Source organism: Mesoplodon bidens, assembly GCF_964165515.1.
Source record: "Mesoplodon bidens genome assembly, chromosome: 19".
Lineage (NCBI taxonomy): Eukaryota > Metazoa > Chordata > Mammalia > Artiodactyla > Ziphiidae > Mesoplodon > Mesoplodon bidens.
In genome coordinates this window covers 16,851,232-17,081,440 of record NC_138179.1, presented here as the reverse complement: position 1 = coordinate 17,081,440, position 230,209 = coordinate 16,851,232, and the positions used below count along the sequence as shown (strand labels likewise).

At 51.0% G+C, this 230,209-nt stretch overlaps 3 protein-coding genes and 1 long non-coding RNA gene across 9 annotated transcripts; 2 read left to right on the top strand and 2 right to left on the bottom strand.

The window, feature by feature from the left end:
• The first annotated feature begins 6,109 nt into the window (after positions 1-6,109).
• LOC308606957 lies at positions 6,110-13,451 on the top strand. 2 transcript variants are annotated; one of them, XR_014013925.1, is made up of 6 exons: positions 6,110-6,630; positions 7,467-7,641; positions 8,293-8,562; positions 9,285-9,358; positions 9,621-9,720; positions 12,113-13,451. It is a non-coding gene; the product is annotated as an uncharacterized lncRNA (long non-coding RNA). The 2 variants fall into 2 exon arrangements; XR_014013926.1 differs by having other exon boundaries at positions 7,467-8,562.
• On the bottom strand, positions 9,716-33,198 carry DOC2B (double C2 domain beta; the record flags this gene model as incomplete). The annotated part of the gene is made up of 9 exons (XM_081218474.1): positions 9,716-10,568; positions 11,155-11,251; positions 12,035-12,116; positions 16,424-16,581; positions 19,211-19,337; positions 19,479-19,588; positions 22,016-22,090; positions 25,121-25,200; positions 32,826-33,198. The coding sequence occupies 9 exons, from the start codon at positions 33,196-33,198 to the stop codon at positions 10,432-10,434; spliced, it is 1,239 nt and encodes a 412-aa protein (XP_081074600.1). The 3' UTR covers positions 9,716-10,431.
• Positions 33,199-59,607: 26,409 nt separating this feature from the next.
• Positions 59,608-217,741, bottom strand: RPH3AL (rabphilin 3A like (without C2 domains)). Of its 5 annotated transcripts, none has more exons than XM_081220050.1 (9): positions 217,606-217,741; positions 148,217-148,328; positions 144,328-144,471; positions 141,498-141,627; positions 111,957-112,043; positions 86,042-86,216; positions 65,017-65,130; positions 63,418-63,562; positions 59,608-60,747 (listed from the first exon to the last, which is right to left on the bottom strand). In XM_081220050.1, exons 2-9 carry the CDS (start codon positions 148,291-148,293, stop codon positions 60,717-60,719), a joined length of 903 nt encoding a protein of 300 aa, XP_081076176.1. In that variant the 5' UTR covers positions 148,294-148,328; positions 217,606-217,741; the 3' UTR covers positions 59,608-60,716. The 5 variants fall into 5 exon arrangements, with proteins under 5 accessions (XP_081076176.1, XP_081076173.1, XP_081076174.1 ...); XM_081220047.1 differs by lacking the exon at positions 217,606-217,741 and adding an exon at positions 203,615-203,642; XM_081220048.1 differs by lacking the exon at positions 217,606-217,741 and adding an exon at positions 175,417-175,502 and having other exon boundaries at positions 59,608-60,751.
• LIAT1 (ligand of ATE1) lies at positions 216,381-219,461 on the top strand (the record flags this gene model as incomplete). Its single annotated transcript, XM_081219837.1, has 2 exons — positions 216,381-216,564; positions 218,754-219,461. 2 exons carry the CDS (start codon positions 216,381-216,383, stop codon positions 219,155-219,157), a joined length of 588 nt encoding a protein of 195 aa, XP_081075963.1. The 3' UTR covers positions 219,158-219,461.
• Positions 219,462-230,209: the final 10,748 nt, after the last annotated feature.

The window sequence follows — 230,209 nt, the reverse complement described above, 5'->3', positions numbered from 1 at the left end:
ATTCCATATATATACGATGTATATATATACGCCACGTTTTCTTAATCCAGTCATCCATTGATGGACACTTGGGTTGCTTCCATGTCTTGGCTATTATAAATGGTGCTGCTGTGAACATTGGGGTGATCTTTTCGAATTAGTGTTTTCATTTTTTATGGACATATACCCAGGAGTGGAATTGCTGGATCTGTTTTTAGTTTTTTAGTTCCGTTTTTATTTCCCATCAGGGAAGTACCTTCTGTCCATTTTTTGATCAGATTTTTTTTTGATATTGAGTTGTATGAGTTGTCTGTATGTTGGATATAACCCCTTGTCAGTTGCATCATTTGAAAATATTTTCTCCCATTCTGTAGATTGTCTTTTCATTTTGTTTATGGTTTCTTTTGCTGTGCAAAAATTTTTAAGTTTAATTAGGTCTCATTTTGTTTATTTTTGCTTTTATGTCTTCTGCTGTAGGAGACTGATCCAAGAAAATATTGCTACGATTTATGTCAGAGAGTTCTGCCCATATTCTCTTCTAGGAGTCTTATAGTTTCAGGTCTTACATTTAGGTCTGTAAACCATTTTGAGTTTATTTTTGTATATGGTATGAGAGAATGTTCTAATATCATTGTTTTACATGCAGCTCTCCAGGTTTCTCTGTGCCACTTGTTGAAGAAACTGTCTTTTCTCCATTATATATTCTTGCCTCCTTTATTGTAGATTAATAGACTGTAGGTATGTGGGTTTATTTCTGGCCTCTCTATTCTGCTCCATTGAACTGTGTATCTGTTTTTGTGTCAATACCATGATGCTTTGATTACTGTAGATTTGTGGGTTTTTTTGCGGTATGCAGGCCTCTCACTGTTGTGGCCTCTCCCGTTGCAGAGCACAGGCTCCGGACGTGCAGGCTCAGCGGCCATGGCTCACGGGCCCAGCCCCTCCGTGGCATGTGGGATCTTCCCAGACTGGGGCACAAACCTGTGTCCCCTGCATTGGCAGGTGGACTCTCAACCACTGCGCCACCAGGGAAGCCCCGATTACTGTAGCTTTGTAAGTATAGTCTGAAGTCTCCAGTTTTGTTCTTTTATCTCAGGATTGCTTTGGCAATTGGGGGTCTTGTGTGGTTCCATATAAATTTTAGGATTGTTTGTTCTAGTTCTGTGAAAAATGTCATGGGTATTTTGATGGGGATTGTATTAAATCTGTAGATTGCTTTGGGTAGTATGGTCATTTTATATTAATACTTCCAATACAAGAACACAGGATAAATTTCCATTTCTTTGAATCATTTTCAATTTCCTTCATCAGTGTTTTATAGTTTTCAGAGTATAGATCTTTCACATCCTTGGTTAAATTTATTCCTAGGTATTTTATTTATTTTTGATGTGATTTTAAGTGAGATTTTTAAAAAACTTTCTCTTTCTGATGTTTCATTATTTGTGTATAGAAACGCAACAGATTTCTGTATATTACTCATATCCTGCAACCTTGCTGAATTCATTTATTAATTCTAATAGTTTATTTTTAGGTGGAGACTTTAGGGTTCCTTATATAAAGTATCATGTCGTCTGCAAATAGTGACAGTTTTGCCTCTTTCCTTACAACTTTGATACCTTTTATTTCTTTTTCTTGTCTGATTGCTGTTGCTAGGACTTCTAATACTATGCTAAAAGAAGCAGTGAGAGTGGGCATCCTTGTCTTGTTCCTGAATTTAGAGGAAATGCTTTCCTCTAAGTTTTTCCTCTAATGCTTTCCTCTAAGTTTCTCAGAGTGGTCTGTTGTATCATTTAAGACCTCTGTTGCCTTATTTTGTTTTTTGTCTGCATGATCTGTCCATTGATGTCAGTAGGGTGTTAAAATCTCCTACTATTATTGTATTATTGCCATTTTATCCCTTTATGTCTGTTAGTATTTGCTTTATATATTTAGGTGTTCCTGTATTGGGTACCTATATGTTAATGAGTATAACATCCTCTTCTTGTATTCATCCCTTTTTCATTATATAATGCTCTTCTTTGTCTTTTGTTATAGGCTTTTTTTTAATTTATTTTTTAAAATTTATTTTACTTATTTTTTTGGCTGCGTTGGGTCTTTGTTGCTGCACAGGGGCTTTCTCTAGTTGCAGTGAGCAGGGGCTACTCTTCGTTGCGGTGTGCGTGCTTCTCATTATGGTGGCTTCTCTTGTTGCAGAGCATGGGCTCTAGGCACATGGGCTTCAGTAGTTGTGGCACGTGGGCTCAGTAGTTGTGTCTCACGGGCTCTAGAGCGCAGGCTCAGTAGTTGTGGCGCATGGGTTTAGTTGCTCCGCAGCATGTGGGATCTTCCCAGACCAGGGCTTGAACCCATGTCTCCTACATTGACAGGCGGATCCTTAACCACTGAGCCACCAGGGAAGTCCCTAGCCTTTTTTTTTTTTTTTTTAAAGAAGATGTTGGGGGTAGGAGTTTATTAATTAATTAATTTATTTTTGCTGTGTTGGGTCTTCATTTCTGTGCAAGGGCTTCCCCTGGTTGTGGCAAGCGGGGACCACTCTTCATCGCAGTGTGCAGGCCTCTCACTGTCGTGGCCTCTTTTGTTGCGGAACACAAGCTCCAGACGCGCAGGCTCAGTAATTGTGGCTCACGGGCCTAGTTGCTCCACGGCATGTGGGATCTTCCCAGACCAGGGCTCGAACCTGTGTCCCCTGCATTGGCAGGCAGATTCTCAACCACTGCGCCACCAGGGAAGCCCCCTAGCCTTTGTTTTAAAGTCTATTTTGTCTGATATGAGTGTCGCTATCCCTGCTTTTTTGTTGTTTCTATTTGCATGAAATATCTTTTTGCATCCCCTCACTTTGTCCTTTTTTTAAAATTTATTTGGCTGCGTTGGTCTTAGTTGTGGCACGTGGGATCTTCACTGCAGCATGCAGGATCTTTTGCTGCACGTGGGCTTCTCTAGTTGTGGCGCATGGGCTCCAGAGCATGTGGGCTCAGTAGCTGTGGTGTGCGGGCTTAGTTGCCCTGTGGCATGTGGGATCTTAGTTCCCTGACCAGGGATAGAACCAGCGTCCCCTGCATTGGAAGGCAGATTCTTTTTTCTTTTTAAAAATTTATTTATTTATTTATTCTTATTTTTGGCTGCGTTGGGTTTTTGTTGCTACGCACAGGCTTTCTCTTAGTTGCGGCAAGTGGGGGCTACTCTTCATTGCAGTGCGTGGGCTTCTCATTGCAGTGGCTTCTCTCGTGCGGAGCACAGGCTCTAGGTGCACGGGCTTCAGTAGTTATGGTGCACGGGCTTAGTTACTCCATGGCATGTGGGATCTTCCCGGACCAGGGCTTGAACCCATGTCCCCTACATTGACAGGCAAGATTCTTAACCACTGCGCCACCAGGGAAGCCCCTTATTGTAGGTTTTTGATTTGTGGTTACCATGGGGTTCATATATATTGACCTGTAATTATATCTAATTGCTTTAAACTGATAATCATTTAAGTTCAAACATTCTAAAAGTTCTACATTTTTTGCTCCCCTCCCCCACATTTTGAGTTTTTGATATCATTTTACATCTTTGTGCTTATCCCTTTACTGTTTATTTTAGTTGCTTTTTAAATTTTTTTAAAAATCTAAGTACTGGCTTATTTAAGTGATCTTTAATCCTTACTATATATTTGCCTTGCCTATTGGGATTTTCCCTCTCCTATAGATTCTTCTTTTCCATTTAGAATAGGCCCTTCAACGTTTCTTTTAGGGTAGGTTTAGTATTGCTGAATTCTTTTAGTTTCTACTTGTCGGAGAAATTCTTTTCTTCCCTTCTAAATGATAATCTTGCTGGATAGAGTATCCTAGGTTGCAGGATTTTCCCTTTTAGGGCTTTGAATGTATTATGCTACTTCCTCTGCCCTGCAAGGTTTCTCCAGAGAAATCCCTTGTGGGGATTCCCTTGTATATGACTGTCTCTTTTTCTCCTGCTGCCTTTAGAATTCTCTCTTTAATTTTGCCATTTTAATTATGATATGTCTTGGTGTGGACCTGTTTGGACTCATCTTGTTTGGGACTGTCTCTGCTTCCTGAAATTGGATATGTTTCCCTCTTTAGGTTTGGGAAGTTTCCAGCCATAATTTCTTCAAGTACATTTTTGATCCCTTTCTCTCTTCTTTTTCTGGAACCCCTATAATGTGAATATTGGCACATTTTATATTATCCCATAGATCTTGTATGTTGTTTTCTCCCCCCCCTCCTTTCTTCTGTTTTTATTGGGTGATTTCTTTTATTCTATCTTCCAGATCACTTACGCATTCTTCTGTGTCATTTAGTCCGTTGTTCATTGCTTCTAGAGTGCTTTTTATCTCAGAGATTGAATTATCAATTTTTGATTGGGTCTTTTAAATTTCTAGTTCCTTGGTAGAATGATCTGTGCTTACCTCTACTGTCTTAATTCAGTTAGCATTTTTATTACCAACTTTTTGAATTCATTGTCTATAGACGGATTATCTCTTTTTCATTATTTCTTCAGGGGTTTTCTCTTGCTCTTTCAGTTGAGACTAGTTCCTCTGTGTTTTCATTTTACTTAACTTTCTCTGTCTCTATGAATTCAGGTGCAACAGTTTATCTGTTATGGTCTTGAAGGGGTGTTTTTATGTGGGAACATCCCTGTGTAGACTGTGTGCACCTAACATCTTTGGTGTGTGGGTTGAATTTGATGTGGATGCCAGCCCACTACTTTCCTCAGAATGTGATGACAACTATCACCTTGATAGGGGGGTGCGGCTGGCGTTGGAGGAGCCAAAGACTGTTCAGGGTGTGAGGCGAGACTTCCTGTCTCCTCACTGGCCGCAGTCGCCCTGTTGGGTGGGGTCTGCTCCCAAGCTGCTGGAGTGGAAGCCCTGAGGGTCGGGCTGGAGCTGGCTCTGTTCCCTTCAAGTGTGTGTTTTTCCTTCTCCCCACACTGGAACCTTTGCCCCGAAGGAGGGGAGTGCTGAAATAAGCAGGTTTTGTGTGCTTACAGATGTCCAATGTGCTGCTTGTGTAGGTATCTGCAGTCACGCTCAGAACCAGACCAGGGTTGTCTTTTCCCCTATTGCGGTGGTCTCAGCTCTAGTGTTAGGTTGTGGCATGGAGTGGGTGGGGCTGGAGCGTTTGCTTGGGGATCATGGCATTGTGGTTTCAGGAATCGAAGTCGCTGCACTGTCATGAGAAGTCTGGGCTACTTCTGTGGTGCCGAGTAAGCGCCAGCAATGGCCGCCACTCAGCCTGTACCATATCCCAGGCCTGTGGGTCACCTCTGTGTCCCTAGATCGAGTCTTTTTCCAGGATGTGGCTGCCCTAGATTCAGTGCCAAACTGTGGTGTGGAGTGAGTGGGGCCAGGGGGTTCACTCAGCTTGGGTCAGAGAGTGTGGCAAGGTGACAGCTGCTAGGGCAGAACTCTCTCCGCCCTGTTTGGTGGCAAGCCAGCACTGCGTACTCCTCACCAGTACAGCCTAGGCTTCTCCAGCCTTTCTTTGTGTCCCAGCTGTTCTCCAGGCAGCCAAAGGGTCTTGCCTCCTCTGTATAAGACCCCAGGACTAGAATGCCCAGTCTGTCTCTCAACCTGTTCACTCCCCAGGGTGAGTGTCCACCTGTATGATCTCCCTTTCCCTCTTAGTTCCCTCCCGGGGGCACAGGTCTCGACCCGGTGCTTTTCTTCCTATCCTACCTGGGATGGGATTGTGGGGGAATCTTTCTTGCAGCCTTGGTTGTATAGGAGTCCTTCTGCCAGTTTCCACGTAGTTTTTGGTGAGAATTGTTCTACATGTGGATGTATTTTTTGATGTGGCGGGAGATGAGCTCTATATCCTCTTACTCTGCCATCTTGATCACCCTCCCACTCTTTCTTTCTCTCTCCTTTCCTCCTCTCATTCTCTCCCTTTTTCTACTCAGGGGACTCTGTGGTACTTGGGGTCATTTCTCATCTGTACCCCAGAAGTCTTTGGAGCTAACAGGAGTCTTGTGCATACTCACCTGGGCTTGGACCCGCCATCTTCATAACCACATGCTCCAGACTCATGGACTTGGCTCCTTTCAAACAGTGTCCATATTGGCAGCTTTCATCCATTCATTCAACAAATACTTACTCGAGGCCTGCCTTATGCTCAGTCCTGGTCTGGGGCTACTGTGGTAAACAAGACAGGTGTGGCCCTTACTCTCATGAAGGTTAGTGAGGGGAGAAAAGAATGAGCAAATACACAGGTGATTTTGGTGGTAAGTGCCGTGAAGAAAAGAAAGCAGGCTGATGCGGGAGAAAGTGACTGAGGTTGTCAAGACAGGCCTTACAAAGAGGTGACGCTCGAGACCTAGATGATCAGACTGCACCAGATCACCAGGCAGGTTTCTCTGCTGAAAATAACAGGATCCGACTCTAGTTAACGTAAGCAGAAAAGGAATGCACTAGAAGGATATTGGGTACTTCAGAGAATGGGCGGGAGGCCTGGAAAATTAGGCCAGCACAGAGGCGGTTGCTAAGGGAGGTTGGCCAGAACACTGACCAAAATCATGCTACAGCTGGTTCTTGTTAGGACCCAGCCACCGCTGCTCTGGATACTGACCTCGAACCCTGGACCCACAGGCACACCACCACCACCAGAGGGACCTCCAAACTGGGCCTGATCACCGCAGACCACAGGTTGTTCACAGGTAAGCCGGGGTTGCTCCCATCTCACACAGAGTGAAAGCCACAGACTTTATAATGTCGTCCTTGATCCGGTCCCCCGTTCCCTATGCTCTCATCTACCCTTCTCTCCTTGCCCCAACCTGCTCCACCCACATCGCTTTCCTTGCAGTTCCTGTCACACCAAGCCTGCCCCCACCTCTAGGGGCACTGGCTGTTCCCTCCACTTGGAGCACTTTTCTTCAAGTCTCCCCAGAACTGCCCCCTTCACCTCCTCCAAGTCTAAGCTCAAAAGTCACCTTCTCTGGAGGCCCACCACATCTCCCTATTTAAGCCCAGCCTCCCCTGCCCACAGGATTCCTTTATGCCTTTTTTTCCCTTGTCATCTTTTAACATGTTATGTTTACTGTTTATTAACTGTCTTGCTGATTAATCTGCCCCAGGTGCCTAGACCAGTGGCTGGCCTTGGAGTTAACATTCCAAGGCTGTTGGTTGGATGTGTAGATGATAACATGGCATAAAATGTCTTGGGAGGCATAAGTTTGAATCCTGGTCTGTCACTAACCAGCTGTGATTGCACAAACATTTTACCCATCTGTAACATGGGCACCTACCTCAAATGGATTCTTGGTGAAGAGTAAATGAGACAATGTGCAGAATAAGCCCTGGTTGCCGGGCTCTCGTTCTTTCCTGTTCACCCATTCAAATCTATTAAGATGAGTCTTCCAAGCCCATATGATCACAATGAACGTTTCCATTTACTTTGGATTATATGTTATTATAAATATTAACAAATAAGACTTAAAAAGGACATCTTCGGGTAGGTCAGACAAAAGTACAAAAATTGTGTGTGGGGCTGCAGTTTCAGGACTGTATCTGCAGCCGTCACATGATAGCAAAACGGTGGTAAGCAGTGCACGAGTCTGCGTCGAAGACAGCCAGAGTCCATGCATCGGGAGGTTCTCTCGGTTGGAGAAGGAACAAAGGGAGGACATGCTCGGGCCAGGAGATGCAGTTCCTCGCTCTCGCCACTAGAGGTCAGGAGGTTACCGCTTCAGGGTTGGAAGACGGGCCCGTGGGGGATTAGCTATTGGTGGCGGTGGGTGCTGAGACTAGGCAGGGGGGTGGGGTGGGGATGGCGGTGGATGCCACACCTGGTGACCCCCTGGTTATTGACATCTGACTTTGGAATGACTTTTTTTTTGTTTTGTTTTTGTTTGGTGTCAAATTCACCATCTTTGTGGGGCTGAGGGACCAGAGGAAAGATGCCAGCTTGGGGTCAAAGGGAGAGCTCACACTGCAGCTTCTCAAAGCGCCTTTTTCTCTAACAAACAGATACAACCTGTAAGGGGTCCAGAACAGTGCCAGGGTCCTAGTGAAGGTTCTCCCTGGGAGGTCTTCTACCCAAGTGCCCCATCCTCCACTCGGGCTAGCTGTCCAGGAGCCCCACCTCCCAGCCTGACTGTCCCTGTGGTCAGCTGGGACCATGTTTAAGGACCAAATCTGCTCTTGCACAGTCTAGGGCAGTAGAAGGCCTTGGACTAGGTGCCTGGTGTCCTGGGTTCTTATCCCAACTGGGTCCTGTGTAGGCCTCTTCTGCTTGCTATGTGTCTAACAAGGAAGTTGTACTAGGTGAGGCTCTAGGTGTACTTCTAACTTGGTCATTCAGCATTTCCGTGTGTTTACAGGGAATTCGTGAAGCTCCTCTCTGAATGAGAAACCTGCCCCCGCCCAAAAGGCAAAGCTAAGACAATAACCGAGTTCACCCAGACACAAGGTTCCTCATAAAGACTCAGCCTCTCTGAATCTCCTTCCTCATCTGTCAAATGGCGATGGCAATTAAACCCATCTCACAGGGCTGTGAAGATTCATCAAGACAACAGTGGTTGTAAAACCCTTACCACACACAAAGCCTCCTTAGGGAAAACCAGGACTCCCTGACCAGCAAAGTTTGCCAGGTACTGTATGGGGGCTGGAGTCCTGTTTCCCCTGCAAAATGGAAAAAGGCTGATGGGCACTTGGTGGGATTCACATGATCACCCCAGGCTTCAGATGGTAATGTGCTTTGTGTCTGCAGCATAAGGTCTAGCCCCAGTGCCCCTGTGAGCCCTGTACAAGCGTTGGTGTGGTGTCCAGAGCTCTGGGCTGGAGGTGGTGGGGCAGGGGCCATGGAACCTGGTCTGCCCCAGCTGTGGTAGGGCTGGAAGGCCTCAGGTAGATCACTTTCCCTCTCTGGGCTTTGTTTCCCATCAGTGCAGTGATGGGTTGAACACAGAAATTCCTGGGTTCTGCATTTTGTTCATCCAGCGTTCCTGAAGGCCCCTTAGTCGGCAGGAAAAGTTCGGGGCTTAAAGCCTGAGCCCAAGATTCTGATGCCCTCAACCCCCTCCTGGAGACCTTCACCCAGGGTGCAGGGGGCTCTCTCTTAGCTTCTGGAAGACAGAACCAGCCCTTCCCAGAAACGAGGTCCTGGACTGCTGCTGAGTACTCCTGAAAGGGATCTCAGTAGGGCTAGGATGCAGGGGCAGCTACCTGGGACTCCCCACTTCCCAACCCTGAACCCAGAAGGGCCCTGGGTGGGGGGGGAGTGGGGGAAGGGGAGAGGAGGGTAAGGACAAGGAGGACTTTTTGCTTCTTTTCATGCAGAGAAAAACAAGACTCTTTCTCTTCTTGACTGCAGCTGACCTGATGCTTAAGCTTGGAGCGAGAGGCAGGATCCATCCTCCAGCTTCCTCAGGAGGAGAAAGATCAAAGGTAGGAGAGCTGGGTCTGAGAACTGAACTTGACCGTGCACCAACATCAGTTTAAGCCACTTCCCCTATGTCTACAAGCCCAGTTGGCCTGGCAGCTAGGGGTGGGAGCAGGACTGAGTGCTGTTGCCCCTAACAAACCCTGCTCCCTCTCCCAGAGAGACCCTGGGTCCCAGACAGTGCCCCTGGCCCAAATCACCTTTCCCCTCCAGGCCTTGTATATGGTTCCCACTGCTTACACTGCTCTTCCCCCTTTGTCTGCCTAGAAACTCCACTCACCCTTCAAGACCTTGCTAAAGCATCACTTCCTCCAGGAAGCCCTCCCTGCTCTCCCAGCCGAGTCAGCAGAATCCACAGAACATGCAGGTGGGTCACGCTGGCCTTGGCATTCCTCACAACCCCATTGTAATGGTTTGTTTCCAGCTCCCTGACTAGATGGGGACCTCCCTGAGGGCAGGCCCTGGGTCTCATTCATCCCCAGGGGCCTGTGGAATCATTGAGTGAAGCGCTTGGCCTGTGCCCACGTGCACTGGGAGCTCCAGGATCTTTACCAGACTCCTGGCTCTCAGGTCAACTTTTTTCCACCCACCCAGTCATGCCAGAGATGGAACAGATGTAGTCAGAACCTCCTTTTGGGAATGAACTTTCTTCAGAGTCCTGTCTTGCCCCTGCCCAAACTCTCCTTCTCTTACTGCCCCTCTCCCTGATGGCACCCCCGCTCTCTCAGCCTGGGGTCCCCTGCGACTCACTGCTGACCTCTAGTAGGGTCCTTGTCTTCTGGACCGCCCCATCTACTTCCTCCAGGTGGGTGCTGAGGCCAGGGTCCTCTTCTTCCACGTCTGGCCCTCTCAGGCCCCAGGGGGCCGAAAGCAGGCCCAGCTCTCTGCCCCCGCTGTCCCTCGGAGGGGCTGCGCCTTCCATGGCCTCTAAACGGGGGCTGCAGTGGCTGTGTGTCCAAGCAGGCGTCCTGGATCTCCCCAAACTTGGGGGCGAGGCCCTTAGTGGCAGCTGAGGAAGCCCAGGGCCAGGCCTGTGCTGGGCCGGGTTGGGGTGGGTGCAGTGGGCAGGTGGGGTGGGTCAGTCGCTGAGCACGGCCCCCGGGAGCTCGTTGGTGAGCGTGTGCCAGCGCTCGATCCGCTTGTCCTTGTTCTTCAGGCAATCAAACCAGTGCTTCAGGCGCTCGCCCTTGGCATTGATGCCCAGAACCACGCCGCCTGCAGAGGGGAGCCAAGAGGCAGCCGGGACACGGTGACCTCTGACTCTCAGGGTCTCTCTGGAACCAGTACCCCCTGGCACCCCTCCCAGACTTTGTGCTCCAAGGCCAGACTCTCTTCCCTGCCCACCCGCTCTGAGGGTGGACCGTGGTCTATCACACTCTTGGAGCCCCCACCCCCCACTCCCCCAATCAGGGCCCAGGGATCCTGCTCTTCCTTTACCCAGGACCAGAGCAGTACCTGCGGAGCAGCACAGTGGCTTGTGTTGGTGCCAGGGCGGCTCCACTGTGCACAGCCACCAAGCCCATCAGAAATTTGGGGCCACAACGGCTCAGAGTCCAGCCTGAGGGGCTGACCATCACCTCTTACCCCTGCTCCACCACAGACTGCTGTGTGACTCGGCCAGGCCTCTTTCCCTCTCTGGGCCTCTTTCTCTGTCAGATGGGGTCAGGCTGGATCATGTCTATGGCCCCAACTTTCCCCACAGGCCAGGAAGGCGGGACTGTGGCCTGATTCAGGGCCCCTGCCCTTTGCTGAACCCAGGCTGGGCATGTTGCTAAAGAACATTCCCATCGTGTCCTCTCACCGATGAAATCGTTGGATTTTCCAATGTCATAATCCCAAACGGTGATCTCCAGGGTCTTCTTGGCCAGGTCCCCGTGCTTAATCTCATAACAGAATTCCTGGTGGCCAGAAGGGGAGTGTCAGGACCAATGACACGGCCTGTAAAGTCGGCCGGTGGCCAGTGCACAGCAGTGGATGATAACGGATTCTCACCCATCTCACCCACTTCCAGATCCTCGGGGTCCCCTTCCTTCTGACCCACCTGCCCCTTTATCACTGAAGCTGCTTTTCTCAGGATCCTCAAGAGTCTCCTTATTGCAAGTCAATGCACACTTGGCGGCCTTGGCGTGCTTGACCTCTCTTGGGTCTGATTCTGCTGACCACTCCCTTGTTTGTGGAACCCTCTCTCCCACCAGCTTCCAGGATCCTTCAACATCTGGTGTCCCCCTCGCTCCCTGGCAGCACCTCCTCGGCCTTCTCTGCCTGCACCCGAGTCACTCAGGCTCTGTCAGAGGCTCCCCTCCCTCATCTCGTTCCTCGGAGCTCCTCTTCAGCTGCACCCACCCCCTGGGCTGAGGACCTGGGTATCTATCTGTGCCCACCTTCCTGGGGCCACTCACATCCTCACACCACCCCCTCCACATCCAACATGGCTACATCCCATCAATTCAATCCTCCGAAGAGTTTTCCAGGCCTCTCCTCACTTCTGTCTGCACCACCTTGGCCTGGTTCAGCCTGGCCTCACTTCTCCCACCAGTCCTCCTACCCCACAGCTGGGGGCTCTCCTGTCAGTCCCTCCCCAACCTCCAGCTCCCACAGTGACCCTTCAAAAACCCGGTCCTTCCGGGGTCCCCTGTCCTGAGGGAGAGTGAGTGGCTCAGGGCTTCACCAGCCTCTCGTACCTCGTTGAACTCTGGGTTTAGGGTTTTCTTCTTTACCGCTGTCTTATGTTTGGATTTCTTGTCCACATCTGGCTTCAGGTATCTGGAATTATAACCAATCAATAGGCAGAGGGTGAGAAGACACTCTGAGTACACATGGAGCCAGCAGGGCTTGGAAGAGAGAGAGATTCCCAGGCCTCCCGTTCATCCTAACCATCGGATGTCCCCAGCACTACTCTGTGACAGAGGTGAGCAGTCAGTGCAGTGGGAGAAGCAAGTGGGTCCTTCATCACCTGGACCTCTGTTCACAGCCCATTCCTGACATCACAGAGCCCCTCCATCCCCTAGGAAAGAGGATCTTCTTTCTGGAAGTCTAATTTTCACAGCTCACATTTCCCACCAGAAAAACATTTTTAGCAAAGTTGGTCCCTTGCCAGAGCTCTTCTTTTTGTAATAGCAGATTATGGAGATAGAATTCACACACTATAAAATTCATCTTTCTCAAGTGTATAACGCAGCAGTTTGTGGCATAGTAGCTGGGCTGTACAGCCACTGCCACTACCTCACTGGAGCTTTGAGGACGGAAAAAAGGCCTTTTGGGCAGTGACAGCAGTGCTTCCTGACGGGAAGGAGGGAGAAGCCCTGCTTGCAGGCCAGCTCCCTCCACGGGCACCGGTCAGCTCCTTAGACTTCGACGCAGAACAGCAGTCTTCATCTGGGGACTCACCCAAGGTCACACAGCTGCTCAGCACAGGGATGGTGCTCAGAAGCCAGGCCCTCCCCTTTGCGAAGCTTCTTGCCCCGTCCCTGCATGGACACTAGTAACAATTGCCCTGCTCCTGCTGACAGGACCACATCTGTCTCACCCACCACCAGCTTCCTGGTACCCAACTTGATGCCTGGCACTGGGTGGGATCAGTGAACATAGAACGTGGCACCTCATTATTGCTTTTCTGTGCACTTTTTTGAAAAGTTGTGATTGTTATTACATAAGAAATACTGGTTCATTATAGAAACACTAGAAAATATGTATTAACAGAAGTTGGGGGTGGAGAGAGAAATGAATACACAGGTCTGCACAAAAACCTGTTCTTTAGCAGCTTTATACAGCCATCAGAAATTGGGACGACCTGACGGACGACTACTTGGCAATGCAGACCTACAGACCGAGCTCCGGGCTCAGGCACCACGCAGCTGGCTCCCCAGAGCGTTAGGTCATATAGGAGTTGCCTTTGTAAGTCAGCCTGGAAAAGGCAAAACTGTCGCAACAGAAAACAAATCAATGGTTGACTGGGGCCAGGGGACCTTTCTCGGGTGATGGTATCTGGGTCTTAACCATGGTAGTGGTGACAAGCTTGTGTCAGTCAGTCACTCTTCAAAAGGGGAGAAACCTACTGGATATAAATTATACCTCAATAAAGATGACTGTTTAAACAGGTTGGGGGGTTCCCTTAAACCCTCACCCAGAGATGGTGAATTTCTGCATTCCTTACAAGCTTCCATGCACTTCTTGACTCATCTTTGCCTGTTTTACTTTGGGGGCGAGGAGGAGGGATGGGGGCGGTCCTGCACAGTGGGAGTGTCTCCCAGCCCTGCCTCCGGAAGGCCCTGAAGGGACGCTGTCCCAGGCTCCCTCAGCGCTGCACAGCCAGTGTCCATCTAGTGATTCTCACGAGGCCCCAGCTAGGGGTCATCCCCTGTCCTGCCCGCAGGCCTTTGTCTATGCTGTCTCCCTGCCTGGAGTCCCTTCTCGCCTCACCTCACCACTGCAGGGGAGCTTCCCGAGGGAGTGTGGCCTGTGTGGGCGAGAAGTGCACCCTGGCCACGCTCCAGGGGCCCGCCCATGGCTGCTCACCCTCCCTAGCAATCAGCACTTCCTCCTGCCTTGGCCACCAGGGCTCATGGAGCCTCCCTACCAGTGCCACCGCTGGTCCCTTCTGCGCAGCGACTGCTGCTCACCTGAGGCCCCTAGAAGACAGCAGAGGGCTGGAGAAGGAAGGGGTTGCCTAGGGCAGCACAGCAAGTTGCTTTGCGCTTTCTCAGTGCCCCTGGGTGTGAGATAGAGATGGTAACAAGTACTGCACAGGGCTGCTGGGGGGCTTCAAAGAGGCCTGGCACAGCCCTGGCACCCAGCAATTACTCGGTATGTGTTAGTGATGATTGTTAACCATCATGAGACCCTGAAGAACTGGACTTGGGGTCAGCTTCCAGCCTGGGGAAACTGGGGTAGCTGTCATCTGGGGTGAAGTTTATAAAGATGATAAGGGTGCCGACAAAAGACCTTGGCCCATCTAGCTTTGCCCCTCAGCATCCCCCACCTGGCACTTCCATGTAGCTCTCTTCTCGGGGCCCCAGATGCTCTGCTCGGAATCTTACCTGTGCCTTTATTTCCCCTACTTTCAGCAAAGAGAAGGCCCATGGTCCATGAAGGGGCCTTTCAGAGATAGGGAGCTCTGAGGAGGCCTGAGCAGCAGCCCGTGCAACTCCCCCAGGGAATTTCAATCAGATGTAGGGGTTTCTAAGCTGCTGGGGCCTCCCTCTGATACAGGGGGACACCCACAGAGCTGTCTGTCTGAAAGGCCCATGGCTGGAGGGTGGGCCCAGCAACTACCACACCTGTGGCAGGGGAAGCCCCAGACACGGTGGACAGGCCCTGCCAGGGCTACCTCTCCCTGGCTGTGGGAGGTGGCTGGACCCTCTGTTGTACCAGGTGAGACCCTATTTTCTGGATAACCCAGCATGAGACCCTGGAACTCCTATCAACTTGGCAGGTGGGAACTGAGCCCAATTTAGAAATTTCACACCAGCCTTCCCTTGTGGCACCGTGGTTAAGAATCTGCCTGCCAATGCAGGGGACACGGCTTCGAGCCCTGGTCTAGGAAGATCCCACATGCCGTGGAGCAACTAAGCCTGTGCGCCACAACTACTGAGCCTGCACACCTAGAGCCCGTGCTCCGCAACAAGAGAAGCCACCGCAATGAGAAGCCTGTGCACTGCAACAAAGAGTAGCCTCCGCTCGCCGCAACTAGAGAAAGCCCAGCGCGCAGCAACGAAGACCCAATGCAGCCAAAAATAAATAAAATAAAAATTAGAAAAAAACCCTCTAGCATCACAGTTACAGGGGGAGGCACCGTCCTCCCTCCCCAGAGACAAACACTACAGTATCACACTGGTGCCCCCCACTACAGTTTGCTTTGGGCTCAGCATAGCTCTGGCCACGTTCATTCACCTGGTCCTCATTTATTCACTTCAACCGCATAGTACTCCACTGTACACAGATGCCACATTTTATTAATCTGCTGATGAACACTAGGCTACTTCCATCTTACCGCTATCACAAGCAATGCTGCAAAAGCAGCTTTACGCCAGGGCCTGGGTCTCTAGGATACAGACCTGGAAGGGAAATGATGCAGCCACAGGGCGTACGCATCTTTCTAGGTTACCGAGTATCACTTCCCTCCACTGTCTTTAAGAGTCTAATTGTCTTCTGAGCTATTACAGCATTTCCGTTCCCAGTGGTCTCTGATCCGCTGGAAATCACTGTCTTGCTAAGGGTTGAAGTTGGGGCCCAACATTGTTTTTTAAGCAGAAAACCAGTAGTCCTTGTGATGGCCTCTGTCACCTGGGCCTCCTTACTGTCCCCTGAGGCCAGAGCCATCCCTGCTTCTTAACTATCTTAAACCCTCTGTCCCGTTCCCTGAGCAGAAACACCTCCTTTCTGCTGAGCCAAATTCCTCCCCAAGTCCCACCCTTCAAGACAACCTCACTACATCCATCTTTTGTTTGTGGAGCGCACCGAAGCACAGATGGTGGTCACCAAAACACAGGCTTTATCCCTCTCCAAACGGGATTTATCCCTCACCAGCTCCTGCCTGAGCTAGGATCACAGCCTGTCCTGACCCAGGTTCACGGCTCTGGGGCCCCGAGTTAAGTCTCTCCCCAGTGCTACCAGAAGCCCCACCTGGCAGGGCTTGGTGGACCCCTATCTGTGTCTGTGGTACCATAGAGCACTGCCCACATGTGCCCAGCCCTAAGTCCTGATGGAGCCCCTTCACTGGGTCTCCTGGCCTCCTTTCCCCTCCTCCAACCTGCACACAGCCTTTCCTGGGCCCCATGACCACAGAGAGACCTGAACCAAACATCAGTAGATAACTGCTCTCTATCTGCGTGACTGGGCTGCTACTCAACTGCTATGGACGTCAGTTTCCTCATCTGAGAAATAGGTTTGGCCAGATTCAACCCACAGAGTTGCCCAAGGAGCATAGAAGAGTATGACCTCGTGGGCACAGCACCCCCGGTGCTTCACACAACTACTTGCCACACGGACTACTGATCTCGATGCATAGACCTCCCAGTCCCTGGAGGTGAGAAAGTGAGGAAGGAGGCGGCTGGCCTGGGCCGCACACTCACGTTTTCACGTAGGGATCCGAGTAGCCGTTGGCGTCCATGGCAGCCAGGTGTGCGCAGCGCACAATGCCGACCAGCAGGCCCTGCTTCTGTGAACTGTACTTGAGGGAGATGAGGATGCGGCCCCGCTCCTCCAGGGACTTGTCTTCTGTCTTGTCCACCTGTGGGGCAGGTGGGCGGTCACTCAGCTGTCCTTGCCTGCTCCCACCTCTCCTGCAGCCACGGGCCCAGGCCAAACGGAGCCCGGTGGGTGGTGAGGGGTCACCCTGGCCCTAGCCCCCTGGAAGGTGCTTCTTGGAGCTTCTTAGGCACATTCCCAACCCCAGGGGGAGCTAGGAGGCAGGTGGGGTGTGGCCTAGGCCTGCCCTGTCTAGCGCCTGCCTCGGATCAGACCTCAACTCTAGGCCTCACTGTGTGGCCTCCCCACCCCAGCCAGTCCACTGAGACCATTCCTCACCCTCCTGAGACCACCTGTTTCTACCTTCCAGCTGCTACTCACCTGGAACCCCTTTCCTTTACCCTCTGTCCACCCAGCCTGAGCCCTATGACTCCCAAAGGCCCCTCCTAGGTTTCTCTGCCAGGCTCCTCTTGCACTCGGTCCCTCTGCTCTTGACTGTTCGCTGCCTGGCACTAAAACGGCAGCTTACGTGGCCCCTCATGGGCAGGGGCCATGCTTGCACCTCTCTGGAGATGGGGCTCCTGTTAGGTGACGGAAGGACTACCTTCCCCAACTCCCACACCCAGAGCAGACATGGCTAGCTGATGACTGCATTCACCCTGAGCTCAAATGCAGCCTCAGTATCTTCTCAACACAGCGCTCAGGCAGCCTGTACCCGTGGCTCAGAGGAGGCGGGTGAGATTTAACTACCTGCCAGTTGGGCCTGGGGCTTTGTGTATATGATAGCCCCACTAAACCATGGCTCTTGTGGCAGTTGTGATGTGTGAAAATTAAACAGTATAAATGAGCCAGGATACTTTCAGCTGTTTTTTTAGGGTAGGATATATTTTGGATTGTTTCACATGAAGACCATTGAACTGGGTATTGTTCAGTATTTACGGAGAACGAATAAGGTTTACAAGGCTATGTAAAATCTAAAAGGTATCATCAAAATGAAACTTTACTGCCGATTGATTATCCTGAACTGCACCCTTGTCATTGTGGGTCCCTGAACTGGACCAATGAGATCCTAGCAAATTCAAGCAAGGCTAAGCAAGTCCCTGATCACACCTGGTGCACAAGCATGCATGCTTTCACGCACCTCCCCGTGCATGAAACAGGTGCTCACACATGCATTCCATGCTCACACACGATTCACACACCACACAGGTGTTTGTTTACGTCAGGGATCAAAACTCAGAAACACAACTCCAGCAGGAGTTGGTGTTGCCTTTTATAAATGACATATATCATTTGGAGAAACTGGGTCACCTATGGTTAGTGACTAATAATAAAATTAAAAAGGTTATCTCCATCACATATCTATGAGTGGGAGAGAATGTGATAATGGAATACAATTTGCTCAACTTATGCAAAAAGACAGAGCTGGGCTTCTGGGAGGGAGGTCTGACCTCAGGTCACTTGTTCCAGGCCAGGCTTCGCTAAGCATGTGTCTCAGGGCCCTGTGGAGGAGGGGTACAGGCACTCGGGGGACAGCCGCTGGACTCTGTCCTCTTGAGCTTTCCCATTGCCCAGACCTCTGGTAGGGTATCGTCCTGGGGAGGGGACTGTACCCTGAATACCATGCAGTCCCTGAAGGCATAGGTTTCTTAGGGTCCCGGGCCTTGGACCTCTTGGCCAACCCCTCCCCGGCCCTTCTGAACTGGGTGAAGGGAGGCCTGGGGAGGGGAAGGAATGGGGAGGGGAAGGGGGAGGGGAAAATTGCTCAGAGACTCTGGGAGGGCTCAGCTGCTGCCGACGACCAGGGGGCAAAATTGGTTTTGACGTTTTCAAACAATTGCAATTTCTAGGAAAGAATGATTTTCTGTCTCCTCTGGGTATCTCACAGGCACCTCACGCCTAACGTGTTCCAGCTGCGCTCCGAGCACCCCCAGCTGCTCCTCCCATGGTCCTCCGCATCCCAGTTAATGACCCTTCATCCTCCCAGGTGCTCGGGCCCCAGGCCTGAGGATGCTGATCTTCAGCCCTCCTCCTGCCTCCACTGCTGCCCCGCCTAGGCCTGAGTCCTGCTCCTCCCTCCACCCTGCTAGTCTACCCACCCTGGCCTTCCACTCCCTCCCACTCTGAGGAGCCTGTTAAAATGTCCTCAGATGCCTTGGCCCCTGCCTAGCACCCTCCTGTGGCCCATCTCACTCAGGGATAAGGCCAGAGTCCTCCCAGCCTCCCCAACCCCCAACCTCTGCTCTCAGCTCCCAGGACCCCCTCCCCTCGCTCGCTCTGCCCCTCTCATTTGACCTCTTGCCTGTGCCTCCCACAGGCTGGGCGCTTTTCCATACAGGGCTTTGCACCTGCTGTTCCCTCTGCCTGGAATATTCCCTGCTCGCCGAGTGAGCCCTCCCAGAGCACCCGTCTAACCCACTGACCCCTCTCATGCTTTCTTTCTCGGCCCTGATCCCTGCTGAACAGACTATCTGTTTGGGTCGTTTATTTCATTTTTGGTCTGTCTCCCACCCAAACTTCATGAGGGCAGGGAGATTTATCTGTCTCCCCAGCACCTGCACTTGTGCCAGGCACATAATAGGTGCTCAATAAATGCTCCTGGCCCTGCGCTCACGGCAGGGTGGGCCCTGGACGGCTGCAGAGCCCACGACTGGAGGCTGTGGCCCACTCACCGGCAGCTGCTTCTCCAGGCAGATGCTGAACGTCTTGGTGTGGTTGGGCTTCAGCTTCTTGAGGGGCACCCGCGTCTCCCCGATGAGCTCGTTGTGGCGGAATTTGTCCTCGTCACACACGGAGATCCTGGAGGGCAAAGGGGCCTCTCAATTTGCTTCCAAAGTCAGTGCGGATTTGCAGGCGGTGGGCTGGGGGGTGTGGGGAGGGCCTGCCCTGTGGACAAGGCTGGGTGGGGTGGGGGAGCCGGCGGGCCGGGGTCTCACCCACCGCAGGGTCTTTCGGATCATGTCTTCGTCTGTGATCCCGTAGTAAGTGAGGGTCTCGTTCCACGTGGGGTTCAGAGTGTTTCGGAGAGTTTTCGTTCTGAGCTTATTTGCCTGGAGAGAGCAAAAATGATCCTCTGAGTGTCAAAGAGGGTGACGGGCAATGTAATGGCCCCAAACACATCCCAATCCCCGAGATCCCGTGCATAAGCGCTCTTCCCTGGCAAAGGGGGATTAACGCTGTTGTTAATCAGCTGACTTTAACATAGGCCGACTGGGGACTTCCCTGGCGATCCAGCGGTTAAGATGCTGCACTTCCAATACAGGGGGTTTATCTGGATGATGTGGGTGGGCCATGTCCCATGTCATCACAGGGCCCTTAAAAGTAGAAGAGGGAGGTGAGAGAAGAGCCCAAAGGAGCATGACAAGGGGAGAAAGTCAGAGAGGCGACACCGGCTTTCAAGATGGAGGAAGGGGCCATGAGCCAAGAAAAGGGGGTGCCTCTAGACGCTGGAAAGGAATGGGAAATAGCTTCTCCCCTTGAGCCTCCAGAATGGAACGCAGCCCTGCTGACACGTGATTGTAGCACAGTGGGACCTATGTCGGACTCGCACCCTGCAGAAGCGGAAGGTATATGAGATTTGTGGTGTCGTAACCCAGCTAGTTGGTGGTCATTTGTTAGCGCAGCCCTAGGAAACTACAACAGGAGAATCCTGCCTCCCAGGTGCGTGCCCAGGTGTGTGGCGGGGGGAGGGTGTCTGCAGGAGGCGTGGTCTGGGCGGCTGGGAAGCCTGGCTTGGACCTAGATTCTCTCCCTCAGCCTCCTCGCCTTCGCTCAGGCTAGCCCCTGCCGGGAAGGCACCTCTCCTGGAGGACGCCTGGAGGACGCCTGGAGGACGCCTGGGGGCTGCCTCCCCTCCTTCCTCAGTGCTTCCAGAGAGCTTGGTTCTCAGACTCCTTACCTGCCTTGCCCCCTTCAGACCCTGACTTCCGTAGCCGATTCCCTTTGATGTCCGCCACAAACCGGCCCAGGCTTTGAGGTCAGACAGCCCTGGGTTCAAATCCCAGCTCCACCACTTACATAAGCTCTGTGGAGCCCAGTGGGTTACTGACCCTTTCTGAGGGTCAGGCTCCGGGGCGTAACACCACATCTCTCTCAGCCTGGTTTTTACGACCTTCTCTATAAGGTGCTCTATAAAACTGCCCTACAAAGGAATCTATCCTATAGGGGGTCCCTAGGATTCAGCAGCCAGGTACTGCCGACTTGAGGTCCCAGGAGTCTAGAGACGCATGGTCACTGAGCCCCCGAGTTGGGCCCCTTCCACTGGTCGCATGGCCTTCACAGCCCTGGGGGTCCCCCCTGCAGCATGAGGACAGAGAGGCCTGGAGTGGGGAGCCTGCTCCTCCAGGTGTAGTGGGAGGTCCACTGCCCTTTCTCCTGCAGCCCTGCCTTCCCTTCTGGGATGGCGCCCCTGGACCAGGGGGAGCCCGGGCCCCAAAGTTAACTCAGGCCCCAGCAGCCTGTGGCTCCTCAGCCCGGGGTGGCCACCTGGGGGTGGGACCCCCCAGTTGGTCTGCAATTGTCCTGAGCAGTGGTGGGGGAGGCCCTCTGCCCAGGGGGTTGCCCCCACTGCTGATTCTTCCTATCAGGTCACTCGAGGGCCAGGAAGGAACTCCCCAACTTTGGCTTCTAAGAAGGAGGCCAGGACAAGAACACCAGCCACTGGGCTCTGCTGCTCACGCTCCTGTGTCCTGTGTCCCCTGTCCCTCTGCCTCCGCCCAGGTCTCTACTTGGAAACAAAGCTGCTGGACTCCAGTTGAGTCCCCCCTAGCATGGGGTCTGCCCTACTCACCCCTTGAGATGTCTGTGGGCTAGGGAAGGACCCAATTCTGAAAGATGTGATCTTCCCTCCCATGACATTACAAATAAAACTACACTGAACTGTAAGACGTATGAAAGGAAGTCTCATCAAGTTCTGATCTTCTAGTGCTGAAGGCCACCTTGATGCTTTTCATAGAGAATTAAAAAAAATTTTTTTTTCCCTCTCCTTTCATAGATGCACCTGTTGGGCTGGTCTGCTTGTCAGGTCATCTGGTACAGGAACAAGGGTTCTGTAGTCAAATAATTTGGGCAGTTGCTGACTACTCCATCCCCCTTGTGGGGCATCACAGAGCAGCCCATCAACACATTAAAGGCTCTGGTAAGTCCTGCAGTAAAGAAACCTGTTTAACAATGTTTCCCAGTGTTATCTGGCCACAGAACCCTTTGTTTACACACAGTATTAACGTCCAGCTGAGAGTGTTTCTTATAAAACGCTAGCCTAGAAAGTCTCCCAGGGAGTTTCCCCAACTCAGTAGGCAGGTGGTGCTGACTCAAGGTCCCTGGGAGGCCTAGAGGGTGTGGGGGTGACTGGGTGCTCTGGGTGGAGGTAGAGTGAACCCCTCAACTTGCTTGGGCTCTGAGTGGGTGTGGGAGCTGTGGGCCTCCCTGGGTGCCCCAAGCCCAGCCTGGGCCCCAGTTACGACAGGCAGGCCCCTTACCTTACTGGCTCCTGGCAGCAGGTGCAGCTTGACATAGGGGTCTGCCAGCCCATTGTGGTCCATTGGCTTCAGGCCCTGAGCAGAGGAGAATGGCAAAGGGTGTAACTGGGGGCTTGGGGACACAGCTGCCAAGGCCTCCAGGCACCTGGGTCAGCAGGCATCCCTGCCCCCTGGGCCTCCTGGCTGGGTCCATTCACGACCCTCTTCACAGAAGCAATCCTGCCCCACACCCCCAGAATGGGGGGTGGCAAGGAAGGCTCCATGCTGGTGCGATCTCCCCCCAACCCCCCACCGCCCCAAACGTCTGGCCCTGGGCAGGCGACACGGGGTGCCTTTGTCAGATCAGCCTCTTTCTGTTTTCCTTATCTTGGAGGCCAGCTGACTCACTTTCTCTGAATGAGGCTCTCGTTCTCCTGCTGTGGTCAGGCCTTTCCTTCCTCCCGATCCCCCTTCTCCCTGCTCCCCATGCACTGCAACTTCCCTCACAGACCCTAGGCCCTTGTGACCCTCTGTCTGCTCATCCACACGCTTCCCTCTGCGGCCACGGGAAGACGTTCTGTGTCCTGGAGACCAGGCTCAAGTTCTCTCTGGCTTTGCCACAGCCCCCTGCCAGTCTGTGTCCCCAGAGGCCACACAGGCTGGCCGGCCATGGAGGGTCCCTCCACAAGGTGGCACCCCTCACTCACTCAACCACCAGTCAAGTGTGCACAGCCAAGGAACTCACGGAACCATAAACAGACAGGGGCCTAGCTGACCTCACGCTCCCGGGACGGCACACGGGGATGGAGGAAGGCTGCTGGGGCACGTGTGGGGTAGAGATGGCAACCTCACAACCTCATTCAAAGATGAGCTACAAGTTGGCTGCTCATGACCAGCCCACCTCCCCCACTTCCCAGGGGAGCTGAGGCTCTTCTCCCCCCTCCCCACCTTGGTTCGGAGGAGCTCCCAGGTAGGGGCTGAGATCTGAGGTGGGGTCTTCCAACTTCCAACCAGCACTGCTCCGCTACTGGGAAGGGGCCCACGGGTTTTAGAGCCAGGCTGGCCGGGGTTCAGGTCTCAGCTCCTGCACTTATCAGCTGGGTAAGTGGATGACTTCATCTGCCTCCTGAGCCTCAGCTTTATCATCTGTAAAATGGGTTAATAGTCCCCACATCTCAGGGTTGTTGGGGGAGCTGAGGAGGCAATGCTGACACGGGGCCTGCTGGTGGGGCATTTGCTTCCCCCTTCCCCTAAATGCCGGGCCCCTTGGAAGATGCCGGAGAAGCGGCTGAGGGTGGAGGCATCTGAGCTGTGCCGGGAGCTACCTGGGCTCCAGCTCTGCCCTGCTCCGTGGGGCCGGCTCCAGGAGGAGGCTTGGCCGGGTGGCCCTGCGTGCACCGTGGCAGAGAGGCAGACCTTCCCAACACAGGCCTCTCATCCCACCTCTCATCCTTTTGCACAAAAGTGGAACTTTCCAGTTCTGCTGTGGATATGAGTGCCCGTATGTGCGTGCGTGCGTGCGGTGCGGGGTGGGGGGTGTCTGCTGCCAGGCCCTGTCCTGCAGGACAGGATTAGGTACTGAGCACTCACTCATTTAATGCTCACAACCACCACATACGCGGGGATGATTAACCCTATTTTACAGGGCAAACTGAGGCAGCTGTGCTCACCTAGAGGGAGGGTGGCTCACCTAGAGGGAGGGTCCAGTGCTGGGGCATCTGGCATCCTCCCAGAGGATGCCTGTCGGCCTCAGCCTTCCTACCCCCTGGGGCTCCTCCCCACACCCCACACCCCAGCCCAGCCCCAGCTCCTCCGATGCCTGCACCGCCCCCTCCCCTGCAGAACTGGATCTAAGCAGAGGATGAACTGGAGAATGTGGGAGCGACCATGGCTCGGGGTCCTCCCATCCCCCATCTCCAATGCATTGAGTAATACAAACCCAAGTGGACACACGCGTGTGCACACACATACACACACACACACACAGTACACCCACATAGCCCATCTAGAGCCTGGGTAGGGAAGGCGGGGCACATAGCACAGGAGGGGCCTGGAGTCTGGGTGAGGAGGAGAAGGGACGGCTCTGGCCCGAGCAGCCTGGCAGCCAGTGCCCATTCCCAGTCCCCAGGCCTGGACAACCTCTACACAGCTGGGTGGAGGGAGAGGGGAAGGGGTCTGCCGGGGCCGTGCACCCTGCCCTCCACCTCAGCACAGCCGGGGGTTATCAGATTCCCAGCTCTGTACCTAGGGCAGGTCTGGAGCCCTTTCGAGGAGGGCAGGGAGGAAGGCAGGGCGTGCCCTGTCACAGCCCGAGCAGCTCCCAGAGGAGAAGGCAGGGGCGGGGGTGGTGCTGGCCCAACAGGGACACTGCTCACCCCTGCCACGGCGGCCCAGCCACGGCGGCCCAGGCCGGGTGGGGCACAGCCGGGGCCGAACCAGGCAGCCTGCCCCTCTGGGTGAGCAGAGCCACGGGCAGGGCGGGAGGAGGGGCGGAGGAGCTCGCGGGTTGCGGTGCTGGTGGTGCGGGGCTGGGCGCGGGCAGCGATGCCGGAAGCTCCTCGCTCTGAGCCGGGCCCAGGCCCTTCCACTGCTCTACCGGGAGGTCTACCAGGCCGCACGGCTGCCCTTACCTTGCGGGAGAGCATCAGCTTGGGCACCTTCCTCCCAGGGGGAGCGTCGCGGTGTGGGGACGAAGGGAACAGCGTGGCTAACAGAGCTGACGGGGGCCAGCCCGGGGCGGGACCAGCGTGGGGTTTACAGACGCCCACGCCTCCACCCAGAGAGCAAGCTCAGGCCGGTGCGACCAGAGACTAATCCCCCGCCTGGCGCGGCGTCAGCGTCCGGAGCCTCCTCGGGGAGTCCGGAGGCACCCAAGTCCAACCCTTCCTCTTGGCCTGCAGGACAGGCCTGTCACCTCCCCGCCCGGCCTTCCCTCCTTCGACAGCTCCCCAGCTCTGGGGCCTCTGTCTCCTGAAAGCTGCCCCCCACCCCCGTTCTCTCCGGCTTCTCTGTTCTACTCTTTCCCCTGAAAGCCTCGCCGTAGGGGAGGCAGCTTCACCTCAGGAGCAGCTGAGATGACTGAAGCCAGAACTCCCTCCCCGCCGTCTGCACACAGGTGGGGCCTACCTTGGCCTTGCTGATGGTGCAGTGGAGAGCGTTGTTCTCCTGGTCGTAGAGCAGGCTGAAGTCCAGCGTGCCCAGGGCGGCTGCAGACAGGGAGGGCTCAGGTCACGCCGGGCCCACACGGCGGAGAAGCGTCAGCCACCCCTGCGCGGCCGGACGGGGTGCCACGGTGACCGCGCTGACTGCCACCAGCAGAGCACCTGCTGCATACCGACCCCCCCAACCCTGGGGAGGAGGCTCGGGGGCGGGGGGGTTAGGCCCGTCACCTCCAGACACCGCGAGCGGTGAACTGAGAGTCAAAGCCGGGCACCGGGCCCCTGACGCCTGCGCCGTGCCTCGCGGCCCGTGGCTGGTCCAGGGTGGGGCCACGTGTGCTGCGCGCTCAGCTAAAGGGGTTCCTGTCCTCCTGCTGCAGCCACCGGCCAGGGCTGTACACCCCAGCTCCCCCTGCCTCTTAACGGTCCCGGGGTGTGCGAGAAGGCAGAGGGGTCAGGCTCTGCAGCACTGCAGGCCCCGGCCCGGCCGACTGGCTGGCCCACTCACCAGCCGCCAGCAGCACTTGGGGTTGCGGCTCCCTCGTCTCCCTGGTCCCTCGGGAGCCCTGGGCAGGGTGTGAGGAGCGAGCCGGGCCCGCATGCTGCTAACCCCAGCCTCTGAAATACAGTGAGTGATTCCCGAGGGCGGGGAAGAGGGCGCAGCAGTGACTGGACGCAGCTGCCACCCTCGGGCGTGATCACACGCGGCAGCTGTGGCTTTTCTCACCGACATGGTTCCCGGCCTGAAGGCTGGGATTCTGGGTCAGAGCAGACCTCAGGGGCAGATCTCTCCCCTGCGAGGTACACATTCACAGCATGTCTTCAGAAGCCCAGATCCTCCTTGCAGGCTGCTGGGCTGGTCAACTGGCATCTCATTCATTCATTCATTCATTCATTCTTTACCAAGTGTTTACAATATGCCAGACTCCGGGAACGAAGGTATCAATAAGACAGGGTTCCTGCCCCGAGGAAAGCACAGCTTAATAGGAGGAACAGATGAACAGGGTTGGTCAGAACAAAGCCTAGTGGGCCAGGACTGATGGAGGGCTCAGGGGGGACGCCTGGTCTGGATGTGAACTTCCTGGAGGAAGTGACGCTTCACCTGAGCCATGCAAGACGAGTAGGGCTTGGCCAGTGCACCTTGGGGCTGGGGGAAGGGGCATTCCAACCACAGGCCAACCCAGAGGGTGGGGGGCGGAGTGGTTGGAGCGATGCTCTGGGGGAGGCCAGGGATGCCCAGTGTGGGTCTAGAGCAAACCACAGCCTGCTGGCCGAGCCCAGCCACTACTCGTCTCGCACCCCAGCTTCTAACACAGGGTCAGGCACACAGCTCAGTGTCTCTGTCATTGTCTCGCGGGGGCACCCGTAGGGTGCGAGACCTGCCCTCTGACATCTGACCCTGGGTTCATATCCTGGCTCTGCACTTCCTTGCTGTGTGACCTTAGACAGTGTATCTAGCCTCAGTGTGCCTCAGTTTCCTCATCTGCAAAATGGAGACACAACAGCATCCACCTCATGGCATTGTGCTTTAACACCATGCCTGGGGTACAGAAAGTACTCAGTAGACAATTATAGAAAGAGCAGATCCATTTAGGTGATTCTTCTAGATAACTGTACTTGCCCCTCTGAGACACTTTCTGGAATGAACTCATTCCGAATTGGATCACTCCCCTCCCAGCCTTCGTGAGCAGAATACACAAATGGTCACACTTTTCGGAATAACCTGAGTCATTGCTATGACTACGGTTACTGTTCTGTGTGTCAGAGTCCCAGCCCAGACACAGAAGGGCATGTGAGATGATTCCTCCACTGAGGGATCCCAGGTGGCCACTCTTCTTTGAGGTTTTCTTCATTTTTTCCGCCTCCTCCTTTGCCATCAGTTTGAAAATCCTGTTAGAGTACTTGCCCCTGGAAGCACAAACAGCTCTCTCTCCTATTCACTAGTTACTTGTTTCTTCTATGAAACCAGGTGAGAATACTTGTTAAAATTGTGTCTAAACTAAAAGTCAATAGGCCATGGGACTTCCCTGGTGGTGCAGTGGTTAAGAATCCGCCTGCCAATGCAGGCGACACGGGTTCAATCCCTGGTCCGGGAAGATACCACATGCCGCAGAGCAGCTAAGCCCGTGCGCCACAACTACGGAGCCTGCACACCACAACCACTGAAGCCCACACGCCTAGAGCCCGTGCTCTGCAACGAGAGGCTACCGAAATGAGAAACCCGTGCACCGCAACGAAGAGTAGCCCCCGCTCACCACAACTAGAGAAAAGCCCGCGTGCAGCAACGAAGACCCAACGCAGCCAAAAAAAAAAAAAAAAAAAGTCAATAGGCCTTGAGTGGAGCCTAAAGTCCTTTTCCCTGAGCAGAGCATGCGTGCTTTAGTCCAGGTGTATCTGGCCTTTTGCTGCCTGTATCTTAGCTCCCCTCTGTGCGGGTAAGCAGGTGAGGTGCTGTAAGAGAGTGATCTATCACCACGTCTGTAACAACTAATAGCCATGGGCCCAAGCTTCTCCAGGCCCAGGCTTTTGTAATAATAGTCTCTAAAGCTCTTGGCTTTGCGCGACAGTAAATCAGTCTGCTGTTCCCTTCAGACCTAACCTGTGGCTTGTGCCCCCCAGACATTAGCCTCCTGCCTCCTGAGGGCAGGGACCATGCCTCGGCCACACCTCTGACACCAGCAAAGAGCAGATGTTCAATCCACACGGCCAGTCCATCCAAACCAACTCATTCTCCAGCTTCGCATGGGAGCAGAGATGTGGTGTGATGCTCATCTATTAAAACAACACAGTCCACGATCTCTGCCCGGTTCCCAATTCCAGAGAAGGACAAGCCAGCAGACAGAGTCCCCACTGGGAAATTCAGCTCCAGGCGGGGAGAGGGGTCCCTCCCACTGGCTCTACAGACATCCGTGTTTAAGGAAGGCCCAATGCTGCTCAGTGAAACCAACACCGGTATTCGCTTCCCAGGAAGGAACAGCAAGCCCAGTGCTGATTGATGAATTTCTTTGAACTCCAATGCAAGTTTTATAAGAAATAATAGTTTATAAATAGAAGCTCAGTCACCATTTTTAGAGACTTGCTGGTGGTGGAGCTCTCTGAGAGGGCTCATCGCCCAAAGTCTTTATTTCCTATTTGGAGAAATGAGGCTCAGAGAGGGGAGGTGATTTGGTCAGGGTGGCACAGCAGAGCTGGAAGCAGAATCCAAGCCTCTTCACTTCCATCCTGATAGCTTCTGCCTTAAAGCTTAGTGGCTTCCAAAAATTTTTTTCTGCTGCTTTGTTTAGCTGAACTCTTGAGAGGGTGCAACGGAGAAACGAAAGAGAGAGAATAACAGAATTGCTCTTGGGGTGTGGGGAGTGGGAAGGGCTCAGCCACCGCCCTGGAGGAGCCTCTGAGTTGAAAACCCCCCGGGCTTGTGCAGGCCAGGCGGGCCCCGAGGGCAGGTGAAGGTGCTTGTCTGTGTGAGCCACAGGGTCCTGTCCTCCAGCCACTCAGATCACACCTCCTGGCTGAAGTTAACAGCCTTGGATAAATAATGAGGCTTGGTCACTAATGGGCCTTTGAGAGTTGTCACCAGCTTGTTGATAATTATAGAGCTTTAATGGGGCTAATTCAGAGAAAATCAAGCTCCAGCCCCTGTCAGTTCCTCTAAGGCAGCACATCCCTCTGCTCTGCTGATGGACAGACAGCATCATTTTGACCTTGGTTTGCACCTGGACTTTCCTCACCTGTACACCCTTGGGAGCAGGAAACCAGCCCTGGTTTTGTTTTGTTTTTTTAAGAAAAATGTCAGCCTCTGAAGTAGTTTAAAAACAACAACAACAACAACAAAACCATGGCAAGAACCACAGAAAATGATCAAGCCTGCGTCGAAAGCATTTCATAGTTGGGGAAACTGAGGCACTGACCAGGCGCTGCAGGGGGTACACAGAGGAATGAGCCACACATCATATAGCCCTGCTTCTCGGGAGCTCAGAGGCAGAGGGCTGGGACTTTTATAAACCTATTAATTCCCCTGCCTTACATTGTTCAAAAATTTTCCACTGCCATCTGGACTCGGTTCAACCTCCTTGGTGTGGCATTCAAGGCCCACTGTGATATGGCCGCTTCGGCCTCATCATCAGAGGCCTTTGCCCCTTGCTCCAGCCACTGGACTCTTCCTCCTTCCACTAAGCCAGGCTGCGTCCTCCCTCCTCCCAGCCTCAGAGCACCCTCTCTGTGGGGGAACTCTGTGCAAGCCGGTGCTTCCCATTTGGGTTCCTGACTCCCTGTCCTCACTGCTGGGCTGCTTGTGTGTCATGGTTTCCATGAACTCCCTGACGGCAGAGATCATGTCTCAGGCATTCTGGAACCTCCACACTCAGCAGACACCTAGTTGGTCTTATAAGGTTAAATGCATAGAAATACGGTCCGGGTAGAATATGACTTGGCTCCAAGGAAAGGGAATCACAGCCAGTGGGCAGAGGGAAATTATTCGAGCTGAGGGACTTCTGGGCAGGCCTAACGGCGATTCTTCCCCTCCATCCTTGCTCCAGGTCTCTGTGGGGATCAGTCCTGACCTAGCCCAGGGTGAATCATGCAGGGGCAGGTGTAAGCATGGGCAAGAGATGTAATTCTGGCCAACGAGACAGAAGGACAGATCTCCTGGGGACTTCTGGGAGAGGCTCCCTCACTTTTAAACTGAGACATGGGAGAGGAAACTGATCCTTATCAAATTTAGGATCTTACTGTTACATGTGATGTCTGGACCTGCAGCAGCCACCTTGAACCATGAGGGAGGTCAGCCTAAGAGGAAAAGGGCATGGCCATGTGGAAAGATAGAACCATCACCACTGACGCTGCTGATGAGCAGCTGCATGAATCTACCCCAGTGCCACATGACCTCGACACTCCTCACTGTTTAAGGCACTCTGAATTTTTTTCTGTTACCTATAACCCCCAAATATCCTAGTCATTACAGCTTTGAAGAATGGACTGTTTCCACGGGTGGAGATTGGGTGGGAGGGGAGCAGCACATGCGGAGGGTGGGACATAGGACCCATCAGGAGGGCAGCAAGCAGCGGAGTCCAGCTTAGCCAGGCTGCACTGTGGACCACTGGGAGGGGAAGGGCACTGGGGGGACACTTCTAACTATAACATTTCTGCATCTTCTCCCCATCAGCGCTCCTCTATTAGATCAATTTGGAACCTGTCAATTTTGTGCTTATGCCTTGAGGTGAATTAATAAAGGATGGGCTTTAAAGAGAAGGAACAAAAGGCCGAATAAATAAACAGCACTTCACTCTTGGCCTTGGACAACAGAGCAACCGTCCTAATTTCTTTTTGTTAGAACAGACATAATCCAATAATTAGGGCAGCAAATAGCATAACCCTGGCTAAAGCTGTAATGAACCATCTGGCTTGAATCATTTAGGCTTATTGTGGGGATCTGGTTGTCAGAGCTGAGACGGGGGTAAAGCCTGGAGTATTGGGCAGAGAGCAGTTCTACCCCGGAACCTGGTCCCCCCATGGGCAGGAGCCAAGATTTCTGTGCTCCCATGGTGGGATGTTTGTTCGGCCACTGAGGGGGTCTAAGCCCAGGGTGGCTGCCCCTTGAAGGGAATGAGGGGGCCAAGCTGGCCCTGGCTCAGCCACACACCGTCCTCCTTGGCTCTTTTCAGCAGAGTGCCCTGGTGACATGGGTGTGGCCAGCCCATGGTTCAGGCTGGCAAGGCTGTGTCAGACCTTGTACCGCTGACCTCAAGTGCGTCTGTCCCCTGGCAGGACAAGGAGCTCTCTGGGTCCGGGGCCCCAGCCCTGTTCCCTCTCTGCTGCTAGGAGAGTGTTCTGTGAAGACTGCTGAGTGGATGGACTGAAGATGGGGCGCTTTCGGGTCCCCTCCTTGCCTGTGGGTTCAGGGACAGCCAAAAGAAACAACCAGATTTCTCACCTCTTAGCCGTATGTCATCAGAGGGCCCTGGGTGGCACCAGGAGGGCCTGAAGCTCAGGCAGAAGCCCTGCCCTTCTCGCTTGCTCCCTTGGCATAGCGGGAAAGATGCTGGAAATGGGAACAAGTTCCTCACCCCTTCTTCTGGAGCTGGCTGAAGATTCAGGACATGCAAAGGGGTGACCTGAGTCTCAGTTAGGGCCTGCCCAAAGGCACAGCAAGTGAGGGGGTGCACCTTGCCCAGGGTGCCAGGAGTTGGGGGGGGTGGTGAAGATTAAGGGCACAGCCCGGAGGGCAATAGACTCTCCCGACCCAGTTTCCCCAGGCCGGCAGGAAAGTGGACGGAGAGGACTGCTCCCCATCCCCATGCCCAGAGGGCAGGGCCTCATTATGCCAGACTTTGGCCAGAGGGCTGTGGTCCAGGCCCGAGAAAGTGCAGAGCAGGCAGCTTCCCAGCACAGGCCCGGCTCAGAGCGACCCACGGTCTGACAGGCCTCCTCCCACTTGCACCTCCTGGGCTTCCCTAGGTAGGGTGATGAGAGGTCGGGCCCCACCTCTTCCCGCAGTGGTCACCCCCACTGTCAGCTTCCAGAGGCACATTTTATTCTGGGGGAAACTCCAGACCCCCAACCTGAGGCCCATGTGGGCATTCAAGCCAGACGCAGCCACCCTCGCTGCGCTGCGCAGGGGATGGGACCCGGGGAGCCTGGGGGAAGTCGGCGAGCGACCCCTGCCCCGGGAAAGGTCCGCCTCCCAGGCAATGCCGGCGTCTGACTAGGGTTTTCCACCTCTGAGAGTGACGCGGCTGGGGCTACAGCTGGGCTGGGGGCCTGACGAGCAGCGCTGCCCCATCCCCACCCCAGTCCCGCGTAAACCCCTCCCGCACCGCCCGGCGACCTCTTCGTTCTCGGTTTCCCCTCCAGTCCCTGCGCGGGCACCCTCAGAGCCCAGAAAGGCGCCAGGAGCGCCAGCCGGCCGGGCCTCGGCCCCGGAGGCCCCGGGAGCCCTGGTGCTTGCCTACTCCCTGGGGCTCGGGGCTCAGCCCCGGAGGAGGAGGCGCGGGCTGGGGTGGGGGACCCTTCCCGGCCGGGGAAGCGGGTGTAACAGGTGGGCGAAGGTCGGCGACCCGGTCGAGCGCAGCGGCGGGACCAACGGACGCGGGAGGAGGAACCACCAAGGTTTCTCCAAAGGACAAGCGGCCCCGCGGTCCCCTGGCCCTCGGCCCCCACGCCAGCCAAGCCGCCGCGCTCTGCGGCCGCCGGCCCCACCAGGGAGGCCGCCCGGCCCGGAACCCGGGCGCCCTCTGCCTCTCGCCCAGCCCGACCCTCGGCCGAGGGGCCGGTCCGCCGCGGGCTCAGGAGAGGGGAGCGACCGCGCGGTCGGCAGCAACTGGTGTCTCCCCGGGGCGCAGTTCCGCCCTGCCTGGGAACAAAAGCCGCCGCCCGCGCCGGGGCTCCCAGCGGGCGGGCCGAGAGGGGGCGCGGCGCGGGCTCCGGGGAGCTGGGCCCCGGAAATGGGACACCCCCGGGGGGCCCCCAAACTTCCCACCTCTCCGATCTTCTCGGGGGCTGTGTCGGGGCTGTGTGTGCCGGGCGCGCGGAGAGCGCACATCGCGGCCGGGGGTAGCGACACAGCGAGGGGTGTGACGGGGGAACCGAGATCGCGGGGGATCCGAGGGCGGGCGAGGTCGGGAGCGCGAGCAGCCGCGCAGAGGCGGGGGCGAGAAGCCGGCGGGTGGGAAACTTACTGCAGTCGTCGGACTCGTAGCCGTCGGCGTCTGGCTCGTCCTCGGGCAGCTTGGCAGGCGGTCGCGCCGTGCTGCGGCCGGGGCCGGGGCCGGGGCTGGCGCCGTAGGCTCCAAACAGCTGGTCGACATCCTCGTCGTCGTCGCGGGCGCCGTCGGAGGGGCTGCGGCGGCCCGCGCTGGCCGCGGCCGGGCGCGCGGGGGCGTCCGGGGGTGCAGCGACGCGGGGCCCGGCGTCCGGCGGCAGGCCCCGCGGGAAGCGGGGGAAGTAGTCGGAGATCTGCTTGATGGGCCGGATGGGGCCGGGGCACACGTCGATGGCCATATGCTCCTGGATGCTGATGGTCGCCTTCTCCCCGCGCCGCCGGAGGGTCATGCAGGCAGAGCGGCCCCGCCCGGGCGCGGCCCGGCCAGACTCGGCGCGGCCCCGGCCCGGGGGCGTTTCAGCAGGCCCGGCTGGGAGCGGCGGGGGCTGCGGGCATCGCCGGCGGCGCCCCCGGACGGCCCTGACGCGGCTGCTGCCTGCTCGGCGGCGGCCGGCGCGAGTGAGTGCCAAGGGCCGGCAGGCAGGGGGCGGGCCCAGCCCGCGTCACCGGCAGCCGCCGAGCAGTGCGAGAGTGCGGGCGGCGAGGGCGGCGCGGCGCGGAGCGAGCTGAGCGGCGCCGCACTCACTCGCACTCACACCGGCGCGCACGCTGGCCCGGGACCCCGCGCGCGCACAATCGGCGGGCAGGGCCACCGGGCGCCTTCCACTCACGCACCGCAGGACGGGCGGGGAGCTGAGCAGGGACCCGCACCTTCCCGCGCGTGCCCGCACTTTCTGGGCTCCGTTCGCACAGGACACATACCGGTGTGCAAGGACACTCCCAGCGCACAGAAACGTGTGCAGACCTGGGCGGAAGCTCCCACTGCTCCCACCTGCAGGACACACGTACCCGTACAGAGTTGCCTGAGGCGGCGGTGGCACCGTATACCCCCCAGTACACACACATCCCTAACAGGACACACAAACAGCACTCGTCGAGGTGGTCAGGGGACCCAGGGCACCCCTGTCCCCAGCACACCTAACAGGACATACGAACACACCCAAAAAGTGATCAGGGGACTCAAGGCACCTCCCAACCCCCAATCTAGCAGGACACACAGCCACACTCCTAGGAGTGCCGGACAGGATGCTCACACACGAGCAAGACATCCACAGCTGTACAAGGTCACTACTGGCACAGTTTGTTCACCCTTCCTCTCAGGTCACATACAAACACACTCTCTGTAACCAGGAGTCAGTCTCTCACTTGGTCCGTGAGTAGGTTGAGGGACCCAGCCCCCGCCCGCCCCGCATGGGGACAGGGTGGGTGAGGACCTTGACCATAAGCCGTGGTCAGGAGAGGATGAGGGCAGGCAGGGCTGGGCATCCCCAGGGAATGATGAGCGAGGCAGAGGTGGAACGGCAGGGCGTGGCCAGCCCACAGGCTCAGGCTTCCCACATGGTCGGATAACCAAACAAACGCCCAGCCCTGGCTGCTGTCCTGCTTTCCCGGGAACAACGCTCTGTTGGGAACGGCTGCTGCTTATACAGGTGTGTCCCCAGAAAGCCCTGGGCACAGACGGAATCCTGCTCACTCTCTGGTTTCCACTGAACATCAGAAACGCTTATCTTCTTGGCTGGGTCCCTTCCAGGAAAACTGAACGCAGGACCCCAAGCCTGTGCCCCTCCACCCACCATAACCCCTGTGGAGGTGTGGAGAGCAGAGAGGAGAGAGAAGAGGCCTCACCTTCATCACTTCCAGTTGCATCATTCTGGCAGATCACTGGCTCTCTCTGAAGCTCAGTTTCCTCAGCTGTGAAATGGGGCTTCTTCCAACCTCACAGCATCGTGGGGAGGCCGCATCTAGCACAGAGCATGGCAGATAAGAGGTGCTCACCAGCGTCGGCTTTCTCTTCACCCTTCCCTTCGGGAGATGAGACTCATTGGTGAGACATGTGATGGAGATCCGCAAGTTGTTTCACGACAAGTTCTGAAATGGATGGTGAAGGTCACCACCCACCCTTGAAACCTACAGTATACTCTGTCAAGAGCCTTCAACAGCTGTTATCTCACTGATTCCTTTTATCACCCCACGATGTAGGCAGGGTACAATGTTCCCATTTTGCAGGTGAGGAGATTAAAGCTCAGACACAGTGACTTGCCCAGGTGACTGCTGGCTGGTGGCAGAGCTGGGGTCCTGACTTTTTGGAGGCTTCCACTGCCCCCATCCCCACCTTTCCCTCCTCACCCCTAGAGAGCAGAGCTGGAAACACAGGTAAACTCTTGCTCCCCAGAGCTCCTCCTGAGGCTTCTTGGCTGGGGACAGCCCGAACTGAGGAGGAAGAGAGAGGGGGCCAAGAGTCTTAGGGGTTACAGTGGGAATGAACCAGCCTGGGGGCTCCCTAAGGACCATCTGGGATCCTGGTAGGAGAGAAATTCAGCCTTCCAAGAGTCAAAGGCCAAGGGAGGGACAGGAGAGCCTGGAAGCCTAACACAGTGAGTGGGTTTCCCATTTCCAGGAATGCTTAAGGGGATTAGTCCTTAAATAGGCACGGAGTGACATCTTCTGTGCTAGAGGTGGCTGCTTCACAAAGCGATTATGTAATGACACAGGGTACTAAAATACAGGCACTGAACCATCATTTCATAATTCATTCACTTGAGGAGCACGAGAGTGTTGTCTTACAGATGGGGAAACTGAAGCTTCAGGAGGTCGAGTGACTGGGAATGAGAGCCTGGATGTCCTGACCCTGTGCCCTTTTGATAGCAAGGCTCTGCCCATGAGTTCACTGGGAGTGGGGACAGAGGGGGCTGATCACTTCCTCCTGGCTTCTTGACTTTCTGTGGGTCTGGCTTTCTGGAGGATCAGCCCCCTGCTCTTGGCTCGGCAGGTGCTGGCTCTAGGGAGGGTCTGGAAGAAGTGGGAGTGGAGGGCCCAGCCTCCAAAGCATCCAGTCAGTGAATGCCAGGATGACCACTGGAGAAACACGTGGCATATCTGAGGCCAACCTCCCAACAGGGAGTCTGAAACACCCCACGTCAGGCATTGTGACTTCTTTCCTGGCTGAGAGCGACCAGTTAAAAGCCTTTCCTTCCAGTAGGTGAGAGGCATTTAGAGGAAATGACCTCGACCCTGCACTTGGCTGGACGTCCTTGGTTGGCGTCTCTGCTGGTGTCCGTGTGCCCTGGGAGGAAGGACCCTCCCTGGCCCTGGTCTAACGTGAACCCCCATTCTCCACCCTTCCCTGATTACTGGAGGAGCTCTAGGCTTGCTGTGCTGATAGAAGTTTCTCTGTATTGATAGGAAATTTTAACCCAAATTTAAACCAAACAAGGGGCTGTTGGAAAAATTCCAAGCACTTGCTGTTTGATGGAGAGGGGACTTCTGGGGGCCCTTGTCCATTCATTTCTCTAAGAATCCACACTGCAACAAATATTTATTGAGCACCTACCCTGTGACAGGCTCCAGGCTGCGTCCTGCAGGGGGCCTGATGGTGAACAAAGCCCCATTTTTCTTTCGATTCCAGAGGACAGAGAGCAAATCAGGAAGGGACGGGGAGCCATCCACTCTGGCCTCCCCTGCCTCTTCCTCAGCCCACGCCGGGGCCTCAGCCCGGGAAGCGTGTAAGTTGATGCACAGTGAGTCGATGGAAGCGGTTGCCATATAGCCTGTGGCTGCTGAGAGGCAAACTGGATATATTAAGCAATATTAAAAATGCAGCTCTTTCTGATAATTTATTATACACATTTCATCAACACATTATACTCATCACAGTACGTTTACTAGCACTGGGCCTACCAGTGAGGAAAAGTTAACACTTACCGAAGGATGTTATTTCACAGATGTCAAATGTTCTTGGAGCTGTCGTGATGGGCTAAATGGCTCAAAGAGATGTCTCCTTTTCCTCCTGGGACACCTGTTCAGTGGTGTGCAGACCACAGGTCTGTCAGCACCCACAACTCCCACTTTCTGAGGCCTGGAGATGGAGGACCTGGCCCAAGGTCACGGGAGGCTGAGGCTGACCCAGGACTTACACCCAGGGGCTGAGGGGAGGGACTACGCTTCTCTCTCCCTCTCCACACAGGCCATGGTCTGGGCTGCTGGATTGGAAAGAGGCCGAGGGGAGAAGCTCACCTGGCAGGAGGGGCTTGGCCCAGGATTAGGCTGCCTCTGGCTGGAGATCAGATGCCAGGGAGGGATAATGCTGAATCCTTAGGGGAAGCTCCAGAAGTAACCTGCTGAAGGACAGGGTGTGTAGCCTGAGGCTTAGATGACAGCAAGGATGAGGCAGCACTCTCTGCCCCCAGCCCAAGAGGCCTGGGGACTGCTGGGGCCCAGGGGCTGGCTCGAGTGTCTTCTAGAGCGGCATTATGCATGGGCTAGAACGGGCAGGAGCTCTAACTGGCCATTATGAAACTGAGAGCCAATAGCCACGTATGCTCCCTCAAAGAGCTCTGAATTATGATGCAGGTCAGAAGATATTAACAGCGCAAATGGTGGCTTCCAAGTTTATTTATTTATTTATTTGTTTATTTATTTAATTTTTGGCTGCGTCGGGTCTTCGTTGCTGCGCGCGGGCTTTTCTCTAGTTGCAGCGAGTGGGGGCTACTCTTTGTTGTAGTGCGCGGGCTTCTCACTGCAGCGGCTTCTCTTGTTGTGGGGCACGGGCTCTAGGCGCACGGGCTTCAGTAGTTGTGGCAGGTGGGCTCAGTAGTTGTGGCTCGCAGGCTCTAGAGCGCAGGCTCAGTAGTTGTGGCGCACGGGCCTAGTTGATCCACGGCATGTGGGATCTTCCCGGACCAAGGCTCAAACCCTTGTCCCCTGCATTGGCAGGTGATTCTTAACCACTGAGCCACCAGGGAAGCCCAACTCATTCTACTTTTGAAATTTATAAAATATTTCAGTCATAGAGAAAAGGCCTAGAGTATAACATAAAGACCCACAAGCCAGCCTAAAAACAAAACATTTCAGGTTTCTCAAAAAGCTAAACATAGAATTACCATATGACCCAGCAATTCCACTCCTAGGTACACACCCAAAAGAACTGAAAGCAGGGACTCAAACAGATACTTGTACACTAATGTGCATTGCAGCATCATCCACAACAGCCAAAAGGGGAACAACTCACCTGTCTACCAAGAGACGAATGGAGAAACAAAATGTGGCATAGCCATACGATGGGATATTATTCAGCCCTGAAAAGTAATGAGTTCTGCTCTAGGCTACAACCTGGACGAAAGCTGAAAACATGTTAAGTGAAAGAAGATAGACACAAAAGCACAAATATTATATGACTTTCCTTATAGAAAATGTCTAGAATAGGCAAATTTATAAAGACAGAAAGTAGATTAGAGGTTACCAGAGTCTGGGGTGAGGGGAATGGGGAGCTTAATGGGCACAGAGTTTCTGCTTGGGGTGACGAAGGAAGTTTTAGAAATAGAGACTGGTGATAGTTGCACAATATTGTGAATGTGATTAATGCCACTGAATGCTACACCTAAAAATGATTAAAAGGCAAATTTTGTGTTTTATATATATTTCACCACAATTTTAAAAATTACAGATGCATTTGAGACCCCCTGATATTCCTCCTCCATCCCATTGCTCTCCCCAGGGGCCATCGCTGTCTTGAATTCCATAATTATCATTTCACGCATTCATTTTTATGTTACTCAATATGGATGCATCCATAAATATATGATATTGTCTTGCACATCTTAAAGCTTCATATAAATGGCATCATACTGTACACATCCTCATTCAGCTGATTTTTTCACTTACCATGGTTTGTGAGATTTATTCCTGCTGATGTGTACACTATAGTTTGTTTTCATTGCTGTGTAACATTCCACTCTGTGACTACACCGCAGTTTATTTCTCCTTAGTGTCATCATTGGACATTTAGCTTGACTCCCACACTTTGCTATTGCAAACCTGTTGCCATGGATAGTCCTATCTCCTGGCCCACACGGGAGGGTTTCTTTGCAACTTCCTGGATAGGGAATTGCTGGGCTGAAGGATATATGTATCTTCAGCTTGACCAGATAATGCCAACCGCTCTCCACAGTGGTTACGACCCTTTCATTCCTATCAGCTGTGTCTGAGGGTTCCGCTTCCTCCACAGCCCCATCAACACTGGATGTCGCCCACCTTTGGAAGTTTTGCTGGTCTAATTGGTGTGAAAGGGCATCTCATCATGTTTAATTTGTTCTTCTTGCTAACTAGGTGCTGTTGCATTTTTTCCCCACTAAGAGTGGGTGTGAGCTGACAATACATAAACGTAGTAAATTGAAAATTGAAGCATTTCTATTGATAAGGGGTAGGTTAAATACAGTATGACTCACCTTTACAATGGAATATTATTATGTAACCATTAAAAAGGACAAGGCAGCTCTGTGTGCACTAATATGGAGGATATATTGATATTCTGATGCACTAAAAATCTTTTCATCACGGATATATTGTCTAATAAAAAAGGAAGAGGGGGGCTGCCCTGGTGGCACAGTGGTTGAGAGTCTGCCTGCTGATGCAGGGTACATGGGTTCGTGCCCCAGTCCGGGAAGTTCCCACATGCCACGGAGTGGCTGGGCTCATGAGCCGTGGCCGCTGGGCCTGCGCGTCCGGAGCCTGTGCCCTGCAACGGGAGAGGCCACAGCAGTGAGAGGCCCGTGTACCACAAAAAAAAAAAAAAAAAAAAAAAAAGGAAGAGGCATAAAACAGTGTGTTCTCTTTGTACATAAAGATATATATACACATGTATTTATATATGCATAAGACACCTCTGAAAGAACAAACAGGAAATTGATAAAAACAGTTCAAGGGAACTGTAGGGTCAGGGAAATTTTTTTGCTCTGTGCATCTACACTACACATATGTATTACCCGTTAAACAAGAAATTCATAGAGACAGAAGGTAGAATAGAGGTTACCAGAGGCTTGGGGATGGAGAGTGGGGGATTATTATTTAATAAGTACAGTTTCTCTTTGGGATGATGAGAAAGGTCTGGGAATGGATAGTGGCGATGTTTGTACAAAATTGTGAATGTACGTAACCCACTGAATCATACACTTAAACATGGCTAAAGTGGCATATTTATGTTATCTGTATTTTGCCACTATAAAAAAGTAGGAAAAATGTTTTTAAAAAAGTAGGAAAAGAATAAGCCCATGATGAAAAAAGATTTTAACTGTACCCTTTAAAAATAATAATTATTTAAAATTTTGTTCCTTTCTGAATCTCCGGCCCCTGAAGATAAGTCCTAACCCTGGCTCCACAGCAGGGATGGTGGGAGCTGGGAGCCAGGACCTGGATCTAGCGGGCAAGGGTCTCCACTGGACGGGAGTTGAGACTTCCAGAGTCCCCCAGAAGACAGAGATGCCAGCTCCTGAGGCCTCACCTTGGCTGAGCACTGCCTAACTCCCCATCAAGACTCTGGTCCCATGAACTTGGTGGCCTGGGTGTCCCATGCAGCTCTGAGGTTCCCCAGCCCCACGCTTCCTTCCACTGCTGCTTGCCTCTCAGCCCCGTCCCCGTGGCTCGCAGATCCCTGCTTCTCTGTAAACAAGACCTCTGATGACCTGGGCCTCACCATTTCGCCCAGCTTGGCCCTCTTTCATGCCTTGGCACTGGAGTCTCCCCAGATCCTTCTAATGCTCTGCCCACGTGTTGTGCCCTAGCGCCCACCCCCTCCGTGCCATTCTCACGGCCCCTGATGCCTTCGCCCCTCAACACGACAGCCCCAGCCCGGTACCCCTCCACCAGCAACCTCCCTCCCAAGGGCTTCACGTCAGCCACCACTTCCCATGGCCACACCCTGGGCCCTGCCGTGCCCTGTCGCCGCGCTACTTCCTAAATCACATCTGCAGCCCAGGCAGGGTGGGGGGATCAGACACCAGAGAAGGAAGACCTGGTTCACAGGGCGGAGCAGCTTCCTTTAGTCTCCCGGCTGCTGCGGACACCCTCGCCTGCTGGTCCCTGCATTTCCACCTGAAAACCTCCGAGGGTCCCAAGCCCCCAGCAAAAGCCCAAAGCACAGCCAAACAGAGGACACCCTGTAACCTGGCGTTCCCCAACCTCTGTCACTTATGCACCAGCTTCTCAACTGGGACCTGCGTTATTATTTACTTTAAATCAACGTGCATTAAAAAATGCTTTAAATACCCAGGTTAGCTCTGTTCTAACCATAATATCTGGGATGGGAATTGACGCGGTGGTTATACTTCTCCACTGCACATGGAAATAAACATATAATTATTATAATAAAATTGTTTTCATTAAGTAAATAAGGTTACGTCCATTGCCCAGGGTCTCAGCCAGAAAGAGGCAGAGGTGACACGTGGCTGACATCACTGCTCTCCCAGCCCGTCAACCAGCCAAGTCTGCTACGCGTTGAAGCTGAAGACGACAGAACACAGCTCTGTGCAGGTGCGTTGCAGGGTGGGGCGAGCCTGTCTGAGGTTTGCTTGGCATCCTCGTGGCACCTACCAGCTCTGGGCTGGCTCCCTCCCCACCCCCGCACACACACACACACACACACACACACACACACACACACACACACACGGCAACGGCCCAGGGGCCTACGCTCCCACGGGGCCAGGCCTTGGTGCTCACCTTCTACCTCATTGGAGAGCCCAGGGTCTGAGTCAGGTTAGCAGCATGGCAGCCCTACACCCCCTGCCTCCAGCTCTAGATCCCCAGCGACCGGCCGGCCCACGCAGGAGGCAAGGCCTTGGCCTCAGTCCTGAAACGTGAAGGCTGAGAGTTAGGTCAGCAAAGGGGGTGGACAGAGGAGGAAGGGGTCCCGGCAGAACGGCTGGCGGTCGCACAGGCTGCAGCTTGGGCTGTGAAGCGGGGCCCTCCAGGGGCCGGGGGTGGAGGCCTGATGGCCCTGCTGAGCCTTACACCGCCCCCCTCCCGGGGGGCTGCTTTCCCGCGGGCTCCCCTGCCTCCTGGGTGAGTGTGTGAGCACTTCGCTGCATCCGCATTTAGAATCAAAGACTCCAGGACGGTGCAGGGTCCTCACAGCTCCTCCAGCCTCCCCTCGCACTGCCAGCCCAGTGCCCAAACACGGTGCCCAAACACACCCATCGCCCAGCCGGGCTGTTCCACCTCTGCCTACTGCCCTCTCCCTCCCACCCCTGCCACCGCACACACATGCGCTGTCCCGATGCTCAGGTGTTGTTCCTCCCAGGCCAGAAATTCTTTTCAGGATGCCCCCTCGTGGCTGGGTCTGTGCCTCATTAGAGCGCTCATCTCACTTTCCGTGACTTTTGTTCCAGCATCTGTCTCCCCGAGTTTCTTGAGGGCCTCGAGGGACGGCTCCGTCTTTGTGACCCTCAAGCTGTGTGCTCAAAGTTGACATGCCTCTGGAGCCCTGGGGGCTTTCCCAGGACTCAGCCCCAGGAGACCAGGTTGCAGGCCCAGGGCAGGCCAGGAATCGCCCAGGGTCCCAGAGTTCAGAAGCTGGGGGGCAGGCAGCCTTCCACAACACAGCCAATGTTTGTTAACATGGAAACCTAGGCCGAGAGAGGTGACCTGACCTGTCCAAGGTTGCTCAGTAACTCTGAGGCAAGCCAGGGCTTGTGGCTCTGTGCCAGCCACTGTCCTGGGGACAAAGAGGGTGGTTTTACCCTCTCCTGCCACTTGGGATCCTTTGGGCACAGCCTCCAGCTCAGGACTTGAAGCACATCCCAGATATGCCGGTGGGGTTTCCCTGCTCCCTGGGCCCTGCCTGGGTTCTGGTGGCCCTGGTGGTGACTGGAACTTGACCCCTTCCCACAAGGCTTTGGCAGAGGATACTTAGTCCTGAAGAGGAATCCATTTCCTTTCCTTCATCCTATCCTCCTCTGCCCAGGCCCATTGATGCAAGCCTAGGTCTGCCTCAGGGCCTTTGCACTAGCCAGCAACTCCTCCAAAATATCCTTGTACCACATCATCTCATGGGGGGCTCATTCCCACCTCTTAGATTTCAGCTCAAGGCCATCTCCTCGAGAGGCCTGACAACCTGAACAAGCCAGCTGAGTTCAGGTCCTGTTTACTGTTCATTGTGGGTGAGCTCATTGGAGGTAGGGACCCAGCACAGTGCGTTGCCCATAGCTGGCAGGCACTCAATTCACAGTGGCTGAAGGAAAGAATCAAGCACTTTGACAGCCGGGCCAGCCAGAACCCGCCGAGGTTGTTGGGGAGAACCTTGGGGTTACAGGCAGGGCAGCTGTGGAAGGAGGGAGGCAAGGCCAGCAGAGGCCTCGCCAGCCCACCCGGCTTCTCCCTGCTGCACAAGCTCCCACCCTGGGCAGGCGGTGGCCTTGGAGACAGCAGTGTCCAGAGGGAGGAGGGAGGGAGAGCAGAGGGTCGTCCATCAGCCAGAGACGTGGAGAGCCTGATAAATCAGGGAGGCCGTCTGAGGCTCCTCCACCAAATGTCTGCCTGGTGCTCTGGACGTCTGGGAGCCTGGTGGGCAGGCGGACGGGCTGCTTCAGCCCAGCTCCTATGGGGACTGCGGACAGCCAAGGCAACACCCTGACTGAGGAAGAAGGACAATGCCCTCCCTCTCCCTGAACCCCCAGGCACCTCAGTGTATGGCCAATGACCTTATACAACTTTCACCCCATCCTGCAAGGCAGGTCATTATTTTGTTTGACTTATTTTGAATTTCAATATGCAAGAGTATAGAGGTTGACATATCAAATCCCAAAACATACCCACCAAAATCAACATGTTCCTCTTTTTTTAGAGACTTTTTTTAGCTTAAAAAATGTGAACTATAACAGAAAATTGCATAAAACGCAGATGCACAGTGTAATGAATAGTTATAAAGCAAACACCAGTGTAATCACCACCATTTCATCACAGAATCATGAAGTAGGGAGTTACAATCCCCCGCCCAACCCGAGCTGTCCATGATGTGTCTCTCTCATTCCACGCTTCCCTTGCCCCCTACAAACTCTGATTTTTATGACACCACTGCCCAGGTTTCCTGGTCTTTTAAATATATAAATACAATAAAACATTACAGACAAAAATTTCCCTTCCTGAGTCCCACTCAGCGGGCAAACATAATTATGATACATCATTCCAGGCTCTGTCTGATGTTCTTACTATGCATACTTGTATTAGAGAAATACTGTTTTATATAGTCTAAAACTTTTCACAAGTGGCATCAATACTGGGTGTATTATTCTGCAACTTGCTTCTTCACTCATCTCTAAATGCTTTACCAAAAAACAGCTTTATTGAGGTATAATTTATACACCATAAAATTCAACTGTTTCAAGTGTATGATTTAATGGTTTTGAGTAAATTTACAGAGTTGTGCAACCATCTGCACAGTCCAATTTCAGAACGTTTCCATCCCTCCAAAAAAGTCTAAATGCTTTCTTGTTTTCTCTCTTTTCCTCTAAACGCTTTTTCTTTTTTTTTTTTTTTTTTGCAGTACACAGGCCTCTCACTGTTGTGGCCTCTCCCGTTGCAGAGCACAGGCTCCGGACGCGCAGGCTCAGCGGCCATGGCTCACGGGCCCAGCTGCTCCGTGGCATGTAGGATCTTCCCGGACCAGGGCACGAACCCATGTCCCCTGCATCGGCAGGCGGACTCTCAACCACTGCGCCACCAGGGAAGCCCTCTAAACGCTTTTTTAAAAAAATAAATTTATTTGTTTTTATCTTTGGCTGTGTTGGGGTCTTCATTGCTGCAAGCGGGCTTTCTCTAGTTGCGGCGAGCGGGGTCTACTCTTCGTTGCGGTGCTCAGGTGGCTCTCTTGTTGTGGAGCATGGGCTCCAGGCACGCGGGCTTCAGTAGTTGCGGCATGCGGGCTCAATAGATGTGGCTCATGGGCTTAGTTGCTCTGCAGCATGTGGGATCTTCCCAGACCAGGGTTTGAACCCGTGTCCCCTGCATTGGCAGGTGGATTCTTAACCACTGTGCCACCAGGGAAGCCCTCTAAATGCTTTTTGATACACATTTTAATAGCTGCCCTCTATAAAGCTCCTACTACATGCCATGCGTTCTAAGAGCGTTACCTATGTCACTCATTTAACCCTTGCAGAACCTCTGTAAGATGAGTTCAGAGAGGGTGAGGAACCGCCCAAGGTCCCTCTGCGAGAAACCGATGGAACAGGCCAGGAACCCAGCCACCTGAGCCCAGAGGCTGCAGAGCAGTTCCATTCCCCGGTGCTCTGAATTCCACGTTTTTCCTACTATAAGCTACGTTGGGCGAACTCACACAGATGAGACACTGCAGCTCAGAGGGGCCAAGTGACTTGCTCGATATTCCCGGGGTGGGAACCGGCAGAGCTGGGATTCGGATCCAGGTCTGTGTGACTCCCAGGCTCCCCCTTTTCTGGTCCCCTCTGCTGCTTTTCTCTTTTCATTACAGCAAAGGGAAAAGGGAGGGACAGGAGGGGGAGGCAGGGTAGAAAAGGAGAGAGAGATGTCAGGACCGACTTCTAAATCCGTGCATGTACCCACAAACACACTGACACAGCCGCACATGCGCACAGAGTGCTGCACACACCTGTACGGGTGCACATCCACCCAGGTGCATACGCACAGCTGCACACACACTCACCTGACCAGAGTCAGTGTTCAGAGGCCCCTTGTGCTCAAAGTGAAGAGAATGTCAGAGTGTGTGTGTGTGTGTGGAGTGGGGGATTCAGCCTTGCCGGGTCCCTCGGTGGCCCCTGTGTCAGGGTCCAGACCTGGGAAACGCTCCATCAGGGGCAGGGCCCCTCCCTGCGGGGGGGCTGGGCCTCCGTTCCCGCAGCCCCCTCTCCTGTCCCGGTGTCTGCTGAGGGTCTTTGCTAACTAAAGTCTCAGTTCCAGGGAAACGGAGCTGGGCGTGATCTCCGGGGACTTCACGGAGCTGTTGGAGCCACCGGGCCAGCCCGGCTCCTGTGCTGCCAGGAGCCGAATCCACCGTGTCTCTGCTCACTGGCCTAGATGCTTCCTGTCCCCAAAGATCATTCCCGTCCCTGGACTCATTTGAACCTACACAGACATGTGAGGGGCATGGGAGCCCCGCTGAAAAAGCAAGAGCAAACACCGAGTGAGCATGCGCTCTGTGCCAGACATATGGCCTCGACGCAGGTCTGTGAGGCGTGCACGGCGACCACTACCACTTCAAACATGGGGAAACCCAGGCACTGGGGGCCTTCTGCAGGACCCTACAGCTAACAAGAGGTGGGCTCTGGATGCAAACCCGGGCTCTGTGTCTGTTCCACTTGGCACGGGGAATACCCAGCCCCCCAACCCATGCAACAGCACAGTGAGTTCTGGCATCCAGCCCCCAAGCCTTGGTCCTGCCTGGTGATTTGCAAAAGCTGGTAAGCTGACAGGTTCATGATGAGGTTTTTACCCAGCTGTGGCAAAATGGGAAAAACAGAAGATAATGTAGTTACTTTTTCACAACATTGAATTCCCTTAATTCAAAAAAGATGGTCTTTTCTTGATTCTTTTTCCTTTCTTTTCTGAAATGAGAGTGATCTCATATGATGGTTATGATTTTATACTCTTATTCGGCAAGATAAAAATGTGAGCAGCTGCATGCCAGCCCCCAAATCTGGGGGAGGTTTTGTTTCTGGTTGATGGACCCCCGAAAGTTTGGGCCTCTTCAGCGTCCCCCCCACTCGGCCCACCTCAGCCTGGAACTGGGACTTCTCCTTCTGTAACAGTCCTCTCCAGTTTCATATTTGCATTTGCCAAAACAATCTAGTTGAGGAAGGCCTGTCCAGGATGTTTAAAATCTTTATGCAACCAGCTCAAACTCTGGATTGAGTTAACAACAAAACAGAGGAAAACTTTTTTCTTCTTTAGTAGTCAAGCTTCAAGGCAACTTCAACCTGGGAACTCAGCCAGTTCCTGGGAAGTGAAGGATCAAAGACCTCTGAGCAGTAAAAAAAATGTCTTTAGAACAGAGCTCAGCTCGAGTCCAAGCTTTGGCCTTAATGGAAATTAAGAACAATCATTTGGTAAAGCTTGTTTATCTCCCTTCCCCCAGCTAACGTGGCGCCCCCAGGGGCAGCGGGCAGGAGGTTGGAAAGGAGACCCGCAGGGCTGTCTGGGGCAGGTCTGTTTAGGGCAAGGCAGCGGCTCAATATACTGGGGCCATTTAGTACCGGGGGCCAAGGGATCTCCTCACGTCCACAGCACCCTGAGTAGTCAAACAAAGTTTACACGACACTTATATGTTGACCTGGAAAAAAAGGGGTGCTCCTAATACACCTCAGAAAGATTTCCGTGAAAGTGGCTAAAAAGCAAGCACAAAACCAAAACCAAAACCAAACAGACAAGGGAAAGGATAAACTTCAGCTGTCTGGAAGCTTCGGAGAGAGTGGAGAACACTATAGGGTGAGTGCCTGGGCTGGGTGGGAGGTGGGGTCAGACAGCCCTCCCCCACCCCCTGCCAAATTAGCAGTGCTGTGCAGGGGCCAGAGCTTACCTGGGGGAGCTGCCTCCTGGCACGGGCCGGTACCTCAGATGGTCCCAGGGTCATGTGTCCAACTGCAGTTCCCAGCCTCCCCTGCTGGAGCTTGCACCCGGAGACTGGGAGCTAGTCTGTCCCCCCGCCCCGGACCATGTGGAGTGGGCGCAGCCAGAGAGAGCAGGCGAGGCAGGGCATTTACCGCTGTTATCGTGACTGAGGCCCCAATCCGAGCAGGTGTCGTGCATTACTTCGTGTAATCCTCACTATTGTCATCTTCAGCAGACTGAGTCTCAGAGAGGTTAAGTTATTTGCCTAAGGTCACACAGCCAGCAGATGCCAGAGCTGGAAAAAGAACACAGCTTTGTCTGACTCCAGGGCCTGGGCTTTCTGCCCCTGACTCTTCAGCCAGCTGGTGGCAAGTCCTGCCACCTGGGGCTTCTAGGGAGGACACACCTGCTTGGGCCCGGCTGTGCGCCAGGCCTGGGATTAACCTCACATTCTCTCTCACCCCTGGGGCTGCGTGGACAGCGGCAAACAGAATGCTTTCATTTCTCTTTCCCCAGATACCAGCTCTGACACCTCCAATTTCTACTGCAATCACCGTGTTTTCTGAGTCAAGCAGGGTATAAGGAAAATCGCTCTTTCCCTGGAATAATTTTTCATCTTGTTATTTCCATTAGCTGACTCTGTTTGAACCTGCTCCACACTGCACTGTTTGAATTCCCAGCTTGGAAATCCCTGGGCTGGGCGGGAAATACTGCTTCCCTCCTAGGAGTGGATGAGGGAGGTGCTGCCAGCAGATGGGGGGCAGGGCATGGAACACAGTGGGGAGGGGACTGATAAAAACCAGGGCAGGAAGGAGGGGGCATTTTTGTTTCTTCTGACTCCAGAGGAGGGTGTGTGGTGGAGTTCCACAGGGCTCTGCTGGGCTGATGGGTGTGGGTGGCAGAGGCCTGCTGGGACCCACAGCCAGGGGGCCCAAGGAAGGCAAAGCCATTGGCAGGAAGGGGGGGGGTGGTTCCAGAAAACTAGAGGACTCTAGACCCATGCCCCGGACCAGGGCACAGAGTAAGGCTGCCTGAGGATGCTGATTTCAGTTTTCGACAAGTTGAGAATCCTCAGGGGACCATGTAGATGAGCACAAGCTTAAGAATAGGGGGCTGGGCTTCAAATCCTCACTCCGCCACTTGCTAGCTGTGTTATCTCGTGCAAGTGGCTTAACCTTTCCCAGCCTCAGTTTCCTCATCTGAGAAGTGGGAGGAATATGTCTGCCTCCCACTGTCGTGAGGACTAATGGGGGTGAAGTGTGTGAGGGGCTTAGTCTAGCATCCAGTGTGGCCCGTGGGACCCAGATGTCAGCTGTTTACGGTGAGCAACCCTTCCCAGTGTGCCTGGGACCTTTCCAGGCTTTGACACCAAAAGTCCTGCATCCTGGGAAATCCCTTAGGTGTCGGGACACTGGGATGGGTGGTCATCCCGGCTGCGGTCTCCATGCTCCTCAGATCCAGCAGGGGAGCCTTCAAAGTCCACTTAGGTGCTCTGGGAAAGGCTGAAGCCTTTGCTAAGGTTTCTGCAAAACCTGGGGTGTTTGCATCACCTCTGGCTCGGGGGTTTTGCTTTGGCCGGGTTGACTCCATATTGTGGAGTGGATACCATTTCCACACTAAGATTCTGAACCACAGAGATTCAGATATGAAATTCAGCCCCTTCTTCCCCCAAATCCATTTCCACAAGGTATGTGGGTGTGCAGGTGACACTGTGGATGTTTCAGGTGGGGTGGGAGTGGCTTATATCACTGCAGAGCAAACAGCATCACAGGGAACAAGACAGGCCAGTCCTTTGGCCCCCTTGGGGGCGTGTGGCCATGTGGGGGGCAGTGGTGGCTTCACTCAGGGATCCCCAGCCTCACCCTATCTCTCTGGCATCACTCTCTGACCTCTCTTCCTTCCTCTAAATTCCTGTTCATTTCTATCTCTTCTGGGGCCTTGGGCACCAGTTAGACTATGTTCTCAGGATCTTCCACAATCAGCCTTAAAAAGTATTTTCCTAAACGAAGACTGTTCTTTCCCCAAGAAGAATGGTGGGGCCAACCATTCAGATAACAGCAGGTTGTTGCACATGAACTGTGTTGAATGAACTGTTTAGACTGGGAAGGACCTCAGAGTGGGGAAAGGCCACACTGGGGATCTGTTCCTGGTTGTGCAGGGCTCCCTTCCCTGGCTCTTTCAGAGACAGTGCTCCTGGGCTCCCACTGATTTCCCTCCTGGTGCTCCAGCCCCTGTAGCGGAGCTGCTGCTGTTGAGGGAGCCCTCCTTCCCAGGTGACACCTGCCCCAGGCTGGCGCTCACCCCAGAGCTACAAAGTCACCACCTTCAGGGCCAGAAGACCCTGGAGCACAGCTGGTTCAACCTTTTATTTAATGGGGAAACCGAGGCTCATGCTGGCAAAGCCAACCTGTCTGTACCCACACGCTCTGGAGGCAGCAGAGTCAGGGCAGTGAGGAGAGGGGTGCAGCCGGATGGGCAGCCAGACTTGCTTCTGCCACACCCCAGGCAGCAGCTGTTTTGGGGCCTGGAAGCCTGGCGCCCGGGCAGGGTACTAATGGAGGCTCCAAGGACCAGGTCCTCAGCAGCCCGGGTTTGTCTCAACATCAGCTCTTCCCTGGGAGCCTAGCAGCTGCTTGGAACTGAGTGAGCCCCAGGCAGGGGGCCCCACAACTTGTGGAATGTGTAGGCTCCTGATCTGCTGGCCTTTCCCTGGGGATGGAGAACAGATGGGCCCTGGACTTGGGAGTGTTTCTATCCATCCATCCATCCATCCTCCCTCTGGACAGCAGTCCATCCTTCTGTCCATCCTCTCTTGTCTTTCAGTACACTGGTCCACACACAAGAATCATTCATTCACTTATCTTCCCATCCATCTGCACAACACTCCACCCATCCACCCCTCCCTCCCTCCCTCCATCCTTCCTCTCTCCCTGCCTCCCTTCCTCCATCCATCCTTCCCTTCCTCTCTCCCTGCCTCTCTCCCTCTCCCCCCTTCCTCCATCCATTCTTCCCTTCCTCTCTCCCTGACTCCCTCCCTCCCTCCCCCTTCCTCCATCCATCCTTCCCTTCCTCTCTCCCTGCCTTCCTCCCCCACTTCCTCCCTCCATCCTTCCCTTCCTCTCTCCCTGCCTTCCTCCCCCACTTCCTCCACCCATCCTTCCCTTCCTCTCTCCCTGCCTCCCTCCCTCCATCCTTCCCTTCCTCTCTCCCTGCCTCCCTCCTCCCCCCTTCCTCCACCCATCCTTCCCTTCCTCTCTCCCTGCCTCCCTCCCTCCATCCTTCCCTTCCTCTCTCCCTGCCTCCCTCCCTCCATCCTTCCCTTCCTCTCTCCCTGCCTTCCTCCCCCCCTTCCTCCACCCATCCTTCCCTTCCTCTCTCCCTGCCTCCCTCCCTCCATCCTTCCCTTCCTCTCTCCCTGCCTCCCTCCCTCCATCCTTCCCTTCCTCTCTCCCTGCCTCCCTCCCTCCATCCTTCCCTTCCTCTCTCCCTGCCTCCCTCCCTCTCCCCCTTCCTCCATCCATCCTTCCCTTCCTCTCTCCCTGCCTCCCTCCCTCCACCCTGTCCGCCCACTTACCCACCTCCCTCCCTGTTTACCCATCTCTCCACCCAGCAATATTTCTTGACAGCTAACCAGGACTCAAAGATGCGTAAGACATGACCCTGCCTTTAAGGAGACGGGGGTGGGGGTAGGGGTGGGGGGACGGACTCTAGGGAACCCAGCTCAGCTGCACCTCATCTAGAGGCAGCGCCCAGGCGGCAGGCGCGCTGATCCGAGCAGGCTCTGCCTTGGGCGGGGGGCAGGGATGACAACACCCAGCTTTAGGTTCCCTTTTCCCCATTAAAGAGCCTGGGCAGAGGGGTGGAGAAGCCAGCAGTGGGGAGGGAGAGGCTTCACTTGTCAGCTGCTCAGCAGGTACAGTCAGATTTAAAATGTCCCCAAAGAGTGTCTGCTGAGAGGCAGGGGGTGAGCACGCTGAATTATTTCTCCAGTAATTGGCACTGAAGCAGCTGCAGACATCCTGTGGTCTGCATCAGAGAGCTCGGAGCTTGGCCTGTCTCCGTGAGGCCTTGGGGGCAGCTTGTCCAGGTCTCCCAGGGTTCTTCCAGCTCCCACCCGCCTCTCCCCTCCCCATCTCCTGGTACTGAGGAGCCGCCAGGCTCTCCCTGGCTTTCTGTACAAGGCAACCTGGGGGGCGGGGCTGGGCGCATGCAGGTCGGAGCCCTGGTCAGCTGCTGGTGAAGGGACAGGGACGAGGACACTAGAGCACCGAGGCCCTTCACTGCAGGGGACAGCCTTGTGGGGGGGCTCTGCCAGTGTGTGTCTGGCAGGGTCCCTTTCCCCAGATGGTCTGGGCAAGGCCAGTGCCAGGTTTTCCTTTAGTCTCATCCCTCCCGTGTGCAGAAGAGCCTTTGCTGGCCCTTCAGATGAGCAATTTGAACCGACTTGTCACACATGTTTTGTAAACGGTTGGATCTTTCTGTGTGTGTGTGTGCGTGTGCGTGTGCGTGTGCATGCTGTCCATCTCCCCTGGCAAGGGCCCCTCCCAGTGCATTTCTGGCTGGTGCCTGGGGCACCTCTCCCACTGCGGGGCTCTCCACCTGGTTTCCTTATGCCGGAGGCTTCTCTCCCTCCCTGGGGGCAGAGCGCAGGGCTGGGGCGACCTGGGGCGGAGGATCCAGACAGCTTGGTCAGTTTCCAGAGGCTTCCTTCCTGCTGCAGAACCAAATAGAGAGATCAGGTCAAAGGGAGCCCCTAGGTTGGCAGTAGGGGTGGGGATGGGTCCCACCCCTGCCCCGGGGACTTCCCATCTCTCCACTCCCTCCCAAGGGACCTCTGGGGAACAAACTCAGAAAACTATTTAGTCCAGTTGTCTCATCTCATAGATGGGCTGGCAGCAGAGCCAGACAACCGGTGTCCCCAGGCTGCCCCTCAGCAGGCAGTGTGAGGATCCTCCCCGTCAGGCCTTGACTGTGGATCTGGCCATCTTTACAGGGTCTGCACACAGAAAGAACAGCCAGGCCAGCCAGGACTAGCTACATAATTTGCGGGGCCAGTGCAAAATGAAAACGTGGGGCCCCTGTTCAACATTATTGAGAATTTGGAGACAGTGACAGCAGAGCCTGAAACTGAGTGTGAGGCCGTGTGTGACTGTACAGGTTGTGCATGTGCCCGTGAGGCCAGCTCTGAGGCCAGCCGTCGAGGTAGCTGCTGAGGTCCCTGCGTGGCTGCTGTTCCCCATGCCATGAGCCACAGGGGGCAGAGAGATGCAGGACAGCATCCTGCATTAGAAGGAAAGGCAGAGCCTCGTGCGCTGCTGGTGGGAATAGACAATGGTGCAGCTGCCGTGGAAAACAGTGGTGATTCCTTAAAAAGTTAAGTGTAGAACTACCACATAATCTAGCAATCCCACGCAATCCAGCAATACACCCAAAAGAATTAAAAGCAGGGTCTCGAACAGATACTTGTGTATCAATGTTCATAACAGTCTTACTCACAATAGCCAAAAGGTGGAAAAAACACAAATGACCATCAACAGATGAATGGAAAAACCATGTGATCTACCCAGTGGAATATTATTCAGCCATAAAATGGAATGAAATTCTGACACAGGCTACAACGTGGATGGATCTTGAGAACACTAAGCTAAGTGAAATACGCCAGACAAAAAAGAACAAATACTGTATGAGTCCACTTACATGAGGTACCTAGAGTAGTTAAGCTATAGAGACAGAAAGTAGAACAGGCGTGCCTGGGGGTGGGGAGGGAGGAATGGGGAGTTAGTGTTTAATGGGCACAGGGTTCACTCTGGGGTGATGAGAACGCTCTGGGGATGATGGTGGAGATGGCTGCACGGCAATGTGAATGGATTTAATGTCACTGAGCCGTACACTTAAAAATGGTTAAAATTTATGTTGTGTGTATTTTACCACAATAAAAAAAATAAAGAGAATAAAGGAAAGAGGGGCAGGTGGTGTGGGAAGACAAGACAGTTGAGATGGGTTGGGGGCTGTGGAATTGCAGCTCCCAGTCCTGGAGCTCAGGGGTCATGTTCAGGTGCGGCTCCCACAGCCCTGGGAGGAGTTGCAAGTCCAGAGACAGGCTCTGGCTCCAAAGGTGCTGAGAGGCTATTTGATTGACGGAAGCTCCTGGAAACCCTCTAAGCCAAATCCTCCTGCTTATACAGGCCTGAAAAGACACTGCTTCCCTGAACCTACCCTGGGTCTCCCGATAAGGGAGGATTCGGGAGAGCATGGCGTGTGCTCAGCCTCGCTGGGCACGAGACAGCGTCCAGCGTGGGGGCAAAATCTCTGTGCAGTGACTGAACTTTATTCTCATTTGTTAATTAGCAGAAGGAAAATACCCCAGTGGGACAAGGGGCTGACTTTACCCTACTCATCTAGACATTTTATGATCTGTGTCTTTCTCTGCCTGCACATACCTCCCTCCCCGCACTGAATCCTGATTTGTTCTCACCAGACCGCCCCCCCACCCCCGCTCAACCCAGCATGGTCTTTGGCATCTGACTGCTCTGCATGCAAATACAGGCACTCTTGACCTCCCTGGGCCTCAGTTTCCTCTTCTGTAAAATGGGAACATTAGAAGTATCTGCTGCATAGGTGGGTGAGGATCCCTAAAGCATGCAGCAGGTGCCTGACTCAACAGATGGTGGCCGTGACTATTATTACACAGCAAAATGCTTCATCTCTCCCAGGCCCTGGCTCAGTGGAATTGAGGGCTCTGTTTGTTGTCAGCAAACAAAGTGGTGTGAGGAGGCGGGAGCTGTGAGGGAATCGAGGGAGGGCACCGCCTGGGGTCCTTGATGGGCCTCCAGCCGGGCAGCTCTCCTCTCCACTGACTGCTGCTGCCGGCACGGCACACTCGGGGAGAACACGTCAGAGACAGTTCACCGGAGAGGCAGGAACAGGAAGAGATAAGAGATTTCAGGCTTCTGGGAACCTAGGGATGTGATGCCAGAAAGTGGGCGTTTTCTCCTTTGGGAAAGGTACCAGCCCCCATCTTTGTGGGTAGAAGTGACTCTCACCTGCTGGGCCAGTGGATGCTCTTTGCTCCAGGGCTAAGGAACAGCTGGGGGCGGGGCCTCTGTTCAGGGGTGGGATGTGGCAGCAGGACTCGGTCCCAGGCTTGTCCCCTCCTCCAGGGGGGCGCTGTGTTTTCTCTGCCAGCCCGGTCCTCATCACCCGCCCACCGCTCCCCTGCCTGGGTCGGTCTAGGGGTGTCATCCAGGGAGACACAGGTAAACTGGTTCCACTAGATCCATGGGTCTTCAAAGTTGGTCTCCTGCACTTCCCTGGTGGCACAGTGGTCAAGAATCCTCCTGCCAGTGCAGGGGACACGGGTTTGAGCCCTGGTCCGGGAAGATCCCACATGCCGCGGAGCAACTAAGCCCGTGCACCACAACTACTGAGCCTGCGCTCTAGAGCCCACGAGCCACAACTACTGAGCTCGTGTGCTGCAACTACTGAGGCCCGCACGCCTAGAGCCTGTGATCCACAATAAGAGAAGCCACCACTCGACACAACTAGAGGAAGCCCGTGTGCAGCAACGAATACCCAACACAACCAAATAAATTAAAATAATAATAATAATAATCTGCCTGCCAATGCAGGGGACACGGGTTCAATCCCTGGTCTGGTAAGATCCCACGTGTCGTGAAACAACTAAGCCCATGCGGCACAACTACTGAGCCTGTGCTCTAGAGCCCACGAACCACAACTACTGAGCCTGCGTGCCGCAACTACTGAAGCCCGCACGCCTAGAGCCCATGCTCTGCAACAAGAGAAGCCACCGCAATGAGAAGCTCGTGCACCGCAACAAAGAGCAGCTCCTGCTCGCCGCAACTAGAGAAAGCCTGCGTGCAGCAACGAAGACCCAATGCAGCCAAAAAAAAAAAAGTTGGTTTCCCAATGGGGAGCATCAGCATCACCTGGGAACTTAAAAATGCATGTTCTCAGCCCCACCCTGGACCTCTGAGCCAGAAGCTCTGGGGTGAGGTCCAGTGACCTGTGTTTTAACAAGTCCACCGGGTGACTCTGATGCTGCAGAAGGGTGGGGGCCACTACTGAACCTCAGCCTCTAACACTGCGCTTGACACTTCAGCAGCTGCCCAGTCAATACTGGATAGATGAACCATTATTCCCCGAGGGGAAGAGCATGACCATCTGCTGTGTCCCAGGCTCCATGCAGTCACTGCACTTACCTTCTTACGTCAACAACTCTTGAGGCAAGGGCCACATCTGAATCCTACGGGAGTCATGACTAATAGCAGTGGTAGGAGTTTTACAAGTGCTTTCAAGTTTTTAATTTCCACAACAATCCTGTAAAGGAAGTATTATCCCCATTTTACAGATGAGGAAGCTGAGACAGAGAAGTACCCATAATTTCAGGTACTAAGTAGTAGAGCTGGGATTCAAAATCAGGTATCCGAAGTTCATGAGCATTCCACCTGTGGTCTCTTTTAAGGACTACTTGGGTCATCCAATATTTGGGACAAATCAAGTCATTTCTGCACTCCATGATTTTTACAGATGACACAGAACATCCTCCATCCCTGTGAGAATCTTAGGTTCAAAAGTTAATTTGTAAGTTGGATGCTTGAGACTCAGAAAGCAAGGATTTCTTGGTTCCCAGAACCACCATAAAGAACCCTTGACTCCTGGCAGCTCCCAGACCCTGGTGGGGGTATCTGCATCCCATCTCTGCCCGAAAGCTGAAGGCTTCCAGGGTTAACACGATGAAACTGCTTCAGAACCCCATCAACCCTGGGACACACCTCTAGGAAACACATTTGGAATTCACCCTGGAGGCTGTAAGGATTGGGTCCTTCTCCTAAGCTAGGTCTGGTCCAGGCACGGGGTTCTAGTGGGAGGTGAGTGTGGTGGCTTGTGCTACATCAGGTCTGAGGAGTCTAAAGGGGGTGTCGGTCCCAGCACAGAGGCTCCTGAGAGCCGGGAAGCAGAGGCAACAGCCCCTTACAGGCTGGGCATTTGGATGTAGGGGCCTCTGGAGCTGTATTTTCTCTGCTCGGCAGGTCCTCATTGCCTCTTTATCTTACTTTCCTGCTATGGCTCCAGGGCTCTCACCCACATCCCACAGGTTTATCCTGTTTGATATATATTTTTCCAAAAAAATTCCATGGTTAGAAATATAATTTGGTACAAAGTTAAAAACTGTACTATGAAGTTTATAACATAGGGCAGCAATCTCCTGCCCTCCCCATCCCCAACCCAAGTCCCTCTCTAGGCAACCCTTAGAACTCAGCCATTTCTGCTGGTGTTTACCTTTGTACTGAAGCCTCATGCTGATTCTACTTCTTGATTTTTCAGTTTTATATATTATATGTCATGATATAGAATATCATGATATCATATTCAATCTCTCCAACACAGGTATGCTTCTTATCCTGTTTGTACATCCTTGGGTATCTCCCCTGTCCTCATGCTCCAATCTGGGTTGGCTGGCCTTGGCCTCTGGCCCACACACACAGCCACTGCCAACATCCTGGGGACTCTCTTTGCCCCTCTCCTCTGTTGGATCCTCAGTTTCCTGCGTTCCTGTGTCCTGGTTTTCTCCCTTGTTTGGTTGGAGCACATCCTGTAGTAGCTGCCTGAGAAAGAATGTATGGGAGGTAAATTAAAACAAAACAAAACAAAACTTCACAAGTCTGAAAATATCTTCATTCTACAGTCATTAAGATTTGGGTGGATATAAACCCAGATTAGAAATTATTTCCTGCCAGAATTTGGAAGATACTTCTTCACTATGTTCTGGTTCAAAATTTGCTTTGAGAATTTCAAAGCCATGTTAATCCCTGACCCTTGGTATATGACGTGTTTCAAAAAATTTTTTTTCTCTTTGGAAGGTCTTAGGATTTTTTTTCTTTAGGATTTTTATCCTGGTGTCCTGAAATTTCATGATAAGGCTTGCTATAATTCCCTAAATTTTTATTCTGAAAGATTTCAGACATATAAAAATAATTCAAATATGACATATAATGAAATATTATAAATATTACAAAGCCATCTATCCATCACTGAGATTAATGAAACATTATCAGTAAAGTTGAAACCATTCCTTGTGCCTCTTCTCAAGATGTATCTTGAAAGCTGTTGTTTATCCTTCCTATGCATTTTTTATTCTTCTACTGCATAAAATATATGTTAATATATAACATTTTTGCATGTTTAAAATCTCTATATAGATGGTGTCATAACATATTTATTTTTTCTGCCATCTGTTTCTTTGCTCAGCATTGTTTGTGAGAGTCATCTATACTGAGCGTGGCCTGACTATATCACAATTTATGGATCTCGTCTTCTGTCGATGGTATTTAGGTTGTTACCAGTTTTTAGCTAATAAAAAGGTACTGCTCTAAACATCCCGTGCACATCTTCTGGAGCACACATAGAAGAGTTTCTATAGGGAAATGGTTCTTCGTTCTGCCAGCACGTGGAGTCATCTGGGGAGCTTTACAAAATCCTAAAGTCAAGGCTGGGCCCCACATTGATTAAACCAGAATCTCTAGGGGTGCATCCAGCATGAGTGTGTGTAAAGCTGGCCAAGCGATTCCAATGAGCTGTCAGTGGTGACCACCACTGCTCTGGACCAGTGTTCCTCAGAGTATGTGGTCCTCCAGCCAGCAGACTCACCTGGGAACTTGATAGACGTACATGCTCAGCCCCTGGCCCAGACTTGGTGGGTGAGAATCTGTTTTAGCAAGACTTCAGGTGATTGCACTGCACCTGCAGGCCAGGTGCATCTTCATCTACAGGTATTGCCACATGGCAGCTCACGATGGTGGTGGCCCACCGCACGGCTGTGGTTTTATGTCACTGTGCTCAGCACTTGGTGGGTTCTTGCTCTATGAAAGCTCCTTTCCTTCAGTCCTGGGAGATATTCTTGTATCATTTCTTCTACAATTTTCTCTCCTCTCTTTTCTGTTTCTTGGCTTGAAATTCCTATTAGTTGGAGGTTAGACCTTCTGCATGGATCTGATGTTTTGGTTGTCCAATGGTCTTGACTTTTCCTTCTTTGTTTCGGTGTTTTACTTTCTGGGAGATTTTCTCACATCTTCCATCCCTTCTAATGCCTTTTAAAATTTCTGCTATCATACATTAAAAAAAAAATTTCAAGAGCTTTAACACTTCCTTTTAAAAAATGACACTCTTCCTGTTTCATGGGCAAATATCTTCAGAGGATTGTTCTCTGACCCCTTTCTTCTGTGTACTGGAGCCTCTGTACGTTCAGCTGCTGGTTTTGGTCAACTGCTGGTGCCCCTGGCTGTTGCCACTATGACTGTAACACAGCAAAGCTAACAGGAAGCTCTGTACATGTGTGTAGGGCTTGGGAATGGGGGCCTCATAGTGGTGACTGGGTAGAGACTGGGGAATTGGCAATTTCAGGATCTGTCCATCTTTTCTCTTTGCTCAGTTTCCCAGAGAGAAATTCAATAATGTCCTGCCTTGGGGTGGCTGGATGGGAACAGGCCCAGCTGTCAGCAGAGGAAGGGGGCTGAGGGTCTCCCCATTAACCATCGCTTCATCCCAGCCTTTGGCTGGTCTTGGGGTTCCCAATCCGGAATCCTTCTAGTTCAGCCTTGGCCAGCTGTACACCTGTCTTCTACCAGGATCAGAGAAGGGCAGTCGTGTGCCATCTGGGCTCGGGTCAAACCACTTCTTCCAACCAATACTATTTTCACACCATCTTGAACTTCCGCCTTAGGGATACCTGGTCCCTCCATGTTCTGAGCATTTGGGGGATTCTGCAGAGAAAATGGGCTTGTTAAGGGTTGCCAGCTCCCTTAGACACTTCGGGGAGTGGGGGAAGCTGGCACTAAACAAGTTATATACTTCCATCTTCCAACGTTTTCAGACCTCTCTTACCTGCTGCCATCTTTGCAGTTCATGTCATTTTCATTCCTTTATGTCACTTTGGTGGGGTTTGGGGAGACGGAGGAAATACAGATGTGTTCAGTCCACAGTGTTTAACCACAAATCCTTGCCCATTTTACACGCATTTTGACACATTTACATATAAGTTCATATAACTCATTTTGATTATTTGTACTTTTTATTTTTACTTAGATGGCCTTGTTTTTCCCATTCAACGTTAGGTTTGTGAGCCCTTCTAACCCACGCAGATCTAGCTCATTCCTTTTACTGTGGCTTAGCAAGTGTTCCAGCAACCAACGTACCACATTTTTTCCATCCATTTCTCTACTGATGCATCTCAGAAACACAAGTGATTGTGGCCTTTTGATCAACACGCTGGCTCAATGCAAATTCTCATCTTTATTGTTTTTATTCTGAAGCATAACTTGTCACAGGGAAACAGTGTTCTTATCACTTTTTTTTTTTAACTGTCTGCCAGCAACTAGGGCAAAAGAGCTAATGGTGGGGGCCTGAGAGCCTGGAGAAGAAGGCCCTTCGAGGACCAGGCACGGGGTGGTCAGGAGGGAGGGTGTGGGCGCCGTACACACAGAATCACGCATTCTCTCTCCTCCAGGAAAGGTCTTCCAGAAGCATCTGCCCACACTTTGAATTAAGTGTTTTTCTGCCAAACTGAGCCTACTGAAGAGGAGTGAATTAATGGCTTAGGGAGCTTCACGCCCAGCAGGGGGCTCAGCTGAAGGCTGCTTGCTCTCCAGTGAGTGAATTCACAGTGTTCACCAGAACCCTTTCCAGCTCCAGCAGCCCTGGGGGAGGCCAAGGAAGGCTTCCGAGAAACCTAACAGAGAGCCAGGTTCAACAGCAGCTCCTGGGCCAGGAGGGAGGAGGCCGCATCCACGTGCAGAGCCGCAGGGGAAGGGGGAGGATGGGTGGACCTCTCATCCCACCTGCTCTGGGTTCCTCTCTGGGGGCCACGCTCAGGTGTGAAGGGTCACGCTCAGGCTCTGATTTCTTTTTCCATGAATACAAATATGGAGAAAGCCCTGCCTGGCACCCTCTGAAATTGCAGTGCGTAGGGGAAGGCCCCAGAAGGTGGGTCTGAAGGCCCTTCCAGTCCAACTAAGACGAGAGCAAACTTAAAATGAACATAGGGGTAGACTGGGGGTGGGGCTGGGGGCAATAAATAAAGGTCACGGCTGAGGGGAGTGACTGGGGTGGCGGTGGAGAGGGGGACTCCCAGGAGAGAAGGGGTGCAGAAAGGCACTGGGTGGGGGGAAGCAGACTCAGCCCCGCAAACACTGGTTTGTTGAGTCAGAGGTCACGTCTGGCAGGGCTGGCGGTGGAGGGCCCTGGGACTGGTCAGGAAGGAGCCGGGTAGGGTCTGGTTCCAGCTCTTTCTCTCTCTCTCTCAAGCTCTTCCACTGGAAAGTCTGCCCCATGCACCAAGCACGCCTCTGCTCAGGGCAGGCAGAGGGGACCGTCGGAGCCCACGTCAGCAGCAGGGGCTCGCCCAGGTGTGCCTTCTACCTTTGGGGGAGAGAAAAAAAAGGCCACTATAGGGGGAGCAGAGGCAGAGTCCCACCCTAGTGACAGTGTGAACTTTGGGAATGAAATGCAGGGAAGGCTGACTCCTTGCTGGAGCGGCCTGCACCTGAAGCAGCTGCCCCGTCTGAAACTAAGCAGGGGGCTGCCCGGGAGGGCCGGTGGCTGAGAGCTGGGCAGGGGGTGCCTGCATGCTGGGCCCAGCCCTGCTCCGCTGTGCTGTGTCATTGCAGGCAGGTCGCCCAGTCCCTGTGCTTCAGTGTGGCCATTGATACCTGGGCTAGTCAACACAGGTGATCTTGGGACGCCAGCAGGAGCAAATGGACATGGGAATATACAACCTTCCTCTAGGCCAGTCCTTTCCAAGTAACAGCTTAAGCCCTGGAACCCTGTCTATGTGCTGGGCCACACAGCCTGCCCCGTGATTACTGGACAGTTCCTGAAGACCCACTCAGGTAGGTACCCCACATGGACCCTGGATCTTACCCTCCCTGCAACCTGTAAGGGACACGATGTGGTCCCCATTTCAGTGATAATGGAACTGGGCACTGAGAGATCAAATATGAGGTTGAATCTTATGGATTTGCCAATATTTAACTGTTTTTGATCTACAGAAATGCAATTTCATGTGGTTCGACCTGATGGTTTGCCCAAGTTCCCATGGGTATGGGTGGCAGGGCTGGGACTGGAGCTTGGGCCTGCTTGATTCCAAACTGCCCTCTCTGGGGGTATTGCAGGAGGCGAGGGTAGGGGGCAGAGGGCGCACGCCCATGGTGCCTCCCTCCCTGAGACCTGCCCACCCAGTGTCACAGTCTGTCTCTGTCCCTCATGAGCATCAAAAGGGGAAATGAGGGAGGAGGAGAGAGGGGAGGGGAAAGGGGAGGGGAGGAGGGAGGGGAGGGGAAAGGGGAGGGGAAAGGGGAGGGGAGGAGGGAGGGGAGGGGAAAGGGGAGGGGAGGAGGGAGGGGAGGGGAAAGGGGAAGGGAGGAGGGAGGGGAGGGGGAGGGGAAAGGGGAGGGGAGGAGGGAGGGGAGGGGAAAGGGGAAGGGAGGAGGGAGGGGAGGGGGAGGGGAAAGGGGAGGGGAGGAGGGAGGGGAGGGGAAAGGGGAGGGGAGGGGAAAGGGGAAGGGAGGAGGGAGGGGAGGGGGAGGGGAGGGGAAGGGGAGGGGAGGAGGGAGGGGAGGGGGAGGGGAGGGGAAAGGGGAAGGGAGGAGGGAGGGGAGGGGAAAGGGGAGGGGAGGAGGGAGGGGAGGGGAAAGGGGAGGGGAGGAGGGAGGGGAGGGGAAAGGGGAGGGGAGGGGAAAGGGGAAGGGAGGAGGGAGGGGAGGGGGAGGGGAGGGGAAAGGGGAAGGGAGGAGGGAGGGGAGGGGAAAGGGGAGGGGAGGAGGGAGGGGAGGGGAAAGGGGAAGGGAGGAGGGAGGGGAGGGGGAGGGGAAAGGGGAGGGGAGGAGGGAGGGGAGGGGAAAGGGGAGGGGAGGGGAAAGGGGAAGGGAGGAGGGAGGGGAGGGGGAGGGGAGGGGAAGGGGAGGGGAGGAGGGAGGGGAGGGGGAGGGGAGGGGAAAGGGGAAGGGAGGAGGGAGGGGAGGGGAAAGGGGAGGGGAGGAGGGAGGGGAGGGGAAAGGGGAGGGGAGGAGGGAGGGGAGGGGAAAGGGGAGGGGAGGAGGGAGGGGAGGGGAAAGGGGAGGGGAGGAGGGAGGGGAGGAGGGAGGGGAGGGGAAAGGGGAGGGGGAAGGGGAGGAGGGAGGGGAGGGGAAAGGGGAGGGGGAAAGGGAGGGGAGGAGTGCTCCCACAGGGTTTCCTGGTGGGTACTCCCAGCCCAGCAGGCCTGCAGCCGTCCCCGTGCGCGGCAGGGGCACCAGCTGCTGCGCTGACCCACACAGTGTGCACCAATGGATCCTCTGGTTGTAGACGCACTAAGCCCAGCTGGGGCTTCTTTCTGGAAGGAGGCTAGGCGCCGATCATGCACCTGCACAATTTTCTCCCGCTTGAGTGTGAGGACTCCCCTGTCCCCCAAGTGCAGGGTGACCTCAGGTTGGCCGGGGCAGGTGGGAGCTTGGACTCTTGCCCTCGGCTTCCACACCCATCACATGGGGATAATGAGCCTCCTGTCTATTTGGCCAAGAGAATGAAAGTTGACCTTGGAAGTGCAAGGGCAGGCCGGCCTCCATGCCGTCAGCTCTAGGGGTCCTGAATCCTCCCCTCTTAGGATTTGGGCCTGCCCTGGCCTGGGCTCTGTTTTGGGTGAGTTGATTTGCCTTCCTCAGCTATGCAGTAGGTTTCTGGAGGTCAGGGACTGTCCCCCACCACACCCGGCCCAGGCTGGGCACGCACTGCCTGGTGAATAGCAGGTGCTCTGAAAACGGAGTTACTGTGACTGTTAGGCAGGAAGGGAAATGCTCTGAAAGATGATACATTTCATAAAGCAGAGGATGGAAACAGCCATTGTTACAGTTACCGAGAACGGATAGGGAAGGTCACCACTGTTCTTTTGGGTCCCTCTTTCTGTTCATTGTGGGCACGGATGGGTCTGGCTTGCCTCTGTTCAATGGGCACCTGGCACAGGGCTCGAAAATGCAGAGAGCTGAAAACACCCCCTGGGGGTACAGATAGAGAGGAGGTGGGTACGTTGTTAGGAGGAGCTTGGTACTCACTGTGGCCTTTTGTGTCCGGCCAGGGTGGGGCCCCCACTGCGGGTCCGCAGAGCCGGTCCTGTCTCGATGGCCAGGCTGCTCTGGCTCCCTGAGAGGTGGCTGGGTGGGCGGGGAGGCCCCATCTTTGATGACTCCACGCTGCCACCTGCAAGAAACCACATGAATGATTCAGGGTTGGGTCCTTTGGGCCTTGAACTGAGACAGGGACCATCTCAGCCTGACAAGGAGCTGATCTAAAGTCTCCTCATTTGGAATTGTGACCTGTATCTATGGGACCGTCTACCAGAGCCCCTTCCCCTGGGAACCGCCACCCCCTTTCCCCATCCACATGGCTGCCATGTTCTAGCGGGACCCCACCCTCTGGCCACTGCCGACTGGCCCACAAGCTACAAAGGCAATCGAATGGGCCCTCAGGTCATTTCACTAAGGAACAAGTAGTTACCCACATGAAAACTGGCAGTGGGGACGAGTCTGTCCTGCCCTCGGAGAAGGAGGGTGTCGTGGGGAAGCGTGTAAATTTCTGTTAACCCAACAAGAGGGACATTCACTGCTGCCTCTGCAGACTAAAGAATCCTCACTCAGACATGGTTGTTAGCCCCTGCTCGGCCCAGAGAGCAGAGATGGGGCCTGCAGACTGCACTCCATCTTCCCATCTCCTGACCCGCTTGGCTGCAGCTGAGAGCCGGTGTGAAGAGAGGGGACAAGAGCTGCGGTAGTGGGAGGTGAGGAGTGTAAAACCTGCCCTAGCAACCAAGGCTGGCAGGTAAGTGTCCTCCACACTTTCCTAAGAGAGAATCTGCAGCCTGAAGGGGCCTAAGAGATCATCTAGTCCAGGAACAGTTTTCACCTCATGCATCATCCCTGCCTACTGATACTGATCCCTGGGAAAACTGCATGGAGGAGGATTCCGAAGCCATGTCAGGCTCTGTGGGAGAGAGTACCATGATCAACTGGTAATGTCTGCCATGGGCACAGGAGTGCCAGGCATTGGCATCTCTGACCTAGTCCAGACTGCCACCCCCGGCAGGAATTCCTTCTGTATCAGTTCTGGCAGAAGATCACCCAGCCTTCCATTTCCTTCCAGTTTGAGGCAGTTATTGAAAAGCTTTCTTCTTAGGTATTAAATTCAGCCTGAAATGTCATGCAAGTATCCCAGTTCTAACCTTTGGAGTGACTCTGAATGAAGTTGGTCCTTTTCCTGGGAAGGTCCTTCATGTGTCTAAAGGAAAGGAAAATGTGCCCCCAGTCCTTCTCTGCATGTGTACCTGAGCTTCCCTTCCATATATATATATATTTTTGGCTGCTCTACACAGCTTGTGGGATCAGTTCCCCGACCAGGGATTGAACCCAGCCCATGGCAGAGAAAGCCGGAATCCTAACCATAGGCCGGCAGGGAACTCCCCTTTCCATCTGTTCTTGAGTGGTGCCAACACTTTAGCTCCTAGCCCTCCCAGCTGAAGGCCCATTTTGCCTCCCGGATCTCGAACAAGTCCACAGACCCACCCACTGGGGAGCCACTAGGGAGCGGTAGCCTGAGGAAGCAGCAAAGCCACTGCCCCGGGGGCTTGGGAAACAAAGAGTGCTGCTTCCCACACTTACCTGATTCCCCCCAGGGTTTGTCGCCTTTCCGGTCCCTGACCCCAGTGGGTGGGAGTCTGTCCTCCAGGCTGGAGGAGCTGAGATCTGAGTCGTTGTCACTGTCGCTGGAAACCACTGGCAAAGAGACAGCAGCACAGGAGGTCACCCCCCACCGGCCGTCACCGGCAGGCGTGTCCTTCCAGGACAAAGTGGCACAAGACCTCCGCCGGCCCTGGTGTTTGGGGCACGGGGACAGTGGTCCGGGGATAGGGATGGCAGGGTACTCCCTTCTGTCAGTCAAAGAGGTGAGTCCCGGTGCGAGGAGGCTAGGACTCGGGGGTGCGGTGCCCAGTATGACCAGCACCGGCAGGGAGGGCTCAGTCCTCAGGCAGCCATCTCCACCCATCACCCCCTCCCTGTGGCTGAATCAGAAGCCTCTTGCTGGGAGGAGCTGATTACCGGCTTTGGTGCAGGCCCAACTGCACCTGGCAATGTTTAAAGGTGCCCGGCCATGCTCTGCAGGGATAATTCCAGTCCTCGCTGACCCTGATGGAGGGCTCCAGGGCCCTGACATACACTAACTCAAGGAAGCTTCAGAACAACCCTGCAAGATAGGAGATAGCACTGTCCCCATTTCACAGGCAAGGAAACCGAGGCCCTTGCCCACAGTGGGATTCTTACTCTGGTGGGCTGGCTCCACAGCCTGTGTTTGTAACCACTCTGATTCCACCAGAAGAACTGAACTGGGAGCCAGCAGGCCTGGGCTCTCATCCCAGCTCATCCAGCAACTCCCAGTGGGGTCTTGTGAATGCAGAAGGACCAAGGCTGGTGGGGCTGGAACCCCAGGAGAGGGAAGGGGAGGGGGAGCTCCCACAGGGAGCACCTGCTGTGGTGGAAACCCTCTTTTCTGGACTAAATGCAACCATATTTGGCTGGTTAATCAACAGTGGGAGTCATAAAACAGGATCTATTCATACATTAAACACTCCATTTTAATTTTAAGCATAGAAATGTACATCCATTCGCCAATCTTTTTTTTTTTTTTTTTGTGGTACGTGGGCCTCTCACTGTTGCGGCCTCTCCCATTGCAGAGCACAGGCTCCGGATGCGCAGGCTCAGCGGCCATGGCTCACAGGCCCAGTCGCTCCGCGGCATGTGGGATCTTCCCGGACCGGGGCACGAACTCGTGTCCCCTGCATCGGCAGGCGGACTCTCAACCACTGCGCCACCAGGGAAGCCCCATTCGCCAATCTTTTGATGAAGGGCTTGGGTGCTTCTTTGAGATCGACCCACATGGTCTTTTGTGTCTAAACTGCATCCATATTGCATTGTGATTCTCAGGTTCAGTTTCTTTAAATTGGAGCAGATCTTGAAGACATGGGCAAGCAAGAGTCCTCTATTTTTCTGTTTCTTTCTCCCATTTTTTTTTTTTTTTAACAGTTGTGCTGCCTACACCTAATTCAATAGCTTTTGTAAGCAAGTGACTTCTACCAAGTCTTTCCAAAGTCTTGGTTTTAATGAAACGACTCTGTGTCTTTTCTGACATTTTTCATCAATTTATATAACATTTAATTAAATGATGTAATTATAATAACAAGTATAACCGCTCAGAAAGGTTTGGGATCACAGGTAACCAGCTCGCATAGGTGACTAACTCAGCGGGTGGGGTAAGAGTCAGTGTGTCTTCCCCAGGAATGTAATATGCTGGTTACAGAGGGAGTTGAGTGCTTTCTGCCAGGCACTGTGCTAGGCACCTGGGAAGCATTATCTTACTTGATCTGTAGAACAAACCTGAGCCATAGGGACATGTTTGGTGGGAGATGATACTGGAAACAAAATCAATCTATATCAAGGGCAGCTAATGGGTTTCATCTGATGCTCTAGGCCCCTCTGGAGCAGCGTGCAGAGGAGAATCCTGAAATTGCATTAAGGTCCAGCAGGGAGAGAGTCTGGTCAGTTAGGGAAGCCCACAGTGGTTACAGGAAGGGAAATGGCAGGACCTATGCCATGTAGCTTCCACCTGGATCTAGAGCCTTCTGGAAAGTCTTCATGCCTTCAGCCGGTGTCACCTTTCAGCTAAGGAAGTCACAAGTCATAGAACCAAGCAACAAGAGGGGCTGGAGCTGGCTGACCACTTCAGCCTAAGAGATCTTTGACCCTGTGCTTCCACAGCAGAGCAGCTGTGCTTCGAAAGCTTTAATGACTAATTGGTTCTTCTCCCTCCCTCATCCCCACATCTTGCCAGTTTCATCTAAGCGGTTCTTGAATCAGTGGCCTCCTCACCCTGGTCGCTGCCCTTGCTTCACTCAAGGCCTCATCGTCTCCAGCCTGGATTGCTGTGACACCTCCCAGCTGGGCCCCATCCACAGGCACCTCCTTTTGTACAGGCTCCGCTAACACACAAATCCTGGCTCACCCTTCTTTACAGGCTCCCCGGGACCTACAGGATCAAGCCTGAACTCCTGCCCTCCACTACTTCTTCAGCATCATCCTGCACAACTGGCTCTCCTATGTGGGGCTCCTCTGGCCCCACGCGGCCTGGAGCTCCTGCCAAACTGCCAGTCAGCACCTCCCGCAGGGACTGGCTTCCCTCTACCCAGAATGCCCTGCCCACCCCTCTTCTTCTGGCTTAGTTTGGGTACCACCTGCTCCAGGAAGCCTTCCCTATGGCTCCCACCTGTCTGGCTGAACGCCTTGTGTGTTCTGCTACACCTGCAGCAACTACTTCCCGCTTTAAGTGTTCTGTGTATGTTTCCCCCAGCAGACCGAGAGGCTCCTGGAGGGCAGGGGACAAATTGCACCACAGTTAAGGCTGGCGTTCTTCTCCTGCAGAGCCTGATCCGTAGGGGTGGATCAAGAACGCTGCTAACAGGATTGCTTCCAGCTTTGCCTTCCTCTGTCTGCTCAAGGGTTTTGCCTCCTCTGCTGTTTCTTTCCCTTCTTGCCCTCAAGGAAGAGTTCTGCTTTGGCTTTCTGAGCTTTTGTGATGAAGAATCTAAAAGAGATGGGGACGGGAGGGGTTGTGGTCCACATGCCCCCTTTACAATATTTGAGAAACGCAAGTAAAGGCCTGACGTATTTTGCAATTGCTTTTTAGGCTCCAGACTGGGTTTCTTTGATTATGAATCCACCGAGACCCGATTTTATGGGCATCAGTTTTATAAGCATTTACGTATTTTTGGCTCATTCACTGACTGACTAAATGCCAACTCTGTGGGTCCCCAGACAAAGGGAGTGGGAGGTGGCAGGAGGTAGCAAGCCGCTCCCCACATCTCCCTTGGGGCAGATGCAAAGGAACTGGGGAGGATTCTTCCCCCTCCCGCAGCAGGAGGAGGGGCTGTCCAGCAGCCTGTTAAGCAGCGGGAAATCCCTGAGGGGAACACGGTTACTGTTCTCCACATTGGTTTCCCCATCTCTTTGGCAAAGATGCTTACGGATACTTTATTCCTTTTTCCTGACTTGGAATGTTCTGTCTCCCCCATGTTTGATATGCAGGACCTTCAAAATTCTGGGGCAGGGTGGAGAATATGAGGCTGAGGCTGAAGCAGTGCAGGGTAGGGGACATGACATGGGGCTCCATGGTATAGAAATAATGCCTGGATTCTTTGGTGCTAATGAGCAGATGCCACAGGGCACGACGTACCAAGAGCTTGAAAGGAGACGATGGGAAAGGACATGCCAGGACTCGGGTTATGGTGGCTACTCACTCACCCTATTTCTTCACTCTGCTCCCTGTTCTGTCATCTGTGGTACATGGTCACAGTGCTGAGCTAGGAGTGGGCTTAAGCTGCAAGAAGACTGCTGTGCTATGTTGCGAGATCATTTTTTGTTGGGAGGGGTATGTGCTGTCCAAGCACCAACGCTGGAGGTGGGGTTCGGGGGCCATATTGCCTAGTTCCCACTTGGTGCCTGTGCTGTGCAAGGTTTAGAAAAAATAAGCCTCCCCAAGTGACACTCAGTTGTCTTGTTTTTTGTCTCCTTTTATAGACAAGGGCCACAGCCATGGAAGTGGGGGGAACAGCCCCAGATGACAACTGAGCTCACAAAGACATCACAGAGAAGCAGCCAGCCAACGACTCATCCCTTTCGGATACGTCTCCCTCGGCTCAAGCAACCTTGCTCACTGTGTCTGTGATTTCAAGCAGGGGGCCAAGCCTCAGCTTAGAGGTCTCTGTGGTGCAAACTCAATCCCACCTCTAGTCCACTCTAATAAACCCCACTCGAAAGAAATAAACCCAAGGAAGTCGGCAGTGTGGACACCTGGCCTCGGCACTTAGGTCAGTGGGAAAGAAACGCACTAAGGAGACCCTGCGGAGAACATCCCTGGACACAACCCATTGCAAACGCTGTTTATCCAAATACTCCTCCGGCAGCAAGGGAAGAAGTTTTTCTTCTTCCTCCCCCTCCAAATGTTGCTGGAAAACCCGAACCTTGGCTAATTTGCCATTCGATTGCGCTGCCACCTTTTTCCCTGCACGGCAGCTGCAATCGTAAATCTTCCAGGTTTATTAACAAAGCTTTTAGGCTCATAAATCTTTTGGCTCTTGCTCTTCCACCCTCAAGAAAACACTCTGTGTGTCTGAAGGCTGATTTTTTCCCTCTCATTCCCCAAAGGCTGAGTCTAGGATGGTTCGGTCAGTGATGAGCACTTGTATTCTGCCCACGTGTGATTTTCAGATTGAAAATGGGAAAACACCAGGGAGAAGACGGTCCCGAGAGCTTCCCCAAGAAGGAGGTGTCACTAAATGGATTCACCCGGGCTCTGCCAGGAAGCAGGGAGGAGGGCGGCCTCCCCCTCAGCCCCCGGACCACTTGCTTGGGGACCTGGCGTCCCTGAAATTTTCCCATCATGCCGCAGCAGGGCTGCCCCACTCCGCCCAGCTCTCATCCTCAGAAGCGGACAGCCCCAGCCCCAGCCATGCCCGCTTCTCTGGGGAGAGGCCAGCTTCTTTTTTTCTTCCCCCCTGGCTCACTCTTGGATGGATTTGCAATTTGACTGTCACCATGGAAACTCAGAGTTTTGGTACATGAAGGTGGGGGGAAGTCTTCCCTTTTGGAAAGTCTTTCCTGACTGCCTCAAAGAACGTGTGGCAGCTGCTGGCTTGTGGAGATACCTTGCCTGGGACAGTCCAGGGGACAGGCAGGATGCTGGCCACTGGACCTCACAGCACTGCACTGGGATTTGGGGGACCTGCTTCCTGCCTCTGCTCTGCCACCATCTCTCTTTGTGACCCTGGGGACACCTCTCAGGGCTTCATCACACACAAAAAGAGGCCAACCTAGACAGCCACTCTGGGTCTGAATCCTAGGATTCAACTTCAGGTCAGGTTTGTTCCATCAGTGGAGAGACTCCAGTGCCCAACTCTGGTTGAGAGGCGGGGAGATGTGACTTCTGGGCCACACAACATCTGCCTGCCTGGCACAAGGACAGCCAGCAGCCTGTAAGCTTGGGAGGCCCTTGTGAGCAACTGCTGCTCTGCTTGGAGGCTCCCAAAGCCCCAAGAAATTACGGGAATTAGAGAGGAAGAGAGATATTTTCAGCAAACATTCTGCCAAAGGCAAAGCAGATGGTGGAAAATTTTGCATACTAAAAGCAAAAAAAAAAAAATTTTTTTTTAATGTAAAGGAAAGATAAGGCCCTGGGGAATGCAGAGACGTCCCCAGTTAGCCTTACCCAGCCCACCAGGCGGGCACAGCTGCAGAGAAGAGTCACAGAGCTGTCCCCATGGGGACGGGCGAGGGCTGCCCCACCTGGGAGTAGGGCCAGGCTTGCAGCCTGAAATCCCACCAAGGTGCCTCCCGAGTCTGGGGCTCTGTCTGGTAGCAACAGCACCGAGGTGCAGGGGTGGTGCAGAGGCTCCGAGTCACCCAGTGTCCTCGCTCTGCCACTTCCCAGCTGTGGGACTCTGGGTCGGTGTCTTCACCTCTCTGTGCTCAGCAGGCCCACCTATGAAATGGGGCAATGATGGATCCTTTCCTGGGTTGTTGTATTAATAGAGATAACACAGGCAGTGTCTGGCACATGGTAGGTGCCTGATAAATGGGAGCTATTTTATTTGATGGGGTGGGGCATCCTGAACTCATGGCCCACACCATCTGGCACAGAGCTGGCCCCTGCACTCACCATGTTCGGTGCCTGGGCCAACCTCACAGGGGTGGACTCACCTTTTCCAGGGGAGCTTAGATTTCCAAGTTGTGTTTCATAAGACATTGGAGGCACTAGGTGCCTTCAGAGGCTGTTTGGAGACCAAGCTGGGATTTGAACCCAGGCCTAACTTTTTTTTTTTTTTTTTTTTCTTTGCGGTACACGGGCCTCTTACTGTTGCAGCCTCTCCCGTTGTGGAGCACAGGCTCCAGACGCGCAGGCTCAGTGGCCATGGTTCACGGGCCCAGCCGCTCCACGGCATGTGGGATCTTCCCGGACCGGGGCATGAACCCGTGTCCCGTGCATCGGCAGGCGGACTCTCAACCACTGCGCCACCAGGGAAGCCCAGGCCTAACTCTTGTTGGAATCTCTGCTCTTTCCTCCTCACCCAGGATGCAGGGCACCCCATGGTCTGGCCTCACCCCAAGGGCTCTGGGCCCCTGCAGGCAGGTCAGTTCATCCTCTGTCTCCTCAACATGGCTTTTCCCCCCAGAGGCAGGGGCCGCAATGTGTGTGAGAGAAACGTCTAGTTCACTCCCAACATCTAGGGTTGAAATCTAGCTCTGCTTTGGACACTCCTGGACAAATACCTTCATCTCTCTGAACCTCAATCTTCTCATCTGTAAAATGGAGCCAATAACAACTACCAATAAAATAAGACCAAGAGATCAAGTAGGACATAAAGCACTGCAAGTCTAAACAGCTACACGAGCCTCTACATAGTTTTGAAAATTAGATGCCAATTCATCCTCCAGGAACCCATCCAAACCGTGCCTCTGTTGGAAAATTTCTCCAGCCCAAGGACGGAAGACAGGCCCTCCTTCACTCTCCCCACAACTGCTGGGGCAGCTCTTCTGGCCCCTCTCAGACGACCCCTGGCATTGCATTTCTTTTCCTACAAACACCTGCCTCGACTTCCCCAACTGTACCAGGAACCCCTTCAGGGCAGGGTCACGTCTTAACTGGTGTCTGGCTCCTTCCCTCAGCCCCCATCACTGGGCCTCGGGCCAAGCAGGCACTCAGCAAATGCGTGCTGACTGCTTTCTGAAAAAGCCTCCCCAGGAGAGAACGCGGCACTGCGTAGAGACAGCGGGACTGATGGTGGTCAGCAAGGTGGTGGCGAGCCAGCTCGGGCTGGGCTGTCCACCAGGCAGGCGCCTCCTTGCAGCCTCTCCCAAAAGGACACTCGAGTGGGACGAGCGAGCCAGGCGATGGGGGCCTCAGCCTGAGCTAGGCACAGACTAATGGGGGGAGGGGCTGTCGGAGGCCGGTTGCCATGGACACGGGATGAGTGGGCTCTGGGGAGAGGAGTGCACTGTATTCATGCAAAACCTTCTCTTCTTCCAAACCCCAGGCCCGAGGACGAGGACGGGCTCTTCCTTTGTTTTGGAAACTCCCTCCAGGGTCCCAGAGAGTCAGGGTCTGGACAATAAGAAAGGGAGTCCCAAGGCTAGGGGGCCTGTCCTCATAGGGATGGGCTGGGTGGAGCCAGAGAGGCTCAGAGCCTGCCTCCCTCCCTCCCTCCTGGACTCGGAGTCAGGAGATCCGGGTGACCCTCCCTGTCCAGCTGCCTGATCACCCTGGGCCTCATTTCCTCATCTCTGAGGTGGGGATAGTCACAGGACCACCACAGAAGGAGGGGTGAGGGAGTGGGACCCGGAAGCTCTCCTTCCTTGGTCCCCCTTCCAGGCTGCCACCTGGGACCTCAGCAGGGACAGCACAGACCAGGCCAGGAATTTAGAGTTGGGGAGTGGAGGGTTTCCTATGCTTACTTATTCATTTGCCATTGATTTTAATTAATTTCCTCCTTGGGGCTTGCAGACAGACAGGAGGTACCAGATACTGAAGGCGAATCTTCAGATCAATGGTGATATGGTCGCCAGCACTGAAATCCTGTGGTCCTGCCCTGGCTGGAGGAGCTCCAGATGGAATGAGAGATGGACGGATGGAAGATAAGAACAGCTCCTTCCAGAGAGAACATGATACTCTGTAGGGGAGGTGGAGAGTGTTCAGGGAAAGGAGAAGCCAGGAAGGACTTCCTGGAAGGGGTGGAATTTAAAGATGGTCATGATTTTGGCAGGTAGAAATGCTGGGACTGGGGTGTGCCAGGCATCCCTGACAGAGAACAGGAAACGCAACGGCCAGGTGGTGGGCTTCTCCAGGGCCAGGATAGGCTCAAAAGGAAGGCTCCAGACTCAGGCGCCTAGGGGACGAGGGGCTGGTCTGGCTTGGATGTGCTCTGCACTATTTCTCTCTGGCAGGTTATTGCTTCTGATCTGTGGCAGAGATGAAGCAAAGTGGGTGCATACAGTTCCTGACAGTTCGTTTGCTGGGATGCAAAACGCATCTTCATCCACTCCATGACGTCAGTGCTCTCTCTCTGTCCTTCTTTCGGTCTCTGTGCCTTTGTCTTTGACTTCATCTCTTTGTGCCTCTCTTGTTGATGGTTTAAAAAAAAGCTGTCTCTCTGCCTTTGCTTCTCTTGTCTTTCTTTCCCTCTCTTGTGTGTCTCTGTGTCCCTGTGTGTTTTGAGTCTTCTTGGGTTTGTCTCTTGATCCCTATTTCTGTTTTGGTCGGTTTCTCTCACTCTCCAGTCTCTGCACATGTCTATCCATCTGTCTCTGGGTCTCCGCCTCTGTCTCTGTCTATCACGTCCCCTCAGAGTCTGGCCTCAAGGTGTATCCCTCAGGTTCCTTCACCAGGGCTGGAATCTCAGTCCCTGCTCAGGCCCATGGCATCTGATCTCAGAGCCTAGGTGGGGGGCTGGGCTGCCAGCTTTGCTTGGACTCCATGTGGACCCCAGGAGTAACTGAGGCAGGGGCGGCCTGGCCCCTCCTTCCTGTATGGAGATCACCGGACAGACAGCTTCTCCCAGCCTCTGCCGCCACTCCTGGACCAGCGAGCGGAAATCATCCTGGCCCCATCCGTGGGGCCGGCCTCCACCCCGTGATGGACAAGAGGCCTGGGGAGAGGACTGCTGAGCTGAGTGGAATCAGCACCGTTATCTCCGAGGGCTTTGTTGGAGTCAGATAGGGCAGGCGGGCCCAGATTAATTCACTTCACCAGGTCCCCAAAGGCCGAGAAATCTAGAGTGGGCGGAATTAAGCTGCAGGTCCACACGGCGAGGCAGGTGAGTGGCTGGAGAGGGGTGTGCTGTATTGCACGTGGCGAGAGTTCTGCAGTCATCTGCTCAGCTGAAGCCGGGCTGCCTGGGGGTGGGGCCTGTTTCCCCAGTTCAGCTCAGATGGCGGATTGCAGGGTTGGCAGGGGGCAAGGAGTCCCAAGACCTTATCTTGAAGCTGGAGTCATCCAATCAGCTGAGGCTGTCATCGGGTTGGGACAAATTAGAAGCGAAAGCCATGCCCCTGACCTCTGTGGTGTGGCTAATGAGGGCCTCCTGCTCTTGGAAAATCAACCCCCAGGCCAGCGAAGATGCCCAGGACAGGCAAGAGGGCTGCAGGGGGCAGGGGTGGGGCGCAGCAGTGGGGACAACGGTGGCTCCTGGAAGCTCAGGGCTTCTATTCTGGGGGTGGCCCCTCCCTTCACACACGCCGGCACCGAGCTAGCCCTTCACCAAGGGCTCCGAAGGTCACGACAAATTAGTAACGCGTGGGCTTCTCTTTCAAAACCCAGCCACGCAAGACAGGGCCAGGCCTCTGCTTCCCTGAGACTAGGGAAAAGGGCAAAGTTTCCCGAACACCATGGGGATTTCTCATTGTGCGCACGCCGACATCCCCATGTAAATTATCTGCCTTAGTTTCCTCTTCTGTAAACTGGGACGACAGTAGTACCCCCAGCACCGGTGTCGGGGGGGTTACACAAATGCACAGAGCCTGGCATGGGCTGCGGTCCACGGCAGCTGAAGCCTGAGACCTGCCTCTTTCACCTGCACAGACCAACGGGCAAGCGGCACCCAGGCCCTCAGCTGAGCCTGGAAGAACGGTGGCCGCATAGAAGACTGACTGTCAGTGTTTGCCCAAGCGGGGCTCACAGTGGGCTCGGGCAACTCAGCACCACCACCCCCTCTCCTGCCCCCAGTGGGATGGATGGCATTCCCATCCCTAAACAGCTAGTGGGAGCCACAGACAGGATGGTCCAGCTATGACTTGTTTTTGTTTATTTATTTTTTGGACCCAAACAGCAGACCTACACCATGAAGACCGGGGTCAATGGCCTTCAGGGTGCCGGGCTGGACACACAGCACCCTCCTCAGGTGGTTCAAAAGCAGCCTCTCCTCCCTCCTCTCTGAGCAGTCCTGTCTGGTTCACATCTGTGTGTGTATTTGGTGGTTTCTATTATATTTATACATTAAAAAAGCCCAGGTACTTCCAGCTGCCCAGGACTCTAGAACCCATGCAGTGTGTAAGACGAACTGAGACAGGGAAGGTGATAATGAAGCATTAGGGACAATCTCGGGGACAGGACCGTGAAAGGAAGACTCAGGAAGTTCATAAGCGCTTAGTGACCGGTTACCACAAACACAGGGCACGGGGTGGGGGGAGGGGGATGGGATTTCACTGGCAGCATATACCCGGAGTGTGTGTGTGTGTGTGTGTGTGTGTGTGTGTGTGTGTGTGAGTGAGTGAGTGAGTGAGTGAGTGAGTGAGTGAGTGAGTGAGACGGGGCCACTGCTGAAATGGGGCTGGTCTTTCCGGTAGACGCAGCCTCAATGTACAGTCTGGGAGCTGCTTTACCACCTGTCAGAAATTCCTCCATAAAGTCTCATCCCCTTGGATTTGGAACCATGAGATATGAAAGCTGGAAGAGAACGGACTCTCTGTCTCAGTCCTCGTCATCCCCATCCTTCTCATGGGGAAACCAAGGTCCAGAGAGGAAGAAGGACTTTAAAAAACTAAAGTTTTCCTGCCCGGGGATCCCCTATGAAAACACAGGAGCTCTGCAAGGCCCTGGGGGCGACAGTGGTGGGTCACCTCCACAGAAGGCACAGAACCACCGTGGGCGGGATTTGTGGGGTCAGGGGAGGAGAAAGGACGCCCAGGTGTGCCATGGTCAGGCTCCTGTCTCCCACTGGTCAGGTGAAGGGTCAGTGAGTGAGGTGGGCTGGATATGAGAAGCCTTCACTTCCACAGAGACGTGTGCCCACTGTTTTTGCAACAGGTGTCCCTGTTGGTCTAACTTCTAGTCTCTCTCTTTCACTGGGATGTGGAAACAAGAGCTATTTCACTTTCTCCTTAATAACCCAGCAAGAGTGATGATCAAAGAGCGTGAGAGACAACAGGGAGGGGTGGGGACTGCAGCAAACCAGAGACTGCAAGGCCTGTGTGAAGGGGGAAGCTGCCACTTAGCCTGTCCAATTTTTCCAGGGAGGGGCAGTATGCCAGACCTTCTGATTTTCAAAAAAGAAGACAGAACTCCATATTCTTTTTTTTTTTTTTTTTTTGCGGTACGCGGGCCTCTCACAGTTGTGGCCTCTCCCGTTGCGGAGCACAGGCTCCAGACGCGCAGGCTCAGCGGCCATGGCTCACGGGCCCAGCCGCTCCGCGGCATGTGGGATCTTCCCGGACCGGGGCACGAACCCGTGTCCCCTGCATCGGCAGGCAGACTCTCAACCACTGCGCCACCAGGGAAGCCCCTCCATATTCTTTTTAATGAACATTCTCTACCTTTAAAAAAGTTGTCAATGAATTTAAAGCAGTGAGTCGGATCGAGTCACTGTTCCATCAGTTTGCGACCTGTAATGCCGGCAAACGTCCAACCCACCCAGGACAGATGGCGTCCCACCTCCAAACGATGAAGCCCTCCTGCTCTACACTGCCTCCTCCTCCAAGCCTTGGCCAGCCTGCCCCCCGCCTGCCCCCTACAACACACACTCCCAGCTGCTCTGAAGGCTGCAGGGAGTTCATGTACCACGTCCAGCCTGGTGTGATAGAAACGGCAAGTCCTGAGTCTGCTGGGGAAACACTGGGGGTGAGTAGGGAGTGGGGGAGAGGGCAGCTGAGCGCCCCGAGGAGCTTCCAAAACACTCATGTCTCAGGAACAGAGAAAGAAGGAAGGCGGCATAGCACCAACCGGCTCTGGGCAGTGAGCAATCCTGTCTGAAAATAAAACATTTTACAATCCACAACCGTGGCTCATTAAGAATGAATGGATGTACTGGTATAAATAGCATGCTGCGTTAAGAAGTCAGGAAACAGCATATGCGTTTGATGGAAAAACGGCTGCCGCGAAACTGCTGATTAGCTCAGTCGGCTGCAGCTCTGTGCTAACGAGACAGAGGTCTCGGGTTCAAAGCCATGTGGCTTTCTCAATCTTGGGCCATAGACTGTGTCCCCATCCCCCCAGCCCTGGTCACAACATGGGGTCATAACTCTGGATACATAGTAACAAGCCCCATAGTAAGCTTCCCCCAGTTTCTGAGCCATGGTATCCCTACTATAATATCCAGCCGCTGCTTGAATGCTCCCAGTGACAGGGAGCTCACTGCCTTGTAGGATACAAAACACCCAATTCTGTGATTCAGTGGTTATTGAGCAAGAGATACAAATTTCTCCCTGCTGTCCCAGCTCTGCTTTTGGGGAAAGCAGCCTCAATTGGGCGTAACGGGCCACACCATCTCTAATGTCTGACAGGTTACAGGCTTGATGCATAAAGGGCATCCTGAGCAGGAGGGAGTTGGGCCAATCATGTCCTCCCCAAGTGTGGACATGGGTCCTGAGAGTGGGGGCAGAGGCTGAGACTGAAGGGCATGCAGACTTGCAGCTGAGTACCAGCTGCTGGACGGGCAGAGGCTGGGGAATGGAGCTGATCCAAGAGTTCCCTGAGAAGCAGAAGAAGATGCTGCCATATCCCCCCATCCCCACAGGCCTCGAAAGCCTAACTCTCCATCCCTGCTTCTGGCAGAACTTCCTCAGCAGCCTGGCAACCGAAAACCCTTGAACCAAGTCCGAAAGGGGAAAGCCAGTGTGTGTGGCGATTTGGGCAAGAGCTTTACTCCGAGCTACACTCAGAGGGGAGGAGAGTGGGCTGGGATTCAGAAGCCTGGATCCCAGGCCCTCTTAGCTGCAGCCTATGTGACCTTGGGCAGACATCCCACCCCTCATCCATCACTTAGAGTCAATTTCATGTCCTTAGCTGCCCCATAGGCTGTTCTGAGCATCAGATGAGATAATGGCTGAGAGTCAAGGAGCTCTGGCTGAGGCCAATGCAGTACCAATGACTCGGCTTCTCCAGGGGGACAGGAGATGGCGGCGTAGGGGCGGGAAGGCTGGCTGAGGGTTCATTCCGGAAGGGCGGCCCCAGGAAAACATTTGCAGCTGAGCTGAACCAGACTGCTTAACCCAAACAACCTCGAAGCTTGCTTTCACTGGACTGCAAACAGAACCACAGTGCAGGATTTAAAAAAAATTTTTGTATAAAACCTAGTGAACCAATAAAGTGATAATGAAACTCTGATTTTTCTTAAAACAACCCAGCTGGAAAAAATCCAAAACCTCAAAGTACTTTTCCAGAACAGACCTTGAAGTGACCAGTGTGTCATTCTGTTCAGTTCCACCCAGGAAGCCTGTGCTCTGCTCAGGGGGATGACGGAGGGTGGGAGGAGGGAGGGTTCCTGTGGAGGGTCCTGGGGAGGGATTGCACCCGGGCCTCAGTGGGGAGGGGAAAGGGAGTTTGCCTCGTGGCTACTGGGCGCTCAGGGCACCTGCCTGTGCTCAGCTGGGGCTTTTTGGGGTCTAGCGGGCCGGGCAGAATGGAAAGGCCTCCCTGGTCTGGCCAGTCCACAGGGCAGTGACGAAAGCTTTAGATGGCGATGGGCCCCCGGTCCCCAACCCCTGCCTGGCCCCAGGCTCCCTAATAGAGGTGAATACAGCAAAGCCTCACAGATCCAGGAGTCGGTCTCCTAGGAACCTCGGCTCTCTGGCTCCCATCTGAGAAAAGGACACACATCCTAAAATACCCCCGGAGCACTGTATGGACCCGAGACTTGGGGCTTCAGCGCTGCCCCCATCCCATCCCAGGTGTACAGCCACAGCTGGGAAAGGCGGGGCAGGCCAGCCACAGAGCAGACCCAGGGCAGTGCTATCTCCCAGTCACAGCACTGGAGGCTGAAGAAAATAAGCGCCATCACATTAAGTGTCCTCGGCCTTGGAGGCAGAGAAGCACAAAATCCTATCTGAGAAAAACTGCCACATGTAACGACTTCAGTCAGATCAATTCAGCTCTCCATCAATAGGGCATCAGGCTCCTCCAGCATAAGTACCAGCCTGCTTCTATGATAATGCAAGGCTGCAGAAGGGAAAAGCTTAATTTTCCAGCCTCCTCTTTCAACTTTCTTCTTTTCCTTATAGTGATGGCTGGAACTGTAGCAATTATCTTGTGACCATGAGGGAAAGAGCAAGAAATATCAAGACATCTGTCCTGACCTCACTGAGCTGCTGAACCAAAGCTGCAGTTGCCTCCTCTAAGCTTTCAAGTATATGAGAAGGGCTTCCCTGGTGGCACAGTGGTTAAGAGTCTGCCTGCCAATGCAGGGGACACAGGTTCGAGCCCTGGTGTTAGAAGATCCCACATGCTGCGGAGCAACTAAGCCCGTGCGCCACAACTACTGAGCCTGCGCTCTAGAGCCCACGAGCCACAACTACTGAAGCCCGCGTGCCTAGAGCCCGTGCTCCACAACAAGGGAAGCCACTGCGACGAGAAGCCTGCACACAGCAACAAAGAGTAGCCCCCGCTGGCTGCAACTAGAGAAAGCCCCTGTGCAGCAACAAAGACCCAACGCAGCCAAAAAAAGAAAAAAAGAAAAGTATATGAGAAAAAAATGTAATCTCTTATTACCCAAATATGCCAGATTAATATCCCTACACCCAGCAAATATCTTTCCACACACTGCCCGAGGGTGGGAATCCAGCTGAGAGGAAAGATGCCTGCAGAAGGGGTGGGTCCAACTCGAAAGAGATGAAGACCTAAGAGCCCACAGTACTGGTTCCACTATTTACACCTTATATTTCACAAGGGAACAAAGAGGCCTGGGAGTACACAAAAACTGACTATATTTATTGCTGCCATAAACTTGGAGCGACGACCTGCCAAGGGAAAGTAGCGTGGAGCACGCAGTCCAGTTGGATTGATTGGGTGGGAGGGTGGAGCCCTTTCCCCAGAGGCAGCCAGGTCAGACCCAGGGTCGTCACAGGAGGAACTCAGGTCACACTGTTTCCCTACCCCATCCTGGAGAAAGAATGAATGTCCTGCTATGAGCAAGCTTGTAGGGGGCCCACCAAGGGGTCTGCATGCAAATCCTGGACCAAAGTCAACACCCAGTGTCCACAGGAGAGAGAGCATAGCCAACTCAGGTAGTCAGCCTACCTGTCCTGTAGGCGCCACCGTATCTCTGAGTTTGACACAGAGGAAAGAAACACTTCTAATCTTTCTCTAATACGTTCACTGTGTTATTTCTAACATTTAGATCTTTAATCTGTCTGCAGTGTGTTTCTGGATACAGATGGAATGGGATGGAAATCTAATTATGCTAGCCCTGGTTGATAAATAAACCAGTTATTTTCCCATTGAACTGAAAAGCTACCTATGTTTAGCTTCCATACATCCTTAGGTCTATTATTTTTCTATTCTGTTCCACTTATCTATATAAATATTCTATTTATTCTGGTGACAATACTACACTGTTTCTCTTGACTATAGTAACTTTAAAAAAAAATTGAAGTACAGCCGATTTACAATGTTTTATGTGTACAGCAAACTGATTCAGTTATACACACACACACACACACACACACACACACACTCTTTTTCAGATTCTTTTCCATTATAGGTTATTACAAGATATCAAATATAGTTTCCTATGCTATACAGTAGGTCCTTGTTTATCTAGTTTACATACAGTAGTGTGTATTTGTTAAACCCAAATCCCCAATTTATCCCTCCCCTCCTTTTCCCCCTTGGCAACTATAAGTTTGTTTTCTATGTCTGTGAGTCTATTTCTGTTTTGTAAATAAGTTCATTTGTATCATTTTTTAAGATTCCACATATAAGTGATATCATATGATATTTATCTTTGTCTGACTTACTTCACTTAGTATGATAACCTCTAAGTCCATCCATGTTGCTGCAAATGGCATTATTTCATTATTCTTTTTTATGGCTGAGTATTATTCCGTTGTGTGTCCTTTGATAAGATTCTATAATTTTCTCCATGTTTGACCTATAATTCTTTTTTAAAATTTGTTTCTGGGCATTTTACAATTTTTGTTGCAATTATGAATGGATTTTTCCAGTTCTAATTAGTCAGTATAGAGTAAAACTGTTGATTTTTTGGTGTGAACTATTGATTTACTTTGTGTCCTGTCACTTCTCAAATTCTCTTATTAATCCTGGTGGGTTGTTTTAGTAGACCCTCTTGGGTTTTCTTGGTATACAACTACATCACCTGCAAATAAGAGAATTTTTTCTTTTCCAATAGTGACAGATTATTTTATTTTCTTGCCTTGTTACATTAGTTAAATACTACAGAATACTGTTGAATGATGGTATTCTTCACTTGTGTTTTGATAGAACATGGCTTCAGTGCTTTATCAGTTAATATGATATTTGGTGTTACATTTCTGTTTTTGGGTAATTTCATCCTATTTAAGTATTTCCTTTTATTCTCATACTACTTAAACTTTTTATTTAACAGATTTTTTTTAACCTTGTAGAAGAAGACATTTCAAAGCAAGATAGGAAACTTATGAGCCACAAAGCAAAAGAAAGACATACTTGACTTCACAAAAATGAAAAGAAATTGTTTTTAACTGGCGAAATACTATAAGTAAACACTAAAGTCAAACAAAATATAGTCAAGGAGAAAACGGTTTGCAACCCATTTAATACCCCTAAGGAGCATCTACAAATCAGTAAGAGAAAATAAACAATATAATAAAAAATGAGCAATGAGTTTAAACAGGCAAGTTTTAAAAGAGGAAGCTTAGGGGCTTCCCTGGTGGCGCAGTGGTTGAGAGTCCGCCTGCCGATGCAGGGGACACGGGTTCGTGCCCCGGTCTGGGAAGATCCCACATGCCGCAGAGCGGCTAGGCCCGTGAGCCATGGCCGCTGAGCCTGTGCGTCCGGAGCCTGTGCTCCGCAAGGGGAAAGGCCACAACAGTGAGAGGCCCGCCTACCGCAAAAAAAAAAAAAAAAAAAAAAAAAAGAGGAAGCTTAAATAATCAATAAATAATAAGACATGAAGAGACGTTCAAATGTACAAATTAGAAAAATGAAATATCATTTTTCTTCTAGCCTACTGGCCAAAATGATAAACACCAAAAATATTCATGGCAGGCAAGGATGCAGGTATAGATAAGTATAAAAAACTATAACAGGGCTTCCCTCCTGGCGCAGTGGTTGAGAGTCCACCTGCCGATGCAGGGGACACGGGTTCGTGCCCCGGTTCGGGAAGATCCCACATGCTGCGGAGCGGCTGGGCCCGTGAGCCATGGCCGCTGAGCCTGCACATCCGGAGCCTGTGCTCCGCAACGGGAGAGGCCACAACAGTGAGAGGTCCGTGTACCGCAAACAAACAAACAAACAAACAAAAAACTATAGGGCTTCCCTGGTGGCGCAGTGGTTGGGAGTCCACCTGCTGATGCAGGGGACACGGGTTCGTGCCCCAGTCTTGGAAGATCCCACATGCCGCAGAGTGGCTGGGCCCGTGAGCCATGGCCGCTGGGCCTGCGCGTCCGGAGCCTGTGCTCCGCAACGGGAGAGGCCACGGCAGTGAGAGGCCCGCGTACCGACAAAAAAAAAAACCAAAACAAAAAACTATAACATTTTCAGAATATAGTTTGGTAATGTCTATTGAAATTTAAAACACACAACCTGTTTTTGGAAACCTGCCCTACGGAAATAGAAGCATCATATACATATAAGGATGTTTCAGTACTGTCTGCAGTGGCAAAAAGCCGGAAATCATTTGAATGTCCATCAATAGGTGAATAATTAAATCACTATATATGATATGATGGGATTTTACTCAGTCATTAAAAAGAATAAAGTAAAATCTATATATCTATTGACCTGGAGGGATGCCCATGATATTCTTTTAAGTGAAAAAAAGCAACATGCAGAGTTATGGGTAAGAGGCTATTTTTGTTGTTAAAATAAAAACAAAAGAAAACATAACCCTGTATCAAGTATACGTTGGTAGGAATAGGGAGAAAGGGGTTTGGAGATGATGGCAGGAGAGATTTTAATTCTTCATAGACTTTTGAATTGTTTAACTTGTTAAAAATTCATCAGGTATGCTCACGTAATTAAAAATTAACCAAGACAATTTAAAGGAGGAAGAAAAGGGACCTGCCCCAAAAACATCAATACATTTCACTTGATTGCTCTGTGGCCTGCAAAGTTCTTGGCTTCTATCTATTGATTCCCCTTCCTGTTCCAAGTGAAGTGAGCTGGGATGGTGCGGGAGAAGCTGGGAGACACAGGTGTCCCTGCCCAAGAGGGAGCGAGGGAGAGAAGAAGGTGGTGGGGAGAGAGAGAGAGTGAAAGAAAGAGGAGAGAGTGTGGCAGGGGCCGGTGACGGGGGGTGGTCAGAGAGAGGGAGCTGGTGTCAGGATCAGCTTCCACATCAGGGAGCAGGGACTGTGCGGCTGGCCCTGGAGACAGGGACGCGGGAGGAGAGCTGCCTCAGGAGAGCAAGGTGGTTTTCACAGCCTCCTGGGCTGTCCACCAGACCCCTGACACAGGGGAGCCTGAGGTCCTAATGAAAATCCCTCCATAGGCCTTTCAAACATCCCGGAGCAGGTGGGTAGTTCATTCCTTCATTCTTCCACTCAATCACCTAATAAGCATCTACCTTGTGCCTCTCCCATGCTACGTGCTGAGGAATCGGCCTGTTCAGGACAGGCACGGCCCTGCCTGCAGATAGCTTCCAGCGTGGTTGGGGGAGCCCACACCCCAGTGCTGGTCACTCTGTTTCTGTCTGGCCTAAGCTCAGTTGGGGCTGAATGGGGTGCTACGAGGGCCAGGCTTAGCAGACAGGCTCTGATCTGGACCACAGACCACAGCTCTGACCCCAGCCTGCTGCCTGGCACCCCGCACCACTGATGATGGGGCTGCAGATGGCGGGGGAAGCCACTTTCCAGCGGCCTCATGCTCTGGGGGCCTGGGGGGCTTCCAACCCAGTCTGCAGAGGGAGGCCGAGTTCACACCGGGGTCGGGGGGCCTCCACATTGCCTGGCCCGGCCTCACTGCAAAGTCAGTTAACAACGGCGCCAACTCCAAGTGTGTGGGCCGCGGGCCTCCTTGCCCACGTAATTAAAAGGGCATCTGTGTGTCTGCGTGGCTGAGGAGGAGACGAGAGAAGGTCCTGCCCTTCCCTAGGAATGTGTGTGCGTGTGTGCGTGCACGCACGCGTGCTCACGTGTGCCGCACTGGTGCTGGAGCAGACAGGGCACTGAGGCTCCTTGGGGTGAGGCCTCAAGGTCTCTCCTCCTCAATCTACGGGAAACAACATTCTAGACCCGCCAGTGTCCCCCAGCTTCAGCCTCCACAGCTGTATCTCTTCCCTCGGTCTGAGGGACACAGATGCACCCCAACTGGGCTGGGGCAGGAGAAAGCCCCAGCGCTGAGGGTGGAAAAGGGACTCCCCTCCGGCCGGCCGCCCGCTGCCCCCTGACTGCCCAGGTTGCACCTGCACTTGCCGTGGTCCCCACCGAGGCTGCTCTGTGGCAGTGATGGCAGGGAAGGTGAACTCATGGGAATTAGAAGGGCAAACAGAGCCCAGGAGAACTAGGCGGGAAGGCTGGCTGCAAAAACCCGAGTGATGCCGAGAAAAAGTATCTGGAGAACAGACGTCAAGCTGTTAATGCCAGTTATGTCTGGAAGGGCTGACCTACGGGGGATTTTTACCTCTAAATCATATGACAACTTTCAAAACTGTATTAATAAACATGCCTTACTTTTGTAACAAGAAAACCAAAGTCCAAATGACATGAAGATAAATGCCAGGTCATAATCCAAACATGGAGGTGTTCGAGAGCCCCTCAGAAGCAGCTGCCATGTCTACTCTCTTGGGTCCATCGTCCCCAGTAACAGGATAAGCCCTCATCCCTCTGGCTGCCATGTCTCATGTAGGACCCTCAGACCCTGAGCCTTGGGCTGAAACTCCGACATTTCAGGGCAGAAGGAGCTAAAGCCCCAAGGGCAGGACCCCACCTTTTGGTTCCAGCTCTGCCACACCGAACTGAGAAAATCCCTCCTCTTTTCTGGGCCTCAGGCTACTCATCTATAAAATGGGGCTACAAAATACCTGTTCTGTCCACCTCCAGAGTCTGTTGTGAGACCAGGAACTTTGAAAATAAAATCACAAGCACTAAAGCATCATGCAAGCAGTGGAGAGCCGTCCACCCCCCCCAAGCACTGTTATCATGACCCATGGGGCACGTTCCCCTTTTGATGGTGGCCACTTAGGACACACCCACATCAGTGCAGTCACCACAAACACCAAGGGGCCCTGGGCACACCGTCACTTTGCTTGTTAAGACCAGGGAAGCCAGGAGTCCCCCTTCCTGAGACAGAGACAAGCACTGAGAAGACGTGGTACAGACCTGCCTTAGAAAGATGCACTTTCATACTTTGCAAAAAACCTCAACTGACATCACATTTCTGCACAGATCCATAGTGCTGTCCATGGCACTGCCGCCCCCAAATTAGTGCTTGCTGGTGAAACGGCCCCCCGGGGACCCTCCTGATGCAAGCAAGCACCCTGCTGAGGACCAGCCACCCACGTGGTGCAGGCGGGGAGCCAAGGGCACAGAGAGGGACAAAGACCAGTGTGAGCCCCATGGAGGGGTGGTGGGCCCTGGCCTGGTGTGTGTGGCACTGCTCGGTTGGCTGATGGGTCAGATGTTGGTTGCCATCCCGGAGAGGGGGGCAGTGGGGACTTACCTCTCTCTCGGGCCCACGTGTAGACGCGGCTGCTCTCAGGACTTCTGGGCTCTTGCTCTGCTGGCTCCATGGGCAATGGTCGGAAGTGGGGGTGATCGGCCTGGCCGGCGGTCTTCAGGGGCAGGATGTACTTGGGGATCCCTTTGTAGAACCAGGCCCCCGACCTCTTCCAGACCTGGAGGGGGAGACATCTGCTCAGAGCCCAGGATGCAGAGCAGTCCTCCCTGTGCCCTGCTCCCAGCCGGCCCCGCCTCCCAGAAGGCGCCCAAGAGGCCACTGCAGTCCTCCGGCCTGTCCCTTCCCCTCTGGGCAAGAGGTCAGAGGAAGGGCTGGGCCAGCCACGGCCTGGCACTGACCATGGTCTTGGAGAGCTTCTCGGGATGTGATTATCTCTGTGGGGGGCACAGACGGCCCGGAGTTTAGTGAGAGCCACAGATTAGAATTCAGAGCAGCGAGTGCAGTAAGGCTCCTGAACCCTTAACGCCTGCTTCCGAAAACGCCAAGTGCTCTGTGATCTCTCTCCTGATGAAGGAAGTGTGTTCAGGGTATTTATAAGACGAGTGGGAGCATGTGAAGGAAGGAGGCGACCTTTTCTGAGAAGAGGAAGCCTTGGTGGCTCAGAGCAGATGTGTGGGTTTGAATCCTGATCTGTCATCCCGCAGCTGGGAGATCTGGACGCATCAACCTTCGTGACCCTCAGTTTTATCATCGGTAGGTGGAAGGCAGGAACAGTGCCAGCTCCCAGGGAGGCCATGAGGGTCAGGCTTGCAAGTGAATGTAAATTCCCGTAGCCTGCTGCCAGGCACAGAGCAGCCACTCGACAGACAGGGTGCCCACTATCGGCACTGTCACCCTCCTCTGTCATCTGGCAAACGTGCACAGCTTTACAACCAGGGGACCAAATCCCCTACTCAAAAGGGACAATTTAAAATCAAAAGGCCAATCATCAAAAAGTCTACAAACATGGGGCTTCCCTGGTGGCGCAGTGGTTGAGAGTCCGCCTGCCGATGCAGGGGACACGGGTTCGTGCCCCTATCCCGGAAGATCCCACGTGCCGCGCAGCGGCTGGGCCCGCGAGCCATGCCGCGGAGCCTGTGTGTCCGGAGCCTGTGCTCCGCAACGGGAGAGGCCGCGGCAGTGAGAGGCCCGCGTACAGCAAAAAAAAAAAAAAAAAAAAAAAAAGTCTACAAACAATAAATGCTGGAGAGGGTGGAGAAAAGGGAACCCTCTTGCACTGTTGGTGGGAATGTAAATTGGTACAGCCACTATGGAGAACAGTATGGAGGTTCCTTAAAAAACTACAAATAGAACTACCATATGACCCAGCAATCCCACTACTGGGCATATATCCTGAGAAAACCATAATTCAAAAAGAGCCATGTACCACGACGTTCATTGCAGCTCTATTTACAATAGTCAGGACATGGAAGCTCTATTTACAATAGTCAGGACATGGAAGTCAGGACAAGTGTCCATCGACAGATGAATGGATAAAGAAGATGTGGCACATATATACAATGGAATATTACTCATTCATAAAAAGAAACGATATTGAGTTATTTGTAGTGAGGTGGATGGACTTAGAGTCTGTCATACAGAGTGAAGTAAGAAAGAGAAAAACAAATACCGTATGCTAACGCATATATATGGAATCTAAAAAAAAAAAATGGTACTGATGAACCTAGTTGCAGGGCAGGAATAAAGATGTAGACATAGAGAATGGACTTGAGGACACGGGGTGGGAGGGGGAAGCTGGGGCGAACTGAGAGTAGAATCGACATATATACACGACAGAATGTAAAATATGTGGCTAGTGGGAAGCAGCCGCATAGCACAGGGAGATCAGCTCGGAGCTTTGTGACCACCTAGAGGGGTGGGATAGGGAGGGTGGGAGGGAGACGCAAGAGGGAGGAGATATGGGGATCTATGTATATGTATAGCTGATTCGCTTTGTTATACAGCAGAAACTGACACACCATTGTAAAGCAATTACACTCCAATAAAGATGTTAAAAAACCCAAATCAAATCAAAAGGCCAGAGTCTGCCCTGATTCTCTAGAGGACAGTGTTTCCCACTCCCCAACTCCTCTACAGCAACTGGATCTGTGGGATGTTAGCAGGGACCAAGCCAAAAAAAAAAAGAAAGAAAGAAAGAAAAGAAAAAAGAAGAGTTCTTCATCATGTCCCTCAAGAAGCACCAAGTTAAACCAAGCTCTGTTACTGCAGGACTTCTCAGAGCCTTTAATATACCAGTGTGCACAGGGCTCTCCAACAGAGCAAAAGGACAGACAGTGCTTCCCACTTGGAACCTACCCAGCAAGTTTTCCTAGAGGAACTCAACCCTAGTAATGGGTCTGCAGAACCTTAAGTGTAGCACTTACTGTTCCCTCGTGGAGTGAGGTGTATCTATTTCTCCAAGTAGATGGCAGTCACCTCCTTATGCTCCAGAGTGCCAGGCACAGGACCACTGAATCCAAACACTGTCCTGGGCACGAGTCACTCAGCCCTCCCCACCAGCTTCCCTGTGCAGAAGGGCCTGCTTTTGTGTGTGGCTCTTGAATAATGTAGAGATGAATGCTTCTTGGAGCTGCCTTGGAAAACCCTTTCTGATCCTCTCGCAGTCCTCCTACGATATGTAGTTATTTCTTTGAATCAGTAATACATGCATATGATCTAAAATTCACAAAGTGCGAAATTAAAATGTCTCCTTTCCCATTCCCAGAGGCATCTGGTGATAACAGTTCCTTGAGGAAGCTCTATTATTATTCCCACTTTCCAGATGGGAAAACTGAGGCTCGGACAAGTTAAGCAACTTGCCCAAGGCCAGCCTACCATTCTATTGGCCTCTACTCCACACTGAAGGTTCCCAGAGTCTCATCCCAACAGTTTACAGATGTGAAGTAGGGGCTTGCTAGATTGTGGTTGAGCAGGGGGTAAATCCTCAGCGGGTCAGACATCACCATCATGGATGATGCTAAGTGTCTAGATGCCTAGAGGGCAGGGAAGTGCCATATAGGGAGAGGAAATAAACACAAACAGCCGCCACCAAGGCTACCCTGTCCTTATAGAGCTGCTGTGTGGCTCCTGAGACCAGGTGTCCAAGCCCAGGGCCATGGGGGGCTGGTGAGGGGCTCACTCGGCCTCCCTCTGCTAAGCGAAGGCCTGGGCATCCATTGGTGCTGGCTTTGCCTGCCCTCCCCTGGGCATCCCAGACTCCTGCCCCCAACATGTCTGGGCCTTGGGGGTACCAAGTGAAGCAAGCTCTCGAAAGCCATCTATGAACGGTGGGGTCTGGGTGGGCTTAGGAACCGCATTGCACTGCCTCTCTGACCCCCACCATGGATGTTGCTTTGCCTTTTTTCCCCTGAGAAATACATACATACCATGCAAAATTAGGACAATAACAAAAAAGCAAAATGAGGAAGGTCACACAGATAGAGCCCTGCTTAACACTGTGTTGTGAATTTTCTTACACCCTTTCCTGGGCATATATACAATTCAGTTTTCCTCCCTCCCTCCTTTCCTTCCTTCCTTTTTGGAAGAATAGGGTCATGTAGATGCTATTATATGATACTTAACTATATATCACAGCAGTTGTACTGTGTTAATAAGTAACGGTCTCCACGTGAAACTATAGTTCTATAGTTTGGATTTATTAAACTTAATTAAATCAACCCTCCACTGATGGGAGTTTAAATTGTTTCCAATTTTTCACTCTTATGAACAGTGCTGCAAACATCATTGTGTCACACCCGTCATCAGACGGCTGTCGGTTACTGCCTTAGGAAATATTCCCAGGAGTGAAACTGCCGGGTCAAGGGATATGTATACATAGATGATGACGTATATTCTCAGACTGGCCTCAGGAAGAAAAGTCAAATCCCCAGCGGTGCACTAAGTGACTTCAGGACAGGGACCCCACATTACACTCTCAATTGTGTTAAAATACACACACTATAAAATTTACCATCATAACCATTTCTAAGTGTACAGTTCAGTATGTTAAGTACACTCACATTGTTGGGTAGCCCATTTCCAGAACTCTTTTAATCTTGTAAAACTGAAACTTTACCCATTAAACAAGTCCCCATGCCCGTCTCCCCCAAACCCCGGTGACCACTGTTTTACTTTCTGTCTACGAATTAAGTGGAATTGTACAGTACTTGCCTTTTTGACGTACATACAGTATTTGTTATTTCACTGAGCATAATACCCTTAAGGTTCATCAACATGTGTCAGAACTTTCTTCCTTTTTTGAGGCTGAATAATATTCCGTTTTATGTATACACCACATTTTCTTTATCCACTCATCCGCTGATGGACACTGGGTTGCTTCCACCTTTTAGCTGGTCCTTTATTTTTGTCTGTCTCTCTCACCAGAGTCTACCAGCTGGGAGGGAGGCCCAGGGCGTCTCTGCTCACCACTGGATCTTTAAGCTCCTAGCACATGCCTGACACACAGTAGGTGCTCCGTAAACACTGGCTGAATGACTGAATTGGCAGCCGTGGGTTGTTTGCTGGAGCGTGACCCAATCCATATAGTCTGTCGCCTTCCTGGGGAAGTGGCTGGAGGGTTTCACCCAAGTTCTTGTAAGTAATCAAGTGGATTTACCACTTCAGATTAAAAGGGGGATAAAGAGGGAGTGCCTAGCAGGGCGTGCCAAGGTGCACATCCCTGACCTTGAACTTCAGGGCACAAGGCAGCCATGTGCTCCCAGTCTTTCCTTTAGCACCAGTGAGACCCACAGCCCTGGCTGCCCCTGCCCACCCTGGCATATCACAGCCAGCGGGCCCCATGCCATCAGCTTCATTTCCTGTTGCAACGATCCACCTCCACCCCTACCACCCACTTAAAAAACACTGATCAGTCAAGTGCTTTTGGGAAACGGGATAAAGAGCACAAGATCCAAAGTATTAGGTTGAATTGCATGAAACTACTGATATTCAACCTTTTTTGTGTGTGTGTGTGTGTTCAACCATTTTTGACCTATAAAACCTCCTGTCAGTTTCATACAATTCACCCCGATATTTATGCGCAGCAGGGGCCATGGCCCCACGGGTCTGCCAGGCGTGCAGCACCTCCCTGGGGTCCAGAAGGCAGCTGAGTTCATTGTAACGGGGCCTTGGTCTGTCTGTTTCTCTCGTGCTGGCGCTGCAGTCCAGGTGGAAGGCCGGATACTGCTGTGATGGGCAGAGACCAGACCAGACTGGCTGGTGATCCCGGACCAGCTGAAGGAGCAGCATTTTCTGAGTCCCCAAGGCAGAGGGACGAGAGCACACAGGTGCATCACTTGGTATGGGGGGCACACCGTGTAGAGGTGCATTCCAGACACTGTCGGGTGTTTTGGAAAATGCCTTCCACATGGGAGAGTCAAACTGGTGAGGGGAGGGCTGAGGGACTCCCAGTTCTGAGCAGCCATCTCCCCTCCCACCACGCCAGTCCCCGCATGTCCTCAGACCTTCTCCCGCCTTGCTGCCCGCCGCCACCCTGTAAAATGCAGTAGCTTTTAATCACGTGATTTCTGCTGTGGGCATCCAAGCCTATCATCCACAGCCTGGCATCAACACTTGACCCGTCCCCAAGAACAGCGGTGGGAAAAGCCCTCCGTGGAAATTAACCCCCAACCATCCTGTCTAGGGCCGCAGATGGGGAAAACCTTTGCTTTTTGGAGAAGCCGCGTGATTCTGCAAAGCCGCACTCTGCTCCCCACGGGGGGTTCACTGTGATAAGGCCAGCAAAGCAGCTAGCCTTGAAAATGCCATTTAATGAGGAAAAACCCACACGGCCCCCATGGCACTGGCGGGAGGCCAGGGTGTGGGATGGCTTCAACCTTAAATCCTCCCCTCGCTCCGCCTCGCGCGCCCTGTGCTCCTCCGCCTCGAGCGCCCTGTGCTCCGCCTCAAGGTTTTCATTCCAATCTCACCTCGCTGCCAACCTGACAGCAGATACTGATGGATATTAGCCAAGCTGTTCCCAGGGAATTTTAATTACGATAACAATCGCTAATCATCGGCATTTCCTGAACGGCTGTGGCTGGAGAAGGTGGTAATTGGCAGAGACTGTTGGACAGAGGGCAGGTCTAGGGCCCTGGCCTCCAGGGAGGATGTGGGAGGGGCGGCCTAAGACCTCTGCCCCTGCTCACCACCGCTCTGCCTTCCGTGTGTTACCACCTCTCCCCACCTCCCACGCCACTCAGGAGTGCGCCTGCGTCAACTCAGGGGAGGCGACCACGCTCTCTGCTCCTCACCCCAGGGGTGGGAGTGGGGGGACAGTCTGGCCTTCGCACATGCTGTTCCTTGCACCTGGAGTGCCCTTCACCCTTGGCTCCATGAGGCAGGGACACTTCCCCTAGGAAGCCTTCAGTGCCACTTTGTGCATAGTCAGAGCAGCTCTGCTGCCCCGTGGCTCTGCTGACCCAGACCCTAACCCAGCTAAGAAGCTGTGAGCTCTTCCAGGGCAGGGCTGTGCCGGAGCCATCCCTGTATTCCCAGGACCCAGCTAGGAGGCTGTACGTGGCAGGAAGGTTGCTGACTGAGTGACTGAATGAACAAACCAAGTTGGCAAAGCAAAGGAACTGTCCCCGGGGGACAGAGCGTGGGACTCTGCCTTCAGGGGGACCATGTTCTGTTTGCTTAACAAGCTCCAGTCTTGAAAAGCCGTGGGAAATGGCCTGTTACTGAATGTCTCTTAAAGGGTCCACCCACCCTGGCAGGGAGACAGCATAGCTCTCCCTACCCAATTACCTGAACACACACACACATACACCCACACACACACACAAACACACACACAGTGCTGGCTTCCCAGGAGCTCTGACAGGCAAGCTAGACTCCACAACGTGGCAAATAAGACCCCAGAGCTCTGCCAGCTCCTGCCTCTCTCCCCAACACTGGGGATCAGCCAAACATAGCCGCTCCCACTCCCGGATCACACTAAGCTGTCCACGCCTCCAGGCCTTTGTACATGCTGATTCTTCTTCCTTCCCTGGGCTGGGAGAATGAAATCCAGCCTTTAGGAAATTACTTTTATCCAGAAGTTTCCACAGAACCATGCAGGTCTCCCACTGCAGTGCACACACATTGTCATGAACGCCTATTTACATGTCTGTTTCTTGCACCAGGTTGAAAGCACCATGACAGCAGGAGCCCCCCAGGCCCCCCAGCACCTGCTAGCACATGCTAGATGCCTGACAAATACCCATCAGCTGAGGTTACTGAACACATATCCAAATTTCAAGGCTTTAAGTAACTCAGCTTACTTAACAGAAACACTGGCTCTTAGAGGGTGCTATGGACTGAACTGTGCCCCATCCCCAAATTCATACATTGAAGCCATAAACCCCAGGGTGATGGTATTTGGAGATGGGGGTCTTTGGGAGGTAATTAGGTTTAGATGAGGTCATAAGGGTGGGGCCCTCACAATGGGATTAGTGTCCTTATAGGAAGAGATACCGGAGAACTTGCCTTTCTCTCCTCTGTGTAAGGACACAGTGAGATGGCCGTCTGCAAGCCAGGAAGAGAGCCCTCACTGGGAACTAAATGTGCTGGCACCCTGATCTGGAACTTCCAGCCTCCAGAACTGTCAGAAATAAACTCCTATTAAGCCCCTTGTGTATGTTATTTTGTTATGGCAGCCTGAGTTAAAGACAGAGGGAGACATTGCCTGGAAGGTTGTAGTAGATTAAACATGGTGCCAAATTATTTTCCTCTTTTCCCATCAAGAGGTGGAGTCTATTTTCCCCACCTCTTGAATCTGGTCTAGGCTTGTGACTTGCTTTGACACATAAAATGTGGCAGAAGTAACATGTGAAAACTTCTGACCAGTTTGGAACACTGCTGCCATCATGAGAGAGCCTAATCCAGTGTACGAAGGACAAAAGGCCACACGGAGAAGAACCAAGACACCCCAGCCAACAGCCAGCACCGGTTGCAGAGGAGTGAGGCTTCTTGGACCCTGACCTCAGTCAAACTGTCAGATGACTACGGTCCATGAATGACACCAGGAGACACCAGCAAAAGAATCACCCTGATGAGCCCAGCCCAAGCTGCAGATGAGCAAATAAATGATTGTTTTTTTAAGGCATTTAAGCCTCCACACCTCTGGTAGGACATCCAACCTCTACACACTTCTAGAAAAAGGAAACAGTCGGATAGGTTGGTAATTACCTGAATAAAGTAGGAGAGTTAAATTCAGGAACTTAAAATATATATAGGCTCATTCATCAAATATGAACAACATGCTGCAAAAAAGGGACAACTGGAGAATAAGAAAAGGCCCCTAGAAATTAAAAATATAATGCAGAAATATAAAAATGTAAAATAAAGGCTGGAAGATAAAAATGAGAAAATTTGGAATGTGGAGCACAAAGATGAAGAAACAGAAAAAAGTGGAAGAAATGATGAAGACAAAAATGCTCAACTTGAGGGATCAAATTCCTAATAATAGACTCCTCAGAAAGAGAGCAATAGAAAAACATTTCCAGGAGCTGAAAGAGGACATAAGACTTCAGATTAAAAGGTTTTTAATTGAATTTAAGGCAGAAAAAAAGGAAAGTAAAATACATACTCATAAAATCACTTAGTTATAAATATAAAAAGATCCTAGAAGCTTCAAGAAAAATAGGTCTCTTACAAGGAAACCAGAATTAGAACAGCATCAGACTTATCATCGGCACACTGGATACTAAAAGACTTTGCATCTAGAATTCTACCAAACTGTCAATCAAACAAGAGAATAGAGACATTTTTAGACTTGCAAGGACTCCAATTTTCCTATACATGGTCTCTTTTTAAGAAGTTACTTCAGAATGAGCTCCAACAAAACAGAGGTGAAAAACAAGAAAGAGGAAGACAAGATCCTAGAAACAGTGTCTCCAACTCAGGAGGTGAGTCAAAGGGAAATGCCATGAAGATGGCTTTCAGTAAGTAGTGCAGGATAGAGCCAGAAAAGGGTCTGCAGGGGTTTCTGACAGGAAAAGAGAAGGCTCCACGCAATAGAAGGTAAAATCCAGGAGCTGCATAAAAGGACATAGAGTTTCATTATTTTTTTGTCAATGAGAACAAAGGGCAATAAAAAACTCCAAGGGAAAACTAAAATCATACCAGAAAGTCACGGTCCAAATATTAGGGAACTTAAACTGTGACGTGGCTTAAGATATAAAGAGTTAAAAAGAAGTCCATTTGATCATGATACTAGGAATGTTTTCCTTTGGATGGTCCAGGGGTTGAGGTGTCACAAATTACCAAAATGTGATCTTCACATATCATTTGACCCTGAGGTGTTTAATGTTTACAAAATGATAAAAAACTTAAATCTCTAATAATTATTGAGCACTTTGTATGTGTCAGGCACCATTCCAAGAATTTTGTATATAACTTATTTAACTCTCACGAAAATCCGATGAGGTGGGTAGTATTAACAGCTCTATTTTACAGATGAGGAAATCAGGCACAGAGAGAACACGTGACACAAACAGGGAAGAACAAAATAAAAACGGGACCCCAGGCTGTATAGCTCCAGAACCTGCCCTTTTCACCCTCTTACAAAATCATATACAGGTTTGTGAAATTAAATGCTATTTATTGATTTTCAGCTCTTCATTATTTATTATTTTCAGCTCAGAATTAATTAACCTAGAGACAAAGTGTTGTTTTCTTAGATTCTGTATTTGTCTATTTGGCATCCATTAATCACAGGGCCAAACCAATGGCCAACGCTGTTTACATCTCCCCTGTGATGCAGCTTTTGCAGGCATGTGAAAGGCATATTACAAACCCTCCAACCAATCCTGAGTCCACACTCTAACCACCCCCTTTACCTAACTCTCGCTCACCAAGCCAATATTCCCCCTACCCTAACTCAACCCAGGGCCAGATACCAGGCAACCAGGGCCAGCCTCTATGCCCCAGCGGCCGCTGAAACTATTCAACCTAGCCCACCCTAAGATACATACCCTGCCCTGCTCTGCCTTTCCCGTAGAAACCCCATTAAAGGCTGTGGCGCACGCTTTCCCTTCACTCCTTTCTGCCTCTGGTGCTTCCCCATGTGGCCCTGAGTGGCGTGGAATGCCCCCTTCTTTTGGGAACTGTAAGCAATAAATTCTTCTTTCAATGGCATTAGCCTCTTCCCGTCATCACTCAGTCACCTTTGTAAACTAAGATTGAGGCGTAAGTCACAAAGCATGGAAGAATTAACTACAGCAACAGAACAATCTAAATGTACAATCCTGGCAATCTGTTAGTAAGGGTGTCCTCTAGAAAAGGAGGGAGGTGAGAATACGGGAGGGAAGAATGGAGGCATTCGCACCCACAGCTCATGCAGAAGGAGTGGAGGTGTGAATGTTAAAGTTGATGGAAGAAGAAAGAGGCAAATAGTATAGAAAGTTACAACTGTAATCAAAGAGTTAAAAAATGGTAAAGTATCAAAAATTAGGAGGAGAGAGGGGAAGCGGAGGAGTCCAAGCTAGCCAGCCCCTCATCCTTCACAGCATGGAATCGAGTCGATAGGGAGTACCTGAAGTTGATAAATCAAGAAAGTCAGGGCACTGTTGGGTCATATGGTAGCTCTATATGACCCAGCAATCCCGCTATTGGGCATGTACCCTGAGAAAACCATAATTCAAAAAGAGCCATGTACCCCAATGTCCACTGCAGCACTATTTACAATAGCCAGGACACGGAAGCAACCTAAATGTCCGTCGACAGATGAATGCATGAAGAAGATGTGGCACATATATACAATGGAATATTACTCAGCCATAAAAAGGAACGAAATTGAGTTATTTGTCATGAGATGGATGGACTTAAGAGTCTGTCACACAGAGTGAAGTAAGAAAGAGAAAAACAAATACCATATTCTAATGCATATATATGGAATCTAAAAAAAAATGGTACTGATGAACCTAGTTGCAGGGCAGGAATAAAGATGTAGACATAGAGAATGGACTTGAGGACACGGGGTGGGAGGGGGAAGCTGGGGCGAACTGAGAGTAGAATCGACATACATACACGACCGAGTGTAAAATATGTGGCTAGTGGGAAGCAGCAGCATAGCACAGGGAGATCAGCTCGGAGCTTTGTGACCACCTAGAGGGGTGGGATAGGGAGGGTGGGAGGGAGGGAGACGCAAGAGGGAGGAGATATGGGGACATACGTATGCACATGGCTGATTCACTTTGTTGTACAACAGAAACTAACGCAGTATTGTGAAGCAATTATACTCCAATAAAGATCTATTAAAAAAATAAAAGTCAGGGCAGGAGTCAGCATGTGAACTAAAGCAAGCAGTCCATACGTGATGGGCTGGGTGAGGGAGGGGTCGGACAGGCTACCGCCATCCTCCAGCATAAGCTCTTCAGAACAATTGGAATTTTTCTTAAAAGCACATGCATGTATTACTTTGATTTAAATTGAAGTATAACAGATTGGTAATTGGAGGTCAATGTTATTAAATCCCTGGGCTGCTTGGCAGGTTGACACATGGTGTTGGAACGGTCTGGGGCTGGCATGTGGAATCTGGATGTGCTGGTAGGGAAGGAAAAGAAAGAAGTAATTAAATTTTTTGTAGTGGAGCAAGATAGGAAAGGCTTAGTCAGGTGATGGTTAGTTTGAAAACACCAGCACGAGTTCACAACACTGACATTTCTGCCCCTGCAGAAAGATAAGCTCCCCCTCTAATGTCACTGCCCACCCCTAACCTCCAGGAGTCAGAATTTCGACAATGGGAAAACCCTGGACAACTTTTCAAAGGGAACCAGGGCTTCTCAGCATAAAGGCAGGCAGAGCTGGATCCCTTTGAAAAGAGAAAGGGCCCAGGGCATCATGCTGTTAGTTGGAAGAGACGCTTCTCTCAAGACTGCTGGGCAGTACTCAGTGACCAGGTTTCCGTGGTGACAAGCTGAGTATGAAAAGCCATGGTTACTGCTGAGGGCAACAAGCTGATACTGAGCAAGGCCAGTCAACACAAGATGTGCTAATATAACGTGCACATGTATTTTCAGCATTACTTTTTGCCAGAAATGCTATCTGTCCAGTCCAACCAGATTAGGACCATATGACTTTACAGCTGGATTATCTGCTACCCTATTCAAGCAGGATGGAGATGCGGCATTTATACGACGTGTGTGACTGTGGCACGGATGTGACTGTGGAGGTTTGTTTAGGGTGAGGAGCGAGCGGGGCAGAAGCGGGTCACAAGCCTGTGTCACACGTGTGTAACCAGAGGCAGCCTGTGGAGACGGAATCACCTGCCGTCCTATGTGCCTAGGATGACGCCTCCACCTGCCTCTGTAATCAGAAAAGGGCTGTGATCCTCATCCCCCAAAGGTGCGTGGATCCTATCAGAAAAAACTGAAAACAGAGGTGCATCCAGTCTTCCTGGAAAATTGCTCAGTTGACAAACAGATGAATTAAAATAAAAAGCTCCAGAATGGGGGGACTCAGTGGTACCAGAAAACTCACCAGGATCGGTGAAATAAATGAAAGGTAGAGTTCAGTCTAGATAACTAATGTAAATATAACTGAAAAATAATAAAAATGTGAAAGAAATGATGCTTAAAAATAGGTAACAATAATAATCTGTTCCCAAATTTCAGACTGTCTCAACAAAAAGCAAGAAGTGGCTGGAAAGAAAAAAAGCATTGGGTTCCTCATTTTTCAGGGCAAGTGGAGTTAATAGGTACTATTTCTACTGTAATGTAAGCGATTAGACAAATATTGGTTGGAATAATTAAAAAGCTATATATGCGTATATACACCTATCTGTCTGCCTGTCCATCTAAGACAACTAGCAGGATTAAAACTAGAGAGTTTTTCATACTGAAATACTTGATTTTCTGACAGTTTTATTTTTCTTCTTTCTTTCCTTCATCTCTTCCTCTCTCACTTTCTTGATTTAAAATTTTTTCCTTTTTCTTCTTTTGGTTGGAATGAAGTTTAGAGCAGTCGTCTTTCCTCATGGCTTGCTTCCCCTCCCTCAGAAAGGTGAAGCTTACAAACAACTTATGAAGAGCGAGTCTGCAGGTGTTCATTCATTCGAACAGCATTCATTCAGTACCTCCTATGTGTTAAGACTGAGCAATGGAGAGAAAAGATCAAATGTCCGTGCAGGTGGGTGGCCCCAGGACCTAAATCCACAAAGGGCTGGGGTCTGAGACTCTGTTTTTCGCTGCCACGTGAGAGTGTGTTCATGGCCTGCCCTCAGGAGCTATTCTGTCCCGGGAGGGTTTCCCTGTATCCATCCCCCCAGCACCTGCGGTGGAATCCTCAATCTTGCGGTGTAGAGCACAAGTAAGCAATCTAGGGGGAAGCCAGGGCAGCTGGGCAGAGCTCCCCTCCCAGCCCAGGCACCCACCAGCCACCCACCAGGTTCTGGCTCTCCACTAGTCCCTTCTAAAGTGCTAACTAAGAATCGAGGTGTTAGGGGAAAGCTAAATGAGACCCCTCCCAGGAATATTTGCATATTTGTAATTTAAAGGATAACACTTTAAAACACATCAGGCAGGGCTTCCCTGGTGGTCCAGTGGTTAAGACTCCATGTTTCCACTGCAGGGGGACGCGGGTTCGATCCCTGGTCGGGGAACTAAGATCCTGCATGCCGCAACTAAAGATCCTGCGTGCCGCAACTAGGACCCAACACAGCCAAAAAAAAAAAAAATCAGGCGTGTTGTGTGTGTGTGTGTGAGTGTGTGTGTGTGTGTGGTGCTGGTGAGTCGGTGAGAACATCTCCACCATCCTCCCACCCACCCTAGGCCCCGGCAAAGACAAGAGGGCACGCACCTGCCTCTTCTTCCAATGCCCGGCCCTGCCCGCTCTCCCCCAGGAGCCAGAGCCCTCCCCAGGGCCTGAGCGAATTTCCCCTTCAAGTGTTTTTTTTCTTTTTTTGCCTTTATTTATTTATTTTTTTATACAGCAGGTTCTTATTAGTTATCTCTCTCTCTTTTTTTTTTTTTTTTTTGCGGTACGTGGGCCTCTCACTGTTGTGGCCTCTCCCGTTGCGGAGCACAGGCTCCGGACGCGCAGGCTCAGCGGCCATGGCTCACGGGCCCAGCCTCTCTGCGGCATGTGGGATCCTCCCGGACCGGGACACGAACCCGTGTCCCCTGCATCGGCAGGCGGACTCTCAACCACTGCGCCACCAGGGAAGCCCAGGAAGGCTGATTCTTGAAGGCAGTGGTCACCAGCCTGGTAGGAATCAGGAGCAAGCTGGTCTAGTGGCAGTAGCCTTTTAGACAGCCCAGGTACTGCATGTCCTGCTGTGTCACCTTGGACCTGTCACTTAAGGTCCCAGAGCTTCCATTTGGTGGGAGGAGTGGGGACACAGGGCCCCACATCTGGCCCAGACAAGGACCCCAACAAAGGCTGGTCCTCTTCTTCTTCCTGTTTTCACAGAAGGATTTTCTGGCACAGCAGTAGGACACGTGTCTTGAGTTATTTCCTTAGGAGAGGGGATGGTTGTGTATTTCCAGGGCTGGGCACCACCTAGGAGCTTAATAAATAGCTCCTAAAGGATGGAGTCTCACTCTACTCCCTAGTCCCCATCTGCCAGACAGCTGGCTAGGGGAAGGGGAATAATCGTGCCAGCCAATGTCATTTGGCATCTGGAAAACGTGCAGGAAAAGCTGATTATCCAAATTTTTATTCCAATTAATGCAAGAAAAGGACCACATTCAGATGCTTTCTCCCTAGCTTTTCGCCTGCCTCCCCAGGGCCATGTAGAAGAGGGTATCATCGCAGGGAAGGCCAGGTTGTGCAGGCGCAACAGGGAGGGAGAGGGGGGTAAGCGGGCTGTGGTGTCAGGATGGTGTCACACCAACTGATCACAGGGTCAGTGAAGCTGGTCCACACCTTGTTATTCTCAAGCCTGGTCATGGGGACCACAGGGTTCCCGACCCTGTGGACCGCTGAGCACACCTGGGTGGCTAAGTAAGTGGCAGCCGGGCAGCTGGTGGTGCAACAGCCAAATGCTCGGACCTGTGGGCCCTGTTCCTGTGGGCCGAGGGCTTAGTGTTGGAGCACAATGACTACCCTCCCTACTCTCCGTGGCTAAAGAGCCTCCGGGGACCAACCCCTCCCCCCACCTGCCTCAGGGGAACCCAGGACCCCGTCACGCGGAAGGAGGGGAGCCTCACTGGCTCCGTGCTGTCCTGTGAACACAGGGCCCTGGGTGTGGCCCCATCCTGGGCTGCTCCTTCCCCAGAGAGCCACTGGCCTCCCCGCTATACCTCCTTCAAGTCTTTGCTCACATCTCACCTCCTCAAAGAGGCCTACCCTGCCAGTCTCCACCCACACCCTTTTTTTAAACTGTGGTAAAATATACATAACATAAAATTTACCTTTCTAACCATTTTTAGGTGTACAGTCCAGGGGCATCAAGTGCATCCACACTGCCGTGCTCCTGTCCCCACCATCCGTCTCCAGACCTTTTTCATCTTCCCATACTGAAACTCTGTGCCCATTAAACAATAATCTCTCATTCTCCCACCCCCGGCCCCTGGCAACCACCCTTCTACTTTCTGTCTCTATATGAATCTGACTATTCTTTGGACTTCATATAAATGGAAATCCTGGGGACTTCCCTGGTGGTCCAGTGGGTAAGACTCTGCACTCCCAATGCAGGGGGCCCGGGTTCGATCCCTGGTCAGGGAACTAAATCCCGCATGCTGCAACTAAAACACGCCGCAATGAAGATCACACGTGCCGCAACTAAGACCTGGTGCAGCCAAAACGAATAAATAAACATTAAAAAAAAAAAAAAAGGAAATCCTACAATATGTGTCCTTTTGTGTCTAGCTCATTACACTTAGCATAATATCCTCAGGGTTCTTCCATGTTGTAGCACGTGTCAGAATTCCATTCCTTTTTAAGGCTGAATAATATGAATAATAACAGGCATAGACCACATTTTGTTTATCCATTCATCCAGTGGTAGACGCTTGGGTTGCTTCCGCCTTTAGGCTGTTGTGAATAATGCTGTAAGGAACACTGTATATACCCGGAAGTAGAATTGCTAGATCATTAATTTTTTTTTTTTTTTTCCCAGTACGCGGGCCTCTCACTGTTGTGGCCTCTCCCGTTGCGGAGCACAGGCTCCGGACGCGCAGGCTCAGCGGCCATGGCTCACGGGCCCAGCCGCTCGGTGGCATGTGGGATCTTCCTGGACCGGGACACAGACCCGTGTCCCCTGCATCGGCAGGCGGACTCTCAACCACTGCGCCATCAGGGAAGCCCTAGATCATTAATTTTTTGAGGAGCTGTCACACTGTGTTCCATAGTGGCTGCACTACTGTACTTTCCCACCATCAACGCACAAGGGTTCAAATTTCTCCACATCCTCACCGACACTTGCTATTTTCTGCTTTTTAAATATTAGCCATCCGAATGGGTGTGACATGGTGGCTGGTCTACTTTCAGCACGGCTACCTCCCTCCCCACCCTGCACGCCACACTCCTGATCTCTTTGCTCTGTTCTACTCTCCTCTTCCCGTGAACATCTAATATACTGGATACTTTGCTCATTTATTAGTTTGGTTATGTTAGGGGAACCACTGACTGAAACTGCCCACCCTGGCCAGGCAAGATAGTAGCCATTTGCATGAGTTATCTTAACAACAGGAGGTCCTGGTAAGGAACGGGGAACTAACAAGCTACCACCAACCGGAAGAATTCAGGAAAGGTCAAAAGGAGAGAGGAGACGCCAGCCCATATGTCCTACCAACCTCCCAGAATCCTTCTCGCTGGAATCCATCTTGGCTGAGTGATGTGAGCGCCACCAGGAAAGACCCTGAGTCAGAATGAGTGGCCAGAGACAACCCGGAAACTAACTCCATGACCATAAAACCCGAGTCTGCGAGCCACATGGCAGAGCAGTTCTCCTGGGTTCCCCGACCCTCCTGCTCTCTGCCCGGGGTCCCCTTCCCAATTAAGTCTCTTGCTTTGTCAGCACGTGTGTCTCCTCGGATAATTCATTTCCGAGTGTGAGACAAGAGCCCGCTCTCGGGCCCTGGAAGGGGTCCCCCCTCCTGCAACGGTTATGTTTATTGTCTGTTCCTTCTCTCCTCCCCTGGTCCCTGCTAAAATGTAAACTCAAGGCAGAGATAGTTGGCTGATTTGTTCATCACTATTTTCCAAGGGCCTAAGACAGTGCCCAGCCCATAGTAAATGACTATTACATGAATGAATGAATAAATGAATGAATGCATGAATAGACAGTAGAGTTGTCAGAGGAGTTTTGGAGGCAGACACACCTGCCTTCAACCCCTGCTCCATCAATTACTACCCGGTGTCTTTGGGCAAGTGACACGAGGACAAGAGTGAATACCTCACTGGGCTCCAGTGAGGGTGAAGCAAGATACTGACTGGCCTACAGTGGGTGCTGAGTTAATGCCTGCTACTCAGAGCCAGACTGGACTCCCCAGCTAGGACACCAGGCTCAGCGGACTGGAGTGCAATGGTGAGAAAGTCAGTTCCCTCTTGGATCAGGCAGCACCTGAGAGAGGAAAGTTCTTTCTCCAGCGCATGGACATGGGCCCAGGTAGGCACCCCAAATAAGGGGAAGGGAGGGGTGGGAGACCACTCTGCCTCCCCACAAGAGGAAGGGGGGCTGCTGGGCCCCAGGACCCTCCTCCTCCTGCTGCTTCCGCCTGTGTGGGAGGCCAGGAGCCTGCGCTGATAGCCGCTCCACTTGGCAAAGCAGGGCACGTGGGCGGTGGCCGACACACTGAGGAAGTGTGACCATCCGGGTCCCCCGGGGCCGCAGTGGCAGCAACCCAGAGCGAGCCCGACACAGATGGCGGGGTGCTCAGGCAGCCGCCCGTGCACCAGCCACCCACTCCTGAGCGCACTCCCGGGCCTCTGGAGGCGACCCTCTGGCAAAGCTGTTTGCAGCAAAAATCCAAACTGCAAGTAACAGCAGGGCCAGAAGAGAACCAGCGTGGGGAAGCAGATGGCAGTTTGCGGTGAGCACGGGCTGCCCTCCTGGGAGCCAAGTGCCACGAGGATGCTGGGCTTGGCTGGCATGGCTGCTTCCCACGGGCTCCAGCTGGGAGCAAGGGAGCCCCTGATTCTCCCAACCTCCTGCAGGTTTGTGCCAAGGTGGACCCTCCCCAGGGGCCCTAACTGGGCTACTGGTTACCCGCCAGCCTGGTGGTGGGGGGGTTGAGATGATTTAAAAACCGCCATGTGAAGCCACTTTCCTACTCCACAAATTCCCCTTTCAGTCAATCAAGAAGCAACAAGGAGAGAGGGGCCGGAAGCAGGAATACAGACCTAGCATCCATGGGCACCGTGGGATGCCAGCCAGGGCCATCTGTGATAAGACTACAGGGAAATCAAAGGCCCCCTGCTGGGAAAAGGATCTAAAGTGATCTAAACAAGGAACCCGCTTTCCTCTTTTGCAAATGTCTCTTTCAATCAGCAAACCCTTCCCGAACACCTTTTATATGAAAAGCACTGCAGGAAACACAGTAAGTGTTGGTGCAGCCCGGTCTCCACTGAGCTATAATCAGGCTGCTGAGTGAAACAGGGAAGGCACAGCGGACGCTGAGCGGAGGAGAATGCTCTAATTGTATTAATCAGCTTCCAATTACTTACAAATTGGCCTTCTCCCCTTTCTAGCTCATCCCCCTCAGAGAATGCCTGCATCCTCAAAGAAGCCTTCCTACTCCAAAGGTACATTTTAGAGGCTGCAGGAATGGTTTCTAGAATCCTGGGGAATCTGGATTCCAATTAACTTTCCCCCTGATTACAGTATAACTTTGAATGAGTCACTCTTTTTTTTTTGAATGAATCGGATTAAAGGCTAAACAATCAATGACATGAATTTCTGGCTTGCAACATCATGTGTTTAGAAGCCCCTGATGAGGTCCTTCCCAAGCTCGCACTAACACACCCAAGAAAGCTCGTGAATAAAGGGCACGCGAACACCAGCACAGAAGGGATCTGACATTTCACCTACAGTCAGTCTCCCCTCTGAAGACAGGCGAGTGGGATGGATGAAATGGGTGTCACTGGTCCACCCACCCTTGCCTGCCTAGCAGGGATCAGGGTGCAGGATCAGGGCTGTCCCTGGGCAGCCTTCCTGGCGTGGCATGACTACGGGTTTCTGGTGCTGCTCAGGGGCTGTCCTCCCTCCTCTAATTCTGTCTTTATGGATGAGAGATAGACTCCCAGCAAACAACCAGGCAGGAGCAGGAAGGAGCTGGCAACAGTGAACTGCATCTGGGAAGGTGTGTTTTCTTAAGTAAAGCTCAATCGTGGGAGAGTGGGGAGAGGTGGGAGAGCCAAACTAGGGGCTACAGATTTCCAAGTCCTCCCTAGTTCTGATGGCCAGAGGGCCAGGTCCCAGGAGAATCAGGGTACCTCCTCCATGGAGCAGAATCCCAGACAAAGGAAAGGGGCTGTGAGCAGTGCTTGGGCTGCTTCTGGTAAACCCTGGGCCTGCAGCTCTCACAGCATCAGGAGGGGGATAAAGGCACGTGTGCAACCACCAAGACCAAACACAGGAAACCACCAAAGTCAGACCAAAAAAGAAAAAAGGAATCAGTGACATGGAAGAAAAGTTTTAAGATTTTTTGGAATGGAGGGAAAAATGAAAAGAACTTGAAAATGACTTGGTAGAAGATGATAAATACACAAGGCAGAGAATGGAAATGCACTCTTCAAATTACAAGTGCTCCCAAGAAGAGACCAGACTAGTTCAGGAACAAAGCAATAAGCAAAAACATAATTGAAAAGCTTTTCTGAATGGAAGATCCAAATATGTTTGTCCTAGACAAAAATCAGTGAAAATGACCTAGGCATATCCAGATGACATTATTAACTTCCAAATATAGGCATAAATAATACTACCAGGTTATTTAAAAGGAAATAAAAGCATACACCTGGCTTCAGACTCCTCCCCCACGTCTCTGTTCTTGCCTTCAAAACTACTTTATGGGGCTTCCCTGGTGGCGCAGTGGTTGAGAGTCCGCCTGCCGATGCAGGGGACACGGGTTCATGTCCCGGTCCGGGAAGATCCCACATGCCACAGAGCGGCTTGGCCCGTGAGCCACGGCCGCTGAGCCTGCGTGTCCGGAGCCTGTGCTCCGCAACAGGAGAGACCACAACAGTGAGAGGTCCGCGTATCGGAAAAACAAACAAACAAACAAACAAAAACTACTTTATGCTGAGCATCAGATCTTGTCAGCCTGCCTTCTCCTGTTCTCAGTTTTGACTTCACGGGCTACATCTGCTTGTTGCCTACACTGCATCCTGGAAACTGTCTCTGGTTCAAAAGGTCCTTCCCTGGGGTTCTGCAGGTGTGCCTGATGTGCTATTTAACCAGTCCACTGAGGGATGTCTCATTCCCTTTTCTTTCTTTCTTTCTTTTTTTTTTTTTAGATTTTTTTTTGATGTGGATCATTTTTAAAGTCTTTTATTGAATTTGTTACAATATTGCTTCTGTTTTATGTTTTGGTTTTTTGGCCATGAGTCATGTGGGATTGAACCTGCACCCCCCGCCTTGGAAGGCGAAGTCTTAACCACTGGACTGCTAGGGAAGTCCCTTATTCCCTTTTTTTTTTTTTTTTGCGGTACGCAGGCCTCTCACTGTTGTGTCCTCTCCCGTCGCGGAGCACAGGCTCCGGACGCGCAGGCCCAGCGGCCATGGCTCACGGGCCGAGCTGCTCCGCGGCATGTGGGATCTTCCCGGACTGGGGCACGAACCAGCGTCCCCTGCATCAGCAGGCGGACTCTCAACCACTGTGCCACCAGGGAAGCCCCCTTATTCCCTTTTCTGTGTCTTTAAATCTTGAACTTATATCAGAGTTTATTAATTTGCCAACAAGGAAACCAGGAAAGTGACCAAAGAACGTGCCCATCCACAGAGGGAATAGAAATGAGGTGGGACAGGGAGCTGGGAGGCCGAACACTTATATAAGCAGCTGGTTTAATTAGGTAAAGACTGTAGTTTCATGTGGTCACAAAAAACATCATATTCATGGCAGTCAGTACAGTGGATATCAGGGGCCAGGGACTCCAAGCTGTTGGGAGTGCCAACCAGGGATCAAAAATAAAAAACAATGCATAAGAAGCAAATGATAAGGAAACATCTGTCTCTGTTAATGGGAATGACAAGGTTTACTGGTCTAAAAAATTACTGAAGTATCATTTGATTGAGTTTGTGAATTCCTTAATAACATTTTTCATTTTTAGAAATGAAAATGGTTCATTTGCTTCTTTTTCAAAATTGCTCATTCTTTTTTCAAATGTCCTGTTTGTTCAGTTTGGCTTTTATTGCCTCTCTTATCTCTTTTACTTAATTTAGAAACTTATTTGGACTTTCCTGGCAGTCCAGTGGTTAGGACTCCGTGCTTCCGCTGCAGGGGGCACGGGCTCAATCCCTGGTCAGGGAGCTAAGGTCCCACATGCCGTGCAGTGAGGCCAAAAAAAAAAAAACTTATTTATATTTCTTTCACAGTTTCACTATTATCTCTAGTTCCCTGGGCACTGATTCTGCCTACTCTCCCTCATGGTGGTTCTTTTCACGTGTGGTCGGTTAGACAACAGAAGCCAAACTCACAGAATTTTGAGTGGGAAAGATTATGATCAATTGCATTATCAGTCAAGTCACTGTGTTTTTTGTATAAAGGCAACAGCTATTACCAGATAGCAAAAGACTCAGAAAATACACTGTCCACATGTCATTATTTAAGATCACATAGCCAGCTAATTATAAGTCAAAAGCAATAACTCAAGGGTCTATAGGTAAAGAGGGACTATAAACACTGATGTTTAGTTTTCCCTTCTAAGTATCCATTCTGAGGACATAATCTCAAATGTAGGCAAAGAGCTATGTACACAGATATATAAAGCAATTAGCAATGAGAAGGAAAAAAGGAAATAACTCAGATGGCTTAAATTAGCAGAATACCCATATGACAGAATGTTTACAAAGAGTTACTGATTACACTGAGAACTGCTTACGATAAAATGTTAATTTTAAAACAGAGGTTCAACAATATAAAGAAAAAAGACACAGAAAAAAGAGAGAAAGTAATTATGCCACAATGTTAACAGTGATTGTCTCTGGATGATAAGATCATGGATTTTGGGAGAGTGTATATTTCTTTATGCTTTCTATACATTGTGAATGTCAATGATCCATACTAATTTTATAATCAGAAGAGAGTAAAATGTATAAAATATTTTTTAAAAAATGAAAACTTCTAAGGGTAACAACAGTCAAGAACTTAAATATCTGGGGTAATATTAAATAAGAAAGATGAAATATCATGGTACTAACTCTGACATTATAGTCTATAATTTATACTCAACACAGTAGCCAGAGTATCCTTTAAAAACTGGGGGAGGATTCAGGTCACGCTTCTCCTCTACTTCAGACCTTCGGGGGCTCCCCATTTCACTCAGAGTAAAAGCCAAAGTCCTTCCAAGGATCTACAAGGACCAACATGATCTGACCCCCTGCCACGTCTCTGACCTCCTCTCCTGAACTTGACTTTGCTCCAGTCACACTGTTCTCCTTGCTGTTCCTCAAACCTACGAAGGACACACCTGCCTCAGGGCCTTTGCACTTGCAGTGCCCTTTACTTGGAATGCTTTCTGTCCACACAGCCATATAGTGTGCTCCACACCTCAGCTCAAATGACATTTTATCAGTGAGCCCTTTCCTGACCCCTGTATAAAATAGCAGCTACCCCTATGTTCCCATCACCCCGTCCCCTTTACCAAGTACTTTTTCACCATCTGTGACATGGCAGAACTTACTTTATTGCATTTGTGATCTCCATCTCCCATGAGAAGAGTTCTTTTGCCTGGTGCATAGAAGATGCCCAATAAATAAGCACTGAATGCCTGAACAAATAAATGCGTGAGATTGTAAGCTCCCCAAAGGGAGAGGGGCTGAAGCTGACACCACTGCATCACTGAAGTGCACAAAACAGGCAGCAATGCCAACCTGATGGTCCCAGGGACATGTAACCAACATTCGACTCACTCCAGAAAAAAATACTTATAATCACAGCCAAAGATGACAGCAGAGAAGAGTCAAATGGAAAAAGAAGATAAGCGTGTTTGGGCACAGACATATGAGAGTTTCCACCAGAAAAGGCAAGATCTTCCATCAGGACATGGTTTTTGCTGCACGACTGAACTCCACACTTTTATCACAGACTCAGAACCGGCTCTATGTGGCACTTAAAATGACATTTCAAATGCTCTTTGTTGCGATTAGATATTTTTCTACGGGAAAAAAAAGGCATTAGGAAACCAATTTCCCTGGCACTCTCCCACCCCAAAAGCAGGCAGGAAAATGCAGCGCTTGGGTATGGTATCCACAGGCACCCAGACAGACACACATCCTTTTAGGGCCCGTCCACACCTCCTAAACGTCCACAGTCTGCCTGGCCCTGCAGAGAGGGAATACAGCATCCTTGATCTTGCTCAGTTTTATCAGCCTCTAGAAATTCAAGGGCAAACTGATAGCACAGCGCACTGCCTCATATTCTTTACTCTAAGGAAAGACAAGAAAATTCATCCTAAGCTAGGTCAGACTTTTCTGGGCCTCGGAGCGCTCGGAGCTTAGGATGGGCTGCTGGTGGACGCTGCCTGTGGTAGCTCAGGACTATTAATGAGCGCGACGGTAACTCAGGGTAGGGCTGGACGGGGGCAGCTGACCTCCACCCAAGCCCTCCACTAAATTATCACATTTGCCACATTTGTCTTTCCTCTCATCCCCCTCCTTTTCCTTGACAATTCCTTCATCTCTGTCCTCCCCACGGCTCGGCCGTGTCTTGTCATCCTGCTCAGGAATCTCCTACAAGATAGTATTTTAGGGTATTTTCCTCTCTCATGGATGCCTGCATCTTAAAAGGGACCCCTTGAAGCCCAGAAGGACCCCAAGTTCAGAGGGGGGATTTCCAGCTGGGTCAGAGAGACAGGCTTCTAATATTGATGGAGTGCCTATTCTAGGTTGGACACTTTGTCTACTGTAAGGATGTTGCTGAATTTTCACAGTATCTCCATGAAATAGGTATTATCGTCTCCATTTCAGGAGGAGAAATCAGGGACCTCTGGGCAAGACAGACTAGAATGTTAGTTCACGCTCGGAGGCCCTGCCTACTAACTTCCCTGTTCCAAAGACACGGCAGTGATCCATGAAAAGATTCCAGCAAGGAAGCTCAACTGTGCTCAGAAGTAAGATATATATCTCGATGGATCAGAAGCTCCAAATATTTACTATTTTGAGGGGCTGAAGGCACAGCCTGCTGACTCAGAACCCAGAAGCAGGTGGAGGGAGCTGGAAGATTGGTTTTCCAAGGGTACAGGGACTAAAAGTCTCCCATGGGAGGTGGGGGACCAGTCCCTGAAATGGGGGCTGGTGAAAAAGCACTTTCCATCTGAGGGAGGAAGCTGAGAAAAGCAGAGGTACCACCTCCCCACCCTCCTGAGACTAAAGCTTATCTGTGAATGTGAATAGTGAGAGAAGCTGGAAGAAGCACACACGTAGCCAGGGCCTGACCAGACTGCCTATGGCTTTGACGATTGGCTCCAGGAATAATCCCGTTATCGCTGTGAACATGCAGCTCATCACTAACCCAAGACAGCTGGCCCTGCGCCGGGGGACCCAGGACCTGGGTGGAGACAACTTGAAATCACTCGGCAGGGAGAGCTGGGTGGAGGTGGTGAGCAAGGAGAGAAAGAGAGAGAGATGGACTCCCACGCAAGATGAGCAGACAAACCCCAATTCCAAAACACCCGAGGAAAGCTGTTGCTGAGAGAGACAACCAACAAAGAGTCGCAAAGATTTAGCAAGTTGGAAAGCAGTACTGAAGAATTTACCCAGAAAGTATCTCAGAAAGGTAAAGAAGAAAAATGAGAAAGCACAGTTGGGAGCTGTGGAGAATGGATGGAGAGGCTCAGAACTGTATCCCACAGGGTTTCCAGGAGAGGAGACTTGGAAGGGCAGGGCGGCAATATTCAAGGATATCATGGCTGAGGATTTTCCCTAACTAAAGACATTTTATGGATCCTCAGATGAAAGGCGGATATTAATCACCAAGCAGACAAGTAAAAAAAAAAAATCCACATCTAGAAAACCTGGGGCATCTTCCCTCTACCCGACTCCTTCTGTGCCTGAGATCCCTGGCCCGTGACCTTCCCCAGGAGCTGCCTGACAAGGTCCTCCACTGTTTTAGCCCCACTCCTGACCCTGGCACAGTGAGGAAAGCCCTGGGTTTGGGGTTGGGAGACGTAGGTTCGAGCCCCCCATCTGATACTGCCTCAGAGTCCTTGCTGAGCCTTGATTTCTTCCCTTCAAATGGGATCAGAAGTAGAATGATAGAAATTTAGAAACAGAAGGGACTTTGGGGGCGGTGTCATCACAGCAGACCACGGCTAGACCACGGCTAGACCACGGTCAGACCCACTAACTAGCTCGGTGCCCACAAGATACTAAACCTCCTGCGTCTCCATTTCCCCATCATTAAAAGGGGATGATAACCGCACTGGCCTGTGGGGGTGCACAAGGTTGAAATGAATTCATTCGTGTAAAGAACTTAGCACGGTGCCGCGCGCAGAGTGAACCTTCAACCCGGGGCAGCCATTTCTGTTATGATAATAATAGATGCCCATGAAATGCCACCTGCGACCTATACTCAGTGAGGGGGGCTCCCCACTGAAACCACGGACCCCAGGCAGAGCAGAACCAGGGCCCACTGCCCCCCCTGCACTGGGGAACGGGCAAGCAAGCTGGCTGCCCTCCCCACCCTCGTCCCGGGCTGCCCCTGGTAGGCCCTCCTTGGCCTTCTGAGAAGCCCCTCTCCGTGACCAACAATGAACTTCCCTGAATTCGTGCACGCCTTGGCCCCGCCCCGGCCCCGCCCAGGCCCCCCCCCAGACCCCGCTGCCCCGGGTACCCTACCTCTCTCTGCTCACTGCAGATCTTACACAGCCACAGGGGCCGCTTCTGGCCGGGGGAGGCCTCGATCCCGCATTTGGTGCAGACTTTCTACAAGAGAGAGGACACGGGAACGTAAACACTCAGTCCCTTCCTCCTCAGCTGAGGGGCTGGGAAAACTATAACCAAGGAGCCCTTTGGCACCTTCTGAGGGGATGGCTTTTGCTTCAGGCCCCAAGGGGAGATAACCCAAAGGATACAGATCATCTAAAACCCGTAGCTGGCTTTGGGGCACAGTAGGTGTGCCCATCCAGGGATCTCCAAGAGCATGGAATAGTGAAAGGAAGGGAAGACCAGGAACAAATAAATAAATAAATAAAAAGAAAAACAAAAAAAAAGAACATGGAGCAAAGAAAACAGTTTGTATATAACCATGCAAAAAATTCACTTGTGGGGCCTCCCTGGTGGCGCAGTGGTTGAGAGTCCGCCTGCCGATGCAGGGGATACGGGTTCGTGCCCCGGTCTGGGAGGATCCCATATGCCGCGGAGCGGCTGGGCCCGTGAGCCATGGCCTCTGGGCCTGCGCGTCCGGAGCCTGTGCTCCGCAACGGGAGAGGCCACAACAGTGAGAGGCCCGCATACCGCAAAAAGAAAAAAAAAAAAAAAAATTCACTTGTGTGCCTGACAAGGTAAGACCATGATATGGTGAGAAATACCAGTGACCGCTTGGGCACTTCCTTCATGCCAAGGCCCTTCATTTAACAATCCCAGGACCCCTATTATATAAGAATTAGGCCCATTTTACAGGCAGTAGTTTGAGAATTGCTCAAGTTCACACAGCGACTAAGTAACAGACTCAGGTCTGCCTCTAGAGCTGCTATATAACTGCCCCTGGACACGTAAGCAGCCAGAACCTAGTCTCTGCAGCGTTTCTCCTACAGAGTTGCTGAAGATCATATAACTTCTTGGTGCATATTTTGCTTCCCCGAGATGCACAGCCACAAGCCCTGGAGGGAAAAGCACCAGGAGGCACAGGGGCACTTGGCGGGGCTGAGGCCGCTTCTGGGCTAATCCAGGCAGAGTCTGGTTCAGGGACGGCGTGTCCTCCTCAGAGAACAGTCACACCAGCTAATCAATCCATCTTTCTGCCGCTGCGTGGAGGCTGCCCGGTCCCTGCGGGGCTTGGGGCTCTCTCCTCTCTCCTGTCGAGGGAAGGCTACATCTGCGGCTTGGCCTTTTCTGCAGGCTGCCAACTGAGCAAGGAGCACACCTCTCCACGGAGAGGGAAATGTCACCAACTTGGCTTTTCAGAGCATGTTGTCGCTGCCTGATTGGGCAGTGGAGCCACAGGAGGTGAGGAACCAGCTCGTGGCACAAGGGAAGCTATGATACATTCGTGGGGGGTATGCATTCGCTTCCATCAGACCCGCAGGTACAAGAAATGTCACTTTTCTTTTATTTCTCCAAATAAATCATAATCTGCTCCAAGCTCCTGTCCCTCTGGGTTGGCAGGAAAGTCCATCCCAGTCTGTTTGGGCCCGGCTCTCGCGAAGGTCCCAGGCTTGGGGTCTTTGGTGGCGCAGTACGTCTGGGAAGGGTCCCCTGGGTGCTGCTGGACTGCTCGCTGCTGTGCTGCTCTCCCTCTGAGCCCCCACGGTCCCTTGGAGGGGGAAGGGGCCTGGCCACTTCTGTGTCAGGCCTGGGTTTGGGATCTGTGCCAGGCTGGGGTGCCGCCTCTCTGGGGGCCAGCGGCCTGTCCCCCTGGAGCCCCAAGCCACCAGTCTGGAGACTCTCCCTTCCCCACTAGAGCTGTCTCTTGCTACCCCTTCCAATGCTCACCCCAACCCTTCTACCTCTAGGACAGGGGCGCCCATAAGATGGGCCTCAAGAAACACACATGGGGGGGGCTTCCCTGGTGGTGCAGTGGTTAAGAATCTGCCTGCCAATGCAAGGGACACAGATTCGAGCCTTGGCCTGGGAAGATCCCACATGCCACGGAGCAATTAAGCCCCTGCACCACTACTACTGAGCCTGTGCTCTAGAGCCCGCGAGCCACAACTACTGAGCCCATGTGCTACAACTACTGAAGCCTGTACGCCTAGAGCCTGTGCTCTGAAACAAGAGAAGCCACGATAATGAGAAGCCTGCGCACTGCAACGAAGAGTAGCCCCCGCTCACCGCAACTAGAGAAAGCCCGTGCACAGCAACGAAGATCCAACACAGCCAAAAATATAATAATAATAATAAATAAATAAATTTATTTTTTTAAAAAAAGGAAACACATGGGCCTCCCTGGTGGCGCAGTGGTTGAGAGTCCGCCTGCCGATGCAGGGGATACGGGTTCGTGCCCCGGTCTGGGAGGATCCCATATGCCGCGGAGCGGCTGGGCCCGTGAGCCATGGCCGCTGAGCCTGCGCATCCGGAGCCTGTGCCCCGCAACGGGAGAGGCCACAACAGTGAGAGGCCCGCGTACCACAAAAAAAAAAAAAAAAAAAGGAAACACGCACGGGCCCCTCCTTCCTGGGGTAAAGAGAAGAAGGAGGCGCTGAAGCCAGTTGGCTGTTTTTCCCGCTTGTTCCCATGATCCCGTATAGATGGTACACATGGGAAAATTAGTGGAGCCATCTCAGAGAGGTGAGATTTTCCTCTTGTGTTTTCTACGTGCTTGTACGGTTCAATGACAGCTCGTCCTCCAAGTGCGCAGTGTGCCTTAACCCCCTCCCAAGGTTGCTGAATCAGACAATGCTGCTGGGAATCGGGAGAGAAGACCAGTTCCTCCCATTATGGAGCACCAGGCCCTGCCACCCTGGCAACAGAGTGTGAAGGGTGTCATGATGTCCATCATACAGGTGAAGAAAATGAGCCTCAGAGATGTTGAAGACTGCCCGCAGTCCCACAGTTAGGTAGCGACAATCAGGATTTGGGAAGCTCCCCTCTTCTGGACCTTAGGAGAGCTGAGCACCCACGTGGAGCACAGCCCTGTGTTGGGAGGGTGGGGCCCGGTGAGGCACCCAACACTCAGTACCAGGCCGGCCTGCCTGCCAGGCCAAAGGGCATGTCTGGCTGCCTTGAAGGAGTGACATTTAAGCAGGGTTTGAAGGATGGGCGTGCACGTGCCCTCGATAAATAGCATCTGATTGATTGACTGATCATCTATGCTGTTGGGAGGCAGGGAAAGAAGCTAGGAGAGAGTGCTTGAAAGCTGTGTTCTGTCTTCTACCCAGAGAACACAGCACACGGAACCACCTGACCTGGGGGCAGGAGCCGTGTGGACCAGTCGCCTTCCAGAGGCAGGGTCAAAGGCTGTTGGGTCAGCTCCCAGTCCTGGTGGGGGAGGGATGGAGGGCATGTCCCAAATGTTCTCTCCTCCCCTTGTCCTGTGGGGTTCTGGAGGGAGTTGGGGGTGACATGTCAGGGCATACCCTCCCTGGCCCACGGGTAGCCCTGTTTTCAGGCTACCAGCCATCACTAGTGGACCCCCCGGTCAGTCCCGGCCATCTCTTGGTCCGTCTTTAGAAGCTCCAGCATCTCCAGCTGGGGAACCTGGGCCAGCAAAAAGATAACACGCCCCAGTTCAAATAATACATAATTGCTGTTCTATTAAATCTCGACCAAGAAGAGAATAACGAGCCTTTTCCCCTTATGGGCTTGGTCTTTGTTCCAGGTTCCAATAAAGAAAATTAAGCAGGTGGTATTTTAAAAAGCCAGTGAGAGAGAGTGTGAGCCGGCCACAACATCAACTCAGTGTAAAGGGAACGCTGCACAGTCGTGTCAAGGACAGCCGGGCCTGGGGGTGGCCACCAGCTTCCCTGCCAAGTGGGTTTCCATTGAGCGGAATTGCCCCGGGTGAGTGAGCGCTGGCTTCCCGGGCTTGGTTCTCTCATGCTTCCCGCAGCCTCAGGCTGTGTCTGAGCGTTAAACAAACCAAGTCTAGCTTCTGGGCCTGACTCAGACGTTCCATGCATTCCTTTTGCAAATGTACATCCCATCCCAGAACATGCATGGGGAAAGGGGGTGGCTCAGGGTGTAGCCCACGGGACACAGGTTTTGGGGCAGGGGAGTGCAGCGTCTGCCATTTAGATGCAACCTTGGACTTGTTACTAACCTTCTCTGAGCTTCATTTTCTTGTCCTGAAGACGGTGGTAACAGGCAGGCTCATGTCACAGTTAGGAGGGTCAAGGGAGATGACTGACGGAAGTGCTCAGCACAGTTCACGGCAAGGAGCAGGCAGCAACCACAGTCCTGCACAGCTGCCTCAGTGAAGGATGCCACACGCATCAGTCATACAAGCCAAAAACCCAGAATCATCCTTGATCCCCACTCTCCCTCCTGCCTATCCAAATAATCCATCTCCAAGAACTCTAAATCTCACTAGAACTGTCCACTCTCCTCCAGCACCCTCCCTATCCATACTGCCATCTCCGGGGCCTGCACCATGGCCCCACCCCACTTTGGCCAGCCTCCAGAAGCCAGCGTGATCTTTTCAAGATGCAAATCTAATCACGCCCTGTCTACCGTCCTTGCCAGCTTAAGAGCCTCCAGAGTCTTCCTGTTGCCCTCTGGATGAAGACCACACCCTTTCACATGATGCACGAGGCCTGCTCAGGGTAGACCTACCTCCTTGTGACCGCAGCTTGCACCCCTCTCCCCTACTCCACTGCCTCGTTCTCCATCTCAAGCCCCAGCCGTGTTGGCCTGACTTCAGTCCCTGGTCCTCCATCTGCTTTTCCTGCCACTGGACCTTGGCATGTGCTGCTCTCTCTGTCTGGAATGTATTTGACCACACGCTCTCCTTATTAGCCTATGCATCCTTTAGACCTCAGCAAAAGCAAAAGCACTGCTTCTTCAAGGAAGCCTTCCCTGCCTTCTTACCAGGTTGGAGCTTCCCTAACGGGCTCTTGTCTCTTCTCCTCCACTAAGACTTACCCTCATTTGTGTGGCTGTGTAACTACGGTCACTTCCCCTACTAGGCTGTCAACAACCAGAGGGCAGAGGCCACGTCTATCTCTGTTCACCTTCCTGTTTCTGGTATCTGGCATATTGAATTTTGGGGGAATAAACGAATACACAAATGAGAGCTACTTTTAACATTACACCTGAGAAGGCAACATGTGGCCCCTCCTGGAATGTGCCAACCTGCTGGCGGGGAGAGACGCACAGAAACAGGAAACACTCACTGGGCAGCAGGGGGCAGGGGGTGCCCCGTCCACACTAAGTGATGCTGATTGGTCAGGCAACGGGAGACCAGACAAGGAAGAGCCTCCTCTGGGGTGGGGTGTCAGGGGTGGTGGGACTGCTGCCCAGTGGGCCTCACTCTCAGTGGGCAGGGCATGAATCCAGGCTGGGCTGGCCACAGAGGAAATGACACTGAGGGTCCTTTGCTAAGGGTGGGGGCAGAGATGCGTGCCCCGCCCTCCACATGACCACTCCTGCCTGCCTCCCCAGGGGGGCATCCTGCAGGCTGCCTGTGTGTTCAGACTCTTTCCAAGGTCTGTGGGGTGCCCTCCTGAGCATCCTCATGCCCTAGGCCACTTCGGTCACCCCAAGACTCCCTGGAGCCCTGCCTCTCCGTCCAACATCATCACCTTCACCTTCCCACACTGTAGGTCAGAGTCAGAGGCACGACAAGGTCTGGGAGACCACAGAGCTCGGGCACCTCACTCCCAGGCCGGGCTTCCCATCCTCACCGTGAGCCCCTAACTCATTCCACGCGGAGCCCTCACATTCATGGCGGAGTCCCCAGGCTGCCGCTGACTAGAAGGGAGCAGGTGCGGTGCCCACGCGGGGGTGGGAACGAAACTGCTCGCACCCCTCCAGAGCACTTAGTACCCGGGAATCAGCCACGTCCTCCGTGACAGGCCCTGAAGCCTTCGCTGCATCATCCATCACACAGAAAGCGGTGTTCCCGACACTCAGCCAACCAAAGAGATGAAATTGTGCTTAAATATTCCATACAAGGAGGCCAGAAAAACGTACGCTGTGCTGCAGAAATGAATAATGGAGATGGTTAATTTGAAAATATTTGGTGCTTCAATTCAACAAACGTTTACTCAATACTGGATGGAAGGTGCTGTTCTAGGAATGATGAAGATGAACAAGGCACGGCCCTTTGTCCTCAATGAGGGTTCCATCGAGCGGAGGACTTGATGAACGAGGAAAACTCATCTGGAAAAGGACTCGCCCAAGAGCTTCAAGACTGAAACTGGAAAAGGACTTGCCCAAGAGCTTCAAGACTGAAACTGGAAAAGGACTTGCCCAAGAACTTCAAGACTGAAACTGGAAAAGGACTTGCCCAAGAGTTTCAAGTTTCACCACTGAAGTTTGTCAGTGAGATGGTCTCTCCTTAGGAACCAGGCAGCAATGATGCTCATGGAGCGGTTGCCCCCGATCCTCACCCCAGGAAAGCAGGGTAAAGAAACGGCTGTGTCCAGACAATCACAGCACAGGCACGAACAATGTGAAGAAATCAGCCCACGACTGTGCATTCCACGCCACCCAGTGTGTTCCCCAGGCTAGAACTCAAATCTTCAGCAAGGAAAAAAATCCGATTGTGTTTTGGAGAAAGGTACTTGGCAATAAAAATGCCGACGTAAACAGACAGAATGAAAACAATCACGACGGAACTGTGTATTTACTGACATGGAGCAATGTTCACAATAAATTAAGTTAAAAAAGCATGTTATAAACAGTAAGCCTAGTGTGATTCTCTACCATATAAATATGTATATGTGCCTATATCCATTTAGAAGTAGATATATGCACAGAAAAATATCTGGAAGGAGAGCGGCCAAAACATAAATTGAATTGTGCTAAGTCGAAATCTATTTTAAATGGGTAAGCAGAATTCCTATTTAAAGGAAGGCTATGCTAAATGTTTTGGGAAATCACTTGCCCCGACTTCTTTTTTGTTTGTTTGTTTTGCGGTACGCGGGCCTTTCACTGTTGTGGCCTCTCCCGCTGTGGAGCACAGGCTGCGGACGCACAGGCTCAGCGGCCATGGCTCATGGGCCCAGCCGCTCCGCGGCATGTGGGATCTTCCCGGACCGGGGCACGAACCCGTGTCCCCTGTGTCGGCAGGCGGACTCTCAACCACTGCGCCACCAGGGAAGCCCCCGACTTCATTTTTTGACCCTATGTGGATTTTTGTGGGTCAGGATGGATTAAAGAAGCTGAAGGCATAGGCACAAACGGGAGGGAGACTGGACTTGCTGGTTGAGTGTGGCTCAAATGTAGATAGTCAGCCTTGCCTCCACCCCCCTCCACCTCTGCAGGTGGTGTCCACAGGTCACTGACCCCTCTGATCACAGGATCAGTCCTGCTCAACCCCAAGACATCAGCCAGGCTTGGAGGTGTATCACCAGCCCTGGAGGGCCAGGAGGGCAGGGGCTAGACATGGCCTCCTTGCTATAGATAGACTCAGTATCTGGAACCCAGGTTCTGCTGCCAAATGACTTTCAGTACGTTAGATACTGATGTACATATTAAAAATATTTATATACTTTAGATATTGATGTACATATTATAAATATTTATATACTTTCTTGAGCCCTGGTGCTACACCAGGCATCAAGGTAGGTGCTTTATGTAGAATCTCACTTAATTTTCATAACCACCCTAAGAAGTGGGTATTACGGTCCCTATTTTATCAGCTCAGGATCTGAGGCTTGAGGCTAAGTAACCTGACCACAAGGAGCTGGGACGTGAACCTTGTGCTGTTTGAGCTCCAGGTTTCTGCTCAGAGAAGAGACGCATCCAAGCCTTCCTTCTCTACCGGCGGCTCAAGTGAAGGCAGGGCTGGCTCCCTGGGCCCCGGCTCCCCTTCCAGAACACCAGACTCGGTCAAGCCTTAAGTGGGAGAGGGCACAGCCAGGGCCCTCCTCTGTTCATTAGGACACAGTCTGGGGGCCAGCAGGGCTGAGGAGGGCATGCTGACCTGAGCCCTGACCACTGCAAATACTGAGTCACCCAAAGACGCACGGCCTTAAGAATGCCAGCCACCTGCTGCTTGGCCTGAGACAGAAGCCAGGAGGCGCCCGGAGAAGAATTTCAGAAGGAAGACAAGTCTCTCTGTGCTTCCAACACTGGTGCCTTGCCGGGGAAACGCCAGCGTTCCTGTGTCCCGGCTGCGGGTGGCAGGTGTACTACCCCACGCAGGGCCACTCTTCACCTCGGTCTCTGGAAGGCTGCACCGCCTCCTTTGAGTGAGCCCTCCCCAGCTCCCCACCAGATGAGTCGCTGATGCTATTTGGGGACCACCTGCAGACCCCAGTCCTGGGCAGCCCCCAGCCACCTCTCCCAGCTGAAAGGCAGCACTGCAGATTTCAGGACTAGCTTCCAGAGCACTGCCTTCTATCTCCTGCCACTCGCTACCGTCAGCCCTGCATCCTGAGCAGAGAGGAGGGTTAAAAAGGCAATGGAAGGAGCTTGAGATGAACATTCATAAGCGCATAGTAAAAAGGCATGCCTAGGGCTTCCCTGGTGGTGCAGTGGTTGAGAGTCTGCCTGCCGATGCAGGGGACACGGGTTCGTGCCCTGGTCCGGGAAGATCCCACATGCCGCAGAGCGGCTGGGCCCGTGAGCCATGGCCGCTGAGCCTGCGCGTCCGGAGCCTGTGCTCTGCAATGGGAGAGGCCACAACAGTGAGAGGCCTGTGTATCGCAAACAACAACAACAACAAACAAACAAACAAACAAACCGGAGACTCCATGCTCGGTTTTGGCCTCTTTCCCAGGCAAACGTAGGAAGCAAAGATTTGAGCTGTCTCGATGGGGGGCACGCACGGTGGGTGACAGGAGGGCCAGTGGATGCACCATGGCTGCAGATGAGAGTCTGGGCAAAGGAGCGGAGACGGGTTATTCAGTATGAAGCTGAGAGGGAGGTTTTAAAGACCAGCGAATCTAATAACGTACGATCAAAAGGGGACCGCGTGAGACACAGCCCTGGGTCTCGAGGAATCCATTCATTCCTTCAGCAAGCGTCTGTGCGGGGCACGGTGGGTACTCAGCCCCTTGGGGTGAAGAGACATACAAACACTGGGCTGCGCAGACGGAGCACTGACTCCTGGTGAGACTGAAGCGCGACAAGGCAGAAACACTTGGTGGAAGGGAATTATGCACAAATCATGGAAGGGATGAGGGCTGAGGGGATGGCCGGGGGAGCCGATGCGTCTCAGGGGAGGGCCAATGTCGACCCCTGAGGCTGGGGTGTGCCCCTCTGAGGGGGTGCCAGACCCTCCAGGGCCGAGGACAGGGCGCTTGTAGCGGGAAAAGCACATTCAACAGTATGCTCACTTTTTTCAAACATAAAATATTATTCTGAAATTTCAAACAGCATTAAAAAGGTGGAAGGTTTCTACATTTATCTAAAGGGAGTCTGGGTTTTGAGAGGCTAAACGAAACTGCTCTGCAGTCCCGATGGGACGAAGGACAGCTGGGGACTCCACACTTCTCCGTCTCAACCTCTAAGGGGACCTTGGGTCTCACGGGGCCTTGAGTGGGGACAGGCGATAGCACTGACTCTCCCCAGGGGCGAATGAGGGTAGAAATCAATGGGCGTCACACATAGAAAGAAAACTTATGGTTACGGAAGGGGAAGGGGGTGGGAAGGGATAAATTAGGAGTTAGAGGTTAACAGACATACATTACTATGTATAAAACAGGTAAACAACAAGGACCTACTGTATAGCACAGAGAACTCTACTTAATATCTTGTAATAACCTATAACAGAAAAGAATCTGAAAAAGAGTATATCTATATATGTTATATGCATATATAATATGTGTATATATAACTGAATCACTTTGCTGTACACCTGAAACTAACACAAGGTTGTAAATCAACTATACTCTAAAATAAAATTAAAATAAAAAAAAAACCAAGGACCTACTGTATAGCACAGGGAACTATATCTGATGTCTTATAATAACCTAAATGGAAAAGAATCCGAAAAAGAATATATCTCTATATATATAGCTGAATCACTTTGCTGTACACCTGAAACACTGTAAATAGACTATACTTCAATTAAAAAAAAGAAAGTAGGGCTTCCCTGGTGGCACAGTGGTTGGGAGTCCGCCTGCCGATGCAGGGGACATGGGTTCGTGCCCCGGTCCGGGAGGATCCCACATGCCGCGGAGCGGCTGGGCCCGTGAGCCATGGCCGCTGAGCCTGCACGTCCAGAGCCTGTGCTCCGCAATGGGAGAGGCCACAACGGTGAGAGGCCCGCGTACCACAAAAAAAAAAAAAAAGAAAGAAAGTAATCAGTGAATGGTCCTATAAGGGGTTCTCGGGCACAACCCTCCTAAAGTCTCCCAGGCCTGGAGTGCACCCTAGGGCCCCCTGTCCCTGGGCCAACCTGCCGAGGGGGAAGACTCTGGGGTAGATGGAGTCCAGTGCACGCGAGGGCTCCCTGACCCGTGCTGAGCTTTCCTGAAGCTCTGAACATGGCCGGCTCCTCCCGGCTTGGGTCCTGCCGGTCCTTCGGGGACTACTCCTGGAACTAGCTCCTTCCAGCCCTAAAGGAAGAGACCCCTCGCTCCTGGAACTGACGGGGCCTGGGCCATGGTTGAGCTCATCAAGTCCTCTGGCCTCTCAGTCGCGGGTCCACGTGGCTCCATCCAGATCCCTGGCCCAGCGGTCTCCAGGGACCACCCCATCACACGGCGGCCTGCAGCTCTCCCACCTCACTCTGGCCGGGAGGGAGTCAGGGCAGAGGAGGGCCCAGGTGGTGGAGGAAGCGGGCTCGCATCCTCTTGCCCCCTGCCAGGTGGTTACTTAGAGTTACAACTCATAATAATGAAAACAGTCACCGTTTACTGAGCACTTACTCCATGCCTGGCACCCAGCTCAGCGCTCCACACACGTCATCACATTTAATCTCGTTTATGTTCACAACGGCCCTGTGAGGGGGTTTTTATGATCCGAATGCCTTGGATGAGGAAGGCAGCCTCGTCCTCAGAGATCTTGGGTGGCTTGGCTAAGTTCGTGTCACCAGGAGGTGGCAGAGCCAGGATGGGGACCCAGGCTCATCATCATAAAAAGCAAGAGCTTATGTAACACGTACTGAGGTGCTGGGCACGGCAGGAGTGCTTCACACAGATTACTCAGATGACGGCCCTGGGCACACAGCCCAGGTAACTTGTCCGGGGCCACCCAAGGAGAGTAAGTGGAGGGCCGGACTGGGGTCCCACTCCCCATCTTGCCTCTCACTCATGCCCGCTATGACCCCCACCCTAGTGGAGAAGGATGCTGATGGGGCCAGGAAACGGATGTCCTGAGAGAGAGGAAGTGGATGGGTTCTCCAGTGGACAGTGGTGGTCCGAAGACACATGGCCGAGACAGACACTGGCCATCCTGGGAACATGAACTCAGGGAATTAAAGGCCCCAGATACAGCCAGCTCCAGCCTCCCCCAGCCAGGCCATGGTTGCATAACCAACCTCTGTGGGCTGGGGCCTCCCACAGATAATCTCTCACCCAGAGGCGTGCCTGCCACCTGGTAGCCACCTGGTAGCCACCTGGCCCAGGCTCTGTTACAAGAGCACAGCCAAGGGAGAAGCTGGATCATTTTGGTTTTCTGTCCTCACAACCAGCATCCTAAAAACACCCTGCCCCTATCTGCAGCCTCCCAGCTAAGGCTACAAGTGATCCTGGCTCCTCTGGGGCTGCCGCAAAGCCATAACTTGGAGGGAGGGCCAGGCAAGGAGCCCCTGGCCAGGTGTGCTGAGCAGATCCTAGCTCCGAAATTCTATGGCTCTAGGGTGTGCGACCAGCCTGTGGGACGGATCCCCAAAGATACTGAAGTCACAGCCCTGCTTTTGGAACGCTTGAAATCTCCATGGGAAGGCCAGGTGGGGGTCTCCGGTGGACCTTCACCATTCCTCCCCCTAGGATTCAGTGGGCAGCAACTTTAGCTGCAGGTTGGGCCAATGACGTCAAGAGCATTCAGCAAACACTTCCTAAGGCCCTGCTGCTACCAGGCCCTGAACTAGGTGGAGAACACAGCGAGGCTCACGGGCTGAGGGCACAGAAACAAGAAGATGGATGCACACATATGTGAGAGCCTCCCTCCTCGGCCCCTGCCTAACTCTCCAGCCTCACCAAGCCCACCATGCCAGCCCCAAACGCCTCACTGCCTGTTCCCAACACTCTAGGTACTTCCCTGCCTCTACGCTTTCACCCAGGCTTTGCCTCCTGACTAGCAAACTCCTATGCATCCTTCAGGAACAACTCAAATGTCTCCTCCTCTGTGACTCCTTCCTTGATTTCCCCCCAGGGGAGGCACTAGTTACTCCCTCCTGTGCGCTCCCAATATGGGTCAACATCTCTAGAGGAGTGTTAACTGCATCATATTGAAATTGTCTATCCTGTGACTATGCTCCCTCTAGAAAAAGGACATTGTGGTTCTTGTTTAAATCCCCAAGTTTAGCAGGCATCTGGCATGTAGTTGGCTAGGAAGGAAGGGAGGGGCTGACTGACAAGCATCATGGACTGTGGGGTTGGGATTCTGCAGACATCTGGGGGCCGATGATGGTTTTTAAGGAGGGGAGGGGCACGATCAGATCTGAGTTTCAGAAAAAGCACCTTTGCTGAAAATACAGATTCAGTCACTCCCGGTCAATTTGTCCTCTGTATTCTTAGCAGAGGCTCTTTTTCCAGAACATTCCCAGATGCCTATGGAATTCCAATCCTAGCTGGGTATGGAAGGTGAGGAAAAGGAAGGACTCTGGTTCATTCTAGAGGCTGCCAGCTGGCCAACAGGATGGACGGTGGTCATGTTAACAGAGTGGGGACGAGCGGCCGGCAAAATATTCGGCTTTGGACACATGGATACTTGCAGTGCGAGTGGACTCCTTGGAAGAGTTGTCTCGCCATAGGTGACACCCAGGTCCAGAGCTTGGGAGGAAGGCAGGGGACAGAGACGAGGGAGGGCCAGCACACGGCGTTGCCTGAAGCTTGGGAACGCAAGGCAAGTGAGAGGCCGTGTAGATGGGTGAACTTTCGATATTGGTCTGAGCGCATCTACTGTCAGTTTCACCACCCTTAGAACAGGTGCTTCAGGAGGGGCCGAGGCTTGGCCTGACCCTGAGGTCACTCTGGAACCTGGACTGGTGCTTGGCACACTGTAGGTGCTCAATAAATGTTTGTTTAGGCTGAAGGAGATATGAGCATTTGGTCTCTGATGGAGCTGATGGAGCTGGTGGAGGGGGAGGGCATAAGAAGGGGGAGGGGCCTCAGTGGGGGAGGGGCCTCCGTGGTGTGGGGCCAGGACCTGGGTGAGCAGAGGGGCCCCAGCGCAGAGCCAGAGGAGCAGGGCTGGATGCAGACAGTCGGCCAGACAACAAATTCAAGCTGCTGGGACGAAGAGATCAGGGTGGGGAGTGGGGAGGGCTTGGGGAGACTAGAGAAGGCCAATCCGGGGTCCACAGGAAGCCAAGTTAGCGCAGATCCCCCCACCAGCCCAGTGTGGACATTCAGCTCCTCGGCAGCCTCACCTGTCCCAGGGTCAGCACCGTCTTCTCTGACTTTCCGGGGTTATCCTAACTCTCAAAAGGTCAGTTTATGTGAAAATACCCTCTCCCTTCTCTGTGCCCACTCCAGTGCCTGGATGCAGTAAACGCCCTCGAAGCCAGTAAGTACCTGTCACCGGAACTGATTTTTTTTTTTTTTTTTTGAAAAATACAGCGGACTTGACAAACACCCTAGGGCTTCTTAACATTCCAGGAGCAACAGCACTAATGATCAGCTAAGGACCCTGGTGATGTGCAGGAACAGAGCTCCAGGGAGCGCGGTGACAGGTCTAGGCCAGGTAGAGTCAGGTCTGACCCTCAGGCCTCGGAACTCCCAGCCCGGTATGCAGTTTATGCCACTACGGTCAGCAGCTTGTGCTCAGGCCATGAATGGACTGAGGGCCCTGGATACCAAGCGGCGGCGGTTAGACTCTATTCTGGGCAGTAGAACAGAGTGGCAGTCGACTGCCACTGAGATTTCAGCCGGAGGGAACAAGCCACACTTGAGCAAGACGAAGAAGCAGAGAAGCAGAGAATGAGCTGGAAAGCAGATGATACTCCACTGCAGGCAGTCGGGAGCCGGGTGGGGAGGCCCCGCAGTGGCAGCCAGGTGCTCGGGCCTCACTCCCTGGGGGCCCCAGACGACACTCCTGTCTGCGCCTGGAAACGCAGCAAGGCAGATGTGGTTCTTGGGCAGAGGGGTCTCTGGAAGGCTTGGCAGATCATAACCCCTCTCAGCCTCAGTTTCTGCATCTGTAACCTCGGAGAGTCATCCCTCCTATGGAAGGCAGGATGACAAGGGTGAGGAAAGGATTTGGAAGGAGAGAGCTCAAAAGCCCCCTCTGGGGGCTTCCCTGGTGGCGCAGTGGTTGAGAGTCCGCCTGCCGATGCAGGGACACGGGTTCGTGCCCCGGTCCGGGAAGATCCCACATGCCGCGGAGCAGCTGGGCCCGTGAGCCATGGCCGCTGAGCCTGCGCGCCGGAGCCTGTGCTCCGCAACGGGAGAGGCCCGCGTACCGCAAAAAAAAAAAAAAAAGTCCCCTCTGAGAAAGGCCCGTCTCTTTCCCGGTTTGGAGGCCCAGGCTAAAGGGTGCCCTGGCAAGGAGCCGGTTCCCGCGCTCCCCCCCCGCTCCCTCTATCCACAAGAGCGGCATCCTGGTTTCCCGGCGGGGAAACAGAAGGACAGGCCAAATCCACCTCCAGTTAAGGTCAGTGAACAGCAAACAGCTGTGCAGGAAGCGACGCAGCAGGAAAAACAGGGGCAATTTGAGAGCGATGAAGAATCGCAGGGCCTGCGAACGGTGGCAGCTTGCGGGGCGCAGCTGGCGAGGTGAGGGCCACGTGGGTGGCGCTGGCCACAGCTTGGACTGGAAATGTCATTATCTGTTATTTACCGCAACAGAGGACAAGAGGCTGCACAAAATTACTGTTCCTGGTAACAGCCGCTAAACAGATTTGCCAACACGGCTTCCTGCTGCCGGCGGGCTTGCTACACTGACCAGATCCCGGGAGAAGAGCCACTGAGGGGTGTAGCGAGGGGCCCAAGGGGGTGCCGGACGGATGGATGTCTCAGTGGGGAAGCCCGGCTGGTGTCCCCAAACCCAACCCAAGCCCAAGCTTACAGACAGTCTGCCCACTCAGTGAGGGGCTGGCCTCACACTGACTGGTCCATGACTCAACAACCACAAACACCCCACGTGTGTTCAGCTGCTGCTCAGCCACCTTAGGGGTGTGACAAACTCTGGGGGGTAGGGTCCTGCCTCAGGGGTGCTCAGGGTGCTACACCCCACTATGGATGGTGAGCCCTAGTGTTGGGGCTACCATCCCTTCCCCAGTGTTGCAGGCACTTAGCCAATGGCCTTTGCACTCCATGGACAAGCTGGCACCAGAAAACACCTTCCTTTGGGGGTCTCCTGCGTGCCTTCAGCTCTCTTTACTTCCCAAAGGGCATGTGGGTAAAATTCTGAACCAAGAGGTAGGAGGAACTCCAAGGCCCTGGCTGTGCCACCAGGAGCAAGTTATCCCTCTGGGCCTCAGTTTCTCCATCTGGAAAATGGGTATAATCACCGCCTTTTGCCTACTGACCTCCAGGGGGCTCTGAGGAACTTATGGCATCACAGGAACATCAGGGGCAGAGGGGGCTTTAAGAAGCACATGCCGACCCCCACCCTGGCTTCCTCCTGCTGAGAGGACACAGACTCAATCACAGCCTGAGCCAAAGCCAATTGGGAAGCAAACCTGCCGTGGCTTTAAAATAACAACAAACCGAGCTGTGTTCTGGAGATGCAGAGAAATGAGCTTTAGCTCACAGCTGCGGCTGCTGCTGCTCCCTGATCTGTGCAGGCCCCTGGGGAGCAGGTTCTGGGGTGGTGATCCTGCAAGGACTGGGCTGACCTGAGCTTCATGGGAGGAAACTGCTGGACAGCCCAGGAGACCCTCTCCTCCAACCCCTCCAACTGCTTCCTTTCACAGGGAGCACGAGAGGCCCAGAGCGGGAAGGGATTTTAACCCGAGGTCACAGGGGGAGCCCAGGGCAGAGCTCTCCTGCACTCCTGACGCCCGGTCCACACAGTGCAGGTGCAGGGGTGGCAGTCAGTATGAGTTTCGGCAACACTGGCCCCGCCCCTATCCCACCCCACCAGCTACGTCCACCCTCTGACATACACAGGGACCCGCGCCCTCAATGGGACTTCAGACACGGGTAGGACGTGTGTATCGGGGGAGAGTGCTGAGCAAAGGAAGGCAGCAGAAACCAAAGTGCAGACAGAGAGAGATGCAGCCCTGGGAGAGATGCAGACGAGGGGAGAGGCCAGGCCTAACAGGGAGCAGGATGGAGGGAGTCTGGTGCAAGAGAAGGTGGGCCCAGGCCCAGTGTCCCCACTCCAGTCCTGCCCCTGAAGGGTGTGTGAGCAGCCTGGAAAAGAAGGAGTTACAGGGAAGGGAAGGGTGGCTGATAACTAAGCAGGGGCCTGGCCCGGAGTGAGCTCTCCATCACTGGCAGCTTTTGTTATTTCTGACTCTTAACTGTCTTTGAAGTCCCCATCCTGGGTGTTCTTGCCTGAATTCAGGCCTTCGGTATTGCTAATTGGATAATTCAGCATCCGACAGGCTCTCTCCAACCCACTACACGTTCCCTCCTCCAAATCCACCTCTGGACTTAAACTCCCCAGAGACCCGCCTGACAGCCATCACCTGCTTAGCACCCTTTGATGGCTCTGCCGCCAGATCCTCGCTTCACTCTCTCCCTCCCTCAGCCTGCCTCTCACCATCACCCCCTCCTTCTCCCTCCCTCCCCGACATCCACCAGCTCTGCCAAACGCCCACCAGTCCCTGCACTTCCTCCTGAAATGCACCACCCCTGCCCCCTGGGTATCCACCCTTCCAGGCTCAGCTCAAAGTGAGCTCCACGCTGCAGCCTCCCGTACCTCTCGGGGGCCAGCCACCCCTGCCCCTCCACTCTGGGATCACTCCATGCCATCTGCATCTAAGCACTTGTCACACCGAGCTGCATTATCTGTCACCAGGTGAGTTCCTGGAGGGCAGGGCTTGGCTGGAAGGTGAGCTAAGTGGGCAGGGTCTCCAGATGGCCAATGACCATGGCGCTGGTCTCTCTCCAGGACACTCTGGGCCTTGCCACCGGGAGCCCAGCCTGGCTCTCAGCAGCTCCTCCGCTGCCTTTGTCCTGATGACCCTGAGTTGGAGGTCAGTGTCAGATCGGGCTATCAGAAGGGCTCTGAACTGCACAAAGTGGAAAGAAAGAAGCTACTTTGCGGGAGGAAAAGCCACGGCACAGGCACCAGGGCAGCAAGAGAGAAGGGGGCCTTGACGCAGACGTTCTGTTCGTCACACTCCTGATCGAGGCAGATGTTCCAAGATGCTGTGTGGGGTCTGGTCCAATCCTCCCATCCCGGCAACGGCAGCCAAGTCAATTCCTGCCAAGCAGTCAGAGAGGGCCCTCGGGGCAGACGAATTAAGTGACTTTTTCCGGGAATTTAGGAAACATCAGTAGCTGAATGAAAAATCCATCTTCGTAATGAGGCACAAACACACGTCTCCTAACATCTGAATTAGGTCGAGGAGGAAAAAAGACATTGCAGGGCCAATGTGGAGGCAGCTCAGATGAAACAGCTGTTGCTCAAGAAGCTTGTTGTTTTTGTGGCCGCACCTGAGGGACAGAGATGCTGAGCGCTGGGTCTGGAAAGGGAGCAGGGGGCAGGGAGCCAAGGATGACTTTCACCGCACCTCCCATTCGGGAGGGAGGCCCTGCAAAAACCTGCCCCCCCCCCAACCCTCGTGCACTGTTGGTGCGATTGTAAAATGGTGCACCTGCCGGGGAAAACCGTATGACGGGTCCTCCAAAAATTAAACAGAATTCCCCCATGATCCAGCAATTCCACTTCTGGGTATACACTCACAAGAACTGAAAGCAGAGTCTCAAAGAGATATTTGCACACCCATGTTCACAGGAGCACAACTCACGAGAGCTAAAACGTGGAAGCAAACCAAGTGCCCATTGCCAGGTGAATGGATCAGCAAAACGTGTTACATACACAGTATTATTATTCAGCCTTAAAAAGGAAGGACGTTCTCACACGTGCTACCACATGGATGGACCTTGAAGACATTATGCAAAGTGACAGAAGCCAGTCACAAAAAGACAGATACTGCCTGAATGCTTATATGAGGTACCCAGAGTAGTCAAACACATAGGGACAGAAAGAAGTGGGGTGCCAGGGCCTGGGGTGGGTGGGGATGGGGAGTTACCATTTAATGGGTATAGAACTTCAGTTCTGCAAGACAAAAAAGCTCTGGAGACGATGGTGGTGATGGCCGCACAATAGTGTGAAGGTACTTAACGCCCCTGAACTGTACACATAAAAATGATTTAAATGGTATATTTTATGTTTGTACATTTTCCCACAAATTAAAAAGTAAATAATGTTTTATCTTGCCTCTGATTTGGGGGAATCCAAATTAATCCAAGGAGCAGGGTGGGGCAGCTGCCAGCACACAGACCCAGCAAGGGCCAGGCTACGGAGATGTGAAGGGTCATGGGTGGGGCCTCCCCCTTCCCTTGCCTCCCTGGCCTCCTTTCTGGTCCTCACTTATGCTGTGCTCTTTCCCACCCAGTGCCCCATCCACGCCGCTCCCCCTGCCTGGGATACTTTCTGCCAGATCTTGCGTTTCCTCATCACAGTCCCAGCTCAGACGTCACCTCTTCATAGAGGCCCGTGCTGCGCATCTGAAATAAAATAGCTGCCTTCCCACGTCCTCCCCACTGGCTGATCGAGTGCCCCCCACCTTCAGTTTTTATGTTTCTGACTCCCACTTTCTGGAATTGTTGTATTTACTTGTTCTTGTCCATCTCGCCTTTCCAGCTCATAAACTCCATGGGGGTGGTGTGGTACAGCGGTAAGGGCAAGGATGCTCGGAACCGGACTGCCTGGGGTCAAATCCTGGCTCCCCAACTGACTGGCTGAGTGATCTTCGGAAAAGTACTTAACCATTCTGAGCCTCAGTTTCCCCATCTGTAAAGGGGGGATGATAAAGGTGCTGAGCCCACTGGGTTGACAGGAGGACTGCTGGGTTGACAGGAATGAGCTGACAAGTGAAAAGCCCTTAGAACAGAGTCTGGCACAGCACTGAGAAGAGGGAAGTAAGGGGTCTCACTGTGACAAGTGGTGGGTACAAGGACAAGGCCTACCTTGCTCACCACGGTACCTGCAGGGCCTGGCATATAGTCAGCACCCAATAAAACCTTAAAGAATGAATGAATCAAAAAATTCTGCAGAGAGATAAGACCTTCATGAAATTCAATTTCATTTTCAAGGATGGGCCTGTGGAGCTGAGTCAGCTCCCAAGGAGGTAAAAGTCCCCCAAGAGGGCTGCTCTGTTCTCCTGCCCACACAGGCCTGGGCCCCTGGAGGTGGGCTCAACCCAGCCTCAGGTGCTTAGCTTTTGCATTGGGAACATCCTGAGAACATTCAGGCTGCTTCTGAAGGTCTTGGGAAAGGAGGTAGAAAAGCTGGTTCCCCCCAGTGGCGGGGAGGGCAGCTAGCCGGCCACTGCTGGTATCAAGGGAATCCAGGGGGAGGGTGGGCTCTGGACAAGGCCATGTGGGTGCACCTGGGGTCCTCAAATCTGCCACTGCTTCACCTTAAAGTGTGTTCTTTCTTTGTTATTTGTTTGCTTATTTATTTATTCTCCCAAATATTATTTTACCTTTCACATTTAAATGTGAAATCAAGCTGAAATTGACTTTTGTGCCTAGTGGGAGGTCAAAGTCAAGATCCATCTTTTCCATATCAGTATCCAAATGACCATGCGTTATTTATCCAAAAGGCCATTCTTTTCCCACTGCACATCCGTGTCTCCTTTGCCATACATTGGAATTCTTATTTTCGCTCATTTTTGCAGCAGGCGTGTAGAAATACAGGCACACCTCATTTTATCGCGCTTTGCTTTACTGTGCTTGGCAGATATCGCATTTTTTACAAATTGAAGGTTTGTGGCAACCCTACGTTGAGCAAGTCTATAGGCGCCATTCTCCCGATGGCATTTGCTCACTTTGTGCCTCTGCATTACCTTTTGGTGATTCTCACAATATTTCAAATTGTTTCATTATTATTATATTTGTTACGGTGATCTGTGATCAGTGATCTTTGATGTTACCCTATTCCCTGAGACACAACAATATTGAAATTAGGCCATTTACTAACCCTCCAATGGCCTCTAGGTGTTCATCTGAAAGGAAGAGTCACATGTCTCTCTCTTTAAATCAAAAGCTAGAAATGGTTAAGCTTGGTGAGGAAGCCATGTCGAAAGCCAAGCCAGAGGACTTCCCTGGTGGCACAGTGGGTAGGACTCCACGCTCCCAATGCAGGGGGCCGGGCTTCGATCCCTGGTCACAGAACTAGATCCCACATGCATGCCGCAACTAACAGTTTGCATGCCACAACTAAGGAGCCCGTGTGATGCAACTAAGGAGCTGGCAAGCTGCAGCTAAGGAGCCTCTGAGCCACAACTAAGGAGACTGTGAGCCACAACTAAGGAGCCCACATGCTGCAACTAAGGAGTTGGTGCTCCACAACTAAGGAGCCCGCCTGCCGCAACTAAGACCCAGTGCAACCAAATAAATAAATAAATAAATATTAAAAAAAAAAAAGAAAGCCAAGCCAGACTAAAGCTAGGTCTCTTGCACCAAACAGTTAGCCAAGTTGCGAATAAAAAGCAAAAGTTCTTGAAGGAAATAAAAAGTGCTACTCCAGTGAACCCATGAATGATAAGAAAGTGTAACAGCCTTATTATGAATATGGAAAAAGTTTGAGTCATCTGGATAGAAGATTAGACCAGCCACAACATTCCCTTAAGGAAGGGCTTAATCCAGAGCAAGGCCCTAACTCTCTTCAATTCTATGAAGGCTGAGAGAGGTGAGGAAGCTCTGGAAGCTGCTTCAGAAGTCTGAAGCTAGTTGAGGTTGGTTCATGAGGTTTAAGGAAAGAAGCCGTCTCCGTAACATAAAAGAGCAAGGTGAAGCAGCAAGTGCTGATGCAGAAGCTGCAGCAAGTTATCCAGGCGATCAAGCCAAGATAATAAATGAAGGTGGTTACACTCAACAGCAGATTTTCAACATAGATGAAACAGCCCTCTACTGGAAGGGGATGCCATAGCCAGAGAGAGGAAGTCAATGCCTGGCTTCAAAGCTTCAAAGGGCAGGCTGACTCTCTTATTAGGGGCTAATGAAGATTTAAGTTAAAGACAATGCTCATTTACCATTCTGAAATCCTTGAGCCCTTAAGAATTATGCTAAATCTACTCTGCCTGAGCTCTATAAACGGAACAACAAAGCCTGATGACAGCACATCTGTGTACAACATGGTTTACTGAATATTTTAAGCCCACTGTTGAGACCTACTCCTGAGAAAAAAAAGATTCTGTTCAAAATATGACTGCTCATTGACAATGCATCTGGTCACCCAAGGGCTCTGATGGAGATGTACAATGAGATTAATGCTGTTTTCATGCCTGCTAACACAACATCCACTCTGCAGCCCATGGATCAAGTCTTATTATTTAAGAAATACATTTCAGGGCTTCCCTGGTGGTGCAGTGGTTGGGAGTCCTCCTGCCGATGCAGGGGACGCGGGTTCATGGCCCGGTCTGGGAGGATCCCACGTGCCGCGGAACGGCTGGGCCCGTGAGCCATGACCGCTGGGCCTGCGCGTCCGGAGCCTGTGCTCTGCAACGGGAGAGGCCCGTGTACCGCAAAAAAAAAAAAAAAAAGAAATACATTTCATAAAGCTATAGCTACCACTGATAGTGATTCCTCTGATGGATCTGGGCAAAGTCAATTGAAAACCTTCTGGAAAGTATTCACCATTCTAGATGCCACTAGAACATTCATGATTCATGGGAAGAGGTCAAAATATCAACATTATCAGGAATTTGGAAGAAGTTGATTCCAATCCTCATGGATGACTTTGAGGGGTTCAAGACATCGGTGGAGGAAGTAGATGTGGTGGAAATAACAAGAGAACTAGAGTTAGTAGTGGAGCCTGAGGATGTGGCTGAATTGCTGCAGTCTCATGATAAAACTTGTACAGATAAGGAGTTGTTTCTTATAGCAAAGAAAGAGCAAAGAAATTATGAGCAAAGAAAGTGGTTTCTTGAGATGGAATCTACTCCCGGGGAAGGGAGTAGATTGTTGAAGTGAAGATTGTTGAAATGACAACAAAGGATTTAGACTATCACATAAACTTAGTTGATAAAGCAGTGGTAGGGTTTGAAAGGACTGACTCCAATTTTAAAAGAAGTTCTATTATGGGTAAAATACTATCAAAGAGCATCGCATACTGCACAGAAGCTGTTCATGAAAGGAAGACTCTAAAGTGTAAATATAACTTTTATATGAACTGGGAAACCAAAAAATTTGTCACTGTATTGCAATATTTGCTTTACTGCAGTGGTGTGGAACCAAACCCACAGTATCTCTGAGGTACACCTGTCCGGATTTTTTTGTATGTATATTAAACTTGTATACAACCACCTTGCTAAATTCACCAACTAATACTGACCATTTGTGTTTAGAGGTTTTCAGATTTTCTAGTTATATAACCATGTTTTCATGATAATGCGTCTTAGCTATTCTCTAATCCTTATGCTACACATTTCTATTTCTTGCCTGATTGCAGTGGTTAGGCCTCCAGCACAATGTTGGATAGAAGTGGTGATACAGATACATAGAACTTGTCTTATACCAGACTTTATCAGAAAATTTTTCAATAACTATTGAGTATGATGTTGCTTCTCCTGTGTTCTTTACTAAGATATCCCTGCTTCTCCAAGGAAGGGGAAGCACGAGATAATGAATGCTTTGGTCTGAAGCAATGGAGGGGCAGCATGGCACAGCAACTCACCGTGGGGGACCCAGCTCCCCACTAACTGGCCAGGTGACCTGAGCAGCCCACATCACCTCAGCTGAGCCCCTGTTCTCCAGCTGTGACTGTGGAACAGCCTCACCGACCCTGATTCCCTTATGGCTTTGCCCTAAGGACCCAGAAGGATGACTTTTGTGAAAGTGCTTTATAAACTCCAAAGGACATTACAAGGTGAGACAGTGGCCTCCATGTTCACTGTTTGCAAGAGCGAGGATGGCCTGAGGGAGGAGGCAGGAGACTCTAAGCTGAGGGTTTGGGGGTGTGGTGCAGGGGAGAACATGGGGAGGGCAAGGGGAGCAAGACAAGCAGAGGGAAGGCGGTCACTTGAGGTCCTTCACCACCACCCTGAGCCAGGCCTGGGGCTGGGACCTTAAAGCAGGGTTGTTGTTTTTTTTTTCTGGGCTATGCCATGCAGTTTGTGGGATCTTAGTTCCCCGACCAGGGGTTGAACCCAGGCCCTCAGCGGTGAGCGCACGGAGTCCTAACCACTAGACCTCCAGGGAATTCCCAGAGCAGCCGTTTTCCAGCCCAAGGAGGATCAGAATCCCCAGGAGGGCTGTTTGTTAAACACACTGCCTCTGTTGGCAGAGTTCCTATTCAGTAGGTGCTATGGATGAAGTATTTGTGTCCCCTCAAAATTTGTGTGTTGAAGTCCTAACCCTCCATGTGATGGTGTTTGGAGGTGGGCCTTTGGGAGGTGATTAGAGTTCAATGAGAGGTCATGAGGGTGCGGCCCCCCGTGATGGGATTAGTGGCTCCAGGGTTACTGCCTGCTGTGGGTCTAGGATGACCTCAGCAGGATACCGCTCCTCAGAGCCTTGAGCAGGGTTGGGGACAGGGATCAGGGTCTGGCCTGGCACCTTTCCTCCAATGGCCCCCCATCCTGGGTGGGGGATGCCTGCCCACCCCACCCCACCAGCTGGATGTCCCCTGAAGGCTTTGAGCAAAGTGTGGGGCTGCCTCACTCTTTCTGTTTGTTTGTTTTTTGCAGTACGGGCCTCTCACTGCTGCGGCCCCTCCCGCCACGGAGCACAGGCTCTGGACGCACAGGCTCCGCAGCACGTGGGATCCCCCCGGACGGGGGCACGAACCCGTGTCCCCTGCACCGGCAGGCGGACCCCAACCACTGCACCACCAGGGAGGCCCTGCCTCACTCTCGTTCACCAGGACTCAGCACACGTGACCGAGACCATCATGTCACGGGCAGGCTCCTCTGCTCCCACACGTGGAGCACATTGTAGCTGAGACCAGAGAAGACTCTGATTGCTTCCCCCGCACGGTGACAACGCCATCCTGGGCTCAGGTGGGCTCTCCAGCAGCCCTGCCCAGCCTCCCTATTATTGGTGAAGCCAGACTCTCAATTAAAGTGAGAGCTGGCAGACTCACATCCTAAGCAATTAGGAGTGCCAGACCTCTCTAATGAACCAGCCAGCCCCTCTCCCTTCCCACCACAGCCTTCTGATAATGAGAGCAGGCAGCCTGGGCATGCAGGCCCAATTAGAGGGGACGCTGCTCTGAGGACCAGCATCATGGGTTCCACCCTCACGCTCATTAGCTTGTGGCCGCCGAACACTGCCAGGGCTTTTGCTCGGGACACCGCCATGTGGCCAGGAGCACCTGAGGATCTGCCCCCCAGACATGGATCTGGATGCTTCCCATGTCAGAGATCTCCCCAGCATCCCTTCTCTGCAGCCTGCCCTTGCCCAAGCACCTCCTGGGAGCCAGTGCTATAGCCATTGCAAAAGGTGGGGAGGTGGAGAGGAGAGATAGAAATAAATAGGGAGGCACCCCGGAAATTGGTGAGCCCAGAGTGGAGGGATCCTGATACCCCCAATTTGGTCACTACCTTGTTAGATCTCTCTTAGCCCCCGAGGGCTGCCTCTGTAACCCCAAACCCAACTGTAATTAATTACCCATAATCATTTAACACCCACTGCCTAGAGGGCAGGCATCTGTGTGTCTTTACACTGTATCCCCAATGCCTGCCCCAGTATATTGTCATATTTATATGACAACACATATTTGTTGAAAGAGTGAATAGATGACATTGTCTACCCCTCCCAGACACCAGAGAGCCCCTGTACAAGGGCTAAAGCTTTGCAGGGGGCTGTGAGGTTAAGTCTGGGCCTCCCTCCTGATTCTCCAGAGACTTGGCTCCTAAGCGACCACCACCTGGCAGAGTGGCCCAGGGTGTCCTCCCTGTCTTCTGGGCCTGAATCCTCATAGTCAGGCACTTGCCCAGCCCATTTCCAGCTGTATGCCTCTGCTGTGCTGTTCTTCCATCCCTGGAATGCCCTTGGCTCTGCTTTCAGCCTCTCATAAGCCTAACCAACTTTCAGGGGCCAGCTCCTCCAGGCAGCCCTCCTGATTGTTCTCAGTCCTGGAAACCCTGGTCCCAGCCATAGTCAGCATCACTCTAGAGGGTACTGTCTGCCCACCTTGACCATGAGGACCAGAGGGAAGTGGCCGTTCTGGACCCTTCTCCTTTTGGAGTCCCCTAACCCAAAATTAACCCAAGAACAGGCTGAATAAGTGACTGAGTGTTAGGTTCACCTGAGGAACTTGCACAGAAATCAAGTTTGGTTTCCCTGCTTAAGAAATCCAATCCTGGAGAGCTACAAAGGCTTCCAGAGGCTTTTATATAAATTACAAAAACTTTGGGACTAACTGTGGGAACTCCAATTTTCAGTTCAAGAAAACATGAATTGAAATGGCAGTCCAGTGGTTAGGACTCAGCAGTTTCACTGCCGGAGCCCAGGTTCAATCCCTGGTGGGGGAAGTAAGATCCTGGGGAGAGGGGGGTGGTGGGGGGAGATGGGGAGAGAGAGTGAGAGAGAGCGAGAGAGAGAGAGAGAGAGAGAGAGAGGGAGAGAGAAAGGGAGGGATGAAGGAAGGAAGGAAGGAAGGAAGGAAAGAAGGAAACAAGGAAGGAAGGAAGAAGGAAGGAGGGAAACATGAATTGTAAAAAGGAGAACATAGGTTGCTATTGGCTGAATTGTGTCCCATCAAAATTCTTGTGTTGAAGCCCTAATCCCCAATGTGACTGTATTAGGAGACAGGGTCTTTAGTAGGTAATTAAGGTTAAATGAGGTCATAAGGGAGGGGCCCTGATCCAAATAGACTAGCGTCCTTATCTGAAGTAGGAGAGAGACCAGAGCTCTCTCCACCATGTGTGGACACAGTGAGAAGGTGGCCATCTGCAAGCTAGGAGGAGAGTCCTCATCAGAAACCAGATTGGCCAGCACACTGATCTTGGACTTCCCAGCCTCCAGAACTATGAGAAATCAATTTCTGTTGTTGAAGCCACCCAGTCTGTGGTCTTTTGTTATGGCAGCCTGAGCTGACTGATCCATGGGATATCACGAAACCTCTTCTGAGATGTATGTGAGGTTGGTTCTGTTTTTGTACCACCTGGGCAGTCTGAAGAGCTAGGACCTCGACGTGAATTAATCATAATAGTGGTAATAATCATAACAGGAATCCTTTACCGAGTGTTTGCGATGGACCCGACACTAAGGGCTTCCCTGCATTAGCTCATCTACGCCTCACACCCACCCAGTGATGAGGTAGTTCTATTCCCCCGTTTACAGATGAAGAAACAGAGGCCCAGAGAGGTTAAGTGGCTCATACAAGGTCACTGCACTGTGCCCAAGCTGGAGCACAACCCAGGTCTCTCTGCATGGGAACAGCACTTACCGGCAACCCAGGAGGACCTCCGTCCCCTCACCGTGCAGGACCAAGTGACCTCTAGCCCCGGCCCATTTGGAATCTAGGACCCACTTTCCTTCCTAGGACCCTCAATCACCCCCCAACCCCTCCCTATTTGCTTAGAATACATTGAAGAGATTGATTCCCTTAGCGTATGGCCTTTGTCCCTATGTCGCCTCGTCCCCAACCTCATCATCTTCCAATGACAGCCATCGCCACCTAACTCATCTCCTGCTTTGCCTCTATGTCCCCCTGTAACGCAGTTGCCAGACAGCAGCTAGGCTCACATCTTCAAAACACAAACCAGATCACATTACATCCCTGCTTAAAACGCTCCACTGACATCCCATGAAACTTAGAATTACATCTCAACTCCTGACCTTGACTTACAAAGCTCTGTGTGATTGGCTATGCCCACCGCTTGCTCCCTCGGCCCCAGATGCCTTCATTAGTTCCTTGAACGTGCCCAGCTCATTTCTGCCTCAGGCCTTGGTGCCTGCTGGTCCCTCTGCCTGCAACGCTCCTCCACCTGGATCTTCCTGGGGCTGGCTCTTGCTGTGGTCAGGTCTGAGCTCATAGAGACTCAACTTGAGCACTTTGTTTTAATTCACTACAGAGCCCTAGGTCTACTTAACGTTATTTTAAATTTGTTTATTGCCTGTCTTCTCCTACCCCTAGAAAACAGTCTCCATGAGAGCAAGGACTTTATCTTGTTCATGGTATCGCCAGAACCTAGAACAGGGCCTGCACACAGTAGACCCTCTACTATTTGCATAATGAGTAAATGAATGACTGAATGAATGACACGGTCTTCTCAAGGATGGATGAAGATAACCCCCACAAATGCCCATCATTCAGCTGTGGCCCTAATTGGCACGCTCTCCTCCCACTCTCACCCAAGAACAAGTCCCCTCAGAAACTCGGAGGGCTCCTGATCTCACCATCCAAGCCAGGACCAAGTCTTCAGCCTGCTGTGAAATAAGAACATTTTCAAATGGAAATGTCCTCCCAAAAAGCTACGGGGTGGGGGTGGCGAGAGTATCTGGAAGAGCATTCCCCCACCCCCACATCCACCGAGGTTCTCCCCTGGGACTCCCACTGTTGCCTAGGAAACGGCTCTGCAAGGAGCAGCGAGCATTAACCCTTCAGCAGCCAGGGGCAGCAGCCTGCCTCTGCAGCAGAGGCCCCAAACTTTTCTGGGGAAAGGAGACAAGGCTCTGACACCCTCTTCATGGTCCCGCAAACCCGGACATTTATAGTAGGTCATGGAGTTGAGGGGCAGGAGGAGGAAACAGGCTGTTGGGCCTCATTCTCCCAGGCACAAGCCACATACTACAACCCCACCTGCCCAGGTGCTGGGAGCAAGACATTCCTGAGTCCCTGTGCCCAGTAGTACCTCGTTGGTATCTATCTAGTCTAGGCCTGTGGAGGCTTGCGGAGGAGCGGCACCAAAGTGCCCACCCCCTCCCTGACCCTCAGGCCCCTCCCACACCTCCGCTGTTCTTGGGACCCCTCACCAGTTCATCCACATTCCTCAGCCCAGTTCACCACATGCGACAGAACAGGGGAAAAGGGACCTTAGGGGAAATCCTGGCTTTCCCTCCTATTCATTTGGTACATTAACTTCTTTGCACCTTGGATCTCTCATCCAGATTTTGAACATCACTGAACATGCCCTTGTCAAGGCTGCCAACGGCCTCTGCTGCCAAGTCCATGTTTACTTCTTTGACGTTCCCATATTTTACAGTCCTCTCAACTCTTAACGCCCCACCCCACCCTCAGTCTTCTATTCCCTGTTAATTCTTTCCAGAATTTATTTCTTCCTGAAATCTTCTTATCTATTACTTTACTATTTACTTTATTTATTTACTTTACTATTACTTATTATCTATTACATTACTTTTTTTGGGTTCCCTCAAGAGAGAAAGTTCTTCCTCTGCCTTGTTCACCAAAATAACTCCAGGCTTAAAATAATGACTAGCACATGGAAGTTACTTGAGAATGGGTTCTAGTAAAACTAGAGTGAAAAACAAAACAAGAAAAAGACATGGTGTCTTGGGAACAGTGCTTCTAACCTAGGAGGGCAGTAAAGGGAAGTCCCATGATGACAGCTATGCAGTAACTACTGTAGGCTAGAGCAGGAATAAGAGTCCAGAAGAGTTTCTGGCAGGGAGAAAAAAAGTAGGCTTCACGCAACAGAGAGTAAAATTCAGATGCTAAATAAACTTGAGGACTGGAAGGCACATTATTCTTTGGTCAATGAGAAAAGAAAGGCAATTAGAAACTCCAGGAAAAACAAGAAGTTATTTTAAGAAGTCTTGGACTCAATATTAATATGTGGCATAATTTAGAACAATCGAAAAGGAGAAAATCCACTTGGCCTTGCTGCAAAGATCATTCTCATTTGAGTGGCCAGGGATCAAGAGAGCAGACCAATAGAATAGGAAGTATAATCTTAGCAAACTGTTTGGCCCTGAGGAAAATTGTATTTATTTAATGACAACTAATAATATATCCTGAATACTTATATGCCAAACAAGGTTTTAAGAGCTTTGCATATAATACCTAATCCTCACAACTCTCTAAGGTACATATTATCATTATCCCTATTTTATAGATGAGGAAGGTGAGGTTTGACATAGTAAATAAGTTTTCTGAGGTCATACAGCTAGTGGAAGAGCTGAACTCACACCCAGACCTGTGAGACCCAGAGGTCCACTCCTCAGAGCTGGCACTAGAAGCCTGGCCATTTGACCTTCAGGCCCCAATCCTTCTTGTCAAGAAGCATAGGATACCATGTGTGCACACATGTATGCACGAATATACACACACACACACACTCCTGGGAGCCAGGATGCAAAGCCACAGAGTAACAGGGCTGGTCCAGGCTGGGAAGCCAGAGCAGGGCCTTACCTTCCTGCAGTCTTTGCAGAACACCGATGAGCTGCCCAGGAAGCCCAGCAGCTCCCCACAGAGCAGACACTGGGAGAGGCCATTCCCCATCACATTGCGCCTCATGGTCTCCAGCCGCTCCACCAGCCGCCTGCAGCACAGGACACAGAGTCAGATGGCATGTGCTTCCTGTCTCCAACCAGACCCCTGCCCAGGCGTGGCTGCCACGGGGCCCCAGTACTATACCACTTCCTGGGGGTTGGTTCCCTCACCTGGGGTACTGTTCCCTGCCCCATCCCTTCCCCTGGCTAACTCCTAATCATTCACTCACTCACCAACCATTAACTGGGCACCTACAACATGCCAGACACTGGGAATATTGTAGCAAACAAGCCAGAGATGGACACGGTCCCTGTTCTTATGGAATTTATGTTCAATGAAGGGAGAAAGTCCACAAACAAGCAAACTGACTTCAGAGGGGAGAGTGTTATGAAATAAAATAAGTGGGGCTGGGAGGGGGCAGGGCATGTTAGATGGTGATTCGTGAAGGCCTCTCTGAGGCCATCTGAACTGAGAGGTAGAGGATGACAAGGACCAAACATGTGAAGAGCTGGGCGAGCAGCAAGTACAAACAGCAAGGCCCTGGCGCATTAGAACGGTAAGAAGGCCGGGGGGCTACACTGCCTGGGATAAAGGAGGCTGGAGGGGCGAGCAGGGGCCAGGTTACACGGGGTTTGTAGGTTGGATTGGTTTTTGAAGTTTGGATTGTTTTCTAAGATCAACGCGAACCCACTGAAGAGTTTTAAGTAGAGGAATGATCTGATCTAAGTGACTTTTCTAAAAGCTCCCTCCAGCCGTTGTGGAAAGCTGGGATTACAGGGGGAGTCCAGGGAGGAAGCCGGCAGGAGGCGGCGGGAGAGCTGGGGAAGGCGGACGGAGAGCAGGACGGACGGGCTGTATTTCAGAGTCATTGTGGATGGATTTGGGGGAGGAGAGGTAAGAGAAGGATCCAGGAAGGAATAGAGGCTTTTGGCTTAAGCACCTGGGTGGACGGAGAAGCTAGAGGGAGAGAGAGAAAGAGGTCCTCTTTGAACCCCGCTGAGCCCAGGACAGGTCCCTTTCCTTGAGTCCCACGGCCCCCCAGCCCACCGTGACCCCTGTTTCATGACAACCTGTCATACAACACTGCCACGCCCACAACACGCGGCCACTTCTGCTTCGGTTTTGTTGGCCGCTGTGTCTCCAGTGCCCAGTGGATTCCCAGTGAAAATTCTTGAATGCATGGAAGACGGGGTGTGGGTACGTTATGTCCTGTAACTCTCACAACCGCCCAGTGCAGAGGATGCTGTTTCGCCCCCACTTTAAAGGTGAGAAGATTGAGGCTCCGAGATGTGAAGTCACTTGCCAGCGTTGCACAGCTCCTCAGAGGTAGAGCCAGGGCCACACTCAGGCCACCCCAAGTCTCATGGCAACTCCACCCTCTCCCCTGGGGTGATCAGGCCCTGCCTGGGGGCCGACGACGGAGGGCGGACTGGGCGCCGAGGCTGCCTCTGCCCACCTGCCCTCCAGTTGGCACTCCTGACTTGCACAGGAATCGCCGTCCCTCTTCCAGGGACCTGCAGGGTTCCGGGAGCAAAGCTGAGTTCGGCCCTGGCCTGACCCACTTGTTTTTGGGGGACCCCCTCTCCGTACAGCCCTGTGACTCCCACTCATGGAAACACACAGGATGCACCTCCTCCCTCTGAGATGATTAGCTGCCTCCTGGGCCATTCCTGCCCCAGCCAAACCCAGCGCTCACAGCCAGGGCCAGACGATGTGAGCAGCACAGGGAAGGCAAAGATGGCAGCTCAGATGGATGGGAGGGGGGCGCAAATGCTTCCCACAGCTGCGGGGAGCCCACGGGGGACACCCCTCACCAGCTCCCAGCATGCCCTCCTGGGGGAGCCTGAGGGATGTGGTGCTGGACCATCAGCACAGGCACCTCGGAGACCTGCAGAGCTTTGCAGGACCCTTGGGCTAGGCCTGAGAGAGGGAGGGGCCCCAGCCAGGTGCGGTGGGGAGAAAAGAGCAAAAGACACCTAGTCTGTCAGATACAAACCCTTTTTGTAACGGAATGGTAGTAATATGTCAGTATTACGGAGGCACAGACAACAAACTGTTTGGACAGCAGTGGTCTTTGTAGTGGTGCTTTCACTTTCTAGAACTGTGCATTCCTACAATGTCTGACTTTTTAAAAATGATCATCTATTGATAAATAGAAAAAGAACAAGGAGACCAGAATCAAATTAATTCCTGCCCGTGCCCTGCATTTATGTTTTCCTCCTCGCGCCTGCCTGTGTTTTTCAGATTGTCTAGGAAGTATGAATTGCTTTTGTAATTAAACAACAAAAAAGATACAACAAAACTGAAGACTATGTAGGAGACAGCTCTGGATGCTGGAGGCCGGAAGAGCTTAGAATAAGCTGGAGAGCGGCTCCTGTGGGTCTTTGATGAGAGAACCCACAGTTCAGCCTCCACGTCAATCCCTCCCCTGGCTGAACCACAGTGACCCTCCTTTGTGCAGAGCTAAACAGACCTTAACGTGTTTGACGGCACTCATTCATCCTCCCTACAGCCTGGGGCCCATACATCAGCCGCTATCCCCATCTTACAGAGGGGTATACTGAGGCCTGGACAGGCTGGGTTAGGAATCTGCACGCCAGGGGTGTTCAGGCAGAGCTGACTCACTCCCAGTGAAAAGCTGGAACTAGAAGCCAGGGTGCCAGACGCCCAGCCCACTGATCTGGCACTAAGTGCCCTTGCTTCCCTCTCCACGGCCTCACTCCTGCCCCATCTTGGGAACAGCCCTTACCCAATTCTCTGCTGTTCCAGGACGTCAAGCCGCTCGGCCCTCTGGATGACCTGCAGGATGGCCTCCACCTCGGCTGGGCTGAGGCACTGGCTCTTCCTCTGCTTCTCTGTCTGGTAGGTGTGCACAGACCAGCCCGTCTGCAACCTTGAGAGAGGACAACACAGAAGTGCAACCCCAGTGCAAACTGGCATCCCCGCCACATCCACAAAGGTCCCCTGAGCACAGTCTGTGTGTCAGGGGCAAGGGGTTCAGACACCAGCCTCCAAACGCTGCCTCTGCCACCCGCCAGCTCCCGGGTCCCACAAGGACAGCAGCACCCCCTTAGCACCTCGGGGGGGCTGGGGGGAGACAGGAGCATGGAATGTGCCGAAGGCCATGGCCACAGCATGAGCGGTTTCAAGGGAACAGCACCGAAGAGGACCAAGAGAAGAATGAACACCCGGATCTGAGTTGTACAAGACAGTGAGATGGAGTTTACTGTGGGACAGGAAAGACTGGTAATTAGGTTAAAAACAAGCGCTGAGGATAAACGGATATTCACGCAGCATTTTGAAAATGAGAGGGATCCAGGGCAGGAGGGTAACGCAGCACAGGAGGAGCGGTGAGGGCCGGCCAGTGTGGCGAGGCGGGGCTGGGGCCCGGCCCAGAGCCCCAGGACTGAGGGGAAGAACTCCAACGCTTTCCGTTTTTCTGGATGGTGAGAGTGGCAGCAGTGGACCAAGCCCCAACTCCCCGCCCTGGGGCCCAGCTTCTCCCAGACTTTCTGCGCCAGGTGGTGGGAACACAGAGACGGACAAGGTGGCAAGGTCACTGCCCTCCAGAACTACAATATTCTGGGGGAGACGGATGTCCGATCAGTTACAAAAATATTTATTTACTGAAAAATTCGGAGAGCGATTCATTCGATACCTATTTATTGAGCATCCACTGTGATGCCAGGCTCGCTAGGTGCTGGGACGAGCCACTGGGCAGGCCACGCAGGTGGGCGTGAGGAGGATGTACAAATAAGGGGAATTGACCCAGGCAGGGGAGCAGCTCTAGAAGGGCTCCACTAGGGCTTCCCTGGTGGCGCAGTGGTTGAGAGGCCGCCTGCCGATGCAGGGGACGCGGGTTCGTGCCCCGGTCCGGGAAGATCCCACATGCCGCGGAGGGGCTGGGCCCGTGAGCCATGGCCGCTGAGCCTGCGCGTCCGGAGCCTGTGCTCCGCAACGGGAGAGGCCACAGCAGTGAGAGGCCCGCGTACCGCCAAAAAAAAAAAAAAAAAAAGAAGGGCTCCCCTAAAGAAGAGGTAGCAGACAAGAGATTGTGACACAGGATACAGGGCAGGAGGGTGAGGGTGTGGACGCCTTCCTAGTGGTTCCCTGAAGCGGATGGACACTGGTGGCCTCACGTCACCACTCAGTGCATCTCTCGCATCCAAGCACTGCCGACGCTGTATAAGTTAGGAGAGCTACAAAGCGTGTCCTTTCTCTGTGAGTAGAGAGAAAGCCATCCCAGGCTGGTTAAGGTGAAGGACCCAGATTCTGAAGCCCAATGGGTGGTCTCATCTTATGGCCCTGCCCTTTCCCAGGTATGAGAACTTGGACAGCTGCTCATCCTTGATTGCCTGATCTGTCTCTTTAAGGGATGCCAGGAAGGTGAAAGAAGGAGGGTATATAAAGTGCTCTGTACATAGCAGATGCCCAGTTGCTGAGTAAGTGGCAGTTAGTGATGGTTTTTATAATGATCGTGGGTGAGACCATTAGGAACAGCTTAACCAAAGAGGTAGCATTTGTGCTGGGTTTTGCAGGATGAATAGGAGCTCCCCCAATGGAAGCAGGGAGTTGGCTTTCAGGCAAAGGACACTGAACGGGCAAAGGCATGAAGGCATAAAGTAATGTGCTGCATTGGAGAGGTCCAGACTTCTAGACTGCCTATTTCTCCAATTTAAAAAAATGCCTTGGTACAAACTACTGTGTATCAAATAAATAAGCTACAAGGATATACTGTACAGCACAGGGAATACAGCCAATAATTTTTACAATAACTTCAAATGGAGTATAATCTATAAAATATTGAATCACTATATTGTACACCTGAAACAAATATAATACTGTAAATCGACTATACTTCAATTTTTAAAAATACCTTGCCCTAGACTAGTACTTTTTTAAGTGACCCTCACAGAGCTGAGGAAAGCAAAGAATGGGAACGGGGCAGGACTGGTGGGGACAGGAAGGGAGGCCAGGCCTTGGAGTGGGCAGGGGTACACATTCACCTGTCCCTGGCTGCAGGGATTTGTAACACTCTCCTTTAAGGAGCCTGGCATTACAAGGCAGCACACCCCGGGGAGGAGATAAAAGGCGCTACGGGCTTCCCTGGTGGCGCAGTGGTTAAGAATCTGCCTGCCAATGCAGGGGACACGGGCTCGAGCCCTGGCCCGGGAACATCCCACAAGCCGCAGAGCAACTAAGCACGTGTGCCACAACTACTGAGCCCGCGTACTGCAACTACTGAATCCCACGCACCTAGAGCCCGTCCTCCGCAACAAGAGAAGCCACTGCAATGAAAAGCCCGCACACCACAACGAAGAATAGCCCCCGCTCGCCGCAACTAGAGAAAGCCTGCGTGCAGCAACAAAGACCTAACTCAGCCAAAAATAAATAAATAAATAAAAGGCGCTACAACAGCTTCTGGCTGCTGCTGAGCGCAAGACCAGGTCACGGAGAGCCAAAGGGAATGCCGGCGGGATCACCAGGGGTCACACTGGGCCCTCCTACAAGAGCCCAGCTCTCGTCAGCTCCTCACATCCAGCCACGGAGGACGCATCATCTCGCCTGGTGTCAGAGGAGAGAGGGAGAGAGGACGGTTCCACCCCTGGTCTCTCCCCCACAGGGGTCACATGGGGGCTAAAAGAGCCGAGCCATCCCAGTGAGCGGGACAAATTAAGTGTGGTGCAAAGAGTCCTGCAAATCACGCAGGCCTCCACTCTTCTTGGGCATTTCAGATTCATTTTTCTACCCTCTTTTGATGTTTCAGCTCTGTTCCCTGCAGGCTCACAATGTTTCATCGCAAATTTCTTGAACTTGGTCCCATTTGGGAAATGCTGGCTCCTGTACCCAGCACGACTTGACAGATGAAGAGGCACTCTTGGGCTTATTTGACCCCAGGGACTCCCAACTCCCTGGAGGGACAGGAAGAGACTGGAAGGCTGGAGAGGCATCTGGGAGCCCCTGGTCTCCAGCCACGGAGGGGGGCAGTGGGTGGAGATGGGCTGATCTAACTACAGCCGAGGGGTCACCAGGCTGAGAGATAACAGGAAAACTGGGGGCAAACCAGAACAAGAGAGACCCTGCGACGAGCACGGCAGAGACCTGGGATGCTTCAAGGCTGGTTGTGTGCTTCAGCCCAGAGGGCGGCTCTTCGTAAGTCAGACAAGCCCTTGGTCTGTCAACTCAACTATGAAGTGGGCATCCAGAGATCAAAGGCTCCCCGCTGCCAGGGACTCAGGGGCTGAAGGCTCAGTGATGGGGGATTTATACTCTTAACAGAGAAGGTAAAGGAAGTGGCCTGGCTCCCTGGAGCCTACTGTGATCGAAAGAACACAGGTGTGGGGTCAGATGGACCCAGGGGAGTCCCAGCCCTGCCACTGACAAGGTGGGTGACTTGGGTGAGGACCTCAGCCTCACTGTCCTCATCTGAGAAATGGGAACACATTCCATATGGCAGTTAAATGAGTGAATGGCTGTTAGGCGCCCAGCTCAGCGCCAGGAGTGTGGTGTGTATTTGATGGGCACTTGTCTCCAAACTGCTCTTTCTGGAGGCTTGGGATTGAATCTTGTCAAAGAAAGGAGGGGAACTAGGAGGGGGGAGGGAAGGGAGGGCCCGGCCAAGCCCTAGAGGTACTCACTTGGCTCGCAGGGCAAGCTGCCGATCATTGGGGCAAACCCACTGATCATTCCCACTGCCGAAGATGGTGTCGGCCATGACTTGGAGCACCCAGCCAGGGTGTGGAGTCACATCTGAGGGGAGAAGAGGGAAGAAGAAAGAGCGTGTCATTGGCTGGGGTACAGACGGCAGACAGGGTCTCTCAGACACCCAAAACCGGTACTTCCAACCTACCCCTGTCCGTTGCCGGCCCCTGCCCCATCCCCACCCTGTCCCCGAGGATGTCTGGAATCTCACCAGCAGAATCACTCCTCCAGCTAAATGCTATTCCCTCAAAGCTCCTCTTTCAAAAGACTCGTGATTCTGGGAGGGGTAGCTAGGTGGATCACGCAGCTAAGTGACAAGGTTGGACTCGACTGGCAGGATGTCAAAGGGACAGAATCGGAGAGGAGAAAAGAGGCACACCTCAGCAGTTTTCAATGTAGCGGGCAAGCCCCAAGGGCGCTTGATCCCTGCATCCTCCAAGTACTTCCCCTGCTTTACTTCATGGGGACCACAATGAAAATGGCCCCCTTGGGAATCCTGCAGGGAGGAGACCCTGCTCCAGAGCTTGCTGGTGGCTTAACTTGTGCAGTCGAGCTTAGCTGACTTTCTCCTTGCCACCAAGGACGTGTGTTGGTGGGGAGAGTAAGGAGGGGAAGGGAGAGGGAGGAGTTTGAGGGAATCCCAACCCCAGAGCAAAGACGAGGGGCAGTACTGAGTTATCCACACTCCCCTGGTCTAAACCCCTCCAGACCAGTGGTTCTCAAACACAGGACTCCTTTACACGCTTAAAAATCACTGAGGTTGGAAATTAGTCTGGCCATTCCTTAAATGTTACACAGAGTTACCATAAGACCCAGAAAGGACTTTGAAGTATAAACACAAGAGAACAGAAAACGTATGTCCACATATGACATTGTACGTGAATATTCACAGCAGCATTATTCATAACAGCCAAAAAGTGGAAACAATTCAAATGTCCACTAACTGATGAATGGATAAAATGTGTACAATGGAAAATTGTTTGGTCATAAAAGGGAATGGAGTGCTGACACAGGCTACACAACATGGATGAACCCTGAAAACACGCTAAGTGAAAGAAGCCAGTTACAAAAGACCACATATTGTATGGTTCTATTTATATAAAATGTCCAGAATGGGCGGATCCATAGAGACAGAAAGTAGATTAGTGGTTGCCAGGGGCTGGGGGTGGAGGGGAGGGAGGAATGGGAGTGACTGCTAACGGGCTCAGGGTTTCTTTTTTGGATGATGAGAATGTTCTGGAATTAGAGAGTGGTGATGGTTGCACAACTTTGAGAATTCATTGAAACCACTGCACTGTACCCTTTACATGTCTGAATTTTATGGTATGTGAACTACATATCATTAAACTGTTATAAAAAATTCTTGAGAACTCCAAATGCTATGGGCTATAGCTACTGATATTTACCATATGAGAAATGAACACTGAGAAAAAATGTTAATTGTCAATTCATCAAAAAATAATAAACCCATGAGATGCTCACATATTTTATTTAAAAACTATATGTTCAAAACAAAAACAGTTAGTGAGAATAATGGTATTGTTTTTCATTTTTACAAATCTATGTAATGTTTGGCTAAACAAAAGTCAGTTTCATATCTGACATTTCATTCAATCTTTTGTGATATGTAGATTTGTTAAATCTACATGAAGGACATCCAGACTCTCACAGATACATGCTATAGCTGGGAAAGGGTGGAGTATTTTAATAGCCTTCCCAGACAATTGTGGACATTCTTCTTTCATACTGTACCCAAACTCAACAGATGGTAGTTTCTTAAAGATTAGTTCCAATGTGGCATTCATGCCAATGAACTTTTCACCTGTATATTTGTGAGAGAACTTGACCAAGTGTATTATTATTATTATTAAAATAGTTTTTACTTTGCCTGCCCCCCGAAAGGCGTTGGGAACCCCCAGAGATCCCTGGACCGTGGTTTGAGAACTGTTGTTCTAGACCAATGTCACCTATTTCTGTGATGACCAGCAGGGGCCAGCAGGGGGCAGCATGCAGACTGCAGCTAACTGACCCACTCAGGGACCAAGCCCACTACCTTGACCGCAGTGGGCTCTCTATTCCACTCGGCTGATCCAGGCACCCACTCCCCATTGTCAGCCACCTTGAGAGTGAGACCTGAGTTAACCCAGGCCCCAAAGAGTCGCGTGTGGAGTCCCCATGGCCAGGCCCAGTGCTGGGAGGGCTGCTGGTGCCACCGTCACCAAAGGCCTCCTCACATTTAAAGTCTGGACCTTCTCCCAAAGGAGACTCACATCCAGTCCAGGAAAACACAGGTGGGCTCAAAAATGACACGCTCATCAAACAACTTTAAACCAGTCCCATTTCAGCTACGACTTGTTTTGTTGTTTTTTTTAATAAGTTCTGTTATCTCGTGAATAGCGCAGTCACACTGCTGCATGGGTGTGAAAAGCATTACCCTGTTCCAAGTAAACATTTAAAACACACTCATCTCAGTAGCCCTGTTTCCTTATTATTTTAAAAAAATATTCTGGGAGCTTCAAGAAATGGAAGTGATGCGGTGTCCCTAATGGGGACAGGCTGTGCCCAGGGTTAACTAGGTGTCCATCACCTCATAGGCACTGCCATTCCTGCCGTGGCCTGCAGGGGGCACCGTGTCTCGGGCCACTGCTCCCAGCACTAGAAGGCCCTGAGCCTTCCTGCCCACCAGGCACCCTCACAAAAGCAGGGATGCACCAGTGGTGACCCAGAGGGAGGGGCAAGCCGGGGAATCTCAGGGTGGGAATTCCATCATCTGCAGAAGCTTCTGAACCAAAAGGGAGCGGAGCTGAGTCGGGGGAGGAGGTGGGAAGAAAGGAGGGACCCTGTGCTCTCATGCTCGAACCTTCACCTCCTTTACAGCGGGACAGGTAGGGACGTCCAGGAGAAGGCAGCAAACACAGGTGGAGAAGCAGCAGCGCCTCACGGCCCCAAACACGTCGCCCCCAAGCGAACCTCCAAACAATGAACTTCTCTTGTCCCCTTTGGGTCACTTCTGTTGTTTTTTTTTTTTTTTTGATGTGGACCATTTTAAAAGTCTTTATTGAATTTGTTACAATATTGCTTCTGTTTTATGTTTTGGTTTTTGGCCGCAAGGTATGTGGGATTTTAGCTCCCCAACCAGGGTTCAAACCCATACCCCCTGCATTGGAAAGCGAAGTCTTAAACACTGGACCGCCAGGGAAGTCCCTGGGTCACTTCTTAGGGGGCCAGAGTTTTGGGATCACTGACAAGAGAACCCCCAAACTAACATTTATCTGTCCTCTGACCCATGTGAGGTCTGTTCCTTTTGTTTTTTTAACTTGAGCCAAAATGACTCTGCAGCCACCCACAGGCTCTGTTCTGTTCTTCCTCAATCTAATTATTTTTTGTTGGGCAGAAGAAAAAAGAATGAGGATGAGAGACTGAGAAAAGGTCACACCTATGCGGGTCTGCTAACCCTTAACCAATACTATTTCTGCATCGGGTCACGTTGCACTGTAAGTATGAAGGGAAAGGTTTCGTAGCAGTGAGGATCACTCAACTAGGAGAGAAAAGACCTGGAAAGTCCGGCTTTTATGCAAACTTACTGGAAGACCAGGAACCATTAGTTATTTTCCCTGGGCCTCAGTTTCCCCATCGGTACCCGACGGAGCTGAGACAGACAGGCTGGAGGGATTGCCCTGGGCAATTCCAACAGATTCCCACCCGCTCAGTTGCAGGAGGGATGCAGGGATAGCAGGCGGGGGACTGGAGAAGGACCCTGGGGTGGGAGGTCGGTCGCTGCTCCAACCTGGTGGGGGGATCTGAGTCCCCACCCCAGCCTGGTCCCCGGGGCAGGGAGGAGGAGGCATCCTGGGTCTCCCACCCATCTCGCTTCTGGAGCTTTGAGGAAGATGAGCCCACGGAGCCAAACACGTCAGAGAGGCCCAGGGAGATGAGAGAGAGGTCCCCTCCCGGGGCCTGGGGCCTTGGGCGCTGGTGGCAGGGTCTTCGACGATGGTAAGCTCGCGGCCGAGCATCTCCACAGCGGTGGCTCCGAGCAAGAACTCAGGCCCCGTCCAGGGACTGAGGTGCCTGCCCCGGGCTGTGGCTGGCCCCTCGGAAGGCACAGCTGTCCCTCGCCCACGCGGAGCAATCGCGGGACAGGTGGTGGGAGGGGAAGGGTAGCCTGGGGAAACATGTCTTAGGAAACTGCGGACAGAGTCAGCTTAGGATCCCCAAACCCCTGCAGACTGAGCTGGCTGCCAGCTCCTCGCCCGCCAGTTGGCCCCTGCCCCCGGCTGCCCGCACCCCCTCTTCTGCCAAGCTGTGTGCTCACTGCCACCCAACACACCTCCTGGGTTCTGCTCCGCCTCCGGCGGGGGCCTCGAGGAGGAGCAGGGCAGGAGGTGCCCTTCCCAAGGTCCAGGCCCTCTTAAGAGCTGGGTCCTTCAGACTTCCAAAGAGCAGTGCATGTGAGCTGAACACGGACCGCGCCCTTGTACTGACACACTTCGATCTGTCCTGGACAAAAATCAGATGATGAGGTGACTTCCCTGGTGGCACAGTGGGTAAGACTCTGCACTCCCAAAGCAGGGGGCCCGGGTTCAATCTCTGGTCAGGGAACTAGATCCCACATGCATGCCGCAACTAAGAGTTCGCATGCCACAACAGAGGAGCTGGCAAGCCGCAACTAAGACCCGGAGCAACCAAATAAAGAAAGAAATTTAAAAAAAAAAAAAAAGAATGGGATTTTTGCATAAGAGAGGTAGAGATCCAACTTGGAAAAAAAAAAAAATCAAATGATGAGGGACCAAAACGGGGGCTTAAAGAAGGTAAGTAAAAAGCAGGAAGGCGAACCCACACATTCACAAGTGGAAATGGCCCAGGGCCTGGAGCGGAGCAGAGGCAGCGGGGGCTGCAGGCGGAGGGCTGCAGGGGGCTCTAGCCTTGCTCTAAATGAGGGGAGAAGCAGCACCTGGGGCCCGGCCTGTCTTGGAGGCCCTTCCAGCTGTGAGAGGGGAGAGGCTGAAGGATGGGTGTGTGTGTGTGTGTGTGTGTGTGTGCGCACACGCACGTGTTCGTGGGCTCCCGGGGGGGCCTGCATCCTCTCTCCATCCCTGCACAGGGCCGGCTACAAAGTAGGTGTTTAGTGAATAAACTGCAGTGGAGCTGATTTCATCAGACAAATCACCTTTCTCAGACAAGCAGGAACTCAGACAACAAGCCAGACATGCTCGGAGCAGGGCGGGGCTCTCACTATGTTCTGTGGCCTGGTCACTCCCAGGCAGTCTGTTCCTCAGGATTCCCCACGTGGTAGTTAGCACCCAGGTGCTCTGTCTGAGCCGCCTCCCTGCAGAGGGGCCCAGCAGGGCCTCCGGGTGCTGCCTGCACCCCGCTGGGCAAGACAAGCTGAGCAGCACCCTCCCCAGCGCTTCTAAACCCTGCAGCACAAGGGCTCAGGGGACCCGTGGGGAGACAGAATCACAACTTGCCTGGTGCTGGTTTCTGGAGAAAATTCCTAGGGGCCAGAGGTTTGTGAGCCCCAGGAAACTTTCAAGGCAGATCTGTGAAAGCGAACATTCTTACTGGGAGATCAACTCTCCGCTCCTTAAAGCCAAAAGCGTGTCACCCTGGCGTTAGTTGCTGCAGGCAAATGATGGAGTCACAGCCGACTCCACTGGGCAACAGTCAAAATGCAAGCTCCCGTGGTCTCTCCCGGGCACTGCCAAATATGCGCCCTAAACGCACTCAGCACCCACCCCCATATGAAGACTCACCATCTTCGTGTAAGATCTTCCCATGTTTTCCTAGGTGTCTGTGTACAGATTTTAAATAAAATTGGGTTCTTACTACACACGCTGTTTGCTCTGCTTTCTTATCATACTGCACTTTCTCACCTTATTAAAAGTCCTCAGAAACATGATTCTTAATTGTAACTTAGTATTCTGGATGTATTTCATCATTTTCCTCCTGGGGGAGGCACACAGATTGTTTCCAATTTTACTCTATTATATTCAGCTTTAAAATGGATATCTGGGAGAGAAATCTTTGCGCCCACTTCTGATTATTTCCTTAGGATAAATTCCCCAAAGGGAAAGGAAGTGTATTTTTTTTTGAAATGCACCTCCAAAGCACATCTAGAATCATTCACTACAAAAAGTTCTGCTGGGCTTCCCTGGTGGCGCAGTGGTTGAGAGTCCGCCTGCCGATGCAGGGGACGCGGGTTCGCGCCCCGGTCCGGGAAGATCCCACATGCCGCGGAGCCGCTGGGCCCGTGAGCCATGGCCGTTGAGCCTGCGCGTCCGGAGCCTGTGCTCTGCAACGGGAGAGGCCACAACAGTGAGAGGTCCACGTAACGCAAAAAAAAAAAAAAAAAAAAAAAAAAGTTCTGCTGCAGGCAGCTGTGTCCGGTCGGCCTCATGTGGACTTTTGTATTTTCAAACTCAGAACTCAGAGATGGAAGAATCTGTCTGTAAATCTCCAACAAGTTGCTTTTAATAATGTGTACAGGGGGCTTCCCTGGTGGCGCAGTGGTTGAGAGTCCGCCTGCCGACGCAGGGGACACGGGTTCGTGCCCCGGTCCGGGAGGATCCTGCGTGCCGCGGAGCGGCTGGGCCCGTGAGCCATGGCCGCTGGGCCTGCGCGTCCGGAGCCTGTGCTCCGCAGCGGGAGAGGCCGCAGCGGTGGGAGGCCCGCGTAGCGCAAAAAAAAAAAAAAAAAAAAAAGACCTCTTCTCTGCAAACATTCAAGTCTACTTAAAAGAAAGCTTCTCCCTCTTAATGGACTTTGTGGGCTTAGAATCTGGTGAAGCCACACCGGCCTGAGAGCCCGGTGACCCAGTGGTCAGGTAACACCTCGCCAGCCGAGTTCTCCCTACAGAGGGCTGGGGTCTCCACCTCCACACAGGCCCGCAGAGAAGAGGAAATGAAAACACAAGCCTGTAAACTCCAAAGAACAGCTCACATTACTGACCCAACCTTCCAAATCTTACAGTCTCTTTAACACAGCCTGGAAAACGTTTCTAGCCTGCAGCTGTCTCTGAGATGTACCAGATTCTGAAAAAGATACCGGAGGGCAAAACAACCTGCCCCTCGAGAGGATCACACGAGAGGATCACATCCACCCACGGAGGCTCTGCCCTGCCTACAGGACCACAGGGACAAGGACAGCTTGACACCAAGCAAGGACAACTCCTCATCGCCCACACCTTCTCCTGGTGGGGTTCTCTTTCCACCTTCAGACCCTGGTGTTTTCACCTCCTTGGTTTTATTTCAGGGAAACTTTCACTGGTACATACAACTGAGCCATGTCTGACGCCCCAGGCTGGGACGTGAATGGAAGAGCGTTCATGGAGCCGTAGGGTCTGACCTCGTGGGAAGAGCAGAGATGATACAGGGAGAACGGCGAGAAAGAGGCAGGGGGGATGGAAGGGCTGAAAGGAGCCGCAGGGTCTAGGAGGGGACATCACGTGCGAAGGCAAACACAAGTCACCAACAGGTGCAGGACGCCGGGTCCAAACAGCCACTGAGAGAGAACAAAAGTGCATCTTTCCACACAGGTGCAGGTGGGTCTTCTGGGAGTGGCTGAACCAGGATGAAGGAGACATGAGGCCCAGGCAAGAGCAGCAGCCATCCCACAGACTCAGAAGCAATAAAGAAATGTCATAAACCACCCCGTTAGGAAATGGATGTTACGTGGCATTACCATGGCAATAGATAACTGATACAAATGGCATTTGGTAGACAAAATCCCAACCCTGACCTCAGTATCCTGCTGAGTCCAACCTCCCAGCACCGTTTGGAGTTTGATTTGTAAACTGTGAGCAGTGGAAAAGCCAAAAGGCCAGATGAGGGAGGCAAAACAGGAGGCACAAGAAGCAAGTAAAACCCATTCTTCTCCCCACCCACGTGCCAGAGGAAAAGCTCGAAGGAGAGGGAGCTGGGGGAGGGCCCGGGAGCCATCTCCGGTGGCCTGTACAGGGCTGGAAAAGGGGTGTTATCCCAGTGCCAAATCTGAGCCGATGCCTGGAGAGTCACGCAGGAAAGGATCTGGAGCCGGCATCAGCTCTGGAAAGAACACTGTGATCCTTTAGTCATGTCTGCCCCGGGTGTGGGAGGGGAGGGTGGCTGCCCATTCACTGCTGCTGCTGGGTTTGCCATTCGGACAACAACTGTGCCTGGGCAGGGGTGGCGGCGGGGGTGGGGTAGTCAGGGGGAGGAAATGAGGGTCTAAAGGAGGGAGAAAAAGCAGGGACGAATATAAAAGCATACTGGCCACCCAGCCCGTGCTTCCCGAGGCCTCAAAGACACCGTCTAAGAGCCTGCAGTTCTACACCCAGGGTATTAATATTCCAGGGAACCCTTAGCAACAGGCCCTGACATCTGCTCTGTTACTATGATTCGGGAAACATGATAATAGCAGCAAGATACGGTGAGCAGAGACATCAATGTTTCCTCCACCTGTCACACTGCACTCGGAGGATGAAAAATTCAGACAGGAAGCCTCAAAGGCCTGTCTGAAACCCGAGGGAACCTCTCTTGGGCTAATTATGCACGGAGCAAGGCTGGAGAGGATTCAGGAGATGAGACAGGAGCCCCGGGGAAGCTACTGCCGGACAAACGTCCCTAGGAGTCACCCTATCAGTGGGCACCGTGCCAGATTTGCTTCCTTGGGTGACTTCTCTCCTCCTCCCCGTTCGATTCTTCCCCTATCTTTGCCCAGACTTTGGCAAAAGCCTCCCAGTTGGCCTTTGGACCTCCTGAGGCTCACCTCACCCCCTTCACTTGTAGCCAGAGATATCATCCTTAATGTGTAGGTCAGACCATGCAATTCCCTTGCTCTAAACCTTCAATGGCTCCCCAGTGCCAAAGGGAAACCCAAGCTGCACTAAGGCCATCCGTGATCTGGCCCAAACTATCCTTCCAGTCTCACCTGCCACCACATCCCTCCACAAGGTCCACACTCTCGTCACTGGGAGCCTGGATGTGTCCTGGCTGCTCAGCTTTGTTTCTGGAAGTTCTCCCGTGACCCGCCTTCCCTGTACACTGTCTACCTGCAGAGGCCCAGCACCAACCATCTGGGGATTCTCCTCCCCACCGAACCCCAACTCGGAATTGACCCCCTTTGTCTCCGCTCAGCATTTCACTCCACTCTATGTCCTGGAGCGGGTGGGTCTTTACTTCTGTTAACTCCATGAAGAATGCAGCTCTCAGGACACAGGACGCAGGTCCACCTTTACAGAATGAATACTGACCTCCGACAGTTTACCACAGCCCATGGAATAAAGCCCAGCATCCCTAGCCTAGAATTAAAGGCTGGGCACTGTGACCTACCCCCGCCCCCTACCCTTCCTCCCAGACACACGCAGGCCCCTGCACTGAGCAGGTCTCACCTATCCTGCCTCAGGCCCACTCTGCAAAGTAGTTGATACCAACTAAAACTGTGGGAAGGGACTTCCCTGGTGGTCCAGTGGGTAAGACTCCACACTCCCAATGCAGGGGGCCTGGGTTCGATCCCTGCTCAGGGAATTAAGATCCCGCACGCATGTCGCAACTAAAAGGGCCTGCATGCCACAACTAAAGATCCTGCGTGTGGCAACTAAGACCCAACACAGCCAAATAAATAAATAAATATTTTTTTAAAAAAAGTTGGAAATCCCCAAAGGGCTCTAACTCTTGAATGGTCAACAGTAGCCTGTCCGGCACAAAGTCACAGTCCATGTTAAAAATGACAAATGACCTGGAAAAGGGTTTACAGCAAGAGTAAGTGCAAGACGTGTAGACCACATCATAGACACACTGACAGCACAATATAACAGTCATGGGCCCACAGGGAAAATGCAGAGTTCGTGTGTCAGAGAGTAGGGTGTGGGATTACAGGTGAATTTACTCCTGGAGCGTTTTTCTAAGGATGACTTAGGAAGAGTCAGACAAGTGAGGGCACCCTACCTGTCCTCACGGCCCACTCAGGTTCCTCGTCTCGGGTGGGGCTCTCTAAGACCCATCAGCCCTAGCTCAGATTCCTGCAGCCTTTCCTGTCTGTGCCCTGCAAAAAGCAGTCCATCCTAGACGCCCCAGGGCACATCCCCGCTGAGGCACAGGGCCGAGTGGGCCGCTGGCCTCAGAAAGACAAGTGGCACTGCTTTTGTCTTCGTTGTCCTCATTCATTCACTCAACAAACAAGCTCTGAGTGTTGACTCTGCACCAGGCACGTGCCACATCTCAGCTGACTGCAGGGCGAGCCGGGGCAGCTCCCTGTACCCCCTAGAAGCCCTCACAAGGGGCACAGGTAGGAGCCCCACATACCGCTGCAGGGGTCTTCTCCCTGGGGAAGTAAATCCTCACCCCAAATGCCCACTCCAGTGGACCCAAATCCCTGCCCGTCTCTTTGTCTCGCTGAAACTGTTTTCTCACTTCCAGGCTGAAACAGTACTTGCAGCCTCCAACCGAAATGAGATGCAGAGCATCCCACTTCTTACCCCTCTCACTTCAGGTGCCAGCCCTCCAATTTTAACAGCCACAGGCTCTGCCTACGTGTCCCCAGAGGCACAGCTCACTTCTGTCATTTCTAAAAGGCCTGAAACAGAGCAGGTGGAGGTCCCAGATGAAGACAACCACAGAGTTGATGGCGGCCAACTCCAGGGCAACCAGACTCCTCAGGCAGGATTCACCCTTGAACACACGGGAAGGAGGGAAGTCTCGTAGGCTGGCTGCCGGGCCCAAAGCAGTGCTCCAGTCCCCGTTGGACCACGTGGTATTAGTCTCCGACAGCCGCTGTAACCAGGTACCACGAGCTGGGAGGCTTACAACAGTCCTAGAGCCTGGAAGTCCCAAACCGAGATGTGGGCAAGGCCAAGCTCTCCCTGCAGGATCCAGAGAAGAATCTGTCTAGAGAAGCATCTCCCTTAGCTTCTGCTGTTTGCTGGCAATGCTGGGTGTTCCTTGGCTCATGGCTGTTTTGCGCCAGTCTCTGTCTTCATCTTCACATGGCATTCTTCCCTCTGTGTCTCCACGTGGCCGTCTCCCTGTGTTTCTATCATGTTGGATTAAGACCAAAGGAGATTCCGATATGACCTCATCTTAACTAATTACATCGGCAATGCCCCTATTTCCAAATAAGGTCACATTCTGAGGTTCCGGGCATTAGGACTTCAACATGTCCCCTTGAGGGACACAATTCAACCCATAATACATGGGGAAAAGAGAACCCAGAGCCCTACTTTGGGGGTGGGGACAGCAGACATGGTGGGCCCTTTATGTATGCATAGATGTTTAAGCTGGTCTGAAACGCCCCCTGGAGTTCCTGGGGTCCTCAGGACCAGGAGAGGGGTTTACATCTAAAACAGGGAGTTGTCATGGTTGATGCAAAAAGTGGATTCAGGAAAACAATCTCCTTTGGTCATTGCTTGTCTTGGGAGTTCTTAACAAGCGAGCCGTGAACTTGGATGGGAACAAACTGTATCTTCCTTTTCATTAACCTATAACTGAAATTACCTATTCCCTTTCATTATGAATATAGGCAACACACCACAGTCATTCTAAAAGTACCTGTGTCTTAGTCATTGGTAGAATCACAGATATTTTCATACCACAATACTGAGCTGCAGATACCTCGAAATATTGTTTATGCTCACCACTACTTTAAAATTACAATAGTTATCAGACCTACTGCAAGGCTGTTTACTTAATGATTCAAAAAAGCAGCACAGGGACTTCCCCGGTGGTCCAGTGGGTAAGACTACATGCTCCCAATCAGGGGGCCTGGGTTCAATCCCTGGTCAGGGAACTAGATCCCACATGCATGCTGCAACTAAGAGTCTGCATGCCACAACTCAGAAGTCTGCAATGCCGCAACTATGAGCCTGCATGTTGCCACTAAAAGATCCTGCATGCCACAACTAAGACCTGGTGCAGCCAACATAAATAAATAAATTAAATAAATTAAAAAAAAAAAGTACATGGGTTACTGTATCAAACGCTTGTTTTTTAAAAAAAATTCTGATAATGATAAGTCAATATAATTGGCATCCTCTGTAATACTGTTTGTGCATTTAGAGCCATTATTTTGAGAAACATTCCATAGCATTCACCAGACTGTCAAAAAAGAAGTCTATGGCGGGCTTCCCTGGTGGTGCAATGTTTAAGAATCCGCCTGCCAATTCAGGGAACACGGGTTTGAGCCCTGGTCCAGGAAGATCCCACATGCCGTGGAGCAACAAAGCCCATGCTCCACAACTACTGAGCCCACGTGCCACAACTACTGAAGCCTGCGCGCCTAGAGCCCCGTGCTCCGCAACAAGAGAAGCCACCGCGATGAGAAGCCCACACACCGCAACGAAGAGTAGCCCCAGCTCGCTGCAACTAGAGAAAGCCCGAGTGCAGCAACGAAGACCCAATGCAGCCAAAGATAAATAAATAAATACTAAAAAAAAAAAAGAAGTCGATGGCACAAAAAATAAAGAACAGGAGATAGAATTGAAACTCAGCTCAAAGGTTACCAGAATAAAATCAAGCCTTCAGGGTAAGCAGGTGTCCGTGGCTCGGGGGACTCTGCTCAGAAAATGCCCGAGTCGCCCATCCCAGGGGCTGCCAGGCACCTGGCTTGGGGTGCACACTGAGGGGTGTGAAGGCTCTTTGTCTTTTCATGCAGAAATATAGCCTGTTTCTATCTTAGCAATTTGTGTGGAAAGTCCCAAGCAAACAGAGTTTTTGCAAAGGAAATCTGATCTCAGCTCACACCTGAGAGCTGCTTATTGGAGGAGCCCAAGAGAAACCTCTCCATGAAGCGGAGAAGCCTCTGGAAGGAAAAGAGGCCCACCCCTTCTCACCCAAGCCTCAGGTGTGACGACAGGGTAGTCCTCCGTGTGCTCAGGCCCCAGGAGCAGCGGCCTCTGACAGCCCTGCCAGGATACCAGCTCTAGGTGGCTCTTCTCAGGCTCTGCCAGGTCCTTCAGCCCACTTCTTCCGCCTACTTCCCCAGAGCCGGGGCGGGGACCCTGGCCCTGGCTGTTTGCCTAAAGCCAGGAGGCAAGGCAACCCCTGCTGACCTCGCTGCTATCTGTGGCCAGCTGTCCTCTCTCGTTCATGGAAACACAAACAGACGGTTCCCTGTTCCAGCTCCAAGGTTAAGTACGTGCTGCCCAGGTGCCAGCTGTCAACTTCTCTGCACATGCCCTGTTCCTCTGGCAGAGGCTAAGACCCCAAAGAACTGGGGGTGCCCATCACGAACGACCACGGTGAGGACTGCCAAAGACTCAAGCCAGGCAGAGGGCCATCTGAGAGTGAGAGAGGGGACCACCCCCAGAATGTGGCTTGGTACAGAGAAGGTGAATGGAGAAAAGGCCAAACAGGACCACCGGCATTTTGCAGGTAGTTTTGGAGGCTTTTAGAAGGAGCCCGCAAATCAAAATTTGCTGCACATGCGCAGCCTGGCCCTGAGCTGCCTAACTGGGAAGGGAAGGCAGCCGACCTTACAGGGCACTGCCTACCTGCCAGGTGCTGGCCACAGGCTGACCAGGTGAAACTCATCACAATCCCGAGGGGATGGCATGCCGTCATCCCCTTCCAGAGAAGAGGCTCGAGACCTGATGCTTGAGAGGTGCAGCCACTCGCTCAAGGCCACGCAGCTGGCTCCTGGCACTTTCTGTCACCCTCTCTGCCCCCAAGGAGCCCTGGCTGCTGCGTGTGGCACCTAATGAAAGCAATAAGCCAGGGTGCATTCTCCAAGCCTCTCCCATGCTCCCAGCGCTCAGGAGTGTGCCAGGAATTCACAGAAACCGAGACCTGCAGGAACTGGACTAACAGGAGTTCTGAGAAGGCTCAGAGTTACCTGGGCTGAAGCAGAGCTGGAGGTACCGCAGAGGGTGCAGGCTGGCGCGGGTTTCCCAGAGCAGGCAGCCAGTGGCTGGGATTAGAGGTGCGAGGCCCGGGAGATGGGCGGCAGGTGCTCAAGCGCCGCTGAGCCCCACCTATGCCCACAGGGCAGAGCGGCTTGAAGCCACAGGTCTCTGACAGCCCTTTGTTCCCCACCATTCCCACTGCCTGACCCAGGAGCTCACCCAGAGCTCAGTCACCCTACGATCCTAAGTGGTTCCCCTGCATCCTGGCTATCCTCCTCCCCCGACCCAGCCTTCCCCACCACCAGAGGGGCCCTGCAAAGGCCCGGCTCTGCTCAGACACTTCCAAATCAAGCCCAATGTCCTCACTTGGGGGAGTGCGCGGCCATCCACAGGCTCTATGCCACCTTGACAAATTTATCTCCAGACAAACAGAAACACTTGGCATCATATCCTGTGACTAAGCTCAGGCCTCCTCCAGACAGCCCCCCTGCTGCTCCCCAGCCCACACCCAGTGCCCCAGCCTGAAGCAACGACTCCCTCCTCGGCATCTCCACAAACACTTTTTACCTCTTCCCAGCACTTCCCAGTTTTGGGTGGTTTATGAAAGCGTCTGACCTCACCTTCTGGACCAAACACTCCCTGAGAGCAGGACAAACCTCGTGCCCAGATGACACTCAAAACACGTGCACCGGAGTAGAATTGAGAGTCCAGAAATAAACCCATACATCTGTGATCGACTGATTTTTTTTTTTTTTTTTCCATACGTGGGCCTCTCACTGTTGTGGCCTCTCCCGTTGCGGAGCACAGGCTCCTGATGCGCAGCCTCAGCGGCCATGGCTCACGGGCCCAGCCGCTCCGCGGCATGTGGGATCTTCCCAGACCGGAGCACGAACCCATGTTCCCCGCATCGGCAGGCGGACTCCCAACCACTGCTCCACCAGGGAAGCCCGATCAACTGATTTTTCAACAAGAGTGTCAAGACCACTCAATGAAGAAAGAAGAGTCTTTTCAACAAATGGTGCTATGAAAACTGGGCAGCCACATGCAAAAGAATGAAGTTGGACCCCTACATCACACCATTTAAAAAAATGGACTCTAAATGGATCAAAGAGCTAGTAAGAGCTAAAACTATAAAGCCCTTAGAAGAGAGGGGCAAATCTTCACGACCTCAGATTTGGCAGTGGGTTCTTAGATATGAGAATGCAAACCCAAACCACAATGAGATACCCCTTCACACACCAAAAGCATAAGCAACAAAAGAAAAAAAATAAAGTGGATGTCATCAACTTTCAAAAATTTTGTGCACCAAAGAACCAATGCTAATCCTAAATGTTCTCCTGAACATACGTCTATTTCAATATTTTCATGGTATATTTATAGAAAAATATTAAAAGAACAAAGGCTCACCATCCACACCTTTTATTAAATTTCATAAACAGAATTATTATTGCTTTCCATCTCTTACTTCCTGTAACTTCCCTACTTCTGTAAACCTGATTCAAATTACTGTCCTGATTTTTATAGCTCAGGTCTATCTCAGGTGTTTGAGAGAAAAATACAAATGTCTATTAATACACGTTGCCTTTCAAGATTTTGAACAAAATGGGTGGCTTCGTTGCCGGTACTTTGCTACCCAGGCCCATACAGCCAGCACAACCCACCTTTTTCTCATGGGTGTGAATCTTTTTTTTTTTTTTTTTTTTTTTTTTTTTTTTTTTTTTTTTTTTTTTGCGGTACGCGGGCCTCTCACTGCTGTGGCCTCTCCCGTTGCGGAGCACAGGCTCCGGACACACAGGCTCCGCGGCCATGGCTCGCGGGCCCAGCCGCTCCGCGGCATGTGGGATCTTCCGGGATCGGGGCACGAACCCGTGTCCCCTGCATCGGCAGGCGGACTCTCAACCACTGCGCCACCAGGGAAGCCCGGGTGTGAATCTTTAAAGTTGAGTATGTGACTATGTAACACTGGAAGGTAAGGATGCTAAAAAAGCTGCCACTCTGGTCTTGGAAATGTTTTCACCCCTCAAAATGTGTTCACTTGTGCAACAAAAGATATGTATAAGTATGTTTGTAGTTAAATTGTCTTTAATGCACCCAAACAGGAATAGTTTCAAATGGCCGTGTAGAGTGCAATAGAAATGATTCATAAAATGGAAAAAAAGAAGGTGAAAAGATAACTCACAGAACGGAAAAAAAATATTTGCAAATCACATATCTGATAAAGGGCTAGTATCCAGAAAATATAAAGAACTCCTACAACTCAACAATAAAAAGACAACTCAATTAAAAAATGGGTAAAGGACTTGAATAGACATTTCTCCGAAGGAGATATACACATGCCTAAAAGCACATGAAAAGATGCTCCACGTTAGCCATCAAGGAAATGCAAACCCAAATGCAAACCCAAACCACAGTGAGTTCACACCCACTAGAACAGCTATACTTTTTTTTTTTTTTTTCTTTTTGCGGTATGTGGGCCTCTCACTGCTGTGGCCTCTCCCATTGCGGAGCACAGGCTCCGGACGCGCAGGCCCAGCGGCCATGGCTCACGGGCCCAGCCGCTCCGCGGCATGTGGGATCCTCCCAGACCGGGGCACGAACCCGCGTCCCCTGCATCGGCAGGCGGACTCTCAACCACTGCGCCACCAGGGAGGCCCTGCTATACTTTTAAGAATGGAAAATAACATGTGTTAGCAAGGATGTAGAGAAATGGGAACCCTCATTCATTGCTGGTGTGAACGTAAAGTGGTGCCGCCACTGTGGAAAACAGTTTGACAGTTCCTCAAAAATTTAAATATAGAATTACAACATGACCCAGCAATTCTAATCGTAGTTATATACCCAAAAGAACTGAAAACAGGTTTTCAAACAAAAACTTGTACACAAATGTTCATAGCAGCACTATTCACACTAGCCAAAAGGTAGAAACAACCCAAATGTCCATCCACTGGTGAACAGATAAACAAAATGTGGTGTAACCAACAATGGAATATTATTTGGCCATAAAAAAACAAAGTGCTGATTCATGCTACAACATCTATGAAGCTCAAAAACATTACACTAAAAGAAGCTGGCTGCAAAAGACCACATAGCATATGACTCCATTTATATGAAATGTCTAGCACAGGCAAATCTGTAGAGACAGAAAATAGATTAGTAGTTGCCTAGGGCTTAATGGGGAGGAGGACAGGTAATAGCTAAGGGATATGGGGTTTCTCTTTGTGGAGATGAAAATGTTCTCTAAAACTGGCTGTGGTGATGGCTTCTCCCATCTGCAAATATACCAAAACCCACCAAGTTGAATACTTTACACGGGTGACCTCTGTGGTATATGAATTATATCTCAGTAAAACTGTTAAAAAACAAAGTGTGGGGCACGGTGAAGAATGAATCGGGGGTCTGGACAGGGCAACCAGCTACACAGTCTCCAGGGGACAAGGAACTGGCCACTTACATTTTACTGTCACCCTCTGGTGGCCTGGGGACAGATTAACTGCAAATTAACCTCAATAATAAAAAACAACAGATGGTGCATTTGTGAAAACACTGCAGGAGAGGGGCAGGGGAGAGAAAGAGAGAGAGAAAGCAAATATGGTCAAATGCTAAGAATGACTGAATCTAGGTGGAGGGATATCTTTATACTGTTTGTCCAGCTTTTCTGTAAGGGTTGAAAACTTTCACAGTAAAACTTCCATAATGAGCTCTCAAAGGCTAAAGCTGGAACACTTTGCACAACAAAAAAATAACAGTAGTGTTGGATTATAACCCATAAGATAAAATAAATATCTGTGAGTCTTTATGACATAAATAATTGAATAAATATATAAATTAATAGGGAAAGGGGACAACTCTCTCTTACAGAAGGGCACCAATTAATAAATACAGGCAGACCTCATTTCGTCGCGCTTCACTTTATTGCGCTTTGCAGATACCGTGTTTCTTAACAAATTGAAGGTTTGTGGCAACCCTGCATGTAGCATGTCTATTGGGGCCATTTTTCCAACAGCATTTGCTCACTATGTGTCTCTGTGCTACATTTTGGTGATTCTCACAATATTTCAAACTGTTTCATTATTATTATATGTGTTATGGTGATCTGTGATCAGTGATCTTTGATGTTACTACTGCAAAAAGATTACAACTTGCTGAAGGCTCGGATGATAGTTTGCATCTTTTAGCAATAAATTATTTTTGCTCCGGACGCGCAGGCTCAGCGGCCATGGCTCACAGGCCCAGCCGCTCTGCGGCATGTGGGATCTTCCCGGACCGGGGCACGAACCTGTGTCCCCTGCATCGGCAGGTGGACTCTCAACCACTGCGCCACCAGGGAAGCCCCCAAAGTATTTTTTAATTGAGGTAGGTACATTTTTTTAAGACAAAATGCTATTGCACACTTAATAGACTACAGTATCATGTAAACATAACTTTCATATGTACTGGGAAACCAGAAAATTTGTGACTCACTTTATTTCGACATTTGCTTTATTCCAGTGGTCTGGAACTGAACCTGCAATATATCTGCAGGCTGTCTTGTACAGAAGGAATGAAAGGACAGAAGAATCAGCATTAAAACACCCCAGTAGGGGCTTCCCTGGTGGCGCGGTGGTTGAGAGTCCGCCTGCCGATGCAGGGGACACGGGTTCGTGCCCCGGACCGGGAGGATCCCACGTGCCGCGGAGCGGCTGGGCCCGTGAGCCATGGCCGCTGGGTCTGCACGTCCAGAGCCTGTGCTCCGCAACAGGAGAGGCCACGGCAGTGAGAGGCCCACGTACAGCAAAAAAAAAAAAAACAAAACAAAACACCCCAGTAATAACTGTTGTAGGCCAGATCCATGGATGGACACTAAAATTAGTAAGCAAAAGTCTGGGGAGAAACAGGACACTTACATAGTCTCAAGGTATCTCTCCTGGATATTTATTAATTACAAAATAAAAAAACAGTAACTTTACAGGGGAGAAAGCTGGCAGACACGACCTTAACCAAGTGATCAAGACTAATATCACCAGTGATAAGACGTACGGACATCACATCCCTCCTGAAACAATGTACTGAGAAAGACATAACATCGTTTGGGTGGTATTCTTGCCCGAAATGCTAACTGCAATCTAATCATGAGAAAATACCAGACGAATCCAAACAGAGGGACATACTATAAAACAAGTGACCAGGACTCTACAGAAACATGAAGGTCATGAACGATAAGGAAAAATGGAGAACGGTTATATTCTTATATGAGATGTTAACAGGGCAAGCAGGGTGAGGGGTATGCAGGAACTCTCTGAACCATTCTTGTAACTTTCATGGAAGCCTAAAATAATTCCAAAATAAAAAGCTTTAAAGAGTTTTCATAATTAAAAAGCAGCAGTTTTGATGCAAGGTGTCTGTTGTTTGGAATCCCATATACCAAGCAACACATGATGTGTTGTGGCCTCGTAGGACGGTGCCAACTGGGGTAACATCCCCTCCATGACCAAAGCAGTAGCTGAGGCCCACCCGGGGAAGGTGAGAGGGGACTGAAGGGGTGACCGTGAGGGCCCCCACTTCCACGCATGGGATCTGGGCTGGAGGGAGCAGGGGTTGGTGGAGGAAGGGGTGAGAGTATCTGCCAAGGTCTTTGCTTATTTCTGAGACAAAGGATGCTCCACAAAAGGGAAAGAGGACGTCATCTAGAATTTCACACATGTGGCCTTCTTTGTGTGTGACAATTTGTATGACTTTTATTGTTTGAAATTATTGCACTTGTAGTATTTCTATACTTTCAGATGGTCTGGATTAAATACTTGACATTTTTAACTAAATAACTTTCCAATCTACTTACTAACTTGTTTTCACTAGTTTTGCTTTAACAGTGAATAGGGTCATCCACGACCCTTTAGCTCCCCCATTAACCTGGTTAATGAGACCATGTTGTCTGATTACCACTGTCTATGTTATGAACGTGTTCTCCTCATGGAGAATTTACAGTGTGTTCACTGACCCACCAGCCAGAGATGACACTGAACTGGGGTCCAGACAAGGGCAACAGAAGTGTGATAAAATGTTAATAGTAGAATCTAAAGTGGTGGGCATATAGGTGTACACTGCAAACTTCTTTCAACTTCGCTTTATATTTTAAATTTTTCATAATAAACCAGTGTTAAAAAAAAGTAAAATTACAAATGAGTATTTTGGGCACACAAACTGTAAACCCAGATTTACAGCCTCAGTGGGAGGATGTGCCTAGGAGGCTCCATTTGCAGAAAAATACGTGCACACCTGTTCCTTCTCCCCGCAGGTATCTGCAGGCGACAGGGCTGTGTCTGAAGGAAGGAGAAGCAGTGGGATGTCCCTGTCATGGCCAAGGCTGGAGGCCTGTAGACACAGGCTCCACATAAATACATTCAGCTCCTTGGGTTCAAACCAAGTCAGAAAATGGGTAGCAGCCACAGGTTTTGTTAGCTCTGAATGAATTTGGCAATGGATGCCCAGGCTGACCAAACAGGTGCCAACCTGGTCACATACCCTAGGTGGCCCTGCCAATGGCTGATGAATTCTCTTCTTCTGCCAAAAAATAAAGGGCGGTGGTTCCTTCTGAGTCTGTTCTTTGGGGCAGGTATCTGGGATCTACATTCTCGCCCTGTGTGAATTATTAGCTCAGTGATCTTGGGCAGCTTCCTTCATTTCCCTAAGCCTTGGTTGCCTCACCTGTAAAATGAGTAGCAGCCTCCTGGCCTGTTGGGAAGAATAAATTAGATCAATGGCTCGGAATCAGGGTGATTTTATTCCCCCATGAGACATGTGGCAGTGTCTGGAGACATCTCGGGGGCAGGGGTGCCACTGGCTACAACCCAGTGGGTAGAGGCCAGGATGCTGCTAAACATCCTACAATGCACAGCACAGCCCCCAACAACGTAATATTATCCAGCTGAAAATGTCAAAGTGCCAAGTTAGAAAAACCCTGATTTAAATGGTACAGGTAACCCACCTAGCACAGGACCTGTAACACCGTGCACTCTCGGTGCAGGGCTGCAATAATCATCATCATCATCATCATCATCATCATCACCACCACCATCACCATCATCACTGTTATCATCATCATCACCACCACCACCACCACCACCATCATCACTGTTATCATCACCATCACCACCACCATCACCATCACCATCATCACTGTTATCATCACCATCACCACCATAACCATCATCACTGTTATCATCATCATCACCACCATCAGTATTATTAGCCTGGAACTCCCAGTACCCAGAAGAGCACAGGTAGGGAGCATCAATGACAGCATTTTACTAAACTGAACAAACAGGTCATTCCTTTGAGTTAAGGACATTCCAAAATGTCCCTTCAATCCCCTAAGCCAGTGGTCCCCAACCTTTTTGGCACCAGGGACCGGTTTCATGGAAGACAATTTTTCCATGGACCGGGGGTGGGGTGATGGTTTCGGGATGATTCAAGCACATTATATTTATTGTGCACTTTATTTCTATTATTATTACATCAGCTCCACCTCAGATCATCAGGCATTAGATCCTGGAGGTTGGGGACCCCTGCCCTAAGCTCACCTGAGGGAACTGAAGCATGTAGGAGCTGTGAGACGGGTAAGGGGAGCGGCGGTGCCCTGGGGACAGGGTCCGAGCAGATGACGGCAATACCACCCGACAGCCTTATTTAACATTGAATGTGTGTGAGTTCTGTTCTAAGCATCTGACGTATTAATTCATTTTACTCTCTCAGTGACCAAGGAGGTCAGTTCATAACAGAATAACATATTATAATAATATTCTATTATTACTCTCCACTATGTTCATAACCACTGAACTGCTGTTTCCCTGATGGGAGGGAGCAGTGGCTTTGCAGAGTTCACCCTCTGCCTGTGGCCAGTCCTGTCACTTGCCTGACTGCTCTGCAAAGAACCTTAGAAGGCACGGTCCTGTCTCCCAGCAGCCTGCAGGGAATGTGGATGGTTTCCGGGCCTTCCATTCAGTACTGTAGGAAATGCCCAGACAAGGTCATTTCTGGGCAAGGCAGATGCCTGGTGAGCAGAATGCATGTCGACTGGGAAGAGAAGCCAGCATGAGGGGAAAGGCCACGTGGCTTTCCGGAGAGGGGTGGGGGACATATTGGTGAGGCCACCTCAGAAATCAACCCCAAGGCCCATCTCTAAAGGAGACAGGAGCCAGCAAGTCTAGAGCCACTGCTGGGAGGACCCCACCAACCTGGTCATTTTCCTGCCTCTCTGCCTTTTCCTCACTGCCACCAGCAGGATCTCTACTGGGCCTACGGTTCATCCTCAGAGAAGTCAAAATGGGTAGTAGCTGGGGTGCCTACACTTATAGCCAGCCTTGGAGAAACGGGAGCCCAGGGGACATGGTGATAGAAGGAGCGACCAAGAAGACATGAGTGGAACACATCTGGGGCTCCTGACAGGGAAGTAAGAGGAGGCTGGGGAAGGGCTGAGGCTGAGAAGTGGGTACCTGCTGGGACATGGCAGGCTCCCCACATGCACACACACCCCAACTGTTCATTGTAAGCACAAATGGAATTCTAGTGGGTTCTGGGGTCTCAAAGACTAGGACACAAGGGAAACCCAAAATGTCACATAGGAGAAGCAAAAAGCATGTCTGCTAATTATCTATGAGAAGACCCACCATTTACTGAGCATTTACTATTTGTCAGGCTTGGTGCCAAGTGCTTTATAGAATCACCTTCATTTTTCACAGTAGGTTTTAACAACTCCATTTTACAGGGGAGCAAACTGAGGCTCAGAGAGGTGAATGATGTACCCAAAGCCATAGGAATTGAGTTAGTAGGTGACAACGCCCAGGATTTGAACTCCAAGCTCAAGCTCTTAATTTCAAGGGTATCCCAACTTCTTGGCACTAAACAGAACTATGTGTGTTTGGGGGCCTTATCCCATGCCAATCACCCCCACTTACCCACACAATCTTTCCTTATCCTTTCAGCTAAGAGACAATGAATAAGATTCTAAATAAGGAAAACACTATTTTTCAAAAAATAAGAAAACAAACAACCCAGTTAAAAATGGGCAAGAGACCTGAACAGAGACCTCACCAAAGAAGATATACAGATGGCAAATAAGCATAAAGATGCTCAATGTCATATGTCATTAAGGAACTGCAAATTAAGATAGCAATGAAATACCACTACAAACCTATTAAATGGCCAAAATCCAGAACACTAACACCACCAAATGCTGACAACGATGCGGAGCAATAGGAACTCTAATTCATTGCAAAATGGTCCAGCTACTTTGGAAGGCAGTATCTTACAAAGCTAAACATGCTCTTACCATATGATCCAGCAATTACATTCCTTGGTGTTTACCCAGAGAACTGAAAACCTACACACACACACACACACACACACACACACACACACACACAACATGCCACTCTAATATTTATACCAGTTTTATTCATTATTGCCAAAACTTGGAAGCAACCAAGATGTCCTTCAGTAGATGATTGGATAAATAAACTGTGGTATATCCAGACAATGGAATAAAATCCAGCAATAAAAATCAGCCACCAAAAAGAAAAAAGAAATTTAATAAATACAAAAATGAAAATGAGCTACCAAACCATGAAAAGACATGGAAGAACCTTAAATGCATATTGCTAAATGAAAGAAGCCAATCCAAAAGGCTACATACTGTATGACATTCTAAAAAAGACAAAATTATGGCGGCAGTAAAAAGATCAGAGGTTCGGGGGAGAGAGGGGAGGATGAATAGGTGGGGCGCAGGGGATTTTTAGGGCAGTGAAACTATTATTATGTATGGTGCTGTCATGGTGGATACATGTCATTATACATTTGTCAAAACCCATAGAATGTACAACGCCACTAGTGAACCCTTACTGAAATCTATGGACTTTATTTAATAATAATGTATCACTATTAGCTCATCGCCTGTAACAAATGTACCACATCAATGCAAGATGTTAATAATGAGAAATTGGGGTAAGTAGGGGGTACATGGGAACTCTGTACATTTCAATTTTTTGTCTGTAAACGTAAAACTTTTTTTAAAGTCAAATGCTACCAATACAATGGAAAAAAATTTAACTTTCTTCTACAGAGAAAAAAAATATTGTCCTCATCTTCATCAGTGGGAAAGAATCTTGAGATATTAATATTATTACAGTTAGATTTATATAACGTGTAACACCTTTCAAATTGTTTTTGTGTTGATTAACAATTTGATCTCATCCCATCTGCAAACAAGGAAAGTGCATGTTGTTCGGGTCTTTAGTCTACAAACGTCTTGTCTATCCATACCACGTGGCCCTCATGGGTGGGGGACACAGCCTAGTGCTGAAGGTGGATAGGTCTTCATTGCATGTATCACAATTTGAACGTGTGTATTTACTTCTTTGTTTACTTGTTAAGCTCTGGAGAGGGGCCACCTCTGTTTTGTTGGCTGTGACTACCCAGTGTGGACTATGCATGAGCGAGATGAATTCTGAATGAATCAGACAATGGCTCTAATAGATGCTGGGACTGCACAAAGAACAGAGGGAGCAAAGAGCAGTCTCAGTTAGGATTTCTCTCTGTGGCAATCCCAGAGGGCTTCCAAGTGGAGGAGGGTCTGGCAGAGAGCTGAAAGGAAAAAGTAAGGCCTTGGCAGGCATTAGGCAGGCATTCCAGGAAGAGAGACATCCTGGTAGAACTGCTGGAAAGGAAGAAGCCTGTCTGAATGTTAGAGCTGGAAACTAACTCAGAGAATGGCTAGTTAAGGTCATAGGCAATTAGGAACCAGCTTTCGGGCACTAATTTAGGGCAGGTGAGATCACAGACCTGGGGCCTCCTTGGAGTCAGGGGAAACAACAAGGTGCACTTTTATTCTCAAGCTTTCACCTAAGTAAGGCTAACAACAGAGGAAAGAGAACACAGATTTCCCCTTCTCTCTACACGCACATCCCCTGACATCCCGGGACGGGGAGTGTGGCCAGAAACAGTTAGGCCAAAGGCACAATGTCTCCAAGGTCAAATTTTCCCATTCTAAGCCGTATGTATTAATTATTTTAAAATCAAAACAATGCTTCTCCCCCACCCTAAGTGATATCCTCCCAAAAATGTCTCCCAGGAAAACTGATGTTCAGGATTGCAACTCTAGTTTTTTGTCTCACAGCGGTTAAGAGCAGCTAACGCTTACACAGCACCTTAGCTATATCATAACTCATGCAATGCCTGCAGCAACACTGGTGGGTGCCAGCACCCCTATTTTACAGACACAGCCCAGCACACTGCATGGAGCAGCCCCACGCCAGACAGGGGGGCACAGACAGTGAATCTTTCTCCCAGGTGGCATATCTGGCCCAGAGTCTCATTCCTACAACGACACAAGTGTGTGAGTTTGGAATCAGGCGCTGCAGTGAACCAAATGTATAATTTGGGACAAGTCCTATTTCCCCACACCTTGCTTCGTTCTCTGGACAATGCAGGTTTTGTCCAGAGTGAACACAGTGAAAGTTCCAAACACAGTGCCTGGCACACAGTAGGCCTTCAAAGGGAAGAAAAACAAAAGCAACCCTGTTTTTTAAACCAAGCCTGTCTCTGAACTCCTGGGGAAATTCTCTGCACTAGAAGGAAAAAAAATGGGAGAATTAAACAAACAACAACAGTCTGTAACCCAGTTGACCGCGGGTCCAGCTGATGAATGAAATCTTGGCCCAGGGCTGCCAGCCAGGCTGCCTGGGGCTAACTGTAGGGCAGGAATCAGCGCTCTGACCCAGAGAGGAGCTTCCTTCAGCCAACCCCACCCGCTTCCCCCAGAACATTGCACACTCAGCCAGGAGACCCCAGGAACAGGCCACGGGGCCCAGCCGGGAGAGGCAGGCACCTCCCTTACAGGACTCTATGCACAACCTCTGAGCCGCACGCCTGCCCGGCACCCACTGCTTCCCTGCAGAGAGACCCAGAGCTGGCTCCTTTGCCCCAGACCTGCCTCTCTCCAACGTCTCTAGGCAGCCAGCCAGAGCCAGCCAGAGACAGGCCAGGGGCTGAGCCGCTGGCCCTCAGCCATGGCTCCAGTTTGGCCGCTTACGCTCTCCTTCCTTAGGCCCCTGCCTGGACCTCCTGCCTCCAGTCCTGGTACCCACTACAAATAAACGAGTCTCTTCAGATAGTCATGAAGCACTCCCCGCCTCAAGCACCTTCAATGGCTCCCACTTCTCCCTGAATTAAGTTTGGAGTCTGTATCCTGGGATTCGAGACCCTCCACGATACAGTCCAAACCCACCCTCCTGTCCCGACACAACTCATACGTCGCAACTAAAATGGATTTTACCGAGATTTGCACACACGCATTTGCACACTCGCCAGTTCTGATGCACCCTCTCCCGCCTCCACCTAGCTGGATCCTGCCCCTCCCCCACCCCAGACTCTTCCAGGAGCCCTTTCCTTTCCAAGCCTCTGAATTTCTCCAGCACGCTCTTCCCAAACCTCAGGCGTTCCCATGCCAACTGCCATCCATACTACTCTTTACTTAGTATTTTCCTTTAAACCAACACACTCTTTTACTGAAATTTATTTTCAAAGGAAACTTTATATCTCCACCATAAATAGAAAACCGTATCATTTGCTATAAATAGAAGGGAACTTTAAAAAGTTATGTTCTAATGCACATGAAAATACATAGTCATTAAAATGTTTTAAGTGCTCGTTTGTAGAATACACTTAATATTACTGTATAATATACTTAAAAATCCTCTCACACTCTAAGAAACGCCGCCTTGGCATTTCTTTATTTTTGCCTCCTTCTGGCCCTTGGTTTTTCTGGTCCTGTCCCACAGTTATCTGAGGACTTGTCACAGTCTTATCCTAGTTGACCCCAAACAACAGCACTTGGAGGGCTGTAGCCCCTCTTCCAGTGCCTACACACAGCGTGACGTGCAATAAAAATATTTAACAAAAGTTCCATTTGCTCAGTTATAGTAACATGGCCCCTTTCTCCACCCGGCCCTGGGCCGATCCGCCTCTCAACTTGCCAAAATACACATCCCCTCCTCCAGCCACCCCTAAACCCATCCCTGTCCACTGGGGTCTCTCAGAGGATGGTACAGCGAGTGTGGCAACTGTCAGGGAGGTGCTGGGGGGCTCCCCCCATTCTCCTACCCCTGCCACCTCTTCCTGGGAAGCAGCAGGCCCTGGGGTAACCCGGAAAAAGCAAGTCTACCATTAACGACATTCTCCCAGCACAGACACACCCTTCCCGAGTGTTAGCAAAGTTCTGGGAAAACTCCTGGCTCCGGAAAATACAAAATCTTCCCGTCACCTCGTTGCCAAAGACCCCAAAACACCTACCAGGAACCGAGGGGGCCTGGCCTGGGCCTGGCCCTGCTGACACCCCAGGCAGAGAAGGTCCCGCTCCCGCCCACCACGGCGTTGTCAGGGGCGACCCTGATGAAGATGAATCACTGGGACTTAAGTCAATAAGCCGCAGCTGCGGGAAGGCCCAGCTGGAGCCAAACCAAGGCCTGGATTCTCCTCGGTGGAGGGTGGACGGAAGCCCAGCTGAAGCCCGCCCACAGCCAGTCGTGGGTGAGCAAGTCCCCCTAATGACATCTTCTAAAACTGAACAGATGAGGGACACTTTCTATTAGCGGGAGGCCTCCCTTGGGAAGGTTTGCATTCTTTTTAGTTTTTTTTCTTTTTTTAAAGTCTTGCCACTTTTACAAGTTTCAAGGATTTTGTTGTTGTTATTTTATCTATTTATTTATTTATTTTTTGGTTATCATTTTATTTTTTGTTGTTGTTTCTAAAAAGGGCACATTTTATGGAAAGGTATCAAAACCATTCATTCCAGGCAGTGGTCATACGTGGGGTGTCAGCATCTCATGACTTCCTGAAACTTCAACTGCTGGGGGCGAGGCATCCATCTGGGTGTAGCTCCCCAGGAAGAAGGTTTACCGAGGCCCAGACAATGTGACGAATGCCGCAAATGGAGTGGCCTCCCACATGCAGCTCGAGGAGGACAAGGGTCATGGAGGGACAGCCTGACACCTGCCTGCAGGGAGAAGGAAGGTGACAAGGGTCCCCTTCTTGTCCTTTTCATAGTGCCAACAAGCTAATGACAGAAAAGAATGTGGTGGTGAGAAGAAAAACACCACATCTACCAACTATCCCTCATGGGGGACAAAATCAGGTGCTACAAAGAGGGATGGATGGACGTAATCACGAAGAGGTTCTCCAACTGGGCTCCAAGGAGCCTTAGCGGGGTGCCATGTACCTCACTGGGGCTGCTGATGTGGAATGAGAGGGAGGCGGATAAACGGGATGTATTCCAACCTAGCCCAGGGCAACGCTGCTCCTGTCAGCTTCCTCTACTGGATTTTCAGGGAAGACAGCCTTTGAAGAAAAGCTTCAGTAGCTAAAAATGTTGAGAAGTGCTAGTGTGTGATCCCGGTTGTATCACGTAGGAGAATGTGGTGTGTGTGAGTCTCTCTGAGTCTGTGGAAAGCAGTCGCCACATACCCATGTGTGCCGGGAACCCACTGGTCCTTCATCCTGAGTGGGGGCTCTGACTTTAGGAGAAGCGACAGGTCCAGCCTGGCCACTCTGCCCTTCTCCTGGCAGGACCACAGGCACAATCAGGCCAAGCCTTGAGCTGAGTCAAACGTCCAGATAAGAGACTCCATAGCGACGGGGGCCAAATGCAGACATTAGAGGCAGATTTGTGGATCCAGGGACCAAAGGCCGAAGAGAAGTGAAAAGTGGTGTCCGTGACGGGAGGTGGCCTCTGGGACACACACGGTGGAGAGGGGTTGGTTTCCATGTGCTCCCAGCAGCTTGCTGCACAGAAAGGCCGACTCTGTTTGAAGGTCCAGGATGGTCCAGACCTGAGGATGTGAAGATACCCGGGGGTACATGCTCACTCAACAGAGAACAGCGGGTGGGCTGCTGCCCTGCTATGCAGCTGGCGCCCTGAAACCTGCCTCCAGACGGCCGGGGCCTCTGCTGGCCTTTCACAATGGACGTACATTCTGTCTGCCCAGCATCCCTCTCTTTGAGAACGACGCCCCCTCAGGGCCAAGGAAACCCTGCCCAGTTCTTCTGGGTGGGAGGAACAGGCCCTTCCTTCCTCTTCCTCAGGGTGAATGTGACTGGGGCCGGCTGATTAGAATATCCCCACCCCCTGGGCACAGTGACCGACCGAGGTCCAGCTTCCCTGGGCTCTCACCAGAGTTACTGAGAAGTACCCTCTTTCTCTGTGACAGCAAGCTATGAGAGCAATGTTGGCCTGAGCTGGCCAATGGCCATCTTGCTGCCACTTGCAAACAGCCTGAGAATAAAGCCAAGCAGAGCTGAGAGATGGAGATAATCGACTGCTGGATCCAGCCATGCCTGAACCGCTCTTTTGGTTCCCAACTTGCCAGGTCCACAGAGTCCCCTTTTTGCTTAAACTAGTTGAGTTGGGTCTTTGTCATTTGCAATCAAGTGTCCTGGGTATGTCACCTATGCAGGAGCGGGAAGGGGTAAGAATGCACCACATGTACTAACCTGAGTGAGCCTGATGTCTTAACAGAAATGACAGGAGCCCTGGAAGTAAGCTTCCTGCTCCCATGCCAACTACCCCTTTGGAGCCTGTGCCAGCAGCTGCCCGGCTCAGGGATGTCAGGGCGGCAGCTGCTTTCCTCTGAAGCACCCAGGGCTCATTCCGAGGCTTACTCTGGTTTCTCTGCAGCAGTCACGTGGTCCACAGGGAGCCCCTCCACTGGGGGCTTCTTCCCCGGTCCCTAGATGATGTGGCAGCCTCCTCTGTCTCAGCATCCACCCAGACCACTGCAGGAAGTGGACGCACTTGTTCACACCTCCAGGGACACATGAAGCTGCCCCGGGTCATCCCAGACCCTTGGCTCATCTCCCAGGTTCCAAGTTCAGGCTCCATTGTCCACCTCTGGCCACCCCAGGTTGGCCGGTCTTCTGGGCTAATGCAACCAGAACGAACGTGGAAAGGAGGCCTCGCGTGCTGGCTCGAGAACCTTCACACTGACACGTGAGGAGCGTGTGCATCCAGTAGCATCTCTCCACCCTGCGTCATCCTGGGATCCAGGAACCACAAGCAACAAGGTCCCATTGCCACTGCATCTCCTCACTCTCCAGTCAAAACCTCACCGGGTGGGCTTGAACAGTGAAAGCAGGCGCCAAACTGCTTAACAAACCCACACATAAGATGTGCAAGAAGGAGGCCAAAAGGAATAAACTGAATGACCCATACGTGAAATGGAGTAATTTAATAATTAATATAAATAGGAAATAAAAGTTCCCTAGGTAAGCGACAGAAAACACACCTTAAAGAGTTCAAGAGGAAGGAAATTAGGAAAACGAAGCTCTATCTGGAGGATCCAAGACTGTGTTCAAGATAACATGCTAGGACTTCCCTGGTGGCACAGTGGTTAAGAATCCACCTGCCAATGCAGAGGACACGGGTTTGATCCCTGGTCCGGGAAGATCCCACATGCCGCAGAGCAACTAAGCCCGTGCGCCACAACTACTGAGCCTGCACTCTAGAGCCTGCGAGCCACAACTACTGAAGCCCGAGCGCCTATAGCCCGTGCTCCGAAACAAGAGAAGCCACCGCAGTGAGAAGCCCACTCACCACAACGAAGAGTAGCCCCCGCTCGCCACAACGAGAGAAAGCCCGCGTGCAGCAACAAAGACCCAACGCAGCCAAAAATTAATTAATTAAAAAAAAAGATAATATGCTACATGTGATCAACGCACATTCTGTTTAAAATCAGAAATATGTTGGCCACAGTGCTATTGGGTAAATCAGCTACACAGAGCCCCCTAGAGAGCTGGGCCAGGCTGGGGGCGGGGGAGGGCAGAGCATGGCTGGGGCTAAGTCCTGGGACCAGAACCTGCAGAGCGTGGTCGCCAAGGGTCAACAGGCACAGGAGAGGAAGGAAGTAAACAAAGTCCAGGGAGCCCAGGCACTGCCTCCACCACCCCCAGGCCAAACTGGGGCCTCCGTGATTTCCCCAGCTCTCCCGCCAGCCTGCCCCTGCCTGCCTGGGGCCCCTCCCACCCCATCCCTGCTCCACTCACAAATCTGCTGCCCAAATCAAGCCTGTGGGCAAAGCTCCAGCAGCTGGCCCAGACTCACCTTTCCTGGTGTGCTCCCTGCCACTGCCCTAAAAGCACCCCAAAGTCATTCTGGCTCTTCTCTCCTCCAGATCCACCTCTCTGCCTCGGCTCCTGCTACCCCCAGGGCCCCAGATGTCCCCCCCTCCACCTCATCCTTCCAGACCCAGCAAAGGGTCCTGCTACACCATGGAGCCTGCCTTGCTTTCCCCTTCCCTCTGGTAGCAACCTCTCCTCCCCTGAAGTCCCTTAGCTCCTTGCCTGTCCCCTCCCTGTAGCACTGAGCATTTGACACCTTATATTTATGTTCTATCTTCTACTGGGCAGTCTGCAACTGCTTTACCTCTGCACTCTCTTTATTCTTTCATTCATTCATTCCACAAATATGTATTGAGCACCTACCATGTGCTGGACCCTGTGCTAGGGCTGGGGATACCATGATGAACAAGACAGACACTGTCCCTGCCACCTTGAAACTCACATCTCAGTGGGGGAAACACTAAACAAACAAACGTAAATAAATATATCCATATGTGCTGTGATACAGGCCATGAGAGAAAGGTGCAAGGGGGCATGATTTGTGAGCTGTGATGCAGAGAAGAGTCAGGAAGGCATCTCTGAAAAAGTGATGTTAAACTGGGATGAGGCGGGTGAGCACAGTGGGTCAGGCATTCTTTCTAGGCACATAATAGGTGTTTTCTAAATATCTGTGGAACAAGTAAATGACTGTAATGAGTCAGAAATTCCTAGTATGTCCCCTGTGTCCCTCCAGACACACCTACGACCCATCATCACCCTGATGGGTCCCTCCAACTGGCACCTAGAGGCGGTTTACAGCAAACACACCTCCTATGGACAACAGGACATGGTGTCCACTCATGTCACCCCTGCAGAGGTGCTTGCCATGGCTTCCTGTGGCTCTCCACTCAGAATTCTCTCATGACTCCCAATACCACCATCACCCCCAGAGCTGGAATAGCAAGCAAGTGGTTTTGTCCTGTATGCCGACTCCACATCGTTGGTAATAGCCGCCTGGAACACCATGCCTGAAGGACTGCAAGGCTCTCTCTGGCCTCAGTGGGAAAGGACCGTGATTGATTAGTGATGTCTAGCATGGGAGGAGGAACAGAGAGCAGTGGCACATGTGCCACGTATTTCCCTTGCCCCTCAGGGTCTCGTGGATGACCACCCAGGCAAGAAATTCCCTTCAGATCTAATTGCCTGGAAAAGCACTCAGCACTAGTCTCTGACTTCTTATGGACCCCATGAACCGTGCAAATAATACATTTTTTTTTCCTGCTTTGATCACTCATTAGCTCAGAGCTAAATCTGTGGTTCAACCATAGTAAACTGGGCATAGCTCTATGGCCTGAATATATGTCTTAACTCTCTCCCTGGTTGTGACCTTCCAGTTAATCTATGTTTTTCCTGAGCTTATTTTTATGGGTTTCTATTTAATTACATACACACACATATACAAGCATATCTAAAAAATATCTATACATAGCTCTGGCATTAAGTATCTACTTTATACCTTTTTGTTATAAATACACATTTCTCTAATTTCTTATACAGTCAAGATATATAGAGAAATATATGTTCTTGTTAGCATCTCAATTCCTTTACAGAACAAGACGGAGGCATAAATGGAGGGACGGATGGATGACAGACAGGAAAACCAGGAAGAATAAGCTACAGACTGTGCCTGAGAGAATTCCGAAGATCGTGCACTCTGTTGTGAACAGAGTCCGGGATCCGAAATCAGAAGGCAGGCTTTTAGTCCCAGCTCTGACCAGCTGTGTGGCTGTGCAGGGTAAACAATTACTCACACACCCGCTCCATCCCATGCCCAGGCAACCTGAGGGTTTATCAGCTATTAAATGCATATAAAACAATCTGCCCTACTTCCTTCACTAGGTTATAACAGAAGTTAAACGCAGAGGTTTGTGACTGCTAATCAGAGGTAAGGCACCAGCTGCGTGCATGCCACCAGCATCATTATTAGTATTGGAAACAACATTCCAGGCAACCAGCACACGGCTGTGAAGAAGAAGACGCCAAACCGCTCAGCCTCCTATAAATGCTGCAGGAATTCAAAGAGAAATGGGCCTTTGGAACTCACATCTGCATGCAGTGTCCTTCCTTGTCCCCCCACACCGATGTCTGAGACAGTATCTGACTAAAGGACTTCAATTCCCTGCTTCTCACAGTGAGAGAAAAAGCCCCGTCCAGGATCAATGCCCCTCCTTAGCACTGGAAATGGCTGTCCCGTGGTGAAGGGCCTGGGGCTCCCAGTGTCTCCCCGCCCCCAGCGGTCTCCCTTCCACAGCATTCCCTGCACAAAGGGCGGGCGGCACAGCACGCCTTACCGGCAGGCCTGCTGAAACTAATGAGCTGAGGCTGGAAACGGTGGGGCTGGGGACGTGACTGGCGGCTGACCCTCACACATGCTTCCCACTGGACCTCACAGACACCTCCTGTCCCCTCCTGTCCCCAATCAGAGGCCCATTTATTCCGCAACCACCAGGGCTTCCAGGCATCCGATTCAGCGCCACTGAGTTTCAAACAGCAGGTGAAAATGAGACAATGACAGTAACTGGGGTCGTTTTCAACAAGTTTTTCAGCAGGGCATGAGCTAGACCTTGCTTTTCTGGGAGAATGGATAGAATTCACAAAGGTAGTAAGACTAATTCTAAATTCTGGAATGTTCCCTGCCCAGTTAAGGGCTGAAAGTGGAGGCCCAAAGGGGAGGGGCGATGGATAGTCAGAGGGCTGTTTATAAGCCAGTTCAAGTGATAAAATAAGGTCTCGTGTGGTTTATCCCTAGGGACAGACCCATCTTAGGCAGTGAGTTCTCCGAAGTGGCGGGGGAGGGACCCTTGACACAAGGTCGCTTGCATCCCATTGGACGCCCCTTCTTCTCCCTGGTCTTACCAGCTGCCCAGCTGCCTTCAGGCGTGGGCTCCAGAAGCCTCAAGTTTACACTGGGACCAGCCTCCTCAGGCCCAGCTGACTCTTCCAGGGGTGCACTCAGCCCAAGCTGGCATGTTGAGGTCCCTTCCTTGAGAATCTAGGAAATGGGCTAAGAGACTTAAGTTTTAACTCAACTGCTCTCTGGAATAATAAGATGCAAATTTAGGAGCTGATGGAGGGGCCATTTTCCCCAGGTGGGAACGCCCAGGGAAGAGAAAGGTGGTCTGCGGTGAGAGAAAAGAGAGAAGAACCGAAAGAGAGGATGAGCAGACACAAGGCAGAGGGAGGACTCCCGGGTTTTCCTCTGCCCCATGTGCTTCATCCAAACTCTTCCAGGGGCCTGGGCTTCTGTGACATGCTCCAGTGTCCTGGCAATAAATCGCCATTTCTACAGTTTAATGTCTACTGTTTGCAGCGAGGCTGGCCCTAGTTAGCCACAAATCCTACTCAGCCTGATTAATATGATGTCCATTTCCCTCCCCCTCTCTCATTAAGCACAGAGATCTCAGCCAGTCTCTGGGCTGATTAGAAATACCTGGGAGGATGCAAATCAGTGGCCTGTGGAGAGCAGAGGTTGCGTTGCCAGAGGGACCCAGGTCTGGCTCTATCTAATGGGGTGACCTTGAACAATAACCTCCCTGACAGGTAGGTTCCTCTCTCACCTGGGCTACTGCAGACGCCTCCCCAAGTCCACTCCTGGCCCTTTCCAATCTGTTCACCAGGGCTTCGCTGGTGGCGCAGTGGTTGAGAATCCACCTGCCACTGCAGGGACCACAGGTTCAATCCCTGTTCCAGGAAGATCCCACATGCCACAGAGCAACTAAGCCCGTGTGCCACAACTACCGAGCCTGTGCTCTAGAGCCCGTGAGCCACAACTACTGAAGCCCGCGTGCACCTAGAGCCTGTGCTCCACAACAAGAGAAGCCACTGCAACGAGAAGCCCGCACACCATGATGAAGAGTAGCCCCCGCTCACCGCAACGAGAGAAAGCCCGTGTGCAGCAACAAAGACCCAGCTCAGCCAAAAATAAATAAATAAAATAAATAAATTTATTTGAAAAAAAAAGTCACAATGAGCTCTTCAAAATGCCAGCCCTGCAACGGAGCCACCTACAGAAATCCTCCGGTGACTTTCTACTGCTCTAATGATAAAACCAAAGTCATCCCAGCCCAGCCCAGCCCAGCCCAGCCCAGCCCAGCCCACCTGGGGCCTCTGGTAACACACCACACTCTTTCCCCTTGGGGCCTGCAGACACCCCGATACTCCTCCCCGGGGAATGCCTCCCCTAACTCTACTCCTCCCAACCTCCTTTGCCTAGTTACCCGCTTTGATTTTTTTTTTTAATTAACACTATTTTGAGATTTAATTTAGGTACTATAAAATTCACCCTATTAAAATGTACAATTCAGTGGTTTTAGTATATTCACAGTTATGCAGCCATCACCACTCCCTCATTCCAGAACATTTTCATCTCCCCAAAAAGAAACGCTGCACCCATTAGCAGTCACTCCCCATTCCCCCCTCTCCCCAGCCCCCAGAAACCACTAATCTTTCTGTCTCTATGGATTTGCATATTCTGGACATTTCATATAAATGGAATCACACAATCGGTGGTCTTTTCTATTCTCTATTTCCCTTTTTGTGCTCTAATCTTTATTACTTCTTTCCTTCTGCTTGCTTTGGATTTAGTTTGCTCTTCTTTTTCTACTTTAAGGTGGAAGAAGGCTATTGATTTGAAGTCTCTCTTCTTTTTTAATATAGGCATTTACAGCTATAAATTTCCTCCTGAGCACTGCTTTAGCTGCATCCCATAAGTTTTGGTATGTTGTATTTTCTTTTTCATACATCTCAAAGTATTTTCTGATTTCTCTTATGATTTCTTCTCTGACCCACTGGTTATTTAGGAATGTTTTTACTTTCCACTTATTTGTGAATTTCCCAAATTTCCTTTTTGTTATTGGTTTCTAATTCCATTCCACTGTAGTCAGAGAACATACTCTGTAGGATTTCAACCCTTGTAAATGTATTGAGGCTTGTTTTATGACATAATATATGTTCTCTCATGTGAACATTTAAAGAATGTGTATCCTGCTGTTGTTAGGTGGAGTGTTCTATAAATATCCGTTAGGTCTACTTGGTTTATAGTGTTCTTCAGGTCTTCTATTTCCCTACTGTTCCTCTGCCTACCAGTTCTGTCCATTATTGACAGTGGAACCTTGAAGCCTCCAACTATTATTATTTCTCCCTTCATTTTTCTTAGTTTGTGCCTCATGTATTTTGGGGGCCTGATGTTAGGTGCATCATGTTTATAATTGGTATGTTTTCCTGATAAATTGACCCTTTTATCATTACAAAATATCCTGTTTGTCTGTAGTAAATCTATTTTGTCTAATATGAGTGTGGCCACTTCAGGTTTCTATTAGTTACTGCTTGTATGGTATATCTTTATCTTTTTACTTTCCACCAATGTGTATCTTTGAATCTAAAGTGTTTTGTAGATAGCACAGAACTGGGGTTTTTAACTTACTCTGTCAATCTCTGTCTTTTTATTGGAGTGTTTATTCCATTTGCATTTAATATAATTACTGATAAGATAGGATTTATGTCATTTGGCTATTTGTTTTCTATATAGTCTTATGTCCTTTTGTTCCTATACTCTTCCCTTACTGACTTCTTTCCTGTTAAATAGGTATTTTCTAGCATACCATTTTAATTCTCTCTTTTTTTAAAAAAACTTTATTTTATTTATTTATTTTTGGTTGCATTGGGTCTTTGTTGCTGCGCGTGGGCTTTCTCTAGTTGTGGCGAGCGGGGGCTACTCACTGCGGTGGCTTCTCTTGTTGTGGAGCACAGGCTCTAGGCGAACAGGCTTCAGTAGTTGTGGCTCATGGGCTTCAGTAGTTGTGGCGCATGGGCTTTGTTGCTCTGTGGCATGTGGGATCTTCCTGCAGGGCTCGAACCCGTGTCCCCTGCATTGGCAGGCGGATTCTTAACCACTGTGCCACCAGGGAAGCCCTTAATTCTCTTTATTACATAGTTTTTAGTTATTTTCTTAACAGTTGCCCTGGAGATTACAACTAACATTTTAACTTTAAAAAATCTACCTCTGATTAATTCCAACCTAATTTCAATATATACAAAAACTTTGCTCTAATATAGCTGTTTCTTCCCCCTTCTTTTATGCTATTATTATTATATGAATTACATCTTTGTACATTATAAGTCTGTCAACACAGTTTCATAACTATTCTTTTATGCAGAGAGAAGAAAAGAGTTACAACAAAATACATTTACACCTTTAAAGATGCTCCTTATTTCTTCTTGTGAACTTGAGTCACAGTCTAGTGTCCTTTCATTTCAGCCTGAAGGGCTCTCTATAGTATTTCTTGTAGGGCAGGTCTGATAGCAACAAATTCAGGTTTATTTATACAGGATGTCTTGATTTCTCCATTTTTTTTAACATCTTCACTGGAGTATAATTGCTTTACAGTGTTGTGTTAGTTTTTGCTGTATAACAAAGTGAATCAGCTATATGTATATATATATCCCCATATCCCCTCCCTCTTGCATCTCCCTCCCACCCTCCCTATCCCACCCTTCTAGGTGGTCACAAAGCACCAAGATGATCTCCCTGTGCTATGCAGCTGCTTCCCACTAGCTATCTGTTTTACATTTGGTAGCGTATATATGTCAATGCTACTCTCTCACTTCGTCCCAGCTTACCCTTCCCCCTCCCCGTGTCCTCAAGTCCATTCTCTACATCTGCATCTTTATTCCTTTCCTGCCCCCAGGTTCATCAGAAACTTTTTTTTTTTTAGATTCCATATATATGTGTTAGCATACGTTGTTTTTCTCTGACTTACTTCACTCTGTATGACAGACTCTATAGGTCCACACACCTCACTACAAATACTTCAATTTCATTTCTTTTCGTGGCTAATATTCCACTGTATATATGTGCCACATCTTCTTTATCCATTCTTCTGTCGATGGACACTTAGGTTGCTTCCATGTCCTGGCTATTGTTAATAGTGCTGCAATGAACATTGTGGTACATGTCTCTTTTTGAATTATGGTTTTCTCAGGGTATATGCCCAGTAGTGGGATTGCTGGGTCATATGGTAGTTCTAGTTTTAGGTTTTTTGTTTGTTTGTTTTGTTTTTTTTGCAGTACACGGGCCACTCACTGTTGTGGCCTCTCCCGTTGCAGAGCACAGGATCCAGATGCACAGGCTCAGCGGCCATGGCTCACGGGCCTAGCCGCTCTGTGGCATGTGGGATCTTCCCGGACTGGGGCACGAACCCGTGTCCCCTGCATCGGCAGGCAGACTCTCAACCACTGCGCCACCAGGGAAGCCCTAGTTTTAGTTTTTTAAGGAACCTCCATACTGTTCTCCATAGTGGCTGTATCAGTTTACATTCCCACCAACAGTGCAAGAGGGTTCCCTTTCCTCCACACCCTCTCCAGCATTTATTGTTTGTAGATTTTGTGATGATGGCCATTCTGACTGGTGTGAGGTGATACCTCACTGTAGTTTTGATTTGCATTTCTCTAATGATTAGTGATGTTGAGCATCCCTTCATGTGTTTGTTGCAATCTGTATACCTTCTTTGGAGAAATGTCTATTTAGGTCTTCTGCCCATTTTTGGATTGGGTTGTTTGTTTTTTTGATATTGAGCTGCATGAGCTGCTTGTATATTTTGGAGATTAATCCTTTGTCAGTTGCTTCATTTACAAATATCTTCTCCCATTCTAAGGGTTGTCTTTTCATCTTGTTTATGGTTTCCTTTGCTGTGCAAAAGCTTTTAAGTTTCATTAGGTCCAATTTGTTTTTGTTTTTATTTCCATTTCTCTAGGAGGTGGGTCAAAAAGGATCTTGCTGTGATTTATGTCATAGAGTGTTCTGCCTATGTTTTCCTCTAAGAGTTTTATAGTGTCTGGCCTTACATTTAGGCCTTTAATCCATTTTGAGTTTATTTTTGTATACGGTGTTAGGGAGTGTTCTAATTTTATTCTTTTACATGTAGCTGTCCAGTTTTCCCAGCACCACTTACTGAAGAGGCTGTCTTTTCTCCATTGTATATTCTTCTATCCTTTATCAAAGATAAGGTGACCATATGTGCATGGGTTTATCTCTGGGCTTTCTATCCTGTTCCATTGATCTATATTTCTATTTTTGTGCCAGTACCATACTGCCTTGATTATTGTAGCTTTGTAGTATAGTCTGAAGTCAGGGAGCTTGTCTCCTTCATTTTTAAAGGACGTTTTTCTGGATATAGACTTGGTTGATGGTCTTTTTGTCTCAGCACTTTGACTTTCATTCCATTGCCTTCTGGCTTCCACGGTTTCAGGTGAGAAGTCAATTGTTAATCATATTAAGGATCCTTTGCCTAATTAGTCTTATCCTTCAATTCTGAGCTCAACCATCTCTTCCTCCCTGGACTAGGTCAGACCCTTTCGTACATGCCCAGCGCTCTGTACTTGTCCCCTGTAGAGATGATCACAACTGTAATTAAATAATTAATCATAGAAGTAGCTCTCCAGTTTGTTTCTATCACTAGACTGTAAGTTCTGTAAGGCAAGGACCAAGCTTGCATTTTTCACCACTCTATCCCCAGAGGCAACACAGTACCAGTCATACAGCAGCCTTTCAAAAAAACATTTACTGAGCGAATAAATGAAACTCATCCTAAAGTAGGCTGAATTACTGGTGTCAATTCTTCTCTCTGTAGGAGTATGTGATAGCCACATTCTGCCATGGCTCAATGGTAGGCAGGGTGATTCCCTGCCCCTTGGCTTAAGATTGGCCATGTGACTTGCTTTGGCCAAATGATGCAGTGGTGATGATGTAAGCAGAGGTTTGAAATGTGCTTGTGCAACTGAGCTTGCACTCTTGCACTCCTGCCTGTAACTATGACACAAACATGCCTTGGTGGTCATTGGACCAAGTGGGATAAGAGACACATGAAACAGGCCTAAACCCAACTCACAGCTTAAATCCAACCAAGTCCCACTGAGAGCAGCCTGGGTCAGCCAAACCCCACCCAACCCACAGATACATAAGGGATGAATAAATACTTACTGCCAAATGCCAGTGGGTTTGGGGCTGGTCTGTTACACAGCAATATCGTGGCAAAAGATGACTGAGACATATGCCCTGGCAAGTCTGAAGAGTGGGAGGAAGTCCTGGGAAAGGTCTTGCACCTGACCCTTCATATGGCCCACAGTTGGGTCTGGGTTGACTCTACAATTGGATGCACATCCCGGCTCTAACGTACAGACTAAACTTCCCCAAATTCTACAGTCCCACAATGGGGATACTCATCTACCAGCCTCCTGGAGCCGCCCAAAGTGTATTAAGCACCTACACAGTGACAGGTGCAGAGTGGGTACTTGATAAGAGTTAGTCTTCGTCCTCCTCCACCTCCTCCACCTTCTCACCCATTCCACCCCTGGGCCTGAGAGTGACCTTCACAGCCAGAATATCTGCAGCCTCTTCTCTGCTGTGCACCCTAACCTGTCCCAGGGGCTGGCCCTTCTTATTGCCAACTGATCCCCCAGACTCAGGTAAGACGAGGAGACAGGGATGTGGCAGGTACAGCATAGCTCCTTACACTGTAACTCTGATTCCATGTATGATCTAAAATTATATTTATTCATTGGCAATTTATAACTGCCTATTTCAAGGAGGGCTTGAGGCAGCTTAGGGGCTGAACACAATAAAAAATAAACAATTTGAGGATCAAAGAGAACAGAGGCCAGGCAGAGAGCAGAAAGAGGAGGTGGCACCAGAAACCTGATGCAATACATCAGACTCTGCGATTTCCAGCAGCCGTAGAAACAAGACAAGCAAGTGGGCTACAAAATTCAATATAATGAAAGCAGCAGCCCTCAAGCCTGGGTGTGAACCCCGTTCGCAGGCAACTCTGAGGCCAAAGGACATGCATCAGGCCAAACTGGGGAGACCTCAACACTAACAATAATACCACCATCCATGCACCAAACACTGTTCTAAGTGCTTTGTACATGACTTCTCACGGAGTCCTCTGAACAATGAGACAGATACTATTATTATCTCCATTTTACAGGTGAGCAAACAGAGGCAAAGCAACTGCTCAAGGGCACAGGGTGAGGGAGTGGCAGAGCCAGGATGAAAGCCTGCAAGTCTGAGCCCAGAACCCTTAACCACTAAGCAAGTCAGCTTCTGCTTTGCTCACGCTGGGCCCAGCCACAACCCGGAGACCCTGATCACTGGGCCTCTGGCTCTGAGTTGGTTGTAGGCCGACCTTCTTCCCTGTTGAGGCCTCATCCCCCACGCTTCTGAAGATCTGTCGCTAGCCTAGCCTGTTTGTCAGGACCCTATTACCTCCTGATAAGACCCTGCAGATGGCCTGCCTCGGTTCCCACCTGCCACCCTCTGGAGATGTGCCTTATCTCCCTCCCCACCTAAACCTGCACTCCCAGAACATACCCCTTGCCACCCAGCCCTCCCCAAAGTGTATCAACCTCCTGCTCCTCCGACCTGCCACAATTCGCCATCCATCCACATGTCTGTCCCAGGTTCCAACACAAACTCTAAGAGTCCACGTTCTACACCTGTCAGCAGAGACCACTGTTGAGAATGATGTACAGTGAACGTCCTCTAAGGCCATGACCCCTGAAGTGCAAGCCTTCAGCCCCTGACTAGCTACCGTGTGAGCCCATGCTCCGGACACCAGGTCTGCACCAAGAGAGGCCAGCCCACAGTTGGGTCCTGCCTGCCCCCTGGGCCTGTCTTCTCTGCCCTGACCTCAGCATGTCCTGGATGCAAAGTCTCAATTCTGTAAAGGCATTTTAGATTCCAAACAGGGAACCCTCACTCCTGAGTTACCCCCTTTCCTAAATTATCCCCCTTCACCCTGTCAGGGGGGACCCAGGTCACCACACGACACCTGAACCTGCAGATGGGTTTGGGGAAATCGGAGGCCGTCCCAGCCCACGAGGCCCTTTTACATGAAGTGAGAAGAGGCGACCCTTGGTGGAGGCATGTCTCTTCCACCTGTTGGAAAATCGCTGTCATAAACTGATAATGCTAAAACAAGGTGCTTCACAGCCATGTGTGAGAAAATCGCCATCATAAACCACAATGGAAAGCCTCTTCCACGCAGTGCCCTCGTATGGCTCCCAACCCGCAAAAATGACTTTGGCAGACCTGCTGCGTCCCCAGCCATGGCAGCTCTGGCCAAGCAAGATACTCAAAGCAGCTAGTTTCCTGCTCCGCAGAACCCTGCAGACGCGGAGACCACGTGGTCAAGAATCACGCCCACTGTCTGCTGTGCTCACATTAAAAGTGGAAGGTCCTAACAAGCCCCAGGAATGGGAGAAAGGTCTTCGTGTCCAGGCTAGGGTCATCGGCCCCCAAGCAGTGGCTTCTGCAAATGAGGAAAACCACCAGCAGGATTAGAACTGGCGGGGAGAGAAGGTCACCACAGGAACAGGCTCTCAAGAAAAGCCAAGGAATGAGACCTGGGAAACATGGAAAGCAGCTCCGTGGCTGCTCCAAGACACGGCCTGGGCTGATCACTACCATTTGGGGTTAGAAAGAATTTCACAGTCATCTCTGACCTTTTCTTGGCGAGCCTCACCCATGGCACCGACCCCTGATCAAATACCTGCCCAGACCCTGACATTAATGAGGACAAGCACTGACAATGGTGAGACCAGTTGAAATTGGGTCGTTTCCTGTCACTAACCCGTGTGATTCAATGACATTAAAAAAGAAACCAGAAGAGAATTCATTTCTTTTTTTACTTGTAAATGAGGCCCCACTTAGAGCAGACCAATTTCAACGTTGAGCCTTCTTAGGCAAAGGGTCCCTGAGGGATGGCGCGAAAGAACTTGGGGTCTAGCCCTTGTTTTCTGATCATGGCACCAAACACGCCTTCATCCAACCCCCCTGTGCTCTACATCGAAGAGAAATAAACCTGGTTTCCAAAAATGAAGTCTGGAAAATAATATAGACTCCTACATTTCACCTTCTAAATTAAGCAAGTTACTTAAGCCATTAACTTTCCACTGGGGACCGAGAGAAAATTGTTTCAAAACTGGGAACTAAATATAAAGTTAGGGGGAATGGGACTTCGCTGGTGGTGCAGTGGTGAAGAATCCGCCTGCCAATGCAGGGGACATGGGCTCGAGCCCTGGTCCAGGAAGATCCCACATGCTGCAGAGCAACTAAGCCCATGCGCCACAACTACTGAGCCTGCACTCTAGAGCCTGCAAGCCACAACTACTGAGCCCATGTGCCACAACTACTGAAGCCCACGCACCTAGAGCCGTGCTCCACAACAAAAGAAGCCACCGCAATGAGAAGCCCGTGCATCACATCAAAGAGTAGTCCCTGCTCGCCGCAACTAGAGAAAGCCCGCACATAGCAACGAAGACCCAACACAGCCAAAATAAATTAATTAATTAATTTATATTAAAAAAAAATAAAGTCATGTAAAAATTCAAGGATTAGCTAGACGCAGCTTCTACTCTGGGTTTTTAGCAATAGGAGGGGCACACTCCACCAAAGTTTTGGTGCTAAGAGTTGGGCGCACTGTATCCAAAAGGATTCTTCGATTGCAAGCAATAGAAACAAGGTGTGGCTGACTTAAGCAGAAAGGGATTTACTGGCAGGATACCTGGATGCAGAATTGATGGGAAGGCCAAGGTCCTGATGTGGAAGAACACAGGAACCCCGGCAGCTGCAGAGTCTGGGCCTCAAGGTCTCATCAGCTGCCACATGGGAATAAGTGGCTCCAATACCGTTTCCCTTCCTGCTTCACTGCTTAGATTTCATATCTCACAAAGAACAGCCCAGCGGAGTAGCCCAGCTTGGGCCAACATCCCACCCCTTGACCTGGGTGATGGCTACATGGCTGTGTTCACTCTGTAAAAATTAGACAAGCAGTACATTTAGAATTTATGCCGTTTTCTGAATGGATCTACGCATCAATAAAAAACAAAGATAAACCTAATCAGTAATTCCACTCCTAAAAGAAGTCAAACATGGAAGAGAAATAATACACATAAGAGAATGAAAACATATGTCAACAAGAAGACTTATGGCCACTCCATTTATAATAGCCCAAAACTTACCATATGACCAGCAATTCCATTCTTAAGTATACATCCAAGAGAAGTGAAGACATATGTCCACATAGAAACTTGTACATGAATGTTCATAGCAACATTTTTTATAATAGCCCAAAGTGGAAATAATCCAAATGTCCATCAACAGATAATGGATAAACAAAATGTGGCATAACCATACAATGGTATATTAGTTAGCCATAAAAAGGAATGAACCTTGAAAACATTACAAGTGAAAGTTAGGGAAAACCACATATTGTATTATTCTACTTATATGAAATGTCTAGAATAAGCAAATCCATAGAGACAAAAAATAGATTAGTTGTTTCCTAGGGCTGAGGAGGTTGTTGGGAGAATAAGGGGAGTGAATGCAAAGATACAGGCTTCTTTTTGGGGTAATGAAAATGTTCTGGGACTAGTTCATGGTAATGGTTGTACAATCTTGTGAATATACTAAAAACCATTGAATTATATACTTAGAAATAGTGAAGTTTACAGTAAATAAACCATTGAATAAAAACAGGGACTTCCCTGGTGGTCCAGTGGTAAAGAATCCGCCTTCCAATGCAGGGGACGCGGGTTCATAGGGAAACTAACATCCCACGTGCTGCGGGGCAACTAAGCCCTCGGGCCTCAACTAGAGAGCCCGAGTACCGCTAACTACAGAGCCCACGCGCTCTGGAGCCCACGTGCCACAACTAGAGAGAAGCCCACACACCACAACAAAGATCTCGTGTGCCACAACTAAGACCCAACGCAGCCAAAATAACCCCCCCAGACGCAAATGGATCTGTTAAAAAATGGAATACAGTGTGACTCCATTTATAAAAGTTCAAAAGTATACAAAATTTTAAAATGTATTGTTTAAAGACATAAAGCTACATGGTAAAGTTATAGAGAACAGCAGGCTAATAATGATAACAGAATTCAGGTTAGTGTATCCCCTGGGGATGAGAAGAGAGGAAAACCCACGTAAGGAGAGGCATAAAAACAATTTCTAAAGGGCTGTTGATACTGTTTCTTCATTTGGCTGGGCATATACCTGCTTTATTACTCTTCTTTAAACTGTACATATTTGTTTTATATGCATATATATTTCACAATAATTTTTTAAACAAATACTTCCTTATATTCCAACAATATCCAGTTAAAGATAAGACTGGGGGGGAAATGATCCTATTCCCTAGCAACAAAAAACATAAAACACCTAGGAACAAACAAGAAATGTTCACAACCCCCATAAAGAGATCTATGAAACTTAAGCGGGTGCTATAAAAAAAGAGAATGACAGGAAGGAAGACACGAATCAGTAAGGGACAGACCATATTTCTACAGAGGAAAACTCAATATCGTTATTATTTGAGAAATTTATTGTCATTCCAAATTAGATTCCAATGATATGTGCAGAAGAGCTATAAAATGATTATAAATATCATAGAGAAGAATGACTAAATGGGCAAGCATAACCAAAGAAAAGCTGAGAAAGAATCTGCATGGCCAGGGGTTAAATTTATAAAGTCATAATTTAAAAAATGTGATAGTGGAAGAAAAAGAGATCAGTTAATGAAAAAAGAGAAAACCTGGAAGCTCATATGTTTGTGCACAATAATAAAGCTAACATTTAGAGTCAGTTGGGGGAAGGCTGAAGGAAATCTAGTCCAAGACCAAAATCTATTAACCTAGTAACACAGGTTACTGGACCTGGGAGGCTAAGGGAGAGGGGGGAGGGAGACTCTCATGTTTTGCCTTTTTGAATTTTGAGCAACATGGTTGTAATGTACAGTTGACCCTAAACATGGTGGGGGAGGGTCAAGGGCATCAACCCCCTTGTAATTGAAAATTCCCATATAACTTTACAGACAGCCCTCCATATCCATGGTTCCACATCCTCAGATTCAACTAACAACAGACTGTGTAGACCTGTAGTACTTATTTAGTGAAAAAAAATCCATGTATAAGTAGACCCACAGAGTTCAAGCCCGTGTTGTTCAAGGGTCAACTGAATAGTCCAAAAAAATTAAATTTCAATTTCAAATGTAGTTGGTAGGAAAAGAAATTGAACTAAAAGAACTGAGGGACAATTTGAGAAGAAATAAAATCAGGCTCTAATCTTATACCATAAACCAAAATAAATTTTGGTAGGATTAGAGTTGAATGTAAGAGAGAGAGCTGAGTGGAAAAGCTGACACCAAATAAAGAATGAGAAGAAAATATAGGTGAATATTTATCTAAACTTGGGGTGGGGAAGACCTTTCAAACCCAAAAGCAAAGGAAGAAATCACAAAATGAAAGGACTGATAGACTTAACCACATGGATCAGTCTGCTGGAGCTGCAAAAACAAAATACCATAGACTGGGAGGCTTAAAAAACAGAAATTTATTCCTCTCAGTTCTGGAGGCTGGAAGTTCAACATCAAGGTGTCAGTCAATTCAGTTCAGGGCTCTCTTCCTGACTTGTAGACAGCAGCCTTCTTGCTGTGTGTCCACATGGCCTTTCCTCAGTGCATGTGTGAGGACGGAAAGAGAAGGAGAGAGAGAGAGCTCTCGGCCATCTCTTCTTATAAGGGCACTAATCCCATCATGCGGGCCCCACCCTCAGGACCTCATCTAACCCTAAATACCTCCCAAACATTCCACCTCCAAATATTATCCAACTCTTGGGATTAGGGCTTCAACATATGCATTCAGGAGAACACAAACATTCAGTCCACAACACCACATAAACATTAGAAACTTCTCTATGTTTAATAATAATAATAGAAAAACAAACACTGAACTGAGAAAAAATGTATTACCTATATGTCAGTCACTATTCTTATGGATAAATAAATGTTAAATAAAATATAGGTTATAAAATTATTCAGGGACTTCCCTGGCAGTCCAGTAGTTAAGACTTCACCTTCCAGTGCAGGGGGTGCAGGTTCAATCCCTGGTCAGAGAGCTAAGATCCCACATGCCTTGTAACCAAAAAAAAAACCCCAAAACGTAAAACAGAAGCAGTATTGTAACAAATTCAATAAATTTTTACTTTAAAAAAAATAAAATAAAATCATTCATATAGAATGATCTCAATTTTTAAACATTAAACATGGTTATCTCTAGAGGCTGAGAATCACAGATGTTTACTTTCTCCTTTGTGTTTTTGTGTATTTTCTAAATTTTCCATAATGAACATGAATTACTTTTAAGATTCAAAAAAAATTACCATTATTTTTAGAAAGTGTTATGTCATGTTCAAGCAACATTGGGGACATAGGGTCCAGTTCTGCAAAACTTTAGGAGGATGTTTGATGGGCCAGGTGCCCAGCACGGCCTGGAGTGTGATCCATATCACCCTATAGACTCTACAAGGAACCCCTGAAAGAGGCAAGTCCTTCTCCCTGGAGGAGGCAGGCATGACGGGGATCTTGCACCAGCGAAAATCCTGCCCCATGGAAAAGAGACTTGTTTGAGATGGCTCGAAACGGACAGACCCAGAAGCGAAGTGACAAAGAGACAGATCTCAAGATCTCAGCTCAAAAGAGGGAATAATTTCTACCTCTGTGAGCTGCCCCTAAATGCAAAACACCATACAGTGAGCTTCGTGTCATGGTCCATCCATGACTCAGGCATAGATGGAAGAAGGCTTCTTGTATGAGGAAGGGGGTTAAATTAGACATTAATTTTTAATTATGTAATTACTTTTCCTTTTAGAAATTTAAAACAGATTGTATACTTAAAATGAATGACTTGGGCTTCCCTGGTGGCGCAGTGGCTGAGAGTCCGCCTCCTGATGCAGGGGACGCGGGTTCGTGCCCCGGTCCGGGAAGATCCCACATGCTGCGGAACGGCTGGACCCATGAGCCGTGGCCGCTGAGCCTGCGCGTCCGGAGCCTGTGCTCCGCAAAGGGAGAGGCCACAACAGTGAGAGGCCCGCGTACCGCAAAAAAAAAAAAAAAAAAAAAAAAAAAAGAATGACTTATTTGAAGTATATAAATTATACATCAATGAAAGTATCTTTAAAAGTTTAAATATCACAGAGAAGGCTAAATTTCTCTTTGATCTCCCCCCCGCCACGCACACAATCCTGATGCCCTTCCCCCTTCCCTGGAGATAATAGCTATTATAAGTTTGGAATGCCTTTTTCTAGACCATTTCATATTCTTTTACATGTAGGTATGTGTTACTTATATTTGTATTCATATAAAGTATGAAGGACTATGTGAAAACATTTCTATGAAAGGCATCATAATGTATTCATCACTTGGAAACTTGCTTTCTTCACCTTATAATCTGAGAGATTCATCATTATTGTTATAGAGAGATCCAACTAATTCTTTCTCAAAGCTGCATAGGACTCCCAGGTATGAAAATGTGAGCTGATGTAGCGGGTGCTATTCCACCACCAGCAGACATTCAAACTCTGTAGAGTTTTTCACCATGGACGGCAAACTGCCACAAAGGCTGTCCCAGAACTTTCCACCTGTGCACACATGCCAGGTTTCCTTTAGGGCAGACCCTGGGAAGTAGAATCCTTATGATGTACGGCTGATGCTTTTTAATTTGACAGGTCCTGCCAAATTGCTGTCCTAGCCTCAGATCCCATGGCTTTAAAAACCTGATCCCTGTGAAATGTCTTCTTGTCAGTTTCAGCTCAGCGTTTCAACCTACTTGGCATATTCTGCACCTTGGTTTTGTTCCATTGCCCTCCATAACTATTCAAATCATCATCCAACCATGAGATGGGCTGCCCTGGTCACTGGCACCACTCAAGCCAATGGCCACCCTCCTGGCCACTCACGGAGGGGGACCTCTTGAATGGGGAGGCGGCCCTTCTAAGCTTCTGTGAATCAGAAGATGCTCTACCAGTAAATGAGAAGGGGATGAGGGCTGAGCAAGAAGAAACTGTACAAACTCCGGCATCAACTCAACTGCTTGGGTGGGCTGGGCCTAACGAGGAAAATGCAATCAACACATTGGAAAAAAAAATTAAAAAGCATCAACACGTAAATTAGGTGTGAGTGCAGCCGAGTGAGTCAGGCAGGCCTGGATATTGACAATCGTTCACCCTCCTCACCAGGCAAGCCAACCACCAACTCTGTGGTGATGCCCACCAAGGTCACCGAAACACCTGACTGATTGTCTGCGGTATACTAAGTGCTTTTACATAAGGTGCTAACTACGTAACTGTGGTCTTACATAAGGTGCTCCAGGATTTTTAGCAGCACATAACCGCCATGTGAAAGGAGGAGCTGATCTCCCAGTGAAGGCCGCTCACTTTCCAGGCAGGCGTTGTCCTTGAAATGCTGATGTTTTGCAGGCAGCCCACTGCTGTTGGAGGGCTGAGGATGTCTGTGCGGAGGGTGGCAGCACCAGCCATATTCCGCAGTTTCTCCAGGTCAACCTGACACCCCGCCGACCAGCAGAAGGCGATCCACGTCACCTCCTTACCCCCAGGCCTCACGGCAGGCAGAAAAGGGCTGCTTCATGGGCAGAACCCAACCAGCCACCTCCGAGCTTAGCAAGCTGTCCCCAAACCCCACGGAGTAGAGGGGGACGGGAGAAAACCAGAGCTGGCCCTGGCCCTGCTCCCACATCCCCAGGGCCGTCTGCCCCAGAACCTGGGTGCCTACCCTCATGTCACCTCCCACCTCTCACAAGAAATCTAAGATTCCGGGTTTAGTGTCAAGTGTGTGGCCCCTATAAGGGCGTGGAGCATCAGTGTTCATGTCCTGGGTTGAGGGTCACTGCTGCCTTTTTCTGTTTCAGTAAATTTTATTGAAGTATCACACACACACAAGTACACATACTAAAATTGGTGAATTTTGAAAATATGAGCACACGTATGTGACCAACACCCAGATAGAGAAACCGAACATCACCAGCCTCCCAGAAGCCTTCCTTGTGCCCCTGGGAACTACTACTGACCTCTAACATCTTATATTCATTCTGCCTTTTTTGCACGTTATATAAATGGAATCCTACGGTACATGCTCTTTTTCGTCTGGCTCCTTTGCTCAACTGTGTCTGCATGATTCCTCCATGATGTTCCATGTGGCTGCGGACTGTTCTGTGGTACAGTGTTCTATTGTATGTATCTACCCCACTGTATCTGTCCGTTCTACTGCCAAAGGATGCTGGGTGATTTTCAGTTTTGTGGCTATTAAAAATAGTGCTGCTGTGAACACTCCAGTACATGCCTTTTCACTGCAGCCTTTTGCCTCTCATAAGATATAAAAAGTTGAAAACGACTGCTTTAAATCAAATCTTGAGAAAGCCAATCTGCTCTATCTCTCCAATTCACCCTCTCATTAAACGCAGTCTTTCCACTATCTACATGGTACCAAGTAAAGAGCATTGGCCACAGGAGTCAGACTTCCTAGTACTAAAGCCCAACCCTACCACCTACTTGCTCTGTGTCCTTGGGCAAACACTTAACCTCTCTGTGTATCATTTTCCTTACCTGTAAAATGGGGAAAACAATAGTATTTCTACCTTCATTTGGTTGAGGATTAAATAAAGGAATAAGGGCTGCACAAAATAAGCACCCATCAAAGTTAGTAGCTATGATTATAGCCAAAGGCACCCTGTCTCTCTCACCCCTGAGGCACCCTGTTCTGGGTGGCCTCTGCCAGGATAGCTGAGCAAGGCTCTCACACAGGAGGAGACAGCAACTAAAGACAAACAATTTCACCACCTCCAACTGGAATGAAGCTGTACCAAAAAGCCCTCCCTAATTCCCTGGTGGTCCAGTGGTTAGGACTCCATGCTTCCACTGCAGGGGGCACAGGTTCGATCCCTGGTCGGGGAACTAAGATCCCACATGCCGCGTGGTGCAGCCAAAAAAAAAAAAAAAACCAACACAACTGTTCTAAAAAGCCTTTTATTTTTCTGTTCTCTGTTCTCGGGCTTCTCTGTTACACCAGATCGCGCTCTTTCCCTCTGTCTTTCCAGCCATCAAGGCTGTGTGGAGGCCACAGCTACTGTCCTTTTACCCACAGGGCACTGGATTTCATTCAAAATGTGACCTAAACCAGAGGCACCGTTCGGGGTCATTATTTAATGGTGTGCCAACAGCCTGGTGACAAGCTGCTGGGGTGTTAACAGTGCCCAGAAATCGCTGCCTGAAAAAAACAAATGTTTTAAATGTCCCCGCAAAAGGAGAGTCAAATGGAGTATTTCATTTTTTTAGGCGACAAAGATGGAAAAAGCCCCTAGAAGCATACGATGCAGAGAGCTAGGAGCAAGACTCCAGGCCTCGCATTACTGGTTGCCGTGGCAACTGTATTTCACATCAGGAACTCATTTTCATATGACAGTGACCTGTGGAGGGAAGGGGAGTATAGCTCCTAAGGAAACTTAGTTGAAGGTGGTACTGTTGGGGATAGGGTTGATTTTGTTTACAAAAAAAAGCATTTAAAAGTGCCCTAAGGGGGACTTCCCTGGTGGCACAGTGGTTAAGAATCCGCCTTCCAATGAAGCGGATGTGGGCTCGATCCCTGGTCAGGAAATTAGATCTCACTTGCATGCCTCTACTAAGAGTTTGCATGCCAAAACTAAGGAGCTGGTGAACCACAACTAAGGAGGCTGCCTGCCACAACTAAGACCCGGTACAGGGGCTTCCCTGGTGGCGCAGTGATTAAGAATCCGCCTACCAATGTAGGGGACATGGGTTCGAGCCCTGGTCTGGGAAGATCCCATATGCCATGGAACTAGGCCCGTGCGCCACAACTACTGAGCCTGGGCTCTAGACCCCGCGAGCCACAACTACTGAGCCTGGGCTCTAGACCCCGCGAGCCACAACTACTGAGCCCACGTGCCACAACTACTGAAGCCCACGTGCCACAACTACTGAAACCCGCGTGCCACAACTACTGAAGCCCGCGTGCCTAGAGCCCGTGCTCCACAACAAGAGAAGCCACCACGATGAGAAGCCTGTGCACCGCAACAAAGAGTAGCCCCCGCTCGCCACAACTAGAGAAAGCCCACACGCAGCAACGAAGACCCAACGCAGCCAAAAATAAAATAAATAAATAAAAATAAATTTATTTAAAAATAAATAAAAATTTCGGTGCAACCAAAAATAAAATAAATTAAATAAATTAAAAACACTTACTAAAAAAAGTATCCTAAGGGACAGAAATGACCTGAGGGCTCCTCGGGCTTCTCTGTTCCACAACTCTTACTTAAGACACACATACACACATTTGCACACATACACACGGCCCGTTTTCAAAGGCCTCTGGGGCAGCTGTCACAGCCTCCCCTAGTCACTGGTCCCACCATCAAGCATCTGTTCTGTTACAAAGTCCTTTCCTGGAGTCCAGTGGGGTCCCAAGCAACCAGCTGACCACACCACCAAGACATCCTGCACATCTGGGACAGGTGCTAAGAGGACATGTAACACACTCCCTGGACTGAAGCGCTTTCCTGGACAAATAGCAACCCCTACTATCAAAAAACAGTCTCAGGAGTCAGACAGACTTGAGTTGCAACCTCTGTTCCACCCACCTACAAACTGTGTGGTTTAGGCAGGTCCCTGGACCTCACGGGGTTTATGTCTTCATGGGGAGAATGAAAACAAGAATCCTAGCTCCTACCCCTCTGGGGGCTGTGCGAATAACACACACGAGGGATTGCTTGGAAAGATCAGCACATGCCCAGCACATACCGACCACTCAACAGCTGCTATGATTAAGAACCGGAAAAGCATCTCTCATACCCATGATACAACTGGAGGCTAACAGCAGAGAACAAAGTATTAAGCTGGGTGGCACAAACGGTAATGAATCCATCCATGAGCCCAGAAGTGCAGGCCAGTGGGAATCTGGGACTCGAACAGTCCAGGAGGGAGGTGGGATTTGAACCAGACTCTGAAGGATGGCCAGAGGTGTTCTTTGAGGTTAAGGGGAGGAATTCCTTTATCGAGAGCCAACAGGATACCCAGTCCTGGAGATCCGAGAGGAAAGGAAGAGGCTTCAAGGACACAAAGGGGCCTGCGATCAGCAGACAGACAGCCGTGGTCCTGAGGGCATGGTGGAGTGGGAAGGCCAGGAAAGAGGCCCCTAGGGCAGCTGGGAGAGGCAAAGCTTTCCCAGGGAGACAGCTCTGAGCTGGGTCTCTAAGACTAAGGCCAAGAGGGCCGACCATGGTAGGGAGGGAAGAAATCTCAGGACTGGAAAGTGGCTCTGGAGGGTGAGGCCACACGACTGAGGAGCTACAGGAGGTGGCGGAGCTGAGCTTTGTGTGGGAGGAGACCAGGAGCCTCTGAAGATTTCCTAGGGGAGAGGGCTCAGCAACAGGGTAAAAGCAGTAGTCATCCAGAGACCACTGGTCTAGAGGTGACATGCCAGATGGACTGTGGGAGCTGGAAGGGATTCTGGCATCAGGCCAGCGAAGGGGCCTCTGACCTCCTGCCTGAGACATTCAAGGCCTGGAACAGTAGCTTGGTCACAAAGCGGCAGGGAGAGGCAAGACACTTCAGGAAAAAGTCAGTGTGACAGAAGGGAAGGAAACCCACTGCTGGGGAGTAAGGAGGACATGGTGAGTTTGGGGTGTCACTGGGCATCCAAGGAGCCAGGACTAGAGCTAGAATGGTGGGGGGGAGTTCCCTGAGGGATCCCGAAGCAAGTTCTCTGAGAAGATAAACACGGGGCCTCACAAAACATCCCAGAAAAGAGGGAAGGGGCGTCAGAAGAGGAGAAGGAATGATGGAGAAACAAGAACAAAATGAGGAGAGAAATCACAGCAGAGAAGGCTGCAAAGAGGGGCCTGCTTCCCGGGCAGAAGGACTTGGCAGCAGGATGAGGCCGACAAAAAAAATCGGTGTTTGGAAACAAGCTGACTTTCAGGGAAGCAGTTTCAGCAACGTGGTGGAGACAGTAGCCCAGGATGCGCAGGAGTAGGCGGGGAGGCGTGGAGCCAAGAGGCAGGCAGCAGGTGCAGAGCCCTTGCGGGGAAAATGTGACAGTGAGAGAAAAGAGGAAACGAAGCTTTCTGCTCCAGTGCATGGGTTTTTCCCCCCAAGAGATGGGAGGCCAAGTGGACGTCAGAGGCAGGAGGATGGAGGGGCACCCGGAGACGGGCACGATCTCTCAAGGTGTGTGTGGGGGGGGGGCGGGGAGGGACAGAGACTAGACTGCAGCCCTGGCTCGGCCAATGCACTTACGAGGGTGTCCCGGGACACTCTGACTCCCCCAGACCTCCAAATGCTGGGGGATCAAAGGTTCTCACGCAGCTGCACAGATGGAGCCTGATCACCACCCCCCCCAGCCCTGAACTCACGGAGGATAGGTGCCCACCTCCCACATCACACCTCTCCCCAGGGCCACCTCCAGCGGTGGGCATGTCACAGCCCACGCAGGTAGGAAAATCAGGTCCTCAGCCTTCTGAGCCCCGAGCAGGGGACAAAATTCCCAGACTTCCCAGCAGAGCCCTCGCTGCAGCCCAAGAAAGGGGGCTTCCACACCCACAGCGCAGGTGTCACGGGCACCACTGTGAGTCCAGAGCCTTCATCCTGAAGGCAGGGAGCCCCCCTGGATGGATTGCTACACTTCAAACCTGCGGCTGAGAAAAACAGAGCTTGGCCCTGGAAAACAAACCCAGGGCAGGATTCTCAGGCTGAAAGAGGTGCTCAGGGTGAGGAATCCTGTCTGGCCAGTGAGAGCTACCTCCATCCCGCCCTCCTCACACCCTCCTGGGCACCAAGTGCTATTCGATTCCCACTCCTGACCACCTAACTGGGGGCGAAAGCCCCGACGGCCAGGGCCCAGGCCCACCATCTGGAGCGTGGGATCCTCACCGAAGGCCAGGCCGAGCACGGAGAGGAGGTGCGCGCCGTCCCCGCGGGGCCCCTCTCGCGCACGTGAGCGCCCCGCGGGTTGTCGGTAAACACCGCGCTTGTTGACGCGCTCGCCCGGAGCGCTCTCCCCAGCGCCGCCCGCAATCCGCCGCCGCTCTCGGCTGCCCACTTGCTCCCCGCGGCCCCCCAACGCGGGCGCACGACGCCCCCCACCCGCCGAGGGCCCCAGACAGACTAAGGGCCGGACACTGAGCACCAGGCGCTGCGGGGGCCGGGCCCAGGCGCTGTCCCGAGCCTCTCGAGACCAGCCCCGGTCTCCAGGCCAGGCGGGCGGCGGGCACGGTGGAAGGGAACGCGGCTCGGGCCCTGCGCGCGCCCCGCGGCCCCCAGGCTCGTCCCCACCCCGCGCGCAACAGCTCCCCGGACCCACCCGCCGCCCCAGGGCCGCCCCACGCGCCCCCGCGGTCCCAGCCACCGAGCCGAACGCACGTCCCGGCGCTCGCAGACCGGGTCCCGAAAGGGGGGTCGCCCCCGGGGCGCCAGACTCACCCGGGGTCCGGCCAGCCTCCGGCACGCTCCCTGGCTGCCCTCTGGCGGCGGCCGCGGGAACCCGGCGCTCGACCCGCCCCGCCCCGCCCCGCCCCGCCCCTCCCGGCCCGGGACCTGAGGCCTCCGGCGGAGGACCTGCCTGAGGTCACCCTGTAGGCCAGGACCCCTCTGGGTGACTGTCCTCGCCGCCCCAGTCTCGATGGCCCCTTCTTGTTTCTGGGTAACGAACATCACTGTCTGTTCCCTAAGCAGCTCCAAGTCCCCAACCCCCCAAATGAGCCATTCTAACCGCCCAAGTTGCAAAAGCAGGGCAGGTATGACTTCTGGGGCCTAAAACAGCACCTGGCACCTACTGCAGCTCAACGTGTATTTGTTGAATGAATGAACGCTCCACTGACGGACGCCGGACAAGCTGTGGCAACCTGGCTCAGTCACTAAAGGAAACGGCCACAAAAAAGACCCATCAGCCCTGTGTCTTAGCTCCCCCGTTTCAAGAACATCTGCCACATTCTCCACTTCCACCCACTCGGAGCCGTGGTGCCTGGCTTTGTATGCAGGTGGGGTGGGCGCGCGAAGCTTGGAGGGGCAGTGCTAGAGCCCTGTTACCCTTCGTTCTCTATCAGGAAAACGATTTGACCCAAAACCTGTTTATGAACTGATTTCCTGAGATAACTCCAGGATCAGTTGCTGAGTGATGACCAGATCTGGAAGTCCTGGTTTCCAGACTCACACAGCAGCCTCCACCAGTACCTGGGTCAGACCTCCGTTTGGGTTCTGGATCTTGCCCATGGGAGAGATGCTCTTGGGTAAGTGAGCACATCTCTCTAAGCTACCACTGTCCAGTAAACTTTCTGCCATTTTGGAAATGTCATACTGCCATGCTGTCCCCTAGCCACCGGTCACATGGGGTGAACTTTTTAATTTCATTTAATTTTACTTCGTTTAAATTTTACTTCGCCAGTGTAGCTAGTGGCTAAGCCTCAGTTTCTTTATGTGCAAAAGGGACATGATAGGCCCACTGGGAGGACTGAATGAGGTCATGTAGGCGAAGCCCCCGATTCTAGGCCTGGCTCACTGGAGGGGCTCAGTCCAGTCGTCAGCATCAACTTCACCACCATTATCACCTCACTCAGCCTGAAACCTCAAGGCTGTAGGGATTCTACAGGCTCTAGGCCACCTACCTGCCCCACAGCCGCCCCTGCAGGCAGGAGTCGCTCACATCGCCGCTTGCACAGCCCGTGTGACACAGCGCTCACCACCTCTGGGGGGCGCCTAGCCTCTCTTTGGACTGCTGACCATGGGAGAAAGATTTCTACACTGACCTGAAGTGGCCTCCCTGTAGCACCTCTTCCTGGCTGAAGTTGTACCTCTTTGGGGCTCAGAAAAAGTGAACCCCGCTAGCCTTCATCCCTTCAGTATCAAAGCTTTCAGCAAAGCACTGCTTGTCCCCTGCTCTGTGCCAGGCTCTGGCTAGACTGGGGATTCGCACTCATTTCACTGAACTGTTGTTTCCCCAGGCCTCGCCACATTGTCCCAGTGACAGTAACAAAACAGCATTTGTCTGGCCCTGCCCCATGCCCCGGGGGTGACTCACAGGGGAGAGAAGACACAGCCTCCCAGCTCACTTAAAAAGCCACTTCCTCCTCTCCTGGCCCAGTGTTTATTCCCTTGGCCCGCAAGGCAGTACACTGGTCCCGGCCCATTCCTCCCCCGACGCCCTCCACCATAACCTCCTCCTCCTCTTGGTGTTGGGTCCGTCATGCTCACTGCAGAGGGACACACGCTTCCACACATGCGCACACACCGACACACACAGGTACCTACCGCCCTCAAGCAGCCACGAGCTACTGCACAGCCTCTCACTCCAATGTCATGGCAGGAGTCTGCTGCTGAGGCCCTTTCTTTTGACCAACTCCTCTTCCCACAGCTTGGGGAAGAGTACCCTTCCCGCACCACCTCCGCAGCCAAATTCAGAATGGCCTCCTGTCCTCTCTTTTTGCGACTTGGTCCAAATAAGCTCACGTCTCCTCTTTCTTCAGATGGATTTACGGGATGACGGAACAACAAAAACAGAAAACCCCTTCAAGAAATCAAGGGTGCCTATGAGAGGGGCAGCTCGCTCCCCAGGAGGATGCTGGCTGAGCTGGTGACTCTCTGTAGCTCCAGGAGCAGAGAATGGTGAGAGAAGAAGTTTAGGGGAGTTGACCCTGCCTCCTGGACTTTGGGGGCCAACGTGAACCTAGAAGAGGGTCACTCAACCATAGCTCTATTGACACTTGGGCCAGTTAATCCTATGCTGTTGGCTGGGGGTGCTGTCCTGTGCCTCGTAGGATAGGTAGTGGCATCCTTAGCCACCCACTCCCCAGTCATGACAATGAAAAATGCCTCCAGACCTTGTCAGTTATCCCCGGGTCGGGGGGGGGGGTCCACCCTCCTATCTTCCACCCCCCATCATTGAGAACCACTGATCCAGAGCCTGGTGTATCTTTTTAGCCTAGAGAATTATGGAGGGGAGGGCAGGAAACTGCTCTGTGCTTACAGTAGTGGGACAAACAGGGTAGGGTAGGTAGGCCTGCATTTCCACTATTAGGCCAGGGCAGAGGCCAAGAGGAAACTGTGGAAGAGAGCTGTGTTTGGTCTTGAAGAAGTTCCTGTCCAAGAAAGTGGCTGGTGGGACAAGGGAACCCTAGCTGTCAGAGGCTGCAGGATGTTGCTTGGGAGGCAGGTGCTTAGAGGGAAGCAAGAGAATGCATCACATAGGGGCTCCTGGAGAAACCGTCAAATGCCCTAATCTGGAGGAGATCAAAGCAGAAGAAAGGTAGGGAGAGAAGAGAGCTCTCCTCCTTCCTCCCTTGAGAAAAACAAGGCTATTTCCTGGATTGACGTCATCAAGTTGAATTTGTTCAACAAATTCATTACACAATTAAATAAGAATATTTTTACCCAGATTTCTGCTTCGTTCAAGATGGAGTAACAGGGACCAGAGTTAGCGTCAGGCCTGAAACCACTAAAATGTCAGACAAAATATATGAAACAACAATACTCAAGACATTGGACATCAGGCAACAAAGCAAAGTGATCCCTGGGAGAGAGGAAACAGCAAGGTGAAGTCAGCTTACTGCCTGGAGAGTTTCCAGACCATGGTTCAGAGAAGGAGAAATCTACCTGAATGGAAAAGACAGAGCTGGATTCTGAGGAAATGAAACCAGTTAGAATTCTCAGGGCAGAGGACTAGAGAGGAGAGAGATACAGAGAGAGAGAGAGAGAGATCTAGAGATCTGCAGAAGTTCCCCCTCAAGTATTCAATGAGTACTGCTCAGCACATGTGTGTGAGAAAATTATGCAAGGCTGGGGGATGAACCACCCAAAAGGATTAGTGGGAACAGTGCCTGGTGCTCACACAAGGCTGGAATAATGCCTGTTCCCAAGAGCCAAAGTGGAAAACATCACAGTTCAGGGGCCACTAGTTAGAATACTAAGAAAGGTCTTGCTTTGAGGCTAGAGAAAAATTAACCTTAGACTAAATCCAGAAATCTAGTTCTGGTCCCACTTAAGAAAGCTTAAATTCAAGATCGGAAAGGATAAAACTCTTTCCAAGTAAGTTAACTGCCACAACCAAGTTCAAGAATGTTTATAGGAATTTAGAAATATAACAAGGTAAAATTCACAGTGTCTGGCATCCAACAAAAAATTACCAGAACACAAAAAAGAAGGAAAATACAACTCATAAAGAGGAACAAACTCAATTAATTGAAACTGACTCAGACATGACACAGATGACAGAATCAGTAGGCAAAGGCATTGAAACAGTTATATGTTCCAGAAGCTAGAGGAAGGGTTGAATATATTAGGTACAGATAATGGAAGGTTTTTTTTTTTTTAAAAAAAGACCCGGGCCTCCCTGGTGGCGCAGTGGTTGAGAGTCCGCCTGCCGATGCAGGGGATACGGGTTCGTGCCCCGGTCCGGGAGGATCCCATATGCCGCGGAGCGGCTGGGCCCGTGAGCCATGGCCGCTGAGCCTGTGCATCCGGAGCCTGTGCTCCGCAACGGGAGAGGCCACAACAGTGAGAGGCCCACGTACCGCAAAAAAAAAAAAAAAAAAAAAAAAAAAAAGACCCAAATTGAACTTCCGGACATGAAAACTACAATGTCTGAGATGAAAAATACACTGAATAGGATTAATGGCAGATTAGACGTTGCAGAAGAAAAAAGGGGTAGCTCCCCTACAAAACCCTCAGTGAAGTCTACTTAACTCGCTGACACTTTTGTGTGAGTTGATTTTGGTGGACAACTCAAAGAAAGTGTTGAGGTTTTTAAAGAAAGTGTCCTTGCACAACAGCAAGGACAGGGCCCAAGGCAGGGAGGCTTAAGAGAGTAAGTGCTTCACACTAGGGATGGGTCCTGCTTTGATTTCAAAGCAGCCTTGGAGGAGCCCCCCCAGCTGACATCCTAGTTATTAAGAGTTCTTTCCCACATTTTCTTTGGTTGCTTCTGCAAATTCCGCCCCCGCCCCCGTGCTGCCAAATAGGCCCAGTGTTCCTGCGACCACAGCAGGTGTGTGACTTGGAGGAGTATTGAAATCTGCTACGTGAGGAAGATGGGTAAAATACTGGGTCTTCAAGAACCTCATAGTTCAATTGGGAAAACAGAAACATAAAGAAATCATCTCTGGGACTTGCCTGGTGGTGCAGTGGTTAAGAATCTGCCTGCCAATGCAGGGGACACGGGTTCGAGCCCTGGTCTGGGAAGATCCCACATGCCGCGGAGCACCTAAGCCCGTGCGCCACAACTACTGAGCCTGTGCTCTGGAGCCCGCGAGCCGCAACTACTGAAGCCTGCACGCCTAGAGCCCGTGCTCCACAACAAGAGAAGCCGCTGCAATGAGAAGCCTGTGCACCGCAGCGAAGAGTAGCCCCCGCTCGCTGCAACTAGAGAAAGCCTGCGCGCAGCAATGAAGACTCAATGCAGCCAAAAATACATAAATAAAATAAATAAATTAAAGAGAAAAAAGAAATCATCTCTGGACAATGGCGTGCAGGCTGTACCATGCTGCCTACTGTGTACTGATCTCATGGTAGACAGGTGCATGGAAGTAGGACATTGTTTATCTCCATTTTACTGGTATGATAGTTGAGGCATAAACACCTTAAGGAATTGTCCCAAGGCCATACAGCAGGTAGTAGCAGGGCCATTATGCTACCTTACCCCTGTGGCTACATAAGATACAAAAGAAACACAGAGGAGTGAACTACAGTGTGGCAGGCTCAGATCCGGCTTCTCAGAGGAAACCCTTGTTCAGCCTCCCAAAGGAGTAGGATTTGCCAGGTGGGCCAGATAGGGAAGGACATTGCAGGTAGAAGGAACAGCAGGTGCAAAGGCACAGAGAAGGCAAGAAAGGGGATGTTGAAAGGTTGGGAGTGGTGAATGGTGAGGCAAAGCAGAAAAGGAGCCCAGAGTGGTAGGTAGGGACCAGTGGGAGAAGGGTCCCGGGCACCTGGCCAAGGATGTGGATTACAGCTGGCCAATCATTTCCAGTCTCATATCCTTGAATTCTGAGGCACCATCAAGAAGTACAGAGAATCAGCAATCTATTTGTGTGTGTGTAAAGAAGACATGCCTCTTTTCTATTGAGTCTAAGAGACAAAGGTAAATAGATAGTGGCTTACACAGATTCACTCCCACAGATGGGACTGCTTGCTAATGGAAGACTTTATGAATAAAATACATCCTCATTATAGAGTTTTATATATTTCCAAGTGCCACGGATTGATGTAATAATCTGTGGCATAGACATTCATGTCTTCAGTTTATAGACGTGCTCATTTATGTGCCCAGAGACACACTGGCACAAATTAGTGATTAAAGCTCAAACTCTCTTCTTACTTCAAGGCACGTGGTGTTCTTTTGGTCCAGTAAACCACAGCCCTTCTGTATGTCTCCTATGACACTTTCAGAAGATTGGAGATGGGGAGCAGGCAGTGTGGACAAGTTAGGTGGCAGGACACCCCCAAGAGCCCGAGAATTTCTGGGTGTCTGTAGTGATCCAGGACCACATTGGCTGGCACCCTCTGGCCACCTAATCAGGTGGAAGACCCAGAAACCCTCACTCTTGGCTTCCCAAACTACAGGGATGACCTCATTGACTTCCATCTTCCATTTGACAAACGCTCTTTCCTTGACCAAACTTCCACCAGGTACCTCTGAGCCCACTTCTCAACTAGGCCTCAGCCTTGGCCTGTGAGAACTGCAACTCCCAACACAAATGATTTTGTCCACTCTCCCACACACAAAGACTTGAAAAAAAAAATCTAGCCTGGCTCCTAGCAGTCTAAGGCCACGGTGTCCCTGCAATGACCCGGTCCCTCCCTCCCTCTTGAGTTTCTGTCTGAGAAAGCTCGTCTGCCAAGGGAATTTACCATTTGTTCCAGCCAATGCCTGCTGACAGGCTCCTGGCCTCCATTTCCTTAGAGCATTTATTTTGAAAACTTATTGTTGTAAATCCTTTCTCTGTGCCTTTGAGATGTACATGTATCTCCTGGAACCCAGGAGTGTCTTTCTCATGGACCTGGGAGCTATTCCTCTGAACTATAACCATCAGGGACGATGGGGCCCCTGTGTCTCAATCTCTTTAGGCAGGTATCTTGGTTGAGTGCCAGTCACCAGACTAAGATAGCCTAATCCTACTGACATTGACCACTTACTTGCTTTTTGTAATTTTTCACGGTCTTGACTCTGCTTGATTCTTCACTCTCTCCCCTTCCCTACTCCCTTACTCTCCCTTTAAAGGCCAAGTGCCCCCTACATAGATCAGAACCAAGCTCGGTTCTATTCTAAAGAAGTCTCTTTCCCCTGCTGCAGTAGTACTGAATAAAATCTGTCTTCACCGCCATTAACTATTATCCAGCTTTGTTTTTCTTTAACACTTTCTAGAAATGTTCCTGGTGAGTCGGAGCCTTGGGGCTCCCTCATCACCTCAGAACCAACAGGCGTCCAGGACTCGGAGTTAAATAGCAGCCCACAAAGGCAAACATGGGGGCAGCAATTTAGATCTTTGAGTTCCGGAAATAGACTGGGGGCCAAGATGTAGAACAATCAGCAAACGTTCTGAAGGAAACTAAAGTCCCAAGAGAGGCTCCAGCATCCTCATCAGCATAGCACTTAACTACAGACGGTGTGGGGAAGGGGCTGTACAAACAGAATTGCCTGTGTAGGTCCCAGCTTCCTGGGGTTTGCCATATGAAGAGACAAGCAGAAACAGCCCAGACGTGAGGAACAGACCATCACATCTGAAAAGCACCCAGACCCTGTGTAAAGAGGCATATTTGGGGGTGACATATTCTTCTACCCTTCAGGATGAAGGCAGGACATCTAGAGCAAGAGTGTTCAGGGGGAGGGAGCAGGAAGTCAAAGACCTGGGCTGAGACGTTTGGACATGTAGGAGAAACAGCTAGGCGGTCAGCGGGTCAGTGTGGTTGGGAGGGGGGTGAGGAGAGGGTAGCAGGTGTTAGCAGCCCCTTCACACGGCTCTACTTATCCAAGGACACTCTCTTTGCCTTTGTCCCAAATCAGCCTAAACCACGCTGCCTCTTTCTGTTTTAGAAACTCCCAAGTAGTCTGCCATATGGCTATAATGCGATTTACTCAATAGGTTGTAGGATTTTTCTTTTCCTTTTTCTTAAGGTACCATGAGGTACGAAGTGAAAATCAGGAAGCAGTTGGAGTGGCTTATAAAAGGAGGAAAAATAAAGAGCAAGCCTGCTCTCAACAGCTGCAAAGCCCTGTTGGGGCAGAAGTAGATGGAGGCCCACATACCATATGTCTAAATATTAAAAGTGGTAAAATAAATGGACATACTGTTAAATAAAATAAATACTATCTTTCTACCTTGACAAATAGACCTTCATACCAGTCTGGGAGGCCAGGTTTAAATTTAGAATTTCTGGCTCTTTGGGGTTCTGCACCCAGCCCATGGCCTGCCCCCTTCTCTTCCAACACCCAGCTCCATCCTGCACTGAGAAGGCCCTTGAATACATAGGTCTGGACACCTCAGCCTGCCTATTGAGTTTCCATCTATGCTGCCCTTGGCCTAGGGCTACTCAGGAGGATGGACTCAGGAGTGAGGCCCAGATACACCCTCCAAGCAGGCAGGGGTCATTTGGGCAAGAAATTCCAAGGTGCCAGGTGCTCAGACTGTGGGCCACAAGTTGGAGGAGGAATGTGAGGTGCTGGGTGGGAAGGACCCCTTGATTCCACAGACTTCCTGTCCCTTAGGGAAGGATATAGTCGTTGCGGGGGAGAGTCAGAGCAGTGTCCTGTGAAGCACAAGGCCCAGGGCAGGGACCCCACTTGCCCAAGTCTAAGGCTGGTGCTGCTAAAGGGTGGGCACTGCCTGTCTACCCTGGGGAAGGAGCTGACCGTATGGAGAAAGTGGGCAGGAAAGAGCCAAGAGCTGGAACCAGCAGCCCAGCCAGCTGGGGGGACCAAGGCTGAGCAGGCATCAGGGAGGGACAAAGCTGGAAGCTCCACCCAAGCATGCCTACGTCAGCACCGGCCAAAGGGGACAACCTGATCCTTGCAGAGAAAGAAACCTTAGCTCCTACCAGCTCAGAACTATAACAGCCACTGAAACCGCAAAGAGAAGTACAAACAAGGAAGCTGAAACAAACCATGAAAACTGTATCACCTCTTCTGTTGGTCAGCGAACATCTTTGTAAAGTCAACTGTTTTCCTGCAAGAGGCTAGATGTGTAAAACTGGGAAGGTGGGCTCCAGGCCCAGCTGGGAGGCTGATTAGCATTGAGAGGTGAGCAAGTCACTTTGCATCTCTCTGCTTCCTCATCTATCAAACAGGTATATACTTGCCCTATCTCTCTCTACTTGCAAGGGATTTTTGTGATCATTCCAAAAAAATGTATTCCTTTGCTGGATGTGAATTTTGTCTCTCGAAGCTGATTGGCTGGTTCAACATAACCTCGATGCAACCTTCACAAAAATCGGGAAGAGAAGTGGCCTAGCTGCCTCCTGCCAGATAAGCATCCAGGCAAAGAGGACCAGCTGAGAGGGAAGACAGGCCAGCCTTTCTTGGAAAAGGAGGGCAGCTGGTCTTTGTAAGCACCCGTCTGCCTGCCGAGCACCAGGGTCAGCAGGGTAGGGCATCTGGAAAGCAAACCCCAGACCTCTCCATTAGCAGGTGGTCACCTGCACAAAGGACCTCTGTGATTTACATTTCACTTAGCTCCTGGGGACAAAAGCAGACAGTCAAGGGGCAGATTACAAGCACTCGCTGTGTGCAGAGCTGTAGGGGATACTTTAGGGAGCTTGACAGCAGGTGAGAGACGGAGGAAAATAGAAGAACAGAAAAGTCTTTTACAGAGCAATGTGTTCACTCATGCCTGTGTATGGATCGGTACTAATGACGCTGAGTACTAAGAGCGCCAAAATGTATAGATTTGATGCCATTCCCATCAAAATCCCAGCTGGCTATTTTGAAGAAACAGACAAGATGATTTGAAAATGTATATGGAAAAGCAAAGGCTCTAGAGGAGTCAAAACCGTCTTCAAAAAGAACAAAGTTGGAGGATTTAATATCAAGACTTACTATAAAGCTGCAGTAATCAGGACACTGTAGTATTGCTGTAAGGAAAGACAAATAGATCAATGGAACAGAATAGAGCCCAGAAAGAGTCACACATATACAATTAGTTGATTTTCTACCAAAGTGCCAAGTCAAGTCAGTGGGAAAGGAATGTTGTGGTGCTCCAAGGACAATGGTGCTTCAAGGACAAAGGACGACCCTGCCTGAAAAAGTGTCGGTGTCACACCCCCTACCGGACTCTTACTCGCCCTCCCCACCATGTTGCGATGGTTACGAAATTCCTGAGCCCACCTGGGTGACGCCCACCTGGGCAATGGGACCCCTCCCAAATAAGGAAAGGCATCTGGCCTGTCCCACTCCCACTCTATAGAAGGAAGGTATATGTGCCTCGACCAATCAGTAAACAAAATTTTCACCTCGGACCGTTCTTTCATTTTCTGGCTATAAAAACTGATCAACAGCACACGTTCGGGCTCGACTCTCCCAGACTACTAGGAAGTCGGGCCGCTGTTCTGGCAGCGACCCTTCCCTCTAATAAATTCTATCTTCTTTACATTCTGCCTTGTGTCTGGAAATTCTTTTCCGACCCGCATTCGGACCACGACAAATGTCTTTTCAATGAAAATTTCTAGAACAACTGGAAATCCATTTGGAAAAAAAATGAATCTCGATCCCTATCTGACTTTATTCATAAGATGAGTTTGAGATGGATGGTGGACCTAACCCAGAATCATAAAGCTTCTTGAAGAAAACAGAAGAGTACTTTTGTGATCTCAGAGTAGGAGAAGATTCCTTGGCCAGTATACAAAAAGAAAAAAACGTATAAAATGGCTTCATCAGAATATAAAAATTCTGCTTACCACAAGACACCACTAAGAAAATGAATTGACAAGCTACAGACCTGGAAAAAAAAATCTCTGCAGCAATATATGTGACAAAGGATTTATATCCAAGACATGTAAAGAGCTTTTACAAATCAACAATAAAAATATAAATATCCCAACGACAAAATGGGAGCAGACTTGAACAGACAATTTACAAACTAAGTTATACAAATGGCCAATAAGTAGTTTAACAAGTGCTCAACCTCATTAGTCATCAGGGACATGGCGCTTAAAACCACAGGGAAATACTTCATACACACCAGAATGGCTAAAATCAAAGACTGATGTTTCAGTTATCTATTGCTCCATAACTTATCACCCCAAAACTTAGTAACTTAAACAGTTACAATCATTTTATTATTTCTCACAGTTTCTTTGAGTCAGGAATTCAGGAAGGGCTTGGCTTGGTGGGGCTGGCTTGGGAGTCTCTCCTGCTGTTATAGTCAGACTATGGCTGGAGGTGGAAAAGTGGGGGCTGGAGCAGCTGGGGCATCTCTCTTTCTCTCTTTTTACATAGTCTGGGGGTCTCTCCATGTGGTCTAGCTTGGGCTTCCTCACAGCATGGTGGCCTCAGGGTACCCAGACATCAGATGTCTTAGCAGGAGGCTCAGGTCTCCAGGAGCAAGTCTTCGGCTAACAAGGTGGATGTGCCGTACACCTTTTATGACCTGGCCTAAGAAGTCACATGGTGTCACTTTCACCATATTCTACTGGCTACATGTGGCTCCACCAAGCCACCCTGATTGAAGGGGAGTGGAATTAGACGGTGTCTCTTGACGTGGGAGTGGCAAGATTCTAGAAGAGCCTGGGGAATAAAAGCTGTTACTGCAGCCATTTTTGGAAAATACAATCTGTGGCAGATTAACCTGGAAAGAAAAGCTGACAGATCATACCAGGCCTTGTAAGCCACACTAAAGTTCAGTCGTGTGATGGCCCACTCCCCACCATCCCCCCGGAGGGTTTTAAGCAAGAGAGTGAAATTGTTCATCATCTTAAAAAGTTCTGGGCTTCCCTGGTGGTGCAGTGGTTAAGAATCCACCTGCCAATGCAGGGGACACGGGTTCGAGCCCTGGTCTGGGAAGATCCCACATGCCGCCGAGCAACAAAGCCTGCGAGCCACAACTACTGAAGCCCGCGCGCCCTAGAGCCTGTGCTCCGCAACAAGAGAAGACACCGCAATGAGAAGCCTGTGCACCGCAACAAAGAGTAGCCCCTGCTCGTCGCAACTAGAGAAAGCCCGCACGCAGCAACAAAGACCCAATGCAGCCAAAAATAAATAAATAAAATTATTAAAAAGGAAAAGTTCCTCCTAGCAGCTATGTGGATTTGGAAGCAGAGACCATTTAGGAAGGGGGTGCCGAAGTTCACGTCCCAGACACGGTGGTCAGCCCCAGCCTAGGTGAGGGTACAGGGAGAGAGTGGGGGTAAGGAAGACTGCCAGGGCTCTGGACTGACCAGCTGTTTTTGTTCACAGAGATGAAGAATGATGGAGAAATGAGTTTGGACACAGTGGGCTTAAAAGGCCAGGACAGACATGAGATTGGAACTCGGGAGATAAAAATTTAGGAGAGAACACACAGCATTTAAAAGGGCACAGGGGACTTCCCTGGTGGTCCAGTGGTAAAGAATCCACCTTACAATTCAGGGGATGTGGGTTCGATCCCTGGTCAGGGAACTAAGATCCCACATGCCACGGGGATGCAACTAAGCCCGCAGGCTGCAACTACTGAGCTCGTGTGCCTCAACTAGAGAGCCCACGTGCTGCAAACTACAGGGCCCACGCGCTCTGGAACCCGCACGCTACAACTAGAGAGAAGCCCTCGTGCCACAATGAAGAGCCCGCATGACACAACGAAGACCCTGCTTGCCACAACTAAGACGGGAGGCCGCCTAAATAAATAAATATAGATAGATAGATAGATAGATAAATGCTTTTAAATAAATAAATAAAAGGGCACAGGAGTGGAAAATGAGTGTCAACCCATCAGAATCTCGGTACCCACTCTTCCTGTTATCACCGCCGACCAAGCAAGCTCACAGGATGAAATGCGCATGTGCACATCTCCTCCGCCAGTAGCTCCTGGGCAGCAGCCTGCGGATTGCGCACGAGCGCGGTGTGCGGCGGTCGTCGTGGAGACGCGTGGCCCTAGCCTGGCCCTAGCCTGGCCCTCGGCGCCCGGAGCCTCCGGCTCAGCCGCAGCGGGTCTCGTGCTGCCCCAGGCGCGGGCCGGCTCAGCCGCAGCGGGTCTCGTGCTGCCCCAGGCGCGGGGGGCGGCCCCGCGGGCGGATGGACTGCGGCGGTGGGGGCGGGGCGTCGGGGGATGGCGAGGAGGAGGAGCGAGAGGGCTGCACGGCGGCCTCGCAGGGGCCCAGACTGCCCCCCATCTCGGGCTGCGCCAAACGGAAGGTGAAGAAGAAAAAGAAGAAGAAAAAGAAGAAGAAAAAGACCAAGGGGTCTGGGAAGGGGCACGGTAAGAGGAGCAGCTAACGCGTCCGCCTCGCTCTCATACCTGAGATTCTTCTCCGAGGACACCCACCCCACCCCTCAGAGACCCCCACCTACTTGGGGACCTTAAGCCCAGAAACAGAAACTCGCCAGTCCTACTCAGAGGTCCTCCCTCTCTCCGCACGATGATGATCCGCCCTCCGCACAAAGACCATCCATGTCCGCAGAGACCCCAAATCCGGCGTCGAGAATTCCCAACATCAGTGGAGACCTTCAGCCCCACACAGAGACACACCACAGAGCCTCCCAGCCCCACACTGTGACTCCTAGCTTTACACAGACACTCACTCATCTTCCTCATCCCTCAGTCCAGGCTTAAAATCCTGAACAGCTATACCTTCCCCACAGAAATCTCAAGCCCTCCTACAGAGATGCCCCCATCCTCACACAGAGACTGTCCCCATCCAAGCTACTAAGGCACTAGTGACAGACGCTCTCACTCATACACAGAATCACGGGCTCCTGCCTTCCGCCTGGACACCCTCCTTTCACCCTCCTTTGTTAGGGGCACCTGCCTCTGGTTGCTATGTAGACACCCAGGACATGCATATAAAGTATGCTCCCTGTACAGACCACCCTTCCTTTTCCCTCATCTACCGAGGCCACCCTTCGACTGCACTCAAACACCATCACACCAGTCACTGCTACACACACTTATAATCCCTGACACCCTCAACAACACCCCCTTCTATCAATATAATCACCAAATAAAGCTAAAGCACAGATACCCCAGCAGGCACACACATTCACAGTCTGCACACACAAGTAGACACTCTGCTACATACTCACACGCCTAGACCTCTCCAGTACACGTATGACCATACACGTGGGGTTCTCACTCCAGGCCCTCCTGTGGACACTTCACAGACGTACACCCACTAACAGCTGCCACAAAAGCACAGAGCGCTTCGGCTCACCGAGCCCCTCTCATAGAACGCCCTGGGAGCTCGACAAAGGCCCTGAGCACCCATTTGTGGAGAGAGTACAACAGTGACATAGAACGCACCTGTCCACGGGTGCTGTAAGTCTCCACTGTCCTTGTGTGGTTCACCTCGGTGGCTCTTGTCTGTCAGGGAGGTGGCTCTTGCCGATCCTGGCACAGCTGCCCTGACCTCCAGCACAACTAGTCCTGGGTTCACGTTTCTGGGTCCTGGCCCTCTTCATGCAGAATCAGCTCCCCTGACAAGCTGAAGGCAGAAGGCGCAACGGGCAGGTTATAATTACTTCTCCAGCTGGGATCATAAGCAAAAGGCAAGAAAACAATTCTGGAGTTTAGGTCAATAAGCTCCATGTGTATCTGCCAAACCAAATGAGGAAATTTATTATCTTTTTAGCTTAGCTTCTGCCTCTAAAGATTACAGTGGCATGTACCTCATACTGTCAGCAGGGGACACCAAATAATTTTCAGGGAGTAGGAACGTATAGGAATTCCAAGAGAGGATTTTTTTCTTATTTTCTTCTCTCTCTTTTTTTTTGGTGGGGGGAGGGAGATTCCTCTATCCCAAAGAAATAGGATGAGCTGATTAAAGAATCATAAGTTGTAGTATTGTATATGCATGTTATATAATGCAGAAGGGCTGTTAGTATTTTTAAAAATCAGTATAAGCCACACAGAAAAAGTATTTCCTGGCTTGGCAGAATGCTTTCCACAGTCAGATTTAGGAAGCTTTTCTGTTGTTCTTCATTTCTTCCATCATAAAGTGTCTAGAATAGGGGTAAGTCATAGGCTCCCAGAACTGGGCAGTACCTTGGCGAGCATGTGGGTAGGTGAGGTGGGGGGCAGTGTGGAAAGGACAGGACCCCGGCAATCGGGTGTGTGTTCAAATCCTGGCTCTGCCAGCTGCTTTGTGACCTCAGCAACTGACTGAAACTTTGGGAGTCTGTTTCCTCACCTGGAAAAGAGGGCTGACAGCCTTTACCCAGAGGACCTGGCTCATAGTATGTGCTCAATAAATGGTTCCTCCCTCCCCAAAATGACAACCCAAAGCATGTAGGCAGTGGATGTGTACGGGGCTGGTGGGCTTGGCCACCTGAGGCCCCAGGTGAGGAGGGGCCTCCAGGTCCCCCCTCACATCTTTAGTGGTTTGGGCATCACCCCCAAAGCAGGCTGAGGGCAGGCATCACAAACGCTAACACCACCCATCTGCTCAGCAGATAAACATCAGAGTCAAGGCCTGAAGACTCAGCAGCTGTCTCCATCCTTCCATGGCATCTTAAGTCCCAGCAAAGATCACGGCCCAGGGCCAGAGCACAGACAGGACAGGGATGAAAGCAAGCTCACCCCCTCTTACTCCTGCGCCGTATGTCTCCCCTGCTTTGCCGAAATAGAAGAGACCCTTTCCAACCAGATCAACGAAAGTCTGCGTTGGGATGGCGTTCTCGCCGACCCAGAGGCAGAAAAGGAAAGGATTCGCATTTACAAGCAGAACCGGAGGAAGCGGTACCGGGTTTGGGCCCTGAGGGGCTTCCACTCTGACCCCGGTGACGAGGAGGCCCCAGAGAACCCAGCCTCCCTCTCTGACCAGACGGCGGCCGCGGCGGCCGGCAGCCCTCGCTGACAACCAAGCGCCCCCATCACTGCTTTGAAGGAAACCTTAGCCCAAGGTAGCAGCTCCACCTGAGTGAAAGCCCACCTGTGACACGGACAAGCTTATCATTTATCCTTACCACACATTTATGTGTTAAAAAAAAAGAATAAAAATAAAAGGAAATCAGACCTACCTCTGAAGGAAGCATGAGTCTGGTGTGTTGATGAGCTCAATTCACCTTCCACCAAAACGCTGCTCGAGGCCCTGGAAGCCACAGCTCCTTCCTTAAGAGAGTAAGCAAGTTAATGAACAAAATTCTTTTCCGAATATCCTTTTTTTCTCAAATAAGCTGGCATCTCTTTGTTATTTAATTTCCCATCACAATTAGATGTGTATAATCTCCCCCACCCACAAAAAAAGAGAAAGTGTGTAGACAGTATCAATTCTAAATTTTAAACTAATTTCATGGGTAAAATTCCTCACACAGCATGCTTTCAAAAGCCCAAGGAAAATGCCCCGAGTTCCCTAAAGCCTTTTTTTTTTTAAATTAAATATACTCCCTGCCCTATGTGGCCTTCAAAATAAGTGAGTTCCAGAACATCATCTTTGGGAGGTTATAATGGAAAGTCTCAAAAGGAATATTGCTTCTCTTATCAATAGGGGCCTCCTCTAATCCCCCAAGACAGCATTTCAAGCAAAGTTCTGGAGCATTAAAAGGGCCCTACAGGGGCTTCCCTGCTGGCGCAGTGGTTGAGAGTCCGCCTGCCGATGCAGGGGACACGGGTTCATGCCCTGGTCCGGGAAGAACCCACATGCCGCGGAGCGGCTGGCCCCGTGAGCCATGGCCGCTGAGCCTGCGCGTCCAGAGCCTGTGCTCCGCAACGGGAGAGGCCGCAACAGTGAGAGGCCCGCATACCGCAAAAAAAAAAAATAGTCCCTACAACACTACTTGTCCTAAGTTAATATTCTTCCTTTCCACAAATATTGAGTGAGGGCCATGTGCTGCCTTAGTTTGGGTTCTTCCAGAAGCAGACAAAGACTGCACTGCAAGTAGATTATCTCAATGGAGAGGATGCAGGGGAGAGGGCCAACCCAGGGACACCATTAAACCAGCTTCCATACAGGGCAACAGGGCCTCAATCCCACAGGGAAACACTGTCAGGATTATCCCCGCAGAGGGTGAGGGAGCTGGGGTGTTATACTCCCCAGAGGCATTGGCTGATGGGTCCTGGGGGTGTTGGTTTCCTGGCATTTCCAGCCTGCCACACCCGGACCAGAGAGCAACCTCAGCTCAGGCGGGGGGGTGGGGGGGAGGAAATCGCCCTCAGGCACAAAGCAGCAGCCTGAAAGTTCCAAGAGATAGAGGTGGTCTCTGGGGTAGCATCGGACACCTGTGTCCAGCACAGTACAGGCCCCGAGGGGGACAGAGTGGACATTTAGGATGAGGTTCCTGCCTTCCAAGGAGGTAAAGACATACAGTGTACGCAGGAGAAGTTGAAAGCCAACACAAAACACCACAGAATGCCTATTTGAAAGTCAGGCGAAAGTGGTCCTCTTGGTCTCCGCTAGCCCGCAGCTGACAGAGCAGCCCCCTACCCCTTCCTTAAAAGGACAGTGACAGTTTTCACAGCGGCCACCAGACCCTGGCAAGATAGACTGAGGGGCTTTCAGAAGAGCCCTCTCCTCCCCTGGAGAGGAGGTTAGCAGCCGGGCCTGGCAGGGGCCCTCCCTGTGCCGAGGCTAGGCCTGTCCCCTGCTGCCAGGTTGGGGCACACCCATGGAATCAAGCAAAGGGCACTGAGGGCTCAGGCACAGCTCCATGGGGAGGAGGAAATGGGAAGTATGCTAATACTCAGACCTCACCCAGTGATCTGGGTTCAAGGTAAAGACAGCAGAGGGTGGGGCAGTTCAGTTGGCATTTCATGTGCCCTCTGGCTCCACCATGGTGGCTGGGGGTGCGGTGCATGTACCAGTCGGAGGGCACACCTGCCTCGGAGTACCTTGGTCTCTTGGTACCATCTTCCATGGGGGGTAGGGATGGGGGTGGCCTGTGGCCCCCTTTCTGCCATGAGATATTCTGGGATAATGGTGAAAATGATGCACTTTGACCTCAGAGCTACATTCTTCTCTTTCCCACCACGTGCTAGCTGTGTGACCTCAGACAAATTGCTTAACCTCTCTGAGCCTTAGTTACCACATCTGGAAACAGGGATGCAAATACCTATCTCAGTGCTGTGAGAATCAAATGCAGTAATTACATAAAGCATTTAGCATAGTGCCTGGCCCCTAGGAAGCGCTCAATCTATTGTAGGAGTTTTGAGCAATGATGTTTTAGGTGGGGTGGTTACACAGCCACCTCATCAAAGGGTGAGCTTCACAAAGAAACCTGGCTTCAGTGACTGGCTGATAGAATTCAAACAAACCGCAAAACAAATTACAGGGGTCTGGAGCAAGAGGGAATGTAGGAGGAATGAACCGAGGGTCTCAAAGTCCAGTGTTCTGGGGAGGGGGCTTTGAGCCAAACAAGAACGTGCCTACTTGTAGCCTGGAACTAAAGGGGAGTCTGTGCTCAAGATATGAACAGAGGAAGCAGGTGGGGATTAACTCTTCCACAAGCACAGAAGTGGCTCCAACTCAAACCATGCTGGGTTAGAAGTTTTAAGTATCTTCTCATATCCAGACTGTTTCAGTGAGGACTCTTTACCCAATGAAAACTGGCTTACTGACAAAACGGAGTGACTGATTTATAAGGCCAACAGTCCAGGGTTGGATATGGCTTCAGGCATGGCTGGATACAGGAGGTCATACTGTGTCATCAAAATTTGTCTCTTTCTCCACATCTTGCCTCTGCCTCCCTGATTAGCTTCATGTTCAGGCAGGTTCTCATAACAGGATTGCAAAAATGGCCACTGACATCCTTATAGTTCATCGAAGAAAAGAGAGTCACTCCTGTATCCATATCAACCCCAGAGAAGATCTCTGGCCTGGCACAGGTCATATGCCCATCAATGGACTAATCACAGTGGTCAAGGAAATGCAAAGACCTAGGGTATGGTGGGGACGTGGCGGAGGGAGCCAACCCCACTGGACACATGTTCTGAACAGACTGTCATAGAATCTATATAAAACCTACATAGAATACAGAGTGACTCCCTAAAGAGATGCCAAGTAGATTTGTCCATTACCCTCCAAGTGAAGGATGATTCATTTTTTAAAGAACTTGAGGAAGGGTCATGGGGGTGGATTGCATAGCATGAGTTAATCTCAACGACCCAGATTGACTGCACACTCATCTCCAGAACTACTGACCCTTGCCCAACACTATGGAATCTATTAACTAAAGATGAACAATACTGTGTAACCATGGGTCCCTGAGCTGTTCTGGAGCAGAATGTTATCAGCTGGTCAGCACAGTTTAGTAATGATTGGGTTTATGATTTGCACCTGGTTTTGGTGGCGCCTAGGGGGTGGATTTCAACCTTTAAGGCTAGAAGCTAGCCTTAAGGTCAGGTAGCTAGAATGTGCCTACATGACCAGCTCACTCTAAGACACTCGCACCCTAAGTAGCCCCTGGGTCTCCACGCTAGTAGTGGTTGGAGACTCGGGAACAAAGCGCTACTGTTTGAGCCTCGTGAATATCCACTGTGGACACTGCAGGAAAATTCCAGGGATGTTACGACTTCAGTGTGGACTGGCGTGGTAGATACGGCAAAAGTGATGGAATGTCTCTTCCAAGATGAGGTTACAAAAAGAGAATGTGTTTGCAGGAAGGAGGGAAGCGTGAACAGGTGGAGCACAGGTGGAGGGAAGGGTGAACAAGGCTGTGAAGCTATTCTGTACGAAACTGCAGTGGTGGATACATGTCATTACACAGTTGTCCAAACCCATAGAAAGTGTAACACCAAGATAGACTCCTAAACTATGGACTTCAGTTAATAATAATGTATCAATGTGGGCTCATCAATTATATCAAATGTACCAACTCATGCAAGACGTTAACAATTGGGGAAACTGGCGGGGGTCGGTGGGAGGTTCATGTGGCAAGGAATCCACGCCCCCCCGCCGACAGCCCACAGCCCCACGCGTGAGCTCAGAAGCAGGTTCTACCCCCGTTAAGCCTTGAGGTGACCACGCCCTGAGTGACACGGTGGATTAGAGCCCGTGAGACGGGAAACCAGAGGCATGCAGCTGAGCGACACCCAGATCCCTGAACCACACAAACTGCGAGATAATAAAGTTGTTTGAAGCCACTAAATCTGGGGGCGATTTTGTTACGAATACAGTTGGCTTCTTCCCTCACCGTCAGCTGTGCTTCTCAGCAAGCTGCGTCCCCCTCGACCTGAGGGTGGAAAACCCGAAACCCAACCTTCTCCTAAAAGCCATGTATTATTGGGCATCACAGACGCCCACCGCTGGTGCTCTGAGGAGGCTTAAGTTTATACCCAGAAGCAATGCTGTGCCCTGCAGGGTTGAGGGGGCGCTGCTGGATGAGTTAAGTGATCGTTAAGACTGAATGGTTTCCACCTGTTATGCTCACACCTGGAGCTGTCAACAGCTATTTATATTTTCATGGTCTGTGTTTTGCATCCTGCCCCGCACCTTGTAATTATAATACCTTAGGTCATTTTCTAGTTTATAGGTTCTTCTATCTCATTTGTTCCTCAGTCAAGATGTCCTCTGAGTGGTGGGAACTATTATCTCCACGGTACGGTTTAGGCTTAAAGAGAAGAGGTGAACTGCTCAAGTCACACAACTTGTAAGAGATGGGCTCCAAGGTCTCCATTGGTCTTTTTAGAAAATGTTTATCAAGTCACTGCTCAGTCTGCAGTTCTCTGCTAATTGCTGCCAGGATACTGGGAATAACCATCTCATGGATCAGGCTCCTCCCTGCCCAGGAGCGGTGGTGCCCAGGAGCGGTGCCCAGGAGCGTTGGTGCCCAGGAGCGGTGTAGGCATCACACACCCAACATAACACGATTCCATCTCCACAACCATCTCTGAGATGTAAGGTGTTGTGATCCCAATCACACACTAGGAAATGGACACAGAAAGGGAAAGTGACCTGCTCAGGGTCACTCAGGGCCTAAGGGGAGGAGCTGGGATGTCACACCCAAGTCCGGTTTGTTCCAGAGGTCCAGCCCTTAATCGCTGTGCTGTGGTGCCTCAGATGGGCCCCCAAAGCAGCGGGGAGCCAAGCTACACTCCCTTCTGGAGTTCGACCGCCATGGAAAGAGGCAGATGAAGACAGAACGGGGGCTCGTCGGCAGGGCCGGTGGCTGAAGCCGGCTGGGGTGTAGGTGAAAGGAGGGAGTCCTTCCTGGGAACTGTGGCTGGCAGGGAAGCTTCCTGGAAAGAAGAGGCCTGGGGAGGTAGAAATCCCCACCCACTGGGCTCCAGAGGGCCCCAGGGTGATGGGAAAACACTCTCTGGGGCCTCCTGGCCATGCTGTGTACTTGTTCATGGTCAAATCTGGCCTTTGAAACTCCTGACACACTCCCTTCGGATCATCACTGGGAAGGGCTTAGGAAGCATCCTCTCTCCCACCTCACCCCAGGCCCGCATGCCCACCTGTGGCTACTTACCGGCCACGCCTTGGCGTTGAGGATGGTGCCAAGGCCTCACTGTCAAAACAGGGGCCTGGGGCTTCCCTGGTGGCGCAGTGGTTGAGGGTCCGCCGGCCGATGCAGGGTACGCGGGTTTGTGCCCCGGTCTGGGAAGATCCCACATGCTGCGGAGCGGCTGGGCCCGTGAGCCATGACCGCTGAGCCTGCGCGTCCGGAACCTGTGCTCCGCTACGGGAGAGGCCACAACAGTGAGAGGCCCGCGTACCGCAAAAAAAAAAAAAAAAAAAAACAAAACAGGGGCCTGGGACCAGCAGCCCCCACAGGGCCTGGAGCTTGTTAGAAACTCTCCGGCCCCAGGCTAGACTTCCCGAATCAGAACCTATAGTTTAACAAGCTCCCCAGGTGACTCATGCACGTTGATGTTTGAGCAGCTCTGGTGCTTGGGAGACAGTTTCCCGAGATCTCTCACGTGTTGCGCATCTTGTAAGGAGTCTCTGACTGCCTTTTGTTTTTTCTTTTTTTTTTTTGTCTGCACCGCCCAGTATGCGATCTTAGTTCCCAGACCAGGGATCCAACCTGCACCCCCTGCAGTGGAAGCGTGGAGTCTTAACCACTGGACCGCCAGAGAAGTCCCTTTTTTTTTTTTGCCTTTGTTCTTTGAAGGATTTTGGGGTGACCAACGGCCTTGGAAGATAAACAGGGTCTCGATTCCAGTTCCTAAGCTCAGAGTTCCTCTCCCGTCAAACACCCTTTATATCCCAGTGCCACCTGGCCCCCTCTGCATCATTCTGTGGGAATTGAGGCTCTGGAAACCAACAAACAAATGCTGACCCTCTAGCTATTGCTGTGACTCATAAATCATCCTTTGTCTCTGACCCAAGAGTCTCATGTCTTTAGCCAACATCCATGAAAGTGTGGAGGCTAATGTGTTAGCTTGCAAATAGTGTAAAAGCTCAGACGCTACACAGTTCTTAACACACTGACCATTTAACTCTCTGGTTTCTCTTCACTTAGATCACCAGAAAGCCGTACCATGTTCTACACGTGGGTTTTACTTCTCAAATTACACAGGAAATGCAGATATATTACAGACAAATTAGAAATTACAGATAAGCAAAAAAATGTTTTAAAAACACCCAGTAGTCTCACCATTCAGAGAGACTAAGCCTCATCTGTTTGGTATCCATCCTTCCAGTCTTTTTCTATTCAAGTATCTACATACAGGAAAACAAAATTAATGGGTTAACAATACATATGTTGTCTTCTAATGATCCTCTTAAAAATATAGCATGAACATCTTTCCAAGTCACTAAATTGACATCCACATCAGACTTTGTAAAGCTTGCCTGGTATTTTATTGTATAGATTATTTATTCAATCCCTATTTGTGGACATTTACTTGGTTTCCTACTTTTTGGCGATTCTGAACAATTTTGCAAGAACATTCTTTTTTTTTTTTTTTTTTGCAGTACGCGGGCCTCTCACTGTTGTGGCCTCTCCCGTTGCGGAGCACAGGCTCTGGACGCGCAGGCTCAGCGGCCATGGCTCACTGGCCCAGTCGCTCCATGGCATGTGGGATCTTCCCAGACCAGGGCACGAACCCGTGTCCCCTGCATCGGCAGGCGGACTCTCAACCACTGCGCCACCAGGGAAGCCCAAAGAACATTCTTATATGCACATTTTAGTGCAATTGTCCAGTGCTTTGGATACATTCTTGGAAGTGAAATTACAAGCCAAAAGATAATTAAAACAAGAAACACCTGTATGGCTTTTAACTCATGGCAGGTACTGTTCTAAGCACTCTGCATGTATTAACTCATTTAATCTTCACAAGCTGTCTATGAGAAAATAACCCTTCTTATCCTCATTTTACAGAAAGTTTAGGGACTTGCTAAGGTCACACAGCTAATAAACGATGGAGCTGGGATTTGAATCCAGGTGGTCTGGTGAAGAGGTCTAGAATATGCCACTCCAAAATATGCCACTTTGGCATAAAGATTATTTTGAGCTGAAGGCAATTGAGAATCAACAGATGCAGGAAAAGTTCTTTGCTTTCCCCTTATCTGCCTAAAAGCAGGGCATCAATTTCCCTTTGTGAAGTTGGCATAGATTGCTCCCGCACCTCCTATACCAGGATGAGGAAAGCAACTCCTGTTACCAGAGACAGAGAGGCACCGAGATGAATCTGCATAAACAGGCCTTGTTAAATAACCCTTATCTTCCATTAATTTCCCCAATTATTTCCTAGTCACTTTCCCACAGTTTATTGGCACTAGGCCCAAACTCCCTTTCCTTTTTTGAATGACTTCTCAATTTATCACCCTTTGTTAAAATGGTATATGAGCTCCTGAGTCTAATTTCTTTGGCTTTTCACTTCTGTGACAACCCCGTGTACGTAAAAAATATTAACATCAACAACACTGTATGCCTTTTCTCCTGTTAATCTGTTTTTTGTCAGTTTAATTCACAGGCACCATGCACTAAACCTAAGAGAGTAAAGGAAAAGTTTTTTCCTCCCCTCCCCCGGCTCCGGAGTCTGTGTGTACCCTTACCATACATATAAGTGCCTGTTTTAAATGCCCTCCTTGTTTTTCTCAAGAGTCCAACAGGAAATGGTACTGGAAGAATATATGGATCCTTGATTTTGTGCCCCTTAAATAGATACAGGTGGTGGTAAAGTCCTCTTTGAACTTAGTGCCAGGAAAGAGCCCTGTCTTTAGAGGTTCACTGCCTTATACTAGATACTGTCTCACTGTCTCCTTTCCATTTTGGCCATGCTTGTAAGGAAGCTCAAGACTAAGTTTTATCCTCACTAACAGCAGTTCTTTGCAGTCTGGATTCTGGTGAAGTTCCTCTCCACCCCCCCCACCCCCACCCCTTCACTATCTGGCCTTTATCCTTTTACCCTGGTTTTAGTGCCTGTATCACATAGAGGGTGTCTTTTTTGTAGTCATCCCTATCCCCTTTTGAAAATAAATAGATACAAATAAAGACTTGAAAAAAATGAATAAAAGAACTCATTTCAACTAACTTTTTGGACCCTTATTGCTTTGTAAGAACTTCTCCAGGTTGGAAACAGTGGCGCTGGCATTCAGAACATCCTGTTATTTGTGCTCGCCAGCTTAATTACCTGCCCTAAGCCCCAGTGCTTTTGGAGAAAAGCAGTAATTTGTAATTACCAGCAATTGGTTTGACACACCCAAGACCCCTGCATTCTCCTGCATTCTCATTCTGAAAAAAAACCCAGTAAACATAAAGAATAGAAACCTGGGGTCTTCCCTGGTGGCGCAGTGGTTGAGAGTCCGCCTGCCGATGCAGGGGACACGGGTTCGTGCCCCGGTCCGGGAGGGTCCCACATGCCCCGAAGCAGCTGGGCCCGTGAGCCATGGCCGCTGAGCCTGCACGTCCGGAGCCTGTGCACCGCAACGGGAGAGGCCACAACAGTGAGAGGCCCGCGTACCGCAAAAAAAAAAAAAAAGTCCACATGCCACCGCAACTAAGAGGCCCATATGCCTCAAGGAGGATCCCACGTGCAGCAACTAAGACCTGGTGCAGCCAAAATAAATAAATAAATATTAAAAAAAAGAATAGAGGGCTTCCCTGGTGGCGCAGTGGTTGGAAGTCCGCTTGCCGATACAAGGGACACGGGTTCGTGCCGCGGTCTGGGAAGATCCCACATGCTGCGGAGCGACTGGGCCCGTGAGCCATAACTGCTGAGCCTGCGCATCTGGAGCCTGTGCTCCGCAACGGGAGAGGCCACAGCAGTGAGAGGCCTGCGCACCGCAAAAAATAAAAAATAAAAAAAAAAAAAAAATAAAAAAAAAGAATAGAAACCTCCTGGGAATCGCCTGGCAGTCCAGTGGTTAGGACTCTGCACTTCCACTGCTGGGGGACTGGGTTGGATCGCTGGTTGGGGAACTAAGATCCTGCATGCCACACAGTGAGGCAAACAAACAAACAAACAAACAAGCAAAAAAAAACCTTTATGCTCTGATGACTAAAAGCAATGTTGTCTCTTAGATTGGTCCATTCAAACCACCATCAAAAGCTACAGTTCTCCAAAATCAGTAATGGTTTATCAGGGAAATAGGAGTGATTTTTATTTTCTCTAATATGTATTTTCCAATTTTTAAAAATGATCACGGGCTTCCCTGGTGGCGCAGTGGTTGAGAGTCCACCTGCCGATGCAGGGGACACGGGTTCGTGCCCCGGTCCGGGAGGGTCCCACATGCCCCGAAGCAGCTGGGCCCGTGAGCCATGGCCGCTGAGCCTGCACGTCCGGAGCCTGTGCTCCGCAACGGGAGAGGCCACAACAGTGAGAGGCCCGCGTACCGCTAAAAAAAAAAAAAAAAAAAAAAAAGATCACTTATCAGTTGTGTCGTAGAAACATTATTTAAGATATACTTTTTCCAGTATTTTAGTATGGAAAATTTCAAATATAAACAAAGCAGACATAGCATAATGAAACCCCATGTACCCATCACTCAGTTTCTAGAATTTTCATCTTCTACCATTCTTGTTTCATCTATATCCCCATCCATTCCCCACCCCTCTCACCTTTTATGGTTCTCTTTTCTTTGGGTAAAAAATTACATTAGAATGCATAGATCTAAATTGTACAATCTTGACAAAGTATATACCCATGCAACGTACCCCCATCAGGGTATAAAACATTTCCATTCCTAAAGACAGTTCCCTCACTCCTCTTCCCAGTCATCCAAACCACATACACCTAGGCAATCACTATTATTTTTTTCAACTTAGTTTTGCCTGTTCTAGAATGTTCTGTATATGAAATCATACAGTATATATTCTTTGGTCCCTGTCAGCATTATGTATATGAGATTCATCCATAATGTTTCATGTAGCAGCAATGTATTCCTTTTACTGCTAACTGGTATTACATTGTAGGAATATACACCAAGGTGGATCAGTTCTCCTACTGATGGATGGACATTTCAGTTCCTTCAACATATGACTGTTGTGAACAAAACTGTAGTGAACATTATATATTTTATGGACCCGCATTCATTTCTCTTGGGTAAGTATCTAATGGCATTTCATTGTGATTTTAATTTGCATTTCACTGCTAGCTAATGATGTGGAACACTTTTTCATGTGCTTATTTTCCATCTATATATCTTCCTTTATGAAGTATCTGTTCAAGTCTCTTTCCCATTTTTAACAGGGTTGTCATTCTTATGTTGACTTGTAAGAGCTCTTTATTTAGTCTGGATATAAGTCCTTTGTCATATGTGAAATTTTTTTCAGTGCATGGCCTATTTTTTTATTTTTTATTTTTTTGCGGTACGCAGGCCTCTCACTGTTGTGGCCTCTCCCGTTGCGGAGCACAGGCTCCGGACGCGCAGGCTCAGCGGCCATGGCTCACGGGCCCAGCCACTCCGCGGCATGTGGGATCTTCCCGGACCGGGGCACAAACCCATGTCCCCTGCATCGGCAGGCTAATTCTCAACTACTGCACCAAAAGGGAAGCCCCATGGCCTATTTTTTATTCAATA

Excerpts from the sequence above, each read along its gene's own strand:
- RPH3AL (XM_081220050.1), bottom strand. The coding sequence starts at position 148,293 with ATGGCCGACACCATCTTCGGCAGTGGGAATGATCAGTGGGTTTGCCCC. Across the intron at positions 63,563-65,016 it reads CAAACCCTGGGGGGAATCAG|GTGGCAGCGTGGAGTCATCA; the intron begins GTAAGTGTGGGA and ends GGTTTCTTGCAG. Across the intron at positions 60,748-63,417 it reads GCCGGACACAAAAGGCCACA|AAGGCACACCTGGGCGAGCC; the intron begins GTGAGTACCAAG and ends CCCCAAAGGTAG.